At 39.1% G+C, this 267,371-nt stretch overlaps 1 protein-coding gene across 2 annotated transcripts; it reads left to right on the top strand.

Moving 5' to 3' along the window:
- The first annotated feature begins 135,515 nt into the window (after positions 1 to 135,515).
- Positions 135,516 to 266,174, top strand: ELOVL6 (ELOVL fatty acid elongase 6). Of its 2 annotated transcripts, none has more exons than XM_045820217.1 (5): positions 135,516 to 135,652; positions 136,114 to 136,234; positions 220,786 to 220,917; positions 254,191 to 254,342; positions 260,944 to 266,174. In XM_045820217.1, exons 2-5 carry the CDS (start codon positions 136,146 to 136,148, stop codon positions 261,366 to 261,368), a joined length of 798 nt encoding a protein of 265 aa, XP_045676173.1. In that variant the 5' UTR covers positions 135,516 to 135,652; positions 136,114 to 136,145; the 3' UTR covers positions 261,369 to 266,174. The 2 variants fall into 2 exon arrangements, with proteins under 2 accessions (XP_045676173.1, XP_045676172.1); XM_045820216.1 differs by lacking the exon at positions 135,516 to 135,652 and adding an exon at positions 135,860 to 135,971.
- The last annotated feature ends 1,197 nt before the right edge of the window (positions 266,175 to 267,371 follow it).

Genomic DNA, 267,371 nt, shown 5'->3' with positions numbered 1-267,371 from the left:
TTAAAAGAACATATATTCTACTACTTTGGGTTGAAATGCCCTAAAATATCAATGAACCTCCTGGGGTCTAATATGTCATTTAAGGCTCTTGTTTCCTTGTTGATTTTCTGTGTGGGTGATCTATCTATTGATGTCAATGGGGTGTCAAAGTCCCATACTGCAATTCTGTTACTATCGTTCTCTCTCTCTATGTCTGTCATAATTTGCTTAAATATTTAGGTGCTCCTGCATTGGGTGCATAAATGCTTTTATTTGTATCCTCTTGTTTAATTTATTCCTTTATCATTTTGAAATGCCCTTCTTTGTCCCTTGTTCCAGGCTTTGTTTAAAAGTCTATTTTGTTTGATATAAGTATTACTATCCTAGCTTTTTTTCCTTTCATTTTGCATGAAATATCTTTTCCATACCTCCTGCTTTCAGTCTGTGTGTCTTTTCATCTGAAGTGGGTTGATCGTAGGCAATAAGTCTTATTTATTGTTGTTGTTATCATTGTTGTTCATTCAGCTACCTTCTGTTTTCTTATTGAAGCATTTGGTCCATATAATTACATATAAAGTAATTATCGATGGGTATGTAGTTATTAATAGTTAACCTATTAGTAGCCTTTTTATTTAATAGTTTATGATTGTTTTTGTAGTTCTTCTTTGTCCCCTTCTTATTCTCTTGCTTCTTTCACTACTATGTTGAAGACTTTCTGTAGTATTATATTTGGATCCTTTCTCTCCATTTCTTTTGTATCTTTTGTAGATTTTGGTTTGTGGTTATCTTATGTTTCCTATATGTCAAGCTATGTTTCTAGCAGTCTATATTAAGGTAATCATCTCTTAAGTTTGAACATATTATAAAATCACTACAATATTACTGGCCCCACTCATGTATGTTGTTATTATTTTTTACTTCTTGTGGTGTGTGTTTGTATTTCTTATTGTAATTATATGTGATCTTACTTTGACTTGTAACTCTTTTACAGCTTTATAGTTGGTTAATCCACTGCTTTTATTATATGTTTGCCTTTATCAGTGATGTTTTTTTCCTTTTCTGTATTTTCTTATTCATATTTTTTATCTTTTCTTCTTAATTAGGTCCCTTTAACATTTGCTATAATACTGGTTTAGCAGTGATGAACTCCCATACATTTTTTTTTCTTTTTGGGGGAAGTCTTTCCTTCAATTCTAAATGATAGGTTTACTGGGTAATCTTGGTTGTAGGTCCTTGCTTTTAATCACTTTGAATATTCCAATCCCTTCTGACCTGCAAAGTTTCTATTGAAAAATCATCTGACAGTGTATGGGAACTTTTTTGTATATAAATAACTGTCTTTCTTTTGCTGCTGTTCAGATTCTCTCTTTGTCTTTAACATTTGGCATTTTAATTATGATGTATCTTAGTGTGGACCTCTTTAGACTCATCTTGTTTGGGACCTTCTTTGCTTCCTAGACTTGTATATTTATCTTCTTTGCCAAGATAAGGAAGTTTTCTATTGTTATTTCTTTCAATAGATTTTCAAACACACTCTCTCTTTTCTCCTGGTACCCCTATGGTGTGAATGTTGGTATGCTTGATGTTGCCCTGGAGGTCCCTTAAACTATTCTATTTTTTTAATTCTTTTTTTTTGGCCTTTTGCTGTTCTGATTGGGTGTTTTCTGTTAGCTTCTCTTCCAGATCACTGATTTTGTTCTGTGCTTCATCAAATCTGTTGTTGATTCTCTCCATTGAATTCATTATTTCAGTTATTGTACTTGACATTTTTGACTGATTCTATTTTGTCTTCTATCTCCATTTTTATATTTTCGGGGGGTTTTTTTGTTAAAGTTTTCACTGTGTTCATTTGTCTTCCCCTAAGTTCACTGAGCATCTTTATACCCAGTATTTTGAATTCTGCCTCCAGTATATTGCTTGACTCCATTTCATTTAGTTATTTTTCTGGAGTTTTTACCTGTTCTTTTATTTGGGACATGTTTCTTTGTCCTTAAATTTGGCTCATTCCCTGTAATTATTTTTATGTATTAGATAGGTCTACCATGTCTCTTGGTCTTGGCAGAGTGGCCTTATGTAGTAGGTGTCCTATGGGATCAATTGGTGCAGTCTCCTTGATCACCTGAGGCAGGTGCTCCAAGAGTGTGCCTAGTTTGGGTTGTATGTGCCCTCATGTTGTAGTTGAGCTTCTATTGCTGTTGGCATGTCAGTCGGTAGGACTGACCTTTAGGCTGACTGGCTGTAAAGAATGGGCTTGACTCCAGTGGAGAAAATTTTTCATGGGGATTGACTCTGTGAAGTGGAATTCATTTTTAGTGGGCTTCTGGTGTTTGCCAAGAGTGCCCTTGGGAAAATTTTCACTTGTGGAGCTGGTTAGCTTGTGCTCTGGTGTGGTCTGAAGCCAGCCATTACATATGTTGGTATTGGGGTCTCTTGAGAGTGTCTCTCATGCAAGCCAAGTTCAGCTACTATCTTTGCTCAGCCCAGGGCCACCTGGTAGAAGCTGCCAAGTGATCTGCTATTGGTTTCCACCTGTGCTGGGCTTAGAGTTTCCTGGAAGAAGTTTGGCTGCCAAAAAAAAACAAAACCCTGTTTTTTTATTGGGTTTGCTAATGTGCAAGAATACATTGGGAAACAATGGCAAAATAAGCAAACAGCAGGAGAAAAATAATAGTGATAATTTCCATAGTTCTAAAGACCAGCTGCCACTAGGGTTTGGTTTGGTGCCTCTTTGCAAGTAGTATAAAGCACATTTAGGCCAGCTGCTGCTTGTTTGGTGTTTTTGCACCTTTGATTCTAGGAAAGATGCAGCTTGAGCTGATGAAGGTTACTTGAGTGGAAAAGCTGCTGGAAGTCGTTTGGGTTGAGAGTATGAGCTGGGTGGAGCAGGGTCTCAGAAAAATACCAGGGTGCAGTGAATGATTAGCCAAGTAAATGGAGAGCTGAAATGTGGTGTCTCCTTGTGCCTACTGGCTGGTTATGGGGAAGGCTCAACAAAGGACAATGGTACCTGCCAGCACTTCTGTCCCTGGAGAGATGCCCTGACCTTTCCCTTCCAGTCCTTGACCTAAAAATAGTTAACTCAGCTTCATTACATATGTCCCCGCTGCTTTGCTAGTGGTTGCCCCAGCAATGGAGCTCAGAGTGAGTGAGTCTGTGTGAGTGAGTCAGTGCTTGGGCCTTTTAATACCCACAGCAGCTCTCCATCTCACTCTCTTCTTGGCTGGTTTTCACACTGCTGTTTGTTTATTTTCACTGGTTTTCACAGCCAGATGTTATGGGAACTTTTCTTCCTAGCACTGGAGCCCCAATCTGGGGACCCCAAGGTGGAGTAGGGACCCATCACTCCTCAGGGGGAAACCTCCTCAGCTGAGACATCACTCTCATTTCTGGACTGCCACACCATGACTGGGGAACCTGTCTGTCCCATCTCCACCCCTCCTATTAGTCTCCATATGGCTTCTTCTTTGTAAGCTTAGTTATAGGAATTCAGTGATAGGTGGTTCTCAATGATGGTTGTTCTATAATTTAGTTCTAATTTTGGTGTAGTTGTGGTAGGTGGAAAGCACAGTATTTACTTACTCTGCCACTTTGACCAGAAGCTTAATATTTAGTTTTGAACATATATATACTGGACAGAAAATTATAGGATAAACTAAAATGTGGGCATTAAAGGAAATGTTAGTAAATACTCTTACAGGCATGTATGTAAACCCTTGCTTTGCTCTTAGTGTGTCGAGGTTTTGAAATATTCAGAAAGGCAAGGAAAATAAAATGAAAGTTATTTATTATTCTTATAATTTTAAACTGCTTTTTTATTGGGTTTTCTAATGTGCAATAATACATTGGGAGACAATGGCAAAATAAACAAACAGCAGGAGAAAAATAATAGTTATAGTTTCAATTTCTATAGTTCCACAATAATTCAAAATTATTTTATAAATTTTCTGAGTAGTCTATATTCTGAATTATAAAATTTCCCAAAATGCTTAATTCATTCAGCATTTTCTTCTAGCCTCTGTAGTATCAAAGTTCTTGGCAATATTTTCTTTCTTTCTTCTTTCGTATCTACAGAAGTTTGCAAGTATAATCTTGGTGGGGGGAAATATCTCACCTAATGTTCTTTTATTCCATAAGGAGTCCGAATGAATTATACTAGCAGTGATGATTTTGGATCATGTTCCCCACAAAAATTCTAAGAGAGATATTCTTCACCTTAAGGAGTATTATTTCTTTCAGAGAAAAGGCCAGTAATTTTCCAAATTACACTTTCTAGCACTGGCTGTTTTATTTGAAGATTTCTTTATTATCACATTAATTAAAAAAAAGTTGTCTTTAATTTTTGTTTTCTTTGGTAATAAAGATGTTAACTGCAATAAGATGTTAAAAGTCATCCATATGATTCCTTCTGTTGGTGTACTCTTTTCTTGGCATCTCTTGCATTTTTCATTTATCTCTTTTCGGCATGCTTTTGTCTTAAGGCAAAAAATGTTCCCCATCCCCCAAAGATACATCCTCATGCCTGGAACCTGTAAATGTTACCTTACATGGTAAAAAAAAAAAAAAAGTCTTTGCGGACATGATTAAGTCAAGAATCTTGAGATGGAGAGACTACCCTAGAATTATCTGTTATCAGAGTGGATCCTAAACACAATCTCCTGTGTTGTTATAAAAGGAAGGCAGACAGACATTGTGTACACAGATGCAAGCAATGCAGAGTCAGCAGAGAGAGATTTAAAGACGACTGTCTGGAAGACTGGAGTGATGCACCCACAAAACTAAGAATGCTGGCAGCCACCAAGAGTGGAAGAAGCAGGAACAGATTCTCTCCTACAATTTCTGAAAAAAGCATAGCCATGCTGACACCTTGATTTTGGCCCAGCGATACTGATTTTTGATGTCTTGATTTCAGAAATGTGATAGAAAAGATATCCATCATTTTAAGCCATGAAGCTTGTGGTAATTTGTTACAGCAGCCAAAGAAAACTAATATAGTTGTTTTACTATTTATTATTTATTATTGAGGACCACATTGTGCCAGGTATTTCAGCGGATGGAAAAGCACTGAATAAAAACACAAATGAAAACAGTCTCAGAACAGAATAGTTTTTCTCAAGTAGAAAGAGGGTCAGATAAAATATTGGCTGTTTACACACTAGTGTACTTTCTTCTTTCATTCACTTCTGAGTTTCCTCAGAACAACTGTTTTTGTTGTTCAGGAAATATGTAGATTTTACTCAAGGCTTCAAAAGATTTTTATGCAATTATTTTCCAATTGCCTTTACAATGGGATATCTGTTAATAAGTTTGATAAATTATTTCTTCAGTGAACAGAATGTATGTATTTCTGTATGAACATTATGACTCCCACTGAATTTATTTGCATTATATATTAAATTTATGTCTGGAGAAAAAATTATATTTACTTCTTATTTGGAAGCTTTAATTCTAGATGCTTTATTGTCAATCATGTTACAAACCTTGGGCAAAATATTACTATTTCTTCTGGATACAGTGATTTCTTTTTATTTTCTGAATATTTTGCCCCATTTATTTCTATCCTTATCATTGATGGAAATCTGGTGAATTACTTGACCTCTACATTTATATGCTTTTTTGATAATTTGATTTCTGTTAGCTTTTAAAGGGTTTTCAGGTGACTCTTTTATTCTTTGTTTGTCTGATATCTTTCTTATTTGGGTCTAAGATAGTTATATGCATATATTGCAACGGTCTTAGCTTGATTGCTTAAGATCTCTTTACACAATTTTCTGACATGTCTTCATGTGTGAAATCGTCAGGTGCAGCTTACCATAGGTTGGAGATATGAAAATTTTTTATGCATTTTGAGAAAATTTATTGTGGAATTTATGAGTCAGCTATGCTTTTAGTTCCAAGTAAAGAAAACTTAGCTAACTATCATTTAATCTACAATGACCACCCATAACAACAAATCTGAAGGTAGGGAATATCCTCACCAAGTAAACTTCAGAATAAAAATATAGTCAATAAATTGTAATAATTATGTATGGTGCCAGGTGGGTACTTGAGTTATTGAGGGGATGACTTTGTAAATTATGGAATTATTTAATCACTGTGCTATACACTTGAAATAATACAAAATAATATTGAAAGTCAACTGTAATTGAAAATTTATATGTATTACATATATAATGATTATCTTATTACACTGGTATATATAATGATATATATATTACATATATAATTGTGTATTAATGATATATAATGATTTGTATATATTGCATATATAAATATATATATATATATATAGGTATAGTGATTATCTTATTACACTGGTCACAATTTTCCCCTTTGCCCCTCTCCACCCAGTATCCCCCATGCCTCTGGCAATCCCCTCCTTAGGTCGTATCCATGGGTCATGCATGTAAATTCTTTGGCTACTACATTTCCTTAACATCCCACTGTATACTCTGAACCTACCAATTTGTACTTCTTAATCCTTGCACCTTTTCTCCCTTTCTCTCCCTTCCCCCTCCCAACTGATAACCCTTCAAATGATCTCCATATCTATGAATCTGTTTCTGTTCTGCTTGTTTGTTTGCTCAGTTTGTTTTTTAGAATCAATTGTTAATAGTTGTGAGTTTATTGCCATTTTAAAGTTCACAGTTTTGATCATCTTATTTTTCTTAAATAAGTCTTTTTAACATTTCATATAATAATGTGTTGATAATGATGAACTCCTTTAGCTTTTCCTTGTCTGGGAAGCACTCTATCTGCCTTTCCATTCTAAATTATAGCTTTGCTTCATAGAGTAATCTTGGATTTAGGTCCTTGCTTTTCATCATTTTGAATACTTCTTGCCAGTCCCTTCTGGCCTGCAAAGTTTCCTTTGAGAAATCAGCTGACAGTCTAATGGAAACGCCTTTGTAGGAAACTCTCTGCTTTTCTCTTGCTGCTTTTAAGATTCTCTCTTTATCTTTAAACTTTCACATTTTATAATGATGTGTCTCTGTGTGGTCATCTTTGGGTCCAACTTATTTGAGACTCTCTGTGCTTCCTGGACCTGTATGTCTAGTTCCTTCACCAAATTAAGGAAGTTTTCTTTCATTATTTTTTTCAAAGAAGTTTTCAATTTCTTGCTCTTTCTCTTCTCCTTCTGGTACCCTTATGATTCAAATGTTGGTGTATTTGAAGTTATCCCAGAGGCTCCTTAGCCTATCCTTGTTTTTTGGATTCTTTTCTCTTCTGCAGCTCTGATTGAATGTTTTTGAATTGCATTGAGGTGGAAGGAAAAGTGAAGGAAATGGAAATGACACAAAACCAACCTTCATGGTCGTACTTGGTGCCAGATGTTTTCTATTTGCTGTCTTTTTTATGCACCCAGTGACAGCTTATTATGAGCCCCAGTTGCTACTTAACCACATCTTCCTGCCTCCAAATCTAATAGAAGAAATTTAGTCCTGTTAATGGGCTAGTCCAGACTTCTCCATGAATAATTTTGCATTTTAATTACATTATGAGCTACATAGACCTTTGCATGTAGCATAAGCAACAAATCACATTTATAATATTGTTTCCAAGAAAAAATGTGCTTCAAGATCCAAATAGAAGACTGACTTGTTTATCTGGTGGTCAGTCAGTCCTCTTAGTACTCGGGGAGGTCCCCATATCCAACATGCTCCGAGCTGGGGTGGCTAACATACTACTTTTTGCCCTCCAGTGCTGGAGTATGTTCCTGTTAGCTTGTAACCTTGTCGTCTAAGCAGTGTGAGCATTGCCTAGCTTATTAGGTAAATTATGGCAACTGTTCAAGTGATGAAAGTACAAAAAAGAACAGGAAGTGGGATGCACTAATGCTGTTTTAACAAACTGATTGTTATTCTATTTTAAAATAAGTCATAGATTCAAGAAACTGAGTAAGTTATTGTTTCAGATGATTTTAATGAAGCTATTTCATTTTCTTGACTGATGTTTTGTGTGTCTCAACTACAACATTATAGACATGAAGTATCTGCACCCACATTCTCATTCAAAGAGCCAGCCATGTCTCTCTCCTGAAGTAGCTTGGGCAGCACATTCCGAGCCCATCTGTGATTTCAGTCATAACACTTAGCATTCTGTCCTGCTCTCTCTGAAGGCCAGTGTTGTTAATGTCCCCCAATTGCTTATAAAGTGATTTGAATAATGAATATGTGTCTTTCAGCACAGAGCCCCTTATTCATCTTGTTGCTTTTCTTTAGCAATGGAAACTCAATACTGCTATCTCTAAAGCGACAATGCCTTTGCATGGCAATAAGACACATGGAGACTAATCTAACAATTTTATCCATTTGACTCATGTAGACATTGAAATCTGATCATTGAGAACAAAGTTACGTTTGAGGTTCCAGGTAACTTGGTTTATTGGCAGTGATTGGCTAATTGCTCCTGAAGTATATTTCCCTTCCCTCCTGGACTCATAGCTGGACAGTGTTTTTTAGCCTACTTCACAGTGGAAATGCAACTCAATTTTGGCCCATGGAATGTGAAAGGAAATGATATGTTCTCTTCAGGACGTGTCCATAAAAACCACCTGTGTGATCCTGTGCTCTCGCTTTTCCTTTGTTTGCCAGCTAGATGTTGACACCCAGGGAAATCTAAAAGCCACCCACTGAAGATGGAAAAGATGGCAGGAGTCTGGGCTTCAGGTGACTACATATACCCACTCCCTAACTGCATTCAACCAAAGGATTTTTATGTGAGCAAGATAAATTCCATTTATGAACCTATCAAAAGGTATAGGAATTCTCCTCTAGTCTGACTTTAATATTATTTACCATACATATTTAATTGCTGAATTTTTACTTCAAGCCAGTAGTTGTCATTGAAGGACAATTTTACCTCTTCTCAGGATGACACATCTGGCCATATTTGGCAACATCTTTGATTGTGAGGACTTGGACACAGAAGTGGAGGTGGTTGCTATTGGTATCTAGCGGGCAGAGATCTATGATGCTGCTGAACACCCTGCGGTGCACAGGATGGCTCCTCACATGTCATCCTGTCCAAACATCAGTGGTGCTGAGCTTGATAAACCCTGCTTTAGGCTCTATCTACATGGCAAAACTAAATATCAAAATATTTGGTTAGTTTTATTATATGATTCATTTAGTAACCTCCTGGTCCTGCATTTGATTGATTCAGATTCTTGTTTTGGTGCTATGATGGACTGATAGCTTTGGTTGCTAAATTGTCATTTGTGCAAAGCTCTGTACTCTCCATATTTTTCTGTCCACCTCCATCGCCCTCTCCCCTCGTCCTCCCTTGCACTGGACGGTGTTCACCACCATGTCTATTGCTGTGTCTTCAGCAATTTTCACAATGCCTAACAGAGCGTTTGATAAATGATTCATGAACAAAGACTGAATGAATGTAAATAAAAGCACAAAGAGAAAAAAAAAAGAATGAATCATTCCTTGTCCTCAACTCTCCCTCTCCCTTAGCTTCTACGACATGACATTGCTTTGGTTCTTCTCTCCCCATTGTCTTCTTTCATCCTCTAAATGTAGCTCCTCCACAAGACAGATATTTTCTCTTCTTTCTCTTCCTCCGTTGCATAACTCAATCAACACATCTATTCCAACAACTCCCAAAATTCATCACCAATCCACATTTTCTCCTGAGATTCAAGATCAAACTATGCTAGCCTGTGCTTACTTGCATAGTCCACCATCACTTGTGACTCATTTTGTCTAAAGCTAAGTATTATCACTAACCACAAAAACATCGTGTCTTCCCACTCCTTTCCATGTTTCATTTTTTCCATCAGAGTTACAATTATTCTTCCTTGGCACCAGCTAAGACTCTTCCCTCACCTCACATACTGCCAGGTGGGTCATAGGTGCTTGGCAATTACAGCATCTCTTCCTCTCTCCTGGCACTTTGTACAGGTTGTATGGTATTGCTTTAAGTTGCCATTTTCTTGTTCAGATTTTAAAGATCCAGAGCAGCACTGGTTAATAGAAGTACAAGGTGAACCATATATGTAACATTTAATTTTTCAGTAGCCACATTAAAAAATTAAAAAGAAACAGGCAGACTAGTTTTATTTAACATGATATGTTCAAAACATTATTCTTTCGTGTACTCAAAATTTTAAAAAAATGTATTTAATGTAAAAGCATCACTTCATGTACTCAAAACAAAAGCATGTGTTCAATATAAAATCAATAATGTATTTGACATTTTTCCATAGTGTCAGAATTTAGTGTGTTGCATGCTTACAGCACATCACACTTTGGACTGGCCATATCTCAGGTGCTTAGCACTTACATGTGGCCAGTAGCTACCCTAGTGGACAGTGCAGCACTAGAGCTTTAGGGATTTCATCTCATGCTTGTTTGTGTTCATAATCTCTAGGACGAAGTCTGGCACACAAGTGTGTTTGGCTAAGCAAAGCAACCTCACTTCCATGGAACTTGCTTTTCATTGTCCTAATGTGCCACAGAACTTAGATTGTATATGTCTTATTCTTATTTATTGGATGCTTTGAATTATTTTCTACTGGCTTAATATAATATGTGCCTTTTCCCCCCATAACCTTTTGAGATTAGAGTCATTCACAGTGTTTTCTAACCCCACAATGCATTGCATGGTGATGAATAGAATGAATGGATAAAATGATGCTCAGATAACACTTAGGCTGAAATAAAAATTCATTTTCTATTTTACTTATAAATTTAAAGGTTTAAGTTTATATAAAAGCATTTTACCAACTTTTTTCTCTTGTATAGTAATCAATTTGATTATGCTACTGTATTTAACTGTTTTGATTACTAACCAATATAGGCTTATTGTAGAAAAATAATAAAATGTACATAATGTAATATGTATGAAAAATATTATGGCATAAAAGCAAACAATGAAATGATAGGTACAACACTAAACTCCCTGTAAGACTGGAAAACATAACAAAGTGTTAAAAACAGCTGTTTTCTTTGGTAATATATAGGCCATAGAAAATTTTTTGTCCTTTTGTGTTGCTCTTATTTTGTTTTGTGTAGAAGATTTTCTGAAAGATATTATTTTAGTATTTAGTAAAAAATAAACACACACATACATGTTATACTGGGTCAAGTTCTTCATTAAAAATATTTAGATGTTTGCTAGTGGCTATTACTTCCCTGTATTTTAATAATCATCCGTTTCCAAATCTTGACCTATTAAGTTAAATAAACCAAGAAAAGATGTTTATTCTGCCTCTAAAAAAGTACAGACTTATTTCCCGTCATCATTCCATACTTCTAATTTATTAGGATAAGTTTATTTATCTGGGTTTCCCCTTCTTACACTTTTCTATAAATCATGTTTTTGATTGCTGATCTCAAATAAATATTGATTGTGCTGATATTTACATTCCATGTTATCTACTCCTCTCCAATCCCCTTTCCCACTCCCCATCCACCCAGCCCAGGCTGAGGCCCTCCTTCAGACATTATTAAAATCACTCCTTGCCTTGGAGACTGTTTTAACAACATGGATTACAGAACAGTCAAATAACAAGAATACTTTGTTAAGCCTTTGTTTAAGCCTTTATTGAGACATCTGACATTCAGATACACATGCAGATAAATCAAATGTTTCACCTTTTAAGATCTGATTTTATTTTTTTAGTAAAGAAAAGCTTTGCAAAATTTTTCAATGTGAAATTTATTTTTTCCTTTATTTTTAAAAGATTTTATTTATGTATTTATTTATTTATAGAGAGAGTGGCAGGGAGGGAGAAAGAGAAGGAGAGAAATATCAATGTGTGGTTGCCTCTCATGCACCCCCTACTGGGGACCTGGTCTGCAACCCAAGCATGTGCCCTGACTGGGAAACGAACTGATGACACTGGTTCTCGGCCCGTGCTCAATCCACTGAGCTATACCAGCCAGAGCTATTTTTTCCTTTCTGATTCCCAAACAATATGATATACATGGCAAACATTATAATATTTTTAAAACATAAACAGTATTCTTGGCTTAAAATTCTCAATGGATTCCCAAAGCAATTGAAACTACACCGAAACACTTTTTTATGACCTACAGGAACCTACAATATGTCTTCTCTTTCTATCCTATAGGCTCCACCCTTTTGAACTTTCTTTCTGTTCCTTGGACACTCTGGAGTCCCATTTCTGGTCTACTAAAACATATTTCCCCATCATCTTTGTAAGGCTGCCTCTTTCTCACTACTCATACCTCATCCTGGCCTCACTAACTGTCTTAGCTTCATTGTTACTCCCCTTCTCCCTCCTCCTTCGCATTTTCTATTTCATTACATGATTCCATAGTTTTTATAGCCTTCTTTCCACTGGCACTTACTGCACTTAGTTTTTCGTTAATGCATATTATCTGTCTCCCTAGCTAGAATGTAAGCTCCGCCAAACTGCAACTTTTTCTTGTATCCCCATTGCCTTAGAAGTGTGCCGGGTACAGAGTAGGCACAAAATAAATGTCTCTTGTTTGGGGGTTGAAATTAAAATTGGCATTGAGTAATATGCAGTAGCTGTGCCTAGGTTGCTCCTGAAAATGGCTACAAGATGTACTGCTTAGGACGTAAGGAACACACCTTCCATCTTCGAGTAGGCAAAATCCTTTCTTTCAGTTCCTCACCTTCTCCTTATCACCATTCTCAAACCAAAAGGGCCACATTGTCCTGATTGCATTTCCATCTTCTGACTTCACCAAGTACCTGGAGAGATTCCAATTCATTTCTGTAATGGGAAATCAGCCTCAGTCAGCACATGTCAGCGTTGCCCTTTGGTCTAGAAAGGTGAAACTACAGTACTATCGTTGGTAGGGCTTGTGCTTTCTCAGCTGAAGTGTGGCTTATCTTTTACACACGTGCCCAAATCTGGAATCAGAGCATTCTTCTGCAATGTTGGTCAGCAGGAGTTGGTATGAATCTGTTTTAGAGCTTAGGTCAAATGGGAATTATATTGGGTTGGCCAAAAGGTCTGTTTAGTTCTTTCCATAAAATAAAAGACACATATTTTCATTTTCACCAATAGGCTTATTGATTTGAATATTGCTATAATATGGTATAATGTTGATTGTTCTCAATTAATGTCTTGATTTAATCGCTATCAACTTCAACAGGTCCACCAGACTGTGAAGCATCATCCAGTGAGAAATCTCTACTAGCATGACACTTCATAAACCACTTTTGACACATTTGATCAATCACAGCACCTTCTCTGTACACTGCACAAGTCTTGTATTGTATTTCAGTTGCATTTTTACCTTTCCTAAAGTAATAAAGCATAACATGCTGAAAATATTGCTTATTTTCTTCCCTCTTCAATGTTAAAATGGCTGCACAAAAATTCAACAATTTTGTTGTTTTTTTTTAAGTGCCTGCCAATATGACAGCTGTCTACATACAATCTAACAAAATTGTTTCGAAGGAAGTTAAGGACAACTAAGTACTACTAGAGCCATCTTAAAGAAAAAAAACAAACAAACACAACTTTTTGACCAACCCAAAAAGTTAGTGAGGCCATGGTCTCACTAACAACATAGCCTAACCTATTTTTCTAATTCATCCTAAACTTTTAGTTAGCCATAATTTCCTATACCTTCACTGATTTAAAAATAAAAATAAATTTATCTTTCATAAGAAAATGGAAATTTAAAGCTGAAATGCAATTTAGATACAATCTAGTTTGCGAGTAAGAAACCTGAAAGCCAGGGTGAGGCTAAGTAACTTTCCAAAGGTCACTGAGCCAGGAGATGGCAGAGCCACGTTTAGACACCTGGCCCAGGGCTGTTTCCACTTATTTCTCCACTGTCACAGTGTCTGTCACCTAGAAGGCAATCAACAAAATCAGCAATACAGGAATGAACAGTGAACATGAAGGAAGTTCTTATGAACATTTTTGAGTTTGGAGATTTGGCTTCAATTTGAAATAGTGATTATAATATCTTGGTGCTTTTCATTTATCTCTGTCTTTTGAGGTGATAAAAGTCAAGCATGATTATTATACACAATGACTCACAAAATACTAATGGTATGGTTATCTGACTCTCATGGGTTTCAATCTGTAGTCACACTGCCTGGTGAACACCCCTGGAGTGTGTGTCTATCTAGGTGTTCACACTGCAATGCATGTACTTCTACTTCTGATATGAACAGTGCAATAATGCTATTTCATTTATTTATTGGAAGTTATTTCTAAAAGGAAAGTAAACTAGGATGGAATTCCTGGCTTTAGTTATCAACAGTTATTCTTCATGTAAAATATTTGATTGGCATTGGAATAATAAAAGCAAGTTAACACCAGAGTTAAAAATATTTTTGAATTCTCTCTTCATGCACTTATAGTATTTGGAAATTTGTAAGTTCTTTGCATGATGAGAAAGAAGTTCAATTTGACATTAGAAATAAGATTTTGTAAGATATAGGAAATGATATAAGATATAGGAAATGAAATAAATAAGACTTTCTAAAATTTTACTCTGAAAAGTAATTATAATGACAAATATAATTTTATAAAATAAAATGTCAAGCTTTATTTAACATGTTTTAAAATTATGCTTCATGTTTTGAACAACACCATCCAACCAAGTCCAGAGGAAAGTCTCATTATCCAAGTGACTGTTTAGCCTCTCACTGATAAACAATGCAAGGGAGGGCTTCTCTACTATGTTCGAATTGTGATGACTCCTGTTCACTACTCTCTGCTCACTGGCTGCATGTAGCTTTCTTGAACTTACCCAGATTTACCTTTGCTCTGAAGCATAGACCACAGCATCGTACTTTTCTTCTTTGTGGATTTGTCTTCATTTGCCCAATGCCATGAGTCTTACTTTCACCAGCTCTCTTTACTCTTTCTCTTGGTATGTGCTGCATGCTACTGCTCTTCTGTATCTTCCTGGAAAGGAGGAGAAATGACATAGTCCCTCTGCTGCACTGGTGAGCAGTTCCACTGTCAGTAGTTTTTTTAGCATCCAGCCTATAAGAGACTTGTACAGGCAGCAGAAAAATGATATCTACAGTCTTACATGAATGTGCCCAGCAGCATTGAAACAGCTTTATCTCCTGCCCATCATTCATGTACACTGAATCAGGTAATGATCAGAATAATGGTGGTTCCTCACACTATTAAGAACTCGATGAACTGGTACTGGCCTTTGCACAATGTCTCTCTCTTCCCACCTTGGTGAGGTAAGTGTTTAGAAGCAGTTTTGTGGGACTTACCACAGTGGGAAAGCCCAGGGGCAATTGAAATTTATCTGTCTCTAGGAAGTAATGTTTCAGAGTTCTTATTGTGGGGGGTGTTAAATTTTATAATATTGCCACTTTCCCTTTCCTGAGACTTTCCTTCACTTCTGAAGGCAATTCTGCAAAATGAATATTATATGGAAATAAATCACAATGAATCATGTAGGGTAAAAATCTAAAATCTGTGTAGTGAAATTTTATCAAGCACAGCATAAGTTTTATTCCTTCCATGAGCCCTTATGAAACCATCCCAGCTAGTGATTGCCCATCCCTCTAAACTGAAACATATTGGTATTTTTTCTACCATTCATTTAATAACCCATGACATTCCTTCTATTGGCACTTTGCATTGTTATGTACCTATTCGTCTCTTCTTCCCTTGTGCTACCTCTAATAAACACATGACTTATTTTCCTATTAGATTACAGGCACTTCTATGCCAAGACACTTCTGTTTTCATTTTTTTTTATTGATTGATTTTTAGAAAAAGAGGAAAGGAGAGCAAAAGAGAGGAACAAAGAGACATTGATTAGTTCCACTTATTTATGCATTCATTGCTTTGTTCTTGTATGTGCCCTGACCTGAGATCGAACCCTTAACCTTAGCATATCAGGATGATGCTCTCACTATCTGAACTAACTGGCCAGGGCTCCATGCCAGACTCTTCTGTATTTCTTTCCGCATCCAAAGCTGTCATTTCTGTGAAATAATTTTTAAAATTAAAAAGATGAATTTATTTCTATGTGAGTGCATGTCAGTTCTTGAAAGGTGTTTCTGCTTTAGAGGCACCAGAAACAGTAGTCTTTTTTAAAATTCTTAAACTTTTAATTTTATTTTTCAGTTACAGTTGACATTCAATATTATTTTGTGTTAATTTCAGTTGCACAGCATATTAGTTAGATTGAGACGCCAACCAAGTGGCAGCAGCACCAAGAACAAATTTAGACCCCTCCCCATAATCTCCCACATTCTTTGATATAAATGGATTTTTATCAATATTATGTAAAGTACTATGCAAACACAACTTTTAAGTTCCTTTTTCCAATAAGAACCTCTCTTATTTAAAGTACCACTTCTATTCAAAGTACCACTTTTTCCTCCCAAAGTGGAAAATTATTGAAGTCTGTCTGATATTCATAATTAGGGTGGATTTATAGTTCCAAACAAAATTGAGCATCAGGAATCAGATTTATCCTTCCATCTCAAACTACCAAAAAATTGGGAGGAAATGATAAAATATATGGTTTAGGGCACCAGACATCACGCAATATAGGACAGTCATCCTTAGATACAGAAAACAAATTAGATCAGTCTGCCAGAGTTCGATGCTTTAAAAGAGTTTCCAGGCTGTGGTGCAAAAAGTGGAGGAGCCTAGCAGACACCCTGAGCAGAGCAGATGGAGTTGAGGATCCAGGAAGACCAAGCCGGCTAGAGTTTGCAGGACAGAGCATCACAGAGAAGAGAGGAACCCAAAGATCTATAGTGTCCCCCTAACTATGAAGCAGAGCATTCAACAGTGCATATATGTGAGGAAACTGTCAGAGACGAGAGGAAAAAATCACTCACAAGGATTAAAGGAAACAGTATGAACATTCACACACAATCGGGTACAGTTTCACTCCCATCAACCACACTGGAAGACCTAAACATTCACGGAACATTGAACTGATTGTTCAGAAGGGTGTAGCCTCAGTATCAGGGAATAATTAGCCAAAGACTAAACATGGCTTTGGTTCTACCTAATGAATCTAAAAAAACAAGGCTCAAAAGAATCAAACTGTTTTCTACTAACTTAGATTCTATCTCAGAACAAAGCCCAAGCATATTGACAAGAATACAAAAAAATATCCAGTGCTCAACATGACAAAATTTACAAAGTCTGGCATCCAATCAAAGATTACCATGCATGCAAAGAAGTAGGAAAATAGATCCTTAGAAAAATGAAAAACAATCTATCAGTTGAAGCCAGAATTGACAGACATATTAGAATTGGTGGGGAAAACACTAAACCAATTATTATAACTGTATTCTTTATTTTTAAAAGTTAAGTAGATATAAAAAGTAAGTGAAAAGAGCCAAACTGAACTTAGAGATGAAAACAACAAAATACACTGGATGGCATTAATGGTACCTTAAACATTGCAGAAGAAAAGATTAGTGAATTCAAAAGTATGAGAAAAAGAAATCTATCCAAAAGTTAACAGATCCAGGTACTCTAAGTCAGGGAACAGCATGGAAATTCCCAAAGAAAAAAGTTTCCATGCGGGCAGAAAGAGACAGAATTGGTGAGCTCAGCCTCGCTCTGTGTGGTCAGAGGGAACTGTGGATTTGGATCCATGGAATGGAAGACACTAGAACTACTCCCAAATTAGTCATCCCACTTGGTGGGTTGGGGCGGAGGCCTTTGTACTTAGAGAGTGGTGATCTGAGTGACATTAATAACTGTAACATTGGAAGCTCGGGTCAATTTTATGCTAACATTCATGAGTGTGGTAATGCTTATCCTTTCTCACACCTTTAAGAAGCACTGTGGTGATTGCAGCAACCATCGCCATAAAGGCAGCAGGAACATGATCCAGCACTGGCTGTGATGAATGGAGAATTTTCTTGGACTACACAGATTCCAGCTGTTTTGGCAGACGCAGTGTAGCATCTTCTGGACACCCACTTTCTCATAGCATCTGTTGAGTCTATCGTTCTCAGAGAGGGAACAGTCCGAGTTCTGATTCCAGCTGCAAGACAAAGGGAAACATACTGTGTTTCATAAAAAGTAGGCATTCTGAGGAATTCTGGGACATAAAAGGGAAGGAGAACTTAGTGGAGGAGAGACTATAATCTTTTTGTTGATGTGGGCATGAGTATTATACTTTGGATTGCTTCTGGGAGGTAGTTATTTTTTAATAAATTCACAATTTTATTATTTTTATAATTTAAATGTTTTATTGTCTATGCTATTACAGTTTGCCCATTTTCCCACTTCACCCCCTCAACCCAGCCCATCCCCCACTTCCATAGCCAATCCCCACACTGTTGTCTATGTCCATGGGTCTTTCATATATATTCTTTGACTAATCCCTTCACCTTTCAACCAATCTCCACTTCCTCCCTCCCATCTTATACCTGTCAGTCTATTCTGTAGAATACATAGACTATATTCCATGGAATGAATAGACTGTATATTTTCCTTTATTTCACTTTGCATAGCCTTCACTCTTTCCTCTATTTTGCAACTGTGCTCAACCATTTCGGTGAGCATCCTGATTACCAGTGTTTTGAACTCTGCATCTGATAGGTTGGATATCACTTCATCGCTTAGGTCTGTTTTTGGAGCTTTGATCTGTTCTTTCATTTGGGCCATCTTTTTTGGTCTCAGTGCACCTGTTACGTAGTAAGGGGCAGAGCCTTAGGTATTCACCAGGGTGGAACAACCTATGTCACTGCCTTGTGGCACTCATGTTGGGGAGGAGGCCAAGAGGGAACAATGCCACTCGCTTAGCTCTCCACTGGGTATCAGTCACTTCCTCCACTACCCACAAGCAAATTGGGCCCTTCTGGTGCTGATTCCTGTGTGGGTTGGTTTGTGTATGTTCTAGGACTCTGTGGGTCTCTCCAACAAACTCCCTGTCCTGTGAAGCAGGGAGTTTTTCCCACCACCACAATCCTCACAGATTTTTACAGCCAGAGGTTTTAAGGTTTATTTCTCTGTGCTGTGACCCTGGGTTGCATGGTCTGTCTCACTCCCCAGTTGTTCCTCCCGGTTTATCCACCCACAAATGTGGAACTGCCTGGACCTCCAGCTGCCCCTTGTCTGCCCAGGTGTGCCAGCTGCCACCCTGCTATGAGTCCTCTCTGCCCAACTGGCTGTCTCTACCCCTCCTACCACACTGAATGAATGTTTCTTCTTTAACTCTTTGGATGTCAGACTTCCATACAGTTTGATTTTCTGGAAGCTCTGGTTTCTTTCTGTTTTTAAATTTTTTGTTGTCCTTCTTTTGGTTGTGCAAGGAGGCAAAGTATATATATCTAGGCCTCCACCTTGGCCAGAAGTTTTTTGTATATCATTTTTTCTGAGGTTGGGTCTCTTGTAGGTATCATATTTATGGGTCATATCTATTTTCTTATCTATTCTGCTACCCTATTTTTTATTGGAGCCTTTAATCCATTTATATAAGGTTATTATTGATAGGGAAATATTCGTTGTTCTTTTTCTCCTTTGTATCTGTGTTCCTCTATTTCTTCTTCTTCTTATAGCAGTCCCTTTAGCAAATCTTGCACAGTCTTTCTGGCCTATAGGTTTTCTGTTGAGAAGTCAGCTGTTAGCCTTATTGGAGCTCCATTGTGGGTAACTAGCTATTTCTCTCTTGCTGCCTTTAAGATTTTCTCTTTGTATTTAAATTTTGCCATTTAATTGTGATGTGTCTTGGTGTGGGCCTCTTTGGATTCATCTTGATTGGGACCCTCTGTGCTTCCTGAAGCTGTGGGACTCTCTCACTCACCAAATTAGGGAAGTTCTCTGTCAATATTTCTTCAAACAGGAATCTATTCTTTTCTCCCTTTCTTTTCCTCCTGGTATCCCTATGCTGTGAATATTTTTACATTTCATGTTATCTCAAAGCTCCCTTAAACTATCTTCTTTTTTCTTGAGTCTTTTTTTTTTTATTTTGTTGCTTTGACTGGGTGATTTTTTCTACTTTGTCTTCCAACTCACTGATTTGATCTGCTTCATCTAGTCTTCTTTTAGTTCCTTCTAGGGTATTCTTCAATTCAGATTTTGCATTCTTGATTTCCAATGGGCTCTTATTCAAGACTTCAATGTCCTTTTTCATGCTGATGTAGTTCCCGGTAAGTTTCTTGTAGTTTGCGCTAAGTTCCCTAAGCATCCTTATAACCATTAGTTTGAAATCCATGTCTGATAAGTTTCTTGTCTCAATTTCATTTATCTCCATTTCTGGAGATTCCTCCTTCTCTTTCATCTGGGAGTTGTTTCTGTGTCTCCCCATTTTAGTTGTCTGTTTCTATCTGTTAGATTGATCTGTTTTGATGTTCTGTATTTTGGAGTGGTCTTATGTGTTATAAGTCCTGTGGGACCCAATGTTGCAGACTCCTTGATATCCCAATCTGGATGCTCTAGGAATGTCCTTTGTGTGGGTTATGTAGACTCTCCTGTTGTATTTGGGTTCTGCTTGTTATTGGCCTGTTCACTGGTGGGAACTCCCTTTCAGCTAGCTGACTAAGAGGCTCAACCCCCACTAAATCTTGTACACTGTTGTATAGGTGCTGGCAGAACAAAGCAAAACAAGCAAACCCCCTCAACCACAACAGCAACATCAATGACAAGAGAACAAAGAATAACAAAAACAAAAAGAGAAATGGAATAATAGAGAAAGGGGGAAGGGAGAAGGAATATGAGAAGACCAAAGGAAAGAAAAGTGATTATGACAAGAGGAAGAGAACTACTACTAGTAATAAATTAAAAGAGGAAAATGAGGAAAAGGATCACAGAAAAAGTAACAAAAATAATAAAAGCAGAGAAGAAGGGAACAATGTAATAATCAAAGATAAGAGTAAAATAGGAGATATGAAAAATTAGAGCACAAAATTAAAAGAAAAAGAAATTTGATTAAAAATAATAAAAAGACTATGAAAAATAAAAATAGTGAAAATAATAGTGAAATAAGTGGATTAGTCTCAGCAGAGTTTAGCTCTTGCCTGCTGGTTTTTCCCTCTGAGTCTGGTGTAATCCAATGCCAGGTGCTGTCCACATCTGGCCCTCAGTAGCTTTTTTGAAGCTACAAGCAATCCACAGTTTGTGGCAGATTCCTCTGGGCTTGGCTGCTCCCAGATTCCTCTGGGCTTGGCTGCTCCCAGTTTGTGGCCGATTCCTCTGGGCCAAGCTGCTCTGCAAAGCTGACTTTTGGGTCAGCACTGGGTCCAAGGGTGTGCCAGCAATGTCCCAAGTCACTGCAGGATTCACCTTTGCCTGTCTCTGCCTGCTGGCTTGCTGTCAATTTTAAAATAGTTGCACACCCAACTCTTTGTGAGAGGGCTTCTGGCAGAAACAGAGAGCTGTGATTCCTGCATCTCCCATGGCGGATAGATGCCTTTCAGACTTCAGGGAAGATGGTGGGTGTGTTCCTCCCCACCCCCTCCGCCAGAGCCATTAGTCTGTCTGCCTGGGATTATTTCCCTGTACTTGGTAGGGTGGGGCCCCAGAGTCCAGATTTTGGGTACAAACACTTGGGAGAGTATTTCTGGGGCTCTCCCATGAACGGGAAACACCAGTCTTTCCCAGGAAAGTGTATGGAGTGGCTGTACCCTACAGCCAGTCTCTGACAACTCCTGAGTCTGTTTATGTTGCTGTCTCTTCAGCAAGGGTTAAGATGCAGGATGGGAGAAGAGAAAGGAAGGAAAAAAACTAAATAAAACAAAACACCAAGACAGAGAAAAAACTGAAAAAAGAACAAAAAAGGTGCGGGGTGGAGTGACAGGATTTCAAAGCATGTGCTAAGGGGATTTTCAGAGGGTGTGGGGAGCAGTATCCTACAGGGTAAGGTAACTGGTTTTCCCCTGGGAGAGGCTAGCTCTTCTCCAGAAAGATGGCAGCTGTGGAGGCCAGCTACATCAGGGTCCCCAAAACCCCACAGCCTCTCCCCTAAGTCTCTACCCAGTGCCTCCCACTCCAGACTCTCCTCCCACACCTCCAGTCTATGCCTTTCTCTCTTCGCTGGGGCCCAAGGTGAGTAGCTGCAAACACAAAACCTGTGTTTTGCTCCTTTAAGAAAAAAAAAAAAAGATGGTAGATTATCTCCAGCGGTTTTCATCTCTCTCCAGCAGAGAGAGCTCCGGTGGCCTTCCACCGCTGGATGCTGCATGGTGGGCTGATCACAGTGGGCTGATCTCGGCGCTGGCTCTGTGTGTGTGGGGCCCAGTCTGCGGCCCTGGCTTCTCTCTCCAGGGGGAAACTCCCACTGCCATGCTACCAGCTCAGCCCACTGCCTGTGTGGGGGTGGTCAATCCCTTTATGTCCCTGTCCTCTCTGCCAGCTTAGGGGTGGTTTTTTGGCCATCTTTGGTTAAAAGTCCCTTTTTCAGGTAGTCTTCAGTTTAATTCAGGTGATTGTTCTCCTCTTTCCAGTCTGGTTCAGGGAAGTGGTGTGTGATGTATTCTCGCAGTCTGCTTCCATCTTGCCAGCTCTCCCCAGGAGGTAGTTATTGTGTGCTGAACTGAAATGTGGACAGCACGGTTACATACAAGTTGAAGATGTGTTTCTTATTTCTTTATGTGCTAAAACATTTCTAGAGATATGTACCAAAATAAAATAAGAATAGCCCTAAAATAAAGATTTTTGGAAATTCCTCCTAGTTTAAACTTCTTTAGATTCCACTAAACTTCAAATATTATTTTGCTTCATTTTGAGTGACAAAGGAGGAAGTTATATTAAAGTGAATATGTAAGCAATTCTATAACCCCTCCCTATCTACTACCACTATTCAGAATGATTATATCTAACACTTATACAGTTTTTTTTATGTGCCTAGCACTGCTCTACCCATCAACTTAACTCATTAAATACAGGTCAGTTAAAATCTCAAATCTATCCCTCTCTGCACAAAAGTCAATAGAATGAGAAACATTCCCTGTGGAAAAAAATATGAGAGGTAGTAAAAATAATTGCTGTCTGTACAGAATTAACTTGAAAATTCCTGAGTTGCAGATTTCATGGGGTGAAACTTTATTTGGATTGTCCTTTGCAAAAACCGTAGGCAGACACTGAGACACACTTACACTTCAATGTGATGATTTAAGGCCTATTACACAAAGATAGTTGTAACTAAATGTAAAGCCATTAACACAATAGATCTATAAAAATGACATTGTACCTGGAAGAAATGAGACGATAAGGGAGTCACGGGAAGGGATTGTGCTGATTTGAAAGAAGTGCCCATGTGAGCAAATCTCAAGGATTCCAAGTTCATGTTGAGTAAATCACTTTCCTGATATGCAGTCTCTTCTGCTTATTTATAATGAAAACTGTTCCCAACCATTTTGTGAACTGTAAAAAATCCCAAGTTCCCTAATTGTGATTTATATAACTTGATACAGTCCAAGGCAAAAATGTCAGCCATACCTTGCATCTATTTGTTTTTTAAAAATACCATTCTCAGTTTCTTTCATATTCAGAGAATAGCTTTGTTGATTACAAAAGAATGAGAACTAAAAATACAATGACTTAGAAAATGTACTTATGTTTGAAAATTAAAAGATTTGGGTTCTTTGTGAGTTGCAGTTTTAAAAGAAATACCTGTTCAGTGAGTGTTCTCAAACTATTATATTTTCAATACCAAATGTGTTTTATTATCATAAGTACTGTAGAATTGGAAGTAACTTTTAAAAATATTTTAATTCAAAAATATAATTATTAAGTATTTGCGTACTTTAATATTCTAGACTTTCCACAAATAGATCATGTTTAAAATATCAGAGAATGTAGTATTTAAGATTCAAGGGAAAACTAAGTATTCGATTTGCATGCTTTTCTTCTAGTCAGTGCCAGAACCCATTAGTTAGAAAGATTATATAATGGGTAAAAAGATAAATCACAATATGAGGCACATTTACTCCTTTAGTTCACTAAGATGCAACCCTAATGTAATAAGTGAGACTTTCTTGACCTGAAAAGTGTATATAACATTAGGGGGGGGAAGCTAACTTTGCCTTGAGAAATAGGCTTTTCACTCATGAAAATATGACCAACAGAAAAAGATAAAACCATCATTATACCTGTCAGTCATCTTTACTTTTAGAATATGAATACAAACAATTTCAAAAGGTTATAATCTCTGGGGAAAATGACATATTGAAAGTCACACTGAAGCAGCAAATTGTATCAAAGAAGTGGTTCCCCAAAATGAAGTATTCCAACTTTCAGTATAAAAAGGAATTTTTAGAATTATCATGGTAAAAGTCAGCGTGATGCTGGTCATAAAAGTCATCCTTTCCCCATATATAAAATATCATTTATCAGAATGAGAATCACCAGAAAAACACTTTTTAAAAAACTGTTGCTACTTAAATAATATGTATAATAACATTAATTACATGGAAGTTTGGTGCCAATGCATTGACCCAGTTTACGTGGACATGTCTTTGTCAAATACTGCTAGGTTCTGAATTATTACTGTGGGAATCTCAGCTTATGTTTAATTGAACTTACAGCTCTTTGAACTTAGTGAGTCAAGAGATGGAGCACTGGCAGAGCAGACCCACCAGGAGTGTATTTACATCTGAACTGAATTACCTCTTGAAGAAAAACTCATCCTAAGGAAAGTAAGTCAGGAGGAACCTTGAGGGTGTTCTAGACTAGTGCTTAGCATCAGGAAGAGGAGGAGGACTTCTGAAAACAGCAGTGACTGTCACTTGGCTCAGCCAGCCCACCTGGACCTTTGCCGATGGCTGTGGAGTGGGACAGACAGAGAGGCCTGGCTCAGTTTGGCACTCCTGCTGGCAGGCAGTGACATCCGCTGACAACAGGAGAGTCTGCCAGCACTGGCAGCACTGTCCCTCCTGGGTGTCAGTGAGTACTTAGCTGGCAGCTACAGCACAGCGAGGAGGACCATGGGCAGGACAGGCCAACCATGGAGCAGCAGCACCAGCAAGAGCCAGCACTTCCCTAAGGCTTGGCTGACTCAGGGGTCCTAACTGTGGGGAACCAGACCAGAGCAAGGGTGTTAGAGAAAACGGTGGACATGACACAGTAGCTAAAAGTGCTAGGTGCATGGGACAAACTCCTGCAAAATGCTAGGTGTAACTAGAGGACTTTGAAAGGCCTTGGAGGAACCCAAGCAGAGAGTGGTGTGGAGAATATTGTGCGATGCAGCGCAGACTGCAGAACGGACAGTCGACATTTAAGTCCTGCCTCCAGCTATGTCAGCAAATTAACTCCTCAGTTTACTCATTGTAGTATTTATCAGACACACTGGACCACAAGATGCACCTGGGTTTTAGGGGGAAAAAATAGGAAAAAAAGTTTGAAGCAAAAAATGTGGTAAAATATTTAATAATATAAATAATGTAGGCCACCCCCCCATTCCGCCCACAGTGAGCCAGGTAAGCTACATTCAGACTATAAGACACACACCCCTTTTCCTCCCAAATTTGTGGGGGAGTACGTCTTATAGTTCAAAAAAATACAGTGCTTACCTAATAGTAAAATGGCTATTATGAGAAGGAAATAGAATCTTTCTTTCTACACAGGAAACTATTTCACAATTTTGCTTCATTAGGACTGTGCTAGTGAACCAGAATATGAAATATTCATGACCAATGTCCCTTCATAAGCATACAATCTCAAGCTATTTTACTTAAATTTACTTTATTTTGGGCATTGCAAAGACTTTAATTGTAAGCTAGATCTAAAATGGAGGCTTTGTTTTCAATAATTCCTTTTACTTCTGTCTCTTCCTTAACATGTCTTTTGCTTCTCACTAAGTATTTTGGTAAGGATAAAAATATTACAATTATCCAAATGGACACCTTTGTCTATACACACATCTGCATTCATATCCACATCTCTGTCTGTCTCTCTTCTATCTCCGTCTAGTCATACTGTGGTAGATTGCTGGCAAGATGATTGTAACAATAATTCTCTCCCTAGGTGCCTGCCACTAAGCACTGTAACTTTTTGCCACTCTTCCCACCAAGAATCTGAGCCTATTCCCCACCCTCCTACTATGGCTGCCCTCGTGACTTGCTTTGACAAACAGAATGAGGCAGGAGTGGTGTGTGGCTTTAATAGCTACATCTTAAAAGTCTTACAGAAAGCATAACGTTCAGAATGGCCAGAAAGAAGAGTCCCTCTTCTCCAGTGAGAAGCTTAGCACATATTCTTTCCAAAAAGCAACAATAACACTGGCTAAAAATTTTGAAAAACTCATTTCAAGACTCTGGAAATTGATGAAAAACACACAATTCAAGAAGCATTGATTCAAGACAAACTACTGAGTCACTATGAGTATTGTGGAAGTCTGTGGAGTTTCAGGCTCAGGATCTTTCAGTTCTGCATGCCATGGCCCATCAGCTCCACACACAGAGTTAGTTCTACCAGGGTGGGACAGGCTCTGAGGACAGGCAGCCGCGGCGCCTGAGTGGGCTAACTGATTTGAAACAGAATGCAGAAACACCCACATCCAGGAGCAATGATGAAAACAATGGTCTTTGGGAAATGTACAGGGAGGCCCACGTTGCAGTTAGCCTGAGATCACACTGGTTGAACAAGTAACAGATTTGTAAACCAACAAGAAATTTAACAAGAAGATGTAGAAAATGAAAACTGAGAATAATGGATTAGGGAACCACAAAATTAATCTAGCTCATTGTGAGAAATAAGGCCATTAAACAAAAATAAATAATTTTTCTATATACCAGCAATAAAAATTGAAAAATGAAATAAAAATACCATCCTTCAGCATCCATATATATTAAATACTTAGACATAAACTTATTGAAATGTGTAAGGCCTGAACACTGAAAACTTTAAAATTTGCTAAGAGAAATAAATGGATAGATATACCACATTCATAGATTGAAAGACTCAATATTTTTAAGATGTCATTGCTTCCATATTCAGCTAGAGATTCAACTCAATCCCAATAAAAAATTTAATGGGCTTTTTTAGTAGAAATTTAAATCCAGTTAAAAATTTAATATAAACATCACCAAAATCAAGCCCTGGCTGGCGTAGCTCAGTGGATTGAGCTCGGGCTGCGAACCAAAGTGTCGCAGGTTCGATTCCCAGTCAGGGCACATGCCTGGGTTGCAGGCCACAACATTGATGCTTCTCTCTCTCTCTCCCTCCCTCCCTTCCCTCTCTAAAAATAAAAATAAATAAAATCTTTTAAAAAAAGTCACCAAAATCTAGAAGACCCAAAATAATTTAGAAAAAGAACTATAAAGTTTTAAGAACTTACATTACTTGATTTCAACATTTATTATAAACCTAGGATAATAAAAAGTGAGATATTAATATAAGAAGACATATAGAACAATGAAAAAGAATATAGAGATAAGATAAATCTACATATGGGCAATTAAATTTTGACAAAGATACAAGGGTAATTCATAAGGAAAGATAGTTTATTCTTTTGTTTAACAAGTAATACTGAGGACTTCCGGCCAAGATGGAGGCATAGGTAGACATACTGTGCCTCCTCACACAACAAAAATAAGGACAACAACAATTTAGAAACAAAATAACAATCAGAACTGATAGAAAATTGAACTGTATGGAAGTCCAACAACTAAGGAGTTAAAATAGACACATTCGTCTAGACCAGTAGGAGGGACAGAGCTGGGCTGCCAGGCAGAGAGGGGTCGTGGCAAAAAAAGCAGTGGCACCCGGCACGCAAGACCTCAGCAGGTGGACCCTGGGCTCGAGGTGGCAATAGGCAGACCCAGCAAGGCAGTGATTGTGAAGGGAGGTACTGTGTGGAAGGTGACTGACATCACACTAACTGGGTGGTCCCACATTCGAATGCAGATAAACCAGGGGAAAACAGACCATACAACCCAGGGTCCCAGCACCAGGAAATAGAGCCTCGGGGCACTGATTGAAAATACCTGTAGGGGTTGAGGTGCTGGGAAAGACTCCCCGCCTCATAGGAGAGCTCTTTGGAAAGACCCACAGGGTCCTAGAATGTGCACAAGCCCACCCACATGGGAATCAGCACCAAGAAGGGCTTAGTTAGCTTGGGCGAAGTGGCAGAAGGGACTGAATTCCGACGGAGAGTGGAGCAAGTGCCATTGTTCCCTCTAGGACCCCACCCCCACATACAGCTCACAACACAGCGATGTGGGTTGCCCTGCCCTGGTGAACACCTAAGGCTCCACCCCTTACTACATAACAGGTGTGCTGAGACAAAAAAAAAAAAAAATGGCCTAAATGAAAGAACAGATCAAAGCTCCACAGCAAATACAACTAAGTGACTAAGAGATAGCCAGCCTATCATATGCACTGTTCAAAGCACTGGCGATCAGGATGCTCACAGAATTGGTTGAATTTGATTGCAAATTAGATGAAAAAATGAAGGCTATGATAAGTGAAATAAAGGAAACTGTACAGGAAACAAATAGTGATGGGAAGGAAACTGGGACTCAAATCAATGGTGTGGACCAGAAGGAAGAAAGAAACATTCAACCAGAAAAGAATGAAGAAATAAGAATTCAAAAAAGATGAGGAGAGGCTTAGGAACCTCCAGGACATCTTTAAACGTTCCAACATTTGAACTATAGGAGTACCAGAAGGAGAAGAGGAAAAGCAACAAATTGAAAACTTATTTGAACAAATAATGAAGGAGAACTTCCCCAATCTGGCAAAGGAAATAGACTTCCAGGGAGTCCGGGAAGCTCAGAGAGTCCCAAAGAAGTTTGACCCAAGGAGGAACAGACCAAGGCACATCATAATGATATTACCCAAGATAAAAATGAAAGAGAGAATCCTAGAAGCAGCAAGAGATAAGGAGACAGTAACCTACAAAGGAGTTCCCATCAGACTGTCAGTTGATTTCTCCAAAGAGACCTTGCAGGCAAGAAGGGGCTGGAAAGAAGTATTCCAAGTCATGAAAGTCAAGGACCTACATCCCAGATTGCTCTATCCAGCACAGCTTTCATTTAGAATGGAAGGGCAGATAAAGTGCTTCCCAGATAAGGTCAAGTAAAGGAGTTCATCATCACCAAGCCCTTATTATATGAAATGTTAAAGGGACTTATGTAGGAAAAAGAAGATGATCAAAACTCTGAACAGTAAAATGGCAACAAACTCACAACTATCAACAACTGGACCTAAAAAAGAAAAACTAAAACTAAGCAACCACCTAGAACAGGAACAAAATCACAAAAATGGAGATCACATGGAGGGTTATCAGCAGGGGAATGGGGGGGGGGGGCAGAGGGGGAAAAGGTACAGAGCATAAGTAGCATAGATGGTAGGGAGAAAATAGACAGGGGGAGGGCAAGAATAGTATGGGAAATGTAGGAGTCAAAGAACTTATAAGTATGACCCGTGGACGTGAACTAAAGGAGGGGAATGTGGATGGAAAGGGGTGTGCAGGGCAGAGGGGAATAAAGGGGGGAAAATGGGACAACTGTAATAGCATAATCAATAAAGTATATTTTTAAAAAGTAATGCTGAAATAATTGAATAGAGGATAGTAGCTATATGAAACAAAATTAATTTTGATCTATAATACTTCACCATATAAGAACAATTAACTTAAACTGATCAGTGACCTAAATAAAAAAGTAAAACTATAAAGCTCCTAGAAGAAAATATTTGAGAAAAGGAAAGATTTCTTAAGATATAAAAAAGTATTAAACATTAAAAAAACTGATAAATGGACTTTATTTAAAACTTCTGCTCTTCAAAATATACTGCAAAGAATATGATAAAGCAAGTTGTAGACTAGGAGAAACAAAACTAGAAACAATTTGACTTTGTTTAGTAAATTTGAGAATTTGCATGTCCTGTAATCCAGCAATTCCATTTTTAAGGATTATAGAAAAACTCTTCTGTGCTTCAGACATATAAGTGGGTGTGTGTAGCGGGGGCGGGAGGTATTTCCATCTTAAAATCTCACTCTGTTCACACACTTCTATCCTCTAACATTTACATCACGCTTTCCTACCAGAGAAAAACACAAACAAAAACAAGAACAACAACATTGTTAATAGGATCTTATTTCTTTCCAGTTCATTTTTCAAGACCACTGACTTCCTGCCCCTGCCATCCCATTCTCATGTCATCTGATCTCCAGGGGTTTTGAAATATGCCCTGGACCAGTGGTCTCCAACCTTTTTGGCACCAGGGACTGGTTTCTTGGAAGACAATTTTTTCAAAGACCAGGCACAAGGGATGGTTTGGGGATGATTCAAATGTATTCCATTTATCGTGCACTTTATTTCTATTATTATTACACTGTAATATATAATGAAATAATTATACAACTCACCATAATGCAGAATAAGTGGGAGCCCTGAGCTTGTTTTCCTGCAACTAGAGGGACCCATCCAGGGGTGATAGGACACTGACACCCGAAGTGTGTTGCTTATGCCCAGTCTACTGCATAATCTCGTTTTCGTTGCTACCGTTGCAGAAGACCCTGCTTCTCAAAGATAGGATGTTGGAAATGGAAGCAGGCTTTTCAGTGCTTTTGTGGAAATCTCAGGATATTCTGCCTTGACTTTAAGCCAGAATATATGGTCATTCAAAGTTGTCTCAAGCATACTTTGAAAGCCATTATCATTTGCGTTTTCAAGCAGCTGATCCTCTTCTAGCACAGACAAAATCGATTCACCTGACTTATTCACAAGTGGGTCATGGTTACATTCCTTCCCAGTTTGGGGGTCTTTTGTGGTTGGGAAGTAGTGCTCAAACTCTTCTGAAAGCTGAGATAGGTGATCATACACCAGCTGGGAGAAAGAGGCCCTCGCTCAGTCACTTTAAAAAATCTCTGCTAATGTTTGAAACATGTCAAAAATCCCAGTGTTCAGTAGTTGCCCCCATAATTCCAGTTTGGCTTTGAATGCAGCCACGTTATCTGCCAACCTGAACACAGTTGTTGTTCTCCCCTGAAATGACAGATTGAGTTCATTGAGCGGGTTGGATATGTCACACAAGCAAGCAAGTTTTGTGACCCATTCTCTGTCACTGAAATCTGCTGCCACTGGCCACTGTTTTTCTAAGAGAAATCTCTGCAGTGGCTCTTGTAATTCAAAACTCTGGCCAGCGATCTCCCTTTAGAAACATCTCACTTCTGTGTGTAAGAGAAGACGTGTGTGCTCTGCATCCATCTCCTCACAGAGCTGTGCAAACAGACGGGAGTTAAGGGCACGTACTTGAATGTGGTTGATAATTTTAAACACATCTGCAAAATGTTAAGTTCAGGTGACATTTTCCGGCTACCCAGCATTTCTCTATGGATGACACAATGCATAGACTCACATTTAGAAGTGACCTGTTCGACCCAAGTAATGTAACCAGAAAGCTGTCCAGTCATGGCAGCCACTCTGTCCATGAATATACGGACACAAAATGACCAGTTTAGTTTTCCTGCTAACTAATCATTCAAAGACTTTAATAGTTCTGCAGCTGTGGTGTTAGTTGGCAACAAAAGTGCACATAACATATCCTCATGCACATCCTCCTGAAAAATGTATCTCACAAAAACAAACCTGTTGCCTTGCTGTCAACATTAGTAGACTCGTCAACCTGAATTGCATACCACAGTGACTCATTAATCCTCTCTGACAATTGTGTCTCAATACCCTCTGCTATTTCATCAATTTGTCTAGTTATGGTGCTGTGTTAGGAGTGGCTATAAATACAGATGAAGCTTTGCTCACTCACCCGCTGCCCACCTCCTGCTGTGCAGCCCAGCCCCTAACAGGCCACAGATGGACAGGTACCAGTCTGTGGCCCCGGGGTTGGGGAACCTTGCCCTAGACAAAATCCTATAAGCATATGTATGAGTGTGAGAGTAATTTTTCCCAATTAATAACAAAGCCACCTTCCATGACGTGACATTTTTCCTCTCTCTTTCTAATTTCCAGGTCACAATATTCATGACTCAGCTAGACTTTGAAAAGAAAAGAAGTGGAATAAGCTAAAGGCTTAACAATGCCCTAGTTTCCAGGTGTGCATATTTGCTGGCCAGAAGTAACTGATGAGAGAGATTCTTTTCTCCATGCTCTGCAGAGGGCAGATAGCACCCAGGGGCCCTGGCAACAATTCTGTCTGAGATAACTCCTGCTTTGTGTTCCAGTGTAGATTTTTGTAACTGCCTCTGTAGTGTACCTTGTACCATCCCTGCTGCTAGAACACATTGTCAGAAAAAGAAGCTGTTGCTGAAGAGCAGGTGTGTCTAATCTAAAACTATGGGAACATTTCCCTATGTCAGTCCTTCTGGGGGCAAAATGATCTGGACTTTCCTGTTGCATAAACTTTTCCTCGTTTAAGTGTGGAAGTACTTGAAGCCACTTCAACTGTTGCAATACCATTGGTTAAGCTACTCTTCTTACTGAGAAGGAAAACATCCTTGTTAGGTTTTCTGTGGGATATGGTCTCTCCTATTGTCAACTCTCTGGAAGCAGTGTGTGTGGTTCACTAGAAACAAGTTTATCGTACACTAACTGAGAAGCCCCATAAAACCAAATTTAAAAGTATTTTAGCTTTTGGTCAAGATGGCAGGGTAAGCAAATGCTGTGCTTGCCTCCTCTCATGACCACATCAAAATTACAACTAAAGTACATGACAACCATATTGACAACCCCCTGAAAATTAGCTTAACAGAAGCCCTATAACTTAAGGACATACAGAAGAAGTCACATTAACATTGATAGGAGGGGTGGAGATGCAGAATGGTGTGGCAGTTAAGAACTGAGAGGCACAGCTTGGCTGCATATTTCTCCCCTGAGGAGACAGAAGTCAAAGGCCCAGGGCTCCAGTGTTGGGAAGAGAAGTCCCCATGACATGTAGCTGTGGAAATCAGTGGAGATTGTGGCTGAATGAGGTGGAAGGCAGCTGGGTTCTAGGAATTCCTCTTAAAGGGCTCACACATGAGCTTACTAACAAACTCACTCACTCTTAAGTCCAGATATGGAGCAGCAGCTCAAAAAGTGCCAAGGACATATGGGGAGGAAATAAATTAACCAGCTTCAGGGCAAGGGATGGAAGGGCAGGGGTCAGGGCAGCTCACACTGGGACAGAGTGTCCCTCTGGCAGACGTCATTGTTCCTTTGTTGAGCCTCTCCCACCTAGCTGACATGTGCAAGCTGGCACCAAATCTGAGCTTGCCCTTTACTTGGCTAACACCATTTGCCCTGCTCTGATGATTCCCTAAGACATGACCCATCCAACTCAAGCATCTGGCCTGACTCTCTACCAATGACTTTGCAACACAAATGGCTCATCTTGGTTTGTGCTGTGAATTTTTCTAAAATCTCTCAAAGGTTCACAAATCACAAAGCAGCATGTGGCCTTGGCATGCCCTGTACCTCTTGCTAAATGACCCCAAGGCTGGCACTCTTGGCAACTGACCTCAGTTCACAGCTTAGCCTCTCCCAGGTGCCTCCAAGTCCAGCACAGATGGCAACCATCTGCAAATCACTTTATAGCTCCCATCAGGTGGCTCATGCTGAGAATAAACAGCAGCTGACCTAGGCCTAAACCACAGGTCCTCCCAAAGGGCCCAGAACACACCCTGTAGGCTGGCTTCAGACTTCACCAGAGCACCATCCAATAAACAACACACCCAAAGGGCAGAGTCAGCAGGCACCAGAGTCCCACTAAAGCAAACTCTACTTCATGGGACCAGCCCATGTCAAAACCTGTCAGCCCGAGGGTCAATCCCACACACGAACATGTCAACAGCAACCAGGCCTCAACTACAACAGGAGTACCCATATATAGGGTAAGTGGAGGCATCTGGCTTCCTCACCCAGGTATCTGAGTAGCTAAGGGAAGCAGTGTTCCCATAGCCTTGGAGAGACCCGATAAGTAGTGTTCTCATGGCCTTGAGACTGGGTCTAATAAACTTCCCGTAACATGAAGTGAGCTCGTATGCTCAGAATAATGTTATGTTATATAATTTCTGGCATTTTGCCATCTTTGTTCCCCTGTAGTACTTAAACAAGTAGGGACTCCCTGCTGAGGGTGATGATGGGAGACACACACAAGGGGACAAGTGCCACTATGGTGCCACTCTGGGGAGCAAGGGCCATGATATCAGACATGCAGATAGACAGGCAGTTTGCAGCGTGTGTGGCTCACCCACCCATGAATAAAGGCACATCAGACATCCCAACAGCTTCATGAGTATTTTTCCATCTGCATGAATACTATGAACCTGCCTGGCCTTGAAGTGTGGCAACACAATCTACAACACACAACACATACAGGGATATCCTTGAAGCACCCAGTACATGTGACAAGAGAGACTGAAATACTGGGCCCCCAAGGACACTTACTTCATAAGGCCACTCTGCCAACCCTGGCAGATGTAGCAGATCTACCTAATAAGATAAACATAGGTAGGCAGCCAAAATGAGAGACAAAGAAACATGTCCCAAGGAAACAATAGGACAAAACTCCAGAAAAGGAAGTGAATAAAAAGGTGTCAAGCAATATACCAGATGAACAGATAAAAACACTGTTTATAAGGGTGCTAAGTGAACTTAGGGGAAGAGTAGATGAGCTGAGTGAGAACTTTAACAGAGACAGGAAATATAAAGTTACAGTAGAAAACATAAAATAGAACCAATCAATAGTGAAGAATATGTTAACTGAAATATAGAACACATTAGAGGGAATCAACAGCAGATTAGATGAAGCAGAGAACTGAATCAGTAATTTAGAAGACAAAATAGTGGGAAACAACAAATCAGAATAGCAAAAAATGAAAAAGGATTTTAAAAAAATGATGATAGTTTGAGAGATCTCTGGGACAACATCAAGTGTACCAACATTTGCATCACAAGGGCCATGACATAGGCATAGGAAGGAGAGGAGAGAGAAGGGATTGAAACTTAACAGAAGAAATAATGATGGAAAACTCCCCTAACCTGGTGAAGAAAGTAGACATACAAGTCCAGGAAGCACAGAGAGGCCTAAACCAGATAAACCCAAAGAGGCCCACACCAAGACATAACATAATTAAAATGCTGAAGGGGAAAGAGAAAATCTTAAAAGTAGCAAGAGAAAAGCAGTTTGTTACATACAAGAGACCTCCCATAGGACTGATGTTGCTGCAGAAACTTTGCAGGCTAGAGGGAATGGCATGAAATATTCAGTGATGAAAGAAAGGACCTACAACCAAGACTGCTCTACTCAGCAAGGCTATCATTTAGAATTGAAAGAGACTTAAAGAGTTTTCCAGGAAAGAAAGAGTTCATCACCACCAAACCAGTAGTACAAGAATGTTAAAGGACTTCTTCAAAAATAAGAAAAAAATCATAATATGAATAATAAAATGGCAATAATTATATACCTATCAATAATTAAATGTAAATGGATTAAATTTTCCAATCAAAATTCAGAATGGAGAAGAAAACAAGACCAATACACATGCTGCAGAGACCCACTTCATCAAAGGACATGCTCAACAGAAAGTAAAGTGATGGAAAAGGCTTTTCATGCAAAGTGAAAGGAGTAAAAAGCTGGTGCAGCAATATTTATGTTGGAAAATTTGATTTTAAAACTAGGCCTGCAACAAGAGACAAAAAGCACATTTCAAATGATGAAAGAGGTCAATTCAACAAAAGGATACAATCCTTGTAAACATTAAGAGCACCCAACATAAGAGCACCTAAATATATAAAGCAAAGATTGACAGACATAAAGCGAGAGATCGACAGTAATCCAAATCACTTTATAGCTCCCATCAGGTGGCTCATGCTGAGAATAAACAGCAGCTGACCTAGGCCTGAACCACAGGTCCTCCCAAAGGGCCCAGAACACACCCTGTAGGCTGGCTTCAGACTTCACCAGAGCACCATCCAATAAACAACACACCCAAAGGGCAGAGTCAGCAGGCACCAGAGTCCCACTAAAGCAAACTCTACTTCATGGGACCAGCCCATGTCAAAACCTGTCAGCCCGAGGGTCAATCCCACACACGAACATGTCAACAGCAACCAGGCCTCAACTACAACAGGAGTACACATATATAGGGTAAGTGGAGGCATCTGGCTTCCTCACCCAGGTATCTGAGTAGCTAAGGGAAGCAGTGTTCCCATAGCCTTGGAGAGACCCGATAAGTAGTGTTCTCATGGCCTTGAGACTGGGTCTAATAAACTTCCCGTAACATGAAGTGAGCTCGTATGCTCAGAATAATGTTATGTTATATAATTTCTGGCATTTTGCCATCTTTGTTCCCCTGTAGTACTTAAACAAGTAGGGACTCCCTGCTGGGGGTGATGATGGGAGACACACACAAGGGGACAAGTGCCACTATGGTGCCACTCTGGGGAGCAAGGGCCATGATATCAGACATGCAGATAGACAGGCAGTTTGCAGCGTGTGTGGCTCACCCACCCATGAATAAAGGCACATCAGACATCCCAACAGCTTCATGAGTATTTTTCCATCTGCATGAATACTATGAACCTGCCTGGCCTTGAAGTGTGGCAACACAATCTACAACACACAACACATACAGGGATATCCTTGAAGCACCCAGTACATGTGACAAGAGAGACTGAAATACTGGGCCCCCAAGGACACTTACTTCATAAGGCCACTCTGCCAACCCTGGCAGATGTAGCAGATCTACCTAATAAGATAAACATAGGTAGGCAGCCAAAATGAGAGACAAAGAAACATGTCCCAAGGAAACAATAGGACAAAACTCCAGAAAAGGAAGTGAATAAAAAGGTGTCAAGCAATATACCAGATGAACAGATAAAAAACACTGTTTATAAGGGTGCTAAGTGAACTTAGGGGAAGAGTAGATGAGCTGAGTGAGAACTTTAACAGAGACAGGAAATATAAAGTTACAGTAGAAAACATAAAATAGAACCAATCAATAGTGAAGAATATGTTAACTGAAATATAGAACACATTAGAGGGAATCAACAGCAGATTAGATGAAGCAGAGAACTGAATCAGTAATTTAGAAGACAAAATAGTGGGAAACAACAAATCAGAATAGCAAAAATGAAAAAGGATTTTAAAAAATGATGATAGTTTGAGAGATCTCTGGGACAACATCAAGTGTACCAACATTTGCATCACAAGGGCCATGACATAGGCATAGGAAGGAGAGGAGAGAGAAGGGATTGAAACTTAACAGAAGAAATAATGATGGAAAACTCCCCTAACCTGGTGAAGAAAGTAGACATACAAGTCCAGGAAGCACAGAGAGGCCTAAACCAGATAAACCCAAAGAGGCCCACACCAAGACATAACATAATTAAAATGCTGAAGGGGAAAGAGAAAATCTTAAAAGTAGCAAGAGAAAAGCAGTTTGTTACATACAAGAGACCTCCCATAGGACTGATGTTGCTGCAGAAACTTTGCAGGCTAGAGGGAATGGCATGAAATATTCAGTGATGAAAGAAAGGACCTACAACCAAGACTGCTCTACTCAGCAAGGCTATCATTTAGAATTGAAAGAGACTTAAAGAGTTTTCCAGGAAAGAAAGAGTTCATCACCACCAAACCAGTAGTACAAGAATGTTAAAGGACTTCTTCAAAAATAAGAAAAAAATCATAATATGAATAATAAAATGGCAATAATTATATACCTATCAATAATTAAATGTAAATGGATTAAATTTTCCAATCAAAATTCAGAATGGAGAAGAAAACAAGACCAATACACATGCTGCAGAGACCCACTTCATCAAAGGACATGCTCAACAGAAAGTAAAGTGATGGAAAAGGCTTTTCATGCAAAGTGAAAGGAGTAAAAAGCTGGTGCAGCAATATTTATGTTGGAAAATTTGATTTTAAAACTAGGCCTGCAACAAGAGACAAAAAGCACATTTCAAATGATGAAAGAGGTCAATTCAACAAAAGGATACAATCCTTGTAAACATTAAGAGCACCCAACATAAGAGCACCTAAATATATAAAGCAAAGATTGACAGACATAAAGCGAGAGATCGACAGTAATCCAAATCACTTTATAGCTCCCATCAGGTGGCTCATGCTGAGAATAAACAGCAGCTGACCTAGGCCTGAACCACAGGTCCTCCCAAAGGGCCCAGAACACACCCTGTAGGCTGGCTTCAGACTTCACCAGAGCACCATCCAATAAACAACACACCCAAAGGGCAGAGTCAGCAGGCACCAGAGTCCCACTAAAGCAAACTCTACTTCATGGGACCAGCCCATGTCAAAACCTGTCAGCCCGAGGGTCAATCCCACACACGAACATGTCAACAGCAACCAGGCCTCAACTACAACAGGAGTACACATATATAGGGTAAGTGGAGGCATCTGGCTTCCTCACCCAGGTATCTGAGTAGCTAAGGGAAGCAGTGTTCCCATAGCCTTGGAGAGACCCGATAAGTAGTGTTCTCATGGCCTTGAGACTGGGTCTAATAAACTTCCCGTAACATGAAGTGAGCTCGTATGCTCAGAATAATGTTATGTTATATAATTTCTGGCATTTTGCCATCTTTGTTCCCCTGTAGTACTTAAACAAGTAGGGACTCCCTGCTGGGGGGTGATGATGGGAGACACACACAAGGGGGACAAGTGCCACTATGGTGCCACTCTGGGGAGCAAGGGCCATGATATCAGACATGCAGATAGACAGGCAGTTTGCAGCGTGTGTGGCTCACCCACCCATGAATAAAGGCACATCAGACATCCCAACAGCTTCATGAGTATTTTTCCATCTGCATGAATACTATGAACCTGCCTGGCCTTGAAGTGTGGCAACACAATCTACAACACACAACACATACAGGGATATCCTTGAAGCACCCAGTACATGTGACAAGAGAGACTGAAATACTGGGCCCCCAAGGACACTTACTTCATAAGGCCACTCTGCCAACCCTGGCAGATGTAGCAGATCTACCTAATAAGATAAACATAGGTAGGCAGCCAAAATGAGAGACAAAGAAACATGTCCCAAGGAAACAATAGGACAAAACTCCAGAAAAGGAAGTGAATAAAAAGGTGTCAAGCAATATACCAGATGAACAGATAAAAACACTGTTTATAAGGGTGCTAAGTGAACTTAGGGGAAGAGTAGATGAGCTGAGTGAGAACTTTAACAGAGACAGGAAATATAAAGTTACAGTAGAAAACATAAAATAGAACCAATCAATAGTGAAGAATATGTTAACTGAAATATAGAACACATTAGAGGGAATCAACAGCAGATTAGATGAAGCAGAGAACTGAATCAGTAATTTAGAAGACAAAATAATGGGAAACAACAAATCAGAATAGCAAAAATGAAAAAGGATTTTAAAAAAATGATGATAGTTTGAGAGATCTCTGGGACAACATCAAGTGTACCAACATTTGCATCACAAGGGCCATGACATAGGCATAGGAAGGAGAGGAGAGAGAAGGGATTGAAACTTAACAGAAGAAATAATGATGGAAAACTCCCCTAACCTGGTGAAGAAAGTAGACATACAAGTCCAGGAAGCACAGAGAGGCCTAAACCAGATAAACCCAAAGAGGCCCACACCAAGACATAACATAATTAAAATGCTGAAGGGGAAAGAGAAAATCTTAAAAGTAGCAAGAGAAAAGCAGTTTGTTACATACAAGAGACCTCCCATAGGACTGATGTTGCTGCAGAAACTTTGCAGGCTAGAGGGAATGGCATGAAATATTCAGTGATGAAAGAAAGGACCTACAACCAAGACTGCTCTACTCAGCAAGGCTATCATTTAGAATTGAAAGAGACTTAAAGAGTTTTCCAGGAAAGAAAGAGTTCATCACCACCAAACCAGTAGTACAAGAATGTTAAAGGACTTCTTCAAAAATAAGAAAAAAATCATAATATGAATAATAAAATGGCAATAATTATATACCTATCAATAATTAAATGTAAATGGATTAAATTTTCCAATCAAAATTCAGAATGGAGAAGAAAACAAGACCAATACACATGCTGCAGAGACCCACTTCATCAAAGGACATGCTCAACAGAAAGTAAAGTGATGGAAAAGGCTTTTCATGCAAAGTGAAAGGAGTAAAAAGCTGGTGCAGCAATATTTATGTTGGAAAATTTGATTTTAAAACTAGGCCTGCAACAAGAGACAAAAAGCACATTTCAAATGATGAAAGAGGTCAATTCAACAAAAGGATACAATCCTTGTAAACATTAAGAGCACCCAACATAAGAGCACCTAAATATATAAAGCAAAGATTGACAGACATAAAGCAAGAGATCGACAGTAATCCAGACACAGTGGCAAATCTAACACTCCATGGACATGAAGGGATAAATCATCTGGACAAAAATCAACAAGCAAACAACCTTAAATGACACATTAGATCAGATGGATTTAATTGATACTTTTAGAACACTTCACCCCCAAACAGGAGAATGCACATTCTTTTGAAACACACGTGGAACATTTTTCAGGATACACTCCATGTTAGGGACACAAAACGAGTCTCAACAAATTAAAAACTAAGAAAGTCATATCAATCATCTTCTCCAATCACAATGGTATGAAACTAGAAATCAATAACAAGAAGAAGCTTAAAAACACACAGCACATGGAGACTAAATAACATGCTATTAAACAATGAAAGGGTTAACAATAATATCAAGGATAAAATCAAAAGATACCTTAAAAATGAATGTAGATAAAAACACAGTGACCCAAAATCTATAGGACACAGTGAAAGCAGTTCCAAGAGGGAAATTTATAGCAATTCAGGCCTCCCTCAGGAAATAAGGAAAATCTCAAATAAATAATCTAAACTCATACTAAAAGAAACTAGAAAAAGACAAATAAAGCCACCCTCAATGAGTCACCTCTTGTATTGCCCTTTCAAGGTATTTATTATTTAGTTAGTGTTGATCCAACTCTCTTAATTTGAAGATAGTTTATGTTATAATTTTAATGAAAATATTTGCAGCCCTGGCCAGTGACTCGGTTGGTTGGAGTGTCATCCAGTACACCAGAAGGCTTTACAGGTGAATTTTATCAAACATTCCAAGAAGAATTAATACCTATCCTTCCCAAATTATTCCAAAAAATTTAAGAGGAGGGAGGGCTCCCAAGTTCATTTTACAAGGCCACCATTAACTTGCTTCCAAAACCAGACAAAGACATTACAAAATAAGAAAATTGCAGGCCAATATTTCTGATAAACAACATGTAGAAATCCTTAACAAAATATTAGCAAACTGAATTCAGCAGTACATTGAAAAGAATCTACACCATGATCAAGTAGGAATTATTCCTGAGATGCAAATTTGGTTCAATGTTTGCAAATCAATTAATATGATACACCACATAAACAAAAGCTAAAAATTATATGATCATATCAATGGATGCAGAAAAATGTGTGACAAATTCCTACATCCATTTATGATAAAAACTCTCAGCAAAGTAGGATTAAAAAGAACATGCTTCACCATAATAAAGGCCATATATGACAAACCTACAGCTAACATCATTCATAATGTTAAAAAGCTAAAAGATTTTTCATGGCATAAAATGACAACATTAGAAGTTTTTAAAATATCTGACATTTGCAGTAAGGTGGGTTTACATAAGGCCAAGCAATACACTTTATCAGTTATGGTTTAATTAGCCACCAATATCTCTTGAGATTCTTTGGAGCTTGTCCAATAACTGTTTCTCACTCTATGGAAATGCTGAAGACTTTGATCTTAAGTATAATCACTTGAAATGCTTTTCAAAGATTAATTGTTCATTGCAAATTAAACAGAATATTTTAGAGACTGCAATTTGACGTGTACTTATACACATTATAGTCATACCATAAATATATTCCTGTTTAACAATAAAGTTGATTTATGTGTTTGCTTGAAAAGATGCACAGATACAGTGATTAAAATTAGAGTGGTAGAAAACATGTAGTAATACAGTGGATTTGGGAAAAATCTTATTCAAGAAGAGAATGTCCAAAAGTAAATACTTACCATTTTGCTAGAAAACGGGCAACCCCACAAGTTGTTTTGTGGCCTTGGTTACTTATTCTCTGTACCACTTTTGGATAAGTAAGGGCAGTTCTTGAAATAAGGGGGAAAAGTAGTTTTTACTTTGAATGGCAGAGCTCTTATATTTGCAAAAAAGCAATTATGGCTCAGAATAGATATGTTATTTTTTAATTCCTAATTCTGTGCAAGTTAGATGTTTGCTGAGACATAAAAATGTCAATTTAAATTTCCTCAGAAATGACAGGTTGGTATTCAAAAGTATATGTGGTTTTACCGTGATGGTTCCATATCTATTTTGCATGTTCATTTACTTCAATTTTTTAAGAAGATGATGTGACTTGACAGTAGATTTTGGGTGCAAAAAATACTTTCACATTTAAAAACGGTATGTCAGTTAAAATAAATTACCAGCAAAACCTCTAATAATTCAGAACTAAAATCTTCAGAAAGCAAGCAGACACCTTCATTATCAGATTCCTCTTAAAGAATGATGACATTTATAAAACAAAGAGAACACCAGTTCTACCTGCCTGAACTCAGGTAAAATAAGTTCAAGAAAGGCTCTAATTATAACATTCAGTTAACCCCAACATTAATGTGGCCAAGAGTTTGTTGTGACATCCACTTTGAGGTGCATGTAAATTTTGTCATTCTGGATTGAATCATAACTGATAATTGCTTTGTCAGCACATAATTCAGATAGTTCTAAATAAAGCTGGCTTTCTAAAAGAAGACTCAAGTTAAAAAAATATATCACATTTGTGTTTATAGTTGAGACAAACAGCATTATTTATTTAGAAAGGGGATTCTTATCATCTATGAGGGGGACACAGGAAGATTGAATAGAAAACAAAATTAATAAAGAAAAGAAGCCACTTACTTCTACTAGCTTACTCTGAAAAACGAGCCTAAGAGAGAAAACAAACAGGCCAGGAACATAGTGGACTTCTGTGGACAGAGGAGGATGCTGGAGTCTGTGATTTTCCCTCTTCTCTGGTTATAACTTAATCTGCTTATACTTAAAGGCCACTCTTACAAAAGCACAAACCTTACCATAAATTTGATGTGAGGCATATTCATGTATTGCTTATCTTTTAAAAAAAAAAAGAACAGTGATGAAAGCAATTGTTGATGAGCAAGTGGAGAAATAGAACACATCCATGATCCCACTTACAGACCAACATCTTCAATCTGGTGCACCCACATCCAATGCCTATTCTTTTCTTTACCTTTTCATAAAAATCTTATAATTTCAAGATGTACGTATAAATATTAATTGTACAGGAATATGATCATGTCATCATAAGCTTTTGTAAAATTTTTTCTTCTATCTAATGATTATGTGAGGCAGCCAAATGACAACAGAGACAGGCATTGGAAGAGAAAACTATTAATACATGTGTTTTTTTTATATATATGACACAAAAAACAACCTTTTTATACCCATCCTCACAATTTCAATAGCTAAAGCAGATTTTGTTATCTTACCAATTTGCATATTTTCATTAATGGCAAATGGTTGGGTTATATTTCCAAATCTTCTCGTACATAATTTTTTCCAATGAGTTCTCATCATTCCCAATTCAGTCTTTATTCCATGAATATGCCAAAGCTCTGCACAGTATGCTGAAGTACAAAGCAAGGCAAAACAAAACCAGTTTTCCAAGTGTAAGATCAAGTCTGAGGTTAGCAGTTTGGGATGGCGGGGCAAGGCCAGAAGCTCAATTTCTGTGCATGTAAGCCTTTTTGGTGTGGGCATGTACCATGATTTCTATTTTCTTAAGCTACCAGTCTAATTAGTTTGTTAGCTCCCCCTTCTCATACACATTGGATGCGGAAGGCTGGGAAGGGGTCACTGAGGACCAAAATCAGATGCAGCAACTGAGCAAAACAAGGCTCCCTGGGGATTGTTATAACAAAAGAAGAAAAATGAAGGGGGCTAATTCATTCAAATTCCTAAAATAATCTCACACATTTTAACATCAACATACTTGTAAATTAATCTAGGTAAAATAAATACCTTTATTTAAAATATTAGGGATGAATTCTAGAAACAGAGAAGTTGCTTTTAACAGAATTAGCCCCTAAACTATCCAAGCCCAATGAGTAAATATTTAAAGAATAATTAGTATGTGAGATGAGCATTTCAAAGTTTCGCTCTGCTTGCTTACACAGGTGCTCTGTGATCTCACCTCAGCTGTTTCCTCAAAATGACCTTTCTTTCCCCTGCCTCCATACGTAGTACATTTCTTTTCCCTTTCCCTTTTCATTCCTTTTGACTACCATACCAAGTGTTGTTTTCACTCCTTAACTCACGGGATTTCTCTCCACTTCTTCATAAGTCACTTTCCCATTGATTCCCAGCTACATGGCTTCTTACCAGTTCACTCTACTGAGAAACCAACCAGCAGTGTTGAAAAAACTCTCAGAGTTAAAAATTCAATGGACTTCTACTCTCAAGTCTCACGCTGATGATTTTCTGTTATAACTGACCATTTGCTTCCCAATGTTTGACATTCTCTTCCCTTGAGGCCAGGAGTTAGAAGCTGGTGGCCTACTCAGCACCTAATTAAGTCTAAAGATTTTTTTTTCTTGTTTTTTTTTTCCAGGGTGGGGGTGGGAGGAAGTCAGTTCACACAGTCCTCACCGCCCTCTTCACACATCACTGCAAGACCACAGAGAGGGCATAGTTATCGCTTTGGCACTACACTGCCACGGCTCCCCGCTGACTCGTCTAATTCCCACTCTTCTTCCCAAAGAAAATTTGTTAGCCATCGAGTTCTTTTCATATCTACATATTTATCACCAATGTTCACTTTAATAACGTCAAGTATTCGGTCTATGTAATGGTCCTAACCATTGCCATTCTTCTGCCTTAACTTTGCTGCTGAATTCCAATCATAGATTGCCAGTTGATTTCCAGATTTTGCCATCCAGACGTTCCACTATCATCCTCAAACTTGGCACGTTTCAAAACAAGTTTATGTTCTCCAACAGACTATTTCTTCTAACTTCTGTATTTTTATTAGAGGCATGATTATTTTTGCAATTGTTCAAATTGAGACTTTGACTTCTTTTGAACCTTCTTTGCTTACCCAGTCATGCCTCATTAGTTACTAAATTTGATGAATAAGGAAATAAAGGGTTAGAGGATTAGTGTGAGGCCATCCAGCTGTTGGGTGAAAATGTTCTTTCATAAAATCTAAGTTTCTTGATGGTTGAATTTACTATTCTTTTCTCCAAATTGGGCTACCTTCACACTGAGAAAATTTATTACATGTATGCAAAGATTTCTAACCCCAAAAATCTGAGTAAGCACTATTTTGCTGAATATGAACATAATTTTAGGATGCTGAAAGTTACTTCCATTGACAAAAAAAAAATGAGCATAAAAAAAGGCTTTATATTCACTACCCATTTTACAAGGGAAAGATAGATTTTATTTTTAAAAATTCATTATGAAAATGTTTGATTTGTGTCTGAAGATACCCTAAGAGCATAACAATGAGGATGATTGTAGCTAACATTTTTTGATGATGGATCTCATTAATCTTCATAACAACTCCGTGACATATGTATGTACTAGTATAATCCCTGTTTTATTGACAGGAAACTGGTGGTTTATGGACATTAAACAACATGTACAAGGTCACACAGTTAAAAGGACTAGAGCCAGAGTTATAACCCAGGTCCTTGTACAGATTCCAAACTCTGTTTTCAAATGAGTATGTGCCTGGGCCAAATTCATTCCAGGTAATTCTGGCTCTCCCAGAGATACTGCATTTTGCATTACTCCTTTTTTTTTCCTTTTCAAAGCCAGAACACCTTTTCAATAGACTTCACTCCTAAATGAAAATGCTAATATTTTTCAGGAATTGGAAGAAGCAGGAAAGAATGGGCACCTCTCCTTGGCATTCTCCAAGGTACAGCAAAAAGCAGACTCCTCCAAGGCAAATTGCTTTTTGCCCAAGGAGCTGTTAAGAATGTCTTGTTATTCCCAGTAGAGAGACCACGTCTCTACTGTGAATATTAATTCAGGAAATATGTTCATAAAGGGATCGTGCATGTGAGGAGAGCAGCTGTGGACACTCTTACAGCTCTTTTCTCCCTGGTATCTCCTATACTCAGCTCAAACCCACATGTCAGCTCAAGCGACTCCTTGTTCTTGAGCAGCAGTGCCGCCTGTCAGGCTTGGCAGCACATTTTCCTTCTCATGTCTTTTTCATTTCAGCAGCTCATTTGGATTTTCCCCATGGGTTCCTATCCCTGTCTTAGAACCATTAACTTAGTGATAAAGAGACTCTGCCTAAAGCACTTCTTGTCCTCCAGTCCATTAAAGTATTATGAGATCTGGAATTTTCCCAAACTATGAATTACTATTATAGTCTCCCTATATATAGCAGATTGTGAAAGCAAACACGATTGATACACAGAATCACGGACTAAAGTTACAAATTGTCACCTCTGGGTTCTTTTATTTCCATTTTTTAAAAACATTTTATTGTTGTTCAAGTAAGATTCTATTCCATCTGATAGTCAGTCATCCATTCTGGGCCTCTGTTCCCATATTATGCAAAGGAGAGTTGACTAGATATCTATAGTTCCTCCTATCTGAGGAATTTTCTAATATTACATGTAGTAATAATAACACCTAACATGTATTGAGCATATTACCTTTTCCAAACACTGTATAAGTGCATTCTTTTTATTATCTAGTTTAATGTTCACAAGAACCTTATTTTATATGTATTAGCATTATTGTACTTTTCCATTCAGAAAAATGAAGCCTGGAGGTGTCAAATAACTTACCAATGGCACTTACTAGTAAGTAGTTTCCATTGAAATTGAGGCTACTCACAAATATTTCAGCTTATTTTTTCTTCCAGGTCCTGATCAGACTTGATTTCCCTGGCTCCTCACCTCCCTTGAAGTTTGGCATGGCTATGTCAATTACTATCATCAGCCTTAGCTGGTATGGCTCAGTGGATTGAGCGCTGGCCTGCAAACCGAAAGGCTGGTGGTTCAATTACCAGTCAGGGCACACACCTGGGTTTGGGGCCAGGCCCCCTTTTGGGGCATGCAAGGGACAACTGATCCATTCTCTCATACACTGATGTTTCTTTCCTTCTCTTTTACCCTCCCTTTCCCTCTTTCTGAAAATAAATAAAATCTTTTTAAAAATTGCTAAGATCAGTGAAATGTGAACTTAAGTGATATGTATAATCTTGAACAAAAGTTTGAAAACTCCTTGTGAAATTTGCCACAGTTCTTTGTCCACCTGTCCTTAATGTTTCAGATGTTGATGTCAGCTGTCAGTTTGGGTTCTGGAGTGGGGACAATATGGAACAGGGACCCCAGCCAATCCACACTGAGCCTATAGCATGAGTAAAATATAAATCTTTGTCTGTCTTGGGGTTGCTTATCACTGCAGTCTAACCTGGCTTATCCTGACTAATACAGTTCTGAAAGCATGACTTTTGACACTAGGTCTCACCGATTCTAAAATCCACAAGCTTAACCACCATTATGGGCTGAATTGTGTCCTCCCAAATTCATGTGTTAAAGCCCTAACCTCCTCAGCATGCAATTGTATTTGGAAAGAGAGCCTTTGGAGCAATGATTAAGTTAAAATGAGGCAATTAGGGTGGGCCTTATCCAATCTGACCAGAATACACAGTTCTGGGGCTTTAGGACCACGCTGACATGGGCTGCACAGGAATGGTGCACGCCACTGTTTGAAGTATTTAAGTACAGAGGACAGCACTTTACATTTTACAAAGTGACATCATAGTTTTCCTTTCACTTTTTACTTTATAGATCAGGGCCCTGGTGTTTAGTTGCTCACTGACTTTTATGAGGTCACATAGCTACTGACAAGCAAAGCTGGAGTTTAAACATAGTTCCTTTGTTCTAAATGTATTTTTCTCTCTATTACACAACCATTGCCTTCCATTATAATCTGCAATTACATTCATAATTCTCAGAAGTACATTCACATAAACCGGGTAGAATGTAATACCACAAATCATACTAGTGATTAGGCGAGATCTCAAATTCTAGACACTTGGATATATATCCCCACCAAATAAAACAGAAATGTAAGGAAAACTAACTTAAGCAATTATCTCTGTTCAGGTTTTAAAGGCAATGTTTTTTAAGTTCTGGACAATTATCTAAGATATTTACTGGAGGCAATGAAAGGCCACAGAAATGCTTATGCTACCATCAAGTTCACTGAAGATTTGTCCAGGGCAAGTTCTACAGACATGGCATATTAAAGCTGAAAGAGATCCTAAAATTGTTTTACCCGGTTCTCCTATTTATAGATGTGGATACAGAGCTCAGAAAAATTGCATCATTTTCAAAAAATTACAGTTTGCATTCAATATTATTTTGTATTGGTTTCAGCTGTACCGCATAGACAAATACATACCTTACAACGTGTCCCCTGATATTTTAAGTACCTACCTGGCACCATGTACAGTTATCACAATATCGTTGACCTCATTCCCTGTGCCGTGCTTCACATCCTTGTGACTGCTCCGTAATTACCCATCTGTACTTCTCAATCCCTTCGGCTTTTTCACTCAGCCCCCCAGATCCTTCCCCTCTAGCAACCACCTCTCTGTAAAAATGGCATCACTTCTGACACTGACAAATAAATCCCAATCTAATGGACACTAAGAGTATGTATTTCTTGTTAAATTTTACTTTTGAGTTTATCTTTTTTGTTTATATTTTAACTTTAATCTTTTCCCCCTTAATATTTGCTGTTTTGGAAGCTCTTTCTTCTATAATAATTGGCCTGTTAGAGTTTATTTCTTTTCTGGTATCCATTTTTATTATTATTAATGACACTTGCTGTTAGTAAAGTAGTAAGTACCTATGAAACCACCACTCACTCAAACCAAAAGTTAGGGCCCTGTCCATACCTGCTACAGACAAACAACACGTAGACTTCTCCATCTGATTTCTCGGTCTTGCCTTTCCCGAGGTAACTATCGTGCTGAATCCCAGGTTCATCTTTTCCTTCTAGCTTTCCTCACTATTTGGGTTTATCGCCTCTACATGTTTTCCTAAAAAGTGTGTATGTGTGTGTCTAGAAATACGTCATTTGCATTAAGAATGTTCACTTTTTATTCCCTCACTTTTTGCTCCTTTCTTGTCCGCCCACCCCCTAACAATGGTATCTTGGAGCAGGAATTGACTGTCTGTTTTTCTCAATAGACTCCTTTTCTGACCAACTTGATACTCTCAGGTTTCAAACTCCAGAACCTTTACCTCTCACTTTCATTCTGATGATGCCATATACAGATTTCTAATCTCTCCTCACATCATCTTAATTGCTAATTTACTTGGACTTTGTTCTTTGTAGTCACAATTTAAAAAAAAAAATTTTTATTAGTCCTAGAGAGAGGTGAAGGGAGGAGAAAGGGATAAACATCAATGTGAGAGATAAACATCTTGCACGTGCCCTGACTGGGGACTGTGCAACCCCGGCATGTGCCCTGACCAGGAATCAAACCTGTGACCTTTCAGTTTGCGGAATGACACCCAACCGAGTCACACCAGTCAGGGCTGTAGTCACAATTTTTAAAGTTAATTAAAATGTACAGTGAAGGAGTCATGGTTCGGCTAAGTGAAGACAAATAGTGGAGATAATATTTAAATTAGAGGAAGAACTTCACAGAGAAGAGACATCCTTCTAGGCACAGATAACAAAACTACATGTTTACAAGAAAAATTAAATTTTTATTTTGTTTAACCTAATATTAGCTGAGTGCTTTCTGTTACTTATAGCTGAACCTAATTATAACCAAAACACTGGTTTCTATGTGTCATATAATAATAATGACTAACATTAACAGGTCATTATGTTCCAAGTTTATTGCTAAATACCAAACATCTACCACCTCTTTTAATCTTCACAGTTACTCTCTGACTTGGTTGCTGTTATCATTTTCACTTTTAAGTGATGGAATTGAAATTCTTTTTTAAGTACCAAGTTTTTAAAAATATTTTAAAGATTTTAACTTATTTTTTAGAGAGGGGGAAGGGAGGGAGAAAGAGAGGGAGAGAAACTTCAATGTGTGGTTGCCTCTCACAGCCCCTAGGGGCCTAGCTGGCAACCCAGGCATGTGCCCTAGACTGGGGATCAAAGGGGTGACCCTTTAATTCACAGGCTGGCACTCAATCTACAGAGCCACACCAGCTAGGGCTAAGTACCAAGTTTTTGTAAGTACAGTTGGTAAATGATTGAGGTAGATTTCTGAACCCACTCACCTATCCCTTCTGCCTTCTCTTACAGATGCTTGTAAACACATGTAGATTGCTTATGTTAATTATAAACCACTAACCTATTGGATATATTGGCTTGATGAAAAGACTTTTTAATTATTACTTTGTTAATTTCTGAAATATCTGGTAGAAGGACAAAGAGCTCGTACCACAAGACTCTGTTTCCACCTTAGCAAGGATTTTTGTTCCTCACCCCCTTGACCTTGTAAAAGGCACACTACCAGAGACCCATTTAACTCATCTTTCAGGTGCGAGTAGCAGTATTTACCCTAACGACTCTATAAGGGTTTGCTTCAGGGTTCAGAGAAGTATTGAAGCACAATTTAAATTACTGGATCTTGCTCTTTTCAATCTTTCCAGTAATTTTACCCATTAGGAACTACTTCTGGCTTTTGCAGTGTGACCTGGCTACAGTGACTTAACAATTAGGACTGCTGATTATTAGGAGGTGAAAAGGAGCTCCTTCCAATTGAATCAGGCCCAAGCTTTCCAGGGAATGTCATGCAGCACCTTTGCTTCTATGTCTCCTTGCATACCCAGAGCAAGGAAAGTTGGGAAGTTCTGTCATTTAGCTTGGTACATGACTGTCCCTAATAAAAACTGTTGCTAAGGAAAAGAAAAAGGACAGAGATGGGGTAGGCCACCAGCAGTCTTGACCAAAGTAGTAATCCACATGGGTAGAGCACACAGCCTCTTCATTGTTGACACTGCTTATCCCCAAGTGGGGACCTTCACAGAGAGTGCAGAGGGCCTCAGCCAACATGCCCCTCAACAAACTTTCATCTTTTGAAGGTCAGCATGCCAGGCAGAGGAGAATAAGAGAGTGAACATCCTGGAGAGAGTGGGCTCCTGCAGTTGGAGTTCTTTATTGAGATGACAGCTCTGTTATTAAAAGAAAGTTTTATCACATAGGTGATGCTGCTGCCCTGGGAACCTGGCACATGTGTTCATTTTAGATGGCCCTACTGAAATCAACACAAGGTAAAAATCTATAAAAATTTTTGTGTAAAAATTTTACACAAAAAATTATATTGCTGTTAGGTCAAGTTTTTTAAATTTAGTATTTAAATTTTCAAACATTGCTTTTTTTTAGTTTACTTGGTCTACCAGTTCTGAGAGGAGTGTATGTATGGTTGTGAGTTTGTTCAGTTATCCTTGTATTTCCATGAGCTTTTGCTTTATTTCAGTACTGTGCATTTACAAGCATGAAATCTCATGACTGTTGTATCTTTTGGGAATGATTCTTATAATTTTTCCCCTTTATTGCTTTTAACTTTGATTCTATTTGATATTACTTAAAATATTTCTGTACTTTTTTATTGTTGTTGTTATTATCACATTCACCTGATATATCTTTTAGCAATCCTTTTTTTTCTACTTTTTGAAGTTATTTCATTGTGATATTATTTTTTTACTCTAATCTGAGTTTCTCTTTTAATATCACTGATTAGTAATAGTTCGGGACTTTTAAACCATTATATTTTGCTTTCTTGCTATTTTCTTATTTTTTCTCTTTACACCCTTTTGTTAGGTAGACCTAGTTGTCTTTTATTTTATTTATATTATTCATTAAAAATACATACACTATATCTTTTCTTCTATTGGTTAACCCTACTTATAAAATATTTTAATTTGATTTTTATCAAACTAATATTTTCACATAAGTTACAAAAAGTAGATGGTGCTAAAAATCTCATGAAGAAAATCAGAAGTTGTCTGTAATTGTTCAGCACAGGTTTTACCACACCTTTCTCCTCAGGTGGTGAGAGAGAGGCAGGATGAGCTTCTGGGCAGACTATGTCAGGGGCTGGCTATTTGGTCTTCTGGTTTATCCTGGTATGACAGCCACCGGGATGTTTGCTTTGTCTCAGGGCATTCCACACATGGCTCCAATGTGTGGCAGGTGCCTCTCCTGGTCTCTTCTTGGCACAGCCACTGTCTGCTTCTACTTTGGTGCCCCAACCCTTCCCCTGTTTCCACAGAGCTCCTTTCTGCTCCTCCCCGACTCAATCACCACACTGTTGTCCATGTCCATGAGTCCTTTTTGCTCTTCTTCTAAAATCCCCCTAAAGCCACCCATGACCTTGGCAGCAGTTCTTTGTTGTAAACTCTTTCCACAGTTTAGGGATTTCTCACTCTCTGGCCCACAGCAAACACCAAGTACCCCTTCTCATTTTTTAGCACCACTGGAGTCTGTTATTGGCATGGATGGTAGGCAGAAACATGGGCTCAATCCACCATATTGAGCCAAATTCTAAGTATTTCATTGATCATTAGTGAAAAAATTAACATGTTCGCCTTTGGGGGACTTCTAATTTGTTTGGCAAGATCAAATGAGGAGAGGAAGCAAATTGGACCCTTAGACTCTAAAATCTAGGAAACATGTATGAGGATATTATCATGTCATATCTGACATCCCAGTTTCTGCCTTTCCAAATTGCGTAGCGGTGGGGGAGGGGGGAGTGGCTCTGCCTGCAGAGCCTGGCCCCCTTGGTCCACCATGATGAGAATAAGTTTACCAAGACTTGATCTGCTTGGAGAGGAAAGGTAGCCAAATCTCTCAAAGGAGAAGGGCCTTGAGCCTATTCCTCAATGTGCTTTTATTGGGTTTAATTTGCATAGGAATACAGGGTGTATATGTAAAGTTCAATTATTGTCAGGCAATAAAAATCAAACAATAGATAACATTCAAAGAACTATGAGAACTTATTCTGAGTCAGAGTCAGATAGCTAATTGGCCATAAAACTTTGGGAAACAAACTCATTTTATGCTTAGACCCTTATCATTTAAATTGAGGGTATTAGCAAGGCAGGTTTCACAGGATTTTATGCATTCTTTCTTAGGCCTGATCACCCGAGGAACCACCCTATTCAGCACTGGGCCACACCCACCCCCGGCACTGTTTTAGGTTTAAGTCAGGTGGGGGGTGCGGGCAGCCAAGAGATTAGGAGACTTTTTACAGACAGAATGAGGACTCAGGCTATGTCAAAGTCGAGGGGTAAGGGTCCATCACCCCCATTTTATAGTCCTCCAAGTACTTCCCTGATGGCCCTTTCTTGACCATGCTTGTCTTAGGTCATCCCTCCCTTGAGGAATCTTACTCGTCATTGGCTGATCAGCCATCTGCATGGGGTCAAGCAGGTTGAAGTAAAGGGGGCAGAGGCTCCACCCCTGCTGGGAAGAAAAGCTTTGTCTTCTTAGTGGCTTATGGTTCCAAGGTCTTTTTACTCAGCCTTAGCCATGGGGGGTTACAGCTTCTGAAACCAGACAGGGTGGTTCCCAAGACCAAATTCCTTCCTCTTGGCTAGCTCATGTCCTACCACCCCACACCCACTGTTCTTTTTGGTTCCCATATCTGTCATGACTTGAAGCAGGAAACATTTCAATAGTAACTCTCTTTAAAGGTGCAAGAGATGACGGACAAATCAATAAACAGGACAATGATTTGGGAGATATCACTCAACAAAATCCAAAGGATATTTATCCTCAATATTCTGAGGAGAACGTGGTTTTGATTTGAACTGAGGATTGGATCTCAAAGATTCTCAGTGTAGTAGGACAAAGAGCATGGGTTTGCAGCCTAGTGCTGCTCTCACCACTAGTTTACTTTGGGCCATTTACCTCACCTCTTCCAGTCTCAATTTCTTAATCTGTAAAACTGGAATAACAATATTTTCTCTGGTTCTGATGATGTGGCTTACTTAGTTGGTTATAGCATCACTCATATACCAAAAGGCTGTGGGTTCAATTTCCAGTCAGGGCACATACCTAGGTTGAGGGTTCCATCCCCAGTCCAGGCACAGACAAGAGGCAACTAATCAATGTTCCTCTCTCACACCGATGTTTCTCTCTCTCCCTCCCTCTCTCTCTCTCACCAGTAAACATATCCTCAGGTGAAAATTTCTCTAAAATTAGGTGCAACTGCTACCCTGTACACTGTAGCCCAGACCACTATACTCTCTCAACAGAATTTTGCAAAAACTCCTGAATGGTTTCCTCACCTTCACCGCTTCTCCCCCATACTGTACATCCCATCCAGCAGCCCGTCAGATTAGACTACTCTCCAGGACTCTGAGTGAATCTTTCATTTCTCTCCACAGGAGATCAGGTCCTTTGTTACCTCTCTGACCTTCTCTCACCACACACCAGCCGCTCAGGTCTCCTTGGTATCTCTCAGTCACACCAGGCAGCTTCTATGCCTGGCACCTTGGCACTGGCTCTACTTCCTGCCTGGGGTGCTCTTCTCTGGATACCCACAAGTCTTCCTTTACTAACATGTCACCCTCCTAGTCAGGCCTCTCACTGACACTCCATGAAAATATTCAGCTTTCCCCTGATACTTCTTCTGCATTGCTTTTTCCTCTTAGCGATTAGCACTAGTTAACTTACTATATATTTTACTTATTTATGTTTGCTATTGTCTGTTTCTACAACTAGAATGAAAGTTCCATGAGAAAAATAATGTTTTTAAAATTCAGGTCCATAGTAGATGCTCAGTGTATATTTGTTAGAGTGTAAAGCAAAACAATATAGTGCAGCAGTGAAGAATGCAGCTTCAGAAACCAGACTCTGTACTCTCCACACAGCTTTCATATTTATTAGGCATAGAGCCTTGGACAAATTGCTTAGCCTCTGGGGCCTTAGTTTTTTCATCTTTACTAGGGAACTGGTACTAGCACCTATGCATAGATTTGTTGGGGGTGAGTTAACAGTGTGTAGAACTATGACTGGGCATATAGTAAACCATAAGCAAGAAATAGCTTTTGTGGGTAACATGTCTAGCATACAGTAGGTCTCAAGTTTAATAGTTGTTGTGATTGTTATTAAACTCAGTCTAGAAATCTGGGGGCCTCAGAGAATGGGCAGGTTTAAGAGGTGAAGTTATCTGATTAGAACTGAAAAAGCCAAGCTTGTGAGCTACGGTCTTTGTAGCTAAGCTGACCATCTCTAATACAAGTATACATATGCAGTTTATGATAATACCATCTATATCCAAACAGCTGATTAAGCACAATATGATTGAAAGAGAAATGAAACCAATAGAACAAGGGTCCAGGTTGTGGTCACAACACCAGTCAACTCAGAAGGCTCACTTCATCTTGCAAGGAGTACAGAGTATAATTAGCCAGAGGCCTTCTTGTCACAACTGAATAAGGAGGCAAGCACAAGATATTAACTGTCCCATAAGCAAAGGCCCATATAAGCAAAGTTGTCCTGTATCAGCAGATTCCTTTGCAGACCTATCCAGTGATAGAGAGCAATTCCTGGCAGCAAAGGAGCAACAAAACTTGTGATTCCTAAACAATGAGGTGAGGACAGTGCCTCCCCTTCATCTGACTACTTTCACTTATGATGCGGAGTTTGGATTCTAGAGGTTGGTATAGATAATTACTGTCCCTAAATTACACTAGCCATTAGGAAATCTAAAGGAATTAGAGTCCTTTTTGTGGTCATACTTATAAAATAATAGCTGGATAATGGAAAAAACTTGAAATGAGTTTGTTTTTTAAATAACCAGTTTTACTGACCTACTCTTCACTGATTCAACTGGGTATTGGAACATTATGGAGAAAATATATATATGCATATACATAGTCTTTTTTATAAAAGGAAAAATCCTATTCATATTTTAAGCAAAGTGGCACAAGGCAAACTTCCAGGAGAAAAGGAATACCTATATTCTAGTATATCTGCAAATTAGATATAGAGAAGAAAATCATTACTTTAATAAGTAATCATCAAGAAAGATTTTTTTTATCCTCACCTGAGGATATATTTTTTTGCTGCTTTTAGAGAAAGAGGAAGGGAGAGAGAGAAAAATCGATGTGAGAGAGAAGCATCAATCGGTTGCCTTCTGTACACATCCAGACCAGGGATTGAACCTGCAACCTAGGCATGTGCTCTGACTGGGAATTGTATCTGCAACCTTTTGGTTATTGGTTGATGCTTTTCCTGGCCAGGGCCAGGAAAGATTTTAAATAATAAGACTATAAATCTCATGATAAAAGTAATACTCATACATGAAAAAGTTCACACAGTATAGAAGAGTCTTGATTACAACATAAGTTTACAATTGCCCAGCCACTCGGTCTCACATCCTAGAGGTCAGCTTTAGTAACAGCTGTCTGAGTAAACTCCTAGAAGACTTTTTAACTATTCAAGTAATCTGCTTTTTTCTTAAGTTAACAATAACACTTGGAGAATTTTTTAGGAAAAAATATATCTAGCTCATGAATTCTAACACCTGCATAACATTGTATTTTATGGACTTACCAGAAATGTATTTACCTTCCCCCTCATGGTAACACTTAGTGTTTCTCTTCTCCTGTGGTCCCCAAGTCTCATGTCAGGTTTAAAAGTCATTTGTAGGTCTAAGCAATAACAGTGATTTTCTTTTTTCTTAAATTTATATTGTGTTTTTTCCATTACCATTTAATCCCCTATACCCCCTACTCCCTACAATCACTCCACTAATAACAGTGATTTTCAAACTTCAGAGTGAGTAGGGATTATCTATAAAACTTAATTAAAGTGAGGATCCCTGCCCTGGCTGGTGTGGCTTGGTGGATTGAGCTCTAGCCTATGAACCAGGGGGTCATCCATTCGATTCCCGGTCAGGACATGTACCTGGGTTGTGGGCTGGGTCCCCAGTGAGGGGTGCGTGGGAGGCAACCACACATTGATGTGTCTCTCCCTCTCTTTCTCCCTCCCTTCCTCTCTGTCTAAAAATAAATAAATAAAATCTTTAACAAAAAAAAAGTAGGGATTTCTGAGCCTCATCCCTAGAGTCCATTTTGGTATGTCTGAAACAAGTCCAATAATTACAACTTTTTAATAGGCACCCCAGGTTATTCTGGTGCAAGTGGTTCCTAATCCTACTCTGAGTACTATTGAAACAAAATAAGGAACCTCCTTAATTCCATCAAACCTTGTAGAGCTGTTGCTATGTTCCAAATTCTGTTCGTGTGCTGGGAGTGCACACATTAATAATACAAGGTTCCTGCTCTGACAATGGAAAGGACAAGTAAACTGGCCAATGCCACATTTTGGGGGACACACAGTAGAGGTGCATACAAGGTGCTGGAGCTGGGGAAGGAAAGATCTATGGGCAGAAGTCAAGGGAGGCTTCAGCTGAACAGAACAGGTGTAGATTAACAAGGGTCTTCCAAGGAGGGGGTATAGAGCTAGAGCTAGCAGACAGAAGGGATACCGTGTGAATAACCATGGAACTGAGACAGAATGCAGTGATCAGTGGAAGAGTCTATTAGAAAAAAATAATGGTAATAATGGTCACATAACTGAGGGTTCCATGTTAAGGAGCATACTTATCTGTGGTTATGGAAGCTATGAGTTATTTTGAAGAAGGAAGTAACAGGGTTCAACTTTCATTTTAAAAATCACCCTGGCTATAGTATGAAGACAGATTCAAGGGGTCATGTAGCTGGTAGCATGGAGATTCATTTAAAGGCTATCACAAAATCCTGTCCAAATAATGATAGATTTTTGAAAATACGTAAAAAGAAAAGAAAATGTAAAAGGATCTTCATATAATTTTGGGTAGAGAAAATGCTTTTTATGTACGTTAAAAAATTCAGGATTCAAAAAAGAATGATAAATTAGACAACATAAAAATAGAAAGTTCTGTGTGTCTAAAAAATAAAAGATCAAAATACAAACAACAAACTGGGGGAAATGTTTGCAATGCATCCCACAGGGGCCAATTTCCTTAGTACATGAAAATCTCTGCGAATCAGTGAAAATAAGCCAATGATCCTCTAGAAGCACAAACAAAGCATAACTAGCCAGTTTACAACCAAAAATGGCTTTTAAATTTCAAAAATTATGTTTATCTCTTTTAAAAATTAGAGCCAATGAAAAATAAAAATAAAAACTATATGAAAGTACTATTTTTAACTTCCAAACCCTTAAAAAGTTTAAGAAAAAAATATCCACCAAACAAATACAAGAAATTTAAGGGCATGAACTGATAAACTGGTTGTCACGCAGATAAATGTAAAATCCAAATGCACCAAGCACAGGATGGGGACAAGACATCTATGCACCTGCCCATGTGGAAAAATATCTAAGATTTATTGACAATAAGGTTAAAGCTGATTAAAAATATGCTCAGTATGATCCCATTCATATAAAAATGTTTTTAAGTAACTTCACAAAATTTGAACAGTTTTACGTGTGTTTACAAAATAAACAAAAATAAACAAAAGTGTCTATTGGGCTTTTAGGCTGGCATACGTTCCTTGTGTAGTAAATAAAGAACACGTTTTAGATCCATACATAGCTGAATTTCGATCCTTCCCATTGAATGAGTAAGGTTAAATAATTTAACCTCTATGATCTTTCATTGTCCTAACAAGTAAATGAGGTAATTTGACCCAGTGCCAAAGTTTGAGAGGACTAGAGAGACATTAAAACACATTTGCATGAGGCCTGGCACAGAATTTGTGTTTAATTAATGTCGACTCTCTTCCCTTTCTCCTCCTCTCTGCTAGCCCCACCCCACCCCCACTCCCCATCACATCAGACCACTTCTCCACTAGTGTATTATGCTGGCCTGAGAAGCTGATGGAGGGTAATTAATTATCAAGACAGATAATAGTGAGAGAGTCCTTAACAGGCTTAAAGCTATGGAATGTAAAGCCACTTGAGGCAGTCCCAGCAGAGCGTGGGAGTGAAGATGGGATAGCAAGAACTAGAGTTTCAAGTGGAGGAAAGAGAAGGGGGCCCAAGGGTTGGTTACAGAGAAGCAGTGCTGGGCAGGCAGACCAAGTCTGTAGCAGGCCAGGTCAGTTGCAGAACTTCCAGAACATATTCACACCTGCAGCACATTTTCAGAAATATCTCCTTGGGTAAAAGGAGGAAAGTAAGAGGCAAATTGAGGATTCTCTGCTCGGAGCCAGAGTGGGAGCAATGGCCACTGCAGAATCAAGGAAATCAGAGTCCCAGCTAGATCCATGCATGTCAGAGGACCTAGAGCTGGAGACAGAGACCAAATTAGAGAAGTCCTCTGGCAAGGGGCTATGGAGGTAATTGGAATATTCACCAGCTTCGTTTCTCAGCTAGCTTGCTGCTCTGAGGAGCCAGGAAGACTTAAAAGCAGACAGCTAAGTGCCTAGCTAGGAGTTTCTTAGCTGTGGAGAGCCAAAAATTAATGTTATAGAAATCTCTTTACAAATGAAATCAAAACTGTTTGGCAACATGAGAAAAGAAGGTTAGCAATTCCTTGCTCCAAGGAGCAAAGGTCAATTTCATGAAATGACCTCCAAAACATATATGTATTAGTCAGGATTCTGCAGAGAAATAGAATATATAAACATAGATATAGACATAACTTATTATAGCAATTGGCTCACACAATAATAGAGTCTGAAAAGTCCTATGAAAGCTGGAAAACAAGGAAAGACCGTGGTGAAATTCAGTCCAAAGGCCTGAGGACCAGGAGAGCAGATGGTGTAAGTCCCAGGATGAGTCCAAAAGCCCAAGAATGGGATGGGGTGAGATGATCGTCTAAATCTGGATACAGGTCCAAAGACCAGAGTACCAGGTGCACCGATGTCCAAAGGCAAGAAAAGATGGATGTCCCAGCACAAGCACAGAGCAAATTTCCCCTTCCCTCACGTCTTTGTTCTAGTTACATCCTCAATTGATTAAGGTGACAATAATATTTACTCAGTTTACCAATTCCAATGTTTTACAGAAACATTCTCAAAAACATACCCAGGAATAATGTTTTACCAGTTATCTGGGTATTCCTTAGTCCAGTCAAATTGACAATAAAAATAACCATCACATTATGAAATAGCCCCAAGCACTAAAGGCAAGTCATTTGTCATAAAATTAGGTGAGTAAAAGATTTTTCTGAGGATAAGGAAAGAAATAGATATCTTGGGTTTCAAAGAAACTGCAATTGGGTAAAAGCTAGAGTCAGAAACAGGCTACCTGGTCTCATCCTCAGAACTTTTCTCTCTTCTTTCTCTCATACTTGATATTCTTATTCATCGCTGTGGTTTTAAATGTTATCCATAGTCAATGACTTGCCCACTTTATCTGTAATACTATCTTTTTTCCACCTCAGCATGAATGCCCTCCTCACTTTGCTTAGGTTCTGAGGTTTAATATTTTTTATAAAAACTCAACTTAATATATAATTACAAAAATAAAAATTAAATTAAAAAGCTATGATGAACATAGATGCAAAAATTTATTTCAATGTAATATTGGCAAACTGAATCCGAAAGAATTATATGCCATGACCAACTGGGATTTGTCTCAGGTCTGTAAGGCTGGATCAACATTTGAAAATTAATTGATGTAATCAATCACACCATAGGCTAGAAAGGAAAAGTTACAGGATCATATCAATATACACAGAAAAAAACATTTGAAAAATCCAATATTCATTCATAATAAACACTCTCTATAAAATAGAAATAAGGGGAGACTTCCTCAACTTAATAAATAATTTCTACAAAAAAACCTACGGCTAGCATCATACTTCCTGATGCTAACCTCAAAGCTTTCTTACCAAGATCATATACAAGACAAGAATGTCCCTTCAATCATCGCTTTTGAACATCACACCGGAAGTCTTAGTTAATGTAATAAGACAAGAAAAGGATCTAAAATGTATACATGTTTGAGAGAAAGACATAAAGCTGTCTTTGTTAGCCGATGACATGATCATCTCTGTACAAAATCTGAAAGAATTGAAAAAATTTCTCCTGGAACTAATAAGTGATTATAGCATGGTTGTGATACAAGGTTAATATACAAAAATCAATTGCTCTCCCAATATACTGGCAATGGACAAGCAGAATTTAAAATTAAATGCACAATACCATCTACACTACCATCCCCCAAATAGGTATAAATCTAACAAAATACATACAAGACCTATATAAGGAAGGCTACAAAACTTAGATGAACAAAATCAAAGAGCTAAACATAGGGAGAGATATTCCATGTTCAGGGATAGGAAGATTCATTATTGTCATGATGTTAGTTCTTCCCAGCATGCTCTATACAGTCAATGCAATCCCAATCAAAATTGCTACATGTTATTTTGTGGATATCAACAAACTGCTTCTAAAGTTAATATGCAGAGGCAAAACCCCAGAATATATAACATAATATTAAAGGAGAAAAACAAAGTTGTGGAACCAACATTACCAACTTTAAGACTTACTATAAAGCTACATTAGTCAAGACAGCATAAGAGTGGGAAAAAGACAGGCAAATTGATCAATGGCACAGAATAGGATGCCTAGAAATAAACCCACCTCTAAATATAGTTAACTGATCATGACAAAGGGGCAAAGGCAATGCAATGGGGCAAAGACAATCTTTTCAACAAATGTGTTAGAACAACTGAACATCCACATGCAAAAAAGAGAAAAATGAATTTAGACACAGACCTAATAATCCTTCTCCAAAATTAACTCAAAATGGATCACAAACCTCAATGTCAAAAGCAAAACTATAAAACTCCTAGAAAATAACATGAGAAAATCTAAATAACTTGATATCAAGATGGCTGTTTAAATACAACACCAAAGGCATCATTCATAAAAGAAATAATTGATAAGCTTGACTTTTTAAAATGAAAAGCCTTGGCTCCATGAAAGACGATGTCAAGAAAATGAGAAAAAAAGCCACAGAGTAGGAGAAACTATTTGCAAAAAAATATATTTCATAATGGAGTGGTATCTAAAGTATTCAAAAAATTCTTAAAACTCAACTGTAAGAAAACAAACAACCCAACTGAAAATGGGCCAAACACCCTAACAGACACCTCACCAAAAGAGACATACAAATGGTATATAAAAAGATGCTATACATCTTATGTTATAAAAGAAATTCAGATTAAAACCACAGTGAGCTATTACTACATGTCTATTAAAATAGCCCAAATCCAGAACACTGCAACACAAAATTCTGATGAGAACACGAAGCAACAGGAACTCTCTCACTCATTTTTGATGGGAATACAAAAACAGTACAGCCATTCTGGAAGAGAGTTTGATCATGTCTTACAAAATTAGGCTTTCTCTTACCATATGATCCAGAAATCATGCTTCTTTGGTATTTACTTAGCCAAAGGAGTTTAAAACATATGTCCACACAAAAACTTACACATTGATGTTTATAGAAGTTGTATTCATAATTGCCAAAACTTGGAAGCAACCAAAATTTTCTTCAGCAGAGGAATAGATAAACAGTGATACATTCAGACAATGAAATATTATGCAGCACTAAGAAATGAGCTATCATTCACAAAAAAAAATGAGCTATCAATTCATTAGACCTCATTTTAGGTCATAGAGGGACCTAAAGTGCATATTACTAAGTGAAAGAAGTCAAGCTGAAAAGTCTACATATGTATGATTTAACTGTATGTCACTTCAGAAATGGCAAAACTTTGAAAACAAAAAAAATCAGTGGTTGCCAGGGATGGCATTGGGAGGGAAGAGATAAATGGTCAGCACTCAGAAGATTTTTAAGGCAGTGCAAACAGTCTCTATGATATAACATTGTTATATGTTCTTATTTATTTGTCTAAGCCCATAAAATATACATTACCAGGGACTTATGGTCAAGATGGCAGGGTAGGAAATGTGGTACTTGCATCCTCCTACAGCCACATTAAAATTGCAACTAAACTACATAACAGCCATCATTCAGAACTACCTGAAATCTAGCTTAACAGAAGAATTATAAATAAGGATATACAGAAGAAGCCATGTCAAGATGGTAGGAGGGGTGAAGACCTAGAACAAGCTGGTCCCACATCCACATGTGGTGATTAAAAACCTGAGGGATATCTTAGCTGCAGAGGTCCCTGCTAGGAAGTGAGGGTTCCCAGCTGCATACCATGTTTCCCAGCCCAGGTTTCCAGTGCCAGGAAGAGGAGTCCCCATAATTTCTGGCTGTGAAAGCCACCAGAGATTGTGGCTGAGTGAGGCAGAGGGCTTCTGGAGTCCCTGACATTCCTCTTAAAGGGTCCATGTATGGACTTGGTCAGACTTACTCAGGCCTAGTACTAGGACAGCAGCTTGAAAGGCACCAGGGACAAGTGAGGTTGTGCTGAATTGTCTGCCTTTGGAGTGATAGCTGGAGGGGCAGCTTTCTCCCAGAGGGAACTACTGTCAAGAGCCATTGTTCCTTTACTGACTTTCTCCATGCAGGCCCAGGCAGGCACCATATCTCAGTCTTCATTAACTTAGCTAACAATATTTTCCCTACCCTGGTGATTTCCTGAGACCCCAACCCACCCAGAAACAAGAATTCAATAAAAATGAGAAGAGTTTAAGAAAACTCTGGGATATCGCCAAAAGAACCAACACCCAAACCATATGGATGCCAGAAGAAGAGGAAGAACAAGAAATTGAAAACATTTGAAAAAATAATGAAAGAAAAGATTCCTAACTTGGTAAAGGAAATACACATACAAATCCAGGAAACACAGAGTCTCAAACAAGTTCGACCCAAAGACTTATACATAGAGACACATCATAATTATATTACCCAAGATTAAAGATAAAGAAAGAATCTTAAAAGCAGCAAGAGAAAGGCAGAGAGTTACCTACAAAGGAGTTCACATAAGACTATCAGCTGATTTCTCAAAAGAAACTTTGCAGACAAGAAGGGACTGGCAAGGATTCAAAGTAATGAAAAGCAAGGACCTACAGCCAAGATCACTCTATCCAGCAATGCTATCATTCAGAATCGAAAGATGGATAAAGTGCTTCCCAGACAAAGTAAATCTCAGAGAGTTCACCATCACTAAGCCCTTATTATAAGAAACGTTAAAGGGACTTAAATCTAAGAAAAAGAAGATAAAAAATATGAACATTAAAATGACAACAAACTCAAAACTATCAACAACTGAATCTAAAAAACAAAAATAAACTAAGCAAACAAATAGAACAGGAATAGAATCATAGATATGGAAATCATTTGGAGGGTTATCAGCTGGGAGGGGGAAGGGAGAGAATAGGGGGAAAGGTATAGGGATTTAGAAGCATAATTGGGCAGGTACAGAATAGACAAGAGGACATTAAGAACAGTATAGGCAATTGAGAAGCCAACAAATTTATATGCATAACCCATGGACATGAACTAAGGTGGGGGATTGCTGGAGGGAAGGAGAAAACCTCATGGAGGGGGGCTAGGTGGGAAAAATTGGGACAACTGTAATAGCATAATCAATACAATATACTTTTAAAAAAACATAGGGGAGCTTAATTCGTAAAGAAAACAAGAACCATATGTATGCTGTCTACAAGAGATTCACTTCAGATCAAAAGACACACACAAACTGAAAGTAAAGGGATGGAAAAAATATTTCATGAATATGAAAACAATCAAAGAAAAGGTTAGGGTAGCAATACTTATACCAGACAAAATAGACTTTAAAACCAAGAGACAAAGAAGGACCCAGCAATTTCACCTCTGGGTATTTATCCAAAGAAATACAAAATGAAAAAGATATATGCATCTATATGTTCATTGCAAAATTATTTATAATAGCCAAGGTATGGAAGCAACTAAAGTGTTCATCAATAAATGAGTGGACAACAAAGTAATGCATATATATAATAGAATATTAATCATATATAAAAAAGAATAAAATCTTGCCATCAGCAACAACATGGATGGACCTAGAGTGTATTGTGCTGAGTGAAATAAGTCAGTCAGAGAAAGTCAAATGCCACATGATTTCACTTATATGTGGAATCTAAGTGTCAGAATAAATGAACAAAACAGAAATAGACTTATAGATACAGAAAATAGTTTGACAGTTGCCAGATGGGAGGTAGTTTGGGGAGATCTATGAAAAAGGTGAAGGAATTAAGGAGTACAAATTGGTAGTTACAAAATAGTCATGGTGGTGTTAGGTACAGCACAGGAAATATAGTCAATAACATTGAAATAACTCTGTATGGTGTTGGGCGGGTCATAGGCTTATTGGGGTAATCACTAATCACTATGTTGTATACCAGAAAGCAGTATTATATTGTCTGTTAACTGTAATTGAATTTTTTACATTTTTTAAAAGAACTCAGTAAATCAAAGCTGTGTTTGCAGTCGTAGCCTTTGACATTTTCTGGGATAAAGGCCACAAGTTTATTCACAGACAAGCTAGTACACAGTTAAAAGGGAGACTCGATGACTCAGTGTAGCCATAAAGCACAACATGAAAAACACAAACAAAAGTCAAAATCTAGATTCTAATTATTTTTCTATTCATCACAAGCCTCACGCCTTTAGCAATCTACCCTTTTAAATTTCAGAACCAGATGAATTTCTCATCCTTAAAAGGTACATGAAAATATCTGTTCTGTCTATTTTGCAGAATTACTGAAAGGATTAAATAAACTGAAGGTGTCAAGTGCTACAGAAATGGTAGGGTCGTGGCAACAATGCGGTGTCCCCTTTGCACCAGTTCCCCCATGTGCAGGGGAGTTAAACTTGCAAGTGTGAGACAGCAAGTCAGGATATGGACTTATCTGCCTGACAGGCTGTGGAACAGGAATTTCAGGAAATGAGAAAAGTCATTCAAGGACAGAATTAAAACTTTTGAGCATTTTATTTCCATGCTTCTGATCATTCTGAAGCTGTAATGGAAAGAAAATGAACTTTGGAGGCATGCCAGGATTCAGTCTTGACTCTGTTCTTTTCTGTCCATGTGACCTTAAGCATGTTTATTAACCTCTCTCTGAACTTCACGTCCATCCTGTAAAATGGGGGAAAGAGCAATACTTTTTTCATAAAGTTGTAGGCATAGAGTAGTCATTTAATAGTTAACATTATAATTTTTGTTAAATACTCATGTGTTCCTTTACTTATTTATAAATACCAGGTTTGCTATTTCAGTGTCAATAAATTAAAATTAATAATATAAAGAGATGTCTCTGTGGTGGTCACCAGTATGTTCATGTCCCCCATGCTCAGAGCAGTGTTTCTCAACAGTGGCACTGTTGGCATTTTGGGAGGGATTATTATTTTTGTGAGGGCTGTCCTGCGTGTGTTTAGCAGGCTGTTCAGCAGCATCCCTGACCTTTACCCAGGAGACTTTAGTAGCACTTACCCCAGTTGTGACAATTAAAAAATGTCCTCTGGGGGCAAAATTGGCCCCAGTTGAGAACCACTGCTCTAAGGCACTTTTCAAAGAACTAATGGCAAGATCACAAAGAGTTCCACCAAGAACAGGGCAACTGAAAGAGATAATCAGAGATTTGGGGTTGGCTACAGGAAGGTTTTAACAGGACAATATACAACAGTTTACATTTGATCTGAATATCTACACAATAGTAAACTAATACAAAGGATGAACCAGATGGATGTTCAGTACAGCATGGAGTTTAAATGAGATGAATCTTTTTCAGAGATTTATTAAATATCACCTTTCAGCAAAACTACCTAAAATATTAGAAGACAGCCTATGCTCATGACAGGCTATTTTGATAGTTCGGTTTATCTGAGTCAAACCAGGAAGTAATTAGATACAGAGTCCTCTAACTGAAGGTATGGAGGGCATTGTCTGAAGGCTGGGTAGCCTGAATGAGCAATGAGTTCCACAGTGGCCTTGTGACTCACTCGACATACAGTAAAATGTAAGGATTTGCTGAGAGGATCTCACATTATTCCAGGGGAATTGGTCTCAGTCTTATTTGTAGGAATTCTCTTGTTCATCATTGAAATGTAGACTCCACTAAGGTAGAAACCAGCCACTGTTCAAACAGCACCAGTATGTTATGCTGGAGTTTAGAACAGAAAGCAAAGAGCAGCATTTCTTATGAAGACCACAGGGATCGCTCCAGAAGCTGATAAAAATGGACTCTCAGACAGTGAGCTCCACAAGGTTCCACCATGAGCAGGGTGACCTAAGGATGCCATAGTTAGCCATTGGTGCTGTTTCTTCTTTTTAAATCAATCTCTTCAAAGTCTTCATTTAAAATCATATAGATTTATGCTATAAATAAAGACAATGTGATAATAGCTTTGAACCTTTGATTTGACATCATTTATTTGTTCCACAAATATTTGTTTAGCACTTGTCAGGTACTAAGTATTGTAAACAGCAGTAAACAAAATAGTTCAGTTCCCTCCCATTTTATTTGGGGTAGAGTGTAGGACAAGCCACAGACAAAAATAGCAAAGTCAGATTTGTGTGTCTTTCCATTCTTCCCCATCCTTGTACTAAGTATCTAAGGTGCAGCTTCAGTAACAAGCTTCTAGGGAAACACATATTCTCAGATTTGGGTTAAAATCTTGATTGTACCATTTGCTAGCTTTGTGACTCTGTAAAAGTACCTAACTTCTCAGTGTAGTTTCCTCATCTGTAAAGTGGGAAAATATAATAACATCTGTGTTGTAGAATGGGTAAGGGGAATAAAGATTGAATTTATTTATTGTACTTATTAAGCACAAAGTAAAGCATAATTAGTAATAGCTAAAATAGCAATAACAACAACCACACATTCCTTCAGGACTTGGTGCCTCATGCCATCTTTTGTTTGACCAGAGTCCTAACTAGCATCCTTCACCCAGATGTGCCTTTCAAATCAGATTCTCCTAGACTCTTAGAACTTGCATTGCAGGACACTTGAATTTTCCCACTCAAAATCTTATCCTATTTCTTGATTTCCCACCTTGGGAAATAGGAGGTAGAAGAGATCCTGTAATTTGGGGGTTGCTGAGGACCTGTACTACCCTTGCTACATGGAGTCAAAAATTCAGCAAAACTAACAGTATATAAAATCGTATTACGGAAAATAAGGACATCTCAGAATAAGCACACTTTTCATGAAATGTGATAACAATTTAGGACTCAAAAGAACTTCCAAACTGTAAAAGCTAGACATAGAAGAACGCTTTACTAAGTAATAGATTTTATTGGGAGGTGGGAGGACAAGCATCCACTGAAGCAGTATCATGGACCAAGAACTACTGAGAACTACAGTTGTAGCAAACACTTTCCTTTCGACAGGTGGAGACAATAGAGTTGGTGGAATGTGGGTGCTACAAGTGGTGCTAACTAGTTGTGTTGACTTTGCAATTATTATACCCACAAAAGTCATATTATTTTTGTAGATTTAGCCCACTGTATGATTTGAGGTCTTTTGGTTTGTTTAGGTGAAAGACAGCAGATGGGCTTTGTTGTGAGTAGTGGACACCTGAGACAGTGCATGGAGAAGGTTATGTGAAGCTGTGTATAGGCTCAGCACAAACAATGCGAAGATGGACTGCCAAGGACCGCAATAGCAGATAGGCAGAGAAGTAAGGATTACCATTTTAATGCTACTGGTTAACATTGTAGATTTAGGTCATCTTCATGTTTTTCCCTATTACATATAAAGTAGACGTTTTTAGGTCCAAGAAAATTTATTCAATAGGTAAATTTAAATAAAATTTTCACCATACAAAAATATTTTTCTTCATTTTTGCTCAATATATAGTAACAGAGTAACTATTATATTCTAGATACTGTGCTGGATGCTGGAGCAAAGGAGACTATGATAGATAGGTTTTCTGTCCTCATCTGGCTTAAATGGAGAGCTAGACCTTAAATAATCATTTTAAAAAAACACAGAATTGCAAACAGAAATAAATGTGCTAAAGAAAATTTCGGAGAGCTATAAGTATAGAACAAGAGGGCTTAACAGTTCCTCAGAAACTAGCTTTTAATTATGATGCATGGCTCTTCTGGAAGGGTGCTTTTTTGATGTCTCTTCATGACAAATAGAACCATTTATTCAATTAAAAATATTTATTGAAAACCAAGTGCTGCATTAGATACTGAAGATGCAGACATTATCATTTTCTATACTCACTCCCTTGGTGATCTCTTCTAATCCCAATGCACTGAATAAACTAATGACTCCCAAAAATTTACTTCCAGTTGGGACCTTTTCAATTTCCTTCACAGCATGTGCACCTGCATTTCTAATAGAGAACTTGCTGTCCTTCCCCAGCCTATTTCCCCTTCAAGTCTTTTCTATCTTAGTCAATGGGAATACCATCCATCTTTTGCTCAGGCCAAAACACTTGCAGCCATCTTTGACCTCTCTTTTTCTCTCACAACCCCCATCCAATCCATCAGCATTAAGCTAGAAAAAAACTTGGGTACATTTTTTAACTTCTAGCACTTAGTCTAGACCAGCATTGTCAAATAGAATTTTCTGCAATGATGAAAATATTCTATAATCTGCACAGTCGAATGACAGCCACTTAGCTACATGTTACTGCGGAGAACTTGACATGTGCTAGTACAATAAAGAAATCAATTTTTAAATTTTATTAAATTTTAATTCACTCAGATTTAAGTGGCTCCAAACAGCTAGTGGCTGTATTGGACAAGGTATATCTAAACCAATAAAATCCCCAAACAAGAGGATTCTTGTTTCTTTATATTCTATATATATAGAATTATATACATTCTTTTATTCTATATATATATATATCAAAACAAATGCACTAGAAACTCTGAATTCAGATGGTTACAACCAAAACTAGTTTTAAAAAGTACTTAGAATAAGGAGAACACAATAGAGATATGAAATTAACAGGCACAGGAAAATGTAAATAAAAACATAAGTAGAAAGATTCCCCCAAGTACAAAAGCATATTAACCCAAACTCAAATTAACACAAAAATGTTTTCTTAAATAAAACAAAGCTAGAAACATGTGTACATATGTATATAAACACCCACATATATATATATATATATATATATATATATATATATATATATATACACACACATAACACACATACTTAAACAACATTTAAAATGAGATAAATTATTTTTATCTCACTAAGTTGGAAAAAAGAAAAAAAGAAAGAAGGAAGTTGGAGTAGTAGGCAGACATGGATTACCTTGTGTGCCTGGCTCTAAGGAATTCATGTTCCTTTTAGGCAGCAGGAAGTTAAGAGTTTTTAAGTAATAGAATAACATGATCATGCTCATGTTTAGAGAAATCATTCTGGCAGAGGCGTAAAGGCTGGATAAAGTGGGAGTAGTTCAAGGTGAATATACCATTAGAAAGTCTGTTGTGGTCAGATGAGAAATGACAAGGATCTGAACTAAATGATGAAAGTCTAAGTTCATGGCAATTAAACTCAGAGCCAGAATTTGTAAAAGATTCTTTCAAAAGGAGTAGGTACAAATAACCCAAGTTAACTGAAATTAGTATCCTGAGCCCTGACCAGTGGGGCTCAGTTGGTTAAGCATTGTGACACAAATCAAAAAGATCATGGATTCAAATTCTGGCCAGGGCACATGCCTGGTTGCTGGTTTCATTCCCCAGCCAGGGCTCTTGTGAGAGGCAACTGATGGATGTTTCTCTCTCACATCAATATTTCTCCTTCCCTTCCCCTTCCTTTTAGAAAACAAAAATAAAAATTAAACTTTAAGAAAAATAAAAAATAAAATAAAATTAGTACTTTGAGACTCTCTCATAAACTCCAACATCGGATCTTCATGCTGTCATAGTTGTCTTCAAAGATCCTTCGATCCTTCAAGCCTTACCAATGAAAGTGCATCATAAACTCTTACTGAGAGAAAATGGTTTCCTAAAAGAGAAATTAGTTAAAAATGGAAATTACCTTTGACATGTATTGGTTAAGTCTGCAAAATAAAACTTAAAAAAAAAAAGTAAGCACCTTTTGCAGACTTTGACAATATTATACTATTATTACCAAATAAATCAGAAGTAAATTATTTTTCCCATTTCAAATCGTACAATGTTTTAATTCAGATCCAGCAGACTTCCTCATGATACCATGGTTAGGTTTTAAGAATATTATAACCTACTTAATTAGAGGTAAAAGCTTAAATTTCTGTTTATTCAGTACTGTATCTCTAATTTTAGATCTTAATATACTTATCTATATTCTCATATTCATACATAGCAAAATGCAGAGTATCATTTTTAAATTATAATAAGATTTGCAATGGAAAATATATTTGAACATAATTGTGACGTTTATAAAGGTTAAAACAGAACCAAAATTTGAAAAACTCTTTAAAAAGTTGAATATCTCTAATTCAAACATTAAATTGTCCCTCAAAGAATCAGGTAGCAATTTTGAGATATTAATAGATCTTATACATATAATAATCAAGCATATATTATATTACATCTCTTTAACATTTAAATTCAAATATATACCAAGAAACTTTGATGTTTATACTTTTACTACAATACAAGAAGATATATTAAGACTCAGTTTTTTATTTAACAGGGTTGATCTCATGCTAACTTTTCTTCATATTTTTTAAATATTCATTTTTCACATTCAGAGCATTAGAGGTTTTCAAAAGGTCCTACTGTCCAATATAAAATATCCTTTCTAATATAAAATAGTAAGATGATGGAGTAATTATTACCTCCAATAGTGAAAAGCGTCCTCCACTGTCAGAGCCACCTGAAGGCTGGAAAAGCTGTGGCCACTGCTTGAAACCATCAAGCAGGCTAAACAACCCTCAGCTGCTGCCTAGGGCAAAAGAATATTGTTAGGGCATACCACAGATTGCCTGATGCCTATGAGGGAAAGCTGGGAAAAGAACTTCCCTGGGAAATTAGAGCACTCCAAATCACCCATATATTTGGGGAACTTAAAAAGTCACCCATGCTCTGGCTGGTATGGCTCTGTGGATTGAGAGTGCTGGCCCGTGAACCAAAGGGTTGCTAGTTCAATTCCCAGTCAGTGCACCTGCCTGGGTTATAGGCCAGGTCCCCAGTATGGGGTGTGAAAGAGGCAACCACATGTTGGTGTTTCTCTCCCTCCCTCCCTTCCCCCATCTCTAAAAATAAACAAATAAAAACTTTTTTTAAAAAATGCCACACACGGCCCAGTGCAAGCACAGCTAAGTACTGAGGGAGAGTCCTAATACAACCAATCTGCAAAGACTGAAAGAGTTACTCTCTCTTTTTCTGGCTCCTGGTATTCAAAGAAATCTGTCAAAACACTGCCTGAACATAAGTTAAGGAACAGTCTTCAGTGACCATTCATAGCAAGAAATACATTCTCTGTAAAAACAGTAGAGCAGACTCATGAAACAAATGGACTATTATAGTCTTCAACAGCAAGAACAAAAAAAAGTCAAACCCTGGATAAGGGGAAAGTCTGATTTCCACAGTTACAGTATAATAGTAAAACATCCCATTTCCAAAGAGAAAAATCTCAAGGCATCAGCAAATTAGGAAAGAAGTTAGAAGAAGAGTATCACCCATTCATAGGAATAAATATACTGACTGAAACAGTTCCTGAGAAAGTTCAGATAATAGGAGTTCAAGGCTTCAAACGGCTATCTTAATATGCTGGAAGAGCTTAGAGATCAAGGAAAATGAAAACACAGCATATCAAAACTTATGGGATGAAGAAAAAGCAGTGCTGAGAAAAAATACGTAACAGTAAAAACATATTTAAAAAAAGACTTGAGCCCCTATTGGTTGGAGCATGGTCCCATAACTGAAAGATGGTGGGTTTGACCCCCAGTCAGAGCACATGCTAAGTTGCTGGTTCGATCCCAGGTCAGGGCACCTATGGGAGACAACCAGTTGACGCTTCTCTCTCTTGCATTGATGGTTCTCTCTTTCTCTTCCTCTCTCTCTCAAAATCAATGAAAAAAAGTCTTCAAGTGAAGATAAAAATAAATAAATAAATAAAGACAAAGAACACTATCGAACACTTAAGAAGAATTAACTCTGATATTTCTCAAACTTTTCCTAAGCAGAAAAGAAGGGAACTCTTCCTAACTCATTTGATGAGGCCAGCATTTCTGTGATGGCAAAGCCAGATAAAGACACCACGGGATAATAATAATATCCAATACCCCTTATGAATATAGATGAACAAGTTCTCAACAACGTACTAACATTCTGAATCTGAAGTATATAAAAAGATTATACACATGAGCAAGTGGTATTTATCCCAGGAATGCAAGAGAGGTCAACATAAGAATACCAATCCATATAATACACATTAATGAAATGATATTATTGACCACCTCAATAAATACAGAAAAGGCATTTAACAAAATCTAACACTCTTTCATGATAAAAAAGCATAAACACTGAGAAAAACATGAATATATAGGAACTTCCTCAGCATTATAAAGGTAATCTATGAAAACCCACAGATAACAACAAAATCAAGCCAGAACGACTGAAAACTTTCCCAATGAGATCAGGAACAAAACAAGGATGCCCATCTTCACCACTGCTATTCAATATTACACTAAACTTCTGGCCAGAACAATTAGACTAGAAAAAAATATAAAAGGCATCCAAATCTGAAAAGAAGAAGTAAAACCATATCACCAATGGCATGATTGTGTGTATATATATTTTTTTCCTTTATACACACACACACACACACACACACACAATTTCCCAAAGAATCTACCTTAAAACTAGTGGTAACAAATTGAGCAAATTTGCAGGTCATGAGATCAACATACAAATATCAGCTGTGTTTCTATATACCAGCAATGACAATCCACAAAAGAAATTAAAAGGCAATTCCACTTTCAATAGCATTTCAAACAACTACATACCTAGAAATAAACTTAATTAAGGACATGAAAGACTTGTACACCAAAAACTATAAGGAATGGATGAAAGAAATTTAAAATGCTCAAATAAATGGAATGACATCCTATGTCCATGGGTTAGAAGAGAAATTGTTGAGATGTCAATACTATCTAACATATTCAATGGGATTTCAATCAAAAATTTCATCACCCATTTTTACATAAATAGAAAAACTGATCATCAAATTCACATGGAACTGCAAAGAGACCAAAAGCCAAAGCAATGTTGAAAAAGAACAAAATTGGAGGACTGACTTCTGATAAAGGGTATGTGCCCAGAATATGTTAAAAGCTCTTAAATTAAAAAAAAAACTGCATTTTCGTAACTGAGTAAGAAATCTGAAGATTCTGCTCCAAAGAAATATATGGATGGCAATAAGCACATGAAAAAATGCTCCATATCATTATTCATTAGGAAACTACAAATTAATACCCCAGTGAGATACCAATATTTACATAGCAGAATGGTTAGCATTAAAAAAAACCATTGTAAAAACTGTCAGATCTTTTGTGGCATGTGAATAAACAAACAGTGGTATATTCATGCAATGGGATACTACTAAATAATAAAAAGTAACACACTGTTGTTTCAAATAACATGGGGGGATCTTAAATAAATTATTCTGAGTTCTTCTAAATTATCTAATTAAACAAGCAACTGTGCCCCTGCTTCCCTGGCAGGCCCTGCAGTCCTAGTAGAAGTAACTGTGCAGCACTAAAAAAAAGAGGGGTCTGTCAAGCTGAGGGGGAACTCCAGGGGGCAGAGTCCTGGCCCAGGCTCCAGCTTTGGCATCAGCACCTGTGAGACTGCGGTATACTATTTTGTTCCTTCAAGTCTGTGTGTGTGTGTGTGTGTGTGTGTGTGTGTGTGTGTGTGTGTGTGATAAGAGGAGAAAGTAGGCCATCCCATTGATTCAGATCCTTACCAATTCTGTTTTTCTTCCTTTGTTGCTGCAGTCACCAGCTTCCTTCTTTCCCAGAAAGACCATGAAGATTCCTCCTTCTCATTTGCCTGGACCAACTCTTCATTTCCAACCTCCTATTATATGTACAATCTCTTGGGCCCCAAGCAAAACGAGAAGTAGATTTGAGTGTTTCCACTTTCTCTTCACCATCCTCTGATTGCTTCACAAAACCTGTGCTGTGACACTCTCTTGGGTTTCATGATTATCTTTGCAATATCTCGCAGACAAAAGACCCTGCCTTGGGGCTCAAAGGGCTTAGTGTTTCGGTAAGGACTTGGTTGATGACTCGATGGTTTTGTGGCAAAGTGATGGGGGGGTCCCAACAGCGAGGCTCTTCCCACTACAGCCAGAGAGAAACCCCTGAGAGGAGAACTGGGAAAGTGTGGTGGTATCCATGGAGGTGACCTCGGTTTAGGAGTCAGGCTAGGGAGCCAAGCCTGTGCTCATTGATAGGCGCGCACTGACTGCAGAAGTAATCAGTAGGCTGGTGTTCTTACCAGTCCTTGCTGTGCCCCGAGCAGAGGTGGGGCAGCTGGGGTGGAGGCCAGTACTGACACCCCGCTAGAGGCAGTCTTGCTGGCAGTAGTGCTGAGCCCTTGGCCGGAAGGAAGGGGGCTCTGCTTGGGTGCATTTCTGAGGATGGGACTTCAGGTGGGATCAGTAGTGCCTCCAAACACAGGGTTGATGCGTGGGTCACCGGCCAGCAGCGATCATGGAACGCTGCGGATGGCTTGACGAAACTCGAGAAAAAACATGCACAGAGACAGACTAGTTTCTGTAGAGAAGCAGGGACGGAATGGCCACCCCCTCTAGTGGGGAGCATGCCGATTTACCGTCCAAACCTGCTTTTATTGGGCTCGTTTTGCATAATAATTCAGGTAAAGTACAGTACTCGTTAGGAGGAAGTAAGGAACAGTAGATAACAAGGAACTCTGTGGGTCTACTTTGAGTCAGGGTCAAAGAGCTGTAAAACTTTGAGGAACAAACTAACTTCCTCCTTGGACCCTTCTCATTCAACTGAGAGCATTCTAAACAAAGAAGGTTTCACAGTAATTTACATGTTCTTTCTTAGGCCTGATCACCCGGGGAACCCGCCCTTTTCAGCACAGAGCTGCACCACCCTGTCATTGTTTCAGGCTTAGGTGGAGCAAGGGAACTAAGGCAACCAAGAGATAAGGAGATTTTCTCCCAGACGATGAGAACTCAGGCTATGTCAAAGCAGAGGAGCAAGGGTTTATCACCCCCTTTTGCTGTAGCCCCCAAAGTCCTTTTGGGGGCCTCCCACGTGATCGTGCCCGTCTTAGATGGTTCCCCCCTTGGGGAATCTTACCCGCTTTGGCAAACCGACCAAGCTTTGGGATTCAGTTATGAATGAAGCAGCAGAAGAAGTGTTCCGGCCAGGGAGATAAGCTTTTGTCTCCTTGATGGCTTACGGTTCCAAGGGTGTTCCCTTAGCCTTAGCCTAGGCAGGGGTTACAGCTTCTGATACCAGGCAGGGTGGTTTCCAACACAGGCTTGTTCCGAGGGTTGGGGCCTGTCGTCATTATGAGGGTGCCCTGGTGAGAGTGCCTACAGGTTTTCTGGCCCAAGCTTCCCCACCCCCGAGCACTGAGTGGCTGTGCCAGTGGGGCCTATATCTGGGGTTGTGACAAAGGCTGACCTGGTGCTGTCATGAGTGCCCAAGGTGGCCTGTGTGGTGCTGCACAGGGTTAGCTGGCCTGGAGTAGAGGTTGGGGCCTGGGCTAGGGCTTAAGATGCCTGTTTCCACCACTAGAGTCAGGGGGAGCACCCAAGAAAAGAGTGTATCTGGGTGGGGTGGTATCCACAGGGGTGACCTAAATGTCAGAGCCAAGACTGCTGCTGTGCTGGCTGAGGGTTCCGGCACTCACTGCAGAGGTGATTGGCAGGCTGGTGGACAAAGCAGTGACAGGAACAGCCACAGGAGCAGTCCTTGCAACAGGTCCAGGTTCTGGAGCCCCGGAGCCCGAGATGGCCTCCATCTCACCCCACAGAGCACTGTTGATGAACAGTGCTTTCTTCTCTGCACTGATATCTTCAGCTGTGACTCTGTAACCCAGCTCAGGTGGTGGTGGTAGCCTCAGAGGTTCCCCTCACCTGTGTGGCAGCACAGGAACCTTGCATTTTCGGGGCCTGAAACTGTCACAGGCAAGCGATTCCTCGGGGATCATTTCTGCCTGCTGGTGCCATCTTGGTCCTTTTCAGACTGGCTCTTCCTCTGGGAAAACATGGAGGCTGAGCAGGGGCCCTGAGGCCCTTCTGGCTCACTCTCTTTGAGGACCTCTGGGGCAGCCTGGTGTGGCAAGTGGTGGGTTGCCTCCTCCTTTCCACTAACGGGAAACATCAAGTAAAGCTGTAGGAGCTGTTGATGGCATTTCTTTGAAGGCAGGAGGAGCTCTTCAAGGAAGCCTGGGATTTCCTGTGGCATCCATCTTTTGGATTCTCTGCAGACCCAGGCCTGGGCACAAAAGAAGAAAGGCCTCCTTGGACCCCCAAGGGCCTGAAGGCAGTCTGAGCTTCCCCAAAGCCATCAGGGGCCCTTCCCTCATCTGTCTGCCTCTCTAGGACTGCGGTATCTTCCTCCTGCTCAGCCATCTTCTTCCTGTTCTTTCCATAGGCTCTCTGATGGTGATGCCTGCAGATTGAGGTAAGGATCCCCAGGAAAAAATGTAGGGTCTGTGGGATCCTGAAACACAGTCTCAGGGACGCTGGGACATGGCATGGCAGACAAATAGGCATATACTTGCTGGAGGGCCTTGGAGCAGATGGAGGTGCATGGATAGCTGGGTGCCGCTGGCAGACCAATGGAAAACAGTAGGCATGGTGAGCTCCGTGCTGGGCTCCCGGTACCCAGGGTAGGAGGGGTGCGGGCAGAGTCTGCCCAGGTAACAGCCCATCAGGCGCTTGGGTGAAGTCTGCCCTCAAACAGAAACAACAAAGAGCAGGCTTCCAGCAAGTGCCTTCAGCAGCCAACACTGTTGAAAGCCAAGAGCTGACTGTTGGGCCTGTTGCTAGGATACACTTGGAACCACTAGTTGGTGGGGGGACACTCTGGAGGAGCTGCTAACTGCCAAAGATTCTGGGGGGAGGGGCACGTGCAGAGGGCTCTGCATAGAGGTTGCCCCAGGACCCAGAGCCAGCAAAGGTGCAGATCCACACCAGACCCTCAGGTATTTCCCGATCTGATGAGGGTTCGCGGTGCTGGCTCGAGGGCCATGAGCACATTGACAGGCAGAGGCCCACCCCCCCACCCCCGCTCCCCTGGCCAGACCTGCGGACCTAGTGGAAGTAACTGTGCAGCTCTAACGAGGGCAGGGGTTCTGTCAAACGGAGAAGAAACTCCATGGAGCAGGGGACCTGGCCCAGCCAAACACACAGGTAGCAGCTTTGACATCCACCCCTGTGGGTCCTCCTTCCCTTTCCCCCGGGGCCACTGAAGGGGAATGTGAAAGCCGCTAAGATGGGAAGTGCCCAGGTTACCGCAGACGGTGGGAGCCGGGATTTCTGCCCCCACCGACCCAGACGACCAAGACGGTGACAGCGGGAGGTGCTTACACTAGGCGCCTAGAGCTGCAAAGCTGAATGGAGAGGAGCCTCCCTTCAGCCCCGCCCGCCAGTACCCAAAAGTTCGCAAGATAATTGAATGGGAAAAAAAGCCCTCCCCTCCCTATCCCTGTGAGAACTCCCGGCCTGAGCAGGAAGATGAGATGTTCTTTGAGATACGAGTCCACCATTCTCACATGTCCTGCCCCACCCGAATAAAACCTTCTTCCTTTTGCACCAGCACCTGCCTCACGAGTTTTTTTGTTGTTGTTGTTGCTGGCAGGCAGCTGAACCACGGTTTTGTTGGGTTACACCCACCACTCATTTCCCCTGGGGTGACACCTGAAGTGACAGTGACAGGTTGGGGGTGGGGGGCGTACGTAACGTATGACCCTAAAATTCATCACGGATATTGGCCTATAATTTTACTTCTTTGTAGTTCATTTATCTGGTTTTGGAATTAGGGCAATGCTGACCTGTAAAATGGGCTTGCTTCTGGGCCCCGAGTTCGGCCTGGAGCAGGGCCCGAGGCTCAGGCACACAGCAGCTCTGCAGCTCTGACTCTGCCCACGGAGTCTGCTCCTAGCGCAGGGCCACTCCTCCAGCTTCTCTTTGTCCCAAGCCTCCTCCTCAACAGCAAGGCCTGAGTCCCTAACCTCCCGTGGCACCTGCGCCTTTTTCGCTGCAGCTTTCGGGACCCCTCCTGTTGCATCTTCCACAGGTCGTCAGCACCCACCAGTGACATGAGCTTGGGGAGCCATAGGTCTGGACATCTGCACCACCAGCTCGGAGTACTTCTGCTGTTTCGGGAAAGGACAGCTGCTCCAGGCCCTCCAGGGTTGCAGGTTGGGCAGTTTCCTGGGATGGTGGCGGTCCACACAGCCGGGAAGGTCCTGTAGGCACGCTTCACGTGGGCTGGCGGCTCTTCCTAGGAGGGCAGGGAGGGGAATGCAAGTGGTCGGGGAAAGCAAGGGGCCTAAGCCATCTTCCTTCCAGCTGCCCCAGTCCGTACCCTCAGCGTGCTGCCAGCGCTGGGTATGTCAATCCAGCCTTAGGCTCTCCAGGATCCTGCCTAGGCCTCGGGTCCCTGCTGCGAGATCATTTAAGGCAACTCTTTCTCTTGTGGAGCTCAGCTTCTGGGTGAAGGAGGAGATGCTTTACAGAATGTTTCGGCCACTGACACCTGCTACAAAATTGTTGACAGTAAAGCATCGGAACACCTCTGAGGGGTGGTGGTGCTGGTGTTGAAGCCGTCACAGACGGGCACCGTGAAGGTGTCGCCCACGTTGCACAAGCACCTGTGCGATCTCACAGGGCGAGAGATGGGGCAGACCCTGCTGCAGCAGCCCCACTCACAGGCGGCCATCACTCCTAGTCACTCTTACAAGGTGGGGTTCACCTTGGAGACAAAGCAAGCTCAGCAGAGAAACAGCATGGTTGTGAGGGGGTGTATATCAAGAAGGAGGGAGTGGTGAACTAGGTAAAAATTGCTGATAGGTCAGGTAAGACAGATGTTCAGAGGTGACTGGTGTTCTTAACAACAGCAGTTTGGGGAAAATGATTGGCAAAAACCTGAGAGAAGAAAGGTAAGTGGGTGCATAAAGAGGTGTGGGGCAGTTGCTGGAACCCACATGTTTGTATGCTGATAGGAATAATTCATACAGATAGGGTGATGGATCCTGAAAAAGAAAGGAAGAATTGCTGAAGTGAGGAAGGATGTGGTCTATTTGCAAGTAGGGAGTGGACCTAAGAACAGTTAATCTATTGTGTGAAGGGGTTGTCAGAGTATATGGGGGTTGGCAGAGTATATGGAGAAAGGTGCTGGTAGGTAAGTGATGTGGTTGATTGTAGGAATTTATAGAAGTTCTCAGATCACTTCGGTTTTGATTTTGGAAAGTGTGACAAAGCAAGAGAGGGACAAAAATTTGAGCATGTGAGCATGGGAGTAATCATCAAGTTTGACAATGGAATTTAAGCATACATAATTACAACATAATTTTACCTGCAATGGTAAGGGAGAGAGAGAGAGGATGTAGAGACAGAGGTTAGAGGGAATACCAGCTGCCAAAAAGAAAAAAAAAGAAAAGAATAGTGCATGTCATGTAAGGCAGCGAATGAAGAGAGACACGGCTGAGAGGAGGCCAATTTCTGACATGTGAGTGCTTGCTCCCTAGAAAGGACTCACAGTTAAATTTGATATGGTGGTAGGCTGTTAAAAATGGCTCCCAGTGAATCCTACCTCTCTGTTTCTGCATCCTTCACAACAAGTCTTTGGTCTTTGCTATGAGTCTATTTCCCACCTCTTGAATTTGTGTTGTTTTGTGAATTGCTCTGACCAATAAAATGTAGAAGTGGTGCCTGGGACATCCAATGTCCGGTCCTGAGGCCCTGTGGCTCTGCTGTCAGAGAGAAGCCGAACACTATGAAAAGAAGTCCAGGCTGTCCTGCTGGAGAGAGGCCATGGGGAGAAGAGCCCAGAGCAGTGCTTTCCAGCAGAAATGTATGCTGTGATAGAAATACTAAACATTGTTCGATGTGCCAGGCACTAGCTATACATCCTACTGAGTACTTGAAATGTGACTTAGAAACCAATCTTTTAATTTTTAGGAGTTTTCAATAATATAAATTTCTATGTAAATAGCCACATGTGGATAGTGCTTACCACATTGGACAGTGCAGCTTTAGAGGAAAGAGGCCACACGAAGACAGAGGCCACACGGAAGAGAACTGAGGTGTCTCACTGAGTGCCAGCACCACAGCACCAGCTACGTGAGGCCATCAGCCCTCAGTGAATCTCTCCAGCCAACACCATGTGGAACAAAGACAAGCTTTCCCTGGTGAGCACTGCCCAGATTCCCGACCTGCAAAATCAAAAGCAATATGATGATTTTAAGTCATTAAATTGGATGTAGCTTGTTATATAGAAATACATAATGATATAGATGTGGTGGCTGCAAGCTCCTGCTGTCATGTGAGGACTTGTCTGGAGTAGCCCACTGACATTTTTTAGGTACACTGAATATCATGCGCCTTTTCATTCAAATGATGACACTGTTCTTTTTTTAAATTTTTTTAAAGATTTTATTTTTATTTTTTATTTTTAGAGAGGGAAGGGAGGGAGAAAGAGAGAGAGAGAGAGAGAAACATCAATGTGCGGTTGCTGGGGGCCATGACCTGCAACCCAGGCATGTGCCCTGGCTGGGAATTGAACCTGCAATGCTTTGGTTCACAGCCCGAGCTCCATCCACTGAGCTATGCCAGCCAGGGCCAATAACACTGTTCTTATACAGGAATGTTGACTACACCTAGACCCCAGGTGTAAGTGCTTGAAGTAGAATGTGAAAGAAGAAACCATTTTCATTACTTAAGCATCAGGGTCTTCATGTGCAGGCTTCCCCTCCTGCTCAGAGAGATTTCTATGATACACCGGAAGTTTCTAACAGGAAGTCAGGGCCCAGCCACCGAATTTGAGTGTCTCTTCTTTGGACCCAACAGAATCTTCTGTAAATCCAGATCCCTCCTATTCCCCACAAGATACCTTAATGTCTTTTTTGCTTCTCAAAAACATAGATTGTCATAACTCCTGGCCATATGGAAGTATTGTTGCGCGTGGGTCACCGGCTAGCAGTGACCACGGCACACTGTGGATGGCTCGACAATACGCGAGAAAAAACACACATGCACAGAGACAAACCAGTTTCTGTGGGGAAGTAGGGACAGAATGGCCACCCCCCTAGTGGGGAGCGCGCTGATTTACAGTCCATACCTGCTTTTATTGGGCTCATGCTACATAATAACTCAGGTAACGTACAATACTCATTAGGGGAAGTAAGGAATATATAAAACAAAGAACTCTGCCGGTCTATTGAGTTGGGGGGTCAAAGAGCTGTAAGGCTGAGGAACAAACTAGCTTCCTCCTAAGACCCTCCTCATTCAACTGAGAGCATTCTTGAACAAAGAAGGTTTCACAGTAATTTACATGTTCTTTCTTAGGCCTGATCACCCCGGGAAATCCGCACTTCCCAGTACCGAGCTGTACTTCCCCGTCATTGTTTCAGGCTTAGGTGGAGTGCGGGAACTAAAGCCACCGAGAGATAAGGAGATTTTCTTCCGGACGCTGAGAACTCAGACTTTGTCAGAGCCGAGGAGTGAGGGTCCATCACCCCCTTTTGCTGCAGCCCCCCCCAAGTCCTTCTTTTGGGGGGCCTCCCAAAAGTGATCGTGCCTGGCTTGGGTTGTTCCCCCGTGGGGAATCTTACCTGTCTTTGGCTAACCCGACCAAGCTTTTTGGGGTTCGGCAGCAGAAACAGCATTACTGCCAGGGAGATAAGCTTTTGTCTCCTTGCCGGCTCACGGTTCCAAGGGCGTTCCCTTAGCCTTAGCCTAGGCGGGGGTCTCAGCTTCTAATACCAGTCAGGGCGGTTCCCAACAAGTATAGCCCACTTAAGGCTAGAGATGTTGGCTGAGCAGAGCAGGGTTGAGGAATGACAGTTTACAGCAGCTGTTGATGTAACTCTTCTTATAGAATTGCTAGTTTCTATCCTTCAGCCCTCCCCTTTTCACTGTGGTCCTGACTCAGTGTTGTGTAGTTTTCCTAGATGTTGTCTGTCACGTGGAATTTAGACGACATGTCTCTGCTTCTTTTTACTCCCTTGCTGCTGCGTTAATTACAGTTGCAGGATCCAGGAGGGCTCTCAAATCATTAATGAGAGGGATCACTACATGTAAGTGGAAGTTTTCATGACTGACCACCCCCATTTTTATTTCCAAATATAAATAAGCTGACCCCTGGACATTTTCTCCAGTCTGTTCTATTTTTGTGAGGATATATGCTAAGGGAACTGATGAGAAATGGTAAGTGCACCAATTTACCAGGTAAAAAAATATTAAAGTACTTCTCTGCAAGATGATATCTGAGAGTTTGCCAATATGGCACACTATGTAGGGCTGGATACTTATGCCAGAGTGGGAGGTTATTGAGAAAAAACAACTTTTTAAACTCTATTCAAAGATTCACTCATTTTTCTGCATTGCAGTTTGTGAAATAAAATATTCAATAGATTTGAAATTCCTTGGAGACTGCCAAGAGCTCTCACCCATTTTATACCCACTCCAGGGTTCTGTGAGCTGGTCAGCTGGCCCATCTTATGATTCATCTGAAGTCTGGCTGGTACTCCATTCTTCCAGATCAGGGTGTCCCCTTGAAGTTCACATTATAGGACATGTCATCACAGCTACAGAAGCCCCCCCACCATGACCATTGCAAACTCAGTAATTCTGAGGCTCACCAGAGAAAATAAGAGCCTTAGCATGCACCTTTATCTACTTCTTTTATTTCCAATAGCAATAAATGCAAACAGAATATATTCTTTTTGAGAGACATTTTAATAAATTATGAAATATTTGATAGAATCAAAATGTTTTATTACATGTTAATCTGGTCAACACAGACCTACAAAAAGGCTGATTTTATTTCTCATAGCACATGACAAAAGCCCACATTCCACTAATGGAAAACTGAAGCAAATCACTTGTGTATACAATGTAAGTAGCTTTGAGCACTATCCACCAAATGGCAAAAAGCTCACTAAAATTATTATGCTCTATAGGAGTAACCGGTCTGCTAATGAAACCCGCAGTCATTGCCTTATCTATTATTGCCTTTGAAAGGGAACCAAAAATTAAATATTATAAATAAGACTCACTAAAAACAAATAATAGGAAAGCACTAAAAAGTCAGGTAGATAAATGACTTTGAATCTACAATTTCACTTTCAAGAGCCAACTATACATGTTCTGACAATCATGCAATCAACTCTACGCATTCTCCAAAGGTGGGCAGTGCACTGTGTAATGCAATTTCACTCTCAAATAAAAAATGCTCTTACTAACTTTTCCACATAGTACTAAAAAAAAGTGAAGTTGTGTAAATTACCAATTTCTTGGACTTTAAATGAGAAAGATAGAAAACATTACAAAAAGAATTAGCATGTACATTAATAACTAAAGTACAGTATGATGCCATTCTAAAATGTAAAATCTTAATGTAATTCTAATTTTCTTTGTAGATGAAATAAGTTATAAAATGTACAATTATAACAAATGCATTCAGCAACAATTTAAAAAATATATTTTGCTTTACATATTGACTCAATATCAGTTTATTGGATACCTTGTTATCTGTAGGCACTGTGCTTATTTCTAGCTCCAGAAATGATGAATATATGTCCCTATTTCTAAGCACTTACAATTAAGTGAGGAAGACAGACATGTATAGAAATATTTACACAACAATGTGATACTCAAAGAACTGTACTACTCTTGATATTCCAGCGATATTGTAACCATTGGAATCAAATTAATAATTTGTCGAGCTAGTTAAGACAGCTATGGTTGGGAATGTGGTCAAAGTTGTTGAAATGAATAAAGCTATATGACCCATAAAGTTTTTTTTTTAAATAATGTCATTTTTATAGAAATATCATACTCTATCCAACTGGCTAAAGCGCAGAAGAATCTCCAAAGTTAGATTGTTATTACCATAAAGTTGGTCTTTATTGATTTGTGAGGAAATTGTCCTCATTAACTATCAAGGACATGACTGCTTTGGTTTCCATTTTTTTATATACTGTTTTGGGGTTTTTTAGAAGTTTTTAAAATTCTGAAAAGCATATCCAATGACAAATGATTGAAAGACATTAAAGTTTGGCTTTAGAATTCCTTTCCCAGAAAATGTGTTCATGATTCTGCTGATAGAGGGTAGAAGGAAAGAGAAAGCAAGTCTCCAGCCCAGACTGGATTTATAGGAACTAGAGAGCTGGCTTAGGGAATGAGATGCGTAAGTTATCAAGAGGTTCTGCAATGCTGGTCAGGTGCAGCCAACCAAAAAGGTGATAGAGCTAAAATAGAGGCAACGCTATAAGGAGAAGCATGTAACCCTGACCACAGTGGCAGATTTTAAAGTGCCAAGCATTTAAACAAGAAGGAAAACAAGGCTTTGATTTTGGAGAAGTGGAACGCATGCTACTTTTTCAAACACTTGTGGAGACAACAGCCTAGGACCAAGGACGGGAAATTAACACAGGGAGGCAGAATTAATTTTAATGTTAGGAAGGACTTTCCGAGAGGACTGTTCAGAAATGAAGGTAGTGAGCCCTTTACCCCTGAAAGCACTGAATTAGAAATTGAAAAAAACTCATCAATCAAGGATGTTTTAGAATTTGAAGGAGTTTTCTAAACCAGGTTGAAATCCGTATTAGATTCCAAAGTTACTTGCAAGTTTCGATATGAGTTTATGATTTAGAAGAGTTATGTTTTGATGTGTGTAATAGTATTACCCTCTGATTCAATCCCCTATTTAGATATTAAATTTGATTAAGCATCATAGTGTCATCAAATATAATTTATTTATAGATACATCTAGATTTTTAAGATAAATATTCTTTCAAATAACACAGCCTTTAACTAGAATCACTACATTTAGCTATATAGCTACATTTGCAGCTATAAGAACAATAATTCAGAAGAAAATTTGGGGCTAGGCTAGTCTTTCAGTTTCTAGTAAAACAAATGTGAATCTATGGTAGACAGAAGAAAAATTTCTTATTAGCATTTACTATAAATGTCAGCACCATTTATAGACTTTTTCTTGAGTCATTCAAAAAAAAAAAAGAACAAATTTCCCTCAATAAGAATGTTTCTGAAATGATATAGTTTTAAGACTCAAGTCCTACTGAAATCATGAGGATGCAGAACCATTGAAATCAACTTCAAAAATGATTAATAAATTGGAGAAAGAAGAAATTAGTCTTATGTCAGAAAACTATTAAGACAAAAATGTGTAAAGAGAATGTGGAAATATTTGGTTGTACATTCCTGTGTAGGAATTTATTGGACTAATCATCTGCCACATGCCAGTTTTTGATCATTTGTCTTACTCTAAATATACCTTTATAAAGTGGAGGAAAGTTGTTTCTTATATTGAACAGAAATCTGCTTCCCTCCAAATTCTAGCCTTTGTTTTTAGCTTGCCCTCTAGAGCTACCTATTGGACATATCTGAGTCTTACAAATGCCATTCTAAATATAAGAAAATATATTACAAACACTGGATCCAGTTAAACTGAGAATGATGATCTAAAAGTAACATTATATATTCAACAATATATGTAATCATTGCATTCCTTGCTTCTAAATCTCAAAAGGCAAATAAGTGCTTCCCTCTATACTTGATTCTGATTCCCAAATGGTATAACTTGAGTTAGGTACACTGAACATGTAATCAATGGCTCTTCTAGGTGTCTGGGAAGAATGGAATTATATTGCAGGATGTGGTCAAACTTAATCTGTGATAAAGACCTCTTTTCATCCCTAGACTATAGCTGAGTAGTATGGGAATGTAGTTAATTTTGATTGCTCAAATATTCTTCATATGCTCAGTTTCCCAGGCAATAGGTGAACAAAAGGTACTTCATATTTTAAATCAAATTTGAAAATCACTCTAGGAATGCCTATTAACTTTTAATTTATTTCATAAAAATGTTGAATTTAGTCTTTTTTATTGTATGTTTAATAATGCCATATACCTACTTTCAATTTTAGAAGATATTACAACATTAGAATTTTTTTTGCATGAATAGTCCAAATGTAGTAGAGCAACACAGATGACAAAGGATTAGAAATGTTAAATATAGTTTTTTCACTGAAAGCAATATGGATAATGAGCACAATCATTTTGTCTCTTATACTGCAGCAATGGCTGAAGGGTGATAATGAAAGGAAATAAGACTTTAAAGGAAAAAAATCTTAAGGAAGAGGCCATTGATAAAGGAATATTATTCCCTCTTCCCTAACCACACAGGCAGGAAAATAGCTTCTTTGGGGGATACTGAGAACAGATTACTGAAACTTGCATGTCAGAGATCCAGAACAGAGGGTAAGACCAGAATGACATACAAGGTCTGTCCTTAAAAAGTCCATCATTTTTAATACAATGAGGATGATTTGCATGACATCAGTGTAACCTGGCAGCCAAGGAAATTTGTCTGGAATGTGCATGAATTAATGATGATGACTTCACTGTGCTAGTCAGTGGGGGTGGTACATACATGTTGAGTGAACATGTGTACCGTGTGACCATTATATTTAAAATGACTGAGCAAAAAAGTAATGAATCTGCATCAAATTTTAAGTAAAGCTTGAACATTCATCCACGGAAACTATTTGGGTGATTCAGAAAGCTGCAGCTATGGGCAACTGGTGATTCGCAGCTTCATCACTACAAACGCCTGCTCATGCACCACATCTCGTGAAGTTTTTTGGCAAAACATCAAATCACCCAGGTGACTAATTCCCCCTACAACCCATATTTGACACACTGAGATCTCTGGCTTTTCCCCAAACTAAAATCACCTTTGAAAGGTAAGAGATTTCAACCATCATTGAGATTCAGGAAAATTCAATGGGGTAGCTGATGGCAATTAGAACTGTGAAGTCCCAAGGCATGTACTTTGTAGGGACTGAGGTGTCACTGTCCTATGTACATATTTCTTGTATCTTGTATTTTCTTTAATAAATGTCTCTGTTTTTCATATTACATGGCTGGATATCTTCTGACAGATTTTTGTATATTAGCTTGTTCAAAGTGACCACTCAACTTCCCAAACTTTCATGGTTTTCAGGTATGTCAAACCTGAAACTCAACCAATCCCTTTGTTCCCCAGGCTAGATTGTCAGGCCTCTTTGGTCTATGACTACCCCTGTCACAAGTGCCTGCCTCACTCTGGTCCCACACCTAATCTGGTACCAGAAGAAGACTACCTGAACAGAAGTCCTACCACTGAGGATAAAATGAAGAAGCCATCTGAAACTTATAGGAGGAGTAGAGACACAAAATGAACTCCTGCACCCACATATGGCTGTTGAGAATCAGAGAATATTTCAGATGCAGAGGTTCCCCCTGAGGAGCTAGAGGTTCCAGGCCCACAGTGGGCTTTAACACCAGTACCAGGAAGAGTAGCCCACACAAAATCTGCCTGTGAAAATCAGCTGGAATTCTATCTGTCTTGGTGAGACAGAAAGCTGATGGACACACAGACATCCTCTTTAAGAGCTTGCACAAAACTTACACACTCTCAGGCACTCGCCTTGGGCTCCTGTGGATGGATAGCACACTACAAGCCACCAGGAATATAGAAGAAAAAACCAAGTTATATGGCTTCAGGACAAGGGCTGGAGGGACAGCCACCTTTGTCCCTGTGCTGGGGCCTCCTCCCAGATGACCAAACTTGAATCTGCATTAGCTTGATGCTAGTTCCATCCTGATAACTCCTTGACACCCACCCCACTAGTATACAGACAAGGCTATTTCCATGGCAGCCAGTCTTGCTTAAAAACTCTCAAAGGTCTATAGGTCCCAGGCAGGAAGTAGCTGACCTCTGTGCCCTGTGTCATTTGTTTAGTGGCTCCAGGTACAGCACTGGTGCTAAGTCAGAATCTGCATTAACCTGGTGAAAACCAGCTGCCAGACCCTGGTGACTTCCTGAGACCCTGCCTCATCCAACTCAAGTACCACTGAAGGTTCTTTCATCAATTGAGCCTTAAGAGGTGACCTGTGCCTTTGAACTGCCCAGGCACAGCAAAGATAGCAGATGATCTTAGTTCTCATCATGGACTCTTCAACATGCCACCAGGACCATCTCAGGCAACTATCAACCTTAGATTGTTTTATAGTTCCAACTAAGTGACCCTGGGGATGGTTTCATGCAGCTGCTGACATTGGCCTGCACTGGAACCCCTCCTAAGAGGCCCAGAACCAGTAACTCAGTGACCACATTCAGACCACAACAGAGAACCACCTGACTAGCTCCACAAGCAGCACACCCAAAGGCTAGTCTTGATAGGCACCAGAGCCCACTAGGGTGAATCCTGCTCTGTGGAATAGCCCCCGCACAGTACCTTGTGCACTGTGGTTGTGACGAATACTCACAGCCAGTCAACCTGAAAGTCAGTCCTACACACTGACAGGTCAACAGTAATAAAATCTCAACTGCAACATCAGGGTACAAACAACCAGCACCAGGGCCACTCGGATGTATCCAGAACAAGCAATTATGGAGGCCGTGCCACTGAGCCCCAAGGGCATGTACTACATAAGGCCACCCTTCCAAAAATGGGAGATAGAGCAAATCTACCTACTACATAGACACAAACACAAAGAGGCAGTCATAATGAGTAAACAAAGAAACAAAACCCCTACCCCCCAAAACAGGAGAAATCTCCAGAAAAAGTACTAAACAAAGTGAAAGCAAGCAATCTGCCAAATATAAAGTTCAAAACACTGGTCATAAGTAAGCTCAAGGAACTCAGTGAGAACTTCAACAAAGAAATATTAAGAATAAAAAAGGACATAAAAACCATAAAAAAGAACCAGTCAGAAATTAAGAATAACTGAAATGAAGAACACACTAGAAGGAATCCATAACACATTAGATGAAGAAGAAGATTGAAATAGTAGTGTGGAAGACAAGGTAGCAGAAACTACCCAATCCAGAATAGCAAATATAAATGAAAATAGTTTAAGGGGCCTCTAGGACATCATCAAGTATGACATTGCATCAAAGGGTATGAGAAGGAGAGGAGAAATAGCAAGAAATTGAGAACCTGTCTGAAAAAATACTGATCGAAACTTCCCTAACCTATTAAAGGAAATAGACACACAAGTTCAGAGTCCCAAACAAGATAAACCCAAAGAGGCTCACAGGAATACACATCATAACTAAGATAGCAAACGTTAAAGACAAAGAGAGAATCATTATATGTAGTTCTACCAGTCTGATTATTGATACCCACAAGTGAGGAAAAATATCACCTTTGTTTTTTCTCCTAACATGGGTAAGCACTAATTTCTGGGCTTTTAAAAGGATTGCACTGCAGAAAAATGTAAGACTACTCAATCTCTGCAGCTCTTGGAGACAAACTCCCCAGACCAGTCAGCGCAATATAATCAGAATCCATTATTAAAGAGTTGGCACCAATAGGCTGTGTGACTTAGTACACAACAGAGATTTTAATATTCACTTAACTCTTTAAAATGCCTGTAGCAGTTTCGGGTTTTTAATTTTTTTCCTGTAAATAAATTTAAACTACATTATTAATTTAAAAGAGGGGAAAAGCCCTAGCTAGGTTACTCAGTTGATTGGAGCCTTGTCTCATACACCAAAAGTTTGTAGGTTTAAACCCCAATCAGGGCACATACCTAGATTGTGAGTTCAGTCCCCTGTCAGGGTACATACCACAGGCAACTGATTGATGTTTCTCTCTCATACCAATATACCAATGCTTTTCTCTCACATTAATCTCTCTCTCTCTCTCTCTCTCTCTCTCTCTCTCTCTCTCTCTCATCAATAAACATATCCTCAAGTGAGGATTTTAAAAATAAAATAATTAAAAAGGAAAAATCCATAAAACTCCAGTTCTCCTATTACTTTCATTTCACATGAGAAGGATCTATTAACTCTAAATTACTTAGAAGAACATAAATCTCAGACAAAAGCATAGTAAATTGCTAAATTAGATGAGAAAATGGTAGAAGCATAGTTTTGAATTGTCTCACTTCTTCTGGAAATTTTACAAAGCAACAAAGAAAATCGCATCAACCATAACAAAAAGTACAAACTATATCCTCAGCAAAATGATCACACAAAATTCCAAATTACCCTGAGTTGTGATCAAAACATATGAGAGCAAAGGTAGTATCTAAGAAGTAACACTGGTGCAGGCCTAGAGTTGGAAGAATGGGTCAGGGAAGGATTGGCAGTGGCCGCCTCAGACACAGACAGCAAACATTAGCTCTCAGAGTCTGAGGTCTTGCCCCAGTGGGGAGTGCCATGAGCAGGCCTGAGACTGAGGACGGAGCATGAACTGGAGAAGGCAAAGGAAAAAAAAGCATGGGGAGGGCCCAGGGAGAACTTGAAGTGACTAAACTTAGAGAACACCACTTTTAAAAAAAAAAAACTGTGTACCTTGGTTAATAGATACACCCATGCAACTCACACTCTGATTCAGATACAGGACATTTCTACCGCCCCAGAAAGTTCCCCCATGTTCCTACATAGTCGATCCCCTCACCCTGAAGAAACCAGTGTTCTGATTTTTGTTTACCGTAAATTATTTTACCTGTTGCAGAACTTAATTTAAAAGGAATCATGTGGAATGCACACCTCTGTGTCCAGCTCAGCAACATATCTGTGAGATAGAGAACACCAATTTTTTTTTTTAAAAAGATATAACATGGAAAACAGAGGCTGGAGCTTCTCATTAGTAATAGCTAAGGAAGCTCAAAGCTGGCAGTAGTCCCACTCTCACTGGAGCCAAAGGAGGCAAAACTGCACAGTAGGACCATGTTTTTCCAGCACTGAAGCATTGGAAGAGGGAAAATTTGAGCACAGCAATCTGGAAAACTACCCGGGGTCCTCCCCACACTCCACGTGAATCCTTTGCTAATGGCCAGTCTGGAAAAAGACAGAACATTTGAACACTTGTAAGCACAGACTCCTAGCAACAACAACAACAAAAAAAACTCTATAAGAATAAAATATGAAGGCAACTTGCCAGGAAAAATGTTGTCACAAAGCAAATTAAAATCATAACTCAAAATTCCTGCATGAATGGGGAACAAACCCTGAACTTTTATGATTAAATTGACTGAGAATGGGAACAGGAAAAAAGAAGGCTAAAATTACATTGATGTGCAAGTGCCTGACATGGTCAGAAAAACAGAGTGAATTGGTGAGGAGGGACCATAAAATGAAGGAAAACAATCACACATAGTGCCAAGAAGTCTCCTGGAAGACAAATTGTGTTTATAATTGGGAGTTCAGTTGACACTCTAAATGAGTCTGTGCTTTACTCGATAAGCAATGAATGATCATTTAACGGTTTTGAGGAGAATGAGCTGATTCAATCCATTTCTTTGGAGTGTAACTTTAGTTGTTCAAGTGAAAGATAAATTACAGAGACAAGAGAGTAGATCGGTTAGAAAACCATTGTAAAATGCCTGCTGATTTATTCGTTCATCTCCTGTTTATTGAGCGTTTGTAATGAGCCAGGCACTGTCCCAGGTCTGTGAATTAGCAGTGAACTGCACAGAGTTCCTGTCCTCAGGTAGTTTATATTCTAACAAAGTAAGACCACAAACATAACAAATACACACATACTATGTCAGAAAGTTATATGTGCTGTGAGGAAAAATAAAGCCAAGCTAGGGCATAGAGAACGCTGTTCAGGGGAGGGGGCAGTAGAGAAGACCTCTCAGGCAAGGGGCCACTGGACCTGAGGCCCAAATGAAGTGAACAAGTGAGCAGTCAGTCTATCTCAGTGAGAGGCACTAGGACCTTGGCAGAGGTTGGGAGCTAGGAGTGGGTGCGAACTCAGACCAGCCAGAGACTCTCTGCTACTTGAGTATTTAAATACATCCTGGCGCAAATAGGGAACCAAAATGAAAAACCTAGGTCCTGGATGTGGAGAGGTTAACTACAGGAAGATGCTGAGAAAGTGTGGGTTAGGAGACTAAAAGACTGGAAAGCCCTCAGCTATCTCTAGGCAGCTTTCATCAGGGCAGGGTCTTTTGTCTCACGATAGCTGATTCACCTTTGCCTGGCAAACATAAGGCTAAGAATTGTGCTACTGACAGTGAGCAGTCTATTATCTCACCACACTGTAGGAATAAGTCCAACTGCCCTGGAAGAAAAGAATGGGGGGCGGGGGGGGCGGGTGAGGATGATTTGGCAGCACACTGTTGGGGGAACATGCTGTTACAGCCATTCTCACCTTAAAAGGGATTCTTAAGCAGAGATGGTCATCTTACAAATTACCTTCCTTCATGTGTTCCTCATAAAAAGATACAGCTACTCTGGAAAACAGTTTGGTAGTTTCTTGAAAAACATAACATGCACTTATCATACAACCTGGCACTTGCACTCATGGACATTTATCCCAGAGAAATAAACACATGCCCACATAAAAATCTGTACCTAATTATTCATAGCAGCTTTATTCGTAACAGTTAAGAAGTGGAAATGACCAATATGTCCCTCAAGATATGAATGGTTACACTAATTATGGCACTACCCACCATAAATCACCCAGCAATAAAAAGATACAGACATTGGTGCACATAAGTGTTTTTTGGTCGAGCTCAAAGACATTATGCTTACTGAAAAAAGCCAATCTCAAAAAGTCATATGTTGTGTGATTTTATTTATATAACACTTTATAAATAACAAAACTGTAGAGATGGAAAATAAATTAGTGGCTGTCAAGTGATAGGAATGCTGGAGAAGAATGGGTAAGTGCGATTATTAAAGGCACAAGGGAGATCTTTGTGGTAATGGAATAGCTCTGTATCTTAACTGCAGTGTTAATTACATAAATCTACTGATTGAATGACATAGAAATATGTGACATGTTAGTACGGACATCAAATTTCCAGTATTGATATTGTACTTTAATTTGTAAGGCATAATTTGTAGGGAGAAACTGGGCGAAGGGTATGTGAAACCCATCTGTACTGTTTTTGCAACTTTCTGTGAATCTATAATTATTTCAAAATAAAAAAATTAAAGAGTTCTAAAAACCTACAGAGTGTCTCTGGACCTAAGAAAAAAATATTACCAGTTATTTCTGATTACTAGAACTCTAGTAAAAGTTTATTTTAATAAGACATATTTATACTTCACATAATGGTTTAGAATTTTGAGTGTACTTGAGAATAGCATAGTTTTTAATCAGAAATAATCTCTAAAATATCTTTCTATAGCTTCTTTTAAAAGTCTGACCTGACCTTAGACACTATTCAGGATGATTCAGGGCATCTGGCTTTTGTCTGATAGCCTAAGTAATTGCCTCTTCTCTTTGTTCTTTTGCATTGAAAGAAATCAGTAATGTTCGCAGTCCTTACCACTGAAGTGCAGGCACTCCATGCAGGGTGGCAGGAGCAGTGTAATGAGTTTCTATACTTGTAGAATGACTTGGTGTTTACCTCTCAATTCAGCAAAGTTGTCCCACTGTCATACATAGGACCCATGGTTAGGGGCCCACCAATATTTGATTGGATTTAAAAATATTCAATTGTACTAGCTCTCCACTCTTGGAAACCTTATTCATGATTCCCAACACAAATGCCATCATTTTCATCAAGTTTTCCCTTTTCTTCCTCTGCACCCCATGCCCATTATAATTGTTTCTTCCATGTACCCACAACATGTGACTTATATTCTCAGCCCATACATCATTTTCCATAGTTTATAAAATTTAATATCATCTGTGCTTCTACCAAATTTTAATTTTTTGTGGCAACAGTCTGTTTACAAAGCATCTTTTATAATTCTTTTCACAGAATAAGCAGTAAGGAGGACTTCCAGTCAAGATGGCAGCGTAGATAAATGCTGTGCTCGCCTCCTCCCATGACAACATCCAAGTTACAACTAAATTGTAGAACAAATATTATTGAAGGTCACCTGATGACCTACTGAACAAAAGTCTCATAACTAAGAATATAGAGAAGAAAAATATGTCGAGACTGTCTGATTACTCATCAGAAACATTTCAGGTCAAGAAAGGAGTGGTGTGAAATATTCAAGATGATGAAAAGCAAGGACATACGACCAAGGCTACTTTATCTGGCAGGATTATCATTTAAAACCAAAAGAGAAATAAGGTGCTTCCCAGACGAGAAAAAGCTAAAGAAGTTTGTTACCACCAAACTAGTGCTGCAACAAATGTTAAAGGGCTTGCTTTAATAAAAAGAAGAGGGAAAACAGAAAAAAATGAGGAAAACAATATAAAGACACTAATGTATCTATCAATAATCACCTTAAATGTAAATGGCTTAAGTGCTCTGACCAAAAGACAAGGGGTAGCTGGAGGGATAAGAAAACAAGACCCCTATATATGCTGCCTCCAAGAGACTTATCTCAGATCAAAACACACACACACACACACACACACACAACTAAAAGTAAAGGGATAGAAAAGATATTTCATGCAAATGGAAAGAAAAAAAGCTGGAATAACAGTACTTTTTAAAAGATTTTACTTATTTATTTTTAGAGACAAGGGAAAGGAGGGAGAAAAAGAGGAAACAAAACATCCATATGTGAGAGATACATCAATCAGTTGCATCTCCCACACCTCCAGCTGGGAAACTGACACACAACCCAGGCATATGCCCTGACTGTAATTGAACCGGTGACCTTTTGGTTTGCAAGCCAGCACTGAGTCCCCTGAGCCACACTAGCCAGGGCTGACAAAATAGACTTTAAAACCAATGCTATAATAAAAGACAAAGAAGGACACTGCAAAGGGAACAATCCAACCAGAGGATATAACCCTAGTAAACATTTACACACCCAACATAAGATCATCTAAATATGTGAAGCAAATCTTGAAGGACATAAAGGGAGAGATTGACAGAAATACCACCATAGTCAGGGATTTTAACACCATATTAACTTAAATGGATGGATCTTCCAGACAGAAAATCAACAAGGAGGCAGTGGCCTTAAATGACACACTAGATGAAATGGATAAAATTAGTATCTTCAGAAAATTCACCCCAAAGCAGCAGAATATATATAATTTTTTAGTGCACATGGGACATTTTCTAGGATAGACCATGTATCAGGACACAAAACAAGTCCCATTAAATTTAAGAAGTTGGAAATTATATCAAGCAACTTCTCTGAACACAATGCTTTGAGGCTATAAATCAATCACAAGAAGAAAAAAAACACAAGGAATTAAAGCTAAACAACATGTTATAAAACAATAAATGGGTCAACAACAAGATCAAGGAATAAATTAAAAGATACCTTGAAACAAATGAAAGTGAGGATACAACAATCCAAAATCTGTGGGACACTGAGAAAGCAATACTAAGAGGGAAATTTGTAGCATTACAGGCCTACCTTAAAAAAATTATATAACAATCTAACCAAACTTAAAGAAACATGAAGAAGAACAACAAACAAAGCCCAACGTGAGTAGAAAGAAGGAAATAATAAAGAACAGAGCAGAAATCAATGAAATAAAGTCTAAAAAAATTATATAAAACACCAATGGATCCAGAAACTTGTTCTTTGAAAATGTAAACAAGATTGACAAACCTTTAACCAGCCTTATCAAGAAAAAAAAGAGAACCCAAATAAATAAAATCAGAAATGAAAGAGGGGAAATAACAACTGACACCAAAGTACTACTAAGGGTTGTAAGAAAATATCATGAACAACTATATTCCAAAAACTGGGCAACCTGGATGAAATAGAAAAATTCTTAGAAACATACAATCTTCCAAAACTAAATCAGGAAGAATCAGAGAATCTGAATAGACAGATTACATCTAGTATAATTGAAGCAGTAATCAAAAACTCCCAACACACAAAAGCCTTGGGATGGACAATTTCACCAGGGAATTTTACCAAACATTCAGAGAAGAACTAAAACTTTTTCTTTTCAAACTATTTCATAAAAATCAAGAGGAGGCAAGGTTCCCAAACTCATTTTATGAGGCCAGCATTATCTTAAGTCCAAAACCAGATAAAGACAGTACAAAAAAAAAAGAAAAAGAAAATTAGAGGCCAATATCCCTGATGAACATAGAGGCTAAAATACTCAACAAAATATTAGCAAACTGAATACAACAGTGCATCAAAAAGATCATATACTATGATCAAGTAGGATTTATTCCTGGAATGCAAGGCTGGTACAACATTTGCAAATCAATAAATGTGATTCACCACATAAACAAAATAAAGGCCAAAAATCACATGATCATATCAATAGATGCAGAAAAAGCATTAAATAAAACCCAGCACCCATTTATGATAAAAAATCTCAGCAAACTGGATTAGAGGGAACATACCTAAACATAATAAAGGCTATATATGACAAACCCACTGTCAGCATCAAAATCAACATGCAAAAACTACAAGTGTTCCCCTTAAGATCAGGAACAAGACAAAGGTGTCTGCTTTCACCTCTCTTATTCACTAAGTCCTAGCCACAGCAATCAGACAAGAACAGGAAATAAAAGGCATCCAAATTGGAAAGGAAGAAGTAAAACTGTCTTTATTTGCAGTTGGTATATTGTATATAGAGAACCCCAAAGATTTCACCAAGAAACTACTAGAAATGACAAATGAATTCATCAAAGTAGCAGGATACAAAATTAATATCCAGAAATCAGTTGCATTTTGATATGTCAATAATGAACTAACAGAAAGGGAAATTAAAAAAAATAATCTCATTCACAATTGCTACAAAAAGAAAAAAACAGCTATGAATAAACCGAACCAAGGATGTAAAAGACCTGTACTCAGAAAATTATAAGACCCTGAAGAAACAAATAGAAGAAGATACAAATAAATGGAAGCACATACTATGTTCATGGATAGGAAGAAGTAACATCATTAAAATGTCCATACTACCCAAAGCAATCTATAGATTCAATGTAATTCCTACCAAGATTCCAATGATGTTTTTCACAGAAGCAGAACAAAACTTTGGAAAATTTATATGGAATGACAAAATGCCACACATAGCAACTGTAATCCCAAGAAAGAAGAACAAGGTTGGAGGAATCACTACCTAATATCAAACTATACTGTAAGGTCATAGTAATCAAAATAGCTTGGTACTGGCACAAAAACAGACACATAAATCAATGGAACAGAATAGGGAGGCCTGAAATAAACTCACATCTTTATAGTCAATTAATATTCAACAAAGGAAGAAAATAGATATAATTGGCTAATGATAGTTTATTCAATAAATGGTGTTGGGAAAACTGGACAGATACATGCAGAAGAATGAAACTAGACCACCTTCTTACACCACACACAGAAATAAACTCAAAATGGATCAGAGATTTAAATGTTAGACCTGAAACCTTAAAAATCGTAGAAGAAAACATAAGCAACAAAGTCTCAAACATTGTTCATAGCAATCTTTTATTAGATATATCTCCTAAGGCAAGAGAAACAAAAGAAAAAAATATACAAGTGGGACTACATCAAACTAAAAAGGTTTTGCACAGCAAAGGAAACCAACAAAATAAAAAGACAACACAGAGAATGGGAAATATTTGCTGATACATCAGATAAGGGGTTAATATCCAAAATTTATAAAGAACTTATAAAGCTCAACACCAAAAAAACATACAAACCAGTTAAAAATTGGGCAAAGGCCCTGGCTGGTGTAGCTCAGTGGATTGAGCACGGGCCTGTGAACTAAAGCATCGCTGGTTCGATTCCCAGTCAGGGAACATGCGTGGGTTGCAGGCCATGTCCCCAGTAGGGTGTGTGTGAGAGGCAACCACACACTGACATTTTACTCCCCCACTTTCTCCCTCCCTTCCCCACTCTCTGAAAATAAATAAATAAAATATTTTTTTAAATACGGGCAAGGGACCTGAATACACTTATCCAAAGAAGACATACAGATGGCCAATAGACATAAGAAAAGATGCTCAATGTCACTTTTGAGTGACAATAGACATAAGAAAAGATACTCGAGCCCTGGTTGGCTTAGCTCAGTGGATTGAGCTCGGGCTGCCAACCAAAGTGTCACAGGTTCAATTCCCAGTCAGGGCACATGCCTGGGTTGCAGGCCACGGCCCCCAGCAACCCCACATTGATGTTTCTCTCTCTCTCTCTCTTTCTCCCTCCCTTCCCTCTCTAAAAATAAATAAATAAAATCTTAAAAAAAAGAAAAGATACTCAATGTCACTAATCATCAGAGAAATGCAAATTAAAACCATAATGAAGATATGATTTCACATCTATCAGAATGGCTATGATCAACAAATCAACAAACAACAAGTGCTGGCAAGAATGTGGAACAGGGTAACCCGTTTGCACTAGTGATGGGAATGCAGACTGGTATAGCCCCCGTGGAAAGCAGTATGGAGATACCACAAAAAATTGAAAAATGGATCTGCCTTTTGACCCAGCTATCTCACTTCTGGGAATAAATCTGAAGGAACCCCAAACACTAATTCGAAAGAACATAACCACCCATATGTTCATTGCAGCATTATTTATAATCACCAAGATATGGAAGCAGCCCAGGTGTTCATTAGTAAATGAATGGATAAAACAACTGTGGGACATTTACACAATGGATTATTACTTGGCAATAAAAGAGAACATTTTTTCCTTTGCAGCATTATGGATGGACCTGGAGAACATTATGCTAAGTGAAATAAGCCAGTCAGAGAAAGACAAATACCATATGATTTCACTCATATGTGGAATCTAATAAATGAACTGAATGAACAAGAAAAATGGGGACAGACTCAGAGATGGAGAAGCTGTGGGGGAGCTAGAGGATTGAGGGATTGAGCAAAACTGAAAAAGGACTCGTGGATGTGGACAACAGTGTGGTGATTATTGGGGGGAGGGGGATACAAGGGAAATAAATGGTAATGGGAAAAATACAATGCAGATTAAATTTAAAAATGGATTAAAGGTTTAAATGTACAAACTGAAACCATAAAACCTCTATAAGATTGTGGAGGGGCTCCACTTGCAGATCCCTCCCTCAACACCTGCCCACCCCTCCTGGCTCCGTCCACCATGGATGAGAATAAGTCTACCAAGACATGATCTGCTTGGGGAGGAAAGGTGGCCAGTCTCTCAGAGGAGAAAAGCCAGGAGCCTGTTCCTCAGTGGGCTTTTATTGGGTTCAGTTTATACAGGAATGCAGGTAAAGCTCATCAATCAATGTCAAGCAGTAAGGATTAAACAATACACAACATATAAAGGGCTTTTATATGTTAGGTAGATTAACATAACTATGAGGGCTTTTCTGAGTCAGGGTCAGTCAGCTAAAAGGCTATAAAACTTTGGGAAACAAACTCATTTCATGCTTGGACCCTTATCAGAAAATTGAAGGCATTCTTAGCAAAGCAGGTTTCACAGGATTTTATGTCTTCTTTTTTAGGCCTGATCGCCCCAGGGAACTGCCGGTTCCTGCCCAGGACTGCACTACCCTCCAGCATTGTTTCAGGCTTAAGTCAGACAGGGGAAGTAAGGCATCCAAGAGATTAGGAGACTTCTCACAGACAGAATGAGGACTCAGGCTATGTCAAAGCTCAGGGGCGAGGGTCCATCACCCCCTTTTTCTATAGTCCCCCAAGTCCTTCCCTGAGGGCCCCTTCTTGACCGTGCCTGTCTTAGGTCATCTCTCCTTTGATGAATCTTATTCATCATTGGCTAACCAGTCATCCACCTTGGGCCAAGCAGGGTGAAGCAAAAGGGGGCAGAGGCAGCACCCCGTCCAGGAAGATAAGCTTTGTCTCCTTAGTGGCTTATGGTCCCAAGGTCTCTCACTCAGCCTTAGCCCTGGGGGGCAGTTATAGCTTCTGAAACCAGGCAGGGCAGATCCCAACATAAGACAACATAGGCAATATACTCTTTGATAATACTCTTAGTAATGTTTGTTTGGATATATCTTTTGGGACAAAGGAAACAAAAGAAAAAAAATAAACAAATTGGGCTACATCAAGCAAAAGAAGAAAGCCATCAATGAAATGAAAAGACAACCTACTGAATAAGAGACAGTTGCCAATGATGCATTTTATAAGGTATAATATCCAAAATGTATAAGGAACCCATACAACTTAATACCAAAAAAAATCTGATTTCAAAATGGGCAGAGGATCTGAATAGACCGGTCTCCAAAGAAGACCTACAGCCTATGCAGATGGCTGATAGACAGACATCAGCATTTGAAGAGATGCTCAACATCACTAATCATCAGGGAAAGGCAAATTAAAACCACAATGAAATACCACTCCACACCTCTCAGAATGGCTATCATCAATAAATCAACTAATGAATATTTATGAGAATGTGAAAAAAAGTAATCCTCATGTATTAATCCTTTAGCGGAGTCCTTTAGGTTCATATATGCTGTCAGAAATGGCAAAATTGCATTCTTTTATATGGCTGAGTAATATTCCATTGATATACAGGGGTGGGAAAAAGTAAATTAAATAACTAGCCATTATTACCTAAAAGATAAATCATAAGTAAGAAACAAAATAATAGCAATAATAACAAAAAGAAGATACAGAACAAATAATTAATACAGTAATTAGTAAATATATAATGATACAAGAATAAACTCTGTGTTTCACATACTTACAATTGTAAACCTAATTTTGCAATAACATGGATGCACCTAGAGGGTATTATGCTAAGCTAAATAAGTCAGTCAGAGAGAGAAAAATACCAAGTAATTACACTTATATGTGGAATCTAAAAAATAAAACAGGACTTATAGCCAAGATGGAGTATACTTGCTTGGCCTCCTTGCACAACCATAAGAAGGATCACAACCAACCTAAAAACAAAACAACCAGAGCTGCCAGAAGATCGAACTGTATGAAAGTTCAACAACCAAGGATTTAAAGAAGAAACATTCATGCAGATGGGTAGGAGGAGCAGAGAACATGTATCAAGGTGGTGGTGGGCGGTAGTGGGCAGTCAGCTGAGGTGGCAGCTGGCAGATCGGGAGGTGCCATATTAACATGTGGCCAATAAAAATGAGAAGGGACAACTGGGGAGTGAGAAATCAAAGCCCTGGGCCAGACTGCGCAGCCCAAGTTTCCGGCAACAGGAGAATAAAGCCTCATAAGTTCTGGCTGTAAACCAGTGGGGGTCTCTCAAGAAGCTGTCAGTCTCTCAGGGAAGTCCATTTAAAAGACCTACAGTGTCCTAGAATGTCCACAAACCAACCCACTCTGGGAATCAGCACCAAGGCAGCAACTAGAAGGGTGCCAGGTACTTACGGAAAGTGGGAGAAGTGACTGGAAATTGGGCAAGATCCAAGCAAGTGGCATTGTTCCCTCTCAGACCCTTCTTCCACACACAGTGTCACAAAGCAGTGAAGTGGGCTTCCCTGACTTGGTGAATACCTAAGGCTCTCCCCTTACAATGTAACAGGTGTGCCAAGCATGGGAATCAAAGCATCTCTACCCAACACACAGAAACAGAGGGAGGCTGCCAAAATGAAGAGACAGGGAGATAAGGTCCATATGAGGGAACAGATCAAAACTCCAAAAAAAGAACTAAGTGACATTTAGTGACCAACCTATCAGATGCAGAGTTCAAGGCACTAGTGATCAGTTCGTTCAGAGAAATGATCGAGTGCAGCCACAAAATAAAGGAAGAAGTAAAGGCTATACAAAGTGAAATAAAGAAAAATATGCATGGAACCAACAGTGAAGGGAAGGAAGCTGGAATTCAAATCAATGATTTGGAACAAAATGAAAAAAATATATAGTCAACTGGAACACAAAGAAGAAATGAGAATTCAAAAAATGGAGACAGGCTTAAGAACTTCCGAAACAACTTGAAACATACCAACAGTTGAATCATAGGAGTGCCAGAAAGAGAAGAGGAAGGGCAAGAAGTTGAAAACTTACTTGAAAAAATAATGAAATGAAATTTCCCTAATTTGGCAAAGAAAATAGACATACAAGGCCAGGAAGCTCAGAGAATCCCAAACAAGTTGGACCCAAAGAGGACCACACCATGACACATTATAATTAACATGCTAAAGGTTAAAGATAAAGAGAGAATCATAGAAGCAACAAGAGAAAAAGAGACAGTTATTTACAAAGGAGTTCCCATAAGGCTATGAGAGGATTTCTCAAAAGAAACCTTGCAGGCAAGAAATATTCAAAGAGATGAAAAGCAAAGATCCACATCCAAGATTACTCTACCCAGCAAAGCTATCATTTAGAATGGAAGGGCAGATAAAGTACTTCCCAGATAACGTCAAGTTCGAGGAGTTCATCATCACCAAGCCTTTATTACATGAAACGTTGAAGCTACTTATCTAAGAAAGAGAAGATCAAAACTATGAACAGTAAAATGACAACAAACTCACAACTATCAACAACAGAATCTTTAAAAAACAAAAATGAACTGGGCAAGCATCTAGAACAGGAGCAGAGTCATGGAGATGAAGATCACATGGAGTGTTGTCAGTGGGTAAGCAGAGGGGAGATAATGGGGGAATATATAGAGGGAATAAGAAGCACAGTTGGTGAGTACAGAATAGACAATGGGGTGTTGGGAGCAGTATGGGAAGTGGAAAAGCCGAAGAACTCACATGTACATCCCATGGACATAAACTAAGGGGGAAATTGCTGGAGGGAATAGCGGTACCAGACAGAGGGGGGCAAAGGGAAAAAAATGGGACAACTGTAATAGCATAATCAATAAAATATACTTACTAAAAACATAAATGAACAAACAAAACAAAAACAAACTCATAGACAAAGAATAAATTGATGGTTGAAGATGGAGGGAGGGTTGGGGGATGTATGAAAAAGCTGAAGGGATTAATAAGTACAAATTTGCAGTTACAAAATAGTCACAGAGATGTAAGATACAGCATATGAATATAGTCAATAATATTGTAATCACTATGTACAGTATTGGATAGATACCAGACTTATCCAATTGGTCATTTTGCAAGTTATATAAATGTCTAATCAGTATTCAGGTTATGCACCTAAAGGTGACATAATTTTATGGCAACTGTAATTGAAATTTTTTAAAGAAATCTTGGTTGAATTTAATTCACACCAACTGTATAATAAACTTCTCTTGCTGAAAATTCAGGCTCTAGGATATGGGGGATTCTCAATAGGCAAAACTGGGAAAGAAAACAGACTTTGCATTTCTAAGATGCAGATGGGAAAACTTTATTTAATTAGGTGATTTAGTTACAGATCTGTTGAGCAAGCATCTCCCACATTCTTAAAGAAAACTGTGACTTGAACAAAATTTGAATTTGAATGTAGATATTTTAAGTCACAATCAGAGCACAGTAAGCATTAGCACAGTGCCTGGTAAAGAGTTAGGACTCAATAAATGTTATCTGCCACCTACTTCATCAATTTTAAGATGCACTTTTTTCACCCATTTTTACTTATAGAATCAGGATGCAGCCTATAATTCACAGCATTTTACAGTCCCTGTTAGCCAGAAGCAGTCTTGATGTAGTTCATTAAAAATTTTCACTTGACAATATTTGGAGAGATCAAGAAAGCACCAACTGGAAAGTATCTTGGGCTCAGTAAAATATGGGTATTATAATTGTGTGTGATTACATCCTAAACTAGTACCTGTCACATAGTAGATGTGAGTATGTGAATAATAGCTAATATGGTAATGTAGCTATAATTGAAATTTTAAAGAACCTTATAAATTGGAAATATGCCTGTAAGACAAGAGCCCTTTCATTTGGTAATGTCTAAATGTCAGGAGAATTTCACCCTTGTTCTATCTCATATTCAGACACTAGCACTGCCAATTGTCACGGAAAAGTTGAAAATTAGAAAGACAGGTGGTACTTTGCAAATATATGCATTAAAGGAGCAAACACCTAAGTGCAAATGCATAGGGGTGCCTGTTGCCCTTCCTTCTCAACAGAGTTGATTGTAAGCAGTTTCCTGCTTTCTTGTGGGAAACGTATTCTCTATGTTATTCATTACCAAAAACAATGTGAATTTCTTGGCGGCAGTAATGAAATAAATATGACTCAAGTGAGATTTTCAAAGAATCACAATGGAATAGGGGAAAGAAATTACCACAGTTTTGCCCACCCCAAACTCAGTAGAATATATTTCTGTGTTCCCTCGAGACTTTTTAGAAATAATAAAAGAAGAAATTTCTGTTTTATTTTGGAGAATGAAAGAGAATTGAAGAACAAATATACAAATATATACAGTGAAAAAAAACAACAACAATCTTCTTCTTCAACACATCTCTTTTACTATTGTCACTAACCCATGTGCCATAATCTGGGCTTTCAATTTCTCTCTCACCCTTACAAATGTAACCACTAAATTGTGGACATTCTGCCTGGACAGTATGACTGCTCTTCTCCCCATTTCTACAGCTACTGCCAAACCAAGTTTAGCCTTACCTAATCTGGCCCCCGTTATAATAGCCTTCTAGACCATTTCTTCTATTTCAGTCTCTTCCATTCTTGAGGCATTCCACACCAATGCAAATTGATTATCAACTTCACGTTAAAAATCTTCAGAATCTCCTTCTCACCATTTTGATGGCTAATAGACATTTCAAGTTCAGTATGTCCCAAACAGAGGTCCTGATCTTCCCCACCCAAACTCTCATTTTCCATTTCTTACCATCTCTGTTTATGGTAGACATGTCAACACCAGCATGTTCACCTTGCAAATCCTGATTTATTCTGCAAAAGTCACTCCTCCCATAGTCTTCCCTGTAAAGTGTTTTTTGACACCACTCATATTCCCACCCTTAATAGCTAATCTGTCAGGAAAAAAATATCTGTCATCCTTAATATAAAAATAAATATCCAGAATCTAGCTACTTCTCAATCCAGCTTCCATGATACTTCCATTGATAGGTGGCTTGAGCCTCTATCAACTTTTGCTCCCATTGCTGCAATAGCCCCCTAGCTAGTCTTCCACATTCTGCCCTGGCACTCTATGGTCTGTTTCATCACAGGACAGAATGATCCTTTAAAAATGTCAATCGGATTCATTATGCCTTTATTCAAAGCCTGACGATGGCACTCAATATCTGATAACATATGCTCTGCGGGCCCCACATGACCTGTTATTCATTCACCTTACCTTCCTAACCACATCTTGCATTCCTCTCTTTGCTCACACCACTGCAGCCATGCTGGCCTCCTTGCCCGCGTCTCTGAATGAGCCAGACATACTTCCACCTTAAGGTCTTCGTATAGGCTATTCTTTCTTCACTGGCCACTCTTTAACCAGATATTTTTCTAGCTGTTTCCCTTACATCTCTCATATTTTTGCTTAAATTTCACCTTCTATTGGTTCACAACCTTGGGAGTTTCCCAAGTGAAATCTGAAAGTAACCCCCGTACACAGAGGAAAAGGAAAGATGGAAAAAAGTGTCAGGCCACTGCAGTATGATAAGTGCAGGCTTAATAATCCAGGGAACTTATATAGTTCTTGAGGCTCATCCTGAATACTACAAGATGAGTAGATCTCTACACCAGCCTGACAGAGTCTTTAGTTTATCCAGAAGCCTTAATGTGATTCAGCCATGTGCACAGTCTGAATGGTCTCAACAACACAGTGCTGTCTCAAGGCTGCATTCCTGAAACAGCTCTTAGTATGGGAAGGGAGTACAGGGGTTCTGAAGACAGGGAAGGGGTGAAGAGTCTCTGATTCTCTGGTTCCAGCTCGGGAATCAATCAATGGTCATATATTCTTGATGACTCTAACCTTCTCAATGAATAAATTATATACATATGAGGTCTGCCTGGAAAAAGTCCAACCATTGTTAATATAACAAGAATGGTCTGTATGACATCAACATCAGTGTAACCTGGCAGCCAAGAAGAGTGGCTGGAATGTGCATGTGTGAACAATGACGACTTCACCGTGCTAGTCAGTAGGAGAGGTAGATGCCATTGAGAGAGCTCTGTACTGTGTGGCTGGCCATCACATTCAAAATGACTGAGCGAGTAGAGTAACAACTCTGCATCAAATTTTGTGTCAAGCTTGAACATTCCTCCATGGAAACTATTCTGATGATTCAGAAGGCTGAAGCTATGGGCAACTGGTGATTGGCAGCTTCATCATGACAATGTATGCACTCACGAATCACGTCTCATGCAGAGTTTTTTGGTGAAACATCACCAAATCACCCAGGTGACTCAGACTCCCTACAGCACAGCTTTGGCACCCTGTGACTTCTGGCTTTTCCCAAAACTAAAATCATCTTTGAAAGGGAAGAGATTTCAGACCACTGATGAGATTCAGGAAAATACGACAAGGCAACTGATGGTGATTGGGAGAACTGTATGAGGTCCCAAGGTGCCTATATTGAAGGGGACTGAAACATCATTATCCTATATACAATCTTTCTTGTATCTTGTATCCTCTTCAATAAATCTATTTTTCATAGTACATGGCTTAATATTTTCTGGACTGACCTCATATATCAAACCCTCTCCACTGCCCAGTGTTCTTGGGTCTCCTTACTGTGCTCTACCTTAATTTTTTCATGGTGGCACTCACCACCTTCTACAGACTATGCAACTATCTTATTTACTGCTTTGTCTTTCTCACTCTGCTACAATGAAAGCTCCAGAGATACGAAAATTTTGGTCTGTTTTGCTCATGGATATGCACTAGGTGCCTACCACTTTGCTGTACATGTTGTAAGTACACAATATTTTTTTAAGAAACTGAATTCATTAAATTTCAACCAACTGAAAACAGATTTTCTAGGCATGGTGATAAAATGTCCATGCAACAAGTTCTAACCAATGTTTTCATCTTTATTTCCTATTTCATGACTTTAATTTTCTATACTTCAATCAATGAATAGAATACCCATGTTTAGATAGTTTTCATTAATAAATAGTAGGAGGAAATGCTAGGCATGTTTCTATAAAAAGCCTTTTTACAATACTTCTAGGTCACTTTTCCAAGCTATGATGTAAAAAGGAGGTAATATTTTCATTGTCTTTCAGTCACTCCCAAGGTGATTGCTTGCAGATTTCCTAAGAAGTGAAGATGGAATAGCACCATCTGCTGTCAGCCTGCTGATCTTGACAAAGTGACTTATTTGGGCCTGAGTGCAGTTTGCTCTCTAATGCATTTTAATACTTAACTTTTTGAACTCTATTTTGTTCTATCACTCATGTTTTATATCCCTTTTAATTTGGTAATCTATTTTTTCTCCTCTTTTACAAAGAATTAGTGTGTTTCGTACTTATCACCAAAAAAGTTTATGTAATTGATATTATTTATGTAAGTTAAATACAGTACAACTAAGGAAATGATTCATTCACAGAAATTTAGAATATTTTATACTGCATCTCTGGAAAATTAAGAGGAGTATTAAGGTGGTAGTTCTAGTTTTCTAGCATATAAGTCATTTCACATTGTGATTAACAGTCATGAGTAAAGAATATTTTCTCCTAGTAAAAGTACTCATGTCCTGATTTTGAGATGCAGATGTCCCTCTTTTTCTTTATAAGTGATTATTACATTGATTGCTTATCACAGAGTCCATTAAATAAAAAGAAGATTGGTCTAAATCCAAATGTCATTATTTTATCCAACTTTTATTTATTGAGTGCCTACTGTATGCCAAGTTCTGTCACAGATGATGGTGATTCATAAGAGTCCAAAAGTGACAAATTCCCTGTCTTCAAGGAATTTACATTGATGGTTTTCCTTTCATTTTTAGCTAGGTCAGGAGACAATGCTTGCTCTCCTAGAAGCTGACATTCAACTGGGAGAAAACAAGTAATAATCTTAAAAAATATATATTATGTTGGATGGTGTTAAGGGTTGAATTGTGTCCTCCCAAAATTTAAATGTTGAAGATCCAACCCTCAGTGCCTCAGAGGTATGTGTAAATAACATCATGGCAGATGTAATTACTTAAGATGAGGTCATAGTGGAGTAATCCAGTGTGGCTGATATCTTCATAAAAAGGGGAAAGTTGGAAACAGACATGCACGCAAGGAAAATGCTGTGTGAACGTGGCAGAGATTGAGGTATTACACCTACAAGGCAAGGAACACAAAAGACTGACAACAAACTGCCAGGAACTTGGAGAAAGATATAGAACAGATACTCTTAAAACTTTCAGAAAGAAGCAACTCTGGCAACAATTGGATCACACACTTCTTGTCTCCAGATCTGTGGGGCAATATATTTCTGCTCCAAATGTCCAGTTCTGGGGATTTAGTTGTGGCAATTTCAGGAAATGAAAAAAGGGAACAAGCACAGAGAGTGTAGAGGCAGCAATTTAAAATATACTGACCATGGGAGTAACTTCGTACTGGGTATGGGGTGCTACTTTAGGAGTGACGAAATGTTTTAAACTAGTTAGACGTGGTTGGTTGCACAACATTATGATGGGTCTAATGGCCCTTCACATTGGCCCTAACATTGTGAAGGGTTTACATTTTACACTTTAAAATAGTTAATGCTATGTCATGTGAATTTCACTTCATTTTTTTAATAGCACGTTTAAGGCAGGCTTCTCTGAGAAGGTGAAATTTTAGTGAAGACATGAAGATATAAGTTCCATGAGTGTTGAAGAAAGGAGATGAAAAAGGATTTTGCCTTTCAATCTTTGGAGTTTGAGCAAAAGAGTGACTTACATCTTATAAAAATCTTTTCATGGTGAACATTTTCAAAACAAAACAGAAAGAATAGGACAATGAGCCCTGGCCAGTGTGGCTCAGTGGATTGAGTGCCAGCCTGTGAACCAAAGGGTTTCCAGTTCTATTCCCACTTAGGGCACATGCCTGGGTTGTGGGCCAGGTTCCCAATAGTGAGTGCTCGAGAGGCAACCACACAGTACTAATGTTTCCCTTTCTTTCTCCCTCCCTCTTTTTCTCCCTCTCTATAAAATAAATAAATAATTTTTTTAAGTTATTAAAAAAAAAAGAGAGAACAGGACAATGACACTCTGTGCGCATGGCACCTGCCTTCAATAATCATTAATAGTTTGCCAATCTTATTAATATTTCATCTCCTTCTCCTCCAGTCTTTTTTGTTCTGGTGTGTTAATGCAAATCCCAATATCATATAATTTTATTTGTAAATACTTCATTTTGTATTTTAAAATATAAGCCTTTTGACTAACGTTTTTATAGTATCATTCTGACAACCTTACTGGGAATTGACAGAAAATGAGAGGGGAATATATATATATCTGAATATATATATATATTCAGATATTCTCTCACATGATATCCAAATGAAAATTTTATTGGGCTAATATATTATCACCTTTTATTTCTTTAAATTGCAATCCTTTCTAGCCTTGCAAAAATTCTAGGTGTTAAAGAATTTTGAACAAAACTGAAGTCTTAACTGCCTAAAGTAGCTATAAATTGCCTCTTCCAGATGGCCAATAAAAATATGGATAAATTTTTTTCTCCTCATCCACTGAACAATTATTCATATCATTCTTTGTATATTTTCAGAATACTAGTCTGCAAGTTATTCTTCTAGGAGTTGAATCTTTGAAATTAAATAGAAAGTATTTTTAACTTTGAGTGTAATAACATGTTACTCAGAATATTAATACCATTGAGATGATTAGCTATTATACAGCACCTTGTCTCAAATAACAGAGTATGGTTTTAAAAGAACCCCAATATAGTTCTGAATTTTTTTCTCACCTGCCTGTCCCTAGAATAGTGTCTCCCTAATCCTAGCATTCAAAGGCTAAATACAAACATACCAATACTCCTGACACAGAATAACTTGGAAAACTGAAAATGATACTTTTTCCTTTTGTGAGCATATTTCTCTAACCTAAATATTCTGAACTCATTTATAAGATCATAGGACTTCTACATCTATTAAGACTACTGTATATTTATTTTATTTTCCCACCATATTTTTTTCTGATTTCTAATCACCCTTTCTTTGCTTTTTTTTTAACCTCTCTCTTGTCTTGTAGCAAACAAATATTCTGATTCTACTACATATTTCCTTCTGGAATATTCTATAGTCATGTTGCCTAATACAAATATAATATGAGTCACAAATGTAAGTCTAAAATTAATGAGTTAAAATTAATTAATATATATGTGTATGTGTGTATAATATTTACCCTAGTATATCCAAAATGGTATCAATTCAACATGTAATCAATAACCATATTACTTTTTTAAATTAAGACTAAAAAGCTGGTGTGTATTTTTGCACTTAGAGAACCTCTCAGTCCGAACTAGCCACATTTCAATACTTAATAGCTACTTGTGGTTAGTGGCTACCATATTGGACTGTGTAAGTCTAAAATATATACTCTTTTGTCAGCCTTAAAAATTTCATTTAAAAAGACAGGAACTAAAAAAACAAACAAACAACAAAAAAACAAAACCAGGAATTGTTAATGGGACTAAAAGAAAAAAACAATAATGAACTGTCAATAACATTACAATTTGCGTAATAATCCCTGTCATCTGTTCAGGAGTTATTTCAGAGGCAGGATCAAGATTTTCATAATGTGCCAGTATTACACAATAAGTCAAACGATTTCAGTTATGTTTTCCTAAAATCAGAAACTCTAAGCCACTAAAGAGAATAGGAAATATGTTCAGAAATGTAAATTTTTTTTCTGTTTTTAAGATTAGCAATCCAGAGACTTTCAATTCAGTAAGTATGAAAGCATGACTTTTGCATAAATGGAGAAAGCAGGATATCATTTAATAATTCTGACAACATCAGTTCTTCCCAATGACAAATTATTCCATGGACACAGAGCAAATAGAGGCCAAAGACTAACTCAGAACGCTCTGACTGGTCTCTACTCATTCCGTGTGCATGCCTTGATCACATGCAAGAGTCTCTAAAACACTCAACTCGTGGCTGGGGAGACTATAGTTCTGCTGCCAAAATTCAAATTGGACTAATTTCAATCTAAATATTGGACCTATATTTTCCTCTCATTTTGGCAAACTGCACAAAGGCAGAAAATAAACTATTCAGATAATTCAGTTCCCTGTTGACAGAACTTTTTTCAAACTGTCAGCACAATTGTTCAAAATGTTCTTTAAATAAATCAATTTAAATGAACCTGTTTAAAATTACTCAAACTGTGCCTAAACTGCTTGCAATTTGACTAGAAATATATAGAAGGGTTTCTTTCTTTCCTCTTAGAAGCTGACTTCCAGTGGAGAAAAATTTTTTGTGTTATTTCCTATTGTGTAAGATATTTAGTTTAACTATAAATACTTTAAATGTTAAGTAATTTTTTCACAATTTGCTTTGATTTTTTTCTCTCTTTTTTGTTATGATTTTAGTGAGGTCTTACCTTTATTAAAAAAGAGCTAAAATAGTTACATATAGCACACACAGTGCATCATGAATACGTCCTTAAGATATACAATTTATGCTGATTCCAAAAAAATGAACACTTTCAAAAATGTACTATTTAGTAATTAGGTTAAATATGAACCTGCTTTCAAAACCAATTAATAAAGAATCTATCCATTACTTAACAAATGTTCAACATGTGCACACATCAGTCCTGTAGTTAATTAATTCCAGATCCTTTATAACCTATTATGAATGTTTGGAATGGCAGCCTCCACATGATTCATTTTACTTCTCCAAGGTACCAAGAAAGAAGCAAATCTATAATTTGGTGCATATTACCTGAGAAGATCAGTGAAATGTATTTGGTTGACTATTTCTGTGGTTGACTATTTTAGATGTATTTTGTGTGTATTCATCTATAGTCATAATATTCTATTGCATGTTTCTTTTATACAAATGCCAAGTCCTTTCAAACCATATTCTCTTGGTGTAAGCTACCATTTCATAGCATCTAATTTTTGGAACCATCAAAGCACCTTTCAAAGGTAACTACTTGTCACAAAATAATAGCAAATATTGACAAACCAAGAAATAGCAAATATATATATGTATTATTTTAAGTATATGAAAATAACCCATAGAAGAACTCAAAGTAGAAATGGCTAGAAGGCATTCCCCCAAAGATCAGGATGGGGTGTGAAAAGAGTGAGGGTTGGAATGAAAGATTTTGCAATTAAAAATTGCTTAGAATGCATTCAGTAAAAGTTGCATGTTGTTACTATCACCATTATTATTGTTAGTATTGCTGTTATTATTGCAAGCTCTTCTATACTATTTGATTTTTAAGCCATATAAATTAATTGCACTGGTTTAATTTTTTATTTTAAATAAACCAAGAAAAGTGAGCAACTTTATTTGAAATTTTAGGATTGTAAGTATAAGACACTTCAGATTCTTATTCTCATTTTAGTATCATTATTATTCTTCATTATATTATTATTATTATTATATATTACTATATTATATATTATTATTATTCATTATATTATTATTATTATTATTCATTATATTCCACAAGTGAGAAAACTAAGGCACAGATCACTTCAACCTCTTGTTCCCCACTCTGAAATCTACACCAACATCTAGATCTGTTTATAGTGGGCATGAAGTTATGCCTCTTGGTTTCCTGACTTTAGGGAACATAACTGACTGATAGACCCAATGGTTATGCTCCAAATCCACCATGGAGTTTTAGCCTGTGGCCACAATTTCTATGTGTCAGCCAATGACTGGGGTGGCAGAGCTGTGAAGGCAGACCCACTGCCTTGAGTCCCTGGACCACTCTGACTTTGACTCAAGGACTTCTCCATAGCCTTGTCAAAACTTTCTTAGAACTTCACTGCAACTAAGGCATCCCTGTTCAACATTTTCCCTTTCATATTTTCTGAACCAGAGTCATACCTGAACCAAACTTCTCCCAGCCTCCTCCAGTATCATCCACATTTTTCTTCATAGGCATTTTCTCCAGTAAATAACTTGCACACTTAATTCCATCCTAGTGTCTGCTTCTCAGAAGAGCCAAACTAATACAACATCCATTCTTGAGTTGTTTCTATCCATAAGGATAAGTCTCTCTCCTCCTGCTCAAGGATAGTTCATTCAACAATACTCTTAACCTCAACCCCTGCTGTCTTCTCCAAGACCTTATTGCTTGCCCCCATCCCATTCTTACAATACTTTCTTCTTCTTGGTAATTATGGTCCCTCTCAACTGAACAACAACAACTACTAAAACATCTGCACTAGAAACTTGTTCCCTTTCAGTCTGGACTTGATTAAGAAAACAAAGCTACTCTAAAAACTCCAGAAAAAAAGGGTTTAATACAAGAATTAAAATTTAGCTGAAGAGTGGAAGAGTTAGGGGAGCAAAGTTCAGGGAACTTACCACCAAAGATCAGAAAAGGTAAAATATACACAGGTGACCGCAACCTGAATCACTAAAGCAACAGGTTATGCACCTAAACTTCAGACAGAAACTTGGAATTTTCAAATTTCTCTGGAAAGTTTCCATCAACTAATTCATTCCAAAGCACTGAAGCAGATGGTTCTCAAATGCACACCAAGAAGCCTCTGTGGATCTCATTTAAGTTTGTCATTAGCAGAATCTAACTCAGAATCACATGTAGTTCCGCAGAATATAATACAGAGGAAACTGTGGACAGGGGTTCTGGTGATGCTCCCTACTCTCGCCCAGCCCCACTCATGGAAGGCTCTACCTTGGGGGCAGTGCACTGAAAATACTGGGGTCCCAATTGCCCTGGCTCTGGACCATTCATAAAGAGAGGTTCCTTGCCCAGGGTGAAAAGATCAGAGGCTGCAGCTGCACCCACCCTCTGCCAAGTGCTCATACAGAAGCCTACCACTGTTCCCACCTGCATCTCCAGGAACCTGGCTCAGAGATTTTGCCCAAGGGGAGAGGCAGGCCTTAAATCAGAAGGCTCTGAACCTCTTCCCCAAAGAACTGATTCCATTTGCAACAGAGTGTGGGAAAGTTCAAGCCTAAGGATTCTCTCAAAAACAAGGGGAGTTGAGGTGAAAGCAATTAATAGGAGACTGGTAAGTTCATTAGAGGTATGCATGAAACAATAGACCCGTTAGCTTGCTAGAGAGAATTAAGGAGAGAGACAAGTAGCAAAAGCTCTCTTGGGGTCAGAAGAATTCTCAAATACTAACCTTACAAAAAGGTTCCTTCCAAGGAAGCCAAGTTGAATTAGACCGATCTGTGGAACAATTCAGGCCCAGGGCGTTGTCGAAATGATATACAATCACTCAGCAACTATTGAAGCTTAACAGCTCAATGTGGTCAGGAAGAGACAAACAGAGGACTTGATTTTATAAGGCCAGCATTACCCTAGTACCAAAACCAGACAAAGACAACATCATAAAAAAGAAAATGATAGGCCAATATCTCTTATGAATAAAGATAAAAAATCTTCAACAAAATATTGGCAAATTAAATAAAAAGTTGTTTAAAAATAATCATACACTATGACAGAGTGAGGTTTATTATGGGCATACAGGCTGGTATAACATTTGAAAATCAATTAATGTAATTTATCACATCAACATGCTAATGAAGAAAAGTTATATGATCATACTAGTAGATATAGAAAATTATTTGACAAAATTCAACACTTATTCATGACTTAAAAACCTCTCAGAAAATTAGGCAGAAAGAGGAACGTCCTAAACTTGATAAAGAACATTCTACAAAGCCCTGACTGATGTGGCTCAGTTGGCTGGGCAGTATCTTGCAAAGCTAAACATCACCAGTTCGATTCGCAGTCAGGGCACATGCCTGGGTTACATGTTAGGTTTTCAACTGGGGTTGTATGATAGGCAACTGATCAATGTTTCTCTCTCACATCAATGTTCTCTTCCTCTCTTTCTCCCTCCCTTCCCCTCTCTCTAAAAATAAAAACAATCTTTAAAAAAAATAAAAATATAAAAAATAAAATACACAAAAAATCCTACAACTAACATCATATTAAACAGGGAAAGACCGGGTGCTTTCTGAAGATCAGGAACAAGACAAGGTATCTGCTATCACCACCTGGATTCAATATTGTACTGGAAAGTCTACTTAGGGAAATTAGGGAAGAAAGTAAGATAAAAAGCATCTAGATTGGAACAGAAGAAATAAAGCTATTTCATTCACAGATGACATGATCATATATTTGAACATATTCTTAGAAATACACTAAAAAACTATTAGAACTAATTAACAAATTCATCGGGATTGTAGGTTACAAGATTAGTATGCTAAAGTCAATAGTATTCTATACACAGAAATAAATAAAAAGGAAGAGAATATTTAGAATATAATTTAACAAAAATGCAAAACTCATACTCTGAAAATTACAAAATGTTGTTGAAAAAACTGAATATCTAAATAAATGAACAAACATTTTATGTTCATGTGTCAGAAGACAATATTTAAATGGCAGTACTCCACAAATTGACCTACAGATTCAACACAATCCTATTAAATTTTCTGCTGGCTTTTTTGCAGAAATTGATGAGATGATCCTAAAGCTTAGATGGAAACACAAGAAACCTAAAATAACCAAAACACTCTTGAAAAAGGAAGAATAAATTTGGAGGACTCATGCTCCCCAATTTTAAAACTTACTGCAAAGCAACAGTACTGGCATAAAAACAGCCATATAGAGTAATGGAACAGGAGAGAGAGCCCAGAAATAAGCTCATACATACACGGTCAAATGTTTTTTGACCAGGGTGCCAAGACCATTCAATGCAGGGGTGAGGGTGAGGTGAAACAGGGTTTTCATCAATTTTTTCTGGAACAGCTAGATAGCCAAATACCTCTCCCTCACCTTCTCCCCCTCTCTCTCCTTTTTCACTGGCCTCTCCTTCGCCCATCTCCCTTAACTCTTTCCTCTCCTTGCCCACAGGCAGGCCTCTTCCTGAACTCCGACTAGACAGAAATTGTCAGGTTTTACAATTAAGTAGAAAACCTGTGACTGTAAGAACTCTAAAAGCCTGGGTCATTTCAAGACCTCTTTTCTTCTCTCTGCTCTCAGCATATTGTCCCTCGTGGCCAGGACTAAGTTTCACTGGAGCCTCCAAAAATTTAAAAAGAAAAGAAACAAAACTATATTTCTCTACACCTAATTCAGAAAAACATAAGGAAAATGCTACTTTTCTTTGAACCTCAGAGTAGTGTGCAAAAATACAATTTGCCATCACTTATCTATAGCAATTATGAATGTCTGTTATTTCCTTATTGAAGGACAAATTGTTAGACAGAAATAACATGAGGTGTCTACTTCAAGAGAACCCAAGACATCAGATTCTCTAGCAAGTGTGCAGCCATCCTGATTCTACCGAACTTTTTGTCATGCATGCAAACTACCCACTGAGCAATTGCTTCACCATTCACTACTAAGTAATTACCCAGAAATTTAGAATACATATTCACTTTTCTTTCATCTATGTACAAACATACATTTAGAGAGCTACTCAGAGCTGTTAATCCAAACCTGGGATAGATAGCATGCCCATTGTATTTCCTGTGGTGATCTCAAGAACCAATTGCTTTGACAACTGTAGCAGCTCAGGAGAAGGCAATGTGTATACAACAGGGCTGTGATATCAGCTTAAAGACTGCAGTCTAAAATATATTATGAGGTAGCAGAACCCTAACTGAAATGTTTAAGAAAGGAAGCCGCCACCCAAAAAGCATGCACCTGGAAACTTAACTGAGCCAAAACCTTCTAAGTATTAGGATCCTTTCTGGATGAAAACTGTGCATTTGTGGAAAGTGGAAAAATTTAGCGGAACATTGTTTACATACATGGGTATCCAGCCTGTGGCTCATGGGCCCATGAGGCCCAAAACAAAATCGTAAGTTTATTTAAAATCTTTTTTTTTTGCTTTTCAGTTTTCATTAGTGTTTTTGTATTTACCTATGGCCCGAGACAACTCTTCTTCTTCTAGTGTGGCCCAGAGACACAAAAAGGTTGGACACTCCATCATCAGGACCTGATTGTTCCCATATTTCCCAAATAACCTGGGACAAAATCATCTGTTTAGCACCTCAGATTCCTCATTTGACTTTATAAAAATGTACCTTAATTATCTCCAAGAGCTATTATGGATATCAAAAGCAATCTTGTGTGTGAACTAAACACACAGACATGCATACACATATGTACAAACACATACTAAAATAAAGGTAAAATCATTATTATTTCCCAATAACTTAATTAAACCCTGAGAAATTAAGGTTCATTCTTTTTCATATCATATCATGTAACAGTTAATGTAGTAATATAATAATGTGTCTCTTCTCTTTTTATTTACATTTCTTTACTTTAAACTCAGCTCAAAACTTCCACTTGAATATTAGTATTCTTAAGACCCTGGCTGGTGTGGCTTGGTGGATTGAGTGCTGGTTTGATTTCCACTCAGGGCACATGCCTGGATTGTGGGCCAGGTCCCCCGTTGGGGGAGTGTGAGAGGCAACTGATCAATGTTTTTCTCCCTCTCTTTCTCCCTCCTTTCCCCTCTTTCTAAAAATAACTAAATAAAATCTTTTTTTAAAAAAGACAGCATATGGAAGTATTTAAAGGTGAAATGTCATTGTGCCTGCAACTCATTTTTAAATGTGGCAAAATGTTAAAGTAGTGATTCTAAAGAGAGAATGCTCATTAAAACGTCTAACTTTTCTCTAAGATACAACACGGGGGGGGGGGGTGGGAACAGAGTACATTATCTCACACTTCACTTCTTCATACAAGCTGTTCCCTCCCGCTCCCCACCCCCCTCCCACCGGGAGAGTCTTTCCCTTCAAGCTCTTTTGTCCAGAATTGATTGCAGTGGTGAGGTTTAGAGAAGCAGATCCTGATTCTGGCACATTCAAGAGGTTATAGGGTCTCTCAAATGGTGCTTCATCTTTCTGAGCCTCAGTTTCCTCATTTGTAAAGAATCCTAACAATGTTAAGTTGATAGCATCTGACTTGAGTTTATTTTAGAACTCCATAAGGTAGTTACAGTAACTTTTTGAGTTTCAACTTTCTTTTTTTTTTAAAGGTTAAGTATTTTTTTAAAAGATTTGATTTATTTACTTTTAGAGAGGGAAGAGAGGGAGAAAGAGAGAGAGAGAGAAACATCAATGTGCGGTTGCTAGGGGTCATGGCCAGCAACCCAGGCATGTACCCTGACTAGGAATCGAACCTGCGACACTTTGGTTCACAACCCGCACTCAATCCACTGAGCTATGACAGCCAGGGCTAAGTTTCAACTTTCTTACTAGTAAATGAGGAACAATGACACCTCAAGAATATTGTGGAAATGAAAAGAGATAGTGGTGAAAGTATTGTGGTAAACCACAAAGATCTATGATGATGATGATGATGATGATGATGATGAATTTATTTAGTCTAATGTCATACTAGCCACATGATATGGTCTTAGAAATAATTGCATGTGGGTTTTTGTCTTTTAAATAATTAGTCAAAAGTATTACTACGGAAATCTGTTAGATTTGTATGGTGTGAATTTTTGCTCATGTGGTGATTTCTCTAGTTGTTCATGGCACCTCTAGGGAGAAAATCCAAAACTGGTTATTTTGGAGGCCACCTCTCCCCTGAACATTATACAGGACACATAATATTTATACAACTGGGGAAAGCTGAGGAAGATATTCTGATGTTCAGCCCATTATGGCCACTGATGGGATGCTCACTGTCCAAGTCTACAGGATCCAGGTGAAAATCAGTAAGCTGGTTAGCAGTGTTCATATCTTCCATGACAAGTTTTACCACTGGGGCTTTTACCACCCAACTAAGGCAACACTGTGAGTGCCAGGTCCCCGAGAATTTCCATAGTCAGCCAACCAGGCCAGGTCACCGATCACCACATAACCCAAGATGCCTTGGTCCTTCTAGTCTCAATAAATCCAACCCTCTTCCCAAGGTGAGTCCACAACTCTCCAAGGTAAACCCATATCCACCTCTTAATCTGGCAATGTAAACGCTTCTTTTCTTTTCCCTTTCACTATATTCTTGATTGATCTGACATACTCAGAACACAAAGAGCTGGCTAGACATCCACCAAGACAATAGGGGAAGTGACCTTTGATTCTTTATTTTTTTTTAAATCTAAGGAGCAATGAGGTGATTTCTTTTTTCCTTTTAAGATTATTTATTTATTTATTTTTAGAGAGGGAAGGGAGGGAGAAAGAGAGAGAGAGAGAGATAAACAACAATGTGCGGTTACTAGGGGCTGTGGCCTGCAACCCAGGCATGTGCCCTGACTGGGAATCGAACCTGCGATGCTTTGGTTTGAAGCCCGTGTTCAATCCACCAAGCTACACCAGCAAGGGTTTTGATTCTTTATATTCACTCCTCCACACCAACAAAGACAACAAGTTAAGCAATCACTCACGCATGACAATGGAGAAAATTGAGTTGACTTTTGCTAGGTCATCAGAATAACCTTTTCTCCAATTTATTGGTAAGTCCATGGTATGACTGAAAAAAAGATTTTTTTCATGTTGGAATCTGCAGATACAGTTTCAGATATCCATGGTTCTCAGGTTTAAAATATAGTGATTTCAGGGAAGCTGGTGATGATCTAAGCAAGCAGATGACATCAGGACCCTGACAGGGAATTTCTGTTTCAAAAGTTCAAGATGTGATTTTAAAAAAGGCTTTGTGTTGTTCTTTCTAGTCATCTTATTGAAAGATTTTTTAATGCCTGAGATTGTTGAAACATTGGATAGATGGTCTTAACAGAAGAAATTAGAATAGAGCCTGTCACCTCATCTAATTAAATGTGAGCCTTTCCTTGGTTGCCGTATGTCCTTTTCTTGACACATCACTTTCATAATCCCTGGTTGCACTGCAGTTAATTGAAAATTGTCATTTAAAGACTTGGGGATGATAAAATAAAAAAGAGAGGAGAATGTTCTAATTTGCTAAGTTTGGACTATAAATACCTAGATGACAGATTTGGGGGCAAAGGTAGTTATTTTTATAACATGAACATTTAAAAGCTAAAAAAGAGAATAGAATTCATTTAGTTCCATTCATATGCTACACATGAGGGAAAATGTCTCAAAGAAGTTATTATTAAATTATTTGGTTTAATACAAAAACATTTCTCATAAATATATCTAGGATGAATGAACAGGTTCACTATCATTTTAAACATGACAGTTGGTAGTTCCTACTCTTTTTGTTTCTTTTAGGGAAAAAAGGGGAGGGAACTTAATCCTTTGAGAATCTATTAAATTTACTTTCCATGTTTTTTTTTTTAATTTGACTATTCTCTTTTTGCTAAGCCTTATCTTACTTAGTTTCATCTACAAGTAGGCAAATTGTGATCAGTCCCTTGGACAGACTGTCTTCAACCCCACACTCACTGAGATAAAGTCACATCACTTTATCACAACAAAACACAAACCTAATGCAAAAAGCATTGTTAATTAATGCAGACTTTCCTAAGTGTTTACTTTAAATGATCTCCTTTCCAGCTCCCAGTTTTTTTCCTCTTACACTCCAGTATTAGATTTTTTTCTCCTGTTTTCATCTCCATGTAGTATCTCTTCAGTATCATGTCAGTTATTAAGCTATTGCCTCTCAACTTCAAACCTGGCTTTGTAGCTGTGTGATGTCGGGACTGTGGTTCTGCAAACTCTTCTCCTTTGCCATCTGGTCTCCCTTAGGTTCCACTACCAGGAGAAACTAGAGGGAGACTAGAGAGAGGAGATGGGGAAAAGAATTCAGCATTTCCATTTTGCTTATTGTTATAAGCAAAATGGTTATAACAATACGGCTTGACCCCAGTACGGCTGGGGTTCACCCCAGTACGGCTTTTGGTTCACCCCAGTACGGCTTTTTAGCCAAGTGGCACGGTCAGTTCCAGAAGCAGATGGTTCTGGTTTCTAATTTTTTTCAACTACAGTTCCCTGTACTTCATTTCTATAAAGCAATTAAAGTATTCTGTATGTTTTATTATTTTAAAAAATCATATTGTGATGTTTTTACATTTGATAACTGGTATCCATGGGAGAATATTTTAGGAAAACCCTGGGTGTGGACAAGCTGAAAAGTTACAGTTAAAATGTCTGCTCCAATTGAATAAATTTTCATTTATTTATTTATTTATTTCACACTTATATACGAAAAGGAGTTGAGGCAACAGAAAAAAATACATACAATTAAATGAGGTAAAGTACATAAAAGAATCAAAGTGAAGGAGAATCTGGGAAAAAGAATAAAAGTCATGGTAAAGTTTATAAGAAGTTTCTATATACCTGCCAAAGGTAAGGAGCAAATTTGGTTTTAACAAGCAAAGCAAAGAAGGAAACTAATAAAATTTATGATTAGAATATACATTCAAAACCTTCCCATTTCACAGCTTTTCCTGGCATTATGGCCATCTCTGCCATTGTACCTCATGAAGGGTTGATAGTTGGGTATGTGGTAGATGATGTTCTGCACATCATCCCTACAGTAAATACACTAGTAAGTTTTTATTGTGCCTCCACTATTGAGTCTTATTGTGCAAAAGAATTACATCAAACCTTATTTTAGTAAAAGTAACACATGGTGAGAAGGATATACTAAGCATAGATCTCTCTAATGATCTAGCTTGATGCAGGATGACTATAATAAGTAATACATAAGGGGTTGAAGATACAGCATATCCTGTATGCAAGGATATCATTTCTCATAAAGGAGTTTTCACCAAGAATTAGAGCTTATCAGGAATTAAAGATTGTTGGGAGTAATTAGAGGGTTTGATTGGTATTTTCTTGTTTAAAACAATTTGATTAACTGAAGACCAATTTGAATGGATGTGGAGATGGGCTAATGGAGTTCCTGTGGATAGGGCCAGCGTGTCCATCAGAAAATGACATTAAAATTGTACAGTGAAAAATAGGTGGACTAGCCAGGAACCCAAGTTCATGTGATTATGTTAGCCAGATACCTTCCAGAGCAAGTGTTTCCAGTAGCCTACAAAGTCATAAAAACAAAAACAAAAATCTCAATAAAGGAATCATAAAATGGCTTCCACATGTGCCCCATGACCTTCCTTAACATGAAGAAAACTCAAACAGGTTTGTAGGATGTAAGCCAACTAAACATTTAAAGATGTTGGCCCAAAATGTTCATTTGGGATTTAAGTTATATGTGTTCATAGCAACTGTATAGATAACATTCATTAATTCAACAATAATGATTGAGCCCTGACTGGTGTGGCTCAGTGGGATGGGCAACATCCCACAAACCAAAGGTCTCTGGTTTGATTCCCTGTCAGGGCACATGCCCAGGCTGAGGGCCAGGTCCCAGGTTGGGGGCATGAGAGCGGCGACTAATGGATGTTTCTCAGGCACATGGACATTTCTGTCTCTCTTTCTCCTTCCTTTCCCCTCTCTCTGAAAATAAATAAATATTTTTTAAAAACCCAATAATGATTGACAATCTACTAGGTACCAACAACTGTTCTAGACTTTGAGACCAAAATGACAGCCTTTGCAGAGCAGAAATTGTCATGGCAGGACAACACAATAAGCACATAAATAAGGGAAGTAGAAGTGCTGCTGAGAATATTAAAGCAGTGAAAGGGGGTTAAGGTGGGGCTGCAATCTTAAATAAGAATGTCCAGGGAAAGCTTTATTGATGCTGAATGCTGGTGCCCCAAAACATCAATGGGACAACCTGTTAATAACACAAGTTGAACTTATACCTACATTGGTAAAAAGGGCAGAGTAGCAGCACCTCAGATGGGGGAGGGCAAAGTGGGGACATTTACTGAGACTCTGAGTCAGTTTAAGGCAAGTCTTTCAGTGGCAGTGTGCCTGGGTAAGACTGTGTAAGGATCACACTGGAGTAGTTCGGGGTGGGTGGTCACAGCAAGGTGAACACATTGAGGCAACGTCTTCAGAGCATCATGGTTTCAAGTAGTCATGAGGCATAAGTCATAATTTGGTGCTTGCCATGAATACTTGATAGCCTTGCAGGGAGTTTTTTAAATGAACGATAATGTTATTACAACTTTTATCTTCCTCGGCGAGAGTTTCCTAGTATACTAAAGCTATATGAATTTAAAAAAAAGTCCTATTAATATACACAGTAAGCTATGTGGGTGTATGTACTGCCAGTTCTCATAAGAAAGGGAAATTTGAACTCAGATTTCAAAATGAGCCCTGACAGTATTGGAGGGAAAAAAGTTTCAAGCCAGGCCCACATCCTACATTTGCAGGGCCTGAGCAAGCATGTGCATGGAGGCCCACATATCATATCTAAATATTTAGAAGTGATAAATAAAATTAGCAAACTCTTCAATAAAATGTTTTAGCTTTTTATTTGATAATTTCAATCTTTAAAAACATGTATAAAACTATGGTTTCTATATACCTGAAAAATATCAAAGACCGCTGATTTTATTATTTGTGCATTTTGGGGTATTCTGTTGATGTCCATGTAAATAATAAAATAAAAACACTCATACTTTATATGTCATTATACATTATTTTATAAAATTCTATTTCCTTGCCTGCATTTCAGCAAAATCATTAATTAAGTTGTTATAATAAAGATTTTACATATTTTATTTTTCTATTCACCTCAGTGGCCTAAGGGTACACTGTACTATATAATAACCACCAGCCATATAGGCTACTGAGCGCCTGAAATGCAGACTGTCCAAATTCAGATGGGCTGTAAATATAAAATGCACACCGATTCCTAGACTTAATATAAAAAAGATGTAAAATGTCTTATTAATAATTTTATAATGGTTACATTTTAAAATATAATTTTAATGTATTGTTAAATAAAATGTATTATTTAAAGTACTATCACCTTTTTTGTTTTTTGTTTGTTTTGTTTTGATTTTTTTAATGTGACTACTAAAGAATTTTAAATTATTGATATGGCTCACAGTTGTGACTTGTTATATTTCTATTAGATAGTGCTAATCTTCAGAATTATAAAAGCAAATACATTATATTTAGAGTATATAAAGTTTTAACATTGTTAAAATGTAAATTAGACTAAATGTAAAGTTTTTACTTATTTATCATATGTTCCAGTGGAAATAATTCTCTTCTAAAGCATTCAAATTTATCTACTTAGGTTAAAAGGCAAGCTATAATTAATAATAAATTTCAGATATTAAGTCAAAATAATTTAATTGAAATTTAATTTCTAATTATTTGAAAATTTAATTACATTCTATTAGATTTTTAAAAAGTCAGTTCACAATTCTAGAGTTTAACGTTCATCTCATTGTCCATGTAAGAAACAGAAACCTCTGGAGAATTTTTGTAAGAGTTTTTTTGACCCAAAATTGTTGACCTATGCTGGGAGCAAGATCTCAAGTGCTCCAGAGAATGACAGTTTTGTAGTTTCTTTTATCTATTTGAAAGTAAGGAGGCAACATAAGGAAGATTACATGAGGGTAGGAAGAAGCAGGACTGGGATTGGATTACAAGATTGTGTGCTTTCTTTTTTTTTAAATTATATTTTATCGATTATGTTACAATTATCCTGATTTTTCCTCTTTTGCCCCCCTCCACCCAGTACCACCCACTCCCATAGGCAATCCCCATACCACTGTTCATGTCTATGGGTCACGTGTATAGGTTCTCTGGCTACTCCACTTCCTATGTACTTTACATCTCAATGGCTATTCTGTAACTACTTATTTGTACTTCTTAAACCTCTCACCTCTTCACCCATTCCCCCACACCCCCATCCCATCTGGCAACTCCCAAAACACTCTCCATATCCCTGATTCTCTCCATTTTTCTTGTTCGCTTAGGTTTTTTTTTTTAGATCCAATTGTTAATAGATACATATTTATTGCCACTTCATTATCCATAGTTTTGGTCTTCTTTTCTTAAGTTAAGTCCCTTTAACATTTCATATAGTAATGTTTTGGTGATGATGAACTCCTTTAATTTTTTTTGTCTGGGAAGCTCTTTATCTGCCCTTTAATTCTAAACTATAGCTTTGCTGGATAGAGCAATTTTGGCTGTAGGTCCCTGCTTTTCATGACTTTGAATATTTCTTGCCAGTTTTTTCTAGCCTGCAATGCTTCTTTTGAGAAATGAACTGACAGTCTTAGGGGAACTCCTTTGTAAGTAACTAACTGCTTTTCTCTTGCTTCTTTTAAGATTCTGTCTTTATCTTTAACCTTGGGAATTTTAATTATGATTTGTCTTGGAGTGGGCCTCTTTGCCTCCATCTTGTTTGGGATTCTTTGTGCTTTCTGGACTTGTATGTCTACTTCCTTCACCAAATTAGGGGGGTTTTCTGTCATTATTTTTTCAAATAGATTTACAATTTCTTGCTCTTTCTCTTCATTAATATTAACCAGATTGTGTCCTCCATTACTGCTTCCTTCAGGTTTGATGGAGCCCTGAGTGTTAATCTGACCAAATTCCAGACCAACTTGGTGCCCTATCCCTGCACCCATTTCCCTCTGCTATATAACATAATCTCTGCTGAGAAAGCCTACCATGAACAGCTTTCTGTAGCATAGATCACCAATGTGTGCTTTGAGCCAGGCAACCAGTTGGTGAAATGGGATCATCTTCATGGTAAATAAATGGCTTCCTGCCTATTGTACCATGGTGATATGGTTCCCAAAGATGTCAGTGCCTCCATTGCCACCATCAAGATCAAGCGCAACATCCAGTTTGTGGACTGGTTTCCCAATGGCTTCAAAGTCAGCATTAATTACCAGCCTTCCTCTGTGGTACCTGGTGGAGAACTAGCTAAAGTACAATGAGCTGTGTGCATACTGAACAACAATATAGCTATTGCTTAGACCTGGGTTTGCCTCAACCACAACTTTGACGTGATGTATGCCAAGTATGCTTTTGTCCACTGGTACGTAGTTGAGGGCATGGGGGAAAGGAGAGTTTTCTGAGGCCTGTGAGGACAGAGCTGCCCTTGGGAAGGATTATGAGGAAGTTGGTTGGTATGAATTCTGTTGAAGGAGAGGGTGAAGAAGAAGGAGAGAATTCTAATTACCATTCCTTCCAACCTGTAACATGTCATACTCAGAACTTCAAGTTCAACATCTGACAGGTGTTAAAACTTTCTGGTTAGATTTCTTTTCTTTTACCTGTGATCATGTTTGTCTTTTTCATGTATACCTATAAGATTTACCCTCATATTGCCAATGCCTCATAAAGTAAAGTCATTGAGAAAGAAAAAAAATGTCCATACTATCCAAAGCAATCTATAGATTCAATTCCTATCAAATTACCAATGGTGTATTTACACAGAACTAGAACAAATACTCCAAAAATTTATATGGAACCACAAAAGATCCCAAATAGCCTCAACAGTCTTGAGAAAGAAGAACAAGATTGGAAGAATCATGCTGTCTCATATCAAACTATACTATGAGGCCATAGTAATCAAAACAGAATGGTAGTGACATAAAAACAGATACATAGATCCATGAAACAGACAGCCTAGATATAAACCTATACCTATATGGTCAACTAATATTTGACAAAGGAGGCAAGAAAATATAATGGGGTAAAGACAGTCTATTCAATAAATGGTATTGGAAAAATTGGACAGATATGTGCAAAAAAATGACACTGGACCATGTTCTTAAGCAACACATGAGAATAAACTAAAAATAAATTAAAGACTTAAAAGTTAAAATCATAAAAATCCTAGAAGAAAGCATAGGCAGTATAATCTTGGACATCTCTCTTAACAATATTTTTTCTGATATATCTCCCTGGGCAAGGGAAATGAAAGAAAAATAAACAAATGAGACTACACCAAGCTAAAAAGCTTTTGCATAGCAAAGGAAATCATCAACAAAATAAAAAGGGAGTGCATTGAATAAGAGAACCTATTTGCCAATGACATATCTGATACAAGGTTAATTTCCAAAATATTTAGAGAACTTATACAACTCAACACCAAGAAGATAAACAACCTGGAAGGTTGATGGGGGGAGAGTTTGAGTAATTAATAAAAAAAGTGGGCAAAGGACCTGCATAGACACTTCTCCAAAGAGGACATGCAGGTGGCCAATAGAGATATGAAAAGATACTCAAAGTCACTACTCATAAGAGAAAAGCAAATTAAAACCACAATGAGATATCAGCTCATACCTGTCAGAATGGCTATCATTATAAATGTACAGACAACAAGTATTAATGATGATGTGGAGAAAAGGAAACCCTCATGCCCTGTTGGTGGGAATTAAGATTGTTGTGGCCACTGTGGAAAACAGTATGGAATTTCCTCAAAAAAATTAAAAAGGGAACTGAATTATGACCCAGGGATTCCACTCCTGGGAATATATGTAAAGAAACCTGAAACACTGATTTGAAAGAATATGTGCATCTCTATGTTCATTGTAGCATTGTTTGCAATAGCCAAGATTTGGAAACAACCCAACTACCCATCAGTAGATAAATGAATGGATACAAAAGCTGTGGTGTATTTACACAATGGAATACTACCTGGCTGTAAAGGAAATCTTACCTTTTGTGACAGCACAAATGAACCTGGAGAGCATTATGCTAAGTGAAACAAGCCAGTCGGAGAAATACAAATACCACATGATTTTACTTATACGTGGAATCTAATGAACAACATAAGCCAATAAACGAAACAGAAACAGATTCAGTGATACAGCGAACAGACAGAGCTGTCAGAGGGGAGAGGGTTTGGGGGTGCTGGGTTGAAAAGGTGAAGGGATTTAGAAGTACAAATTGATAGTTACAAAATAGTCACAGAGATGTAAATTACAGCATAGGGAATATAGCCAATAATATCACAATAAGTAGGTATAGATAGGGCCAGGTGGCTACTTGAAATTTAGGGGGGACCATTATGTAAAGTACATGATTGTCTAACCACTGTGTTGTACATCTAAAACTAATATGGAATAATATTGAATGTAAACTGTAATTGAAAAATAAATAAAAATCAGCACAATCTTGGAAAGCCCACATTTGGGGAAATATTTTACTCATTTGGTTCTTTAGGAACACTTTCATCTTGTGGATTTTTTTCAAGGTCATTTTATGTTCCAATTTAAAACACCCTCCAGTTTTTTCCAGAGGTTTTTTTTTTTTTTAATCAAAATGCATGTGTAAGTACAAGAGTTCTCTATGTGGTCTAATCAAGAAAGACTCCAGTCTCAGGGCTGAATTGGTTAAAAGGAATCAGGGCCTGTGAGTGTTTGCCACACTCACAGCACCTGAACCACAGGTGGTCAGACTAGGTATGGTATGGTAGTCTACAGGGTAGCCAGATTGCCAAGGACATCTTACCCCTCTCTCCTTGGTCTGCTAAGAACCATACAACTTTAGAAATGGAGGAGATTCTACGGATCATATTTTCCAAAATCCTCATTTCACAGAGGAGGAAACTGAAAAAACAAAAACAAAAACAAAACAAAAAATACTCTTCACCCAGAATAGTAAAGGTATTTATGCAGGATTACCCAGTAAATTAACTGCAGGGTAGCACAGAATTCACGCCTTCTGACAGCAAGTCTAGTGCTCCTTACACTGTGCAACACTTTTCCCTTTCAAGATAGTCTTCATCCAACAGGAAGTTGAAATGACTTCTCCTGCCAGTATTGCTTTGCCTGCACACGAGAGTGGTCAGGTTTTCTTCCTTCTACCCCTTCCCTCCCTCCCTTCCTCCCTTCCTCCTTTTTCCCCTTGTTTCCTTCTTTCCTTTCTTCCCTCCCTTTTTCTTCCTTCTTTTCATTCTTTCTCTACTTTGTTATATATAAAATACAGCAAAATAATGCATAAGATTCAACAACATCATAAAAATGGGTAAAATAGGAAAAAATAAAGGTAAGATTATAAGAATGAAAGGGAATAAGGTTAAAATGTATATCATGTTAAGCTAACTTGCTACAAGGGCAAGTCTCTGATTTGCCTCTAAATGTTGTAACAGTATAGACATGATTCAGTTATAATAGATCAGTTATTTAAGATGAAACAATTGTTCTTAACACTGAGACCAGATGGGAATATCCTTCAGAAGTTCTTTACAATAAAAATATTTGAAGCTTTTTTGCCCCCCCACCCCCACCCTTAAGTTGCTTTTCCTGGAACAGGCTGAAAGATAGCCTGTAGGAGTTTAATTGGTATTCACTGTTATAAGTCTTAGCCCAAGTCACACCACAAGGCAGTGAAAGGCCCTCCTAAACCTCATGTGAAAGTCAACTCCCTGCAGTCCAAAGGCCCAGTGACAGCCTACTGTCCTGCCAGCAGGCCTCTGACAGGAAAAGGCTGGATCATGGTGAGAATGGGGCCCATTGAAACCCACGCTTTTCTTGAGGCCTCCTTTGTAGTTTGAACCAACACATACCAGAGGGATAGCAGGAGAGGGCCTGGGCATTTCTTTGTAATTCAGAGGAGTTTATTCATTCATTTGATATTTTCGATGCATCTTCTATTATCAATTAAAACAGATAATTAGGAGTGTATGAAATTTCCTAATAGTCAGTGTACAGATACATATACACATGCATGTATAGAGAAAGATCCTATTAACATAAAATAATTTTCTAGGTTTCTCTTCTCATGCAGGTAGGCCTGTTGTCCTCCAGGGGCGCTATGATCTTAATAGCAATCATGAAAAATCTGCTTTTGTTATCAAATAGTGTCCTTTAGGTTTTCATTTATATCACAAATAAATGTTTGTACTACTTAATAATTCTGAGCATTGAATGTATATTGGGAAAGTGTATTGGAATACATCTGAAATAAAGAAAGCACAAGAGAGGTAGAATTCCATCATCTTGTAAACTCCTTTCCCAGAGAGGTCCTGAGTCCCCCAGGGCCAAGACCGTAGCTGTTCTCTGCTACTCACCAGCAAAGTGAAAATTCTTGCCTCACAAACTTACAGGGTTTCAGGCAGAAACTACCTTCAGTGTGAAAGGCATGTGCTCACAGCATTGTGAAAAACCCAGGGTAAAACTGGTATTTTGAGCACCTATCACATACCCTTATTATATTTTCTTAAATCAAGTTTCTTCCTCTGAACTTCTAGGCCACTGCTCATTTAATTAAACTTTTGTAGGCATCTATTCTGGAGTTTAAGTCAACTTTTTACAGAATTATTCACACCTCTTATTTATGTAAAATGTTTCATGTCTTTTATGTTTACCTCAATTCCCTTTCAAAACAATAGGGAAAGTACGCCAGGCCCACACCAAACTTTGGGTCAAGGGAAAGAGCTACTCTGGAATTCTGGCTGGGCACCATGAGAGGAGATCTGAGACAGCATCCTGGGTGCCCTAGAGTGTAGCTGGGGAGCAGTGGATGGCAGGAACCAAAAAAATAGGAGGCTGGCTCAGCCTGTTTCTCCCAGCACCCGAGGGAGGACTCTTGCCTTGCCAGGACAAAGGCCTTGTGAGGCGGTGAGGACCCATCTCAATTCTGTCAGGTTTTGCTCAGAAGAGGAATGGGGATGGCTAAAGGCTCCTTGGCCTCTGGTGTGTAAATAAATTGTATCTTTGAGAAAAAAATATCATGCAAGAATTTATAGTTTTCTAAGAAGTCTGAAGTGAAGCTGGTCAAGAACTGAGTATTGATTTTTGTCTTCTGTGGCAGTTTATAGTTTGTGGATGAGTTTTTTATTTGTGATATTAAGAACACAGATTAAGCACTTCTGTTTTACAAACCAACGTGGTGTCCAACTTTTTGAAAAAATCTCCAATTAGGTAGATAGCAAAGTTCACTGGGGAAAATCAAAATCAGAGGTGGTCCTCTGTAAGTAAGGCTAGAAGGATACTGCAACTATTTAGAGAGTGGCATTCTCTTCCTACCTGTCCCCTTTGCCTAGAATTAATGGAATTAATGTCACCTTGGAAGCATCAAAGAAGCTAGAAGAAGAAATTATGAGTTGCATCACTGCATTTCCCAAGGGCATGAAATATCAAGGTTACAAGGAAAAATAGGTTACCTACATGAGGTTTGTTTTCCAGTTTAGAAATCTCTAGATCTGTTGAAAACAGAATTATGTAACTCTGGGTAATATAGCAGTTGGGAAACTAATACAAACAATAAATTATTGTCCCTATCCTTAAGAAAATTTATTTCCTCCATGGAAGAGGAGGTCTAAGGGCCTTACTTGCTGTGCTAGCAAGAGCTTCAAAAGTTTAGGAGGTAAGAGGGACAAAGAGAGATCAGCTCAGTGAACAGGAAAGGCCTCAAGGAGGGAGCAGGTTGTGAGTATCTAAAGAGTAGACTGAATTTGACAGGTAAACATGGGTGTTTGAAGGGAAGGATATTCCAAGCAGAGGGAATTACTATGAAAAAAGGAGACAAAACTTAGAATGCTCAGAAGATGTCAGATAGGTCAGTTTGACTAGACTCAGCCTATGGAATCAAGGTCTAGAAAAGCAGGCTAGTTTTACAAGGGACAAGAAACAGTGTGCACATGCACACGTTCCTATGCCAGAGAAACTTTGAGCTGGTATCCAGATCATCCAGCCTAGTCCTGTTATTTTATATGTAGAAAAAAAATTAAAGGATTGATTTATTGTCCCCAAGTTCAGAGAGTTCGGAGTAAAATCCAGATATTTTAGTAGTCAAGCCATCTTTGCAAATAAATTTGTCTTTAGAGAGTAAATTTTCAAGTACTCTCTAGCCTAATTTTTAAGATTTTACCAGTAAATATCAATTAACTGTTACATTTTGAGCCCCTGTTATTTATATGCAGTATTAACCACCTACCTGGTTATGGGTTAGAAACACATACACAATAAATCTTTTCATAAAAATTCCCAGTGGCATTGCCGGGCACCTTCCCAACATTCCCCTCCACCTTTCCTAAGCTTCTTCAGCCCCTCAGCAGGAGAATATCTAAGCAAAGAGCCAGGATTCAGTGTATGTTTTATAAGTTACAGTAAGTCTAGAAAAATCACCATTTAAATGTGTTATTTCTAATATTATGTTACATATTAACTTTTCAACATAGACAATGAAAAATAGAGAAGTGACCTATTATCTCACTCCTTAGCTAATTCTTGTTGACTTGTTTTTAAATGACATATAAATACATCATAAGAAAATTCAAATACTGCAGAAAAATAAACAGTAAAAATGATAAGTAGGAATTCTCCTTAGTTTGCTCCCAAGTCTTTCCCCAACTATATGCATCACCAACAAATTCTCATCTGTCTTTCCAGGAAAAAAAATGGTATGTACAATTGAAAATGTTTTTCTAAATATAACACTATACACAACGTCCTGTGCTTTGCTTTTTAATTTTCCTGAAAAATATATCTGGAAGGTTTTCTGATACTGCAACCTACAGAAATATTTCTTTTTAAAAGGCTTCATAATATTTCATTATAAGGGTGTTTTGTTATTACAAATAATGCTGAACAATATCTTATATTTACAATGCTTTTGTGAGTATATCCACAAAGTAAATCTCTAGTAGTAGAATTAGTAATTATCATGCTATTCCTCAGCTAAAAACCCTTTAATATATTACTCTACCCCACTGCAGGTTAGAATCAAATCCAAATATTTTGCCTTGATTTACCAGGCTGTATAGACCTGGCTCCTGCTTGCCTCTCCAACCTGTCAGTTGCAAGCTATTTGCTCTCAGTTCTGCAATCTCAGGTCTTACCCCAGGGCTTTTGGACTTGCTCTTACTTCTTATAACCCTGAAGCAGATGGCTGGCTCTTTGTCATTGTATTTTTAACTTAGAGTGACCTCAGTGAGGCCTTCAGGGTTTAAATGAGCACACTAACCCTTTCACATCAAGTGGTTTAATTTTAACATTAGCACTTCACTTTCTAGTAAGTCATTTTGTCTTCCTTTCAGGAATGCAAGCTCCAAGAGTGTCGGATCCCTGTCTCTCTTCTTCCCTACTGAGTGCCAGGAGCTCAGAAGAGCACAGGCTCCAGGAATATCTGGTGAATGAATGGTCAAATGATAAGTGAATTGAAAATGACCATACAGGCTGCTGAATTGCTTTCTAGATTGTCACCAGTTTTCATTGCCAAGGACAGTACCTGTTCTGAGTACTCTCAGCAGCACTTACTACGATCAAGCATTTATCATATTTTGTAACTGTTCGTTTTAAGGGTTAAGAAATGAGAATGTATCTCCCACTTTGAAATAATTTCCTTTTATTTCCTTATAATAATTTCCTTTTAGACACTATTAAGAACAAATCAGTCCTTGGCTGGTGTGACTCAGTGGATTGAGTGCTGGCTTGTGAACTAAAGGGTAGCGGGTTGGATTTCCAGTCTAGGACATACACCTGGGTTGTGGGCCAGGTCTCCAGTAGGGGGCGCGTGAAAAACAGCCACACATTGATGTTTCTCTCCCTCTCTTTCTCCCTCCATTCCACTCTCTAAACATAAATAAAGTCTTTAAAAAAAGAGAACAAATGACATATTTGTTTTTAACATAACCCCAATTCCATCTTTGGAAAACAAATAGGCAATTAGACAATATTTGAATAAGAAACATGGAAAATAAATGAGAATTTCTCAGACTAGTTTGAAATTGATGTGGTGGCTAGCAATCTAGAATACAAAATTTTAAAAAATCGAATCCTTTAAAGACAAAAGTAGTATTTATCCTTGCAACATATAGTAAATTGCTGGATTTTTTCTTCTTTCTTTCATAATTTTTAAATCAATCTTGCATTCACTTTATAACTATCGACAGCTCACAGGCCCAAATACTGCGCTCAAGTCCTTACAGCATCAGGCCACACCCATCTTACAGCCCAATGGGACCAAGTCTTTAGGCCTGAATTTTACCTTCACTGAGAATTCCACCTGCAGAATTCTCTAGAATGACAACTCTTAAAAATTCTGTACATGGAATCTTTGAGAATGTCAACTTATAAATCAATGTCCTAATCATCAACCAGCCTAGCCATTTAATTATATAATCTTATAGTGGATTTTTAAAACTCCTTCTTTAATTTCTTATTACACTTTCCTCCTTGACAGCGATGTTTCTCCTAGTTCCCAGTTTTCAGTGGTTTCCAGGCACTCATTTTGAATGAAAATACCTTGTTTTTGGACTATGGGGGAGGTAGGGAGCCACGCACAGGAGAAGGAAATTTCTTCCTGGTTCTAATATCATCTAATTTTTAAAGCAGAGGTTCCTTATTGTTGTATTTTAAGCTTAAAATTACATCCATAGGTTATATTATTAGATGCTCCATGTCTCATATTTCGTTTTTCCTGACTTCTGGGGAATGAGTGGACGGATGGACCAAGTAGAAAATACGTTTTCCTCTGAGAAAAGAAAGAAGGATTTGTGTAGAAGCGGGGGCTAAAACACTGCTGTGAGACTGGGGAGTCGGTAGGGGTCAACATGACATTTAGCACTCTCCTCCAAGAATTTTGTTCCACCTACCAGCACAATAAAGAGAAATTTCTCATGGATACAAATAAAGTTTCTGCATTGGACCAGTTAATCCAGTTTTCCTATCAGCTAACTTCCTTCCCCCTTTGCCTCAGTTCATTAACTCTACCCCTCCCCATCCCCAAAACTCTCCAGCTAATTTTTCTCCCTCTTCAGGCCACTGTTCACGCTCGATTTTCCACCACCCTCGTCCTATCCTCAGCATCCCCAGCTGGCAAGTCATTTAGGAGTTCTGCCAACCGCCCAGCCCCCAGGTTTAAGTGAGTCAAACTCAGAGCTCTGGAGGGTACCGCGAGGGCAAAGAGGTGGGAAGTGCGTTTTCTTCACGTGTAATCTCGGTTCAAATTTGCCTGGAGTTCTTACAAGACAGCTGGCAGGTTTTACTATTTCCTGTCGCCTATTTGCCAAGCTCGCGGGTACGCATGCCTCAGGGCTGAGCCCCGCACGCCGAAACTACGCTGAGAGACCAGGCTAGGCGGCCCACTAGGTCGGTACAGGGGGCTGTGGCTGACCTCGAGAACACTTCCTCCCTCTTCTCCTCCTCTCTCCACTCCCCTAGTCACCTTCGCGTAGGCAAAACGCCCCCAGGCTGGAGAGGTCTCGCGCGCTCTCGCTCTCCCTCTCCCTGGCAAAGGGTTAATTTTTCTGATCACACGAGGGGGAGGAGATTTCCCTGTAGACAAGTAAAAAGGGTGATGGACAAACGTGCGGGCACTAAGACCGCAAGGCATTCATTTCCTCCTACGGTGGATGCGGACGCCGGGAGGAGGAGAGCCCCACGACGAGGAGCTGCGAGCAGAGCGCAGGCAATGCTCAGCCCTGGATGTAGCTGAGAGGCTGGGAGAGGCCGATCGCCGCGACCCAGCGGCGAGGGGAAGACCTGGGGGGCGGGTGGGGGAAACAATCACTCGAAACCTAGTGCTTTACAGATTATTTTATTTTGTGTAGAGAACACATAGCGTCTCCGAAGATCAGCCCCAATGAACATGTCAGTGTTGACTTTACAAGAATATGAATTCGAAAAGCAGTTCAACGAGAATGAAGCCATCCAATGGATGCAGGAAAACTGGTAGGTGATGCTTTCACGGGATCGGTGTCTCGGAGCCCTGCGCGTCTTCCCCGTGCACCTTAATGTCTGTTCCCCGCCTGGGTGTGAATGGAGCGGGGAATCGCGGGCCGCAGAGAGCCGGCCCCTGGGAGCAGGGCGTCCATGAAGCGCGTAGGTTTGGATGCCCCTGTGCGAACCGCGGCTACACTTGCATCTTTAACACAGATTATATAACACGGGACGTATATACTGTATATATGTTTGTATGTACATAGAGGTGTTTGCGTGGCAGGGAAGGAGGGAGAGATGCCACAGTGCAGGTTCCCTACCTGTGCTGCCTCCTGGCTTTCATCTACAGTGGGGTTTTCTTGCTGGGCCTCCCGCAAGCGGTGTGTGCTAGGCTGTGGAGGAGAACCTGGTCTGCGGCTCAGCTTAACCCTCTCCCATCCGCTGACCTCGGCTCTCTAGTCTTCTCCCTCTCCCCATCCCTCTTGTCCTTCCCTTCTGCTTGCGGGTCTCCACTTCTCTGCTCTCTCTGCGCTCCCCAGCCGGATTCCTGCTCTCCTGGACCCCTTTGCCCACGCGGATCCTTTCCGGTTTCATAAAGAGGCGGGGGGGTTGGGGGAGGGGACAATGAAAACAGAAAAATGAATGAACCCAAGCTAGTGGAGCCACGCCATTAAGTTTGTTTTACGGAAACGCCTTTTGGATACACTCAGTTCTAATTCCCTGGGAGGCTGCTGAGAGGAGTTGAGACATTAAAATCTGCGTCCGCAGAGTCCTTGGGGACGCATCCCCAGACAAACTTCTAATCGGGGAAAGCATCTTACTTCTCTACTGTGTTCCCTCCACCGGGTTTTAAAAAAATCCCTGTGTGGGAGGCAATCCTGTGTCACCTTGCAATATGTAACAGAGTAGGGCTAGGGTGTGTTCATCTGGTTCTTCCTTGCAGGCTGAGTTGCTGTGGCGGACATTCCCTCCCTCCCCTAAACCCCGGCTCTGGCCATCAGTAAGGTGGTAGCCCGACGCACTTGCAGCTGGGCAGTGGCCTGCTGCTTCTCGGGTGTTGGAAGAGGTGGGGAGTTCGGAACAAGGGGACTCGCGGGCGCAGAGGGACCCCGCCCACCGTGTGCCCCGCGCCCTCACGACCTGCCTTCCCTCCCCCATCTGGGCTGTGCGAAACCGGAGACGCTGGCGCGCTGGGGGCCAGGGCGGGTTAACGCTCTAGGAGGGCTTCCGCGGGCCGGAGCTCGGAGGGGGTTCAACTTCCTTTCCTCCGGTCCCCAGTAGTAGCGACTGGCCTCGGGTGATTTGGCCACCTCTCTCGCTTCCTCCCACTCGGCAGTCCGGCCGGCGGTCTGCGGCGCCGGGGAGCGCGGGGCGCTGGAGGCCCCCGCGGGGCCAAAGCCGGAAGCCGGGAGGGGCTGGCGATCCACTCGGATGGCTGGGAAGTGAGGCGGGCGCTGGGGCGCGGGGCTGGGGTCCATCCTGGGCCTCCGAGGCAGAGAGCGCCAGGGGTGGGTAGTGGTGCAAGGAGGCTGTACTCGCGAGGCTTGATCCCCTAACAGTCTAGACTTGAAAGGCCTCGGCTCTGGGGAAAGCCGAGCCCCTCACGCGGGGACCTTCTCCATCCAGATGCACTTCCTCCTCTTCCCGCGTGGGGGGTGGCGCGGAAGGCTGGTTGGGGGCGGCGGCCCGCGCGGCCGCGGAGGGCTGGGATCTTGCCTGCAGTTGTTTGCTGTATCTCCTGCCACACGACTGGAGCCCATCTGCCCCCACCGCCCCCCATTATCCCTTTGCGCTCTGCGTTTTCTAAGGTCGGCGTGCCTCCGACTTGTTGCGCCCCGGTCGAACCTGCCCTTCTGGAGCCGGCTTCCCCTCGCGCCGGCTGTCCCCACTCACTGTCCGCCAGCCCTCTCCCACCAGCGCCGCCGCCAACACTGCCTCTCTTTCACTTTTGCCATTCTCTGGGGTCACTTTCTGTGCCTCCTTCAGGTACCATTTCCGGCGTCTTTTCTGCATTCACTCAACAAGCACACACTGAGCCAGACAGGGCCTAATCCTCATGGGACTGAAACTGGCAAAAATGCGCCAATTCAGCTTCTCCCTTTCGGCTCAGACCGTTGTTTTCTCTAGCTCCTTATCTGTACTTTTCTTCTGGCAGTCTCTTTCCTGGCTTATATTTATTCATCTACACGAATATGTGCAGATAGGTCTGTGCCTCCTACCAGACCATCAGCTCTTTAGGGTATAGATCTGGTCTCATTCCACTCTAGATTACCCAGAGCACCTCAAAAAAGGCTTTGTACATGGGCAGATGCTGGGGAACATGCTTGTCCAGTGAGTTATGAAATGATCGGTCCCCTCTTTATTGCAGGCACTACCTGTTAACATCTGAAGCTTAGCATATTTGGTCTTCCCCTGCACTTGCATACTCTGTCAGTGGCCCATACAGGGATTTTCTCCTCCCTGCCTTTTCTCTTTTTGTTGATTTTATGTTCTTGGCTTGCGGATTGCAGTCAAACCAAACCAAAACAAAACAAAACCTCTGCTGACTGTTAACCTCTTCCATGCACGTCTTCCTGACCCTAATTTTCTTGCTTTTTTCTTATATTCCAGAGTGTGTGTGCCCAGTTTTATAAACCTCCCTCCCATAACCCCAACAGCAAAAAGTCTTGAACCAAGTGTATAAGACAATGAAGATTTTCTTTCTGTTTTCCTTGTTAACAGCACAAGGGAGCTCCATAACTAAGTCTTAGAAACCCTTTTGGGGGCAGGGGAAGCTTAGGAAACCACAGGGCCTTAACTTTTCCAGACTCCTTAACTTAAAATGGTTTGCAATAGCTTTTGGAGGAAAACACAATGTTGTGAAGTTTCTGCCATGTCTTTTGAGAAATCATCTGCAGTTGTCCTTTAAAAATCCTCTAGATATAGCCTCAAACAAAACTTGGTAATTTAGAGAATTATAATTTATCTCAGAAATGAGCTATGCTGTCTTTTGAAGAATTTTTGAGGCCTGCCAGGGATGCTGTTTTGTTAGTATGCTGTCTAGTACCTACTCTTATTTAAGAGGACCTTAAGTAAAGTAGCTTATTAAACATGTTCTATAATCCATATTCATTACCTTATTACATATTAATGTAATAGAGCCCTTATTTTGGAGTGGTGTTGTATAAACACTAAAGAGTCCAGCTGAGGCAAGTTTGTCAAATTTATTACTACTTTGGTGAATGATTAACCCTATATTCATATTATTTCTAGACACAGGATATATAGACTTTTTGCTTTTTTAGCGAATAGTTTTTACCTGTAACAAATTAGAAGAGCAATTGAAATGCAAGAGGATATATTCCCTTGGATAGTCATCCTGAGCCTCATCTTGAAAGTTCATGTCAAGTTAAAAATATCTGGGGTAATGTTATCTGGTAAATGAGAGTTAATTACATGAGGTAGAAGAAAATGCCTGCTTGTTTAGCTCAATAGCATTTTTGAGTTGTGATTTTACAACATTGAAGAGACATTTTGTTCTTTTCTGAGATATCTGGCCTTTACCTGCTATTCTCACTAATAGTGGACTTAATTTATAAAGGCTCCTAGCAAGGAGCAAAATCACCTAGTGATTGGTAAGGTGACAAAATTCATTGAGTGAGAAAGGCAGCTGGGCACTGCCTTCCCTTTCAGCAGCCTGCCAGGTCTGTGCTCACAGCAGTGGATGCTTCTTGTTCAGTTGTAAATGTCTGGCCAATGATGATTATCTTCTGATGTCGGCTGACAGGGTGTTCACCAATAGGAAAGCAGGAGGCCTGTGCTGACTGCTGCAACATTATGTATGCGAGGTGACGTCATCACAGGGCTTGCCTAGAACCTCCTGAAATCCTCCCCAGCTCTCCTCTGGCTTCCTCTACATCCAGCCTTGCAATGCTTTGTATATTTTTTCTGACTGTTTTCCCCTCCCACCTCCAGTGATATTTTAAGGGTTTTAATTTTTTGTGCTCTGTATAATGAGGTCTATAAAATAGTAGGAATTTTTAGAATTGAATACTCTGTGTAAGGAAACTTTTACCCACAAATTTGTTTTTACTAAGAAAAAAATTATAAGAAACACTATTTAAGAGAATCGTATACCTATAAGTTTTTATATTTGAGGTTTAGAAAGTAACATGATATACAATTTCTGTAGTAAAATACAAAAGCATTATAAGCCTGTATTAATAATATCTTACTCAAAAATACATAATCATAATGTTTATCAAACTTTAAATTGCAGGCTGTTTTTCCTGTAATGCCAGTTGCTTTGCATTGATCCCTAAAATCCTCCTGTGGCCTGCTGTATGCATTTATAAGAAAAATGTCTGGAAAATAATGCAATCTGAGATCATGAAACAGAAAAAGCCACAGAGTCTCATTTAATCAGTGACACTACAGCAAAAACAAATGTAGTCAGCTCTCTAGGAAAGTACTGTGTCTACATTGTACTTATTATGTTGCTAGCCACTTATTTATCGCAGTTCATATTAGCTTTAAGACTTTAAAGTCCTAAGTGTAAGGAACTTAACCTGTTATTCAATAAACTTTAGAAAGCACTGGAATGAATACTGGCCTAACATGAACTAAATTAAGAATGAGAAGACTGAGAAAATGTATACAAAAGAAAAATATGATCTATTTTATGATCCTAAAAAAGAATAAAATCTTGTTTGGAAATTTTTATCTGAAAACTTTCATGTATCTTTAAAGATAATTGATTTATATTTATGCAGGGTTTTTTTAAGGATTCCCAGGTATAATGCAAATTCTTTAATTATATTATTCATCTCTTATTTGTATTAGCTATAAATAGTACATGATGGTAAAATTTTTACATAAGGCCTTTGTTAAATTGGGAGTTAACTTTTGTGGTGTAGAGAAGCCTGCTTGTTGCTTTTAATGTGAGATGATAATGCTAATATTAGGTGTCAGTGTCACATTGGAATTTAACTCCAAAGTCAACTCATGTCAGATCTAAGAGTTACTTTGCATACTTCCTTCAAACAGAATCTTTCAAGTTAGACAGTGGAAGAAATGTGAGGGGTATGAAGACTTCAAAATATTTGGGAGGGCATAAAATCTCCATTATAACCAGTCTTCAGCCAACAAAGTGAAATAAAGGGGTGTAGTACTATTCAGAATCCATCTTTGTTTCAGTGAGATGGATATTTTAGGTCCAAGTGTTTTCTGAGACGAGTTATCTAAAAATTGTTTCAACGACCCACTTAATGTTTTATGTGTGGACACAGGTGAGCCAAGCTGCCCTTGATTAATAAGAACCAGACAACACTCTGCGAAATTTGCCTTAGCTCTTTACCTTCTCTAGTTCCTAGCTTCAAATCCACCTGCTCCCATTTACTTTCCTATTTATCTCTGTTAGGAGAGTAGATGAAAAGTTTACCTAGAATAGTTACCTATACCACAGATAATACTTCTTAGGAAATCTGAATGAAAGTCTAACATGGCTTTATTGAAATGTTAAGACATGATATCTTTCCTTATCCATATTCTGATTGTGTGTGTATTCAGGCAGGTACAAATGTGCAATGTTGGCATGGCTACTCAGAATTTTTAAAAAACAGCATTCTTAATGATTATATTTAACTCACAGTAATTTATTTTACAGAGAGATTAATCTTATTTATAAAACGTATTGTCCTAGAGTAGAAAATAAATTTGTAATTTTCAGTCCATTGAGCAAAAACCACCCCAAAGTGCAGGTCCATGTAATTCATCTAAGTTCAAGATTATGTATTTATCATGATTCATTTTTACATTGAGTCCTCATGGTTTTTAGTTTTGAGGTTCTTTATCCTACTATACTGTACTGGAATGATGAGTAAGTTTAGGAAAATTTTATTTAGTCACCTACTCTGAATTTTCTGAAATTTAACTCTAAGCTTGTCAGCCAAACACACACACACACACACACACACACACACGTGAAAAAAGATCGAGACTTATGTTTGCTAAGATAAATAAGACAGGCTGACGCAAAGCAATTTTGTTCGATAGATATGCATGGCTTTCTAATGCTTTTATTCCATTTCCTTCAGAATTTCATATTTTAGTGTTTTCTAAAATTTTTGTAGAAGAGTTTGTATTTGCAGTTTTATAAGGAGAATTATCATTGATACAATGTATCTTGGGAAAGGGAACCCCTATGTTTTTAATCAGATTTATGATTGCATAAAATATTGCATATTTTAAGTGGAATAAGTATGACTCTGATTTCTTAAAGATAAATTCCAGATATTCTATCTCAACTCTTAATTTTATTAACACCTATCCTTGGGGCTAGTTTTCTCTCTTTAAATGACCCCTTGAGTTCTAAGGCTGAATTCTTTAGAATTGACTATTTGTTAACTCTTAATGGACAGTATACAAGATCGTTCTTTGAAGACTCCGAAAAGATGAGTGAAATCCATGTTTTTCATTTACCTTTATTAGTAGAGTACAGTTATTTACCTAGAAAAATGTATGTATGTGTACACACATACATGTACATATACATAAATATATGTTAAAGTGACTTTAAAAAAATAACAGATATCCCATTAAAGATCATTCCTTGTCTACTTCTTGCTATTATTAGAAGAGTATCTTGTTCTAAAATTTCCTGCAAAGTATGTCCTAATTTAATTGACATTTTTGTCAACTTTAAAAAACTGAATTATATAGTTTTAATGTCTTTGAAAGCTGCAAAAATTGATCATTTAGTACTTTTGATTTATCGCAATTATTAATAACATTTTCTGTGTTTTAGGCCCACTTGCTTAGCTCCTCCTATTCATAGAAGTGATATTAAAATACTAAGCTCACTCTGACTAGTTTAGTAGACTTCTTCAGTGAAGTGAGTTCAGTGGAATTCAGTGCTTTGAACTGATCATTTCTTGATCTTGTTTTAGGAGGCTTGATGGAAAAACAAATGAGTGAAACTTATTGAAGTGCATTGGCATCTTAAGCATTTAAAAGCTAGACTATCAGTGGTTATCATTACAATAAGAGGGTAGGATGCTCAATAAAAGGTACTTTAAATATCAAAATCTTGGCCTGGCTGGTGTTGCTCAGTGGATTGAGTGCCCAGCCTGCTAACCAAAGGGTCATTGGTTCAATTCCCAGTCAGGACCCATGTCTGGTTTGCAGGTCAGGTCCCCAGTAGTGGTCACATGAGAGGGAACCACACACTGATGTTTTCTCTCCCTCTCTCCCTTCCTTCCCCTCTGTCTAAAAATAAAATAAATAAAGTCTTTTTAAAAAATCAAAATCTATAGTTTCTTCTCAATTTCATGAGTTTTTGACAGAGATCTTTTTTTACAGTTTTTTAAAAGATTTTTATTAATCTATTTTTAGAGAGGGAAGGGAGGGAGAAAGAGAGGGAGAGAGAAACATCAATGTGCGGTTGCTGGAGGCCATGACCTGCAACCCAGGCATGTGCCTTGACTGGGAATCAAACCTGCGATACTTTGGTTCGCAGCCTGCGCTCAACAGACAAAGATCTTGATATGGTGGATTTCTATTCTGGAGTGATGATACTAATAGTTGATGCTTACATTGTTGTTTACTGATTGCAGGCATTCTTTTAAAATATTTTACATATGGTAACTGTTAAGTCCTTCCAACCATCCTTTGATGTATTATTTTTTCAATTTTACACAATGGGAAATGAGGCACAGTGTGCTTAAGCAAGCTGGAATTTGCATGTGGACATAACAAGAAGAAAAATATGCCCCAGGCCTTACTTCAGTCTTGCTCATTTGGGCCTAGATCATTCCCTTATTTGAATAGGAATAAATTTTCAGTCAATAAAACAACGCACTTGAAAACGCGGCAGTGCTGCAAACATGCGAAGTACCTTGCCTGCTTACAGTCGCAAGTGTCTCCCAAGTGTCTCTCGTCTTCTAATTTTTCACTGAGTGGATCCTGAACTCTCAAGGCTAGAATAACTACAAAAAACACCTATGAACCTTGTAATGCACATGAAACTGTGTAAATAAATATTCCACTCATTAAGAAATATTATTTTCTGAGTATTCTTCGTTCAGTATCTCTCAACACCGTTACAAATGGAGAAAGCCATGCCACCTTGGATGCTTCTATCATAACAACTTCCAGTATCATCTCAAGCAAACCATGACACACAGATTTGGAACACTTCTTACAGAGTATACCTCGTCTGTTTCCTCGTTTAGCTTCACACACCAAACTCGGTCTTAGCCTCTGGGAGTTTGTTGCCACCTGGCACCACCTGCGGGCCAGGCTTTCCTCCCTGCAGGTTTTAGGAGCTACTGGTAAATAACCACCTCAGTTGACTGAGAAAAGCAGGTGTGGTTTGGGGATGTCCCTATTCTTAGATGTCAGCTTCTGCTGACACGTGAAGAATTAAAAAGTACTTTTTTATTGTTTTGTTTATTAGCTTTAAGTTTTCTCATTCTATAAAATAAATAATACAATAAAAAGAAATGAAAACCTTAAAAATAGAAAGGTTAAAAGAAAATGCCCCTAATTCTTGTCCAGAGGCTGCCACAGTTATTTTGCCGCCTTCCTCTCGGCCTGATCCCTCACCTCAGTGAGTGTCCCCATCAGGGAGCTCCCTGTGACTGGCCAGGAGTGGACTGCACTAGGCATTTGATGCTCATTTTACATGCTATCAAGTTTTTATGGTTCTCTTTTTTCTTCTTTACCTTATAAACTTGTTTCATGTCACTAAAACCTCTCCATAAATATAATTGTTAGTGGCTACTTAGTATTTTATTGTTTGGGCTTAAATTAATTTAGGTAACCAGTCCTTAATGTTGAGTGTGTTAAGTTTCTGGTATTTTACTACTAGAAATAGTCCTCTGAACATCCTTGGATATTAATCTTTTCACTTATCTGGTAACTTTTTAAATATAAGTACAAACTGTAGCATCCAGGGAATGACTCTTCAAGGTTTGCTGTCTAGAAGAGATGAACCAATTTATACTCCATCAGGGAAGGAGAGTTTTTGCCCTTCTTAGCATTGCAGATGAGCACATTTTTAAAAACTTTAATAAGGTAAAAAACGATATCCCACTGCTTTAATTTATATCTATTTCTAGTAAGACTCAGGAAATTTAGTCATTTTCCATTTGTTCTTGTGAATTATCTGTGCCTGGTCTTTCCTAATGAGCTATTTGTTTACTCTTAGGACATTATAAGGATATTAGCCTTTTATCCAGCATGATTACTAGTTGCAAATAACTTCTGCTCCAGAATGATTTCTGTGGCCTCTAGTATGCTAACTCCATAGCTGGGAACAGATCTAACAACTAGTTTAGTCTATGAAATATTCTATTTTCCATCCATCACCATCTAAATCAAGAGAAACACCTGTACCTACCTCTTTATGTTTGTGGAGGTCAGTGGTCCCAGGGAGAAAGGGAAGGAGAAGGCAAGAGGGCTCCTGAGATCCCTGCCTCGGGGTCCCAGAATTCTCCCTGGGTGTCTAGAGGTGCCCACAGTGCTGGTCCCCTCTCCCAGCGTCCTGCTGCAGCCCAGCCATGTCACCTGCATCACCTGTTGGCAGCCGAAAGGGCTGAAACTGAGGCCGACTTGGCTGACTTTCGCCTTTGTCCCCTGGCCTGGTTCTTCTGCTGCCATGGAGGATGCCAGACCCTCCGTGCTTTTCTTTTTATTACCACCCCTGTCCCCCAGCACTGTCACTGGCGTTTGGGATAAGCCCTCTCCATTCTGCCTGTGCTGGGGAAATGTTCTGGTACCAGAGAGGATGAAAGGACTGGGGTTGGTCTCTATGACAACTAGAGAAGAAAGAGGAGTAACTCTGGAAACCCAATTTCCTAACTCTGGAAATTCTAGTTTCTGCAGGGACCTACCCTAGATGGATCCAGCAAGATTCAAGAACATCTGCAACTACTCTGTCTAATCTTAGTGCCCAGCATTGCCTACCTTTCTGCCCACGCCCCCCGGCAAGTATATATGTACATATGGTCCTCCTTGACCTGAGTGAGGAAGCTTCCATCCATGGAAGCTTGACTCCATCCTGAGCAATTAAAGAATCGTCATCTGAGGCTGCCAAGATGAACCTCAACATCAGAACACCACCTGAAATATGCGTAGCCTTTTTTACAGTTTACAGAATGCCTTTTCATTTCTCTAACTCCTCCCAGCAACATTTGGATGATGAAGCAACTTACCCAAAGACACACAGTTTTTAAAAAATGACAGAACCTGGACTTGTCACTGAGAAGTTAGCTACTTTGCATTGTGATAATCAAAAGGATCCATGGATTCAGTGAAATTTCAATACATTACTGGAAGGCTTTTTCTCCTCTCAAATACATATGCATGTCTTCACTCTCTAGTGCGCTCATGAACTTGCTGACAGTCTGTGGCTGTCATTTAAGTTTATCCATTTTAAAATAACAAGTGAAGCATATACTACGTGCAGTTAGGCAAGATATATATATAACTAAATAAAAATGCACATAAATCGAGCAAAAGAAACCAGACACAGAGAATATATACTGCATGATTCTATTTGTATGAAGTTAAACATTAATAAATGATATTAGAAGTCAAGTAATGGTTACTCTCGGGGAGGGAGAGAGTGCTGGTGAGGATACCAGGTAGGCTCATAGAAGGCTGGTAATGTTCAGTTTCTTTGGTCTGGGAGGTAGTTACATGTGGTATTGCATGTGGGAGGTGTGATCATGTGGTATTATTTCATGATGTTTGCTTGATTTGTGCAGCTTTTTGTATGTGTTGTGCTTACATAAAACTTTTTTTCAAAAAGAAAACTAAAGAGAGAGGGCTCCTGTTCAGTGTGGTGAGGGAGGTATTCATCTCTTTGACTTCCTGCTAACTTTTGGACCCTTCTTTGCCTTGATTTTTCATCTGTTCACAAATGTTGTGAGTGTTCACTGTGGTATTGTAATATAACAGTTAACCCCGTGGACTCTGGAAGTGGAGTATCTGTATTCAAATCCTGGATCCACCGCTTAAGAGCTGAGTGACCCTCTCACTAACAGGTTCATTGGTGCCCATCTGCTTCATTTTTCTCATCTCTAAATTGGGACCTGATGATAATAATATTGGGGATGGTGATGATGACCATGGAATCTACTTTAGCAGGTTGTGAGTATTGAACCATTTATTATGTGTTAAGCCCTTAGAACAGTGCCTAGCACATACATTTTTATTCCACTTTTATTGTCTGCACCATAGACTATGGGATCAAGAGGGAAAGGAAAAAATTAAATTCCCAAGGTTACTTCCAGTCCCCATGCAATCTGTGCTGTGGATACAACATAAAGAGCCTCATCACCTCGGAACCACTACTAAGGTATAGGTAGTGAGAGGGGAAAAAAAGAAAATGCATGACATCAACTCCACTTCTAGAAACCTATAATCTCCCTTGAAAGAGCCTGGCAAAAGAAAACATTGTTATATAAATGTGGCTTATAAAAAGTGTGGGGGCCAGCTGTACCAAGAACATTTGGAAACGTTTTCAGAAGCTCTGCTTTATCTTCAATTGCAAGTAACAAACGGTGTAAAGTAGAATCAGTCCTTATTGGGGTATAAATGCAGCTAATTTCTGGATGTTAATTTCGTATCCTGCTACCTTACTGAATTCATTTATCAGCTCTAGTAGTTTTTTGGTGGAATCCTTAGGGTTCTCTATATACAGAATAATGTATCTGGAAATAATGAGAGTTTAACCTCTTGTTTTCCTTTTATTTCTTCTTGTCTGATTGCTGTGGCTAGGACTTACAGTTGGATAAGAGCGATGAAAGCAGACAATGCTTCTCTTGTTCCTAATCTTAAAGGAACTAGTTTTTGCCCATTGAGTACGATGCTGGCAATGGGTTTGTCATATGTGGCCTTCATTATGTTGAGGTATGTTCCTCTAACCCACTTTGCTGAGAGTTTTGTTATAAATGTGTGCTGGGTTTTATCAAATGCTTTTCTGCACCTATTAATATGATCATGTGGTTTTTATCCTTTATTTTTTATGTGGTGTATCATGTTTATTGATCTGCAGATATTGTACCAACCTTGTATCCCTGAATAAATCCAATTTGATCATGGTGTATGACCTGTTTAATATATTGCTGGATCTGGTTTGCTAATATATGTTGAAGATTTTAGCTCCTATGTTCTTCAGGAATATTGGCCTATAATTTTCTTTATCTTTAATTTCTTTTTCTGGTTTTGGAATTAGGATAATGCTGGCCTCATAAAATGGGCTTGGGAGTCTTCCCTCCTTGAATTTTTTTGAATAGTTTAAGAAGGATCTGTGTAAGTTCTTTGAATGTTGTAGAATTCACCTGTGAAACCATCTGGTCCAGGACTTTTGTTTGTTGGGAGCTTTTTGATTACTGCCTCCATTTCACTTGTTGTAATCTGTCTGTTCAGATTCTTTGATTTAGTTTGGAAGAGTAAGCATTTCTAGGAATTTATCCATTCGGTCCAGGGTGTCCAATTTGTTGATGTACAGTTGTTTGTCATATTTTCTTACAATCCCTTGTATTTCTTTGCTGTCAGTTGTTACTTCTCTATTTACTTGGGTCACATGATTTTATTATGGGTGGAATCTACTAAACTAAGCAAACTAGCAAATAGAAACAGACTCAGACACAGAATAGACTGATGGCTGTCAGAGAGGAAAGGGGAGGCGAGCTGGGTGAAAAAAGTTCAAGGGATTAAGCAAAGAAAAAAATCACAGACACAGGTGACAGTAAGGTGATCACAAGAGGGAAAGGGGGTGGAACAGGTAGAAGAGGGTAAATGGGGGATAAATATGATGGAAGGAGACATGTTGGTGAGCACACAATACAATACACAGGTGATGTATTATAGAATTGTACACCTGAAACCTACATAATTTTATTAATAATGTCTGGACTGGACACGTGGCTGAACCACAGTAAGGCCTCTATGTAAGCTCTTGAGATTCTGGTGTGTGGGTGCAGAGATCTTCTCTTCTTGCAACACGAGTCTTCTTGCAAGACAAGTCTCATATGTAAGTCCCCTTGATTATTAAAGCTGCCACCGACCAACTGAATGGCCTGCCTCTTTCTTTGGTTTCCTAGTCCTCTGCATATGGGGACCAGTTTCGAAAATCACCTGGGGGAACTCCTGGGGTTGCAAACCAACAGCTCCCCATCCAAGCCTGGGGTTGGCATTGCAGTTTGCAGCTTGCACCCCTCTTTGTGACAGGATGTGATTAAAGGTGTTTTATAGCTAGCTTCCTGGCACTAACTAGTACTTAATCATAAGGAGACTTTCACTTGCTAGGCCCTTGTCAACTATGGGTTACTCCCTTTTTAGATCTAGTCTTGTAAATGGGTACTTGGAATTTGTGATGCTAACAGCAGCAGTTTTGACTTGGAGAATGACCCAAAGGTCTGAGAAATGAAACAAACTTTTTATTTTGCTGCAGTCAGATTTGAGAAGCATTCACTTGTCAGAACAATTGTTTTTGCTTTCTCTTGTCTGGAAGTTGGAACTCTTGTGAAGACAGAAACTTTATGTTCTTTTGAAAAATGGCCCCACAAAGGAGTGTGAAACACTTGGTACTGGCTATAAAAGTAAGACAATATTAAGACTAGGTCAAGGAACATTGTGAGGCTGTAGTGGGAAAAAAAATGACTGGTTATGTAGTTTTCTAGGTTTAAATAGATGGTTTTAAGGAGTGTTCTATAAGCTTTTTGCTTATATCCTGTTAAAAAGAAGTTTGAAAAACTATGTGCTGCCTCACATATTTAAAATTTTTCACCATAAGTTGAAATAGATTAATTTTTAATAGTGATAGACTAAATAAGATAAGGAGTGGCTAGTTACAATAAACATTTTATGACGTGATTATGAGATAGATTTATCTACTTTATATAAATCACATAACATTTTTATCCATGGTTTTATTTAATTGGTAGCTCCGAAAACATTCCACATTCCACGTTGATATGTTTAAAAGAATCATTGGCACTAATCCATAATGCTTTGGGTCGTTCTGAATTCAGAACATCCCAGCATTGAAAATGTAGAATGTCTAATCAGAAGGGAGGGGAAATGAAGATTAGTATTATGCCTTATATCATTATTCATTTTTTCTTTGTTTTGGGTCTAGAAGGAGAGAGAAGGGTAAGCTATCAAGTGTCTTAAACTATGTTTTCTTGACATGTTTTAGATGATAGCATATAATGTGTTGCCATGAGGACCAGTTTCTTACCTGGGTAAGGTAGCTCCTTATTGTTGACGTGGTTGTTCATTGTCAGAACCTGAGGGCTTTAACCTTTAGAAGTCACTTTTAGTCCCCTCCACTTGGGGGTGGCTCTGGTTGTTTGAAGGCTCTTCTCCATGATTGACTTGAAAGTTGTATCCTTCCCTTAGTCCTTTATTACGCCTAGTTCTGATTTTAGCCTGATTTCCACCTCTGTGTGACTGGCTAGTATGCATTTGAAAATCGATGGTATATCCTCTCCAGGCTTTCTAGCTTAAGCCATTTCTCAAACATCTACTGATCCACAGGGATACCTCTGCAAAGTAAAAAAATTAAGACTCCCAACTTTCGGCTGAACAAAAATGACCTACTAGGAAATTGCTAAGAAATTTATTAAAACTCACTAAAATATGGCACATACACATGAAAATGAGAGAGTTTGTTTAACAGTGGGGAAGGAAAGTTTTAATTTAGTATCCTGCCAACAAGTCTGCCACATGGTGCTTTGGAACATTACAAAGTTCCTATTATACATGACATTCTGGAAATGTCTGTAGCTAGGGCTGTCTTGAGTTGTAGTTGGTTTTCAGTGATCCTTCCAACATTCATATTTGCAGAAAGAAATACTTTTTTGAAACCTGTATTTTGTGAGTCCTGATATTTTGTGATTATACCACTTTGAGTGGTACTTGATTCTCCAGTTCTTTGTAATTACTGAGTTCTTTTGAGGTAAAAAAGTTTGAGAGCCATGCTTTATGTCTTGGATCCTTAGCCAGGTATTTGGGCCAGACTCACCTGGAGAGTTTGTTTCTCCCATGAATGCACATGCACAGGCTTTATCTCAGAGATTCAGAATCAGCAGGTCCAGGTACTGTAAAAAAATCTTCCCAGGTGGTTCTTATGCTTGCCTGTAATGAGAAGCCACACTGGAATAAAAAAAGACTGGTTATGTGAAATCCATTGGTGATAGATTAGGGAGGTGGGAGAAAGCAAAGCAGGCAAATCTCTGCGATCACATCAAGGGTAAAACAGACACCTACTTATTTTACATCGGTGGGTACAGAATAGGTAATAATTAATGCAGCACACAGAAATGAAAGAAGGTAATGATGAGGGGTTCTGTGCCCATGTGCTGTGGGAGATTGTGCCCTGAGGGGACTAGAAAAGGGGGATTGCTCTGACATTCCAAGGGTCTGTTGTCAAGCTGCAAAAAGAGGACAGACAGGCTTACTTAAGATAAAGATTGACCTTTGTCCAGGAAGCTGCAGGCCAAGAATGTGACTGCCCACCCTGACTCTTTTTAGTTAGGATTTTTATGTTCAGACCATCCTACATGGTTACTGTAGTCTGAGTTTGTGAGGCCCCTCGTGCATGTGGCCCCTTTCTCCTCCACACCTCTAGTGCACTGCCACGTCCTGTGTGGTCTGGCTGCCATCGCCATTGCTGTCTGTTCGTTCCCACTGCCCTCCTTCAGGCTGGCATCACTGGTTTTTCTCCTCACCTGCTTTCCTACTTCCATCTCTTCCTGGGCTTTCGGCATTATCTTAGTCACTGATTTAATCTTGTCACTCAGGTAGTAAAAACCTTCCATGGTTTCCCATTGTCTACAGGAAAATCCAAATTCTCTGGATTGGTTTGAAAGGCCAGTCAAAATCTGACTCCATAAATACCTTTTTAGTGTTACCTATTGATTCACCCGTCGTCCAGGCCTACCTCTTCAAAACCGGATTCTTCTCTGCACTCATCAAAATCCATTGCTTTTCTTTATGGTTTCCTCTTCCAGCTTTAAAGTCATTGCCTCTCACAGAATTTGGTGTACAGTTGCACATGTTTTTGGTTTTCTGTTTCCTTGTTTGTTTTCCAATGGGTGTTGAATAGATGAAGGCACATAGGCATGGATGCCTAAGCTGTTCGTTCATTTTCATTTTTTTATTAAAAGTTTTTGTTGTGTTTTTCCCATTACCATTTACCTTCCAACCCTCCCCCGACTCCACCCCTGCAAACACCACACTGTTGTCTGTGTCCATGAGTCCTTTTTCCTTTTTATTTAATCCCTCCACCCCCTAACACCACCCCACACCACTATCATCCCGTTCTCTATCTATGAGTCTAGTGTTCATTCACTTTCAAATGTGTGTGATTTACTATACAGTGCATCTCCATATTGTCCTTAAGTGAGTCAGGGGAGAATGGCCAATGTCTTCTTGAAACACTAATAAAAATACTTGTTTTATTCTCTTCATTTAATTTGATTTTTAAGAGGAAAAGATACTGCTTTAGCATGACTAATTCTTTTTAGTTAAAGACTTCCCTAGAGTAAGTGGAGAGTGGGATTGCATGCACAAAAAGGAAAATCAGGAAGAAAATATTACCCAAATGGTAAAAAGTAGTTGTATAAAGGTAGTAACACAAATGGTATTATTTCTCCTTTTGATCTTCTGGTTTTCTGTAGTCTTTTATTTTACATTCTGGGTATGTATGAGTCATGTGATTAAGCTTATGGTCTTATCTTATTTTTTTACATTAACTATAATGTACTTCCTGCTTTATAATAAAAGATCAGTTTCATTTTACAATGGTATTCTTTCTGGAATTGAGTAACAGATACTTTTTAAAAAACTAATGCATTTTAAAAATAAACATTAAAATAAGCAATACAGTACACAGAAGGGTTGTTTGCGACAGTCTTGGACTGCAAATTCTTACTCCAAATTAATATGCTTTCTTAGAGTAAGGTAAAGATGAGTCAAAGTGTTGATGTCACAGAAAATGTCCTTCCCTTTTTCCAATAATAAATTATACAGTTTGATCATTTTGAGTAGGAAAGGGTCATAGTTCTCAAGGGCATTCTTAAGTACTTAATGTCTTAAAAGACATTAATTTGACTTTAACATGTACAACTTTTATGACTGCACATAAAAGGGATTCAGGAATGTATCTAATAGGGTAAAGGTTCCCCAGGGACAAGAGTCATCTAATTGAATAGAGATGAAAGATTAAACATATACCTGTCCCTAGAGAGAGAAAAAATGAATAAGGTAATTGGCTCAGGGCCCTGGTGTCACCTGGTAACAGATGCTGCACTTGTACCTGGAATACATCATTAGTATGTAACAGTATTGCAGATGCCTGGGAGGTTGTGTCTGAGTTGGAGGAGCTAGACGGATTTTGTTCTTCTCCAAAATGGAGGTTACAGGGGCCTCAGTCTTGTCCAGAGGCTAGGCTGTGTGTGTCCTGAGAAACTGGTGTGTCTGATCTGGTAGGGAATCCTCCCTGGGACTTCCTGGTTGGGGACAGTGTGACAGGGATTTTTCACAGGCCTGCTGTGCAGAGCTGAGCTCGCCAGCTGTGGGCTTTGCTTTGGACTCATGGGTCTTCTGCACTAACACTTCAGAGAAGAGAGGGAGATCGGGGTTTGCCATTGACAAAGTGAAAGTAGCGTTTTGTTTTGTGATACTGTTTTGTTGTTTTTACGTTACCTGTATCTAGGAAGGCTCGCCATTCCAAAGCTCTGCTTTTCTTCTTAATGTCTCAGCAGTCACAGGAGAGAGAAAGGGAGGTTGGAGGAGAGTGGCTACAAGTCATATGGGCACAGGTTTTAAAATTCTGTACATGCGGCGATCTTTTGGTTCTATCCTTCCTATAGATTTAGAAAAAGTTCTGCTCTTAAGCCATAGATACCTTAAGTAAGTTTTCTCCTTGGGTGCAAGAAACAATAAGTTAGAGAAGCAAAAAAAGAAAATATTAAATACTAAGGAAAATATTACATATTTAATGTTTCTTCTAGAACATCAGAAGTAAAGGTAGACACAGCTCCTTCCAGGTATTTTTTTTAAGTGAAGTTTTTTTCTACTATAGAAATTAATTCAGAAAAATTTTTGAAACCTACCCTGAAAATAAAACATAAGAAACTATAGATAGTTTCATATCCTAGAGCAACATGTTTCTCTCAATCTAATATCATAATTATAACTAGGTAAGCATAATCTCTGTCAGTATACAGGTACAGTTCCTTCCAGAAGGGAGTGAGGGCTATATGATTGTATTTGACTTTTTATAACATTGAAACAAGAATTTTCACATTATAAATATCCGATTAAGCTTCTAAACATTCAAGATTTCACACACACACTATAAAGAGTATTTACCTTTAATTTCTCTTGAAAATTGGCTACAATTCAATTGCTGTATTAATATAAATATTGTGGCAATTAAAAAAAGAAACTGTTACCAACTCTTGGGCTTGCTCTTTTTAAATCGAGCACATGTGGGCTCTAGCATCTTCGGTTCTACTGCGACAGTAAGAACAGCCAACATGCGACTGCCGCCGCCTGGGCTCTCATGCGAGGGTTACTTCATGTGGGTAATTCCGGCAAACCAGCGCTTTGGGGTGCTTTTGTTTGTCTGTTTGGCCTTGGCATTAAGTAGACAAAATAACCCTCACAATTCACAGTAGAAAACTGTATGAAACAAAACAAAAAAGACTCTGCCATGTTGTTGAGAATTTTTTCATGGCTGAGCAGTATAAAGCGCAGCCCCCGGGACCTACAAGTTCTTCACCAGACTGAACTTTTTATGGAGAACATCTCTTCCCCGCAGAGCGCTTGGCCTCCAGGGGCCCCTTTTCCCGCAGCGGTGCTGGTGGGACACAGTCTACATGAATTCTGCCTGTCCTCCCTCCTAATAGACTGCAGAACACAACAAAAATGCTGCACCTAGATGCCCCTTCAGGAATCATTTTTACCGCGTGGAAAGACTATATAGACCCTTGTTTTTTGTTTATAGTTTATCATATCGCGATATACATTAATAAATTTAAACTGTAGGACATTTGGAATGTAGTCATTTCTCACGTATTCTAAAAATTGTGTTTTCATTGATCTTGGGACAGACCATCAATAGTTGTCTTCAGTAGTTAGCTTAAATTATCTTTTCATGTGAATGCTCCTGTTTTCTCAAGAGTTCAGCTACATTTAAAGATTTAATGTTTTTCTACCTTTTCTGAATTTTTTTATATATTGTTTAGTTTTTGGTTATTTTTAAGATTTTATTTATTTATTTTTAGAGAGGGAAGGGAGGGAGATAGAGAGAGAGAGAGAGAGAGAGAAACATCAATGTGTGGTTGCTAGGGGTTATGGCCTGCAACCCAGGCATGTACCCTGGCTGGGAATCGAACCTGGGACACTTTGGTTCCCAGCCCGCACTCAATCCACTGAGCTACACCAGCCAGGGTATATTGTTTAGTTTTGCTTTGTCAACTGTATGCACCTAGAGGCCTAGAATTATGGGTATACACTTACAATCTTTAATTTTTTTAAGATTCTATTTAAAGTAAAAACATATGATTCATTTTGATAAAGCAAAGAGTCATGTTCTATCACAAACATCTTTAGAAGGAATAAACTTATATTAGTTATAGTTTCTGGGTAGGACTGAGGCAAGTGACTTTAAATAACATTGTAGAAAATTTAGGATACAAGTCAACAAAAATAAGAAAATAAATGTCACCTTGAATGAAATAAACACTAGCATTTTGTTGCAAATCTTTTAAAACTTATCTCTCTATCCATCTGTGTTTTTCTTTATAACAGTCTGACTTTTTAATATAGATTTGGCAACATACAACTATCATCAACTGAAGCTAAAAAACAAAAACTAAGCAAACAACTAGAACAGGAACAGAATCACAGAAATAGAGATCACATGGAGGGTTATCAGCAGGGAGGGGGAGGATGGGGGAAAAGGTACACGGAAGAAGAAGCATAAATGGTAGGTACAAAATAGACAGGGGGAGGTTAAGAATAGTATAGGAAATGGAGAAACGAAAGAACTTAAATGTATGACCCATGGCCATGAACTAAGGGATGAGGTAATGCTGGATGGTGGGGGGTTGCAGGGTGGAGCAGGGGATAAAAGAGAGAAAGAAATTGGGACAACTGTAATAGCATAATCAATAAAATACACTTAAAATAAAAAAGCAAGGGAAAATATAAAGTGGACATTTACCTATGTTGTTAAATACTTCTGCCAAATTGTAAGTGGGACAATTGTTTCTTTAATGCAGCAGTTCTCATCTCTTTTCATCTCGTGGCACACATAACTAGTTACTAAAATTCTGTGGCACCAAAAAGTATATTTTTTACTAATCAGACAAAAAGTAGGTGTAATTTTGTTTCATTCACACTGGATCGTTGTTGTGTGTTGGCTGTTGTCATTTTTCCTTTGACAATCTAAGGGAGAAGAGGTCAGGGCCCTGACTGAACAGTCCGGTGTGGCGTGTTCTAAACATCTTTGCGGCACACACCACTGTGTGCTGGACGCCAGCTGAAAATCGCTGCTTCAGTGTAACGTCCCAGCTGAAAGCTTGGGGAGATGCATATCACTCTTTTCAATCAGCATGTTAGTTTCTATCATTCTTAAAAGGGGAAAAATACTAGTAGCTTTAAGAGAATAAAAAATAGTACACTGAATAATGGTATTAAGATGGTTTTAGTTTGACCATTGGAATAAAAACACAATAAATTTCAGATCATCTCTTCATGGATTATGCCCTTTTTTGGTAATATTCACGAGTTTGCTGTGCAGAATATACCTACCAATCAAGGAACTATGTTGAGATGTTTTCAACTGCAAGTAACAAATGTAATCAAACAGAAAACATTTAATTATCTTGTATAAAAATGAGTATGGTTGTAAGCCACTGTAGTTGTTCAGTGGTTTAATAAGTTGTCAATGATCCAGGTTCTATTTTAAGTTAGCACCGTTTTCTTCATCGTCACAAGATAGCTGCCATATCACCAAACATCTGTCCTTACTCCAACTTCCTAAGCAGAAGGGAAGGGGTAGCAACAGAGAAACCTTCTTTTAGGTTTCTCTCTCTTTAAAAAAGATTTTTATCTATTTATTTTCATAGAGAGGGGAAGGGAAAGAGAAAAAGAGTGAGAGAAATACCAGTTGGTTGCCTCTCACACGTCCCCTACTGGGAGCCCTTTTGGTTACTCAGGCATGTGCCCTGACAGGGAATTGAACCAGTGACCCTTCAGTTTACAGGCCAGTGCTCAATCCACTGAGCCATACCAGCCAGGACTAGGTCTCTTCTTTATCTAGGGGAAGCTTCCAAGCTAACTTACTCTTAGTAAGTTTATGTAAGGATTTGTTTCTATTATTGCTATAACTTCATGTCATAGGCCAGGCCTCATCTCATTGGGCCACATGCCTCACTGCTAGCTCAATCACTGGCAAAAGAGGCTGAGATTGCTTTGCCTGCCTTTAGACTGCTGATAAGGAGAGTAATTGCCTTGAGATGCTTATACTGGTCTTGCTTTGTTTCTCAGGGCATGGACTATTGACCTACAGACAATATCAGGTTAAGTTTTCTGTTTGCAAAGGAGGGAGTGGGCTGTTAGGCTGTTCTCTGTGAAAAAAAGAAAAGATTTAAGGCTATTATAAAATTCATTTTAGTACTTTTTACATAACTCTTCATGAACAGAATGGTCTTATATTGCAAAGGAACATTGATTTATATGTAGTGTTGTATATACAAATTACTGTGTAAATTACACCTTAATCTCTGAAGACAGAGCTCTAGATGCAAGGGAGATACTCCCCAAAACTGGAATTTACTTATAAAAATTGTGTATTTATCCTTCCATGTTTAAACTTCAGTCAGCTTCAAAGTATTCTCCAAAGTATATTTGATGAAATATACCTATCGAGACATTTTTTCCACTGCTCAGAACAGTTTTTGAACTCATCAATTTTGATGCCTTTTAGTGCGTCTGTCATTTTTTGTTTCACCTCCTGCACATTGTTTCCCTTTGAAGACTTTTTTTATCCGAGAAACAAAAAGATTTCACTTGGAGTGAAATCAGTTGAATAGGAATGGTGGGGCATGGGAGTCAAATTATTTTTTATCAAAAACTGCTGAACATTCAGTGCAGTGTGGGCAGGTGTGCTTGTAAATCACCCATCATGACATGGGCAAATGCATTGAAAGAGTTTTCAGAAAAATTCACTGAAGCTGATTGCAGCCTCTCACAATACCACCTGCTGGTACACTGATATAAATGGATTCCTAGAACACTCACCTAGTGCGGGAAGCCTGTGCTACAAGGGGCCCAACCTCCAGAGAGAACTCTGTTTTTTGAGGGATCCCCCTGGTACTAACCTTCGTGGACATGAAAGAATAATTTATAAACAAAGTACAAAAAATGATTAAGAAAAAATAGTTGTACACATAACATCACATGAGATTTCTGACCTTTGAGCCAGTATTGACAAAGTACTGGGATCACTGCTATCAGAATGTACCGTTTGCCTCCTGAACCTCAATGTCCTCTTTTGTAAAATTAAGAAAATAATGATATTGACCCAATAGCATTGCTGGAATGAATAAAGGAGTGCTGTGTGCACGGTATTCACTAACACTCTGTAAGTTTTAGATGTGTTGTTATCATTGTTGCTAAATGTGTCAGCATGTGATATTGTACACAGCGCATTCACTTCTCTCAAGGTCCCTTCATCGCAACCCTTAGGAGCGTTCATCCCCATTTTATAGGGAGAACATCATACTTTCATGTCCCAATCATGTGTGAGTCCAGCAGTGATTCTGTTTGTCATGTAATTATAAATTTTACTTCTGCTGTCAGCAGAAATTATATGAGTGCACATTCTGAAATCACTTGGCCCATAGGATCCCATTAGAAAGAATGAAAAAGGGAAAGGAATTTTTGGTTAATAGATAAATTAGGAGTTAATTGCTCCCAATAGGAATAATTATGTTCATTCATTGCATTAAATTCCTTGGGACTGATTTATGTACATAGATATATCAACTCTAGGGTAAGACTACAAACGTAAGTAAAGATCATGGTAAATATGTGACAGGTTCCTTTGCTTTCAATATAATCTGTACCTGTAGATTTTGCATCTCTGACTGATAGGTCTGGTGGAAGGAAAGTGGATCCAGTCTCATGAACACCTACCTGCTCATGCTAGGAGTGCCAAGCTCAGTGCTGGAAGGAGCCCAAGGTCAATAGAATGATCTCAGAAGTCCAGTCTGATTTGTTATGGCCACAGACAAAAAGAGATACCATCGGAACTTTTAGTATGTCCTTTTGACTCATGTTCAAAATTAATGCCATTTATTATTATGAAAAATATGTATGTAAGATGGCTTTACATCTGGATATGTTAAGTCTTAATTTGCATTGCAGGTCATATCAATAATAGGATAAATTACATGACAATGGCCTCCTGCAGATCTAGAAATCAAGTAAAGAATTTATTTTCATGGACTCTAATGAAGGGTCAGGAGCGTTTAGAAATGTTTCAAACATGGATTCTCTAGGAGGAGAGAAAGATGAGTTGGGGCTACCATTAGGGCCATTAAGGGACTCTGGAACAGTTATTGCCTCCCTGGGACTAGCACTCAGAGAGCAAATTGGTCTGCCGGGAGCACATTCTGCCTGCTTTTGTTACTGCCTGCTCCTGGGCTTTGACAGCAGCCGAGTTCATATTTCCCTGTTTATGTTCATTCTCACACTTGACTAAGTCACCCAGCAATTTGTGTCACGGAGGTGGAGGAGGAGGTCAGGGGTGTTGTGTGAATACATAGATAAGCAGATAAAGATGAAATGGCATAACACCATGGTGATGCACGGGTGTGCTCCTCCACTGCCCTGCATAGACCTACAGGCCTATCCGGCACAGGGCTGCTGATTAGAAGGTGTCAGCTGGACAAAAGCACTGTGAAAAGTCAGTGTGGCTCCCAATTCTGCTTTTCCTGTTCTTACTCAGGCATAAAGAGAAGCAGCTTTCGGAGATGGGGGAGTGTTGTTGGTTTTCATGTGCTCCCCTGGTCCATGTAGCATAAGGTTCAAATGAAAAGACCCCATATTGCAGGGCACATGTCCATTGTTTCAAAGAAGACCTTTGCCTATTTCACAGTAAAAAAAAAAGGCAAAACTTTTAAGTACTTCAGGCTAATGCAAATATTTATTTTCTCAAGCATTTATTTTAAACTAAGTAAAATCAGATCACATTTCTCAAGAAGAAAGATAATCACTCAACTGAGCAACCAGTATCAAGTATAGATTATATTCTGGAAGGCTCTTCCTCCCCAGGTTCTAATCCATTACCTAGAAGAATTAGTCCTACATATACCTCTAATCCATGTTCCTTGTAGGAGGTACAGCCCATTCTCATTACCTGTAGTAGTTACAATCTATGAAGTCGCTGGGAACACTGAAGTAGCAAATTCTGACCCTCACTCCCAGGAAAATGTAGGATTAATTAAGTTCCCGCAGTCCTCTGGTCACATCAGTTTTGTCATATGGTCAGTACATAACCTTGTTTTTTGTGTGCTTCTGTTTAAAGACATCTTATTGAATATATATTGTTGATAGCTTCATTAGCATTGAACCCACAGCCTCTGGCACCCTAACTGCTGCTTGAACAAAGCTTATCTAACACATTTGCATCTCTGTAAGGCATGCCACAGCATTTGTGCACTCAGGACCATTTTAAACATGAAATCACCAACAAAAATGCAAAATGTGTGGCACTTAGTAGACTAGAAAATGACATTTGTTATAGCATGAAAGTTGAAACACAAAGTAAACACTCTGCCTTGTTTGACTTCAGCAGGGGAAATGGTCATTGGGCAACTGAAATCAATCGCTGCTCTGTGCATGACCACGTGCAACCTTGATGACAGCAGAGTGAGTGGGTTATTTGCCAGAAATGGAGGTCGACTGTGTTCAGTTGTATGAAGTATCATCCAAAGTCCAGGCGTCTGTGCTGTTCTGGGAGACCATAACTTGTAAGGGAGCACTCACCTATGTTTACCAGTGAAAATGCTTGGTCACAGAATGATGAGAAGGCAAGTCTGTCTTCTTTGTACAGACAGAAAACTGGTCTCTTCAATCTGCATCACAAAGCATGCCTTTAAAGATAGACCTTAAAAATTTTATTAAAGGAGCTAAGTAAGAATTAAGTAAAAAAGATTGTGGTTTCCTAAGGGAGAATCTAGAGAGAATTGGGAAGAAGGGTAGAAAATTGCAAACACACACACACACACATACACTGACTCTGTTGCCATTGCATTTATGAATGTGGAACAGGATGAAGTGTGTTTGCTGGAAATTGTGAGCAGTGCTGGTTTAAAAGACCTCCACTGGGCATTTAATAAAGGTACCAGCTAACAGTTACTGAGAGCTTACCCCGGGCCTAGGAGGGGTTCTGTGACATTGATTCGTTTAACCGTCCATTTTGTGAAATACACTTTGTGACTGGACCTGTTTTGCAGCTGAAGCACCTCAGGCACAGAGAGTAAGTAGCTTGCAAAAGCTCATACAGCTGGTAATCAGCGGAGATAGGCTTCAAACCCAGGCAGGCTGGGTCACCTACTATACGACACTTTCTTTCCCACTTTGGCCTATGACTTCAGCATCTAATGGAAAAATCACAGAAACCGTTTTCAAAGACAAATTCAAAAGGATAGGGAAGGTGAGAGAATGGGCTTTGTTCAGGAAAGTTCAGATCGACAGAAACACATTGTATAAAATAGCAAGTTTTTAAAGAAGTTGTGATTGTATCTTTTGAATTGGTTTCTTATTCTAATAATTTATAGCAATATAATGCTCACATAACAAGCTGAAATTCCTGCAAGAAAATGCTGATTCACTCTTGAAGAGTTTAAGTTTTTTCTTTGAGTAACCCTTTTAGGTTCACTCATATTCTAGGCTTATTTCATAAAGTGATACAAAGGCAAAATTTCTATTAGAACATTAATTCTAATTAATAAACACTCCCTAACCAGTTCTTCCAATTGGAATCAAGCACTAAATCTAGAATTTTGTACCAAAAATTCAAGAAAGAAATTCCTTAATTGGCCTGACACTGGATATCAGCATCTAAAGGCCTCAAAAGTTTATACAGACCATTAGAACAACCTTAAGCCCTGCGGTAGACACTCTGTTCTTAAGCCTCTAAAAAATAAGTGAAATATATATATATGTATGTATGTATTTGGTATATGTTAGCTACTTGTATGGTCTTGGCAAAGATTAAACAAAATATAGTCAGGATTATTCAGATGGAAAAGTCTTCCCCCTACCAGTAGACCCTTTACCTCCCCCTCCCCCCAAAAAAACCTTTAGTAGACCCATATGTAGCCATTAAAATTATATAACTGAAGAATATATCGTAACAGAAAAATGTATATCATATACTGCTAAGGGGAAAAACCTGCCTATAAAATAGCATGAACAATTTGTAACACAAACATTATATACACACAAATATATACAGTTGGCATAATTTTAACTCCGTGTATATCAAAATTCTAATGTAGATTATCTTTTGAAGATGGGATTAAATTAGGAACCAAAAGTGTGTCTCAATGCAGCTAATACTTTTGCAAGTAGAGAGACTCAGCAGCGTGACTTATTCTTTGGCAGCGTGTGAATCCAAGCTGTTCAGTCTGTTCTCGGGTTAAGCCAGCATTGATTACTGAGATCAGAGTGCACCTTGCATGCAGGGAGCAGGTGAGAAGAAAAAGATGAAGGCAATGTCCCACGATTGGGTAGGCAGATCTTCTGTAAATATTTAAATCTGTTTGAATTACAATTTATTCTGGAAGGCAAATGTCCATGCAAAATGCAGATCGGATGCCATAAGGCAGAACAAATATTCAAGTGCTGGAGTAAAGGAATCACAGTGACTTGGAAAAGAAAATCACTGTGCCGTGGGGTGTTTAGAAAGACCCCATTAAGAGGCAGGCACCTTGAGGGCTTATACAATTGGATTGATGAAAGGAGAACCAGGAGTTTCCCTTTAAGGTAGTAGAAATGGAAGATTGCATGCTCTCCTATATGCTCACCATGGTGGTTTATAGGTGTTGGAATTAAGAGGCAGTATGTGTGGTTCAGTTACTTCTTGTCAACCAGGGCAAAGGTAGAGACAATTGAACTTAAAAGAGTTCTTGTTACCTGAAAACAAAGGTGGCATTTAATTATTCTATAAGAGAGCTAGATGATTTTTTTTCTGTCAGAAAGTTGAGGACAAACCAAGGTCCCAGACCAAAGACTTGCAGGAACCTTTGAAGGAAAGGCAGTGATGTAATGTCTAAGAACAGGACAGCTCAGGGCCCAGTTCCTGTGGCCCAAGCCTCTTCCCAGTGATCTCTCCTGATAGCATCCACAGGACTGAGGGAATGGATAATGCTGACAGTATCTTCCCTGAAGATCTGCTCTGAGCTGGTCTTTTGTTGATAAGCTATCCCAGGAGTGCTGGGGCTCTGTGTTCCTGACAGAGGAGGTGGCCTTGTATTGAAAACAGGATCCCTGGTGGATAATTTGTTAGGAATATAGAGAAGCCTAATTGGTCTCCTCGCTTGGAGGAGACCACTGCCCCCGGCCCCTATTTCCCACCTCCCTGGTGGGCGAAAGGGTACAGGCAGAGGATGCAGGATTGTCCCTAGGAATTTGTCTTGAATTCTTTCCAATGTATGGGTAAATGTTTATTTTTTCAAAGCAGGTGTTACTTGGCAACCTCCACATATCTCATTTCATAAAGCCTCCTGATAATCCTGACAGGAATGCATGTAATTATTTTTATAGTTGAGGAAACTGAGTCTCAAAGAGGTGATTAACTCACCTCCACTCCACAGCAAGTGTGTGACTGAACTGGGATTAGATCTGCAGCGTGCCCAGCACCGAGACCAGAAGCTGCACTCTTGCAGGCCCACTGCTGCACCACAGGTTAGAGAACGACTAATGCGCATCTGTGAGCTGGGCAGGCCGGCTCAGTCCTACCCACAGTTTCTTGCAGTATTATTAAAACACGGGTTAGAATAAGCACTAGTAGCTGTGAGGAGACTCAGCCAGGCCAAGCTGAGGTTTACATAGGTTATAGGAAGTGAGATTGGGTACTGGAGGATAGATTGGCAGCTGGGAAGCCAGACTGAGTGAGGAACTGGAGTCACTCTGGTAGGCAGGGAGGAACCATGTAAATGAGGTAGGAACATAATAGTGGACCCAAATAATATGTAGGATGAACTGTATGAAATTGCCAGTACTTACGTATTTTAGCCAATGGAAGAACAATACTATATGGTTTAACGAAAACAGATCCCCTGATATTGTTTTAATCTCCTTTGTATTTCACATCTACTTTCACCTGAGAAGATGAGGATGGAGAGGGATGCTGTTTTGAGTTTACTGTTTGCAGATACCAAGCAAACAATGTTGTCCAACTAGTTAGAAGCCAGTTCTCTTTTTGTAAAAGGTCAAACCTGCCACACATGTTTATATACTTGCCAGAATTTGAATAGTTTAAGGATTAAATGCACAGAAAGCTCACATACTGCATTGTTTTTTGGGAATCTTTCCTTTCATCAGAAATGAGCAGCCTACCTGCCTACTTTCCATCCTATTTTCTTTCAAGAAATTCTCATGGCATTTGTCTAGCACACCTGTGATGGCCGAATTATGTGAAAGTGTATACCTAGTGCCTGGGCCATAATACTCATGGTACAGAATGCAGTTTTTCTTTTCTGAGCCATAGCCTCAGCTTTCCCTGCCCTGAACCTGTCATCGGAGAAGTAGTGTATGAAAGCGTGGCACCTCTGAATCCCAACTCCCTAAATTCTAGATCTCCTTTGCCACTTAGTGGTTTGGTCAATTTGGACACATTTGTTAACTTATGTCTTCATTTCTAAGTGTGTAATTGAGATAATCAAATTAGGCTATGGTAGGAGTTGAAGTAGATCAGGTGTATAAATTACTTAGAAAATACCCAGCACTTTATGAGCCTGCCAGAAAAGGCAGCTTTTACTTGTACGACTGTGAGCAACCATTTTTATTTTGCCTTGCTTTCAACGTAACAGCAGAGTTCCTCATCAACACTATTTTTAAGCTTCTCACTAAGTATGCAGAAACATTACATTACAACTCCACCTAAAAACTTTTCATTGCTCCCAAACTGCCTGTGACATAGGCTCAGATTTTCAGCCTGATACGTGTGGTTCTCACTACGTGGCCTCAGCTCGCGGTTCCAGACTCACAGTCACTTCCCTTTTTCCTGTGTGACAGCCTGGTGGAGGGAATCACTTCCTCTTTCTCGTGCGTTTCCATCCCATCCTTTTCCTCTTGTTTCTGTCGCCTAAAATATCTGGTCTCCTTTCCCTACTTCTAAAACTCACAGAAAGCCCAACTCAATGCTATCACCTTCATAAAAATCTTCAAAGGTTTTCTACCTGGTTTTTAAGCTCTAACAGCTTTTCTCATAATAAAGTTAGTTGTGACTTATATTATCACTCTCCTAGCATTTTGCACTCATTTTTAAGGTTTGACATTCAGTCTAGCCTGCTACAGTATTTAGTGAATTCAGTAACTATTTGCAGAATTTCGTTTACTCAATTCAGGCCATGTGCTATAGAACAGAAGGTGTTTGTCCACCTGGTGCTAGCAAGCCAATCAGTAGATCCTGAGAACTGCAGTGGAGAAATAATGGCTGTTTTATTATGAATGGTGCCATCCAGGAGGATGGGAAGCTAATGATCAATACCCCGAACTCCCCAATGGTGATGGCATGTAGGTTACAGATAATATAGGACAAAATCACAAGGTTTTGAGTAGGGCTTCTGGGTCGTGCTGAGAGCCAAAATGGGCGGAGGTGAGATAAAGGTAATGAATCATTTTTTCAGGTCCTGAGGACAGTTTTAGGTCTATTCCAGTATGTCTCTGTCCGTTTTTTTTCTGGGGGTGGGGGGGGGGGGGTGGGGAAGTAGCCAAGTAGCTAGAGGGTCATTCTACCTTAGGACTAAGAGCTGAAACATCCCTTAGGTCAAGATGTTATCTTTAGCCTGCCAGAGGTCCAGACCTGTGCCCATTATTCAGGCCCAGACTTCGTCTTCTGCTGCCTCAGAGGTTGCTGATTATTCGGGGAAAAAGGTAGGTCTCTGAGAGAGAGACAAAGAGAGAGAGAGAGATGTCTAGAGTTAGGCCTTAAAATTAAGTTTAATGAAAGTCATGAATAAGGGCCTCGGTTTCAGTTGTTTATGGAGGGCTTAGTATCCACGAGACACTTTTTCGAGCAAAGGCCCCGCTCTCATTGCCTATATCAGTTACTGGGATAGAGAGCATTAAACATAAAAACAAATACGTAAACAAAACAATGTTAGATATTGATAAGTGCTATAATGGAAATAATATAGTAATGTAATAGGTGACTTGGGGTTAGAGGGCGCCGTTTTAGTCAGAGGAGGAGGGAAGACTTCTCTGAAGTCATCTGAGACAGACCAACCAGCCCTGGGGACGGCTTGGAGAAGATGGTTCCAGACAGGCCACAGCACATACAAAGCCCTCATCAGATAAACTGGCTTTGCACCAGAACCAGCTTCTGCTTTTTGTCTTTTTTCTGAGCACCTTCAGATATTGATTGCACATTTGAGTAATATCTGATAGCTTGGAGTTCATTTTATTCTCAGTATGATTCTGTATTATTTTTATCCAAGTGCTCTGGTTCATACTGGTTCACAGGGAGCCAGTTTTTCTCTGCATTGCCTTGGACACAGAAAGTTCATTAATCAGTTCAAACCCCAGCTCTGCCACTTATTACCTAGGTGACCTAATGTAAACTATTCCCCCCTTGAAGACTCAAGGTCCTCATCTTGAATGAGTATCACACTAACTGCTTTTCAGAGTTGTGAGGATCTGATTAAATAATACTCGTATATATCAAGTACTTGACATGTAGGAGTTCAATTAAGAGTAGAATTTGTCCTGCCATGTATTGTGTTCTGGGTACCTTGAGACCTGTCATTACTACAGTGTTATAAATTAAGATTCTGAGCTTCTGTTTCTAAACCTTTGGAATTAATTCCAGTGGTTAAGAGTTCATTGCTGTGGAGTTTGCATCTTAAGAAAGCAGAGGCAGCCCTCCTAAAAGCAGCGGCCAAGGCAAGTCCTCAACGCAGGTGCCTGCACCGCCCCCACCCCTCAGGAGCTGCTTTGCTGAGGAACTAAGGTGTTTAACAATAGAAATTTTAACATGTCAAATGAGGGGGGAAACTGTCAGGAGTTGTTTCCTTAACCAAAACATGACACAATTTGTCCTTAGTTCAGAGTCAAGATAGAAACATTTCAGGATCTCCTTAGTTTTGTATTTGCAGCAGGACATAGGAAGGAAAATGGCAAAAAATTTCTGGGAGAAAAAATCACCCCAAATATCTATTTTCAGCAAAATGGTTCATTACACTCCTTGAATTAGCCACATTAAAGCTTTACTGAATCTGACTAAAATTAAAGGAGAATTTTGGTGTTTGGTTGTCTATTATCTTATAATTCCACTGTGGATAGTCTCTACAAACATTTATTCTGTTAACATACTTTAGTTTCTTTTTTAAAAAAGATTTTATTTATTTATATTTAGAGAGAGGGAAAGAGAGGGAGAAAAGGAGGGAAACAGAGTGAGAGAGAAGCACTGACTGGTTGTCTCCCGGACATGCCCTGACCAGGACGAACCCGCAACCCAAGCCATGTGCCCTGACTGGGAATTGAACCAGCAACCCTTCGCCCTATAGGATGACATCCAACCAGCTGAGCCCACCGATCAGGGCTAGTTTATTTTCTTAACTTAATCTTATTCATTTTTAAAAACAATTGGAAATAAGAATGGTTTCAAATCAAAAGTGTACCATTGGTTTGTACTGAAAAGGGTATTCAATCTAAAGGAATATACCTCTTCCAAAACCACAGTGCGCCTCCCTGTGGATAACCAGTGTATCCTTAAAGAGAAGTTGTGTGCACATAAACACAATTACAAGCACAGTTGATTCTCATTATTTGTGGTAGGTATATTTTATAAAGTTACCACAAACACTGAATTAGCAAATACTGAACTATTGCACTTGGGAGAAACACAAGATTACGTTCCCAAGACCCTCAGGTCACAGGAGTTTTGACAGCTGAACAATATATAACTGTTTTATGTGTGTGTCTGTCTAAAGACACCTTATATAATATGCAGTTGACCCTTGAACTGTGCAGTTTGAACCCATGTTGTTCCAGGGTCCACTCTGGGTCTGAGAATCTGCAGATTCAGAGGGCTGACTGGAGTTATACGTGGATTTTCGAGTCTGCAGAAGGTTGATGCCCCTAACTTCCTACGTTGAAGGGTTAACTGTTTAGTGTTCATTAATTAACATTGAACTCACAGGCACTGGCGCTCTAACTCATGCTTAAATGAAGCTTATCTGGGGGGGACTCCACCTGCAGCCCCCCCGCCCCATGCCGCCATGGCAGATGAGAACAAGTCTACCAAGATGGGATCTACTTGGGGTGGAAAGGTAGTGGATCTCTCAAAGGAGAACAGCCAGGAACCTGTTCCTCAATGGGCTTTTATTGGGTTTAATTTGCATAGGAATACAGGGTGTATATGTAAAGTTCAATTATTGTCAGGCAGTAATGATCAAACAATAGATAACATTCAAAGAACTCTGAGGGCTTATTCTGAGTCAGGGTCAGATAGCTAAAGGGCCATAAAGCTTTGGGGAACATACTCATTTCTTGCTTGAACCCTTATCATTTAAATTGAGGGTATTAGCAAAGTAGGTTTCACAGGATCTTATGCGTTCTTTCTTAGTTCTCATCGCCCCAGGGAACCTACCCTTTCCAGCACAGGGCTGTACTCACCTCCGGCATTGTTTCAGGCTTAAGGCATTGTCTCAGGCTTAAGTCAGTCAGGGGGATTAGGGCAGCCAAGAGATTAGGAGACTTCTTGCAGACATAATGAGGACTCAGGCTATGTCAAAGCTGAAGGGCAAGAATCCATCACCCTCTTTCTCCATAGCCTCCCAAGTTCCTCCTTGAGGGCCCTCTCATGACCATGCCTGTCTTAGGTCCTCCCTCCTTTGAGGAATCTTACCCGTCATTGGCTAACTGGTCATGCACTGGAGGCAAGGCAGGGTGAAGTAAAGTGGACAGAGGGGGTGCTCCTGCCAGGGAGATAAGCTTTGTCTCCTTAGTGGCTTTGGGTCCCAAGGTCTCTCACTCAGCCTTAGCCATGGGGGGTTACTGCTTCTGAAACCAGGTAAGATGGTTCCCAACACTTATCTACACGGGAAGTTTCTACATGAGACAAATCACAGCCTTTGCAAGAATACTGGACAACATTTCAGCAACTCTGGGTCATTTTAAAGAGTAAAATTGCTAACAAAAAGAGCGCAAAAGTGCAAAAGATATGGCATTAATAAACAAGGGCTCAAAAAGACACTTTTGTACAGTGTGAGAGCTTACACGAGAGGAGTGAGACCGTTGCCTTGCTCGATTGCACCTGGGCACATCAACACCCACGTTGTGAGACAAACGCTTTGCCACTCTTTCCATGTCCATGAATGACCATGAAAGTGCTTCGAGTGTTGATTTTGGGGTCAGAAATAAATTTTAGTGAGTAAAAGAATTTGCAATTATAAAATCTATAAAAAATGAGGATCAACTATATATATTTTTTCTAATTTTAAACACATATGGTAGTATATAATCTATAATGTTTATATCTTGATTTCTTCACTTAACACTATACCTTAAACATTTCGTGCACACATACACACATTTCATTTCAGTGAACAAGGAGCATCTTCACTGTGTGCCATTGTGGAGGCCGGCTGCGTATTATTCCATTACTTGGACGTTCATGTTGTTTCCAGTTCTTTATTATTGAAGATGGTGTGTGTGTATGTACGCAGGGATCAAAGTGCACTGGAAATGTTGGTGCTGTCCAGGTGTCTGTGCACAAAACACTTTTGCCACCATTATAAGAGCAGATGGCATTCTTCCACACAGCAGCATCCTTCGCTGGTTGTACTGGATAACGACTTGAGTTCTATTTTAATATCTATCTACTATGACAGAAGAACCTTCTTACTAATAAGATGCAGGAAGATTAGAATCCACTGAGTAGAAAAGCAACAGTTATAATCTCGAAGGAATCAGTATGTGTGAAAGTCACGTTCCCTCCCTCTGTGTTTACCTATTTCCTAACCTTTCTATTTGGTCCTTGACTCTACTCATTGTTTCACATCAAGGGACCATCATTTCCCTTTCTAGTTAAACTGTCTACAGAAAGCAGTGTTTCAAAAATCAGTGCACATTGTAGCAATATATGGGCAACATGCATATTTTTAGTATTTTATTGTTACAACAGCCTTTAGTATTTTATTGTTACAACAGCCTCCTAGAGAGGATAATGAATTAAAAATATCTGAAGCTTTACTACTATGAAGTTTGTGTTGATCGAAGCTTGTAAAATGGCACAGCTGGGCAAATTAAGATTAATTAGTAAGACCAGAAAGGGGCATGAGTAGTGTGTATGTTAAGCCAGAAATTTCTGTATCTTAATCTAGATTGTGATTATTACATAGGTGTGTAGATGCATAAAATATTCAACTAAGTATGATTACTCAATTCATGTTATATTTTTTGTATGCATGATATATCTCAGTAATGAGTTTTTAAAAAGATTAATAAGATACCATGTTAATTTCTGCCTTCATGAACTTTACATCTTAGTAGCAAGAGATAGATCAGAAACAAAGTAGTTCACCATATAAGTGCATCATATATATGTATGTATGTATGTATGTATGTATGTATGTATTGTATGCGTGCATGCACACACCCACACACAGTTGGCCTGACAGTGGTAAGTGCTGTGGAGAAAAGCTAAGCAGGAGGCCCAGGTGGAGTTGGGGGCAGTTGGAAGGTATGGTTTTGCAGGGACATCAGGAAAGATAACATCTGAGTGAAGAGCATAAGAGAACGAGGGTGAGCTACGTAGGTTTTGAAATGTGAGGCTGAGTGAAGGCCTGTGAAGAAGTCTCGTCTAGCTGGAGCAGAATATCTGACACGGGGCCAGGGTAGCCAGCTCAGGGCTAGGAGGAGCAGGAAACAATTGGTGAAGAGTTGAAAAGCAGCTAGATTTAAGCACTTGATCAATATCAGCTTATAGAGGGTATGGGTGAATAGGCGGTCAGGTGTATATCTGTGGGACAATCAATGGCTATGACCGTAGTGAAATTTAGGCAATAAACTGTTAAAAAGACTGAGGTAAAATCTTGTGATGTGAAAAGATCTCAGACATAAATTGTCCTAAGCGGAAAACACCAAGGAGCACAATAGCATTTAAAATATGATTTTTAGAAAGGCATATACACAGAAATGCATAAAAATCGGAGGAGTGAAATTGGGAGTCAGTGGGAACGGGAAGGAGATGGGCTTCTTCATCTTGCAGTCTTCCCACACGACTCGACCTCTGCTGTTGTTTTACTACCTGGATACATTATTTTTATAGGAAAATTTAAATCTCACTAGTTTAAATTGAAAAAAAAATGTTTTACTTCATATACTTAAGCAAATAACTTGATAGTAAAAGATTTTGTCTGACTGTTCCCCTGCATATGCTCTGGTACCTTGGCACATGGTAGGCACCCCATAAAGATTTGTTGATTAATTAAAGAAAGGAAAATAATTTTCTTGAGATTGTATTTATTTCTTTTTAGAGAGAGGGGGAGGGAAGGAGAAAGAGAGGGAGAGAAACATTGATGTGAGAGAGAAGCATCAATTGATTGCCTTTTACACCGGCCCCAACTGGGGACCAAACCTAAAACCCAGACTTGTGCCCTGACCAGGAAGTGAACTGGGGACCTTTTGCTTTGTGGGATGACACCCAACTGATGGAGCCACACCTGTCAGGGCAGGAAAAGATTTTTTTAAGATTTTTATTTATTTATTTTCAAAGAGAAGGAAGAGAGGGAGAGAAACATCAGTGTGTACTTGCCTTTCATGTGCCACCCACTGGGGACCTGGCCTGCAACCCAGGCATGTGCCCTGACTGTGAATCGAACTGGCGACCCTTTGGTTTGAAGGCCAGCACTCAATCCACTGAGCCACACCTGTCAGAGCAAGAAAAGAATTTTTTTAATAACATGTCCAACATCCTGATACTACCATCATTTTGTCACTTACATTATCGTTTCAGTTTTACCAATAAAAGAGAGGGGAAAACTCTGCAAATCATACCTTAAGACTAGAAGTGGTTAGAATAATAAAGCAACAGTGCAAAGTGAGTTTAGTATGGGAGCTGAGGTTAAGATTTTGTCATGACTATTTGTTTAACTTAATGTGTATCCAACTGCTTGGCTGCTGATTGGAGAGTGATTGTTACAGCTGTCCTGGTTCTCCATGGACCGTGAGTGCCCCCGGGATAGAAGAGTGTTAGTGAGAACAGAGTTCTTCTTCTGCAGCTGTAATCCTGTCCTGGTAAACAGACTGATTAGAAGAAGTGTGTAGGTTGATCTAAATTACATCATGTTTGGTTTAAAAATTTTGTGATATTCAAACTGGGATGAATTAAATTATGAACCATTCGTACAACTCCATTGATTTCTGTGGAGTTGGATGAATATGTACTGATGTGGAGAGATTCATTCTTCTGTAATATAAAGTAAAGTAAGACTGTATACTATGATTTGGATTTTATAAGTAATGTGTATGTTAATAAACGCACCAAATTGTGAATAAGTACAAGGAAATATGATGATTTTTGTAAAAACATAACACATTAAAGTATAAATAACTAACTTGGCAAACTCACTGTCAGGGTACTACATCCACCCTAACAACTATATAGAAACACCTTTGTGTTTCTATATAAAGTAACTTAGTATTGAATTACTTTTAAATGTATTTGTTAAAGCCTCCCTGTTCTTAGAAGAGGATTTACTATTATATGTCAAAATGTTAAGCACCAATATAGTTTGCTTGTTACCTTCATAAATATATATTTGTTATTTCTTTTCCTTCTAAAAACTTACTTAACAATATAATTAAACAAATGAAGTATCATTTATGCTAATTCAACACGTACAATTCCCTTAGGGAGTTTTTAATATTTTCCATGGAAAATATAATTCCTTGAGGCAGTGGGCACTCAGTGATGTTTATTGAATACTTTCAGTTTTCTTCTTAAAGGATGGGGTAGAGAAAGCAGAGGAAAGCAGAAGAAAACCAGAACCTCCTGGAAAAGTGAGATTCCATCAGAGCTCCCGTGAAAATGGGAGAGACTGGTAGTTGTTACAAAACCTGCCATGGCCGGTAAAATCTAAATATTTAGGAAGTTAGAATGTTCTCTGGCGTGGGAGGCAGTCAGGAAAGAGGATTAGGTAACAAGTGACCTGGAATTAGGATGTAATTCTCCCTGAAGCGGGGAGAGTGGCAGGTTAAGGTGCGTAACACAGACAAAAGGGTTCCTCCATGTGTGATGAAAGACACACTTTAAGAAATATTTTTAGTAGATTGTTCAGTCACCATCCCTCCTACCACCCGCAAACGCTGTGTATTATTTGGCATCTGATCTGCTCAAAGCAGAACCAGATACCCTGGCTTCATACGGCACTTAGCAAGTGATTCTCCCAGTGTGCTTCAGTCCGTGTAACTCTTGGAGGGAACAGGTGAAGCTGGTGGTCATTTGACACTAGCGGCAAACCCAGCGTTTGAGCCTTCTCTGTGGCCCTGGCCTGGCTGCAGGAGACTGAGGAGGCCCTGCCCTGCCTTTACTTCTGGGCCATCCTCCTCTCCAAATCTCCACAACGAAACAAAACAAATCACCTGGCCCCAATGATGATTAGCCAATTTGCACAATTTGTTACAAATCAATTACCTGAGTGAGGAAAGGGCCTCTTTTACCAGTTTTGCCAAGGCTGTGTTTAGCCACAAATACCCAGCCATGGGCTACCATATAAAAGCTTTTTTTAAGAAGTAAGTTTATGCTTTCCATGGGGATGGTTTTAAGTTTCATGATATATTTTGTTCCAGGGCAGGTATTCATGAATCAAATGTTTATGTAATTAACCAAGGAAGCCCGAAACCACTCTGAAAGAAACTAATGCAGTCCTCATGCCCCTCTCCTGAAAAAGAAGCATGTCGTTCCTCACACGGGAAGCCTGTTCGTTCGTGTCTGTGCGCCTTAACCTGACGTTCTGTGCACTGCAGCGTCCTTCAGGGAGAATCACATCCTAGCTCCAGGTCACTGGTCACCTAGTCTTCTCCCCCGACTGCCTCCCATGCCAGACACATTCTAGCTTTGTAAATATTCAGATTTTAATGGCCATGGCAGGTTCTGTAAAGATGATCAGCCTCTTGAATTTTCAAAGTGGCTCTGACAGAATCTTGCTTTTCCGGTAGGTTCTAGATTTCTTTTGCCTTCCTCTTCCTATGCTTTTCTTGGTCTCCTGAATGGGTGTTTAATAAGAAAGAAAAATAGGCATATTTAGGTATGGTCAAGAAGATACTATTGCTAAGGGAATGATTGTTCAATATCTGTTTGTAATGCTGGTGCATTTTATTGTCCTCACACTGCATTGTAGCGATTGTCATTATTTAGGATAGTTCATCTTAGCACGACTGGGTACTTCCCTGGGTACTTCCCGTGTTGTAATCACCTGGGGAGTTTTTACAATCTCTGTAGGTGGGGATCAAGGGTGTAAAAACTTCCCCAGAAGGCGAAGTAATGAGAACCTATAGTTTAGGAAGATGCTAGTAACCCGAGGGGCAGGGGCTACTTGTCTGCCTGCCAGAGTAAGTTCTGATTATTTTAAAAATATCTGGAATATGTAGCCATTCTTTTAAGGCATAGTGAGATATGTCTGGGTCTAGATATGAATATATGATCTCTCTGCCTGGAAAGAATAAAACTGTGTTAAAGTAAAAAAAAAAAAAAAAACAAACCTCAAAAAAACATCACCTGATCTTGGTGGTACACTTTTTTAAACTTTGATTTTGTAAAATGTTATCCAATTTGTAATATAATGTATTTAAATACTCAGTCCTAAGGGCTAATCAATTTTGGTATCTATTTTTAGATACCGTGATGTTTTTATGTTTTCACTATACTATCAGCACAAATACTATGACTTAATGTAAGAGGATTTCTAAAACCACAAAGTCACTCATAAATACATTAGGATGATGATTTACTTCTAAACAAGCAATTATAATTCATTATCTGAAAACTTGAAGGAGTAAAATTTTTTGCCCATGAAAACAGTCAATCCTATCTTAAGATTATACTTTAATGAAATTTTAAAAAGTATGTTACCAGTTATGCCCAGAATTTGCTTAAAATGTATCAGGATTAATAAGGTGTATTAAGTGCCTATCAAGGATTTAAAATAACGTTACTCTTTTACCCCTGAGAATCATGCCTCAGGGAGGGTGTTATCTTCAGAGCACAGACAGGGAAGTGTGGGGCTCAGCAACTGCCAAAGGGGGTTTGCCCTCGGAACTCTTTCTGGGAAGCCCTTGTCGGTTCTACTTCTACTGCGGTTTCAGCCTTTCAGCCGCCAGAATAGCCTTTCTCCTCCCAGTTAATTACAAATAAGAGATGGATTTCACAGTGAGAGAGCAACCCTGCATGTGGCTGGTTCTCTGTCTTGGTCATTACATTGTTGTTTGACCTGCACATGAGGCCAAACTTGGCAGCTGGGAAGAAATTCAGACGGAGTTTGGGTTCGATGACAGAGATAGCTTAAAAAATAGCTGAGGGGAGGCAAGTCAGATGTTAAACTTCATAGTAACAAATTAGTATTGATGACGCAAGGTCTGCTACATTTTATATTTCTTAACTTTTCTGAATAGAAGCGGAATTGGTGTTTACAATAGACAAAATTGGTGCCTTGGTATAAAATTGTGGTTGGAGAAAAAATTATCTGTTTCATCCCAAATGAGGTGAAGAATGCTGTGAGGTCAGTGGAGACAGCTGAGCCCTGTAAAGCTGCTTACTTTGCATTAAGAAACGACCAAGTAAGAAACAACCCCATTATTCTGTCTCCGGAGTTATTTCAGGAATGGCATTGAAAAATTCAGTGCATCCCATTTTAAGCAGGGATCAGTTAGCCCTGTTTAAATCTGTAAGGCCGTCCCTAAAAATCTAAGATTATAGTAATTTTCTCTTCCTCATTTACATGGGAGTATAATGATTAAAAGTTTTAACTTTTAAGTCTCCAAAAAGAAAACTACTTTAGAAATGGGAGTTAACATGGAGAATAAAATGTGTCAATGGTTTATGAAGAAGCATTGAAGGAGCATTTATTACACTTTATTTTCTTTAGAGGGTACTTTTCACCTTAAACCCTTGTGGATGTAACACCAAAGAACCAATTCCTTAAGAATTGCCACACTCAGAGGATTTTTCTCATCCTGTTCCACTATCACTTAAGGTTTCTCCCACTATCTAATTACTATGTATTAAACTAGCCCACTATGTATTAAGTTTTAAAACATACAAGAGAGATAATAGGTGGTAAATGCTGTTACTCTGTTTCAATGATAAATATTTGGGGTAAGAGATTAATATATAAGGTCTCAGAAATGACACTAGTCATCTCCTTTCTTTTCTTTTTCTTTTGTTTGCAGTGTTTTTTTCTTAATTTAATTTATTGGTATGACTCCTTTCTAAAGAATGGTATACTTTCCACAATTTTACTGTATAATAGTTTATTATTACTGTTGTTAAATTTGAAAGATCTTATCCATGACATCAGGAAGCATTCTTAATATATATTCTATTTATAAGTATTTCTCATTTCTGCCCATTTCTGGCAACTTCCTTACAAGCTAACACAGGCTGATCATGACATTAAAAAGTGACCAGGGGTATATCAGGAGTAACTCACTGACTACTGTGTCATTCACTGCTCTCTAATAGACCAGTGTCTTTACTCATGGAGAGGTCATAAAGGTTTGACATATCCACATTGAGAGGCAAGAATTGTCTCTGCCAATTCGGAGAAGAAAATTTTGAAAGAACCACATGTTCATTTTGAAATAAGGTTTCTAGGACAGTGCAGTAAGGTACTCCCCTTCTTCCTCTAAACTTTTCCACAACATTTTTAACCATCTAATACACACACACACACACACACACACACACTAGTGACCTACTTGTCTCAATTCTCTCTAGTTAGAAGTGTGATCTGAGTGTGAACCAGCAGCATTCTGGGGAGCTTGCTAGAAATGCAGCATCTCAGGCCCCACCCAAGACCCAATAAATCAAAATCTGCATTTTAACAAGATCTGCAGGTGTTTTATTTATGTTCAAACATACTCAAAATGTGAGGAGCTGGTATCAGGGACCAATCACTGCCTGGCAGACCAACCAAATACTGTCTGTATTTGCACCGAATAAATTCTGTTTCTTTGCTTGAGAGATCCTTTATTCTTTTCTAAAGGGAGATCCTAATTCTGGGTGGTAGGGAGGCAAGGTTTGGATAGAGCAAGGTTTTCTGACTGTGATAGTGTGATGGTAGCAGCAGGAAAAAAATGTCAGGGAAATAGTTCATGTCAGAGAAGAGTTAATGAGTTTTTTTCCCAGCAGTTCCTCCCTGCTGATGTCTTCAGTTGGTGTCCTGCACAGAGAAGGGTCGTGGTGCGGGCTGGATGGCACAGGTGTGACCTGTCAGTAATCTCCAAAGAAAATGATTTCTTACTATAGTGTGATTCATCCGGTATTAAGTTTTAAAAATATTTTGAGGGAGGGGATGTGGGAGTGCCAACCCAATCAATAGGAGTCAAATAGGTTTAGCATTGAATTCTTTTCATTTGAATACATTTTAATGTTATCCTTTGTTAGACAGACCTCCCTTTTACTGTAGGATTTCCATATTTAGAATTTAAAGATGTTGATAGTTTCAGGTAGTGACTTCTTATTAACTGCTACAACTTCTACAACTTCTCAAATAAGATTAATGTGCATTGGCTGGTTACTGAATGTGTCCTGCACAGGCTATTAAGTTAATCTTCACAATACTCCGAGACAACAGCTCTTACCTCCTTCTTACTGATGACAAAACTGAGAAACCAAGAGATTAAGTAATTTGTCACAAATTACACATCTAATAAGTGGCAGAAACTGGTATTAAATCCCAGGATATCTCATTCCAAAGTCTCTTCATTGTGGCTCTGGATTGCCTTTTAGACTTCCTCATGGGCCAGGAGCACTGTTTCTTGCGAGTGGGTAAGCATGTCAAGTCTGATTATTATGGCTCTAATTAGTTAGAAACTTCGGTGAATAATTACACAGAAGTCTTCTAACACACCCAAGCACCTATCGTATCAGTCACGCCCAAATCCTGGTCTTATTAGCGACTCATTAGTGTAATAATGGTATTGAAAGGCCTAAAAATCTCTCTTATCATGTAGAACTTAATACAACTAAAAGGTATAGAAATTCAGTTAATTTTAAAGTTTAATTTTAAAGTTATATATTTTTATTTTTAAAATACCAATATATTATCAAATAACATTAACATGTAGAAATGAAAGGATCACACAGTGACTGAGCATGCAAAATCATTTAAATAATGTCAAGAATAATGTTTTAAGTAGTCTGCTTTTAAAATTTTAAAACATTTTAATCTTATATTGGAGAATGTTTTTAAAATTTACTTTTGTTTTTTGCCTATTTATTTTCCTATTCCTTATTTTTTTAAATTGTTGACACTGTTACAGATGTCCCCCATCCTGCTCAGCTTCCTGTTTTAGAGATGACTATTGACAGGTGTCAGTGACTTTGAGATTCCCTTTTGCCAGAGAAACTTGTATTCACATACTATGAATACAAGTAATACTATGAAAATTACCAGCATGTTTGGATATTTATAGGAAACCAGTAAAAACTAAAGCAAAGACTCTACAATGTATATGAGTTTAACTTCTGCCATTATGTTCAGGTTTGGCAGTGCAGGCAATGAGAATGGTCTCTGAACTCGAGTTGCGTGGGTTGTTTTTTTTAATCCTCACCTGAGGACATGTTTTTTTTAATTGATGAGAGAGAGAGAGAGAGAGAGAGAGAGAGAGAGAGAGAGAGAGAGATGAGAGGGATGAGAGGGAAACATCAATCGGTTGTCTCCCACATGTGCCCAGACCAGGAGTCAAACTCTGGACATTTTGGTGTACAGGACAATGCTCCAACCAACAGAGCCACCTGTCCAGGACGCAAGGTTATTTTGGAAATAAAGTATAATGCAGAAAAAAAGAAACAATTTCCGTTCAGGTTGCTACTTTTCAACAATAGCACAGTTTGCACAGTTTGTGCTACTAGACTCACGATGCGCTTGTTTTAAAGAAAAAATAAAAACAACTAGGAATTTGGTTAGGAATTTATTGAACTCTAAAATCTGTAAGATTTAGTCTTTGAAAGATAGTAAATTTATTTATCAATTTATCAGATCTCCTTTTAGATCATGTCTAAGTGGAGATTTTTCTTACGTAGACAGGTAAATAATACTATTGAAGATTATTCAACAAGAAAATATTAGAAAGTGGTCCAAATACAATTCAAACCCTTGTTTTATTCCCCAATCTTTTTTGTCTCTAATAATTGTCTTTTCCTGTCTCATCTTTGACATGAGTTATGATCACCTAGAGGTGGATCACTTCTTTTCTAGAACCAGATCAGAAGCCTTTACTATGAAAAACTGCTCAGTCTAGGAGTGGCTCTGTTGACAGTCTTCCCAACAGCCCTGAGTAGGGAGGGGCCTGCTGGCCACAGGTGTATTTGGGTGTCTTACCTTGTGGATTAGGGGTTAGGAATGAGAGTGACTGGGGAGCAGCCCCTTCTTGGACCCCAGGGGCTGGCCAGGGTTTGTTTTTCCTCTTTATTCTTGCTAGTCCTGTTAGCTAGGTTCTAGGTTCTGTATCCTGCCTCACAGGTTTGAAACCCCCTTGCACAGTTTCTCTTGTTCTCTTCCATCTACTTCTGCCTGCCCAGTCTGCTGCGCCCGTCAGACCACTCCTCTCCACCTTGAACCACCTGAATTTCTTCTCCAGCCAGAGCAGGCCCTCATGCATTGCAACACACTGGACACCAGCCTCCTCAGATGAGGATTTTAACCCACTTCTGGGCACTTATGCTGAAAACAAGAGTCATGTCAGACCAAAAGGAGAGAGGTGATTGACCGCCTGATGACAAGGCAAGGTTTCAACAATAATGGATTCTGGCCTTTAAAATAGACCTTTTGAAGGGTTGGAACTTCCTTCTTTAACAATGTATTTCTTAGCAGACATTCTCTTCTTAGTGATTACAGTTGTTCCCTTTGGAATTGGTTAAGTTCTTTAAAGCAAGGAGAGTCTGTTGAGTTAGTTACAAGTTGTACTTTTGTTAGTGATGGACACTCCTGTGCAACACCCAAGCAGAGAGACAGTTATTGCATCCCTCCCCGCGTATTCCATTATGGTTACAGATCCTTTCTGAAGATTAGGTACCAGTGTAAGGTTGGAAAGAGGAGTGACACCGATGACAGCTGAGGGAAGACCTTGTGAGTCAATTGTACTCTCGTGGGCTCATCACCTCACTGCTGGTTATTTGGGTTCCATTAGGGAGAAAATGGTATTTATGTAAATTGTTTATGTACATCATCAAAAAAATTGGAAGTGGACAGAAGCAAGTATGATTTTAATGCCATCATAGTATTACATTTTATAAATATACTATAAGCATTGTGCCAAGCCTGTTCATTTACAGTGGAAGATGTTCTTTCTAGTATCTAAAATATTCATAATTATTCTCTGTGGCTCTCCATTTCTTGTAAAATTACCTACAGAAGGATTATGAATTGGGGTGGAATCAAAATACAGGTAATTGCCTGATTTTGTGAGTTATTTCATAGAAACTGACAGGACTGTGGTGCTTCTATCTAGTAGATCATAGAGAGTGCCCCTATGTGGCAGACTCAGTTTTGTTTTGAAATTGCTGTGTCAGTTCCTTGACTTAAATTTTTCTCAAGACTGGTCTTGTTTACAATATGAAAGTGACTTATTTTCTGTTCCTGCAGCTATGGTTGTTTTCTTAATGAGAAGATAAACTTTCTAATACAATGTTGCTCTAACTTTGATGGGCCTCCAAAGTGCCTGGGGAATCCTGATAAAGACAGACTCTTTTCAGCAAGTCTGCATGTAGTAATACAGATTCTTGATATCCGCTGGTGCTGAGAATGCTGGTTGTCACTACCTTTGGAGTACAAAGCTCTCGTCCTCCTAAGAGATGGCTGACATTCCTTGGGATGTTTTATTTCTATACCACCTAGCTCTTTTTCTTCTGAACCTGGTTTGTATTTACTCCATACATGCAAAACATCAGATAAGAGCATGTACTTCTTTTAACCTTATCACATAAGCTGGAGTGCTAGCAAAGAATAATTGAACTAATGAAGTAATTGGAAGACTTGCCATATATGTGTGTGTGTATAATATGTGTGTGTATATAATATGATGTAGTGTATTGTATCTATAGAAAAAAGGTTAGTTTAAATAGGTAAAAACAGCACTGGAGTCTAGTTTGTATGAAAAATCTCACTTCTGTTTATTTGGGCTGACACTGATGAGGTATGACAGTTCTAGCAGTGTCAGATGAGGTTAGTTGCTTTTGTTTTTAAATGACACATCCTTCTCAAATCCTGAGATCAGGAGCTTAATGTCCCTCACATAATATTATGGTCCAGCCTACAATAACCACTGACTTGACAGACACATGGTAGAGAGATAGGTTATTAGCTTCTCATTGGCAGTTTTAAAAGTCTATGGAACTTGACTAAGACACAAGCCACTCTGTACTCTGAAGGGTGGAGGAAAAGAAATGTATGAAGGATAATCAGCAAGTCATAACAATACTTTTTTAAGTAATTTAGCATTGGTGTAATTCAGCAATTTACAACCTTTTTCATCTCATGCCACACATAAACTAATTACTAAATTCTGTGGCACTCCCAAAAATATATTTTTTGCCAGTCTGACAAAAAATAGGTATAATTTTAATTCATTCACACCAGATGACTATGGTTGTGTTGGTTGTCATTACTTTTTTATTTGACAATCTAAGGAACAAAAAGTCAGTGCTCCTGACTAAATGGTCCAATATTGCATGTTTTAAAATTTCTTGTGGCACACTGGCTAAAACTGCTGGTATAATTAATAACTACTTCAAAAGGTAGAGCCACAATCTGAAGATGAGTTGTAGCAAAGAATTGGTATGTTGTAGGATTGACGATACCTACAAAAAAATGACAACAGAGCTTCTAGCCAAGTGATATAGGAAGGAATTAACTAGAAGTCAGTAATTAATGTCACTTACCTATTCAGGATGAGAGAGGAAATGCCATGATCTACTCAAAGGAGGAAGGATCAATTCAATTATCAAGCAAGCAAGAGTTCATTTTTACTTTTGGATATTTGAACTTCTTGGTCATTACATTCATTCATTGAACTATTTCTCCGAAACTTCCTGAGACAGACTAAATGAGCAGACTGATTCCATCAAATGGCAGTAATTCTACAAGTTACACAGGCATAGGTGGGAATATAAGCAGTGTTCATAAATTCTAGCTAGAATGGGAGCAGGGTTAACCCTGATAAATCCTGTCAGACAGGTCAAGCACATTCCGGTAGCCCAGGCATTACAGAACGTTACTGAAGAAAGGACAGGACATCCAGGATGAAATTCCTTGGACTGCAAAAGCTGTAGAAACAACAGACCTTTAGCAGAGCTTCAGCTGTAAGGTGACTGGGTGTCAGATGGAAGACTACTCTCACCTCATTCTCAAGTTCCAGTTTTTGAAAGGAATGGCATGTCAAATATGTTCTGCAGCAGAACTTATTAGGTAATGTACACAGCAGAGCACGTTATAAAAAAATAAAGTAAGTGAAAAACAAACAAAAAGTGTACATATTGACCTTGAGTAAAAATGAAGAATGTAGTTAATATTCTTAAAACATGCACATGGTAATCAAAACTTTCTGATTTTGAAGTCTGGCTCCATGCTATTAAACACAAGCCTAAGAAGTAGTAAGAAGAGGGCAACACCACAGTGACGAGTGTTGGCTGTCATTACTTTTTTATTTGACAATCTAAGGAACGAGAAGTCAGTGCCCTGAGTAAATAGTCAACTACTACGTGTTTTAAAGTTTCTTGCGGCACACTGGCTGAAACTGCTGGTGTAATTAATAACTACTTCAAAAGGTAGAACCACAATCTGAAGATGACTTGTAGTGAAGAACTGGTATGTTGTAGGATTGACGATACCTAGAAAAAAATGACAACAGAGCTTCAGATTTCAGCACCGCGATTTTTATACCACAGAGGTCGTTGAGCTGCAGGCTTGTTCCCTCATCTGTGGAACTGGTAAGATAATATCTGAGGGCTTGTGTTTTTACTATATGATTGATTCAGTGAAAGGACCTTGAATAGTGACACGTTTTTAAAGAATAAAATACACATGCAAGAGATGTGCAGATCTTACTCTCACAACTACAACAACTTATTGTTTCTCTGTGAATGAAATTCTTGAGACTAAGTCCCTTCCCAGGTGAGTGAGTGCAGCCAGCCCTGTTACAGTCACAGCCCTCGGAGACGTGCGTTTCCCACGTATCCACAGCAGAAAGAGTGAGTAACACTGGGAACGTGATAAATTATTTTGTGAGGAAAATTTTAAAAAAAGAAATAAAATAATCTGTTAGTATTGGAATGATAATACTGATTTGGGCAATTCAATTAGGAAATACCCCTTATTATTAGACTAGGTAGACATTTTGGAATCAGTTAATTTTTTGATATCTGAATGAAAAGGGAGGCATCACTCCATTGAGGAAGAAATTGGACAAGAAGCAAAGTGCTTCTCTAATCTTATCAAGTTTCCTTTTTCGTTGTCAAACTGCCAGTGCTACTTGACTGTAGAACTCAAAGGGCACTGGCACTTGATAAGGGCTGGAAGGAAACCCTAGTACCACCAATCATAAGTAGACGGGCAAGGACAGTGACAATCGTGGCTTGTAGGGCACTTTCCCACAGCCCCTGCTGCTGGTGTGGTCCCGGTTTGGGTGTGTACAAGAGGCAACTGATCAATGCTTCTCTCTCACATCAATGTTTCTCTTCCTCTCCTTCCCCCTCTCTCCCTTCCCTTCTCTCTAAAATAATAAATAAAATATTGAAAAACAAGAAACAAAACTCTAGATGGTTCTCATGTGCTCCCAGGGCTCGGAACCATCACCTGTAGAGACTAAAAATGAAAACTGTCAGATATTCATGCTCAGGATGAATTAATGCTAATGGGCTGAGTTTCTCCAAAATTGAGAGTTAATGAGAATGAATGAATATAAAATGTTGTTACTAGTGATGGGCTGTAAAAACAAACACACATATTTCAATTGTCTGTAAATTGGAGTGACAAAACTTAGTGTAGGCCAATATTTTGTTCAGTCTGAATTGTAAGCTCTTCAGCCAGGTTGTAAACCACTTGCAGTGTGAGAGCCGAAGGCTCTGTGTTCTCCACAGGGCCCAGAAGAGAATGATGTTACTGTTGCCTACTCTCCGTAAGTTTTTGTTAAATGTCCTTTTACATGTTACTATTGACAATATTAAGATCATAATAAAAGAGATTATCTAAGAAGCACTAGGAAAACTAGTCATTCTGGAAGAGTCTACTATAGTATTTTTATGGTGCCCAAGAGATGACTTTTATGATAATAAAAGGATATGTGCAGTATTATTTGTCTTGTTAAACTTGATGTACCTCTTGAAGATTTTAATATATTCAATAAAAAGTGTCACCCTTGGTTGCAATTAACCAAGTCACTAAAGGCACTATGGCAGTTAGGACATGCTCAGTATCACTGAGACATTGCTAAAACTTTGAGTGTCTGTTGATTGCAAGAATTTGTAAAAATGTTGTCTCTTGGCTGCAATTATGAAGTGCTCAGAATTGAAATCAGAAGGACATCCCAAAACATAAAAAGATTGACCGCCTCAGAGTCAACATTTGTTCTTTTTACCCGAATCAGCTATTAAGTTTGGCTGGTTGATACCTGAATGCACAAAATTTAGAATGGAGGAACAGCATGCAGGGGACCATTGCAACTGCAGAAGTAAAGACTGAGCACAGGCTTCCTCTGGACTTACCTTCTTGCTGGAAAAAAAGACCCAAGATCCAACTTCCCCACCTTACTGTGAAACACAAAGTTAATTTTAGGGCTTATAGAAAGTCGCTAGAGCTGCCCGTCCCCAAAGTGTCATGGGGTAAAAGGACATCTGAGTCAGCCCTGCACTCAGTAAAAGAGCAAGGCAGGCAGCCACACCCACTGGCAGCCAGGATAAGGGAAGTCACAAGTTGTCAGCACACACTGGAGTGTAGGCAATACAAACTGGGTGACACAACAGTCCCCTAAGGTGTTGAATGACTAAGGGGCAGGTTAGGTAAAGTGTCTGCCAGGGAAGGGAAAGGACAGGACAAAGACCCATAAAACACTTAGATATTACAAAACAGCTTATAACCAATTGTTAATTTTTGAGATTCTTGGCTCTGAAATTCAGCAATAGTAGAGATTGTTGGGATTATGTTAGAGATTGTTGAAAGACTGGTTGGCTAAGGTTGACTTGGGAATGGGGTAGAATTAGTTTAAGAACCTAAAAACAAAACAAAACAAAACAAAGCGCTCTTCCACTTAAAAACTGTAAGTTAAAAGCACTCTGTTGATAGGAAGAGTAAGGTCGATTACATAGCTGTTCTCTTTGCCTCCAAATCACTTCTCAAAATTGACAAAGAGTAGACCTGTAAAAGAAAAAGTCCGGGTCCAGCACAGGAAGGAGTGTGTTTTTATGAGCATAGTTATTCTCTAAAAATATATCAGTAAGCCAAGAAAAAAATTCATTTTTAACAGGCAAAAACATGGTGGAAGGAAAATAGGTTTGTATAAAGAAAGGAGTGTTGCTGAGCTCTGGTGACTCTCTGCATGTGTCTGCCTGTTTCTGAACAGTGTAATATTGACAGACCAGAGCCCTGAGGGCATGAAAATGTATACCCACTTCTCACTCAAATATAAATGCACTGGGCTCAGTTCCAGAGAACATTCTTGGAATTGATTTTTTTTAGCTCCTTAAATTTAAGCAGCTGAAATTTTTCTTAAAACCAGGCTTTCATAAAAACAAAAAGGTTTTCTTCATTTTGTTGTTTATTTTATTAATTTAAAAAACACACTTGCCTTGCCCAGGTAACTTAGTTGGTTAGAGCATCAACCCCGCACACCAAGGTTGCCTGCTGGTTTGATGTCTCATCAGGGTGCATACAGGAAGCAGCCAATGAATGCACAGTAAGTGGAACAACAATTGATTTTTTCTCTCTCCTTCTCTCCCCTTTCTGCTCTCTCTGAAATCAATAAATAAAATTTAAAATAAATTTTAAAAACACTCAAAAAATTATGTTATCTCACAGGAAGTGAGAGTTTCACTACACTCTAACCTTGGAAAAATAATACTTTTTTCTAGAACACTAGAGATATGTATATCTATCTTTCTGGATGTATTCTTATCAGTATCTATAATTATAATGACTTAATACTGCAAACCCGCATTTAAAAGAAAACACCGAACACTGCATTCTTGGTTTAGGTAGTCTGTTGATATTGTTATATTTTTAGTTTTATATGCTTAATCTGCAAGTGTGTGGGTTACAACACAGTCATTCAAGTCACGGCCGACTGAGGCACGTAAATGGGAAACAGGACCTTGGGGCGCGCACGTAGGAGCACTTTAGGACTCACGTTTATCTCAGCCACCTTTAACCTACCTGGTTTAAAGGTAGGTTGGGTCTTAACCTACACAGGGACCACCTTTCAGTGCCTTACACAAACCAAACTCTAATTTTCAGTCTTGCTAGTACGCAGCCCCTTCTCCCTGGAAAGTTCATCCGCTCAAGTCCGGCTCTTTCGTACTTCGGTGATCTCAGTTTATGTGCCAGCACTTTATGGAGACGTTCTCATCCTTTATTTAAAAGAGCTCCCCACCACATCGTCTCTCCCAGTGCTCTGTTTAGTTTTCCTTCGAAACACATCATAGTGGGTTATTTTTGCTTGTTTGTTGGTTAGTGTCTGTCGCTCCCTACTCAATAGGACAAGCTCTGCAAGGCTCACAGTGGTGCCGACCTTTTTCAGCCTCGTGTATCCAGCACCTAGCGTAGGGTCAGGCAGATACCAGGTGCCTGATTGGTATTTACGGAATTATTGAGGTGTGTATCAATGACACAAATCCACAAGCGTTATGTCACCAGCTTGCTTTATAACCATGAGGCCATGAAGAAAGAGAAGGTTGCTATTTGACTGGTTTTTATTAGTCATGTTTTACCAAATTAAGTTACTGATAAATCCCTGGTGCAATAGTTACAACAGCAGTTAAGTACAAAGCATGTTATATTGCTAAAATAGGTTACTGGGGCTGAGAAACCGAAGCAATGTGGGGAGAATTGCTCCATCTATTTCTATAATGACTTGAGCAGAAGTCAAGTGGGTGGGGAAGGAATTGGACTTTCTTTGATCGTAGATCTGCTATTCATTAGTTATTTATTACTTAAGTTCTTAAGAACCTCAGTTTTCTTATCTGTAAAAGGCAGTAATTTTATTTCATAGGAATAATATAGGAGATACATGAGACAGTTAAATCCTGCTATAGTTAATATAAGTAAATGTGCACAGTCTTCTTATTTTGAAATTAATAAAAGGGAGTGTTCATGCAGCTAGCTGCCTGGGAATTCTGGGCATCTGGGAGCCCATTGCCAATTGTGTTATTTCCACAAATTTGCTATTGTCTCAGAGTGGGATGTCCAGGAATTTATGAAATGTTAGTGAAAGTTTTTTTGTGAATTGCAAAGGGGCATACACATTTACAGTCTTGTTACCATTATTATAGGGTTGAAAAACAATAGATTCTATTAATAAGAGAAATCTGTTAATAGTGACTTAGCTTTTAGACTTAACGGAAGCATAAGCTTAACTGACATGGATAGGACATGTATGGTAAAGTCAGAATAGTTTATAAAACCTTAGACAGTTGCTAATGCTTCATAGTAAAAACATCTGCTTCTACAGATACAGGCAGGTGAATTTTTCTGATGGACTTTGACCTCTGCTTTGCAGCTTTGCCCCAAAGATAGTCATGATGGTGAACTTCTTAAGAGGAAGCAGCCATAACGTGGAAAATCACTCAAGGCAATCAGCCAGTAATCCAGGTTTACACTCCACCAAGCTAAATTTAATCTAGGCTGAATCAAAGAATCACTGCAAAGAATTCTAGTGTTGGAGGAAACTAAAATGTACTTGTGTTAACCCAAAAGTCTAAAGTTCTTTTGATTTCCAGTCTTTTATGGAAACAAAGTAAGTTAGTTTTATTATAATTTCTGACCTATATAGTGCACCAAGCCATAATTCACAGGGGCCATGTGTGTTTCCTGCCAAGCTTCAGTGTGTGTCCTTGTCACCTTGGCATTTCAAAGGAGTAATTCTGCATTGATGTAGACCCTGTTCTTTCAGGGATGATTCCAGAAGCCATCTGGACATTTCTGGAATAAGGTTTTCTTTCCAGGCCTCTGTTTCTTCTCCATTTCCACATTTTCTACCCTTCCCCCAGCTTGTCTCTTATCTCTGTATTAGCATACAGGAGGACGTGGTGTGGTTGTCATTTTAACTGCTAATTGTGTTAATTTGGCTTCAAAAAGCAGCATTACAGATAAATTAACATTTAAGAACCTGAAACACGAAGGTGATATGAAACTCGTGAAACCACAACTGACCTTGAGCCAGCTATTTAGAGGATAACATAACGTGCAATGTGCCTCTTGGGTCCAGCTGGTATAATTAGAGGTCAGTAACAGATCCCACAGAATTAGTAATTCTGGGTAAATAAGAAAATAATCATGAACTGATATGAAGACTATACCTCCAGTCTTTTTTTTTGCGTAATGAAAAAATAGTTTCTTATTTAATTACCCCAAAAGCCTTGAAATTATGAGGGAGTCACAGTTTGCCGATAGTGTGTCTTTAGCACTTCTCTGTCACTGCAGATCTCCTTCGTCAGCACTTAAATGACTGGCCTTAGGTTCAGAGCCTGGAATCTTCACAAACTCAGTGCCTACTCACTTGACTGGGTTAGTGTCGTGGGTGATGGAGTGATTCTTAAACCTGGTGGGCATCCAAATCACCTGCGGACATTTTTTCTGCCTGATTTCTCTGGGAGGGAGGGGCTTTGGCTCTGGAGAGGGAGCAGAAGGGGCAGCCTCCAGCATCCCTGTGCTGAGTCATTCTGCCATCTACAGCTCCAGTTTTTAATTCAGTTTATAAGGAAGTGCTGATTGCTCCTAATTTAGACGATTATACCTGCTAGTCAGTGGAACACATAGCAAAACCCTAGCTCTGTGGCAGGGCATTCTTCCTTACCACAACTGTTTCTCGCATCTTCCGTGAGTTATTCAGTATAGAGTGAACATTTTATGAATGATGAACCTGCTTGTAGGAATTCAACCCACAAATGTCACACAGCCTTTAACTTGGCAGTTGATTGAACTTAAATAAGAAACTTAATGTATTTTATCTACGTGTCTGCTCCTAATGCAGGATTCCCAGTCCCAGAGAAAACATCTGTGGGCATTCATGGTTTGTCAAACAGTAAAATGGGAATTTGAGTTACTTATCTAGAAAATTGAGGCCAAAATAATACTTAGAATTTCAAATATCTAGACTCTTATGAAACAGCATTAATGGAGAGACAAGAATGTGTTGTGTTAAATTTCCTGACAGGTGCACCTGTTTGTGAAGGTGCAGTAGGCACGCTCAGTGCTTTAAGGAGCCCACTATAGGCATCTTTCATATTAACCCAGACTTGACTGTTTATATTATTAATCAATGTATAATGATTAAACTAACATTTTAACCTCATATCTAATGTCAACATAAGAAATATGCAGACCCGTAGGAATTTTTATGAGTTTATTTGAGCCAAACTGAAGGCAATTGCCAGGAATCAAAACCTCAACAGATTGAGAAAATGCTCCAGAAAATGACAGTTTTGCACGTTATTTTACACATTACAATCAAAAGAGAAGACATGAGTGGGTTACACAAAATCCACTGGTGACAGGTTAGGGAGGTGGGAGAAAGCAAAGCGAGAGTGGAAGGACTTCTGGGATTGGATAAAAAGTAAAATGATAGACATAGACTTCTTTTACACAGGTGGGTAACGGATAGCTAATAGTCAACAACTGACATGATAACAATAACAATGAGGGGATTTGTGGTCTCCCTCTGGTACAGCGCATGTGCTTTGAGGGGCCCAGAAAAAGGAAATTTGACATTCCAAAGGCATGTTATCATAGATGCATGTTATCATTGAGCCAGGCTCAATTAAGGTAAAGATTGACTTTTGTCAGGGAAGATTCTAGCCTTCTAGCCTAGGATATGCCTGCCTTCCATGACCACCTTTTAGTTAGAAAGTCTTAATTTCAGACCATCCTACGTGGTTACTTTAGGTCTCTGAGCTTGTGAGGCTGTCACGCAGACCTCCCCTGGGCTTGTCAGGGTTAGTATGAGACCCCTTTTCGTCTACACTAAGTTTAAAAGAAAAATTCATTTTCTCCTAGACTCACAGTTTCACTTCCAGTTGAAGTTCTTGTGGGGTTAATGAAGGTTTAGGTTTATTCTTTGAAAACCTCATACTGAATCGTGATCAGCCTTCTCTCTTCCTGGTTCCCTTTGATGTTTCTTCACAGATCTAATATTCTGACCCTTTGTTCATCTTTGAGGACCTTCTCAGAGCACTCAGTTGTCTCTGGTGTCTGTTTCGGATCAGACCCCTGCAGAGGACAAGATGATTGCTGAACTGTTCTCCCAGGCAGCCTTGGTGAGGTTGGCGACAAAAAGAGAGGGGGAAGGAAACATGCAGGAAGGGAGGAAGAGCGTATGGTATTGCAGTCCCTCCATTGGTTGCCTTCTACCCCACTCAAGTCTTTACCTGCCTCTGAGTTTATCCATTTTTTAAAATGAAATTTATTGGGGTGATGTTAATAAGATTATGTAGGTTTCAGGTGTACATTGAGCATATCCATTTTTACATTTAAACATTTTCAGTGTCTTCTCTTCTTCCTCAGGCTACTGCCCCACTGCCCTAACCTGGCCTTATTGAGCTTCATTACATGTGTTTTTGACTCCTCAGGTTTGCTAATTCACTTACAGTTTTTCTCCCTGATGGTGCTAACCTTGGCTTTGTAGTCATACAGAGGCCAATTTGAACCTAGAACACCACTACTTACTTTTGTGCAAACTTGGGCAAGTTATTTTACCTTGTCGAGTTTCCTCATGTATAAATGAGAATGGTGCATATATCTAGTGGAGTTGGCGTGAATATCGAAGGAGAAATCCGCATGACGTTCCTAGCACAGCGCCTGAGAGATCCTGAGGAGCACTGGACTCTGGTACAAGTTCAAACCTGTCATTATCGGGCATCCTCAGATGATTTCCAGTGACTTCCTTGATGTCATAATGTGATTCTCTCATCTTCACCTAGTCATACTAAAGGACTGTCCTAGGTTCTGTTTTCAAGTCCTATCAGTGAATGTTAATAAAAGCCTCACATTTTTAGCTTGGAATTCAAGGCCCCGCACTATTCCATCCTGAACTCCCTCTCTGCTTTATTTTGCACATCATCAATTTGAAATATTGAACACATTTATCAAACCGAGTAATTGTTATTCTCTGTACAGACACTCTCGTTTCATCGTCCCTGCGTTTTGGAATGTGCCAAAGTGTCCCAGACCCGATCCAGGGCTCCTTCCTATGGAGGAGTGGGAAATCGCCGAGGACCTGCCAAAGGCACCAGCACCCAGTCAGAAAGCTACTCTAAAAAGTGAAGATTTCTGAGTAATAAGACACAAATCAAAAGACTTGTTGTGTTTAAAAAAGAGAGAGAGAGAAGAAAGGGACATTTGGTCCGTGCTGAGTAACAATGAGATGAGGTTTCTCTAAAGTGTAGTCAGAACCCAGAAACAGTTTACTTTGGTGCCTTTAACTTTTTCCATCTTGATTTCCTTTCAACATCAAAAGGGAATGTTTAGAAATAACCACTTCTCATCAGCCTAGGACTTTGCTCCCAAAACAGATTTGGGAGTTGACTACAGGGCTAAGCAGAATAAACGGTTGGAGAATGAGAGGGTCGGGTGCTGCAGGCCCTTTCTCCCCTCCCCAACTTGCCCCTCAGGCTCCTGTGGGCCTCTGGGCCCCATTCCCCCCTCAGCTCACCACTCCCTGGTTTTCTCCAAATGCAGTGTCACCAAGTGCTTTACACACGCATTCACTTCCTGTTCACACCTTACATAGTGTAATATTTATAATGAAATAGAAATGCTTTTGCTATGCTTTCAAAGTAGGATGAGGCTGTCCTTAAAGTTCAAGGTTTATTTGCATAGCACCTGGCACCCAGAAGACTTCAGTCAATATTTATTGAAGAAATGGACAAACAAGCACTGAAAGGCCACTTCGTGTCACAGTGGAACACTCTGTTGGCACTTGAATCAACTTGAGTGCTCTGTGGCAGTTGACTTTCCCTTAACTTTTTTTTCTTTTACATTCCTGGGTTTTCTTCTAAGAACTTTTAGCTGTCTCTACGTACTCTTTCCTCCTTCTTTTCCACCTTTTACTTACATGGTGATGCCCCACCTCCGGGTTAGGCTCCAGCATTACCTTCAGAGCATACCCCTTAGATGACCTCATTCACATGCATGACTTCAACTACTGACACCCAGACAGATATGGATGGCTTCCAAATAGATACCAGCATTCTAGAAATTTCTAAGTCCTACACACTACGATCTCTTTTCATCTCTACCAGCAAGTCCTATAGTCCTATCAAGTATCTTTATTAGTAAGTATTAAAATGATGCTTGCCTCTTTACTTCCCACCCACCAAAGTAACACCAGCTATCAAATCAGACAAAATCAGAAACCCAAGAATCATTGCCTCCTTTCTCTTGCCTTTTCTCCCACATTAAACTTGTTAAGACCTGTCTATTGTACCTCATCTGCTGATTCACTTCAGTAAACATGGGGAATGATTGCTCTGATGGGATGGCATCTTTCACCTTTTCTGCCTCCATTAGTACAGGCATCTCCTCTGATGAGATTTGCAGTCACCTGGCCTCTGCACCTTCATCAGGTCGTGTTCCTCCCAGATGTTCTCCATGTTACTGCTGCCTGGTGGGCTTCTGAGCAACTGAAGCTGACTCTGGCCCTTCTCGTTCACCTAAAAGCTTCAGTGGCCTCCTACACTTTCAGGATAAAAACTTCAAAGAAGCCCCTTGAAGGTGTAAAAGTCATTCAGGATGCTACCTTATCTTAATTCTCCAGCCTCATTTCCTACTCTTATATCTGGTGCCCTGGTCATTCCAAAGTCCTTGTTCACGTCTCTGACATGCCCCACAGAGTGCTTGGCCCCATCGTACTTCCTCCCCAAAGCACTTTTTCTACCATTTTCCTCTTGTTGTTCTACTCCTCCTTTAAAATTGGTTATTTCTGCTGGAGAATTTCACTCTGTCTTTTCATGCCTTCTCCTATCCTCTTCACACCTCTTGGGATGATTAGAAAGCAAAATAAAATTGTCCTTTACTTATCTATCTCATTAAGCTGAGCAGTTCGAGATTTGTGTTCCTGGCATCAAAAACAGTATTAACCAGTGTTTCTCAGGGTGGGGTCTGCAAGCACTCTGTCAGAATCACCAAGCTCTTCCTAAACTCATATTCTTGAGACCTCTCTTCCACCACTGGGCACAGAAAACCAGAATTTCTGATTTTTAAATAGACTTCCTGAGTAATTTTTTTGAATACATGTCTTCCATATTTTTGAACAAACAAATCAGTTGGAGACATTGATTCTATTTTTTATTCACATACACTGTAGTAACTTGGATTTGTTGCTGGTACTTCTATAAATATTCACCACATTTATAAAAAGACAATTTAACTTTCTAGAGGAAATATTGCCAATATGTTGTAAAATGAACTGGAGATTTGGAAATCCTGTGGCCAATTTTAAGCTATATAAGCAAACAGGTCAAAAAATAATCCACACAACTAGATTCAAGCAACCCAAACTCCTAGATCTTTTGATGAGCATGTCTTCTGCTCCAGAACAGTTTCTGTGCATGGAAATATGAAACTTAGTGCATGACACCTGGTGGTTTCCAGAAATTTAAAAATCACTGTGGCAGATATTTTCTCTGTTTCATTATTTTCAATTCAATGTCCAAAATGCAGCCCCATAACTACACATAATGTAAGACAATGATATAGGAGGCTTCCATAACAATAAAAAATCTGTTAATACACAGAAAACCAAAGTGCAGCTAGAGCTTCTGTATAGGAGTGGGAGTGAGAAGACTCTAATGATCTGTACACTCTAATGATGTGTTAAACTCACATACTATCTCCAGAAATTAGTACTCACCTATGTTTTATAGGCATTTAAATGCCTATATAAATACACACTCATGCACAAATATAAATTTGCTATTCTGGATATCCTAAAAAGATTCTTAATCATGTGCATATAAACTAGTCTGAAAATCCTAGAGCCTGCCAGACAGGTTGTACATTTAAATAAAAATGTAGCTGATGCAATCTTTAGCCTGCATGCTATGTTTGCTTAACTATCCAATCCCTGATGGCTGGCTCTTTTGGCTGGTTTGCAGTGTTTATAATCATGTAACTTTAATTTGCCTAAAATTGTCCATAAAATATTTTTTTCTGTTCTTAATGCAAAGTCCTTTCCCTTGGGCCAATGTGTTACTTCTGCTTTTGCATCCAGAACTCAGTCTTTTTTAATACTTGACCAATCAAGTTCAACTGAATGACAATAATTTTGGACAAAATACTAGGAAGTGTGTGGATTTTTTTGTTTGTTTGTTTGGTTTTGGTTTTCCTGCTGTTTTTTGGTACCAACACAGCTCCCATAGATTAGATAGCTTGGCATCTTTCTGGAAGGAGGCTATACGGATGTCACTATACAAACATGTTTTTGAGGTAATGACTTCCTGATTCTCAACCAAGTTATTAAATCCCCAGGGAATTCCACATACTATCAGTAGCAATGGAACTTGTTTATCTTATATGCAGAGAAGTTTCAATAGAAATTCAGGGTATTGAGTAAGAGTATAGTGGGCTAGAAATAACAGAAAAACAACAAATAGAACTTAATAAGTGTGGGGGTTTCCTTGTTTCATTGAACAAAAGTCCATAGCACACAATCTAGAGCAGAGGAGAGCTCCATGACGCCATCATGAAACGAGGCTCCTATCTTTTTCTGCCCCTGTCTTTCTTATGGCTGTGAGATGGCTGTTACCCCAGGCATCAGGTCTGGACTAGGCAGGAAAGAGATGTGTAAATGAGTAAAACTCCAAAGGGGCATGTCAGTCAAATCAATCAAACTTTCCCAGAGGTCCCATCTGACCATGTCTACTCCATTGTCATTGCCAGAACACCATCACATAGCCTCCCAAGACCAATCACTTGAAAGGAGTGACAGAGGAAGGGTATTGTGGATGGCAGTTCAGTTATACCACCATACCCAGACAGCCTCACTAATGACCAGTCCATTGAAATGAGGGTTTCAGTGAAAGGACTTATGAGGAGTACATCACTTGCTATAATGTCTGCCCTGGTATTATAGCTTCTCTTTAGAGACTCAAGGACTTTTCAAGAGATGACACTGGGGGCATTCTGTTCTCTCAGCTGCCAAGGAGAGAGAACAATCCAGTACAGAGGTGCATCACTTGAGAGAATAGATAATACAATAACAAAATTTGATCTTTACAAATAATCATTGAGTTTCTCTTAAGTAGAGGGGCTCTTCAAATGTTTTCAAAATACACTTTAGTTTTTAAAAAGTTTATACATAATTTCCCTGGAGTAAATCTGTTGCATAAGCAAGATAAACCTGTACTTTAAAAAGGTTTATTTCACCTTCGAGGTGTGGATATAAAATCTTTGAACACAGCACATACACTTATTTATCCTCATGAGTGCAGTCTTTCTTAGATCTTCAAAAACATATCCCACCTGAGCTAAGAACTTACCTTTACAAGTTCTATCTTGTTGGTTGGGCATGTGAATATATGTTTCAGTAGTCCTGAAACTGACATTGCATACCAGTGATTGACACATTATGGGAGGGAGCATAATTTTACACCTGAGACCATGATAAGCACCAAAAGCAATGAGGAAATACTACACTTTGCTATGAGCTCTGTGTTCAAAGATAAGTGTTTGAGTGAAATCATTTGCAGAAGGCACCTGACCACATTTGACCACATGGTCAGCTACTATGAAATGTGCTCCGATTGGGGGTGTGCAGACTTGGGAGCTGCCTGTGACCATATTACTCATTTCTGCCTTATCTTCAGCTCCAGGCCCTGCCCTACCTATTATCGGTACCACTCACTTACTCAAGACTTACCCAAGCTCCTACTTAGATTTTATCAGTGAACAGTCCTTATATATCACAAAATCATGCTGACTTTTTTCATTTAAACTCTTCAGTGGCTTACCATTGCTTTTAGGATTAAAAGGAAACTTAAACATAATCTATAAGAGCCCTCATGTCTTGCTTCCACCTATTTCTTAGACCTGCAGTTCAACTCTCTTCAACATCCTCCTTGGATTGGAAGGTCAAGCACACTGAATTTCGTAGAGTTGTTTGTCTGTGCTTTCTCTCCTTGCCTCTGGCTCTTTGCCCATGCTGTTCTTACTCCCGTACTCATCCTTGTCTAAATCTGGATCAGAGTGTATCCTTATTATTTTTATTGGAGTATTTCCTGTTTATGCATTCTCCCAGTTTTCCATTTACTTGTCTTTTACTCCCTGCCACTCCCACCTCCTCAAAGCTTGTCAAGTCTCCAGGAGGCAGGGGGTGTGTCTGTTTTGTTAACTCTGCTCAATATTTAGCCTTGTAGCCTTGTACATAGTGAGAATTTAATAAATATTCATTGAATAGCAATATAAAAGAATGAATGAATCACAATTCTTCTTACTCTCTGGCCACGTAAACTCTTAGTAATAATACCAACTCAGCAAAATTTTGTACTATAAGCCAAAAGGCTTTGCAAAAATTTATTAATTAGGAGGTAAGTAAACATCTTTGATCTCTGATGTTAGATCGGATGATCTCAACTATCATCCTCAAAGCCATTCCTGAAAAATTACATCTTAGGTTTCACCTTTTTGTTGTTGTTGTTTAAAAAGGCAAGGGATTATAGATTGATTTAATGTTTTTCATTAAGTTCTCATGTGAAGAGAAGCTCTAGCTTAGCCACAGCCTTCACTTCTGGTCACGGTACTCCTGAGGCAGCTCAGTGTTTATTACATCCTGTCTGTTGCCAACACACAGTGCCGGAGATTGTCAGCCACTTTCATTTTTCTTTAGTTTTCATCTCTTATCAGATAAAAGTCTTTTTTAGATGTAATGCACTGATTTTTTGTATAAATATGATATTAGCTAGAAGTTTTTTATTTAACTGTAGGATATAATTGAATTTGACATGTTACTACAGTTGTATAATCTTTGAGACAGGAAATCAAAGAATCCAGAGGGATTATGGTGGCTGAAGATATGAAGCTAAATAATCATGATGATCTTGAAGTAGATCAAACTCAAGTCTAAAAGTCTCCTAAGAATCATCATCAAGTGCAGACTTTTAGGGTTGCTCTTTGTTCTCAGTCTGTCTTGGTTGCTGTAATAAAACACCACAGACTGAGTCGCTTCAGTAACAGAAATTTTTCTCAGTCCCAGAGCCTGGGAAGTTTAAGGTTAAGGTACTGGCAGGCCCTAGACATCTGTTTTTTCTCTTCAACCTTCTATGGAGCTTTCTTGGGCTCTTGTTTAAGGGCATTAATTCCATTCAGGAGGGCTCAGCCCTCATGACCTAATCACCTCCCAAAGACCCTATACCCCATTACTATCACATGGGAGATTAGGATTGCAACATGAATTTTTAGGGGTACATACACAAAACATTCATACCATATCACTCTGCTAGATTCAGGAGGTCTGAGAGGGGGCAATCTGCAGTCTTAACAAGCACCTCAGGAGCTTCTCAGGCAGACTGTCTTGAGAAACACTTAAGATTAGCTGGTGTGCCCTGGCCAGTGTGGCTCACTTGGTTGGAGCATCATCCCAGAGACTGAAAGTTCACGGGTTTGAATCCCAGTCAAGGCACATACCCAGGCTGTGGGTTCAATCCCGGGTTGGGGCACACAGGAGAAGGCAACCAGTCATGTTTCTCTCTCACATTGATGTTTCTTTTTCTCTTCCTCTTCCTTCCTCTTTCTCTAAAAGCAATGAAAAAATAACGTCCTCAGGTGAGGATAAAAAAGAAAAAAGACTAGCTGGTGAAAGTGTTTAGTTAGAAAATGTGAAAATGTGCATAGATGTGAGAGGACCACCACTCCTGGTCCTCCTAACCCTTTCCCACAGCACCAGTGAACAAGGTGAAGTTGGGGCAAATCATCAACTCCTCTCCCACCTCCACCCCCACACACATATTTTCTCAGGGAGCCTCCAAAGAGCCACTGAGTGAGCAAAATTAAGTTACTGTAAGTCTTTGGGGTTTAAAGAAATGGCTATATCTTATCTTGGAAGTGTTTATATTTCTATTTTATGATGACTTTCTAAAATTGGGATTAGGTCATAGTTTATACAGTGTAAATTACCTGGTTGAAAATGTAAAGCTTCACCTCAGCTCACTTAAGCCCTGGAGCAACAGACCTAATTTTTTTGTAATGTAAGTAGGTTGTTGCTACAGTGTGTGTGTGTGTGTGTGTGTATTTAATTCACTTAGTTCCTGTTTTAGTTTAAAAGTTATTTTATTCATTTTCATTTGCTTTTTTTCTCTAAAGTTGTGATTTCTACCGTACCATTAGGTGTTGCTTCTTAATATGCACATTTAGAGAAATAATGCATTAAAAAGTTACCTGCGTCCTTTCCCCTCTTGCTGACTTAGGAAGAAAACTGAAAACCTATTTCCCGTCCTTGTCAGGTATTATCTGTCCTTTTTCCCCCAACTGGACCTAAAACCAGTTAGCTAGTGAAGCAGAATTAATGTGCTTATAGAAAATAAAGTTCTGTCTCTAGTTAAGGAATAATTCTGGCAGTTCCTTGAAGAGCTAGCCTTACTTTGTATATTCAGGTTTGGTTTTGCAAGAGGAAATCCTGAAAGAACATACCTTTTTTATGAAGAAAGATCCTTTTATATGACAAAAAGATTAAATAAATTTACCTCTAAGATCAGTCTTAATCTTCTGTCTATGGACTAAACTCACAAGAGATGGTATCAGACACTCAGAAGTTGTGGGATTTCTTAGTAACTCAGATTTATAATTATCTCCTAAATTACTGATGGAGTTTTGGTTACTTATACAAATTAATAAACTTTTTAAAAACAGTAGTCTGGATACTCTCATGCTCATTCTTCCTGAATGATATTTGTGGCTATGCAAAGATAACCATGTTTAGATGAGAAGTTACTGAAAAGAGCAGAATTGTTGCTTCGATTCACAATTATAGACACACAATTGACACACAATTATTGATACACAATTATAGCTCAAAGATGAAATTGGAAGAAGTCTGTCACTCCTCACCTTGTTTTTCCTTTACACAGCTTTCTTTTTTCTTCTTCCCTAGTATTTATAATCTTCTAACAAGCCAATTACTTATTGTCTATCTTCAGACTTGTAGCCTCCATGAGAGCAGGCTTTTTATTTCTTGTTCACTGATATATTCCCAGAGCCTAGAATCATGCTTGGGACACAGTAAGTGCTCGATGAATACCTTCCGAATGAATAATCATGAGTTGAAACTGGAGTCAGAAAAGAATAAGGAAAATTAATTTTTCTATGTTGCTATTTGTGCCATCAGAATAAACTTTTCTTTGGGACGGCTGTGGAGACTTGACATCGGATGTTTTCAGTGAACATATGCTATATAAATTTCAGTGAATATCTGAGATGAATAAATTGCAGGATTCAGTCAGTTCATCCCCCAAAATTGATCAGTTTAGCAGGAAAAAAGAATCATCATTGTGGTATTATTCAGGTAAACCCCTGCTTCTGTCTTATCATCTACAGTTATGGATAAGTGTTCTTTATTTTTTCACACAAAGCAAATTTATCATTTTATAGTTCTGGAGGGCAGAAGTCTGAAGTGAATCTTATGCGGCTAGGGTCAAGGTGTCATCATGGCTGGTTCCTTTGACATACTCCAGGGAGAGTTCGTTTCCTTGCCTTTTCCTGCTTCTAGGTCTGCTAGAATTCTTGGGCTTGTGGTAGCATCACTCCAATCTCTGCTTCCCTCATCTCCTCTAACTGACCCAGACAATCCAGGATAATCTTCCCATTTCAAGGCCTTAATTTAATCAATTTGCATAGCCCCTTTTCGTAATATAAAGTGACATAGTAACAAATTCTAGGGCACAGGGTGTAGATATCTTTGGGGGAATAGTATTCAACCTACCACACCAAACAAAAAGAATTGTCTTCAGTTTGTTTAGTCATCTGTTTTGTTCTCTGCAGAAAAAAATTTCTGTAAGTTTGATGGCCCTTCTAAAATGCCAAACTAAGAAGAGCAGTGGGGAGAGGAAATCTATACTTTTTGTTTGTACAGTTACAACCTGAGGGCCCACATAAATTAGAAATTCAAGCAAATAATTCTGTGTACAAGTGCTGTCCAGCCCTAAGCTGGTGTTTACTGACAAAAGTACAAATGGAAAATTGGGCCACAACTTTGAAAGATACAAAATTGAAAAACATCTATCAGAATGGAAAAAAACTATCAAATTCGTTGTTGCCATTTTCAAGTATGCCTCATTTAACCCTCAGCTAGTGGTCTGAGCACTGAGTGTTGTTGTGGCTCACTAGTACGGACACAGGTCACGCCCATCCATTTCAAAACCATTCTAAAGCTTCTCCACCACCTATGGATACGGGTCCTTGACTACAATGCCCAGGTACAGTCAAACAAGGCTGCTTTGGCCTGTAGTCAGACCCATGCTGCATCTTTAATGAGAATTTCATAGACACATCCACCTCACGATGCACCTAGCCAAAGACTTTGTAACTGGAGGAAGATTCAACTCTGAAATAGAGATTATATTCTTGGCATCACATGCCACTTCTGAGATGAACACGTTCTCTATTAAAGCTACTTCGAACTGAGAACTGTCGTGCGGATCTTGCCTCTTGGCTGTTCTGGCGAGTGGAGCTCTAGCTCAGTTGAAAAGCTGGGATTAGCTCTTGCTGCCCACTTCTCTGCCCCAAGGGGCCAAGAGGAGCCAAATGAGGATATTAATGCAAAGAGGAACATCCAAAAGCTCTTCATAATTTCTGCCCGCCCACTTTGACTTGTGCATAGATTCCTTTGTATCTTGTAAAGATCTAGGGAAGTCGTGGTCTCAAGGCAAGAACACAAATTGAAAACCAGTTACCCAAGATCATTAGCTATTGTCTGCCCAAAGTTCAAAGTACATTTAGGTCAAACAGCTGGTGAATTGTTGCTCATGATCAGTCTGGTTCACACAATAGAAAGTGTGTGGAATTCAGGGCAGATTCTTGGCCAATAGCTGGTTTGAAATAGTGAGATAATGCCATATCTATTCTGATACCCTTTAAATGTCTACTGACATCAAAAAAATACCAGTTTTACAAAGCTGGATTAGATCAGACCTTCGCCTTGTGGTCAGGTTTGCTCTTCACCTCACCTCCAAGGCCAGGCAGTGACCCCCCAGTGTACAGTAATGTTATCTCCACCTGCACGGCTACGTGGACAGCCTGCTCGCAGCTCAGACTGGCAGCAATAAACGTTTTTAATTGCAACAGTAGTGTAAGTTATGAAAAGAATGAGCAGCATACAACATTGATATCATAGCATTCCATAAATCAGCCATGTGATTAAATTTAATTCCTTTCTTTACTTCTACCCTAGTAACTAAATGACTATAAAAGGGACCTTTTTTTCCTCCCACCATATATAGGTCAGAAAAAAGGGTAGCTGCTTATAACTCATTTGTTATCATTTTCTTTCAGAAATATCTAATTTGGAAGGCTTTTTTATAGGCATTTTTTGTTATTATTCCTAAACATACTGCTGTTGGGTGGACCAGTACTTTTTGGTTCAGCTCAAGAGTAACCTGCATGTGCCATCTAAAGAAACTTGTCCTGCATCCTGTCTATTTTTTTATAAGACTAAAGTGTTCAGATTTTTGTTCACAAATTTATGTGTTTTCATGAAAGTTCTTGATTACTTACCTAGTTGGCTCCTGCTATTTTGCTTGTTTGTTGCATTTTAAAGTACTCACAAAAAGGCCAATGTTAAATTTACAGTGTTCTGGTAGCATGTATACCTTTAAAATGACTAGATGGGTCTTGAAATGCCTTTGGCCATAAAGACCCAGTTAGCCTCATGTTTGCATTTGATTCCATTCTTATAATAATACAGTGTCTATTTTTTTTTGTATAATAAGCAAAAAGATTAGGTACCGTGTGTTAAGTACTCAGGATGTGTCAGATGTTGCCAGGTTCAGTGTTTTGATGCTCTACAACAAACCGGAGAAGTAGGTGCTATTTTCCCAGTTTCTTCTAGAAGGACACTGAGGCAGATAAAATGTAAAGCAATTTACTCAAGATCACTGGGTCAGTATGTGACAGGCAGGATTGAAACCCAGGTCTTTGTGACTCCAGTAGTATGGTGGTGAGTGACGACTGTAGTGCCTTCCAATCAGACACAGGCAGAGAAGTATAGGGAATAAAATTTGTGTAATTGTACGTAATATTCATGCACCTACCACCAAAATGCTTGGTGTGTTGGTTAGCATTTTACACTTTTAAAAATAAAAACATTTGTTAAAATTTGATTTTGTTATGAAACTTTCATTCTTCATTAGTAAAGTAGTAGGAAAAAAATTTCAGTACATAAAAGTGAATTGGAGAAAAGAAACATGCATGATCTTGTCACCCAGTAATAACTACTGTAAATTTGGGGTGGGGGGATTTCTTTTGCTTTGCGATTAAACCACATCTTGCTTTTTTCTCCCAGAGTTACTAATATTATGTACACCTCCCATAACTCTACTGGCTGTATTACAGTTTTTTGGTTGTCCTTACCGTAGTATATCCCTGACTCTCGGAGACTTAGTCTACTTTTTCACTGTTGTACTGTGGTGATTATCTTGTCTTTACCGTATTTAAACCTGTTTGCTTTAGACAGATTCTGTGAAGTAGAATTGCAGGATTAAAAGGTGTGAATATTTTAAGGTTCTTGATAAATTGTTTTTCCAAGGGATATCATTTTACCCTCCCACCAGCAAAACATATCAATCATTGTATCCTTATTAGAGGCAGGTAATATCCATTTTCTCTTTGCCTATTGGTAGACATTAGGCAGTATCTGAGAGCTTTCTTTGATTATAGTATGGTATATCAATCTTGATCCAAATAAATATTTTCTTTATCATCAATATATTAGTATGGTATTGTTGGTATTATTTTGATTTCAGATTAAGCTTGGCTCTTCACATAATCTGTCTGGAAATGTATTAGTGAATCAGAGAGATGCCATTGAGACAGATGAGGGTACTGTTACCAGATGGAAACTGATGTCTCGTAACGCCCGTCTCATTTATACCTGTCTGTTCTTTTGCTTATTTCATGACAACAGTCATATTGAGAAAGCAATACATTGGTCTCTGACCAGCAAGAACTAAAGAAGCTGGATGGTGCTTCCCCAACATTCCTAAGCATGGCTCTGTAGAAATATAATCCTATTTCCAAAGAGAAGTTTGAGAAAAGGCTATCTAATTAAGATTAATTTATGGGATTCTTTCAGTTCCTGAGGGGATGGGGAAGCTATGGTAAAATGTAATTTTACTGTTTAGACTTAGATTCAGGTGGGTTTGAAACATAGTTTCATAGATGACTTAAGCATTGGTTATCCTATTTAGTGTCTCAGTAATGCATTTTTCTCTAAAAGTATTTTCAAAACACAGAATTTTTTAAATGTCCAGTATATCACCCATCCATTCACATGTCAGGATCCCCCATTAAGGCCAGCACATGGTACAAAATTTTGGGCATACAAAGTTGAGTAAGTAAGACACAGTTTCTACCCTCCAGGATTGCAGACCTGTAAGTTTATACGTTAAACATAAAGGGATAAGTGCTATAATAGGTATGCAAAGGATATATAGAAGGAAGGAGTCCTAAACTTGACCTGGAAGCAGTCAGGGAGTATCTTCACAGATGAACAAAATGACAAGGAGAGGTGGGAAGGGCATTCATGGTAATGAAAATGGCCTGTTAAAAGGCAAGGCGAGTCAGAGGAGTGTGAGATCTTTTGAAAATCACAATGTGGTGGTAGCATGGGGGAAGTTATAAGACACAATTCCAGAATAGACATAGGTAAAGCCATTTGAATTACATAAAAGCATTTGGACATAGAGACAAAATGTCAAATCTATTTAAATTCCCATAGAACCTGTGACCCACCTATAACATTAATGACATTCCCATTTAAATAAATAAGAAAGTTGGACAATATAAAGTACTTGTCTTTGTATGAATATATTTCCATATATATAGTCTTGTAAATGCATCCTCAACAATTTTTCAATACTACATTTTAGAATCTGAAAGCTCGGGAACATTGCATGCCCTTTTTAGATGGCTAGAACTAGAGAATAAATCATTCTAAGTGGGAAGAAAGAAAGGCAAGAAATTGTGTAAAATGCCAAAGGCCTTCCAGTATGTCTTAACCATTAAGTGACCCAGGGAATATTGCTGTCAGCTACAAAAAAAATAAAATAAAAATAAAAAAGAAGAAGAAGAAGCGGGCAAACACCAGATTGGAAAAGGATTTGTCAGCTTCCAGCATGCGGCAGCTTTGGGGAAAGTATTCTCTGTAGACTGCAACTTACTTCTGTCTATTAAAATCAATGGCCTTATGAGAACGACGTAAAGAAAGGAATACTATCTCAGAACAAGTCGATTTCAGGTGTAAGTGATTATTTATGTTTCTGAATGTCACAAAGAATAGTGGGGGGTGAGAGGGAGCTGGTAAACGTGATGATACAAAACCATTACTGCTGAAATGACCAACTGAGAAATAGTAGTTTAACATCCTAGACAAGAATACAAGGTAGTGGTTACGTGCACAGGGTCTGACACCTGGCTGCGTGGGCTTTAATTCCAACACTGCCACTTAAATCAGTGGGTTCTTGCATAAGTTATTTCACCTTGTTCCTGTTTCTTTGTCTGCAAAATGGGGATGATGGTGGGTTCTTTGAACTCTCAATGAGACATTATGTGTCTCGAGTGCATTGAATACTAAGAACAGAACCTGGAACATAGTAACCACTCAGTTTAATGAGCTGTCATTACTTTGATCCAATTCAAACACAGTTGTGCATTTCAAACCAGCCTTTAACCTGGTGTCTGTTGGGAGCAAATGTCTGTTGGAAACTAGAAATGTCTAGTTTCTATACCAGACATTTATGTACAGAGCTACAGTTTGTGGTTATTCAGTAAACCCTTAAATGTTATAGCATACAGGCATTTATCTTCACTTTCATGTTTCATGTCTGTTTGTTAAGGTTCTCACTGAGATCATTGAGCATTCTTATAACCAGTGTTTTGAACTCTGCAGCTGATAGATTGCTTTTCTCCATTTTGTTTAGCTCTTTTCCTGGAGTCTTGTTCTGTTCTTTCATTTGAGACATGTTTCTTTGTCTCATTTTATTTGGCTTCCTGTGATTGTTTTCATGTGTTAGGTAGAGCTGCTATGTCTCCAGTCTTGGTAGAGTTGCCTTTGGTAGTAGGCGTCCCGGTTCAGTCTCCCTGCTCACCTGAGCCGGGTACCCCGTGTATGGGTTGTGATGCCTCCCTGTTTGGTTGAGCCTTGTTTGCTGTTGGCATGTCACTGGAGGGATTGACCCTCAGGCTGACTGCTTGTGAAGACTGACTGAGACTACAGTGGAGGAGCTGTTGTGTAGGGGTTAACCACACGGAGGATTAACTTTAGCCGGACTCCAGTGCCTGCTGAGTCTGTGCTTTGAGTTTGTCGTTTGTTGAGGTGGTTGGGTGGTGCTCTGATGTGGCTTGAAGCTGACTCCAGTTATGTTGGTTCTAGGACCTCTTGGCCAGTACAGGCAGTGCTGGGCTTGGAGACACTCTGTAGAGACTAAGCTGTGAAGTGAGGCCTGCTGCCACTAGTGCCAGGCTTGGGGCTGCTTAGCAAGGGGTACAGGGCCAGATGCTGCTTGTTTGTGATTTGTGAACCTTTGAGAGATCTTAGGAAAGTCTGCAGCAGTGGGCCAGCAAGTTGGTTGGGACAGGGTCTCAGGGAATCACCAAGGCCAGGCAAACTGTTAACCCACCTGTGCCTGCATGGGGGAGGGCTCAGCAAAGAGACAATGGCTTCAGCCAGCACTTCTGTTTGGGAGGAAGCTGCCCCTCAAGCCATTGCCCTGATGCCAGAGAATTCAGTTCTTCCCTCTATGTCCCTGGTGCCTTTTGAGCTGCTACCCCAGCACTGATGCTCTGAACGAGAGACTCCGAATAAGTCCGCGTGGGGGCCCTTTAAGAGGAACACCTGGGACTCTAGAAGCCTGCCATCTCACTCAGACACAATCTTTGCTGGTTTTCACAGCTAGAAGTTACTGTGCGTTCTCTTCCTGGCATCAGAACCCAGGGCTGTGGGGAGCCTGATGAGACTGGGATTCCTCACTCCTCCGGGGGGATCTCTGCAGCCAGGATATCCCTCCCCACTCTAATCGCCACATGTTGCTGTGGAACCAGCCTGCTCTGCATCTCTGTCCCTCCTACCAGTCTCCACATGGCTTCTGTATGCCCTTAGTGTGGAACTGCTGTTCAGCTACATTTCAGGCTGTTCTCAATAATGGTTGTTTTTTGTTTAGTTGTAATTTTGATGTGGTTGTGGGAGGAATCGAGTACAGTGTTTACCTACTCCACCATCCTGACCACCATAGGCCTCTAGAATTTCTCAAATTGGTTCAAAATGCTTTTTTGAAGGATACATCTTGAATAATCACTTGTCAAATTTCTTATTTTTTACTTTTTAAAATTTTTTCATGGGAACCTTTCTGTGTAAGCATAGCTAAGTAAAAAAATATTCTAACTCTTAAGTCTTTGTTACTTAGTAAATTGCTCTTGACAAACAAGAGAAGTAAAAGGGAATAGTAGACGCAGAGGCTGAGGTTTGCTATCTAGAGCGACTGCTAGCTATTGACGGAAGAGCATATGCATGCCTCGTGAATAATCTGAAGGACACATTCCTTCTTAGCGCCCCTTCCCAGGGGGAATGCTCGTGGGACATGGCAGGACGGATCAGCCTTCTGCCTTTCTAAGAAGCCATGAGTCACATACATGCTTGTCTCTCTTTAAGCAGTTATACTGTCTTTGGAAACTGGTCAAAGAAGAGGTTGCTATGGGCAGTGCTGTGTCTTTTCTCAGAACTCCTGCTTGATAACCCCCTGTCTACCCAGGATGCACCTGACATGCAAATGAAGAAGAAAATATTCTTGCCTCACAATTTAGTAGTAAGAAAGAAGCTTTCAAAATATAAAACAAATTTCTCCTTTAAATCTGAAGAAATGGGAGCAGTGTTTTTTAACTCCATGGGTTTGTTTTGGGGGTTTTTTTTTTGATAGATAATAAGGATTTTTCTATTAAACATTTTTGTTCCAAAAGGACTTTTATCATTGTTCCTGGCTTGGAACCTGGAAATCAAGGCAAAAAGCAGCCAAGTGCAAGTCTATGTGTAAAACAACATAAGCAGATATAAAGATAAAAGGCTCCTAAACTGGCTTGGGACACTACCTGGCAGGTTTCGGTCTGGTTCCTCTGTGGAAACTGTTGCCAGGCACAAGGTGGAGAACAGCTTCCTGTTCAGCCTGTGGAGCTGAGCCCATAGTCATCCAGGAGAGTCAGTCTCCCGGCACGGCCCCGTGTAGGGGAGCCAAGGCCTGCGGTAGCTGAAAGAAACAATCAATAATTTATTCAAAGACTTTGTTCATTACAATTGTCATACTTTATGATAGTGCCTGTTTTTCTTATATAATTCTGAGATGTACAAAATAGAGATATTCCTACTCTTAATTTTTAAAAATTTGTCATGAAAATCTTCATTGTTATCAAATTGTCATGCTTTAATGATTTAGAAAAGTATAAGGTCAATATGAGTTGTAAGTTCTGGTGGTCTAATGTATTTTTACAACATGGTCCCATCCAGGGTCAAGTTAGGGCTGGCTTTTATGGAGTTATTGCATACTGTAGGGTAGGACTGGTTCATGGTGGGGTGGCTGGAACTAACTAGAATTCTACTTCAAAAAGAACTTGAACTTATGTGTGCGGTGGGGGTCGTATTGGCAGTGACTGCCCTTCAGTTTTAGGTTGTGTCTTTCTCTTGCCGGGACACAGATTCTGAATTCCAGTTCTGGATGGCATTCATTGCAATCAGCTTGTAAGCACTGATAGCTCCAGACTTCATGGGGCAGCTGGCCCTGGATTCATTGCAGGCAAAAGTAAACCTAATTCTAGAACTGTGAAGGTAAAAATAGATTCAAATTGGTTGTTTCATGTACTTTACAATTTAAATTGAACCGATCTGAAACAAGAACCTAACTTTCATTACTTGGTGCTTGGAATCTGTTTGAAGCCGTTTAGCCTGAGCATATCTGAAGTGTAAGTGACGTCATTCCCAAACAGTGAGGGTGTTTTTGAGGCTGTATCACATTTCAGCATACATGCTCTTTAGTTTTCCAATTTCTCTTTTCGTAATCTCTTTTTTTATATTTCCCTTAGCCAGGGTTTCTGAATCTTGGAACTGTTGGCGCTGGGGCCACATACCTTTTGTGTGGAGAACTGTCCTGTGCACCATCAGGTCCTCTGTACTCTGGATGCAAGTCGCCAACCCTCCTCCAACCACAAAATAAAAATGCCTCCAGACATGTCCAAATAGCCCCTGAGGGCAAAACCATCCCCCTCCACCCCCATTGAGAACCACCGGTGCAGATGGAAAAAAGAGGAGGTCCACAGACTGAGCCCTGGGAGCCCTCCAAAGTGTAAAGACTGGGGCGATGAGAGTGTGAAAAGAGCAGGCAGTGAAGTTGGAGAAATGAGAGAAAATAGTGTCCCAGAAACCAAATAAGGAAAGCGTTATAGAAAAGAGGGAGCCACCATCTGTGTCAAACGCTGCTGCTCATTAGGCTGCCTGAGTTGAAGACTCACTCATTATGGATTTAACAATAAAACTGATGACGTGTGATACCCCTGGATTACTGCAAATAGGAACACATATTTGATGTAGCTTGTGACATATAAATTCAGATTAAAATTTGGTCACAAGGCAAATAATCTTTGTTGTTGTAAAGTATAATGGCAATTTAGAGCTTGTGGCTTGTGACAGTTGGTATAAATTGAGTATGTTTTAATAATTTCTAATAAACTATTTTACAAATTCTAAGCCTTGGTGCTTAGTCCAAGGTATACAGTAAGTAAGGTATATGCTAAGGTACGGTACATGGTATATAATAAGTAAGGAATGTGATATTATATGCTATCAATAAGACCTCAAGCCCTGATATCTTGAGTTTAAATATTTCTGAGTGGCTTCAGGACAACTCATAAAAGTGACTTTGTGCTTGCATTCATTCTAAAATTCTTTCTTGAGCCAGAAGGAAGAGACTGGTTTGGATCTCGCAAAACAAGAATAGAGATGAAAGGTTTTGCCAACTGTAGAGCATTGCTGTGTATGTTGTAGTAGAAAAATGACTTTAGACCTTACTATTGCTCAGGTTAACCCATGTGGTAAGATGAATAACAGCCCCCCCAAAGATGACCATGTCTGAATGAATCCCTGGAACTTAGGAATACGTTACCTTACACAGCAAAAGAGACTTTGCACATGTGTGATTAGGTTAAAGAATTTGAGCTGAGGATATTCTTCTGGAGTAATCTGGGCCCAGTGTCCTTAAGCCTGGAGAATGTTTCCAGACCACAGTACTGGATTATCCTTGGGCCCAATGTATTTACAAGGGTCAGAGTCAGAGAAGGTGATGTGATCACAGGGCTGAAGACGATAGGATCCTTGAAACAGAGGTCAGAGCAATGTGTTTGGAAGATGGGGAACAAGACAGGGATTGCAGGCAGACTCTAGATGCTGGAAAAGGCAAAAAAAAAAAAAACACCAAAAAACATTTCCCCCAGAACCTCTAGAAGGAACGCAGTCCTGAGAACACTTTCATTTTAGCCCCCATAAAACTCATTTTAGGATTCTGACCTCCAAAACTATAAGATAATAAATTCATGTTGTGCTAAGCCGCTCAGTTTGTGGGAATTTGTTACAGCAGCAGCAGGAGAGTAATACAATCCAATTCAGAAGGCAAGTTTTCCTCATTATCAGAGCTCTCAGCACTAGTCTATGGGCCTTGCCTTATGTCAGTAAATGAGCCTTCTGATTCTGAAGGAGCAATGTGAATACGCTAATCAAAATCTTGCCACATTATCATTTTTAAGAGCAAAATGAAATTGATCACCATTTCTTGGGTAATTGGGTGATATGGGTAAAAAAAAAAGTCTGTCATTTTTATCACCTTGTTAATAAGATAGTGAATCTTGCCATTGCTAGTTTTTACACAGGCTTAGTTTCTTGTGTAGATTTGATTTTAGGGACAAAAATTATTTGTGACTTATACCATGAAATAATCTTCATCACTGCTGAGCTATTTTCTCCCTCATCCAGAAATTGCACTTGGGGCATATTTTCTTACTGCTTTCCTTCCCTACTTTCAACAGTTACATCCCGGGGAAATTAGTGTAACAGTATGTTGAGCCTCCCAACAGTTAACATGAAAACATGTAAGTTTTTCCTTGGTAGTATTTTTTAGCATCTTCACAGTTGTCTGAAGCAATGAGTATAAACTGAAACTTTAAAAAAAATAGGTTTTATTTGTTTATTTTTTAGAAAGAGGGGAAAGGAGGGAGAAAGAGAGGAAGAGAAACACCAATGTATGAGAATCAGCTGCCTGTCCCAGGACCCCAACCAGGGACCCAGCCTGCAACCAAGGCCTCTGTCCTGACCGGGACCCTTCAGTTTGTGGGCTGGCGCTCAATTCGCTGAACCACACCAGTCATGCCTAAAACTCTTCATAAATATAAGGAAATGGATCATATTTCAGTCGAAATGTTTGGCCCTTGAGGAGAGGAAAGAAAGCACTCTCAGATTTGGAGATGTTGGTGCTCATTTATATAGTTATCTGTGCGGCTGGCATTTTGATTTAAATCTGGGAAGCTTCTGTCTGAATTGGACTTAATCTTGTAACCTAAAATCCACTTTCCATTCCATTGTAGTGGTTTTTTCACTTGTAGTTTCCATCTCCAGCTCTCAGATAAATCTATTATCTATGGAACATTCAGGGCTTCTTAAGGATGAAGACAAGCAGGGAACAGATTGTTTTATTTGACTCTAATTTTTATTTTTATATTTTTAAAATATTTTATATTTCTGTGGTTAGCAAGCCTTTATGGGGATGACAAGATTTTTTTTTAAGCTTGCTGCCTCGACACAAGCCCCTAATTATATGTTGTACAACTTCTGGTCCAAGCAAATTTCATATTCAGGAAAAATGTCACTAATACCTCATTTACATTATGTAATAGATTTTGAGATTGTAAGAGGTAAAGTTTAACCTGGTGACGGAAGTCACTCCACTGCTCTTTCTTAATAGGAGCCATTTCCGAGTTACAGTATGCTTTCTGTATTATTATTACTATGTTTTAAAATAATCTTAACAGGTGAGCATTTCTTCTTTGGAAATTCATATGAAAGCCTTCTAGTTCTTTGAACAAAGACCATTTTTTAAACAGGGAATTAGCACAATGAAATTGCTGATGAAACCACTTTCTGGATGTTATTTCTTCACGCTTCCTCTCCTATTGAGAACTTACCATTTTTTAAATGGCCACTAAACTTTAGATTTTGCATGGCTAGTATTGGTAGCTGAGATATATTATGTAAGACAGTCACTTGGAAATTCTAATTTGAAGAGACATTCAGCACCAAACAATCGGGATGAGAATATTGAAAGCAATAACTGTCAAACAAAATGAACTGTAAGTTATTTTGTCAACGGGGAGCTCATTGTAAGTTTGCTTTGTGATAGGAGGGAATTTGTCTAATAAAACCATTGATAGACTTTTGGCTAAGTTTTATCTGGAGATGGTAGTAAGCTTTACTCTCTCTAAGGAGATAAGAAACTACCAACTTCATCAAAGAAAGAATTTAATTCTCTCTTTGAATAAGTATTCTCTAAAATCTTTGATTCTAGCTTTGAGATTGATTCTTCCTGATGAGTTTATGAAATCCTATCTTCAAAGATATTTTTCCATCTCTCTAAAATGCAATCAATACCTTTGACAAAACAGACACTGACTCTATATGAGAAGTCAGGACACTGAGTTTAGGATACATTGGCCTCACTGAAATAATGCCACAATTAAATTAACAATGTACTATATGTTTCTGAGACCGGGAGGCTATTCATTTTTTTTAATTTATTTTTAATTATAATTGACATACAGTATTATGTTAGTTGCAGGTGTACAACAAGGTGATTCAACATTTATATACCTTACAGAGTGGTCACCATATTTTTAATTCAGTGAAACGTAAAGGTGGTCTCACCTGATAACCCCTGCAAAGAGCAGCAGCTCATTAAAGAAACTCCTTCAGGTCACATGTGCACTCTGGTAGCTCATGTAGCTTCCAATGTGGGTGGTAGAGAATATGCCTGAGTGTATTGACTTCGAGATGTAGCATCAGACTTCACCCACTCCTGCCTGCTAGAACAGAAGTAATCAAAGCCAAGTTTCTTTGTGGACAGATCCTTTCTTGTTCTGCCCATTTCCAGCTCAAAGACTTCCAGTGCTCCCTACTCATGGCCTAAACCAGCACTTCTCCATTTATTTTTCTGCAAGCCATTAGCATCACCCCCCTTCTCTCACCCAATGCATGTAATGGCACACACATGACTCAATCTGTTTTATTTATTTATTTATAAATATATTTTATTGATTATGCTATTACAGTTGTCCCATTTTTTTCTTCTCTTGGATGTGAGGGCAATATGGCTGCAACATCTGTCACCCCATTGATTGCCAGGGTTGATTTGGCTGATCTGGCTGGCTAAGCCAATGTCCCCTTCCTCCCTCACCGATCCATGTGCATCCCTCCCAAAGCTACGCACTCCATTGAAGAGGATGACCCTCCGAACTAGAGGAGAGGACCAGTCTTCAGTGAAGGGCATAGGAGTAGCTGCGCTCCCCTGCTAGAACCTCCAAACAAGCTCTCAAGGTCCATTTTTTTCTCCCCTTTATTCCCCTCTGCCCTGCACTCCTCATTCCCACCACTCTCCTCCCCCCCCACCTTAGTTCATGTCCATGGGTCATACATATAAATTCTTTGGCTTCTTCATTTCCTATACTATTCTTAACTTCCCCTTGTCTATTCTGTACCTACCATTTATGCTTCTTATTCCCTGTACCTTTTCTCCCATTCTCCCTCCTCTCCCTCCCCATTGATAACCCTCCATGTGATCTCCATTTCTGGGATTCTGTTCCTGTTCTAGTTGATTGCTTCGATTGCTTTTGTTTTTGTTTTTAGATTCAGTTTTTGATAGTTATGATTTTGTTGTCATTTTACTGTTCATATTTTTTATCATCTTCTTTTTCTTAGATAAGTAAGTCCCTTTAACTTTTCATGTAAGGGCTGGGTGATGATGAACTCCTTTAACTTGACCTTATCTGGGAAGGACTTTATCTGCCCTTCTATTCTAAATGATAGTTTTGCTGGATAGAAAAATCGTGGATGTAGGTCCTTGCTTTTCATGACTTGGAATACTTCTTTCCAGCCCCTTCTTGACTGCAAAGTTTCTTTGAGAAATCAGCTGATAGTCTTAATGGGAACTCCTTTGTAGGTAACTGTATCCTTTTCTCTTGCTTTCTCTCCTTATCTTTAATCTTGGGTAATGTGATTATGATGGTCCTTGGTGTGTGCTTCCTTGGTTCCACTTCTTTAGGACTCTCTGGGCTTCCTGGACTTCTTGGAAGTCTATTTCTTCTGCCAGATTATGGAAGTTCTCCTTCATGATGTTTTCAAATAAGTTTTCAATTTCTTGTTCTTCATCTTCTTCTTCTGGCCACCCCTATGATTCAGATGTTGCAACATTTAAAGTTGTCTTGGAGGTTTCTAAGCCTCTCCTCATTTTTTTTGAATTCTTGTTTCTTTATTCTGTTGCAGTTAGAAGTTTGTTTCTTCCTTTTGTTCCATATCGTTGATTTGAGTCCCAGTTTCCTTCCCATCACTGTTGGTTCCCTGCATTTTTTTATTTATTTCACTTTGCATAGCCTTCACTTTTTCTTCTATTTTGCAACTATACTGAACAATGTTTGTGAGCATCCTGATTACCAGTGTTTGAATTCTACATCTGATAAGTTGTCTATTTCTTCATCACTTAGTCCTGTCTTGCGAGCTTTGATGTGATCTTTCATTTGGGCCATATTTTTTCGTCTTGGTGCACCTGTTACATTGTAAGGGGTGGAGCCTTAGGTATTTGCCAGGGTGTTGTGGCACTGTATGTGGGGGAGTAGTCAGAGAGGGAACAGTGCTGCTTGCTCGGCTCTCAGCTGGCTTTCAGTCACTTCCCCTGCTACCCACAAGCAAGTTGGGCCCTTCTGGTGCTGATTCCCAGGTGGGTAGGTTTGTGTACATTCTAAGACCCTGTGGGTCTCTTCAATGGACTCTCCTGGGAGGCTGGGAGTTTCCCCCATGGTTGCAACCCATGGGATGCTGCTGCCTCTTCCCATCCCAAATGCCTCTTGCCTCTGTTCTTCCATCCAAAGCCTTAAGTGTCTACCTCATAGCCCTCTTTCCACAGAGCATTTTCTCATGACACTTGTATCTCCTTCCTCATAATTTTTGTCAAACATTTTTAATTTCAACACAGTTTTTTCTGTCTAACTAGATTAGCCAAGGCAGAGTTTACTTTTACATAGAGACTGGTTTATTATTATTTTTTTATTCAATGGCATACAAACCACACTGCAAAGGAAAATGATAAAGTTCATTAAACTTTGAAAGGATTGATGGATGTCAGCATTTTTCATCAGCAACTAAAAATATGTAATGAAACAATGGTATTTAATTAGTATCTTGCCATTATATTAGATGACATTTTTATTTAACATTTTTTAAATATAGTCTCCCCCAAAATCCTATTTTCAGTTATAAAACAGAAGCCAACAAGAAAACAGAATTTATTAAGATTTTTAAAAAGATGACAAAGGGAAAAAATTATGTTGACAGATAGGGACAAGCAACTTTCTCTAACAGATCTGTTCTGAGAGAAGTGTATTCTCCTGGAAGGGGATAGACGTGTGACCAAGTTACTGAATCCACTCGACCACTTTGGATCATGTTCCGCGTCAACAATCCAAAAACTGAGTTGCAAAAAAATGGTTTACTTGCCTTTTTAAGAAAATAAATAAGGAGAATCTGTGATCTTTAAGTTAGCATTTGAGGGGAAAGCAGAATGAGAAAGAGATGTTTGCAAGTCAAAAGAGCTTATAAATCATACATTATTTGATCTTCTGGGTCAAATATAACAGACAATAGTGCCCTTTACTTCAGTCAAGGTTTTGTCTTGTGGTTATAAAGTTGTTATCCATTTGTATTAATTATGGACATATTTTAATTACATTCACAAAATCATTATTTGTCAGAACTTCAGAGCACAGAGTTAATTTTCAGTTATAACTTATTGTAAACAAAAATTGCTGGGAAATTCCCATTGTTTTTAAAATAGAAAGATGCCTTTGCGTGAAGTCTTCAGGGTCTTGAAGTCTCAAGACTGTGACAGAATCCAGCCCTGGCTCGAACTCCAACAGTACAACTTGAAAATCTCTTTTAAAAAAACCTTTCTTTTTATTTGTAGGAAATTGTAACCACCAGGGATATCCACTTTTTGGCGAAAGGCAGTGTATTATTTCCTTCAGTCTCTGGGTCTCCAATTTATTGTGGCCTTAGAATTACTTTTAGAACCTTGAATTGTGTCCTGACTGGAATCAGCATCTGAACTAAAAGAGAAATCTTAAAAGAGACGTGGCCTCAACACTTGGCAATTTTTCTAAGCTTCAGACTCTTCAACTTAGAGCATGAAAACTTTCTGTAAGCTAAGTAGCTATCAGCCAAAGCAGGAAATGTTTTTAGGTCTCCTTTTTTTATTCTCCCTTGCAGCTTAATTTTTACTTTTCACAACTTGTTGAACCTTACACATGTACTGTAGCCACAAAACAAGTTTACTCAGACATAAAGGAGCTAAGGCCACCTCTTGAAGGTGCTCATTAGCAATTATCCTCTTTTGAAATGCTACCCACATGAAAGTTTCGCCATTCTCAAATAAACTTGTTTGACTCTTCAAGGAGAGCAAGTCTGCTGACAGGGATCTTGATGTAAATGTTAAAGAGACAGAAGCTAAGTACTAGTTTCAGTTGAATCCCAGAAATTGAAAAAAAAAAAGCATTTGAACATATACATGCTCTTTGAGAGTGGTATTCAATTGGACAATAAATACAAATATTGAGTAGCTACTCTGGTAAGAATAGGAAAAATACCTGAGGAATGTTTTGGAACAAGGTAGCATAATGGAGAACTCTGAGTTTCTAAGGATAAAGCTATTATTTGGTTTTATTAATTATGGAGCAATTCCCATCATTCATGTTGATGACAGCAATGGAAGGAGAAGATGGTGAATACACGTACAGCACATCAGTACCCCATCTGGGCACTCTTTGTTTGGTCAGTCGATCACCTCGCAATTTTAGCTACAGAGTTGCCATCCTGAGAAGTATTGAAAAAGCACCTACAGCCAAGAGTCATGCTATGTAGTGTACATTTAAGATTTATTAAAGAAGAAGAGTCCATGCCATCTAGAAGTTGCTAGTTATCTGGTAATAAAACAATGTAGTGTCACATTGTACCAAGCGATGAAGGCTGGCCAGAATCTGAAGTATTACTGCATTACCATTGAAACATTAGGGAAGTCATTTATCTACAGCAGTGAGCTGCAAGAATTTTTAAAACATGCGGTACCTGACTATTTAGTCAGGGAAACTGACCTCTTTTCCCTTAGACTGTCAAATTAAAAATAAAATGACAACAGCAAGCACAACAGCCGTCTGGTGAATGAATGAAAATGATACCTTTTTTTGTCAAATCAGCAAGAAATATATTTTTGGTGTGCCATGACGGTTTAGTAATTAGTTTGTGTGTGCCATGAGATGTGAAATGTTGAAAATCGCTGATCGACATTAAATAGTAAGTGGGTAAGCAGCAAGTCATTATTTGTTTTGACTATAATTGAACCTTTACCAGATGTCAGGACCTAAAGGCAATTTTAATTCACCCAACCCAGCTTGCTGAAGAAAATTTTACTTTCTTCTAAGCGAACTGGAAAAATCATAATACATTCAACTATAAATGATATATATTTTGATTACTCAGTTGAGGAGGTAAGAGTTAATACTTCGTTAAGATGATTCCCTGTTGTAGAAGAAGGCTAAGCTTAATTCTAAATTAACCCAAAGCAGTATTTGAATTTTATCACATAAGATTTATATAGTATATAGTATGCAACATTTTTATTATAGCATATCAGTTCACATTATTGACTACCTATGACCCAGATATGGATAGCCTAGACAGTTAATGCATGTTGATTTTTGGTAGCTGTGACCAATATTCAGTATGCAGCTCTGTGACCATGAGCTACCAATATCATCAGCACCCTCGCTGGCCCCCAGTTCCCTCTTCTGTAGAACAAGGAAATTGAGCTCCATCTAAGGTCCCCTGCAATTCTCAAATTCTGTGTGTCTACATTGATTCACTTGATTATCCTGGCTGTGGAATTGAAGGTTTGTGAAGAATCTTTTAAAAACATGTGAAAAGAAGAACGGTCCTTGCCAGGAAGTTAGCACTACATTAGGACTAGTTCTCGTTCTAGAACTGAAGAAATGAGACAAAAAAATACAGAGGGAAGATTTTTAGTCTTTTCTTGGTTGTTCGAGGCACATCATTTTCCCCTTAATGGCTAGAATGGGAGTATGATATAAAGGCACTCATTTAACTTGATTCATAATTTCAAGTAACACAATCTAACCAAAACCAAAACTTAGATTAGATTGAACAAGCAATAATTTGTTCTCTGGGAAGGAAAGGGGGGTTGGATCAAAGTGTTCCATGCCCAGCATGTGGAAACATAAGTGTGTGGAGATGCCTCTTACTTTTCTCACAGTTGAACAGGGTACTACACAGTTACACGATGATCACGGAATTCAGTAAGAAGGCTTAAGGAACTCGTATATGCACATAAGAGAGCAAGCACATCAGGCACATCCTTCCTTCCCTGTCCCTGAGAGTTGACCACAGGAAAGTGGGGAGATCTGAAGTTACTTAACCTCTAAGCCTGGTTCCTTGGCCATGAAATGATGATGACACTACCTGCATTAGGGATGATTAGAAAGATTAAATGAGAAAGCTCTTAAGCGCTGTTTTTACTTATAGGAATCACTTCCTAAATCATAATACTATGCTTATTTTCACTTATCATTACTTATGTTAAAAAGAATATCTACTATTTGATATTATATTGCTTACATTAACTTGATAGAATTTCGTTTTTCTTTAGTGAGTCCTATCTGAGTGTAAATGCACATTCTGACTCTAAAAGTAATGCTGTACACCTGCAAGATCCAAAGAAGTGAAATGATAAATATATTTATGGCCTAAAGTACCTTCTTCTCGAAATGTTCGATAGTGAAGTTGCCATAAATTTGTCCCACTTTTACGCTTCTGTGTGAACTATAGAAATAGTCTTTTTCTTTCTGGAGGAAAAAAATGGATCGTATGGTTTTTTTTCTAACTCTTTTATCCTTTAGTTATTAATGTATTACCAAGAAAGTACAATTGTAAACTTACTTAGTGTTTGCTGAGCAGCCGTGTATGGAGTTATTTTCCTTGTGAGAAAATTTGATATGCCAAGACTGTGATCACTCAACAAATATTTAATAAGCACTCCTGTGTACCAAGTCTTGTGTTTCCGAGAGAGAGTTTGCAAACCTCAGTGGAAGTGATTTGTCCCACCCTTCTGTATGATTTTGATTTCTGGCATCACTCGCTTCATTTGGTGGTGCTCACCAAGTAGGTCACTTGCTCTCATTGAGTTGGGAGCGTTGCTTGGGTAAATAATAAGATCCCTCATGAGTCAGCAGTACATGTCAGTGATTAAGGGAAAAAATGAAACATTTGACAAATAATGCTTTTCAGGTTAATGCATTTTGCTATTTGTATTATGCCTTGTAACTTTCAACCCTTTCGTTTTAATCTAATCAAGTGGGGAATACCCATTTTAAGGGAAACATTGCTTCTTCAGGAAGTATGTTCAGATGGTTAAATTATTTACAACGCCTCTGTTACTTTTTGTTGAATTAATTGTCTATAAAAGATTTTGTTCTTTTTGGCATTATCAACACTATTGTACACTTCTTCTTGGCACAGTAGTGAGCCAGCAGAACCTGGACATTCTATTTGGTGTTCCTTAGCCATTGCCGACTAAGAGTCCCCATAAACCTGATTGCCAAAAAGAGAGAATAATGAGCCCCCATGTCCTATCGTGCCTTTTGTTAATCTTGTTTCATCTCCCCACCTTTAATATCGTTTTGGTTCTGTTTGTTTCCTGGGAATTTTAAAGCAAACTCAAGACATAATTTCACCCATAAATATTAATGAAGTACTTTTAAAATTATGAGTGACAACTTGCTGGTTTTATTAAAAATGTCTTTTTCAAATAAGGATCCAAAAAAGCTTCTAGGTATTATATCTGATTGTTACTTATCTCAAGTCACTTTTACTTTACAATAGTCTCAGATTTGGGCTTCGTACTACTGATCTGATAAAGAATAAGTTCAGTGGCCCTACAGAATGTCCCACCATTTGGATTTATCCCCTGTATTTCCTATAAATAGGTAGTAAAATCAGACATTTGGTTAGATTCAAGCCTAAAGCTTTAGGCAAGTATACTTTTGGTGGTTCTGTGTTCTTCCCTAAGAGAGGATTCAAGAGCACCTTGTTGCCAAATGGACTAAAAGTTGTCTCTTTAGTGAAGGGGCATGTTCCCAAGAAAACATTTTCAGTGTTTACAAAGAAGGGACTGGTATAAAAGTTGATGAACAGTGACTAAATAGAAATTTTAATGGATAAAAATAAATTGCTTAGACTTTTATTTTATAAGATTTTGGCATTTTGTTTGTTCACAGGAAGAAATCTTTCCTGTTTTCTGCTCTGTACGCTGCCTTTATCTTTGGTGGTCGGCACGTGATGAACAAGCGGGCGAAGTTTGAACTGAGGAAGCCTTTAGTGCTCTGGTCTCTGACCCTCGCAGTCTTCAGGTAGGTGTTTTTCACGTTGCTATTGAAATGCATCCATTTCATCAGACTTGGTTGAGAGAAGCAACAATTAAGCGTTTTTATTTTATGTCTCATATTTTTGGTTATTGCCTAGAATGAGGACATAAAGCCATGTCCAGAGAGAAACCCTTCATTGCAACCAGATTTCCCACACTCTAACCAAGCTCTTATTTTAGAAGTTCTCTGGCCATCTTGTCCAAACTGTTCCTGTAGTAATCGGATTTCCAGTTTATCTCTTAAGACTAGAAATAGTGTGTCCGTTTTGTTTTTGTTGCATAAATCTAGATGAGTGGCTAAATGGAAAACCACACTGTTGAAGTCTATAGTAGAGCATAGGGTTTGAATGTTATGCTGTTACTAATAATTAATCAAAAAAATGGCACTTGGCCCTGGCCAGTGTGGCTCACTTGATGGGAGTGTCATCCAATAGACAGAAAGGTTGCGGTTTGGATTCCTGTTCAGAGCACATACCTAGGTTGCGGGTTCGGTCCTCGATTGGGATATGTGGGAGAGGCAACCCGATTAACACACTGATCTTTCTCTCCCTCGCTCTCTTCCTCCTTTCTTCTCTCTCTAAAACTCAATAAGCATGTCCGCAGGTGAGTATTTAAAAAAAAAGGGTATTCAATCATAACCAGACCCTGGTCATGCGCCTCATTATCATTAGACCAGAGAATGTTTGTGTCTGCATCCCCCAAAGCACCCTCCACCGCGTTACCTGAGGTGACTCTCAGGCATGTGTTTATGCAGCCAGTTCTTTGTATCTGGTGGAGCTCATCATGGCAGCTGTTAGGACCAGGCATGGTCTCCCCAAGGGCGTCTGCCAGCCAACATCCAGACTCATTCCTGGAAGCCTGAAGAAGCATTATGTAATATTCGGTGATTTAGGCAATCGCAAGACTAATTAGCACACAGCTGGTGTCCAAAAAATTGCCAGAATTCACCTACAGCACTAACACAGGCACCTGTTCTGTTGGTGTTTTGCTCGGCAAAACCAGCAAGTTTATGATTAGGCTTCAGGAGTGGGAGGAGTAGATGTAAATATACACAAAATAAAAAGCTATTCATTTTAATATTTATGATTTTATTTTTATTTTTCATATTGCATGTTAACTGTTCTACCACTAAGCAGAAATGATGGTATCATTAAAAACCTCATTAGTCACTCTGTCTTAATACAAATAATCAAGAAGAGGGTTTTCACAAACTCCACTGGTCTGTACATTCCTGTTACGTTCGTTCCCTACATCTAATTAGTCATTCACTTGCTGCTACGAAATATGCTCATCTTGGTGCATTTCGTGAGTCGCTGTGTTTGAGGTACTTAGGATGTGGATCTGTCTAAAGACTTCTTCGATTTCAGTCTGTGTCAGGGCATGATTCTCTAACCCAAAATAGCATTTTTATTTTTATTTACATGCAAGGTTCACAGAGTATGCCTCACCAAAAGGATTTTGATATTTGTGGAAAGTATCTGTATCCTAATGACGTCTTTCAGCATTTTACAGTTTTCAACATCCCTGAGCCTTTATCACCTTTTTCTAAAACTTTAACACTTTTTCTAAAACTTTAAGTAGAGAAAAGAGTACAAGGACCCCTATGCTTTCCTTAACCTGCTTAAATAATTGTCAACACTGGGTTACTCTTCTTTCATCTATATCCTTACCAGCTTCTCCTTTACCCCAAATTATTTGGAAAGAATACAAGTTTGTCTTGTATTCTTGTCTATCATATAAATATGTCTGAATAAAATAATACAATTTCTATAAGTTAAGTACTAATTTTTTAAAAACTGACCACAGTATCGTTATATCACCAAATTAGTAATAATTATTTATTTTTAGTGCCATATTTCCCCAGGTGTGCCTCCCCCCACCCCCTGTCCATCCTTTGAAGATCATTTGCCCCTTAGACTTTCCCCCCAGACTGGAGTTCACTGGCTGCATTTTTCTGTCCTCTATATTCCTTATTAGTTGGTAGTTAGATCTAGAAGGTTGATTATGGTTAAATATTTGACTTTCTGTAAGTAAAAGCTTGCCTTTATCAACTCAACTCTTCGGTTTTCCTGAAGTATACATAGTTATTACAGCAAAGGCAGGATAAATGCTTGATTCTTTGACTACATAGTATGTAGCCATTTCAGAAAAAAGTATTTGATTACCTAACATGTAAATAATAACTGTTTCCTTTTTAACTATTATTATTAACTCATGGATTGAGTTAGTGTACTCAATACTATACATATACTTTATGTGTCAATGATTTTGAAATGAATTTGGTTTTGGTATATTTCAGTTCATTGCTATTACTCTTTTGGATGCTAAAGTAGTCCATCTTTGTCCAGTGGGAGTTTTTTCAAGTTGCCTCCTGAATCCTCTTCACATTCACTGACTAGTTCTCATTGCTTGGTTCTCCCAGGGAGATGACAAGATGTTCCAGGCCAGGCATATTGTACATTCCTTGTCCAGAAATGGAATTAGCCATTTCCCTAAGGAGCCCTAGTTCCTTTGGGAGAGGGGAAATATTATTTAGAAATCACTATCTGAGTACTGGGAATGGGTGTTGGTGCTAAGTCAGCTCTTATTTCTTGGACATTCAAAGGCCATTTTTAAAGGAACAGTCCTGGCTGGTATAGAACAGTGGATTGAGCTCAGGCCTGCGAACCAAAGGGTCACCATTGTGATTCCCAGTCAGGGCACATGCCTGGGTTGTGGGCAGGTCCCCAGTAGGGGCACGTGAAAGCAACCACACATTGATGTTTCTCTACCTTTCTTTCTCTTTCCCTTCCCCTCTCTCTAAAAATACATAAATAAAACCTTTAAAAAATATAAAGAAACATATCTAGAGTTGGATACTTCCAATTCATACTTATGACTGGAGAGTTTTTACTTAATTAACTTCTTATCTCTACTTCTTCCCATGCCAAAATCTAAGTTCCCAATGTCAGCTAGTAATTATTCATTTACTTTATCCTGTAATGCATATATAATTGTCATTACCAATACTTTATCTTTTTTAGATTGACAAGTTTTTGTTTCCTCTTTTATTTCCTTAATTCGGTTACTTTACATCCTTCAGAGCTATGTTTTATATAAAACTTTAAAAACCAGAACTATACCAAACAGTCTGAGCTTATATGCTCTAGAGTCTTGTAAAAATTGATTATAATATTCTAACTAGGAATTTGGAAGATACTGACAATGGAATTCTATTACCGTGTTAGCCTGGCATTTCTCCATGTTAGGAATATGTCGAGGCTCCTCTATGCTTACAGAATTCTGGCTGACAGTGCACTGAGTGAAAAAGGCTGAATACAAAATGGTATTTTTGTACAATGTCTATGTAAATTTTACTCCTAGACACCAAATACTTATACGTTGTTCATTAATACCTTCAACTATTTGTAAAGGTATCTCAAAAGATACTAAAAAAATATATACTCAATTCTTAAACCTGTGAAAAGACAGAGCAGAAGACATGCTTTTATTGAATGCCTTCTACTTACTAGAAAATAAAACAATTCAGTGCTTGTAGAGCTTTGTTTTAGTGGACTGGCAATTTAGAAATTGAAATGATTTAAAATTTTTTATGAGGTGTTATCTTATTCAAATCAAATAAAGCAAATACAATAATGTTGATAAACCTCAACTCTGGGTATCGGGTGTTTATTATCCTTTGTGATTTTCTGCATTTACAACATTTTCTATAACGTATATAGATGATCTCATATGCAGTTCTAGAGAATTTCAAGTGATAGTTGCTGTGTTTTATTTTGGAATCTTTTGAATGAAGTTGATATAAACAATCAAAAATAAGCTTTTTCTACAAACATATTTTGGTGAATGTTAAATAAGAATTTTCTCATTTTGGTCAAATAAGATAGCTTCATTATTACAAGACTGTGCCTTTATAGAAAACTTTGAATGGTTCCCACCTTACTATATTTCACAAATTCTTAGCCCTGGCTGGTATAGCTCAGAGGATTGAGTGCAGACCTGCAAACCAAAGGGTGGTCGGATCAATTCCCAGTCAGGGCACATACCTGGGTTGTGGGCCAGGTCCCCAGTACAAGGCATGTGAGAGGCAACCACATATTGATGTTTCTCTTCCTCTCTTTCTCCTTCCCCTTCCCTCTCTCCAAAAACAAATAAATAAAATAAAATTAAAAAATTTAAAAATTCACAAATTTTAAATCCATCTGTAAATAGTGACTACTATAGAAGTTTAGAAATTCCTAGCTCAGAAGACATTCTTTTTTTTTCTTTTTAAAAAATACTTATTCATTTTTTAGAGAGAAGGGAAGAGAGGGAGAGAGAAAGGGAGAAAAATATCAATCAGTTGCTTCTGAACCCACGACCTAGGCATGTGCCCTGACTGGGAACAGAACCCAGCAATCCTTTCCTTTGTGCGATGACATCCAACCCACTGATCCACACCAGTAGGGGCTTAGGAGACATTCTTGTATAGGTTGTTCTGCATCTACTCCACTTCCGCTGCATTTACTCTCTTTGCCACTACAGGATATCACTGAATTGTGAAAACACAGAAAGAGAATGGGAACCAAACTTTTCAGTTAGAGGAATTAGAAAGTCACTGAAAAGATAATTTTGTGTGTATTTTGCTGCTTAAGAACAATTTCTTTCCTTCAACTTGTCAAGCATGCCCATTAGTTTTTACACTAGCCAGAGACTCCCCTATGACTAATTTTCAGATGCTACACACCTGTTTACTGATGCAGTATAACAATTGAAATTGGAAATTAATTTGGACATGCAGAGTACCTAAGCAAAAGTTAAAACCCTATCTTCATACCATCTACTTCAAAAAATAGTACAGTTTTTTGTATAGTTCAGCAAGAATTACCTGTAGGATATTTTTCTCTTTACTTTGGATGTTGACTGACTATACAATTTAATTTATTGAAAGCTGTCATAAGTACTGATGGAGTAGATAGAATATGATCAACTGAGTCTACACCAGGCCTGTAATAGATTCAGTTCATTTGAGAATGATCATTCTGGGTTTAGTTGCTGCCGATGCATCAACTAAATGAGTTTCTTCTCATTGCCTGCATCTTGTCCCCGCTTTCAGATGCACACTATCAACTTCTGGTATCAATCAGTCTTTACAGATATGACTGTGACAGTGATACCGCCCCCCACTTCCCACCTACATCCCAACCAACATGAGGACAAGCATTTCCTTATTTGATGAGATAATGTCTTGTGCTTTTGGCTCTAGATGTTTGAATGTTTGCTTTGGGTATATACTGAAAAATTAAGGTGATTTGAATTAGCAAATCCTTTAGATGAAGTTGTTCCTCATGCAAACAGCATCAAACACTTCAAGGTGTCTATAATCCATTCTTCTCAGTCACTGCTGAGTCATCGAATCATATTGTTGTGACATCTCAGCTGTGTTACTCCAGTTGACTTGTAAAAAGAATTACTATGTATTTATTTAAGAACTCCTTCTAGATTGGGCACAGATGGGTGTGCTTCTGATTCAAACAGCCTGTACCCAGTATCGATCTGGCAGTGTTTTCTTCTCATTGGCAGAATGAGGAGTTCCAAGGAGCCCTCTTCTAGGTTTCTGACCTGGAACAGGTCAAAGCTAGGTGTCTGGTCAGAGCACATTGGAATTCAGTAACTGCTTGGTGCTGCAGGTTTGTGCATAGGTGCCAATACGCACTTGCTTCAGATTTGCTTACTCCCATTTCCTGGTGATTCACGCTGGCTTCAGTTGTTTTGTGCCTTGTCTGCACAAAGCCAGATGCTTTATACTCACTCTGTAGTTCGACTTCTCACCTCCTTATTACCTGGCAGTTTTCCCTGTTAAAATTCATTTTTATATCCTGGCCATATTTTCATTTGTCATTAAATTTCACTGGCAGCTTAAGTATAAAATATATTCAATATTAATAGAAAATTACTTTTGCTTGAGTGAGATTTCCATGAACAAAGCATTTAAATGTAGCAGGAAATGTTCAGAAAATTATATTCAACAGTGCAGACCAGCAGGTGCGTGATATTTCATCAAATCTTGTGATTTTATATGCACCAACATTTGATGTTGGAAGAATTATTGGCAGTTGCTTTATTATTTTTAAATGAAACAACTATATAATAAATCCAAGTGGAACTGTTCAGATGAGAAAGATAGGACATTTAAAAAAACCCATGTTGAAGGAGTAAGTACATTACATCATCACCCTGCAGAATGATGAAACATTTGAAAATGACAACTTTCAGAACAATTTAACCAGTTTATACTCAAGTACCTTGTACCTAGTATTTGGTTCTGTGATTGCCAAAAATGGTTCCTCTTAGTCCCCAGAGAGCAGCACTGTAGACAGCGATTCCAGTGATGTTGATGATATCAGAGAAATAGTACAGCTCTGGAGAGCATGATGTTGAGAAGTAAAAAAATAAGCTCTAGAATAATTCTGGGAGTGTGATGTCATGAGTGAAAAGTTTAATGACCCATAAATCAACACATTTTATTTATTAATATATTTGTAGTAAAAGCACAAAAATAATGTTTGAAAAGTTTAGGTTAGCGGTTATGTTGGTTTCTGGGGAGGCAGGGAGAGTGACGGGATCAGAGAGGGTCCAGAGGAGGCTTTCATTCTTTCTGTAAGATTGCATGTCATTACAGAAAAGTCAAACAAGAAAAAGATAACTGTTTGATGGATAGCAGTATTTTAAAAAAGTTGAAATCAAATGATGCAAAAAAGTTTTTTAAAAGAAAAGACAACAATTGTCATTTTATAAGTTTCTGGTTTACATAAGATAGAGCAAGTTAATATCAAAACACATACTCTCTGCCCTATCAACACACACACACCCAATAACGATCAATTTACATTAGATTTGAAAACCTTGTTTAGTTTTCTCTGACAATGACCCTGAGAGAAGTGTGTTTGTAACCCTGAGAGGACAATTTTGGGGACTTCCCCTTTCATCTGTCATTCAGCTCTTGAAGAGGATCATCCTTAGTGTCTCCACTGTGTACACAGACAAGATACATGGTCTGGTGAACACAGACAGGTGTTGCTCACTTAAACATGTGTTAATCATCCCTTCCTACCAAACTGTTTTTGTTTTTATGCTTGTCTACTTGAAAGTGTAAAATATGATCTTATTTATGTCTGTTCTTTGTGCTTTCCTTCCTCTGGCTTTTGGGTCATTCATCAAAGAACCTTAGAAATCATTTAATGCTTGGATTCTGATGCTGTATTTATATATTACAGCTGCTGTCTCATTTTTTAAACAGAAACTAACAGATATATAGAAAAATATTCCTTTCTGAAGGCAGGTTGTATAAAAATTTTCTTTGCAGAATCAGAGTTTTCTCAAAAATAAATTGTTGGAGTTTTGTTCACTGAGACACAAAACGACGGAGACTAGGAGCAACACAGCGGACAGACAACATGGTTATTTCAAAGGCAGGTTCCAGAGTCATAGCAAAACACATTTTGTTTCTGTTGGCACCAAGAGAAAGGCGAAGCACCTACACTGAATTAAAACACCAATAAACTATTAAGTCAAAAAGCCTAATAAATAGTAAAGGCAAGAAAAGTCACTGCCATAGAAAAAATCATTCCTACAGTTGCTTGGTACATCAAGAGCTGGCTTACTTCCTTGATGAGGAACACTGCACTAGCATTTGCATAAATGGAGATGACACTGTCTAGTCTGAAAGACAATGGATTTGCTTAGCATTTTGAGTTGTGTTGGAATCCCTTTCCACTTGAGAGCTGCCAAAATACCTGCCACAACTCTGCTCAGTTTGAATATCAATTTTGTTACTCTGTTCCACCTATACACACAGCAAAGGTATTACCCAACACATCACAGCTACACGATAAGGAAAACTTGCCTTTCCTGCCCCTCCCCCAAACTTGGGTACATAACACACAAGTCCACCCTCTATGCATTCTCCCAAGCTCCCTGGAAATCTATTCCATCCTTGCGTTTTTAGATGCAACTAAAATAAAATGCTGCTTCAACGGGACTTTATATCAGAGGTTCCAGTGCCAGCCTGGAGCATCTCTGATTCTCCCCTCCACACTTCATTAGCCATGCTGGGAGCATCAGTGATAGATAACAGAGAGGAGTTATATGACACAGGCTACTTCATTAGCATTGCATTTGATTTTTAGATATCTAGAACTCAATCCTTTGCCAGAAGAGCTCTAGTATCAAATCACAATAAAGTGACGCTGATTGAATTATTTGATTCATTTTGAGCAATGATAAAGATAAGAAATAGCAACTCTCCACACTTTAAAAGTAAGATAGAGCTTATAAACTGGGATTTATACAACCTGGTTTGCTTTCAACAGTCTTGGTTTTATGCCCATTGTCTTGGTGTACCTATCAATAATTCCCTTTTCATACTCAAAAATGTCCAAGTTTGAATGGTAAATAATACAGCTATTCTAATAATCCCCTGAGAAATTGTGTTGGCTCAATAAAACAGAAAAAGGACAAGTATTAAAATCATTTACTAACTCACTCCTAACAAATCTATATTTTTAGTATTGACCTCTCATCTGAAATTTGCTTTCCCACCTATAATATTTCCAAACATTTGACATATCATCATTCATATTTAAAATATTCAAACCAGAGCCCTTTTGATAACCCTTTAAAGTTTCTCAAAATTTATCACTCTTTTCCTAGTGAACATCTTTAAGTCATTCAAAATATACAAATAGCTCTTTTGCCCTGATTATGTGGTTCAGTGGGTTGGGTGTGGTCCCACCGAAAAGGTCACAGATTTGACTCCCTGTCAGGGCACACGCCTAGGTTGGGGGGCCAAAACCCCAGCTGAGGGCATGCAAGAGACAGCTGATCGATGTTCATCTTGCACATCAATGTTTTTCTTTTTTTTCTCCTCTCTAAAAATAAATAAAATCATTTAAAAAAATAACTCCTTCAACCCATCACCAAGTTGTGTAATTCTTCTTAAATACATTGAGTAGCTGTCTACTCCTCTCTACTTCCACTCTGGACACTGCAGTCACGACCTTCATCTGTTCAGAGCTGAAGTACTGCAACCACCCATTGCTGTCTCCTAAATGTTTTGCCCATGTAAGCTCCTCTACATGCCATAGTATTTCCCTGTTTGAACCTTAATTGAAACTCTTTTGTCTATAGATTAAAACTTCAATCTGTCCATGAAGAGTTGCAATCTTTCCTTGACTGACCCTTCACCACTGCCCTGTGCAGATTTTCTGTTCCAGCCAACATAAGTCTGATCATTGCCAGCAAAACAAACATACGGTGCACATCCTCCCTTCGTGTCTTTGAACACTATGTATACCTCCTGCTCATTCTCGATTCTTTCTCAGTTTAACCTTAGCTATTGTTTAGACTTAACTTAGAATGCTTTCTCAATAAAGGCCTCTCTGATTATTTCAGCCTACCTCTCAGCTTCTCCCGAACTTGTTGCTGTCTCATCATGTGACCAGACTACGTCTTTCCTGCCTTATACCCATATGCCTCTCGTAGACTGTATGGGTTCCTTGAGGTCAGAATTGTGTCCAGCCATTCCTGGAACACCTTGGCGCATACAGTTCCTGAATTAATGAATACAAATCTTGGCCACTTCTCCAGACACGGGGAACTGGTGTTTTTAGTCATTTCCTTTATGTGTCTTGTATCAACTGCCTCATAATACATCAGTCTAGTCTTCATTTGGAATCTTCAGGACTTACCTGTGGAAGTACAGACCTGCTTCAAGAAACCTGGCATTGACGTCATGTAACTGCAGAAGCCTCCAGAGGCCTGCGAAGTCCTTCCCTGTCTGGCCTCTGTCACTCTGACCTCCACTCCTCTTCTCCTCCTCTCTCTCTCAGGCCACAGCGGTGCCTTGCTGTTTCTTAAAACACCCAGTACGGTTGCTCCCTCAGGGCTCGCACACTTGATGCTTCCCTCCACCCAGAACATTCCTTGCCCAGATATTCCAAGGGCTTGTCTCTCAGTTCCTGCAGACTTTTACTAAAATTTCACCTTCTCATTGAGGTCTTCTCCATGCTGCAGTCCAAATCACAACAATCCCCGCCTATACTCCTATTGCCCATGACTGTTTTATTTCCCTCCTTGGCACTTACCACTCTGTGTATTAGTAATCTCGTTCATTCTCTTCCCTCCTACTTAATCTGAACTCCATGAGAATGTGGATTTTTGTTTGATTTTTTGCCCAATCCTTAGTGTCCAGGTAGGCAATTAATAAATATTTATCTTTTAAAAATGAAAAAGGAGAACGAAGAAAGGAGGTTTGTAGACAGTCATTAGTAAGTCTCCTTTCCATTATTGGAAAGTCTTTCCAATAAAGGAATAGGAACAATGTTCCCACTTTTCCCTTGAGTCCAGAAAATGCCTGGATTTTTAAATGTTTCCAAGAAAATAATAACTAGATGAATTAATTAAGTGCATGAGATTTTACTTATATTTTAAAAATAAAAATGTCCATTATCAGGGAAAATTCCAAGCTCCTGAAAAGGGGGCTTACTGAGGAAAAGCCAGAAACACATAGCACTGTGCTGCTGTGCAGCTGGCTTTGGGCTCTGGCACACGTGGGCAGGCTGCCCCTCCTTCCCTTAGGGTGGGCGCTGACCTGCATGTTGGTCTGCTGCTCCAGACTTACCTGACTGTTCTATGTCCTTCCATTACTAAAGGCAGGGGGGAACTTCCTCACAGTGTAATGATCTAGTTCAAATAGGACAAGTGTTTACATCATGTGGCCATTTCTTATAAATCTAATAATACATACTATATAGACAGCCCAAAGCACCACCAATGTGATTAATGAAAAGAGCTACAGGTTAATGTAAGTACAGACAAGGAATGTCCTCTCCATCTCACAGAACTAAAAACCACTTGATGGCCTTTGCTTATTTGCGATTAGAAATGCTATATTTAGTAATTACTTTAAAAAAAACCTTCTTGTTCTGGTTTTTAAAAATATATTTTATTGATTATGTTATTACATTTGCCCCGTTATTTTTCTCACTTTTATTCCCCTCTACCCTGCACCACTCTTCCCACAAGCATTCACTACCCTCCTTAGTTCATGATCATGGGTCGTATATATAAGTTCTTTGGCTTCTCCATTTCCTATACTATTCTTAACTTCCCCCTGTCTATTTTGTACCTACCATTTATGCTTCTTACTCCCTGTACCTTTTCCCCCATTCTCCCTCTTCCACCTCCCTGCTGATAACCCTCCGTGTGATTTCCATTTCTGTGATTCTGTTCCTGTTCTACTTGTTTGCTTAGTTTGTTTTTGTTTTTGCTTTTTAGGTTCAGTTGTTGATAGTTGTGAGTTTGTTGTCATTTTACTGATCATATTTTTTATCATCTTCTTTTTTCCTAGATAAGTGCCTTTAATATTTCATAAAAAAGGGGCTTGGTGATGATGAACTCCTTTAACTTGACCTTATATGGGAAGCACTTTATCTGCCCTTCCATTCTAAATGATAGCTCCACTGGATAGAGTAATCTGGGATATAAGTACTTGTCTTTCATGACTTGGAATATTTCTTTCTAGCCCCTTCTTGCCTGCAAAGTTTCTTTTGAGAAATCAGCTTATAGTCTTAATGGGAACTCCTTTGTAGGTAACTGTCTCCATTTTTCTTGCTGCTTTTAAGATTTTCTCCTTATCTTTAACCTTAGGTAAATATGATGTGCCTTGGTGTGTGCTTTCTTGGGTCCAACTTGTGTTGAACTCTCTGAGCTTCCTGGACTTCCTGGAAGTCTATTTCCTTTGTGAGATTGGGGAAGTTTTCCTTCATTATTTGTTCAAATAAGTTTTCAAATTCTTGCTCTTCCTCTTCTCCTTCTGGCACCCCAATGATTCAGATGTTGGAATACTTAAAGTTGTCCTAGAGGTTCCTAAGAATCTCCTCATTTTTTAAAATTATTGTTTCTTCATTTTATTCTGGTTGAATGTTTATTTCTTCCTTCTGGCCCCAATCATTGATCTGAGTCCTGGTTTCCTTCCCGTCACTGATGGTTCCCTGTAAATTTTGCTTTATTTCACTTTGCATTCACTTTTTCCTCTATTTTGTGACCATACTTAACCATTTCTGTGAGCATCCTCATTACCAGTGCTTTGAACTCTGCCTCTGATAGGTTGTCTATCTCTTCATTGCTTAGTTCTATTTTGAGAGCTTTGAGATGTTGTTTCATTTGGGCCATATTTCTTTTTCTCAGCCCCCCTGTTACATTGTAAAGGGAAGAGCCTTAGTTATTCACCTGGGTGGGGCAACCCATGTCACTGCGTTGTGGCACTGTATGTGGGGGAGGGGTCCAAAAGGGAGCAATGCCGCTTGCTCCCCTCTCAGCTGGCTTTCCCCAGTGGCTTTTTCAGTCACTTCCCCTGCTACCCACAAGCAAATTGGGCCCTTCTGGTGCTGATTCACAGGTGGGTGTGTTGGTGTACATTCTAGGACCCTGTGGGTCTCTCCAGTGAACTCTCCTGTGAGGCTGAGAGTTTCTCCCATGGCAGCAACCCCCACAGATTTTTACAGCCGGAGGTTTGGGGGCTTTATATTTCCACACTGGAATCCTGGGTTGTGCTGTCTGTCTCACTTCCCAGTTGTTCCTCCCATTTTATCCGCATGCCAGTGTGGGGCAGCCCCATCTGCCAGCTGCCGCATTGCCCACCCAGTCCTCCAGCCACCACCGCCTTGCCACTCATCCTCTTCATCCCAGCTGCCAGTCTTTGCCACTCCTACCGGTCTGGATGAATGTTTCTTATTTAAATCCTTGGTTGTTGGGATTCCATACAGTTCGATTTTCTGGCAGTTCTGGTTATTCTTTCTTTGTTAATTTGTTGTTGTCCCTCTTTTGGTTGTGCAAGGAGGCAGAGTGAATCTACCTATGCCTTCATCTTGGCCAAAAGTCCAATCTTTTTTCTAGTTTTTGAAATGAGAATTCTCTGAAAATCACAGAGAAATACATACATAAAACCTTTAATCTCACTACCACAGATATTTATTGTTAACATTTTGGTGCATGCCCTTTCAATAATTTAATGCTAAGCTTGAGATTCTTTTATTATAATTTTAATTCTGTGTAATCTACTATATTTGAGTTCGGACAAAAGTGTGACTTCAGTGATATGTTTGTATTACCAGTGCTATAATAACTTGAAACAGCTGACATGTAAGACATTTTTAATGATTTCACCAAAATGAATTTGTGTTTAAATAGATGGAATCCTATAGCTTTTCTAAATCTTGTGTGAGAAACACATGAGCATTCTTGAAGAGATTGCACAGTAGTTTAGGATTCAAGTATACTAACCCCTGAAGCATTTGTTAAGGATTATTTTGAGTAAGACTGAGTTAAGGATTACTGTACTTACAAGCTTCTTGTGTTACCTCACAAATCCTTAAATGATCCTTCATGTTTAGTAGGGTTTAAAAAAAGACTACAAGATTTTTAACAACAAATTGAATCTTTCTTTTTAAAAAATCTTCAGACATAACTTTTTATGCAATTGCCTGAATGTAAAATCTGGAATGCATCAGATGATGCTGACATCTGTAATTAAGTTTTGGTAACTAGCACTGTAATTGGCTGAAGAAAACATAAAAATGAATAACCTGGGAAAGTATTAAGTGTTTACTCTGGAGAGGTCCATTCGTGCACAGAGCATAACTCACACATGAAGAGATGAAACTCCCTTTCCTTCATAGCCTGCACGTCCTTACAGCAGGGGCATGAGTGGGTGATGGTAGAAATGCCAGGGGAGCAGGACTCAGTAAAGAAGCACTGGTGGCTTGCCCAGGGTAACTCCCTGGTATTGAAAAAATGAAATCCTCCTAAATATGATACCTTTATCATAAGAAACAGTGATCACAGGCCTCCTGTGACCTCATGCATGAAAGAATAAGCAGTTCTGTCATGAAAGCTGTCAACTTTTTTTCTCTGTGTTTCAACCAACAACTCTAAATAGCATGTGCTCATCAATTTTTGAGGATGCTGTGGGAGTAACAGGTTGCTGAGATCCCACTTGTTTTTGCATATGAAATAGGGAGCCCAGTTTTCTTCCTCGTGAACAGCAATTCTTTTCATTAGTGCTACCATTAGTTGGGTTTAATTGGTAGCTAGCTTTCCTTGGAGCTCATTTCCTGCCACCTATTTAAAAAATTTTACAAGTGGCACTGAGCAGCATGGTTCAGTTGGTTGGGCATCATCCTGCAAAGTGAAAGGTCACCTGTTTGATTCCTGGTCAGAGTAAATGTCTAGGTCACAGGTTTGGTTCTGATCAGGGTGCATATGAGAGGCAACCCACTGATGCTTCTCTCTCACATCTATGTTTCCCTCTCTTTCCCTCTCTCTGAAATTAAATAAATATGTTTAAAAAATTTACAAGTGAAAATCAGTGGAAACTGTTTAATTCCTTCTTATCATCACTTATGACTAAACTGTCATGCTTGCTAGAGACTATCCTCACTGTATTCATTGTTATCCATGATTTTCGGAGCCCCAGGATTTAGAATCAAATCTGTATAATTAAAATGATTGATTTGGGGGCATAATACCTCCTTGCTCACACACTGCATTTTCCTAACCATGTAATAAAACAATCATTTTCTTTTATTCCTTTTATTTCACTACTAGTGGTGCAGTGATGGACAGAGAGGGAGCATTTGTATTTTATTTTTGCTCTGAGAAATGGATGAGCATCATCAGCTTAGGAATGTACGTGCAGGGGGATTAAAGTAGCTGGGGCAGATTGTTCATTGATTCTAGGTATTTGTGTTAACCCAGAGCTGGAGCAGAAATTTTTAATGCAGTTCCATAGAATGGCCTATGATTTGAAAAATTTATGAATCATTAGCTATTCAGAGATCTCTTTGCAGGATGCAGGGATTTGGATTCTCTGGAAGAGTTTAACTTTAAATTGTAGTTTATACTAGGTTAGTGCAAAAAGAAAAAAAAATCAAAAAGATCCAGGACAAGGCCACAAAGCTTAGGAGACAAGAACTGAAAAGAAAAATTTTAATTTCTGCTTTTGAAAAGAAAATAATAAAAAATAAAAAGAAAAAAACATAGTGAAGCTCTAGAATGTTTCAATCTTGAATAGAAAGTCTGGCACTGAAGACTTCATCTTTACTTCTTGAACTGGTTTTTGGCAACTTGTTCATTTTTCCTAAGACCAAACCTATCTTTCATCACACCTATGAGTTAAGGAATCACACTTGAATGTTTTCTGATCTGCTGGTTGACACCTGTAGGCTGTACATAAACTTTTCTGTGCTCCTTAAAGCATGTGCTCCCAAAGCTCCTTAAGGACTTATACTTAAATGCACAGGGTAGAAGTACTAGGTTCAAGTTTAAGTCACCAGAAGTAAAAGTGAGTAATGGTCAAGATGGCGGCATAGGCAGACATGGCTTACTTTTTCACATAACTACATCAAAATTACAACTAAAATACAGAACAACCATCACACAAAACTGTCAGAAATCAAGTTAGATGGAAGTCTGAAACGTAATTAAAGAAACCACATCCATCCAGACTGGAGGAGAGGCACAGATGCAAAACAGGCTGGTCCCACACCCACCTGTAGTGGATAAAAATTCAGGAGGGACATCTTGGGAGTGAGGTGTCCCAGCCCCAGTCCAGGGTTCCAGTACCAGGAAGATAAGTCCCCACAACTTCTGGCTGCAAAAAGCAGTGGGGATTGAGTCAGTGGAAGAAACTTCTGGAGTCCCAAGCAATTCCTCTGAAAAAATCTACACATAGAATCACCTACTCAGATTCACTAACTCTGTGCTCCAGTACCAGGGTAGAAAGGCACCAGTGGCATACAGGGAGAAACTGAAGTGTCTGGCATCTCAGTGTGAGCCAGGGGACAACTTTCTTCCAGACAGAAAGGTGGGTAGAGGCCATTGTCCCATTTTTGAACTCTCCCCCCACAGAGCCACAGAGCCAAGCTGGTGCCATGTCAGAAATTCCATCAACCTGGCTAACACTGTTTGACCTGCCTTGGAGATCCCCAGATCCTCATGATTATCACCATCATCTCTGTCATCATTTTGGTGACTGTGCTCATCAAACAGTCCTGAAGTCTTGGGTAGGGGCACTTCATTTGTAATATTTATGACTTTCTGACTTTATCCAACAATGACACTTTTAAAACAATGTACATTTGACAAGGAGAAAACTTGGCCTATCTAACACAAAATTCTCCTTGGGCAAGAACCTTACATAATCCACAGGTAATATCAGCAAGCTAATTTCCTGATCCTCTACCTGCATCTCAAAAAAATGGATATAAGATTTATTAGAAGTGAATCCAATCATTAGAAAATTCAGAAATGTGACACAAATCCGTATCTGAGACTGGCAGTGAAAGCAGAGAGCAGGTTTGTAAGGGCCCCTGGACGTAGCTGCGTTCAGCCAAATGTGTGTTTTCACACACCACCGTCTCCACATTCTTCATGAAGAGAAGACTGAACTTCTTTTTCACTGTTATTTTTGCCTCTTTAAGTATTTTATCATAAATTAAATATATGGTTATCATTTGAAATGATTGTCAAAGTAACATTTGTTAGAAGTATGGAAACCTTGAACAGCTCACATAAAAAAGACCTTATTTTTTTAGTGGAAGAAGAAATGTGTTGTAAAAATGCTGTCTCCTTGAAGCTGTAGAGTCCCTGCATTAAATCAATGCACTCAAGTCACATACCCAAGTAATCCCTCGTGTTTCACTTGCTCTCATTGCACCCAGAGTTTTGGGAAAGTGTGTTCGTTCTCATTTGGATTCCCATGAGATACCTGAGTCACAACAGGCTGACCTTCGCTTCCATGAAGACAAACTGCAAACATCTCCACTGAAATCTCTGAGCAGGAATGACCAAAGTGCATGGACACTTCACAACTATTACCATCGTTTCTTTAAACACTTTTAGGCAAAATCCTGTAAGATATTTTAAAAATCCTAAATGACTTATGAAACACTCTTCAAAATCAACAAAACCATGTATTTGTAACTTTATTCAAAACAGCAGAAATGGGATAAAAGAAAGAACCAAATGACTAACTGTTAAGAACAAAAGGAGCAATCTTTTGTCTAACCAGAGCTACCGAAAATCACTTTGATTAGGAATATTTTACACTGAAAACCAACCAGAAAATAGGAGATATTTTTTAAAAATCAACTCCTCCTTCACAAGTTTTAAATTAATGTTTCTTGATGAAGTTTCAGTAGCCATACAAACACGGTGACGGCGAGTTCTCTGCCGAGACATCGGTGACAGGTGCGCACTAACAGACCCATTCAACTATTTCTGCAGAAGGAAGAAGAGTGTCAGAGACAGCTGGGCTCACAAGCGTTCCAGAAGTCTTTTATTGTTTCCTGTATTGGATCAACTCCAAAGTGAGAATAAATATATGGTTATCATTTGAACTGCCAAATTTTCAGGCTGTCAGATAACCCTGGTCTTGTAGCAGAAAAAAATGTGAGCCAAGGTGCAAAAAGAGTAAATGAATTTTATTAAAAATATTTCTCCACATGGACAAAAATGAGAGGGAAGTGGGGAGGGTTGGGAGGGGGGCTGGATTGGGAGTAAAAGGGAGAAAACTGTATTTGAACAATGATTAAAATAAAATTAAAAAAAAGAAAGTAACTCTAACCTACAAAAAAAATATTTCTCATGTATGTCAGGGAGAAGTTTTCTTAGAGGTGGTCCGTTTGCTGTGACTAACAGAAGGCAAAGTAGAGAATAATGTGGTCAAAGCCACAGAAAATAAAGGAGAGAGAAAAACCAGACTCATTACCTGCTCTTAGGCTGCTGTAGTAATACAAGAGCTGAGGGTTTTAACTAACTAGACTTCCTTGGGACCTTCCTATTAATTCATGGAAGTCTATGGAGAAGGGGAATAGGAAGTAGCTCAATACTAAATGGGAAAATTTTATTGTTCTGAAAAACCGCATTTTTCAAAAAGTTTAGAGATTATGTTGATTTAAAGTAAACAGTTCCCCTCTGTTGAAAATAGAGAAGAAATTATAGGCTTTGTTCTAAATCTCTCTCTCAACAGACCTGGGGAAAAAATACTCTTATAGGGAGGTCACATTTTTTAGATGGATAAGTTCCCTGAATATTTCAAAATACTCAAATATTTCAGTGCTTTCATAATCCAGAATCAGTTTTTCCATGGGAATAATTTTAAACACAACAAATAAATTCATACCTAATAGTAACTTTTTATTATGTCTCTAACTCATGGTACTTCATTTGAAAGTTCTCGGTTGCTGACAAGTTTCTCTGTTCTACCACTAGCTCTCCTACTAAGTAAATACCCAGATGGCATGGTTATAATTTACCGACAGTGATTGTTAGAGTAACAGACCAGTGGCCACCAGAATCACCCTTAGGACTTCTGAGGGCCCTAAACAACAGAGTGGTTCAGAAAATAGTGGCCAGCAATGTGGCTATTTCTCTCCCCGACTAATGTGCCACTCCCATGTGGCAGTATTGTAAGTGGTAAATCAGTTTGGCCACCAGCTTTCAAATTATGTGATTCTTGAGTATATTTTAGACATAGGAATTCATATTCCTTAAAATTTTCATATTAGGACATGCTTATTAATATTTATATATCAGTGTTTCAAGATGTCCTGATACAAATCCATATAAAATGCAGTGATATCTGTATTTTGCAGATGAAGGAACTGATGCTTAGTGTAATTAAGAAGTTTACTCATGGACACACAGCTTATAGGTGACAGGATCAGGTTTATCCCATGCTCTTTGCTCAGAGCCACACTGCTCATGCAACTGGAAAGGTCCAAATGAAAGGTGCTAAAGCCAGAAAGACTATGAGTGGCTTCCATGAGATGAGGAGATGATCTCATGTAGGGAAGAGAAACTTTGCTGAGTTTCTCAAACTGTGTAACTTGTGGACTATGTGCTACAGGTTAAAAATTTCATTTTCTGGGTCTTGATCCAATGCTATTTAATTAGAGACTCTGGTGATAGAGCCGGAAAATCTGCATTTCTACCACCCTCCAGGTTTACTGCAATTCAAATTTCTATAATTTCAGGGGTTTTTGTTTGCCACCCTCTCCTTCACCCCCAAGTCCAGGGACTCTCCTTCTTCCCCCACTTACCCCCTACACTGACAATCCTTACTGAACAACTGAAGACTTTCAGATGTTCTGTAGCCGAGAAGTCCAGTGCATACTCAGCTGCCCTGCAGAGGTATCAGACTGTGACACAGGCCAACTGTGGCACGCTTGATCCTTACTCATGCATTTCTTACTGTGTCTCTGACCTTTCTATAGCCATTTTCTTCAGCACCTGGACTACTAACTGGGTGCATGCACCTGAGATAACATCACTCAAGGGTGTTGTATCTCAATTGGCTTCCTGGTCAGCCTAATGCCATAGAGCCTGGAGAGGAAAGCTACTTCATCTTCACTTGAATGGTTGACAGGCATCTCATGTCTAATATATTGTATTCCTCTCTATCAGGGTGTCTAATCAGCTGCACCGCCCAAATACATACCAGATTTGTCTGCTTTCTTCTGCTCAGGTACACTGTTACTGGGTTCCGCCCACGGTCATCTCATTTGGAAATGAGAACTATAACATCCTTGTAAATATTCTCCCTGGTAGATTTCTTATACAACATAATGATAAATTACTATTACTTAATATTAATAATTTTACATTAATTATGTATTAACTATTAATATTATTATTATACTGTATCTCATATTACAGCCCATACTCCACAGAGTAGCCTTAGTTATCATTAAAAACAAATCACATCCTGTCACTCCCCTGCTTAAAATCCACCAATACCTGCGTGGTGTGGTAAGAATAAAATACATTTTATGATTTATTATTATTAATGAGTACTATTACTATCGCTATAGCATATAAAATCCTCAGAGGCCTTGCACAATTTGGCCCCTGCTCACTGTTGAAAGCATTTCATCTCAGCGCCGGTCACTGCCGGCCTCCCTGCCTCGGCCCTGGGCATGCGTAGCTCAGTCCTGCTGTGCTGTGGTCTCTCTCTCTCTCTCTCTCTACCTGGTAGGTTCTCGTCCAGGTCTCGTCTGGACTGGCTCTTTCTCATCAGCTCACATGTCACCTCATCTGAGGGGCCTTCTCTGACCTCAGCAGATCATCCTGTCCCAAATCTCAAGTCATTATTACCTCACCGTTTTATTATCAGTATGGCACTTAACACTCTCTGAAAATTTTAAGCCTGAAATTTTGAAGCCATTTTTTATGTATTTGCTGTTTCCTTCTACTAGAATGTTGACTCCATGACAGTAGGTTCCTTGTCTTTTCCTCTTTTTTTAATCCCTTGATCCTAAAAATAACTTTTACCTAAAGAACCTAGCACCTAGTGGGCATAGAATTTTTTTGGTAAACTTTTTGTTTGCAGTATATCATATATACAGTAAAACCCACAAATCTTAAGAATAGAGCTGAACAGTTTCTTTAACAAAGTGAACTCACTCCTGTGAGCCCCACATGGATCATGTCGTAGAACATCACCAGCCTCAGGGTCTTCTCTGTACCCCAAAAGTACCTATTACTCTGACTTCACTCACTGGATTAATTTTGCACATATTTAAACTTCATATGAGCAGAACCATACAATACGTGCTATTGTGAGTCTGAATTCTTTTATCCAGCATCATGTTTGTGAGATCCATCCATGTTTTTGCATGGAGCAGTAATTCCTTTGTTCTCATTACTTATAGTACTTTGTTTACACATTTTATTTCACTCCATTCTAGGTAGACATTTGGGTTGTTTCTAATTTGGGTTGTTTCTAATTTGTTTCTAATTCAAATAATGCTGAGGTGAACATTTTTATGCCTCTCTTTTTGTGCACATTATATTGGCATTGCTTTGGGGTCTATACCTCAGAGAGAAATTGCTTAGTCAGAGGGTTTAACTTTACTATTGGGTTGACCAAAGAGTTTGTTCTGTTTTTTCTGTTCAATGGCTCTGGTAGTGCTTAGTTGTCTTTAACTGCATTTGAAACAGTTTTGTTAGTTTGTATTGTGACAGTTGTCATATCAGTGTGCGTTTAAAAAACTTATTAAAATTGATGAATTTTTGTGCAGCCATTTTAATATTGAAGATGGAAGAAAATACACAGCATGTTTGGCATATTATGCTTTATTAGTTCAAGAAAGGTAAAAATGCAACTGAAATGCAAAAAAAAAAAAAAGATTTGTGCAGTGTAGGGAGAAGGTGCTATGACTGATCGAAAGTGTCAAAAGTAGTTTGTGAAGTTTCTTGGTACTATTAACATCGTGGCCAAATACTGTGGGGCTGTCTGATGCATTGGAAGATGTTTAGCAGAACCCCTGACCTCTATCACTGGAAGCTAATAGCAGGAGATAGCTGACACACTCAAAATATCTAAATCAATAAAGTTATTGGTGAAAATGAAAAATGTGTCCTTTATTTTATGGAAAAAAACTAAACAGACTTTTTGGCCAACTCAATAGATTCTACCAAACACTTTTCCAAAGGGTTTGTATCAGGTTATATTCCCACCAACAGCATGTGGAAATTCTGGTTCTTCACCCTCTCCAAGACTTGGTGTTGTCAGTTTTTCCTAGCTGCAGAAATTCTTGTGGGTGGCCTAGTAGTTTCTCCTTTTGACATAAACCAGTTGCCTGGATGGATGGTGTCTCAGAAAACATATTTTTTTCTACCGCTGTTGCGCATTTCTCAGTGGGTCTCAGGAGCATCCACATTATGAGGAATAAAATGGTAGCTGTAGCTGGAATAAATTTTTTAAGGAATAAACCCAGATACAAACATTCTGATATAGTTAGAATTCTCTAAAGGAATATTTGTGCTCTCTAAATTTGCTCATGTAGGGTACCAGATTCTTGTCACATTGCTCAAGTAAGGTTTACCAGTTCCGATTTTCACACGTTACAGCACCTGAAGGAATTCCTTAATAGGAGATTTCTGTGGAGCTGCTAATGGGGTTTGTGAATAGTGGCTGGGTTATCATGATCCTATAATAAAAACTTGATACAGCTTATCGTATATAGTCATATATATAGTCACAATAAATTACAGAAACGCATTCTGATTTCATCTTCATTTCCTCATACTTCATAGCATTCTACTTTTGTGCTAATGTTCTTCTCTCTCATGACTCATTCTTTATCTTTACTTACAAATAGATTCAATTTATAGTTTCAAGGACTGAGTCATTATCAGGCAGTTTCTTCAACTCGGTCCAGTGTTGCTGGTGGCTGGGAGTGCGATGCTAGTGCTCAGTCTTCTGCTTGGCTTCTTCTGTCTTTCCTTCTTCACGCTGCAGTGGTTCCATGCAGCAGCACCACGGCCATAATAGTTTGTTCAAGTTGGGTTTCATTCTGTCATCTCTTTATTGTTGGAAACTTTATTTCCGGAAGTCATTTTAGCATTTTTATCAAGGCATGAATCACCTAGTTTGGGCTTTTTGATTTGTCTTTGGTTCCGATATTTAAAAAGTTATTAACTGGGATATCCACCTGTGGGTGTTACTGAAGTGAATGCCCAAGGTTTTGGGTTGGCCAAAAAGTCTGTTTAGTTTTTATGTAAAATGGCTCTAGCAGTGCTTAATTGTCTTTAACTTCATTTGAAACAATTTTGTTAGACTGTATGTGACAGCTGTCATATCAGCGCATTTTTTAAAGGGCATCAAGATTGGTGAATTTTTGTGCAGCTATTTTAATATTTAAGTCGGAAGAAAATGTGTGACATTTTTGATATATTATGCTTTATTATTTCAAGGAAGGTAAAAACACATTCGAAACACACAAAAAAGATTTTTGCAGCGTATAGAGAAGGTGCTGTGACGGATTGAACATGTTTATGAAGTGTTTTGTTGGAGATTTCTTGCTCGATGATGCTTCATGGTCAGGTAGACCAGTTGAAGTTGACAGCGACCAAAGTGAGACATTAATTGAGAACAAGCAACGTTCTACCACACAGGAGGTAGCCAACATACTGAAAATATCCAAATCAGTAAAATTATTGGTGAAAATGAAAAAATGTCTTTCATTTTACAAAAAACACTAAAATTTCTGGCTAATCCAATAATAAGAGTTTGGACCGGCAGTCATCTAAGGCCTTCTTGGTCCCAGTGCTCTCTTGGTTTAGATAAATTTGCTCCCAGAGTAATAAAGATGGGACAGTCTGAGATTTGGGCTTGTATCTACTTCTCTGCTTCTACTCCAGCCAGCTGGAGACAGAACCCATGAACAGAAAGCTTTTGATGACACAAGGAACTTAGTGGCTCAGGTGCAGTTCTACCTCCAGGAGACAAAGAAATAGGGCACAACTTGATCTAAGGATCCAGGAAGTCCAAGGGCGTGGCATATAGGACAACCATCGGGCTCACTCTGTCAGTTCCTTCAGGTCTTTGCTTAGATGTCACCACATTATTTTTTAAAGTATATTTTACTGATTATGCTATTACAGTTTTCCCAATTTTCCTCCCCCTTTCCCTCCTCCACCCTGCATACCCCAACCTACCAGCATTTCCCCCCTTAGTTCCTGTCCATGGTTTGTACTTATAAGTTCTTTGAATTTTCTGTTTCTTATACCATTTTTTACCTCTCCCCATCTATTTTATGTCTACCAATTATGCTCCTTCTTCCCTGTACCTTTCCCCGTATATTGCTCCCTCTCCTTCCCCACTGAAAACCCTCCATGTGATCTCCATTTCTCTGATTCTGTTTCTGTTCTGGCTGTTTGCTAAGTTTTTGTTTTCCTTATTTTTTTTTAGGTTCATTTGTTGATAGTTAAGAGTTTGTTGTCATTTTACTGTTTATATTTTTTATCATCTTCTTTGTCTTAGATAAGTCCCTTTAACATTTCATATAATAAGGGCTTGGTGATGATAAACTCCTTTAACTTGACCTTATCTGGAAAGCACTTTATCTGCCCCTCCATTCTAAATGATAGCTTTGCTTGGTAGAGTAATCTTGGATATAGGCCCTTGCCTTTCATGACTTCAAATACTTCTTTCTAGCTCCTTATTGCCTGCAAGGTTTCTTTTGAGAAATCAGCTGATAGCCTTGTGGGAATGTTACGGAAAAGACGACTCAGACGGCCTTGGAGTTTTCGAAGTGGGGTTTATTTACACATACGGACCCAGAGAAGATAAATTCCAAATTCTGGGCACCGAGCTTAAGCTGGAGTTTGCTTATATTCTTGTTACAAGGCAAAAGGGGGGGGGGGGTCGGAAACAACTGCTAAAAGCAAGTATACAGAAGCAGAAAGCGAAGGTTAGTGTATGGCCTTGAGATAACTGCTTATCTGGGAAAGACTGCTGTCTGGGAACGGCTGCTGGTCAGCTCCTACCTAAGAATGGCTACTGCTCAGCTATGTCCTGTCACAGGAACTCCTTTGTAGGTAATTCTCTCCTTTTCTCTTGTTGCTTTTAAAATTCTGTCCCTATCTTAAATCTTAGCTAACTTAATGATGATGTGCCTTGATGTATTCCTCTTTGGGTCCAACTTCTTTGGGACTCTCTGGGCTTCCTCGACTTCCTGGAAGTCTATTTCCTTCACCATATTGGGGAAGTTTTCCTTCATTATTTGTTCAAGTAAGTTTTCAATTTCTTGCTCTTGTTCTTCTTCTGGTACCCCTATAATTCGGATATTGGAATGCTTAAAGTTGTCCCAGAGGTTCCTAAGCCTCTCTTCATTTTTTTGAATTCTTGCTTCTTCATTCTGTTCCAGTTGGATCTTTTTTTCTTTTGTTCCAAATCATTGATTTGAGTCCTGGTCTCCTTCCTGTTACTGTTGGTTCTTTGAATGTTTTGCTTTATTTCACTTTGGGTATCCTTCATTTGTTCTTTCATTTTGCAACCAAGCTCAATCAGTTCCGTGAACACTTTGATTACTAGGGCTTTAAACTCTCCATCAGATAGGTTGGCAATCTCCTCACTTAGCTCTCTTTCTGGAGTTTTTCTCTGTTCTTTCATTTGGGCCATATTTCTTTGTTTTGGTGCACCTGTTAGGTTGTAAGGGAGTGGGGTCTTAGGTATTCACCCAGCAGGTCAGCCCTCCTTGCTGCACTGTGGTTTCCCATCAGCCAGTCAGCCAGTCCCACCTGTATTGTCTGCCGCCTTGCTTCAGGGTTCTCTCCATCCACCACCTTACTGGTCTGGTTGGCTGTTTCTTTAATTTCTTGTTTGTTGGAGTTCCATGCAGTTTGATTTTCTGGCACTTTTGGTTGTTCATTGATTTTAGATTGGTTGTTATCCTCCTTTACAAGCTAAAGGAATAAACAGATGCATCAAAGTGAGTCGAAGCCAGTGCAGCTTACAAAACATTCAAAGAGAACCTCCAGTTCAGACTGAAGTTTTCTGACTTACCTAGGGGATTTGTGGTGAGTGGAGGGGGCAGTGACAGAGTGCACACCCACCTTCTGGGTGTCAGTCAGGGAACCATATTATCCACTGAGATCGCTTCTATGCGAGACTTTCCTCACAGCTTGTTCCATGAAGCCTTCAGCTCTAGTAGACTTCACACTACAGCATGTGGTATTTAAAAAGGAGTTCATGAATATCATTACAGGCACATCACATTTTATTGTGGTTCGCTTTATGGATTGAGCTTCACAGATGTTGCATTTTTTTACAAATCGAGGGCGAGACCCTCCACCAGCAAAATGATTACAACTCGTTTTATTATGAAACTCCTTTTATTATGGTGGTCTAGAGTGGAACCAGCCATATCTTTAAGGTCTGCCTGTATAGGTGCTGGTATGTAACATACCAATGCTAGTATGTAACAGATACCATTGTGAGGAAGCTACTCCATACTTCAGGGCTTAAATGATATTTCTCCACAGAGGTCTTACTTTTTTCCCTTTCTTATTCTAAAGTAGGTTCAGCGCTTTTACTCAGTGCATTTCTATCTTCCTATGTATCTCAATTTTTATTTACTTCTGTTCTTTTTCATGTTTGCTCTTGGCTCTCTGATACCCCTATAGACTAGCTCCAGCTAACATGTCTGATCTCTGAGAAGCAGAGTTACTATCTACGTAAGATTCAGACCTTTAAATGTGATATTCTTTTATTATAAAAAATAATCTCAAGGATTACTTGGCATCAGACTATAAATATTAAATGTGATCACCTAAAATTAGGTTTCCAATGGCTTCTGGAAAAAAAGTATGTATGGGTATTATAAAACAAAATTCTAACAGGCGTCATTGTTAACCATTTGAAGGGCTTTCCTCCATAAATACTTGATGACTGTCAGTACATATGTGCATAACCTTTTTAAACATGTGCACATATTGGATCGTACCATACAGAATGGTCTGCTCTTCAGATTTTTCACTTTTCCATGCATCTGGGAGCTCTCCCACGTTGGAGTCTAAGGCAGCATGTCTTATAACTGTGTTGTGCTTATTGTAATTGATTTAACCACTCTCATGTCAGTGAACCTTTAGATTATATGCTAGCCAAATTTTATATATTACAAAACATACAATTTGGCATACTTTTGTAAGTACTGTATATCTAAAGGGTATGTTATATTTTCAACAATAGAACTAATGTACCAAAAGATACATTAGTACCTTCGGTAGGTCAAAAGATGTATGTATTTTTAATTTTGAGATAAACAAGATACCATTTCTCATGTGCCTTGATCCATAAGGTGTTTGGGAGACTTTCCACTTTCAAGTGGAGATAATCCAATTAAAGATTTTAGTCAAGATAAGTGAATCAAACCTAGAAATGATCACTCAGTAGAAAGTGAAATTGTATACTCTGAATTGTTATTGGAGGAATAGATTAAGTAAATTGTCAAAAGACTACATGTACATCCCCATTTAACTGCTGATTCTTAGGACAAAAGCATTTATGCTATTATTATCCAAAAATGTGTTTTAGCACAGGCTTAGATAACAACCCAAATTAGACAGTCTGTTAAGGACGCTTGTTATCAGGCGTGGAAGGTTTTAGAAGGTGGGTCACACTCTGCTTACAGGGACCTGGTACATGAGATGCCATTATCCAGGACCACAGACACTGCCACCCGGTCTCACCTGTCAAGTCTAGAAGCATTACAGTGGATTTTTTGGTTGTTGTCAGTTTGTTTAACCTGTTCTGGGATCAGTGAATATTCTTTCTACTCTGGAAACTGTCAGAGTCGAAGATAAGTGGCAGTTCAGGTATTGTTATCAGGAAAGTCACTGCCCTCTGTTTATTTTTTAAAAAGTCACTACTATTGGATGAGTTATTGCCATGTTTTGACAATAAACAAAATTGTTAATAAACTCTTTCTGATTCTAGGATATAAGTATAATAAAACATTTTCATTGTCCAGTCCCAGGAATAATTAATTGCACCTTTGGTTTTTGAGTTAGCAGTGTGGCAAACTGGGGTGGTTGATGTTTCAGATAAAAGAGTCTTTAGAAGCCTTGTTTTGCAAGGCTTTAAATGGAAGCCAAAATACCTTGCATTTAAATTGAGGGCCAATAAGGGAACAATGAAAAATGCAGTTTCATCAACTATTGGTGTTCGTATTGAAATAATTAAAAGTGTTATACCTAAGGCTCTTTCTTCCCAGAGCGGAGTTCTGGAATTCTTATAGTCATTACTGAAATATTCCACTTTGGTTTCCAGATGGCAGTACAATGGGAAATCTAGACTACAGAGTCTCTCAGTCTTTTCTCAAGTTGTTAAATGGTCAGACCTCATGGTAAGAGCCTGACTCTGAAGGAAAATTAGCCATCTCTCTCACACTTGTTATATAGACAGCCCATAGCAGTTACAAGAAATAAAAACTATAAAAGAAAAAAGCAATTACAACCTGAAAATGAGGTCCTGTTTTCCAAACTTTGGCTCTAGACGCCCAGCGTCTATTTATGTAGCACATGAAGTGGCCAGAGGAGACTCCCAGCTGCAAACACAGGCTTGTTGTGTCGGTACCGCAGGTCACATGTGAAACTTGTTTGTGTCATGCATCTGCACGTGTAGCTACACTGTTGCTGTCTCCTGCAGTCCCCTGCAGAGATTCTCTCCCGGCTGCTGAGATTCTCTTTCTCCCCGCTGCAGAGATTCTCTCTGGGCCACAGTGAGTCCTTGGTGGATGTTGATGATGAGGTGTTGACTCAGTAAGTGGCTCTGTCCCAATGCCAGTGTTGGAAAAGCCTTGAAAGCAGGTGTCACTGTGACCATTTATTTTCAGTTGTGGCTAACCACCTATTTAAAATATGTTTTTTAACTGTCGATCTAATCATGCTTGCTTTAAAATAGTCAAACAGTGCAGAAGTGTATATAGTACGAACTAGAAGTTTCCTCCACCCCACCCCCACTCCCCCGCGGATGGCAGCTAAGCAGTCCGAGGAGCACCCTTGGCACCTCCTGGGGTACATACATGCCTGGCAAGTAGCTGATGATAAATTAACAGGCTTCTTCCAGAACGGGAATCCAGAACATGAGTTTGAGAAGATGCACCTCAGCTGATGAGGGCCGCGGCTGACTCCAGATCTCCTTACTGTAGGTGTCGGGCGTAGCTGAGGGGAACAGAAACATCCACTTCTCCTGCTACTGAGCCCTCCCCTCTTCCCTGTTCCATCCACTGTTGTCATCAAAACTAGGCTCCAACAAGAAAAATGATATATTTCTTCCAAAAATAAAAAGCTAAAAGAAAACAAAAAGTGTCGGTGTGATCCTACAGCTGGAAAAGGCATGTGACGTAGTATCACCTGCCCTCCTTAAACACAATGGCCCAGACCCTCGGCCTCTTTAAGGCCCTAGATTTAAAATGAGCTTTATCATCTGATTGAAAGGTAAATGTCACATGAACCAGATGCTTTTCCATACCAGCGGTCTCTCCTTCAAGGCATTCTATGGCAAATGCTCATTACATACCAGATTGTGAACTTGGTAGCTGTCACTTATTTTGTGAAAAGCTGGCTCATACAGTAAAACACCTAACAACACAACACTTAATAACATGGCTAACGATCCGTGCAAATCAAATTCTCTGCACATCAGTTTCCTGGGCTTTTATTCCACCTCGCCGACCTGACACAAGGGGACTAGGTAAACTGGTTGTGAACACTGAAAGGTCAAGTAAAGCTGTGATAATACGTAGTAACAAAAATAATAATTAATAAAAACTTATATTAAGCACCTATATATTATAGCAGAGACTATGCTAATTAAATACCTACCTATGTTGTCTTTTTCCCCTACCTACCATATTTTTTAGACCCTAAGACACACCTAGGTTTTAGAGGAGGAAAATAGGGGAAAAAATTTTGAAACAAAGAATGTGGTAAAATATTTAATAACATAAATAACCTAATATTTCACCAATGTAAATGTAAACAGAACTCAACAGCAGCATTAACAACCATTATTCCTCCCAAATGGGAGGGGGGCGAGGGGGTGCATCTTATAGTCCAAAAACACGGTATATTGTTACAAAATTTGTAGAGTTTGCAAGTTAGAGATGATTATCATTTCGGGTAGATGAGAGAGACTAAGAGAGGTTCAGTAATTGGCCCAGTCATGAAACCAGTGAGTGAGAGCACTGGGATTGGAATTTGCGACTCTAATTCATTGGTGGTGTCCTGGAGTGGTTGAGGACTTGGGTACTAAGTCCAGGCATGGACGCAAAGAGTGTCAGGATTGATTAGCCATGAGTATCTGCCCTGTGTGTAAGTCAGGATGGAGGGCAGCAGAGCATAAGCTGCATGTTTGTCTCTTGCGTCACAGTATCTCAAAAATGACGCTACTTAGGGAGGGAAAACATCGCCTCTCTTAAAGTATATTTTGGTAAAGTATCACAATCTGAGGGCCCAGTGCCCAGTTATAATAAAAAGCCACATGATTCCGAAAGCATCCAGTGGCTGCGGTGTGCCAGGGGCAGAGCTACTGGCTTCCCACAAATAACAATCATCGCATTGGCCACACAGTTCCCAGTGGCTCCCCAGCAGCAGCATTGTCACATCCCAACAAAGCGGCTTTGCCACAGACACATAAGCCCCATGGCTGGCACCGACAGTTTCCCTGAGAAATGCACTGTCCTCTGTTGTCAGTCAGCCTTATTGTTCAGAGTTGAGAGAGTGAGGCTTATGTCTACATGTGGGACAATAATGTGTTCTATATTCTTGTTGTCAGCAATGTTCTGGGTCACCATGATATCTAAACTTCCAAGTCTGCAAGTCTGCAATGCTCTGAAGTGAACTTTTCGCAAGCTAACCCTCACATTTGAAGACATATTCATCCCTAACTCAAATATCACTTCCTCTAAAGCCTTCCAGGACCACCATTATCACCAGCATCAGAATTGGCTTATTGATTCTCATAACCCCAGCATCTAGGACAGTGCTAATAAATCTTTTAACAATTGAAAGAATAGGTTAAACTCTGCTGATTTTTAAGAAGTTGGATATAGTTGAACTACAGTGATATTTGTGATCCAGGAAGATGAAAAGATGGTAACTATTCCAAAGATACTTCCCTGGGTCTACTCTGATTATGTGCAAAGAACACAGTCAAGCAGCAAAACACAGTAGAAGAAGGGCTTTGCTTCCTGGGAATGTTGGGCTGCAGTGCACAGGGAGAGACATGCTCTGTAAAATGTGCTGATATTTCTGAAAAATCACAGGTGTGGGGCTAATGAGCAGAGACTGATACATGTTCAGAATGTGTCATTTGTGTGTCTTTGCTTTTGGTGTATACAAAAGTCATTGATGTATCTCCCACTGGTCTGTGAAAATTAAATATTTGATGTAGTAACTAGTTCACCAGCAGGGTCTATGACTAGGTGCATTTTATAGCCACAAATGTTAACTAGTGTTCAAAAGTCTACTGAACTTCGAATCATGTGTGTTGTGTCCTCTGGGATGCTTTGGGTTGCATGTAATAGAAAGCAAAACTCCAAATGGCTTGGACAAGAAGGAAGCTTTATCTCAAGAACAAGAAATCTGGAGATAGGGTCTCTGAATGATTAATCAGCACCATAGTCACATCCTAAAAGACTGCTTTGCCATCCCCTCCAAGTGGGCTTTGTTCTCAAGGTAGCTCCCTCCTGGTTGCAGGTGCTGCAGCTCTTCCAGGTAACACATGGTAAAGAGCAAGGGAACCTTTCCCCAAAGACCCAAGCAGCCCTCTCCTTACATCGCATTGGCCGGAACTGGGTCAGTGTCTATCATAACAAATCATTGGTAAGGGAAATGGGAGTACTAAAACTAGTTTAGGAAATTAAGATTTACTCCAAAATTGAAGATAAGGTCAACTTCCTTGGGAAAATCTAAACTAAACCAGAATTCATTTAATATGGAGGAAGAGGAGGCTTCTGAATAGGGAACCAACCCACTGTGTCAGCTACAAATGCTCAGTGGAGAGGCCACATTCATATTTTTATACTGCCTTCCAAGTGCCGAATATGCTAATACTCTTAATCTGGTGATTTCATATTAAAAATTAGCCATTATCTGATAAGGTAAAGATAAAACATAAATTCAGATAAGACAGAAAAACCTCCATTACCTGACTTCACCAATGAAATTCAACTCCCCACTTCTAAATTAGGACAGTTAATTGACTTCGAAGACTTAGGTCGCTCTATCAGGAGAGGCCATTTTTTTAAAAGAAGGAAGTGAGGAGACAGCCTCAGAGTGAATATGGGAGAAAAGCTCCCCAAGAAGAGGAACTATATGCAAAGACCCTGAAACAAAACTGATTGGATCTGAAAGTGTCAGACTGTTTGGCTCACAGTGAGCAGGAAGAGAGTCACAGGAGGTGAGGGTGGGACTGCTGGAGACATTGGCCATTAGAGCCTGGTAGGTCTAGGTCCATGGGAAGCAACTGGGGGTTTCATTCTAAGTGCAACAGGAAGCCACTGGAAGGGTCAAACAGGACCTGCTTTATAAAGTCACTTTATAAAGTGGCTCCAATAATCCCATGCAAGATCCTTTTAAATGCTGGAAAGAGTTAACTCCATTTAATGTAGGCTGTGTGTCCTTAGACGGTTGCTAGGAAGTCCACTCCATTACCTTGGCTCTATGCTAAGCTGATCTTTAGGTTTAGTGCTGAATGCATGTTCCTGAATGCATGTTCCTAAACATTTAGTGGAATGACTTATTCTGGAGCAACTTGAAGACATTTTGATTAAAAGATGGTACTTTAAAGAGAAACAAAGGCTACTTACCATTTTGGTGATGTTGCTACTCATTTCAGTAGCTCTCCACCAGTTTGTCTCCTAACTGACTTCTAGAACCTTAGAAAGGGAAACTGCCGGAAAAAGGGTGGCCAAGCACTCTCCCCAGATGGCCAGCCAGCTTTCCCTCTAGTCTTGTGTGTGGTTTGCACACTCTGAGGAATATGTCTACGGGCTTCAGTCATAGTGGAGACCACTCGTTCCAGCCGCCACGCCCTTTCATACCTCAGGTTACATCACTGAGCTCAGCACGTTCCAAAGCAGTTCCTTAATAAAAATTTCATATGTGCATTTATTTCTCAACAGTTTTTCACTGTGTCAACAGTCTTTGAGCACCACTGTCTATGTGGAGGCAAACACATGACCAGACATTGAAAGACAGTGTTAGAGTGGTGTTAGTCCATGGCTCTGGGGAGCTCTGAGGAGGGAACCAGGATGGGCTTCCTGGAGGAAGTGACAGGAGAGCTGAGCCCTGAAGAGGTTTCTTCTGGCTTCTGTGAGAAACACGTAACAGACATGGAAAGATGTACCCAAGGACAGTGGTGTAGAAGCTGCTGCAGGGGGCCCAAGAGAGGCCAAGGAGGCCTGGGCCATCCACATGCAGAGAGGAAGTTGGTTGAAAGACATAAAAAGAAATATCCCAGGAATAGAGCCAGGGCACCTTGGAGAGTGTTTGGACATAGGACAGAACTGAGACAGTTCCAAGAGTTTTCAGTCAACCCCGTCTACTCCCCAAGGTTTGAAGCTGAAACATAGAGGTCACCAGAGTTCTTCATGCGATCCTGTCCAGATCCATTCCTCTTGTCCATGACCTCTTTTGGGAATACTGATGACAAATTAAGTGGAATTATGTATGCTCTTCAGAATAAAGCCCTGAGTTTTATTACTCTTGTTCACAGAACATTTGAAGATGCTTCTGGGTAAATGCAAATTATTGTGGTATATCTGTGCCTGTTTGGCCAATGGCAGGCAGCCTTCTAAGTATGGTTAATGTCAGAAGTGAAATTATTTTCATAAATGTTGTTTCTTTTCTCTTTTCATTTGTGAAGTATATTCGGTGCTCTTCGAACTGGTGCTTACATGGTGTACATTTTGATGACCAAAGGCCTGAAGCAGTCAGTTTGTGACCAGGGTTTTTACAATGGACCTGTCAGCAAATTCTGGGCTTATGCATTTGTGCTAAGCAAAGCACCTGAACTAGGTGAGTATCTTCTCTCCTTCCATTTCCTCCTCCGCCACCTAATTTATAGCTACATACCCACAATGTTCATTTAAAACAAACAATTTGGCCTTGGTTGATGTGGCTCAGTGGATTGAGCACTGGCCTGTGAACCAAAGGGTCGCCAGTTCTATTCCCAGTCAGCACACAAGCCTGGGTTACAGGTCAGGTCCCCAGTTGGGGGCACACGAGAGGCAACCACACATTGATGTTTCTCTCCCTCTCTTTCGCGTTCCCTTCCCCCTTCTCAATAAAAATAAACAAATAGAATATTTTTTAAAAATAAAACAAACAATTTGAAGGTCCTGCTTTGTTGGTTGCAGTAAAGTTACAATTAATGACTAACTTCCACTATCTTTTCCTCTCTTCCCTCCCTCCTTTTTAAATAACTACATTGTGTATATGAAGAGCAAAATACTATGCATAGAACACGCAGACTTTCAAACACTACTGTCTGTACACTTACAGGGGTCATAAAATGTGTACAGCCCCTCATGCACACATTATCTAGCCCATTTTCAGCTCAGCTAATATGAGAACATGAGGAAACATTACCAGCACGACTATTTCCAAGTCCCATACTAAAGCGTACTTCCTTTTCTGGAGCTAGGGCTCAGACTAGGAAATGAAGCTTTTCATTTGGGTGCCTTCATGTTCTCATTAACAAATGCTAAGGGCTGGTTTCTGCTGTTGCTTGATTTTAATGACCAAAGACATGGGCACTGGGGAAGTGGAATGTACTTCAAATTTCAGAAACTAATTTAAATAAACTGGTCATATGTGTAGATGCCTAAGGTTTGCCCTCCACCTCTTAATGGGCTTCAATATAAGTATGGCGTGGGCTAGCAGAAACAGTGGAAACAAGTGGCAATGATTTGACATAAGTACAGCTCCCCAAGAAAATATCTTTACTGCCAGAGAGAGGGATCCGCTGGTGATAATAAGACCTGCGTTCACCCACGAGCAGAGCCGACCACTGCCTCACAAACTCATACATATCTTTAGGGGAAGCCCAGCCATTCTCTGAGTTTCTTAATTCTTTATCTGGAATTAAGAAGTGTATGTATTAAGTTTAAAATATTTGTTTGTAGATTGTGTTCCCTCTCCCATTTTCCCTAAAAGGGGGAGTTAAAGGTTATAATTTCATTATAAGCCACCTAGCATATAAGATAATAGTCTTTGTGTAAGGTACGCCCAGTTCATGTCCTGTGTCTATTCATGAAGGATACAAGGTCTCTCTGACAGGTGGGTGTATCAGCCACCCACTCACTTCCCTCTGGGGGCGATAAACCTGCTGCCTACAAATAGTTGGCAATTGGTTTGAACTATTGGTGTGATTTTGTCTCCCCCCAAAACACACACACGCCGAGTCTGTATAGTCTGAGAATGAAGTGTATTAGTAGGGATTCATTCATTCATCCATCCATCCATCTATTCAATAAATTTATATTAAGTGCCTACCAGAGTTAGGTATGTTATAGGGGCTAGAATGGAATGGCTACATTATCTAAAAAAAGAAATTTATAACACAAATTTTATGAACTAGGCCCCAGGAGGCTTTTCAAAAAATATTTGAATTAGTGCAAAATCTTAGGCCAGAGAAGTGTTTTTCAAACCTGGAACTATATATAATGCCTGAAATTCTGCGGCTATATTTTTAGGAATTTCAAAGCTCTATGAGAATATTTTAATCTTGTGTTTTTAGTTGTAGATAAAATGAAAGATTATCTTGCCAGATGCATTTCTTTCATAGTGATTCTTTTTTTACTTCAGTTCACAAGTTTCTGTGTTAGATCATGTGGCCCCTCTGGAGCTGGTCTGAGAACGTGAGCTTGTCTTCTTTACTCATGGGGTTTTCTGGCGTTTTTCTTTAAAAATAAATTTATACACTATTAATATTATATCCCACTAACTTTTAGTTAATGCAGTATAGTAAGTATACTTATTAATTCCCCTACCTTTTTGATAAAGAACTGCAGATGTATGAAACACATGAATGCAATAAATGCTTGAAACATGTAACCCACACACACACACATGCAGTTCCTGAACACTTTTATGATTTACACCTTACTACCCTCAACAAATTTTTTTTTAAATCATAAATGGTGCCTCAGTGCACCTGGCTGTTAAGTCTCCAGTTGTGTCACAGCAGCCTCAGCCTTTGTTTCCAGAAGTGTCTTTACCCTGCAAGGGCAGCTTGACTGTGTCCTGCCTGTTCTCCTACTGTAGTCAAGGGACTTAAGAATAAAAATGGGCCTTTCCTGCCTTTTGAAGGAATAACTTATCGAAGAGCCTCTCCAGGGGTTCCATATGAGTCCCTTTCCTTCAGAGACATGACTAGACCCAGGCTCCCTCCCTCGGGACCTCTGTGCCCCGTGGAAACCAAGGTTTTAGGCTGGCGGACAGAGCTGAGCTTCCCAGCGCGGCCTCAGCGGCATTCGTGCTCCCACCGTCTGTCTGTGAGTCTGTGAGTGTGCTCATCCTGATGACGCTAAGTAATCCCCTGTCCTACAGCAATCCGGGTCCCAGATTGCTCACCCTGCTCCCCAGTGCAGACACCGTAATTGGATGTGGGCTCTTCCCTCTTGAGCCCAGACGGAGCCGGACTCCAGTCCCTTGTGCCGGTGGCTGCACTGGGGAGCACTTGATAACCCCTTTCCTGTTGAACCGCCAGCGTACCACAGCAGTGTGTCATTTGAACATCAAACGGTCCGTCCCCTTGCCGTTTACAGTGTGGGGCTGAAGAGTAAGGCTAGTTAGTGACACAAATTCTTCGTGTAGTTTCAGGGCCATTACACAGATCTTTTCGTGATCTGAGGCCCCTTCAACTTTAAAACATTACTTACTTCCTTTCAAATATTCTGGAGCTCACTTGACAATGGCCTCCCCAAGGTGAAGTGCTTGTCCATCAAAACAAACCCAACACTCAGAGCTAATGCAGTGTCTTGCAGGCAACCCGCCCCTGCCCTTGTTTAGTAAACGTACTTGTTTTGGAAGTTAAATTCCTTCCCGGTTCTTTTGGTCTTAGAAAACCTTGCCACTACCATTTAATTAAGAAAGATGTATCCATTTGGATTATTCGGAACTTTTCTCATTCTAAGTCCTGAGTTCTGTTTTTTAATATTCTAAAATTCTGGACTCCCTTATGCCCACCAGAAAGTGAAGGTCCTGTGAGAGAGAAGAACAATTCCTCCATGTTCAATACTGAAACTCTGTGCTCCCCCCAAAACTTCTATGCCTATAGTTTTCACTAAAATTTTTTGGCAAAATACACATAAGACGTACCATCTCCAAGTGGACAGGGCATTGAGAACACTGCACTACAGTGCAGTCATCACCACTGTCCTCCACCAGCGCTTCTCCATCCTTCCCACTGCAACTCTCCACTCATTAAACGCCATCTTTCCATTTCCCCCTTCAATAAACTCTTAACAGCAAGGCAGTCGCTCTGTTTCAGCAGAAATCACTGAGCTCATTTCAGTGAATTACAGGGTTACAGTCTACTAGAACGAGTGAGGGGAAGACAGCCACCAACCTGCCTCGTGTGCCAGCATCCTGGGGTGCCCACTGTTTGAATTACATTAAAACCTGCTGAGATTTGGTTTTGTTAAAACTTGGAAACATCTGCTCTGAGTCTAAGTCCTTGCTTAGTTGAGCTTGTCTTTGTTTTTGAAACTCTGACTCAGCAGAGCTCCAGCTGATTCTGTGAAGGGCAGCCCAGCACTCCGTGACAACCACACACCACACTGAGCGACTGGTGGCTGTGCACCCCCTGGGGATTTCCAAATGCTGAAGGGACACTTGGGAATAAAAACTCCATGCCCTACCTGCAGGCTGGCTGGCTCTTGACTGGAAACAGCTGAACCGAAGGTTCGAGAGACTGTGTGGTAGAGATAACATAAACCAGAGATGGCTAAACTAAGTGACATGGCTGAAGGGTTCAGGCATCAGAGGTCCCAAATACTTTACACTGAGCCAGAATCCTTTCCATAAGGCCCAGGGGCCCTTTGACTGAGGATAGGTTGGCCAACATCTCATACACAGCTGCTGTCTTTAACTTGCATTTCCAGGACACTGGAGCTTCTGACAGACCTGTAAACACTATTAACTTGTGACAGATCAAATGTGATAGTGTGTGGTTTCCCAGAGGGAAAAACACTGTGGCTGCCAGAGTGGTGTGACTGTTGCCTCTCAGCTGCACTATCAAAGGACCATGGTGGTCTCAGGGAGCCCTTCCGGAGCCCCCCAGTTCCCCCTCGCCCATGGGATGCTCTCATTCTCTGGGTCAGTGGCCTTCGTGGGGACAGTAACTTTGAGAGGGTATTGAAGTGGTACTCCTGAGAGGCTCCAGGGCCATTATTGAAAGAGACTCATCTTCATCCTGCATAACTGTTCTGAAAAAAGATTCTTAAGTGAATTCAAATTAATTTTATGTGAAGTTCTCATGACCTGTCTTTCACCCCCACATTCCTGTATTAAATGGAAACCCCTAGTGTGTCTCAGGTCAAACTCAAGACCCCCTCCCCAACTCAGGAAAAACACAAAGCAGTTTTCAACTCCAGAACCATAGGTCCGACTTTGCATTCACGTGAGGCCATCCTAATGTGGTCGCTGTCTTTTGTCTCCTGCTGTTCCCTTCACAATGAAATTGTTCTTCCTCTCAATTAAATTGTTCTCTAGACTGTAAAGTTTTAATATAAAAGTGATGATAGAGTTAAAATTAAGTCTATAAGACTGTAAAAGGATGAAATGCTTACTACTTTATGGCAAATAACTTTTATTACAATGTGTTTAGACATTGTGTGAGACGAAATCTGTTTTAACCTACAATTCCTTGGACTTCTTTTTTCCACTGAGAATAAAGGTAGACTGGAAGTATTGTGTCCACATGAGGATCCACAGAGGGTGGCCGGAGTAGTAATTACACAGAAATAGTAGATTCTGACAGGCACAAAAGTAGCATAGTTCAACACTAAGAAGTAGACACAGGTCTCCTAAGACGAGTTTTATCCCTTAAGTATGCAGGTGAGAGTTCACCACCACCATTGGTCATTATCAGCCTGTCTTATATTTATAGGCATAATATGTCAGTTACCTAACATAAGAAGAGAGAAGAGGACTTCAAAGAGAACTTTATAACAGGTTCAGAAATGCAGCAACTGGCAACTTTTCTGTTCTAAACAAACATGAAGTAATGCTGTTTAACAATTCAGTAGGGAAATAACTTAATATCTACTGCTGAATGGAATGGGGCACCACCTGTACTGTTCCAGCCACCACCATCTGTCCAAGATCCAGCATTCTTTGACCTTCTCTTGGGCCAAACATTCTAAGGTGCCCTTGAAGGATGAGGGATAGGACAAGGATAAGTACTAAGTCTCTTTGTGTTTAATTAAATTGCAGAGTAAGAAGAGAGACCACCTACTTCTCCTTATTATAGAAAAAGAAGCCAAATCTGAGTTCATTTACCAAAGCTCCTGAGAGATGCTGGTTGCACCGTATGTGAGAACCATAGAGCGAGGAAAGAGAAGGAAGCATTTGTTTGCATGAACCCTCTTTCTGTCCCACATACCAATGTCTCTTCCCCTTTCTTTGCACTTGTTAATGGAATTGGCTGTATTTGCTCTTTATCCATTTTTTTACATGTGTTCTACAGGTTTTTTCAGAATTCCTGACTTCTCAGAGAATCATTGCAGATATATAGCATCTGTCTACCTGAGCATAATTCTGGTTTCTGTAATACAGACTCCTTACCCTAGACACAGTGGCCTTTTTCTTCAAGGGGATAATGTTTGTAAAATGTTTGATAGCTTCAGAGAGCTATTTCAGAGTTAATTCCATAAAGATGTATGTCAGTCTCAGTTTGTTATCACTTGATTCACTGGTTTAATAAAAGATTCCTATCGCTCTCTTTAGCAAATATGGTAGAAGATGACCTTTGTTCTCTTTTTCTGGTTTTGCCTTTTGCTTAAATTTTACGTTTCTAACTGCCATATGTCCAGGTGTCACATTTTACAGGGAGCTTACAAAGATATGTTCTTAAGGGGTCCCTTTGCCATGTACCGAAGAAAAAGTTCACTGCTGCAGAGTGGCCTGGGAATTCTGTGCTGGCACTTAAATTCCGATCTGTTTCTCCTGATGGATGACGACCTGAGACAAGTCAGCTCACCCTGAAATGTGTGTTAGAGTGTGGTGGAGTCAGAGGTCAGGCAACATTGTTACTAAAGTCCCTTCCAGATCAAAAATTAGTAAGGTTTTGTGCAAAACACCTTTCGTAAAGCAACATTTATTGAGTTCTTACCATGTGCTGAGAGGGTCTATTGATAATCATTCAATCCTCAAAACATTTCCAAGCTACTGTTATTATCCCCATTTTACAGATGAGGAAACTGGAGAATAGTGAGAATAAACATCCTGCCCCATGTCACAGAGGTAGTCAGTATCAGTCCAGGATTCTAACCCAGTCCCCCTCACTCTCAAGGGCTAGGTCAAGGTGTACCTACTTTTTGTGAGAAATATAAAATATCATTATGTCACGGTCCAGGGGCTCACGTCCATTTTTCCCTAACTTGTCTTTCAGGAGATACAATATTCATTATTCTGAGGAAGCAGAAGCTGATCTTCCTTCACTGGTACCACCACATCACTGTGCTCCTGTACTCTTGGTACTCCTACAAGGACATGGTGGCCGGGGGTGGTTGGTTCATGACGATGAACTATAGTGTGCACGCCGTGATGTACTCTTACTACGCCTTGCGAGCAGCGGGTTTCCGAGTCTCCCGGAAGTTTGCCATGTTCATCACCTTGTTCCAGATCACTCAGATGTTGATGGGCTGTGTCATTAACTACCTGGTCTTCTACTGGATGCAGCATGACCAGTGTCACTCTCACTTTCAGAACGTCTTCTGGTCCTCACTCATGTACCTCAGCTACCTTGTGCTCTTCTGCCACTTCTTCTTTGAGGCCTACATCGGCAAGATGAGGAAAACCATGAAGGCTGAATAGTGTTGGAACTGAGGAGGAAGCCATAGCTCAGGGTCATCAAGAAAAATCACAGACAAAAGAAAATGGCACAAGGAATCACATATGGTGCAGCTAAAACAAAACACATGAGCAAACACAAAACCCAAGGCAGCTTAGGGATAATTAGGTTGACATAACCCAGTAAGTTTATGATCCTTTTTGGGTGAGGACTCACTGAGTGCACCTCTATCTCAAAGGACCGCTGCTAGAGGGCCCCATTTCTTCTTTATCTGTCGTCAACTTTAAGACAAATGAGAGCAAAAGTGAGCCAGAGGCAGAGAGAGAGATATCGAAGGCAAACAAAGGTTATTAACACTGAAAAGTATTTACTAAGTGTTATATTTCTCTGAGAATGAAAGAAGTTTACTTAAAAACTGTGCAAGCACATGCACACACAATCTAATCTTTTTGACACTAAACTGGAGCCAATAGAATAGATAAAAATGGAAGAGACACAGGGTGTATATCTACAACATTAATCCTTTTGCAAAACTTAAAGCCTTTTTAAGAAAGGTTAGTAGCTGTAGCCCCATGAGGAAAGATGTCTTAATCACCTCTTACAAAAACAGATATAAACAAGTATATTTCAACTGGTGTTTTCCTCTTAACAGCACAGCTTCAGGCTGGTGGGTTTGCCAGAACCAAACGGGGCACAGTGTCCTTCCCAGGTTCTTCCTGGGAGGGTGGAAAAAATGCGGCCCAGTGCTGGAAGGAGCAGCTCCATCTCAGAGCATTTCTGGTAGTTTTATCAGTAATTTCTATTCTTGAGTGAGATATGAAGCATCATCCTTGGTTCAGGTACCCCAGGCTTTTGAAAAGAGTAAATACAGGATAGAAAAAGTGAAACTCAACTGAATGATTTGAAAGTGGATTCTGTAGTACATGTACAAAGGTTTGATCCAGTACCATTCTTGAGCTGAGAAGGGAGAAAAGCAGGGAAAAGAAGTGAGCCGAAGATCTTTACAATGTATACCCTTACCTATTTGACTTCACACATAGTCATAACTTTCCACATGAGAATCTGTGGTACAATCTATATCTTCTATATTTTTGTGAATTTCAAAAATCTGCAGGGCCCTTTCCTGATACTGAGTGAACACTGTGTTTCTGCATCATCTGCATTTGCTTCCTAAGCAATGTAGAGGTGTGTAAAGTGCCCTCTGCTGGTCAAGTGGAGATACTTCAACAAATGCTTCCTGGGAAGTTTGGAACTGTCGCCAACAAAGGGCCCCCTATAGACTTATCCTCCAAATTTTAAGTAATACAAAATACACGTCATATTTTTGGCCAAATCAGAAGACATCTTTCCTGCTTCAAGTCAGCTTCAGAAATTTTTTAAAAAGGACTTTCACTCTGGAACTCAGAAAGTCAGTTTATTAAGAGCCATATTCTTTAAAAAGAAAAGGTAGTTAATATATTATTGGTAATATTTCAGTCCTTTACAAGCCAAATAAATGTGTAAACATTCCTAGTATTTCAAAGAAACAATTATGTAAAGTTGTTCAATGTGATATAATAGTATTCTAATTGGTTAAGTAGCTTAATGATTAGACACACTAGTTGAAAAGAGTAGGGGCTGCTCCACTGCGTAGATCACACATGTAGAGCCACACATATGCACAAATGTGGGGTGCACCGGCTTTCAGAGCCCAAACGAATAGAAACACACTTTCTGGCTAGCAGAAAAGAAACCGTTGTTTATCTTTTCTTGCTTTATTTGAGAGTGTACAGTAAAAGGGATTTTTTCAAATTATTTTTATATTATTTTAGCTTTAATTGTGCTGTCATTCATGAAACAGAGCTGTTCTGCTTCTCTGTCAGAGATGACAAGGGCTTTCTCAGCATCTCGTTTATGTGTGGAATTGAAAAGAATAAAGTTTTATTCCATTCTGTGTGAATGGTTTGAACAGTGAACAAGGAACCCATGCAGACCAAGTCATGACTGATAGACCGGGGTGGGGGGTGGGTCGTGTGCAGTGGGGGAGCTGTTACATCTGTGTTAAGTTATTGTGAACAGTCTGATGTCCTGACATCAGTTCATTGATAAGAAACAATTGATGGAGGAATGTATGATGATTAGGGCAAAAGTTGACGGTGAGCTGAAAAGATAGGTTCTGCTGTAACAACTAACAGACCCTTACAATGAAAATAATGTTTTGAGCTTTGAAAATAGGTGAGACTGTGCAATAAGCTTTTCTTTTTCATGACAAAAAATAAGCAGAATGACTAAACTGAGGAAAAGGTCAAAGAACAACTGAATTAAGCTTAATTGAAGGACCATTTAGAGCTCATCTGGTTGATTTGATTTACTTGTTTAATCCATTGATTTATCATTGACCTGTTAATGCAGGTTAGAGTAAGGAAGTGATCATAAACCTTAAATGGACTCTCAGTGATTCCCAAGCACTTTCATTTTGATGTAGGTTCATACTTGTGTTCACTTGTGAGGTCATTTAGAATTTGTGTTTAGAGGTTGAATATCTAATAAATAGTTTTTTAAATTAGTTAAATATATCTAAAGGCAATTCCAATGTTTATCATGGGAGGAGAAAAAACACATTAAAAAATCTGGTAATACAGGTTCAGTACAAGGTTTTTAACATCTCGGCTTACCTGCTTAATTACATCAAGATAGGAGGCTCTATCACTAGCCCAAGCCAAATCTGAAACCTACCAGAGAATTGACTGCCACATAGACAATTCTGCTGTCAGTTAACATTCCAGAAAAATTTGGGCAGGCAAGTTTCTGTAGCTGCCCAACTATGCTGCAATCAGTTATCTTTCTAGTGAAGAATTTTCACTGCATTCCAATTACAGTATGATGAAAACATTCCTACATTGAAAACAAACAAACAAATTCTTCATTTCATATATAAGTACATGCAATTTGATACACTAGGTCTGAGTATCAACCCAAGCCTGTGAGTTTGCAATGAAAAGCATTCTAGTGAGAAATGCTCTGTTCACAGAGGGAGAGGTTTTATCTGGACCTGCTAGCTTTACTAGTGAGAAAAGCGACTACTACATATACTATTTATACCCAGCACCCAGCCAAAGTACCAAATGAATCATATATTGAGGTTATTGTTCCAGGTAATTTACTCCCATCCTACTCACACTTCATTACAAAAATGAGGAAAGGGTACATAGGTACATATTGCTGAAGAGGGTGAGAAGCATTGATTACATCTCTGTCACTTAACCTCTGCAGATGTAGCTCTGCACTGAGTCAAAAAACCTTATGTAAGTGGGGTTTTTGTAGAATTAAATGGAAGAGCACTTGTAGGAGAGAGACTCACAGAATTTAAAAATCATGCGGTATCCTCATGAGGAGATAAAACCTGTTGCATCAGGGCAACAAATTGCCTGAAGTCAATTACACTGGAGTAGAATATTCCAGAAGTCTGGCCTCATTCCCAGACTGCTGAATTACCTGGGAGAGACAACATGCTCAGGTTACCATCTTTGTGCTGGTAGAACAGCCTCTCTACAGTGACTATGTGTCACACGACTGAGTCAGCTCCCACACACCTGGGCTTTCTTCCAGTTTAGTTAATGATTGTTTAACACAGTTGTTGGACTGGCCACATGCTGATGCAAGAGCATTATAGGGGAGTGAGGATTGAATAGACTTTGCCTCCCAGAGTGCAGTGCTTTGAGTTGTATGTGCGTGGTCCACATCTGTCCCTTTTAGATACTTCCTTCCCTGAAAAAGTTTCCATCCCAAAAAGTACAATTGTTTGAGAATTTTGTGATGAAAGTCCAGAACTTTTTGGTAGCCCATTCTTTTTGTTTTCAGTGATAAATATTATGTTACCAGTTCGGGATGGTAATAGAGCCTATGTCTGAACTGTGAGTCCTCATCTCCTGTGACTTGTTAAAGTTGTCCTTCTGTCCCTTTTATATTTATATACAGCACCCGATTCTTTGTGCCTCAGACCCAGTAACATGAGGAAGAGCTTTTGCTAAGAATGCACCACAGTAAAGTGAGAGCTGATAAAGCATCAATACTCTATTTTGTGGAGAAAATCAGTGGGAAGTGTTAGGTCCCAGTTTTCCAGGGAACCAACAGCCTCTGTGTGGGTACCCCATACGTAAGCCAAACCTTCTCAGACACTGAAAATTCAGGACTCACAGAATTGGGGGAGGAATAACCTCCATGCTTCCCTGAATGCCGAATTACACTTTTTTTTAAAAGTGAAGCAAGCTCTAGCACTAAAGAGACGGACAATGGGTGCGCAGTGGGTGTGGGTTCAGGGCAGGCAAAACTCCTGCAATCAGATACACTTCATGGGAAAGCCAAACCCAAAACTACGTTGCAGTAACTCCTGAAGCATCTGGTTAAATTAAAGAATCGTCACATCAATCAGGGCCAAGCCATATTTGCAGCCCATTTAGGTCAGGATTGGGGGGGTCCTGACTCATGCTGGTTTTCAAACACTGTTATTTTCCCAATGCTTGACGGCACTTGAGACTTGTTCTCCCAGTGGACCAAAAGGCTGCAGGAGCAGCCTGGTAGCACTGCCCAGGCATGCCTGTTTTAGCCAGGTCTGCCTGTCTCTGGGCGTGTTCAGGCAGGAGGTTGCTTGAAAACCACCGGAAGATTCAGCCTCTTGAGGTCCCAGGGCCTGAGTGCAGATAGAATCCCACCCGTATAAGCCTCACAGAGCAAATCATAGCAATGTTGGAATTGTTATTTTCAAGTGCTTACTTCATGACATTAAAAGAAATATTTTTTCTTATATATTAAAATTAAAATAAAATCATAAATTTTGATTTAAAATCAAATCATGTTTCTGGTTTCTTTTATCTCCTGTTCTAGGCAATTCTAAGGGGGCATGCAGGACTCTGAAGGCTACCGGAAAGGCCCAGGTCCCGTGAGACACCAGTGTGCTCGAGATCACAGGCGTGCTTAAAGGTCCTCCATTCTTGAGCAGGGCCCCCAGATGATGTCATCCTCAATACTACTCACAATCCCACGGGCGTCTAGCCCTTCGATGGTGTCTCATGGGTGTAACTCTTAACAATTTATGTTTTCCAGACCCTTTAATTCACCAGAGCTGTCCTCATGGGGCAGACAATCTAAGTTGGGCCCCCATTTGACAGATGAGGAAATTTTGCTCATTTAATCAAATAGCACAGAAGCAGAAGGAACAAGATTTGAATATCAACTCCTTCACCTCTTAATTTCTCTGTAGCTATTCAAAATTTTTAAAACAAAAGAGTATATAAAATTCCAGGATTGAGCACTAAACTACAAAGCACTTTGTTACATCATTGAACAAAGTGTTTCAGGCCAAAATGCACGTTGGGGAAGACATTTCAGAAGCACAGCAGCTGTCTCCTTACAAGCCCTGATGGCTGTTCACAAGGGTCATTCCTGACACCTGTGCACTGGCTATTGGGAAAGGCTGGCCTTCCACTTCCGCTGTTCTTGTTTGCTCTGTTGGATACTTTTTAGCCTGAATAGCAAATGGCATTCTTCATCGCATCTCTACACTGTGAACAACAGCAATGTTGTGTTTATATTTCAATTTAAACATGTTATACATTTATATTAAAATCAAGAACCTGTTATTTGTGGAGGTTTCCCAGAGCCAAAGTATGATGAACTTGCCTCTTTTCACATCATCTCAGAATAAATTAAGACAGAACTTTGTATTCCTTTGTAATCTATTTAATGTATGTTCTCAACTGAGGCAAAACTGGCCGAGGTGGGGAGTACCTTATAATGTACACAAAGTATTTTTAATTTTCCCCCTAAAGAAAGAAAAAGAAGGAAGGGAGGGAGGGAGGGATGGAAGAAGGGAGGGAGGGGCAAATCTTAAGGGATGTTTGTGTCTTTGATAGCAGCCTCAGAAACCCAACAGAAATGACTGCTCCATCATGTAGCTTCTGATAGTAAAAGAATCTCATATGATGAAAGTTTCAGAAATAAATGAAATAGGCATTAAATATAAGAGCATTTTATATCACTGTCAAGCT

Source organism: Phyllostomus hastatus, unplaced genomic scaffold, assembly GCF_019186645.2.
Source record: "Phyllostomus hastatus isolate PE091 unplaced genomic scaffold, TTU_PhHast_1.1 phas_scaffold_39, whole genome shotgun sequence".
Taxonomy (NCBI): domain Eukaryota; kingdom Metazoa; phylum Chordata; class Mammalia; order Chiroptera; family Phyllostomidae; genus Phyllostomus; species Phyllostomus hastatus.
Note: the sequence above shows the minus strand (reverse complement) of the source record. Positions and strands in the feature narration are given on the sequence as shown.

Coding starts and splice junctions, on each gene's coding strand:
- ELOVL6 (XM_045820217.1), top strand. CDS start 136,146: ATGAACATGTCAGTGTTGACTTTACAAGAATATGAATTCGAAAAGCAG. Junction 136,235..220,785: donor CAATGGATGCAGGAAAACTG/GTAGGTGATGCT, acceptor GTTTGTTCACAG/GAAGAAATCTTTCCTGTTTT. Junction 220,918..254,190: donor CTGACCCTCGCAGTCTTCAG/GTAGGTGTTTTT, acceptor TCATTTGTGAAG/TATATTCGGTGCTCTTCGAA.